This window comes from Argopecten irradians, chromosome 5 (genome assembly GCF_041381155.1).
Source record: "Argopecten irradians isolate NY chromosome 5, Ai_NY, whole genome shotgun sequence".
Classification (NCBI taxonomy): Eukaryota; Metazoa; Mollusca; class Bivalvia; order Pectinida; family Pectinidae; genus Argopecten; species Argopecten irradians.
Window position 1 is genome coordinate 39499555 of NC_091138.1, and position 288358 is coordinate 39787912.

Genomic DNA, 288358 nt, shown 5'->3' on the forward strand with positions numbered 1-288358 from the left:
TCTATCAGCTAAACACCTACCCTATGTCTCTGTCTATCAGCTAACACCTACCCTATGTCTGTCTATCAGCTAACACCTACCCTATGTCTCTGTCTATCAGCTAACACCTACCCTATGTCTCTGTCTATCAGCTAACACCTACCCTATGTCTGTCTATCAGCTAACACCTACCCTATGTCTCTGTCTATCAGCTAACACCTACCCTATGTCTGTCTATCAGCTAACACCTACCCTATGTCTGTCTATCAGCTAACACCTACCCTATGTCTCTGTCTATCAGCTAACACCTACCCTATGTCTGTCTATCAGCTAACACCTACCCTATGTCTGTCTATCAGTTAACACCTACCCTATGTCTCTGTCTATCAGCTAACACCTACCCTATGTCTGTCTATCAGCTAACACCTACCCTATGTCTCTGTCTATCAGCTAACACCTACCCTATGTCTGTCTATCAGCTAACACCTACCCTATGTCTCTGTCTATCAGCTAACACCTACCCTATGTCTCTGTCTATCAGCTAACACCTACCCTATGTCTGTCTATCAGCTAACACCTACCCTATGTCTCTGTCTATCAGCTAACACCTACCCTATGTCTGTCTATCAGCTAACACCTACCCTATGTCTCTGTCTATCAGCTAACACCTACCCTATGTCTCTGTCTATCAGCTAACACCTACCCTATGTCTGTCTATCAGCTAACACCTACCCTATGTCTCTGTCTATCAGCTAACACCTACCCTATGTCTCTGTCTATCAGCTAACACCTACCCTATGTCTCTGTCTATCAGCTAACACCTACCCTATGTCTCTGTCTATCAGCTAACACCTACCCTATGTCTGTCTATCAGCTAACACCTACCCTATGTCTCTGTCTATCAGCTAACACCTACCCTATGTCTCTGTCTATCAGCTAACACCTACCCTATGTCTCTGTCTATCAGCTAACACCTACCCTATGTCTGTCTATCAGCTAACACCTACCCTATGTCTCTGTCTATCAGCTAACACCTACCCTATGTCTCTGTCTATCAGCTAACACCTACCCTATGTCTCTGTCTATCAGCTAACACCTACCCTATGTCTCTGTCTATCAGCTAACACCTACCCTATGTCTCTGTCTATCAGCTAACACCTACCCTATGTCTCTGTCTATCAGCTAACACCTACCCTATGTCTCTGTCTATCAGCTAACACCTACCCTATGTCTCTGTCTATCAGCTAACACCTACCCTATGTCTCTGTCTATCAGCTAACACCTACCCTATGTCTCTGTCTATCAGCTAACACCTACCCTATGTCTCTGTCTATCAGCTAACACCTACCCTATGTCTCGTCTATCAGTAACACCTACCCTATGTCTTGTCTATCAGCTAACACCTACCCTATGTCTGTCTATCAGCTAACACCTACCCTATGTCTCTGTCTATCAGCTAACACCTACCCTATGTCTCTGTCTATCAGCTAACACCTACCCTATGTCTCTGTCTATCAGCTAACACCTACCCTATGTCTGTCTATCAGCTAACACCTACCCTATGTCTCTGTCTATCAGCTAACACCTACCCTATGTCTCTGTCTATCAGCTAACACCTACCCTATGTCTCTGTCTATCAGCTAACACCTACCCTATGTCTCTGTCTATCAGCTAACACCTACCCTATGTCTCTGTCTATCAGCTAACACCTACCCTATGTCTGTCTATCAGCTAACACCTACCCTATGTCTCTGTCTATCAGCTAACACCTACCCTATGTCTGTCTATCAGCTAACACCTACCCTATGTCTGTCTATCAGCTAACACCTACCCTATGTCTGTCTATCAGCTAACACCTACCCTATGTCTCTGTCTATCAGCTAACACCTACCCTATGTCTCTGTCTATCAGCTAACACCTACCCTATGTCTCTGTCTATCAGCTAACACCTACCCTATGTCTCTGTCTATCAGCTAACACCTACCCTATGTCTGTCTATCAGCTAACACCTACCCTATGTCTCTGTCTATCAGCTAACACCTACCCTATGTCTCTGTCTATCAGCTAACACCTACCCTATGTCTCTGTCTATCAGCTAACACCTACCCTATGTCTGTCTATCAGCTAACACCTACCCTATGTCTGTCTATCAGCTAACACCTACCCTATGTCTGTCTATCAGCTAACACCTACCCTATGTCTCTGTCTATCAGCTAACACCTACCCTATGTCTGTCTATCAGCTAACACCTACCCTATGTCTCTGTCTATCAGCTAACACCTACCCTATGTCTCTGTCTATCAGCTAACACCTACCCTATGTCTCTGTCTATCAGCTAACACCTACCCTATGTCTGTCTAATCAGCTAACACCTACCCTATGTCTCTGTCTATCAGCTAACACCTACCCTATGTCTCTGTCTATCAGCTAACACCTACCCTATGTCTCTGTCTATCAGCTAACACCTACCCTATGTCTGTCTATCAGCTAACACCTACCCTATGTCTGTCTATCAGCTAACACCTACCCTATGTCTCTGTCTATCAGCTAACACCTACCCTATGTCTCTGTCTATCAGCTAACACCTACCCTATGTCTGTCTATCAGCTAACACCTACCCTATGTCTCTGTCTATCAGCTAACACCTACCCTATGTCTCTGTCTATCAGCTAACACCTACCCTATGTCTCTGTCTATCAGCTAACACCTACCCTATGTCTGTCTATCAGCTAACACCTACCCTATGTCTCTGTCTATCAGCTAACACCTACCCTATGTCTGTCTATCAGCTAACACCTACCCTATGTCTCTGTCTATCAGCTAACACCTACCCTATGTCTCTGTCTATCAGCTAACACCTACCCTATGTCTCTGTCTATCAGCTAACACCTACCCTATGTCTGTCTATCAGCTAACACCTACCCTATGTCTCTGTCTATCAGCTAACACCTACCCTATGTCTCTGTCTATCAGCTAACACCTACCCTATGTCTCTGCCTGACGAAAAAGCAGAGCGAAACTATGATGAGGACAATGAAGAGCATCCAGTTGTAATAGGCTATCATGTTCTTCTGTAAGTCGTCTTCTTTTTCCAACCTTTTATGGAGGCTTGAAGTAACCAAATTCTCCTTTGGTGGCCGGAAATTCTTCTCATCTGAATCAAATCAAAGGTCACTGTTACTAAAACCTGAAATGTAGATCAGCAAAGCAAAACTCTCGAAACTGACAATGAGAGTTATATCAGTATTACATAATGTCCCTAATTCCTATATGATTACTTGTATCAATCCAAAGCTGAAGGATCAATGGATGGATCAGACAACTAAAGGATGGATGTGAGGAATGATGGAAGAATGAGAAAACTAAAGATTGAATGACTGAGCAGCTCATTGTTGAATTGCTCTCCTCCCCACTCACTCACCCATCCTTCAACTCCTAATATTATTCCCCAATAAGAAACTTAAACATAAAATCACAAAATATGGACATTTTCATACAAGTGTTATGCCATAGCTGACTTGATAAACATATGGAATTTGTTAGGTAACTCAAAACATGTTTAGTTCATAATGCTTCATAGCAAAGCAAAAAATCTTCACATTATGTATTCAATGGTATATTCTAGAATATACCATTTAGTACCTGGCTCAGGAGTTGCATCTCTTACTTTTTCCGTTGGTTCTTAAGAATTTCTCCTTCAGGAGTTTTTCTTTTTGTTCACATTATGTATACAAGTTTATATTACATTCATTTGTTTTGATATGTATTCAGTTTCTGTCACATCATCATAATAGAGTGTTTATTTGTATAAAATATACAGTATATATGTAAATAAAACAGAATTATGTTGTACATTATAACATCTAACTATATACTACAACTCACCTCCAAATGACTCCATCACTGGTTTCCTCACTGTTTACATGTATGAAAAACGAAAAGATTAATTTTATGAGATATGAATACTACCACATGTTGCATCAGTATGGTATGAACTGTATTCAACCTAAACACCACATCTGTCCAGATCTATCCTTAACTTTTCTAGCAAAGAACATGGATGTATATGCTGAGAAGAATTTACTTAAGACTTTTTTCACACTGGTTGAACATGATATTCTAGAGGAAGTTTTATTCAAGAAGTCTGATCTTTTTTTTAACAAGAAACTATTTTTTTCACAATTGATTTAATTTTCACAAAAGCAAAACAAACCCTGGGTCAAGGTTGGCGTACACAAAATCAATCCAGCCCTCAATTAGAGACACTTGGTTCAAAATATAATAGGCTTCATTTCACCACTGAAGGGTGAAAAGATAACCCAAGTTCAACTTTATTAGATGGTATACCGTTAACTATATGAATACATGTATATCAAAGCTTGAAATGCTATATTAAAAGGTTTATCATAGCAATTTTTTTCAAATTGTATGTTTTAAGTGTGAAATACCTGAGTTAATGTGTAGTTAAAAGATTGATCAGGACCAAAAAATTTATTTATAAAATAAGGTCACCAAGGTTCACCAGTGTCTCAAAAAATTATCATTTACATTGTACTTATATTTGGTACTTTTTATCAAATAATCCGCCTGATATCTAGTGACTTTGCTCATAAAATATTTTCATATTTTCGTAAATACATATATCGCTAGATGTGTAATATAACCTGGAACATTATTCATTGGCTGGAAATTCATTGACATGACATCAGCATTTGAGGAAGTCATGTTAAAATGGTGGCCATCACTCCATATTTGCAATAATATGTTGAAATTATACAAAATGTCGGTTGTTAAAGATGCTCCACCGCCGACAGAGCATAAATGATACTCTTTACTTTAACAATAATTTGTGTTTAATTTAATAATATATATATCTCTAATTAACACAAAAAAATATCTAAAATAATTTTTGTGGTGCATGCACAATCAGAACTGCATTTCATATAGGACATATATAGTACCACAGATTTTTTTGGGATGCAATTAATTGTTTTCAATATTTTTATCTTGAAGATAAATTGGAAGCTCAAACTTTTCAACAGTGGTAATGGTGTAAAGTAAGTAACTTTTGCAACTGAAGAAAAATACTAAATCATCTGCTCCTGTTTTTGATAGTGAAAAAATACCATTCGTCAGTGGTGGAGCATCTTTAAAGATATATGTGAAAAAAAGTATTATAAATTTTTGTTCATTTCATATCAGATTCGATGAAACTTGTCCAAAAAATTTAATTTTTTCTCGCTACAGCTCCCAAACTAAAAAAAAAAAAAAAAAAATATTATACGAAATGAAAAACTTATTTAAGATAACTATCACATTCCTGTCACCTTAATGCCAGGTGATATATTACATTATTGTATATGTATGACTTGTCTGACATAATAACTGTATACTACAACATCAAAAATGAGTTAGAAATAAATTTTTTGTACAGCGTCTCAGCCTTATCTCAGATGGAAGGTTCATTAAGCAAAGCAAACATTTTCACAAAGTACTGTTTATATTTAGATTGAAAATCAATACCAACATCTGTTACTTCAGTGAGACTTAAAAGCAGACTGCTCATACCACGTCAGTAATATCTTGTAGAAAATCACTAACAGGTACTATGTCAATAAAAAAATCAACGAAAAGATGAGACACTGAGATAAATATTTTTTTAACAAGAGGCCCAATTGGCCTTAACGGTCATCTGACTGTTAATACAATATACACTGTAGTAGAACTGTAGTAGAAATACACAGGAAGTTGTTCAGATTGTATCATCTTTGATTCCTGCAACCTTGAATGAAGGTCAAAGTTATCCATTGAACAAACTTAGTAACTCTACATCCAGGCATGCTACATACCCAATATCAGTACCCTGGGCCTCTTAGTTATACCCAAAAAGTCAATAATTTTTTTTAGCCAATTTGACCCGAGTGACCTTCATCTGAACGGACTTGGTAGCCCTTAATACCAACATGCTACAGACCCAATCTAAGGTCTCTAGGGGTCGTAGTTATTGATAAGAGGGCCTTTCAAGATTTTAGCCTTTTTTAACCATGTGACCTTGAATAAAGGTCAAGATTTATTCATTTGAACAAATTTGGTAGTCCTTCATGCGAACATGATACAGACTCATTATCAAGTCTCTTCAGAGCTATTGGTAATTGACAAGAAGTTGCTTTAAGATTTTAGCTTTTTTGAACCCTGTAACCTTGAATAAAGGTCAAGGTCATTCATTTGAACAAACTAGGTAGCCCTTTATCCAAACATGCTACAGGCCCAATATCAGATCTCTAGGGCTTTTAGTAATTGACAAGAAGTCATTTAAAGATTTCAACCTTTTTGACCCCTGTGACCTTAAAAAGATCCTTCATTGGAACAAACATGGTAGCCCTTCATGCCAGCATGCTGTAGGCACAATACGGCTACCATGGACCTTTCGGTTATTGAGAAGAAGTTGTTTAAATGAAAAGTTTATGTGGGACATAAATTTTGTAAGCCAACTTTCTTTTGTGTGTGACATACTTTCACAAATCCAAGTAAATTAGCGAAAGTTTATCTCATTGAATCAACATCTACATCATTGTTATACTGACAGGAATTTCCAGTAAATTTTTAAATACAGTGTACGTGAATATTTATCTTCACAAACTTGTTTTGAAACGGAAATCGAAGAATTAACAAAGACAAGAGAGAACCAGAGGGCCTGTATCACTCACATGGTTATTGTGAAGCCAAGGAATGTTCTGATTACAGGATCATTGTATCTTTTCTGAAGGACTTTAAAGATTTACCTCTCATTTCCCTATTGGGACCCATTTTTTCTGCTCCAGGGGGGTCAGAGCCAAAATTTATATAAACTCTGTTCCCCCTCCCATATGGATGTTTCTGGCCTAATTTTGTTACATTCCATGCAGAACTCTATGACTAGTAGCAATTTAAAAGATTTATCTCTAATTCCCCTTATTGCGCCCCGCCCTTCCTGCTCCTGAGGGCATGAGCCAAAATTTATACAAACTCTGTTCCCATTCCCCCAAGAATGTTTCTGGCCAAATTTGGTTACATTCCAAGGATGGGATGGCCAAATCCTGGCTCCAGAATCATAAAACATGGGATGGACAAATCCTGGCTCCAGAATCATAAAACATGGGATGGACAAATCCTTGCTCCAGAATCATAAAACGATCTTCTAATTATTCAGCCAATCAAAAATGACATACTATTAATGGCACCTTCTGTGACTGACTAATCTTAGGAAAGTGTTAATTAAGACAGTATGATCTCAGGGCCTGGTATTCAAATGGGATCAAAGAATATTTCCTTACTGTTAAAGATGTCCCAGTCCTCTTCACTACTTTCACTGCCTTTCAAAGAAAACGAGAGAGAATCATGAATTTTATAAGCACCCGATTTACCGAAAATTTTGTACAATTTTGTATTTCTCAAAAACATTACCCGATATCAACATCAGGGTCTGAATAACAGCAAATTAGAAATTCATTGTCTTTTACTATCATTTTACTGAAAAAGTCTTGAATCTAAATAATAACTTATAAATATTTTGTATGTAAAAATTTTAGATACCTGTGGGAAATTCATCCTCGTCTTCATCCTCTTTATCCCAAGGGTCGTCAAAAAAATTGTTTTTTGATTCTGCAGTATCTGTACATACAAAGACAATGACAGCATCAGTATCACTAATGTTAACAGTTCGTCAAATGAATACACTTTAACAGACTTAAAAGAAATGAAATGAAATGGATGAATGAAATCAAATTATTCAAATAGCAGTGAAAACATCGATAGTGTTACATAATGACCAAATTAGGTTTATGGAGTAATCAGCAATAGATCAGTAATACATTGTTTCCTCAATCAACTACACATTTTATAATATTCAAATTTTTGTTATTTATCATATACAAGAGGCCCAGAGGGCCTGTATTGCTCACTTGTTTTTTTTTGTTTTTTTTTCAGTAATTCTGTAATTAAGTAATTAGTGATTCAAAAATCACAAAGACAAATTGACCCCATTATTTGTGTAATTTTGAATCCCAACCATATAATGATGCTAAATTCAGGTTACTTATATAGTAAGACGTAATTGACCTTTTTGGCCCCATGCCTAAGGCCGGGGGGGGGGGGGGGGTCAGCCCTACCAATTTTACAATTTTGAATCCCCAACCTATAAGGATACTATTATTGCATTATGAGTACTATCCCATGCTTAGTTGCAGAAAAGAAGACATTTTTATATGGAAATAGCCAAATTGACCCCTTTTGACCCCGCCCCTCAGGCCCCTTTGGGGTCAGCCCCATCATTTGTACAATTTTTTCAGTCAGTAACCCATAAGGATGCTACCAGTAAAAATTTTGTTGAATTCCAACCAGCGGTTATGGAGAAGAAGTCGATTGTTGAGGACAGACGCCACGGTATGGCATATAATCTCACCTTGGTCATTCGGACCAGGTGAGCTAATAATCAAGCCAGTATAATCACAGTGCTGGATTGCAGAATTCATCCACTGGTAGGTCTTCAGGATGGAGGATTTTTCGGAGGGGGGGACAAAATTGAAATTTCCTATATCAATGTAATTTTACCACTCCCAACTTCAACCTTTATTTTTAGTACGGTACCTTTAGGCATTTCATCCTCAAATTTGTCCTCTTTGTCCCAAGGGTCATCATAAAAGTTGATTTTGGATTTCACAGAATCTGTGGATACAAAGTCCGTCACAGTGTAAGTAACAGTGAAGTTTACTGTACGGTATATAAACTTAATTCATAATTATAGCCTTTGATTAAAGTACATTTTTGTATACTAAACACAATCAATAATAAAGACTTTCCAGAATTATAATCACTGTATCCATAAAAATGGGTTATAAACATGACGGAAGAAATGTTGACAAATGGACGATTGACAGACGGACCAGGTGAGCTAAAAATGAAGATCAACCTTAAATAGACTTCATAAATATACACTGGTATCTGCATAATCAGATTGTGCAAAGCTGAAGAAGCGAACAAGAGACCCGGATGGCCTGTATCACTCACCTGGTTTGTAATGCCAAGTTATGTTCTGAATACAGGTTCATCGTTTCTTTTCTAATTTAAAAATAAAGAATTTAAATATTTACCTCTATTTCCCCTATCAGCCCTCGCCCTTACTGCTCTGTGGTTCAGAGCCAAAATTTATACATAGTCTATTCCCCTTCCCCCAAAAATATTTCTGGACAAATTACAATCCATGCAGAACTCAATGACTAGTAGCGATTTAAAGGATTTACCTCTATTTCCCCTATTGGGCCCTCCCTGCCCCCGGGGGGTCAGATCCAAAAATCATACAAATTATATTCCCCTTCCCCCTAGAATGTTTCTGGCCAAATTTGGTTACAATCCACGTTGAACTCTATGAATAGTAGCGATTTAATGGAAATGTTGACTGACGGACGGACAAAGCGCCATGAAAGAACCTCATGAATGAATTATGATCTAGATACCTTTAAGCAATGCATTCTCCTCTTCATCCTCTTTGTCCCAAGGGTCATCATAAAAGTTGTTTTTGGATTTCACAGTATCTGTGGATACACAGTGTATGTAATAGTGAAGTTTACTGTACAGTATATACATATCACATAAATTCATAATCAAAGACTTACTTAAAGTGTATTTTTGTATACTAAACAAAATCACTAATACAGACTTTAAAGATGCTCCATGGCTGACAAATGGTATATTTTCTCTGTCAAAAACAGGAGCAGACGAATTAGTATTTTTCTTCAGTTACAAAAGTTACTTACTTCATGCCATTAGCTCTCCATATATGCATATGTTCATGCATTTCCAACTGAGTTCATACTATCATATACGCAGTCAAATCCCTGTTTTGGTTTTAGGCAAAATAAAGCCGGTATCTAAAGTTACCGTGAATGCTTGGCTAAATGACAGAATAGAGCTGGTATCTACAGTTACCGTGAATGCTTGGCTAAATGACAGAATAAAGCTGGTATCTACAGTTACCGTGAATGCTTGGCTAAATGACAGAATAAAGCTGGTATCTACAGTTACCGTGAATGCTTGGCTAAATGACAGAATAAAGCTGGTATCTACAGTTACCGTGAATGCTTGGCTAAATGACAGAATAAAGCTGGTATCTACAGTTACTGTGAATGCTTGGCTAAATGACAGAATAAAGCTGGTATCTACAGTTACCGTGAATGCTTGGCTAAATGACAGAATAGAGCTGGTATCTACAGTTACTGTGAATGCTTGGCTAAATGACAGAATAGAGCTGGTATCTACAGTTACCGTGAATGCTTGGCTAAATGACAGAATAGAGCTGGTATCTAAAGTTACCGTGAATGCTTGGCTAAATGACAGAATAGAGCTGGTATCTACAGTTACCGTGAATGCTTGGCTAAATGACAGAATAGAGCTGGTATCTACAGTTACCGTGAATGCTTGGCTAAATGACAGAATAGAGCTGGTATCTACAGTTACTGTGAATGCTTGGCTAAATGACAGAATAGAGCTGGTATCTACAGTTACCGTGAATGCTTGGCTAAATGACAGAATAGAGCTGGTATCTACAGTTACTGTGAATGCTTGGCTAAATGACAGAATAGAGCTGGTATCTAAATTTACTGTGAATGCTTGGCTAAATGACAGTATAGAGCTGGTATCTATAGTTACCGTGAATGCTTGGCTAAATGACAGAATAGAGCTGGTATCTACAGTTACTGTGAATGCTTGGCTAAATGACAGAATAAAGCTGGTATCTACAGTTACCGTGAATGCTTGGCTAAATGACAGAATAGAGCTGGTATCTACAGTTACCGTGAATGCTTGGCTAAATGACAGAATAGAGCTGGTATCTAAAGTTACCGTGAATGCTTGGCTAAATGACAGAATAGAGCTGGTATCTACAGTTACCGTGAATGCTTGGCTAAATGACAGAATAGAGCTGGTATCTACAGTTACCGTGAATGCTTGGCTAAATGACAGAATAGAGCTGGTATCTACAGTTACTGTGAATGCTTGGCTAAATGACAGAATAGAGCTGGTATCTACAGTTACCGTGAATGCTTGGCTAAATGACAGAATAGAGCTGGTATCTACAGTTATCGTGAATGCTTGGCTAAATGACAGAATAGAGCTTGTATCTACAGTTACCGTGAATGCTTGGCTAAATGACAGAACAGAGCTGGTATCTACAGTTACCGTGAATGCTTGGCTAAATGACAGAATAGAGCTGGTATCTACAGTTACTGTGAATGCTTGGCTAAATGACAGAATAGAGCTGGTATCTACAGTTACCGTGAATGCTTGGCTAAATGACAGAATAATGCTTGTATCTACAGTTACAATGAATGCTTGGCTAAATGACAGAATAGAGCTGGTATCTACAGTTACCGTGAATGCTTGGCTAAATGACAGAATAGAGCTGGTATCTACAGTTACTGTGAATGCTTGGCTAAATGACAGAATAGAGCTGGTATCTACAGTTACTGTGAATCAAGGATTTATAAGTGAGAAGGATTCGTGTCTGTCTCTTTACATTACTAAACACCACGCGAGACGCCTATGAACCGGGAATAAAAACCGTTTTTCTTAACAAATACTTGTCTTATATCGAGTCAAACGAAACACCATTGTAGAGTTTATTAAATTTCACGACGTTTATAACTTGCTTTAAAGACGGAATATTTAGGGGATATGTCTTAAATTTTCGTTAAAAAAAATTGACAGCCCATGAAATGACAGCACCGCTTCAGAAAGTAAGACGGTAACCCTCGCACCCGCAAGCTACATCAAAGGCTGCGCCGGCGGATATCAAAGGAAAATCAGTCGTCGCCCAACGTCACGGTCAGTGCACAAACACAAAAGCGCCTGCCTTGGACTTCCCCAAAACCCAGTGTGACTTATCCTTCTCATATACGTCCTTGCTGTGAATGCTTGGCTAAATGACAATTAGAGCTGGTATCTACAGTTACTGTGAATGCTTGGCTAAATGACAGAATAGAGCTGGTATCTACAGTTACTGTGAATGCTTGGCTAAATGACAGAATAGAGCTGGTATCTACAGTTACCGTGAATGCTTGGTTAAATGACAGAATAGAGCTGGTATCTACAGTTACTGTGAATGCTTGGCTAAATGACAGAATAGAGCTGGTATCTACAGTTACTGTGAATGCTTGGCTAAATGACAGAATAGAGCTGGTATCTACAGTTACTGTGAATGCTTGGCTAAATGACAGAATAGAGCTGGTATCTACAGTTACTGTGAATGCTTGGCTAAATGACAGAATAGAGCTGGTATCTACAGTTACTGTGAATGCTTGGCTAAATGACAGAATAGAGCTGGTATCTACAGTTACCGTGAATGCTTGGCTAAATGACAGAATAGAGCAGGTATCTACAGTTACTGTGAATGCTTGGCTAAATGACAATTAGAGCTGGTATCTACAGTTACTGTGAATGCTTGCTAAATGACAGAATAGAGCTGGTATCTACAGTTACCGTGAATGCTTGGCTAAATGACAGAATAGAGCTGGTATCTACAGTTACCGTGATGATGCTTGCTAAATGACAGAATAGAGCTGGTATCTACAGTTACTGTGAATGCATGGCTAAATGACAGAATAGAGCTGGTATCTAAAGTTACCGTGAATGCTTGGCTAAATGACAGAATAGAGCTGGTATCTACAGTTACCGTGAATGCTTGGCTAAATGACAGAATAGAGCTGGCTTACTGTGAATGCTCTGCTAAATAGACTGTGTATATGATAATGTATGATCAGACTTTACAAAGCCATAGAAGAGAAAAATATAAATATATTTATCACATAATCCACCTGATATACACTTATTTTGCCTGTATAATATTTTTCTGTATGTCACTCGTGATATATGACCTGGAGCTATTTTCATTGGCTGGAAATTCAAGGCCAAAGCTCAGAAAAAAACAACTTTTTAGACTCGCTTCCTAAAATCTCATATGAAAGGAACACTCATGTCAGATCCTATATGTATTAAATGAATTTAAATGGCAACACAAGGATTTTAAGATAAAATAAACTATGTGAGTGAAATAAAGAAATGAATGAATTATGATCTAGATACCTTTAAGCAATGCATTCTCCTCTTCATCCTCTTTATCCCAAGGGTCATCATAAAAGTTGTTTTTGGATTTCACAGAATCTGTGGATACAAAGGAACCCCATAGAATGTGCAACACTTACTTAAAGTTTTAAACACAACCATAATGACAGACATATCAGAATGTATTTGTGGATCATAGTCATGGTGTCCAAACAAATTATCCAGAAAATAAAGGAGATGAAGGGTGCGGTGGAAAACTCATTTTTATAGAGTTATCTGCCCTTACAAGTTAGATAACGGTTTTGATTTCAAAAACAAAACATCAATTTTTTAAGTTAAAATACCGCAAGTTTTTGCTATTATTAATGCAATAATGTCACACTCAATACATATGTAAAATACCTATATATAATACCCACATGAGGACATAACTCCTTGTATACCGGTATACAAAATTGTTGTACATTATTCACCACAAGTATTAATTCTCTCTTTGAAATATGACATATAAGTAGTCAATGCTTGTCAGACTAGCATTAGTAAAATAGTATTTAGTCAATATATAAACTATTGAAAAGTGTTCACTAACCAAACTTAAGCTGAAGTGAAGTAATGTATACCTAGATGGTTATTTACACAGGGACCTGGCACGAAAATTTTTAACCAACAGTATACATATATATATATATTATAGCATACTATAATAAATATATGTATATATATATGTATACTATTGGTTAAAAATTGTCGTGCCAGGTCCCTGTGATTATTTATGCTAGTTTTAAAATGTTCAAAGAGGGAATAAAATTTTGGCAGTTTTCAATTTTCGCAATTTGGCATTCAGGATATTATCGAACCATTTCTCAATATTTCACAGATCAAATTTTCGTAACCAGAGCAATTTCTCACCAAATTGTAAAATTATCATCCATTTGAAAATAACTAGTTATGCGGTATCTTAGGCAAAAAATGACATCCAAAAAAAGCATCACTAATGTTGATAGGAAACGCTAACTGATCACTGGCAAAAAGGATGTTTTTATCTTACATTGGATTCAGCTTAATAATTATTAATAAGGCCCACAAAATAAGTAAATATATTTAGCATTGACCATTATTTTTATGACATCTATGGCTATTTTTTGCAATGGATCATTTCATATTGTGCTCTACCATAAACCAACTTATTTTCCCAATTGTTTTCGCAGGTGAATAGAATTCGCGAAAATCAATTTCTGCTGAAATAAGCTGATTTATAGTATTTCTTAGTGGGCTAACAGATACTATGAAGATTGTCTGTAACACTCTGTCATGTTTATAGACCATTCATCCCATAAAAACATAGTTTTTAAATAAACAATACTTTTTATTATAAAATAAATAAGTACTAAAAAATAAGCCTTACCTTTCTCATCCTGTCCTAAAAAGAAGCTCCCGGGTAACACCTCTGTTGTTGTAGCATCTGTAAGTGTTCCTGATTCTATACTGTCGTCACTTTTGATCTGATTTGGCTTGAGGATGGCTGGTCCTGGCTGGAAAAAACCTTGCAATGTGTCTTCTGCATTTGTAACCTTGTTGTTAATTGGTGCATTATCCATATCTGTATTTGTAAGATCGTTGTTAATTGGTGCATTCTGCATTTGTAACCTTGTTGTTAATTGGTGCATTATCCATATCTGTATTTGTAAAAACGTTGTTAATTGGTGCATTGTCCATATCCCCTTTTTGTTCCTCGATATTTGTAGCATTCTGTCTTTGTAATGATATTCTTTCCTCGTCATTTAAGATTAAATGGTTTTCATGTTCATCATTTTGTCCTTGAAGAGCAAGGTTTAAAGCATTTTGTTCTTGTAGAGTTTGTTCAGCAATCTGTCCTTGGGATGCTAACTGTGCAATATTTTGCCTTTGATTAGCCAGGTTTATAGCATTTTGTCTTTGAAATGATATTCTCTCCTCGTCGTTTAAGATTAAATGATTTTCCTGTTCATTAGTTTGACCTTGAGGAGCAAGGTTTAAAGCATTTTGTCCTTGAGCAGTTTGTTCAGCAATTTGTCCTTGGGATGCTAACTGTTCATTAGTTTGACCTTGAGGAGCAAGGTTTAAAGCATTTTGTCCTTGAGCAGTTTGTTCAGCAATTTGTCCTTGGGATGCTAACTGTTCATTAGTTTGACCTTGAGGAGCAAGGTTTAAAGCATTTTGTCCTTGAACAGTTTGTTCAGCAATTTGTCCTTGGGATGCTAACTGTTCATTAGTTTGACCTTGAGGAGCAAGGTTTAAAGCATTTTGTCCTTGAACAGTTTGTTCAGCAATTTGTCCTTGGGATGCTAACTGTTCATTAGTTTGTCCTTGAGGAGCAAGGTTTAAACCATTTTGTCCTTGAACCGTTTGTGCAGAATTAAATCCTTGTGATGCTAACTGTGCAGTATTTTGTCCTTGAGGAGCAAGGTTTAAAGTATTTTGTCCTGGAGCAGTTTGTGCAGAATTAAATCCTTGTGATGCTAACTGTGCAGTATTTTGTCCTTGAGGAGCAAGGTTTAAAGTATTTTGTCCTGGAGCAGTTTGTGCAGAATTAAATCCTTGTGATGCTAACTGTGCAGTATTTTGTCCTTGAGGAGCAAGGTTTAAAGTATTTTGTCCTGGAGCAGTTTGTGCAGATTTAAGTCCTTGTAATGCTAACTGTTCAGTATTTTGTCCTTGAGGAGCAAGGTTTAAAGCCTTTTGTCCCTGATAAGCAATTTGTTTAACATTCTCTCCTTGAAAAGCCTGCAGTGCAGGATTTCGACCTGGAGAAACTGGTTGTCCACTTTTTGGACCTTGAGGAACTGATTGGTCCTTAATCTGACTTTCAGAAGCTGGTTGTTCAGGGTTTTGACCTTGAATAGCAGACTGTTTAATATTTTGACTTTGAGGGGCTGATTTTTCAGGGTTCTGCTTGGACTGGAATGCTGTTATGTCACTCTGTTTAGTGTCTGATTGTACAGAATTTTGTTTAAGGTCATCTGGCTGTTGAGGAATGTTTTGTTGAGCAAGATTCTGTTCCTTAATTATTTGATTAATAGGGTTTATTTCAAAACTTGTTTGTTTATTTTGTGTGAGTTGAGTCTGATTTGGTGTAAGTAGAGGTTTCTTTGTTACAGTGTTTTGTTTCTGTAACATGTTGCCACCAATGTTCTGTGATTCTATATAGTGTGTATTGTCATCAAGAGACTTTTTATTATCTAACTGAACTGATCCTCCATTGTCTATTGGATACTTATCAGAGGGTACCATAATATCTGTAAAAAAGAAGAAAAATACAATTAGCACCCTCATCCCTATAATTAACCCCGCTTCCCATTTTTGAAGCCTCACATTCACTTACTTGGGATTAAATGCAGAATGAAAATATGAAAACCGTGCATCTTTATCTAATTTCTTTTGCAAATTGATTTATGGCTTACTTTATGCAATAATTTTATGAAATACTAAACTGGTTCTATTAAGCACTCCTTATTTTTTGCAATTTAAGCGCCCTAGGCGCTTATTGGGTCGAATATGGTATGTGATGTTTTTGAATAATTTTATGATATAATTTAACGCCTTTTCCACAAATATTAATCCTTACCACACAAACATACAGAACCTGAATTTTGTATATCCTTAGCAATGTAATTAATAGGTCTCGGAGAAGAACCCTGGCCCCAATTTCTCAAAACAAACTTAAGTCAAATTTTTTTACATAGTTACATAAGGAGACTTCAGTCTTCATTTTTGTTTCCAAAAATCGGAACCTGGTGCTCACTACCGCATAGTTGTTAACTTTGCAGGGAGAAAATTTTGAGACCAGCCCTTTGAAATTCATTCACGGGAAAAACGTGATTTACATTGTTCACGTATTTGTCACTTTCTAAGAATAATAGACTGTACAAGTTATCTTACTGGTCATTCTTTCCATCATATTTGTGGGTATCTATGCTCAATGAACCTAATTAATATAGCAAAATTTAATCCTCTACAAATTATAAAAACAACTACTATATTCACCGTAATTAGCATCCCTCCTCTTTACAGCCATCCCTAACCCTATAATCACCCCTCCCCTCTTCTGAATAAGGACTTGAAGTTGTACCCCCATCCTGTGGAATTAAAGATTATTTACATGTGATTCCCCTAAACATCACAATTGATCAGCATTGTATCTCATATTACAAGAACTTGTGAGTCTTTCATGTGTGAATAACAATGTAATAATGCATCTTTTACTGTGACAGATTAGTATGCCATGAATATAGAAAGAGTTAAAAAGATGACTTTTTTAACGATTTGTTCGTCTACAAGTTACATTTTGATTTCTTAATAGTTGAGTAACCTAGTTGTCTCTAATATGGCTGAAAATTGCAACCCAGTGGCAAAAGTTGGACTTATTCACTTGCTATATAGGTATATAGTAAGAAATTTCTTAAAGTTAAAAGCGTCTTCCACATAACATTTTTTTACATCATTCCCTTCTTATTTTGATGTGTATGCTTGGCCATTATGATAACACACAACCTAGAGTTATGTTTAATACCAACAACCCAAGTCTGCCATCAAATCCACCTTCTTAACGTAAACATGCCACCCTGAGATGTGTAGGCTGCTTGTCAGTGCATTCAACTAGAACCAACATGAATATAACAAAATCTACTATTGTGATGTCCCAATTATTGGATATAAATTTATGATATGTATAGTATAGCTTATGTAACCTTGGTAATATGATGCAATGCTACCACTTAGTTTGCAATTGGAAAATCTTCTTTTTCACTTAGTTAGACAATTTAATTAACCAGGGGTCCTTTCTTTGACCCAAAGTGAAAGCATTTATATAAATTGTATTCAAGGGTATTGTGCACTTAAGATCTATTATATATTTTTTGTAAGGATTTGCAGTCAATGTTGGTATTTGATTGTCATTTAATTGGCAAATTAAAACTTAATTTCTTAAACTATACTTTTATAATACATGTATTTGGCATCTACACTGTATATGGACGAGAGCTACATGTATTCGCCATATGTATAAAGTTGTATGACCTACAATTTGTATAATAGATGGCATATTGTAATGCTTCAATTGCTACGTGAATTCCTTCACAGCAAAATTAACAAAAGTAAAGATATTAACCTTACCGTACCACTCTATCACAGCTCTCTTAAATTTTCACAGTTGACGTTGCACACTAGAACTCTTTTCAAACTATTTCATGCAGAACACTATAAACACTCGTAAATTAAAATTTTCCTATGAGAAATAGGAATGTACAGTCTGTATAATATATTTATGTTCTGTACCATTTAAGAATCACTTTAAGTGATCAACCGTGCATACATAAAATGGTTAATCATGATTTAAAATTACCTATTAATGCTCATGCTGCAGCCATATGTAGGTGTTGTATCTACCATCTATATATACATTGACATGAATATTCGACTATGCAATTATGAAATGATTTTGAATCCTGACATAGATCAGATGCACATGCATATTTTTTTTTATTGACATACGAACATAATTTAATGTCTATAGTACTATAATTTCCTTAATTCAATGTGTCTTATTATGGTCTTAGTTGTTTCAAATGATAACTATAACTGCAGGGAAGCAATATCATCCACGTCTACAAAAGGGTGATGCCCAATACGTAGATATCTTAAAATGTAAATTACAGTACTTAAGTACTGTAGCCTTGTACTTATGCCATGCAAGCCTACCTAGCAAGTCACTGGTGTTTTCTGGTGCGTGACGTTGCAACGTGACACGTCAGCTTCCACAACATGTCACAAAACAGTAAAGTGGCTAATAAAAAAACAATATACCAAGCTATCTGAATCAAGTGATGACTTACCACTCACTGCGAAATCACACAAAACAAAAGCTATAAGACCCAACACCACAGTCAACCTGTCACCTGCCATGTTTGTGTTTACGTTTCGTTTTCAGCCCATGCAGTCGGGTCTCACACATGTTTGCTTCTTGAGAAGCGCTACCAATAATACCCAAGCATCAATGTGACATTGTCGAGAAGAAAATGGCGGTAATTACATTTGTCAAATCTCAAGTCTGCTGATATCAAAACATGATTCAAGTCAACGAACAACTGCCATAACACACGGTTATGTTTATTCTATGAATATAAAGACTTTTTAGAACGGAATGATGCTCTGCATAATTAGTGTATGGTACGAGTCGAGAAAAAAATACTCTAAACAACTACTGAGGTCTGATTCAGTGATAAAGTTATATTAGCTAGGCATATTTGCAAATAGGCATTCTCAAAACTGATGTCTCCAAGTTAAACGTTCACTCTTTGAGAATGTAATAAAGAAACATTTAAAATCTTTGCGATATTAATATGACTTGTTAATGAAAAATTAGTAGGTCTGTTAGTAAAACGCCCCCATGAGCAGTTGGGCACAACCCTGCTATTGCAGTATTGTAACAGTTACCCATTTGTAACAGTTACCTGTTTGTGTAATCAATAAGTAACCCAAAGTGAAGATTTCTGTGAAAGGAAAACACATAATGTTGTTTAAAAAATCGTCAAAAAAAGGGCGACTTAACTTTTAGAATGCCTTACAACCGATCTAAGAATGTTTCTGTGCATGAAATATAAAATTCTGTTAAATTGTCTCACTTTGTTGTAAATGTAATATGACAATTTAGGTGTTCTCCATAGACTACATTGTATAGCCATCAGGGAAGTTAAGTGCAAATGTAATGGTTGGATGAGTTTTACCTGTCTTCTAATTTTAGCCCCATATTGTAAGCAATGGAGGTGATTTAGCTAGCTACATGTAGTTTCTGACTTTTACCAAAATTGAGTCAATAAAGTTTGTCCCATTTTGATTAATGATATACTAAGATACGTATGTTACTAATGGTGCCATGTCAAAATTATTACGCCCTTTTTTGATTAAAAAAAATTTAAAACATCTTCATGCATTTTCTTTTACAGAATTCCTCATTTGGGTAACTTAATGATTATTCAAATAGGTATACCTGCTACTCAAATGGGTAACTGTTACCCATGCATATGCAGGATTGTGCCCAACCTGATGAGAGCATTGACTTTAAATCTTTTTGTGGGACCATGCAAATATTAAATAAACATGATTGGGAGACTCCCGCATATGAGATGGGATGGAATAGTCTTTTGTGTAAGTAACAGTCCTGCATTTGAATAACACTACAGTCCTGCGTTTGAGTAATATGACTGATTATTTATTTACCCAAATGCAGGATTCTGTAAAATGAAAATGGATAAAGTCATTTTATTTTTTCTTATCAAAAGGGTGTTTGTGACATAGTTATCGGACTGTCATATAAATAATTTATTAAGACTATGTTTTTGTGCACGAACTATATTGAATTCTGTTGTCTGTCAGATCACTTTGTCATAAAATGCCAATTTAGATGCTCTCCATTGACGACAGTATATAGCCATCAAGGAAATTCAGTGATAACGTTTTGATAATATGAACATTAGAATGTTCTATACTTGTTTTATTCATTGTTAACCTACAGATTGATGCATTGAATTGGTTATCTATACTTGCAGAGCCATTCAAAATGACAATGGTATACTTATGAAGATTTGGATGCTGGTGTATGTAAACTTTTGAAGATGAATGACCAACAACAGAGACATCATCTAATGTGTTTATGATGGATACAGAGTGTGTTGTATGTTTAAATTTATGTTCAATAATGTATACTTTCTTACTTAACATAAAAAGTCATTAACATTGTATTTCTATTCAATCGTAATTTTATATTATATATTTAGTGATTAATAATGAACTTTCCCTTTATATGCATACAGTATATAATTTAATGAGTCATGATCATGAGGGACTAAAGCAATAACAGTTTAAGATATAGAAGAAAGAAGAGCCATGTTTTACAACAACTATCTAAGCTCTTTTACTACAAGTCAGGATGCAAAATTGGTGGATATAAGATTCTAATTAATGATTAGAAGGAAACATAAATGCTGTTTTTAGCAGGAAATTATTAACACATGTACCACAGTATTGAACTTTTTTGCATCATCTGCATCATATCCTAGCTACAAAACATCACATGTGAAAAAGCAAGAAAGGTTAAAATAGTGATACATTGTATAAATATACAAATGTACCTTGTATGAGGAATTTGGTATTTAATTTTTATTCAACAGGTGCTATATACCCATCAAAAACAAAAGAAAGCAAAAACATGGCATGATGGAGTGTTGAAGGTTTTGACCCCTGGTACTAGAGTAAGTAACAAAATGTATGATAACTGTCACATTTTCTCTTTTCACAATTATGATTTTAACTTTAGATAACAAAATTAGACTTTATTATAATAATACATGTGTATTAAAATTTAAAATACTTTTTCTTTAAGATGAAATTTTAATAATTTTATTTACTTGTGTCTTATTGATTTTTTTTCGAACATATGAGTGGTGTTTGAAATACATATAATGTATATAGTCTTTATGATAAAGTCAAAATGTAATTTCCGCAAAAATAAGCTCGTTTACACTAATCATTCCATACATTTTAACATTCCATACATAATATTATAATTATACAATATCATAATGTAATATAATAAGTTTATTCTCTTTTTAATTGCTGTTGCATTAGGTTAATGATTCATTTTCAATATGAACAATTTTTCGTGTTAAAGGCAATCTTGTATGATGACAAGAAGACGAAGATTGACACAGTACACATTAAGCCAGAATCCATTGTGTCTGGAGAACAACTGGAAAGTGACCGTCACCTGATTCTGATCGAGGAAATAAGATGTGCTGCTATAGCTAACAATGGTCAAATTGCGGTACCATGTGGTCAGACTACTGTCCACGAACCGCCTGTTGTTCGGGATCGTCCTAATGTATCCACAACCTCAGCTGGAGCAGGGCGACTTTCTATGCGTGCTGGTTTAAAGAGAAGAAAAACGGTACCTTGTCTTATTCATTTATTTAGGTATCCCTTCTGTTTTATGATTTAGCAGATTTTCCCTGTTTTAAGGTTTTTTGATATATAACGTATGTATTGTTAGATTGGTATTTTATACTCACTGATAGTTAGAAGCAATTACACTCATGTGCCTAAATTTTTCTAGCAATTTTTTCTGTTTTACTTTAACCAGTCTTATAGTGCAATAACCATACCATTTCATGTTGCCATTTGGTAACCCTAATATATTATATAAATGTACTTTGATAATTGTATAATGAAGTGTTGTGTCTTATCAGAATTGAAGAAATATGTAGGCTGTGACAAAATTTTATAGTGCATATTGCATAATGCATATTTGGCATTTTGTAGGGATTTGTTCCACCTCGGATGATGAAACAGCCAAGACTAGATGTTGGTGAAGGTCCTACTGATGATCTCTGTAGGGATGACTACACCAACCCTGTGGTGGGATCAAATCCTCCGCTCTTCAAAACCACTGAGAGGAGCCCCGATACCGCTGGCATCCTCAATCTCTACAGCAGAATTGGTGCCGCTAAGCCATCTGTTAGTGACTCTGCATCCACAATACAGTCAAACACAGGGCAATTGGTTGGTGGGCCTTTTGTTCTGAGGGAAAATGTGAAGCAGATTTCTCCTCTGTTAGGTCAACCAACAAAGGATGAATCTCCTGGGTCATCATTTCGCTCACCCTGGACAAGTTTTGGTGCTGGGAGAGTTGGACATAAAGGTGGGGATTCTCCTAAGGATGGAGGGTCTTATAAACAGTTAGGGGACGGAAATCAATCCAGTCATCAAAATAGTACTAAAAGTGTTGATTCCAGGACTGCAAACTTGTGTGAAAGAAATCTCCAAAACGAGCAGACTTGTTGTGGTGAAAAAGATTGGCCAAGATCTGGTAGCAATGCACAATCTGATTTTGCTAACGTACTTACGGGTTCTTCAAAGCGTGCCTCTGACATCAATACTGGAGCCAGTACAACAGCAAAGAGAAGTGCGACACAAATCATGGCTCTTCTTGGAAAATCAAATTCTAAGGAATCAGTACAAACTGAAGATGTAGATCTGAGTAGGAACAACTCACAGAACAGTTCAAGGAGTTCATCTTCACCAGTGTATCTACATTCCTCTTTAAAGTGCCCAACAAACAACACTTGTTATTCTGACCGTCATGATCACAAATCATCAACAGATATACAGCAAAGTTCTTCTGGTAAAGAATTCTGTGTACTGAACAATCCTGCATCTGTCTATTATCATAAGGAAATTCAAGATCAAGTTGAAGCCAAAACTTCATCCGATGAAACGGTGCATGACTCCTCTGGCGATATTGACTTTTCTTTCTCTTCAAATAACATTGAGATTAATGACAAACACATGTACAAGCAGCGAGACTTTCCAGGTAAACTTACACCAGAGAATACTTATTGTAACAGTGTTGGAGATGTCCGGCAAAAACAATGTGACTTTAAGGAAAATCAGTTTATCAAAGATACTTTCCAAGATGATGTTCTTCCTTCACAAATCAGCACAAAACAAGAGTCTTCCTCCAAAGACTTTAGCAATAGTGATTTAGTTGAACAAGACAAAATCAGTTTTTCTTCACAAAGCAGTCTAAATGAAGAAGCTTCCTCCAAAGACTTCCTCAGAAGTGATTTAATAACACAAGAAAAGATTGAAAACATTTCTCAACATCTAACAAATCAACATGACTGTGAAAACTCATTACCATTACAGGAACCTCATTCTAATAAAGAAATGAGAAACGAGAGTACTAATGAAAACTTGACAGAAATTTATGATCACAGTGATAAAGAAAAAGTAGATGAGTTTTCTTCAGATGATGATCTGGAATTTGAAAATGATAATACTGATGCAGGCCAGAGAGGTAGCTTTCTCATCAGCTATTCTCCCTTATCACAAGTATCCAACAGCGAGGATGAATGTGACTTCCTTAATTCCAATAGTACTGCTGTCGACCCAAAACAAAATCTAAAGGAAGAAGGGGAGATTATTCAATCACAAGAAACGAAGGGCAGTCAATCGAAGCCAGACAGAGTAAAAGATGATAATCGGTCAATGCAGGACGAAGCTGACTTGGACAATTATGGTCAACAAGACAAATTCACAGAGGATTTTCAGCTGCAGCAAGATCCTATAGAAAAGAACAGTACATATAATTCCCAGGAAGACCAAGGCAATAAGAGTCAGCAATGGGCTGAGGGTTCCAAAGGCATTTTATCACAGCAGGAAGAAGTCTCTCATGATTGTCGGTTAAATCAAGAGAACTGCAAGTCACAGACTTCAGAGGGCAGTGAGACACAACTTCATCAAGATTTAGAGCATAGTGGGAAAAATCAAGAACAGAATTCAGCTGACTGTCTGTCACAACAGGAACAAATCTCTGATGGTTCTCAGCTACATGAGGACAAAGTTTCAGAGGACTGTGAGTCACATCAGGAACAAATCTCTGATGGTTCTCAGCTACATGAGGACAAAGTTTCAGAGGACTGTGAGTCACATCAGGAACAAATCTCTGATGGTTCTCAGCTACATGAGGACAAAGTTTCAGAGGACTGTGAGTCACATCAGGGACAAATCTTTTATGGTCCTCAGCTACAGGAGGACAAAGGTTCAGAGGACTGTGAGTCACATCAGGAACAAATCTCTGATGGTTCTCAGCTACATGAGGACAAAGTTTCAGAGGACTGTGAGTCACATCAGGAACAAATCTCTGATGGTCCTCAGTTACATCAGGACACAGTTTCAGAGGACTGTGAGTCAAATCAGGATCAAGCTTTGGAGAGCAGTCAGTTACAGCAGCAGGATCAAGTAATGGAAGTAGAGATTGAAGGAATTGACAGTCAATTTATCGTTGATAATTCAAAAGGAGGAAATTCTATGGAAATAGTGGATTGTGAAATTGAAGTGAAGGATGAATGGACAGAGAAAGCTGAAATCTTGAGTAAAATTGATATATCCAAAGCGTATATTCAACTTACTGGAAGAAGTGCAGATAATTCTTCAGGAATGAGGAATAGTCAAACTTCTGAACTTGATACAACTGCATCTCAGTCATCCGAAACTGGCAAATATTTTCACAATACTGAGGAACAGATAGTGCATTCTGCCACCACTGAGAAACTCAACAGTTTAAATGATCTCAACTTCAGTCAAGATTCAGTCACATTTTCTTCATTATCATGTTTAGAAGGTAGAGACTGGAGTGACAAACTGGATGTGAGGACTAGTACTTGGCAAACTAAACAGACCATTCCAGACAGGCATTCGGCTACAGATAATATAAGACTTTCTCAATCCAACCCGCAGAAAATTAGCCAGAGGTTCACAAAGGTTGATGTGCCATTCTCACAATCTAAGGGCAATGATGCAATGACATATTTTACTGTAATGAAAGACATTACTAATATCATCCCAGAGAATACTAAACAACTGTGTAATAAAGAGTTAAAAGTAGATAGGTTCAGTAACAGTCCATTTGATTCTGTGCCAAGTGATGTCTCAGAATTAGAAATGAGAGAGAAACCTGATTCACTACATTCAAGTGGACATCACTTATCCAATTGTAAGGAACTGAGCACACCACAGGAAAATTGGGAGAGTGAAAGCCAATTTGAGTCTTTGACTGAGGAGTTAAGTGGAAATGTAACATCCTTGAGTCATGTTTGTCATTCCTCTGGAAATCTTGGTCTGAGGGGAAAGTCGGATGTTGAAATGTTGGATCAGTATGACACCACTCCTTTCATACAGGAACAACAAGCTTTTACAGGTTAGTTGTATGACAAAACCTCTGTAAATTCAGGAGGAAACCTTTAAATAGATTAACTCATTCACCCCTGAAGACACATATAGACTCTTCTAAATCACAAGACTTGACCAGTCCATTATGAAATTTCAGGGGTGAATGATGAGTTAAGATAAAGAAATATTCCTAATTGATTATCAACAAGTATGATTTCATTGTACATTGTATGTTTATTATATCATTTGAAGGCCAGCTTAAAATGTTTATCTCAATCAATTTGAATACAATGTATTTTAATACAGGTTCTGTAGATAATCCTTACATTTATATAGATTAAATGCACACTCATTGCCTATATCAATATCATAATGCAAAATAATCATCTGATTTTAATTTTCATTCACCTCAAAGGGGAAATTTTATTTTTCTATTACATCAATCTAATTAGAATTAGACTTAATTCCGCTCCACTACGTTGCTCCACATTATGCTCCAATACAAGATATAACAATGGCCTATTCGGAGTCACCTCAGCATCACTCCTGGCCTAGAATAGGAACATCTCGGGACAAACTGTGAGCTGTTTATACTTCCAATTGAGTCAACCACACTGAAGATTCCGTAGGCAAGACGCTGATTGGCAAACCACAGGGGTCATGCTGTCAGAGGTGATCCCGAATGGGACATTGTTAGAATATGTATTGGAGCGTAATGTAAAGTATTGTAGAGGAGCAGATTTACAAGTCTAATTTTAATTAAATTGCATCCAGTTTGCACATATAAGTCGTAGTGGTTTATAGGTCGCATTCCCGATCTTCAGGGGGAAAAGTTGTGACTTATACTCTGGAAAATAGGGTGAATTAAATGCATTATTAAACTATTGATACAGAGACCATCATATCTACTCGATATAAAAAGCCTTCGAGTCTGGAGGAGAACTGCCTTATAACAGAAGAGCCCTTACCCCATCCGTCACAGCTGCGAGGACGATCCAACATGTACAAACCACAGACTTCTAACATTGCTGCTATAGATCTAGAGGATCCATTCACAGATAGGATAGACCAGGGGCCAATTGAAAATGTAAGTTGCATGGATAGGTATCTATTAATTTGATGTTTTCAAATAACAGACAGAGCAGTCTCAGGGCCAATTGAAAATGCAAGTTGCATGGATGCAGGTATCCACATTATTAACTGAGAAAAGTTATCTATGTTTTGATTAAGTTTCCACGACTCTACTCAGTTTCAATGCATTTGATTAAAATATATATAATAAAAATGTGAACTGTGATAAAGAAGTAAATGTATGAAAAACATGTATTGAATTTATCAGAAAAGGGAGGTAACTCCTTAAAGAGAGTAAATTTTGTTATTATTGTATATATATATAAATAACTACTGTATGTTTTGAAGGCTACCCAAAGACTTGAGCATTACAAAGTGAGAGGCAGTGTCAGTGGTAGTATGGTGAGGAGAGTCAATAAGTCCAGACAACACTGTACAACATCACCCTCCCTGTCTGAGGATCTGAGGACTCAAAGGTCTCCTAGTCAGACTTTGGAAAATCCTGGTAAGCTTTATCGAGTTATCAACATACTTATGGCAAATGGTTGTGATGTGGTTAAGATGTTGTTCTGAGTGACATAAAGCTAGTAGTCTCCCACTTCTTGGTTTTGGGTTTGAATCCCACGATGGACAGATGCCAGGTACTGACCGTAAGTCTGTTAGCCTTTGTATGAACTCCTGCGAAGATGTTCCAGACAACTACAATGTAATAGAGTTATCTTACACATGAACTTTTTCATATTATTTCTGAATCACTTATCTTAAAGTAGTATAAGATGCCATTGAATTCATCATGCTTTTAAATGACCTTTTTTTTTTTTTTTCAATTTTCATGTGAACAGGATATCTGGCAGATCAGGATGACCATAGTCTCTTCATAGACTGGAATGTTGGCAAACCCAAACTTGTGGATATGAACACACTGTGTAATACAAGGGATATTAAGGTAAGACAAAGCTACTGATCACACCATGATATTTGTATATTTAAGACAATAAAGACATGTTAAGTTTTCATTGCGCTGTAAAAAAATAATTAATAGATCAAATAGCTGAGAGTATCTGACTCTGGACAAGGAGAAAAGAACAAGATTTTCATGAAAAGGAAATTTTCTCTGCTTTATCTATGACACAAACCATACAAGTCTTAACCAAGTTATTGTCTCAAATGATAATTGGATTGTGACAAAAGAACTAAAGGGTATCTATACAATGTATTGCTTATACAGTGAACAAAAAACATTCAGCGAAAAATTAGACATGTTTACAAGTTAAAAATTCATGTTCTTGGGTTACAGATACCAGGTTCGCCCTACCAATATGTACCTACTGTCACTGAAAGTCCCCAAGGTGGCTATGACGATGGTGTTGATGTTCCAGGTAGTGTGTCTTTTACAGTATTTAAATCTTGTAATTATTTACAGAATTTCCACTAGATGAGTTGAAGAGACAAGCACATGAACGATCATATTAATATAATGAAAATGTGTTAGCATGGCTATAAAATGGTTAATTGATTTTGTTGAAAAAAATACTTGATAAGGGAAATGAAATAACAAACTATGCCAGTTTTTTGGTTTTTATTTCAATTTCACAAAATTTCAATTACTAGATAGAATAAAATATTATGACTATCAATGGTGTCTCAAATGATAATACAATTTTATAAATACCTGAATTTGAAAATATATTGACAATTTATGACGATCTATTTCAGATATAGATTTTGATGAACCCAGAAGCCAAGCTACACCTGAGATCGCCACTCGTCATTTCTTCAGTGAGGAATCTAGCCCAAGTGTACTTAGTCCAGACCTGCATCATGTTCCTTCCAGGTCTACCAGGCTTCCATTTGAGATGGAGAGTCCTACGTATGGCAATATGTTTCGGGAGAAAAGGAATATGGTTGGGGGCAAACCTGATTCAAAAGTGACTCAAGTTTGTAACAATATTGAAAAGAACATTGTTGGGAAAACTTGTAAAGAAAAAACATCACTGAAATGTAAGCCTTTCCAAGATTTTTATACACATACCAGTTACACTTCAAAGTACTTTACTCCTAGTGTGGATTTCAGAGAGAAAACGGACAATTCCACTAATCTAGACAACAATATAGCAAATGGAGTAAACTCCACAAAAAGTTTACAAGATGACATTCCAGCTGATGAAGATTTAGAATTCCATACAGATGACACAACCTACCCCAAACAGCCATGCAAGGAATCACAGCTTGATAGGAATGAAGTCGACAGTAACAGAGAACCTTTTAGGGACGAATGTGATAAAAAAGTTGATCTACAGCTCAGCCTTAGTTCTGTAGGTAGCAGTGACCTGGAGTTGTCCTTTACATTGACTGACTATAACCACGGTCAATCCAAACCTCACGGTGGCCGGGAAGACCAACTGTGTACTCAGGATAAAAATAGTGATCTCAGGTCATGGAACACAAGTGATGTAACAAGAAACTGTGAGGTTAATGTTCCATCAAGGACATTTGGAGGTCACAACTCAAAATGGGGTAGATTCATCATGGAGGAGGAGGAAGATGATGAGTTAATCTTTGATGGATCATTTGATGAACATTACAATGCAAGGAAAGTAGAAGAAAGAGTGCAATTCAAGACTGTTTCACCCCAGATAGCAACTGTTAATACTTCATATAAAATACCAGAGACCAAAAGTCAATTACCTTGTTATGAATCAAACAGCTCTGAAAACATTTCACATTCTGGTCAGAAGCCATATGTGAGCATTCCATCTGCTCAAAAACAAACCATGTTACCATTGTCCACTAACCATTCACTGAATCCTGCCTCCAACCTTCCTCTGCATCAGGGTATACCAGGTGGTACTGATGTCTCCTCAACTATAGAAAACTCTCACGATGTGTTCATGGATGATTTTGATGTTCATGACACTGAAGGCATGACTTCTTGTTCAGGTTTTCCAAATCCAAATAGTGCCACCAAACATGATGTACACAGATCTAGAGTTCCCTTCTCGACTGCAGCTGTGACAGCTGTGGACAAACAGAGTGTTAGATCAACAACATCTCCAAGTGTAATCACAGCGAGGACTTTTACAGCTGCATCAAAGTTGGATGTCTTTCCCTCGGGTGAAAAGGCTAAAACCTTGGGCCAAAGTCATATACCTGTGGCTGACGAATGTGATCGCTTCTCCACAGGACAGAATGTTATGAAGAAGTTCCGAAGCCCATTGCCTAATTTGGGTCTGCTTACACATGTATTAAAGGGATCCAAGGTAAGGTTTGATGATGTTTTATTGGAGTAAGGAATTTGGTATTAGGGCAAAAAGAAACCAAAATGAAAAAAAAGTTGATAACAAGGATGTCAATGTAGTATATCTTGTGATGTAAAGATAGATCATAATTCTTGATTTTATTGTACATTTCTATTACCATATTCCACCCAATTAGTGCCCAGGGTGATTATAAAATTTAAGCAAATAATGGGGTACTTAATAGAAACAAATATTTGGACTAGCCTTTCATAAAATTATTCTACAAAGTGAGCCATAAATCAATTTGCTAAAGATATCAGTTTTCATATTTTCAGTCTACATTTAGTTCAAAGTAAGTGAAATTGAATCCTAAAAAAAAGGGGGAAGTGGCACTTATTGGGTCGAATATGGTACATTTAGATTACAAATTAGATTTGTAATTTACTTCTGAAAACATGTAGTCACTAATCCACCTGAATTTAGGTTGGTATTATTCCGTCTTTGCATATTACAGAGTTAGCTCCCTTGCGGGTAGGTATCGATTGGTACGTCATTGTTTTGTGAGCGCAATTCACGTCGTTTTCTCCTAAAAGTATGATGTTACGCTTGCAAACACATGACGTCACAATCAATACCTACCCTTCAAGTGCAGATAACTCTATAATATGCAAATTTGGAATAGATTTTTATGTGACATATGGATTGTATTGTAGAGAAGCCTCAGTGGAGACTTGCAATTCGCCAGTAAGGAGGAGATAGATAATAATCCGGTTCCCTTGCGTGAGCTCAGCATCACTGTCAACTTTCCCAATGTAGCTGTTTACAAACAGGTCTTAACTGCTGTTCTAAAAGGTGCTAATCTAGTAAACAGCTTTGAATGTACTAATTGAGGAGGAAGCAGTGTGGTTTAATTTGTAAGTGAGAGAGGAAGTGGATTCTCAGATATATACATAGGTCATGACTTCTCTCACATGTACATGAGTTCCCTAAACTGAACTCTTATGTTCTTCTGCAGTTTTTAGCAATCAAAGTTTTCTCATGAAATAGGAGAGGGAGGAGGAGGGGGATACAGATGGTGTTACCATGATTTGTCATGACAGTACTGTTTTGTCCTGCTTTGCTGTGTCCTGTTCCACTTAAGCTTTAACATATAGAGGTTGGGACATTTATGTCTTACAAACATTTCTAGCTACGTAAGTTTTGTAAATGTTAGGCATCGGCTTACAGTTGTAGTTTGTACAAGTCTTGTAACTTTATAAAAGTTATATAAGATAAAAAAGAAGCTGAAGAATAGATTCTGTTTTCTTAAAATTATTGTCATAATCATTTATGAATTCACTCTATTTTCAGAGCACCTTAACATTATCTTGTTTGAACTAGCCCAGCAGTACCATCGGACGCTAGGAATGGCAGATATCTCAAACTATATTCCGTCTCAACCTTCAGGTAAATCTCTGCTTGTAATATCTTCATTTACAAATGTAAACTGTTTTATTAATAATTCAATATTGAAAATGTCTTACATGTACATTGTATAGAATTTTATAGATTGTAATTGTAAATTGAGTTTCCAGTTTTGTGATATATACCTGATTACCAGGAAGTGTAATTTGTTGAAATTGGATGTTTTGGATATTTGGTTGGTTTAGCCGGGTTTCTGGATAATACAGGTTTTAATTACTCTGAATTAGGAAGGAAAATGCCATACGATTATGATGGATCCAAATTAGATAGAGCTAGTTTTGACAAGTTATGCAATTCAAAAAGACTTTGTCATGCCATCAATCGGAAACTGACGCTATTTGTATATCCAGAGATAATATTAAGGAAGGTGATTCAGTATCAGCTTTTTGCTCTGCAGGTCCTACCCAAAATAAATCAGCCTCTGTGAACCAGGCAAGTGCAAACCCCAGCTGTCAGTGTGGTGTTCCTTCAAAGATGGTTCAAGTGAAGAAGGCAGGAAACAATAAAGGCCGTTTCTTCTTTGCTTGTAATGCAACTCGAAACAAGCAATGTAAGGTATGTTATAGGAGGATAATGTAAGGAAGCATGGAAAGTGCTAATCAGAGGAACATTTTAATGGTTTTAAAAACAGTGGTGAACATTTTATTTTGATTATTAATCTTAAAGAGAAAAAGAATCAACAATGTATGGTAATTATAAATAAGTAATAACAAAATATGTCTACAAACAGGAAAATGTATAATGTCAAATCGAATTGTTACAGATAGTTCAGGAAATAGTTTGACTTGTTTTAGATTGAACTAAGTTATGATATTTTCAAACTGCTAATTATGAATTATAATGAATGATTATGTTGATGAACAGTTCTTCCAGTGGGTAGACCAGGCCGGTGGAGGAGGGGGAAGGACCTCAACACCTGGTGGTAACAGATTAAAATTGTGTGATGTTAACAGCATCAACACTTACATGAGAGGTAACCACCTGATGCTGTACTGCGAGTGTGTACTCCTCAAAAAGGCAGACTTTGTATCGCACTTCAAACAGGGCGTTCCAGTAAGTATTTCCTTCATCAGTCATAACTTATTCACCCCTAAAATTTCATAATGGACTGGTCCAGTCTTTGATTTAGAAGAGCCCAAATATGTCTTCAGTGGTGAATGAGTTAATCTGCCTTTGGTTTAAATTTGATTTGATCATAATTTTTAGTCCATAATACACTACTTGTGTAGAAAAATGACTAGAAAAATACAGGCACATATGGGCTCAGTTACAGTGAACAATCTTACTTTTAGGAGCTTTCCTTTAAAGATCCTCCACCGCTGACAAACGGTATTTTTTCTCTATCGAAAACAGGAGCAGACGATTAAGTATTTTTCTTACTTTTTTTACTTTACACCATTACCACCATTGAAAAGTTTTAGCTTTTAATTTTAAAGTGAAAAAATATTAAAAGTAATTGATTGCATCCCTGTGCGTTCGCATATTTAGAATAAAATACACACAGCCAGTTTACCCATGTTAACCGTTTATTATGACTGTACAAGTTCATGTGGTAAAAGTCTGAAACATAAAGACAAAGGAAATATAAAAATACATGTCGGCCAAGCTTTGTAACATAAAGAGAGCTCTCACAAGGGAAATAATCAAAATTAAACTATGGAGGCTGCAGCGGCACAATCCCCAAAAAAATCTGTGGTACTATGTGCTATATAGAATGAAGTACTGATTGCGCATGCACAAAAAGCAAAAAAAAAAAAAAAAAATTTTTTTTTGTGTTAATTAGAGATAGCCATATACACGCACACGATTAATTGTTGTTAAAATGACGAGTATCGTTTATGCTCTGTCGACGGTGGAGCATTTGTAACTTTTGTTATGCTAAACCTGTGGAGTTTAAATGTGTTGATGAAACTTGGCCATGATATGTTAAAACATGTAAATGTTGATTTTAATTTTACTAGAAGATTTGTAATTTTGTATTAAGACTTTATCATATGTGGTAATGTTAAATGGCCTCATAATCTTTTTTGTCAAATGATAATAAATTCAAGGAAAATTATTGAAAAATGTTTTCTGAATTGTTTAAATAGAACTGGGTAAAAATGAAATATGGACAAGCAAATCAGGACAAAAAGAAGTTGTACATCAAACTTTCTAAGAAAGATGCTTCTTCAATGTATTCCAAAGGTTTGTATATGGTTATTCATAAAAAGCCAGTGTCACCCTTAAAGTACATATGCCAGGGTAGATTTTGAGTTAAAGTTTATTTACCACTATAATTCAGAATTCATTTCATTGTCTTCTTTTTCCATATCAAGGATCTGGTCCTTAATTGAACGTTTTGTTAAATGTCGACATTGAACATTTCAGACGACCTTTGGATCATATCAACGACCTTGAATTTTCTTCCATCGCAAACCTTTCTTGCAAAGAGTGCTTATTTTGGACCTAACTCGGCAAATGAATTGGAGATAGAGCCAGTTGCTGGATTTTCACCTTCAAACTGGCCAAACCATGGTAGGTTCCACCATTTACTGGATATGTTCTTTGATTAGAGTTGGTTTATTGGGTAAGATTCTTCAGTCTAACTGCTGTTGATGACATGTTACTGATGTCTTTACATTATCAACTTAGGTAACCACCAACTACTGCACAATGACAGGCTAGGATGATAAACCAAAGAAACAGAAATTGGCAAGCTGTTGTCTGAGAGAAATGACAACAATTTTCTCTTCAGAGTTTATATAAGAGTTTTACTGCATTTACAGTTGCTAATAAGAATCATATAGCTCTTTCATCTATCTCATTTAGAAAGATAAATTGAAGAAAAAAGACTTATGATGCAGTAAGTTAATTTATATTTGTGCTGAGAATTATTTTGTGTCAGTCAGATATTTGATATATTATGATATTATGATATTTCTTTGAGGAGAAAGCTTTGAGGTTTGAGAAGTGATAGATCTTACTGTTACTGGTGTATTTTGTAGCATTCTCCAATGCTTTATTAGCTGTGATGTAATGTAAGCTTCAAGGTTTGAGAACTGATAGATCTAAACTGTAACTTTTCTATTTCGCAGCGTCCTGTCATGCCTTGTTAGCTGGGAACATTGCATCAGAACTGTGTTACCTATCTAATATAGAGGAGAACATGAGTCCAATGTCCCTGCCTATACTACCCTGGATACTGGACAGGTACCACTCAGGGAATTATCAATCACTTTAATATACAGTCATTTTTTTTTTATTATTATTATTTTAAAGTATTTTAAGAATTCTTGTCTTTCAATGCAATGTTGTTTTTGCAATGAAAAAAAAGTTTTATGGTTATTTGATTAATTTTGAAAACAAAAATCTTTATAATGTTAATACAATATGTATGAGGCTATAAATAATTCTTTACTTGTATAATGTTACCTGTTGAAAACCTTTTCTTTATGAAGAAATTATGCCATTTTTTTAACAGAAGTCCTCTTGACAGTCAAAAAGGGTCATCACAGCAGAGAGGTTTCAAGGCTCCTGTACGGACAGCAGTCTCAGAGGCTAACATGTTTGCTTCAAAAACATCCACAGTAAGATATATATAACTTTTCTGGTCTTTTTAAGCTGTCTATTATAAAACATGAAAAGATAGATGCAAGTTAATCTATATTCATTGTGCAATTTGCATAATGTAAGTCAGTGGAAGTATCCATTCACTATGTTGAACAGTGAAATAAGGTGAATTCCATCCTTCAGGGTAAGATTCTTAAGCTGTCAGACATTCGATAAGCCTCATGTGACAGTGACATTTAGGTATCTCTTATCTTCTATAGATGGAACTTGCTGAGGAGTTCATACAGAGATTCAGCCTCAATACAGACCAGACCAGTGCTCTGATCAGGGTGTGTAACCTATTCTGTGGGGGTGAGGACGGACAGAAAACTGACCCAATACTTCTTATACACGGTGAGTGGGTAATACAGCCAGTGCTCTGATCAGGGTGTGTAACCTATTCTGTGGAGGTGAGGACAGACAGAAAACTGACCCAATACTTCTTACAGGTGACATGCTCGGTGAGTGGTAATAGAGACCAGTGCTCTGATCAGGGTGTGTAACCTGCTTTTGTGTGGGGGTGAGGATGGACAGAAAACTGACCCAATACTTCTTATACACGGTGAGTGGGTAATACAGACCAGTGCTCTGATCAGGGTGTGTAACCTGTTCTGTGGGGGTGAGGACGGACAGAAAACTGACCCAATACTTCTTATACACGGTGAGTGGGTAATACAGACCAGTGCTCTGATCAGGGTGTGTCTCTGATCAGGGTGTGTAACCTGTTCTGTGGGGGTGAGGACGGACAGACAACTGACCCAATACTTCTTATACACGGTGAGTGGGTAATACAGGCCAGTCCTCTGATCAGGGTGTGTAACCTGTTCTGTGGGGGTGAGGACGGACAGAAAACTGACCCTGTACTTCTTATTCATGATGAGTGGGTATTACAGACCAGACAAGTGCTCTGATCAGGGTGTGTAACCTATTCTGTGGGGGTGAGGATGGACAGAAAACTGACTCTGTACTTCTTATACACGGTGAATGGGCCACTTTCACTTACACGGTGCCAGGGATGATTCAGAGGTTGGTTTTGTATGATCTGTAAAAAGTAAGCTCCCCTGTGTCTATTGATTCTGCTGTTATATCTGTGTTGTCAGTTGTGTCTATACAGATGTTTCTGTGCAATAACTTCTTTGGGCTACTTAAATTCAAACTTCCTGCAGGTTTTCTTTACGTATGGGGCTTTCTTAGAGTTGCTTTTTAGGTCTGATAGTCAATGTCACTTCTGCCGAAATAGAAACTTCTGTGTAATGGAACTTAGTTTCTATGCAGACCTTCCATTCAAAAAGTGCTTTGTTTGGTAAAACATTTATACATTTTTTTTTATTTTAGAAAGCAAACCAAACTTTGGTTTGCTTTCTAAAGTAAAAAAATATATATAATGTTTTCTTTATATTGGTAAAACTACGAAAGGAATTAATTTTAAGTTTCAACAATGTAATAATCAGTATGTTGATTGTAGGGGTGTTTGGTGCAGGGAAGAGTTTCCTGCTGTCCGTGGTAGTCCTGTTCCTTGTGCGACTGTTTGAAGTCAGTGACAGCTACACTCCGGGTGTGCCGTATCCATGGAAGATCCTGATTTCATCCAATACCAATGTGGCAGTTGACAGAATATTGCTGGGGTATGTAGATACCTAGCTTAGCTAAATTCAACGTTTCTTTACATCAATTATGACAAATTACTAACACCGCCATGACAGATATTCTTTTAACAATTATAAAAAAAATATTGCCAATTCTGTCCAGGTCATGAAGTGGTAAATCAATCTTATCACGCATTGTTTTACAGATTCTCAATCCTGATTGTACAGCAATATCAAGGCCATATATAAGTTACAAGGTGGGCATCAAACATGATTACCAAATCCATAACTATTTCAGATATTGTGCTGTATGAAGTTTGATTAAAATTAATTTGTTTTTTTCCAGATTACTAAATATTGGCTTTGAAGACTTTGTCCGAGTGGGAAGTATGAAGAAAATTGCCAAGCCTGTTTTACCTTTCAGGTGAGTAAGGCAACTCACCAGCCTACTCTGTATCACTCAATGACTTATTAATATAATTCTCCTTTGTACAGTGTCCTTGGTACTTTTAAAAAAGATGTTTGGTAATTTAACTTTTATTGCATAAATTAAGTGCAGCTGAACTGGAAAAAACATTTTCTGTCAATGTTGTGATCGTTTATTCAGATTCTCAGATATGTCTGATGGTAAGATTAGATGGGTTTTTTCCTTTCAGTGTCCATGCCACTGGCTCAGAAAGCCAGGAACTTAAAGATCTACAAGAAATGCTGAGGAGTGGAGAGTTAACACCTTCAGAGAAACAGTGAGGAAATATTGGACTTAATCAGTATTCCCTCTTTGCATATTACAGAGTTAGCTCCCTTGCGGGTAGGTATTGATTGTTACGTCATTATTTTGTGAGCGCAATTCACATCGTTTTCTTCGAAAAGTATGACGTTACTCTTGCAAACACATGACGTCACAATTGATACCTACCCGCAAGGGCAGATAACTCTGTAATATGCAAATACAGAATAATTTCTTGTTCAATTATTACAAATATCTTTTCACCTTATTTCTTGATGTCACACTTTTAGTTATGCAAACTTTTTGTGTTGATAGTCTCCTTATGATCTTATTGTGTAATGTTTAATTTCACTATCAAGTGGTACAGTAACTACTCTGTATTTGACCTATTTGCTGATTTCATGATATTTCAAGTTTTGTTATCTGGTATTTTGTTTCTATTGCAGTAATGTTCGCCAGAGTATAGAGAAACACAGACTAGGAGAAAATAAAAAGGTAAAGGTTTTAGCTAAATAGAAATACTTACTATCAGTATCAAAAGTTATCGTAAGAGATTATGTAATGGGGATATGAAATTTTCTCTCATATCTTCCTGTGTCAGATAAGCCAGCCGAGGTAACAAACTCATGCATATTCATTACACCATTAAGCGCCTGTGTAAGGTAGCCTTACTTCGACGTTACAATGTTTTAATGATGTTTCATTCATTAAGACATCATTTAAAATGCGTACTTAAAGGCCGAACCTGGGAACAAACATGTAATACTTTTGACAGCAAATATACTTTTGACAGCAAATAAGGTTGTATATGAGAGAAAGATATTCTTTAATTTGCTAGGTATGGAAGGATAGGAATTTTCCACTCTAGGGAGGCAATAAATTGTGAAAAACCCTCAGCAGAGCCTCAGAATTCACCTTATTTAGTCTTTGATACCCTAATATGAAAACGGAAGATCTTAAGGTCAGTTTAAATGTTTATTACTTTGAACCATACTGTTAGTATTGTATTATGTTTCACAGAGACTGAGTAATGTACGGGTGGTTGGTGTGACTTGTGCCTCCTGTACGGCCTCTAGTTTGGATCGGATGTCATTCCCAGTAAGTTAGAAATAACGTCTGATTCTACTTGAGAGGGGGTGGGGTTGCTCTAGGATAGCCCTGTGATTTCTTGACAGATAAAAATACTAAGAAACATATACCACTCAAAACTGCATGTTATTTCCTCAAGCAAGGCACTTCACAAAAATGAACTTTAATTTTAAAGTAACAAGCTTCCTATACTTTACAAAGCGAGAAAGTTACCAACAAGGAGATCTGGGCCCACATGTACATCTTCCATGGATATTCATGGGGCAATAAACCCAACAAGTAAAATATGTTTAAGGTTAATATTCTCGGCACACACAATCATCTTATTTACCACATAAGGGCTAACATACATATACAGAACACAACCTACTGTTTTGAACAAGTCTGATAGGAAATAGGGATGTCTATTCCGTCTTTGCATATTACAGAGTTCGCTCCCGTGCGGGTTGGTATCGATTGTTACATCATTATTTCGTGAGCGCAGTTCATGTCGTTTTCTCCGAAATGTATGAGGTTGTGCTCCCAAACACATGACGTCACAATCAATACATACCCGCAAGTGCAGATAACTCTGTAATATGCAAAATCCGAATAGCTTGATGATGAACTGCTACTTCTCTATTAGTTAAATATTCTGTTTTGTAGGTTGTACTACTCGACGAGTCCAGTCAGATGACAGAGCCATCGTCCATGTTACCTGTTGCTAAGTTTGGATGCGAGAAACTCCTGCTGGTGGGGGATCCAAAGGTATTAGTTTAAGTCTTTGTTCTGTTTGGCATCAAGATTTTGTGTTGTGTGCCTTTGCCATAATGTAACACTCTTTTCTATATTAACATAAATTTCATCAGAATTAAAATGGTCAATTGTGTTGTAATTTCTGAAACAGCAAGCCAATTATCACATTTCAATTAAAATTATAATGTAGCCTTTTCGTTTATCAAATAGATGAGTCATAACTCAAATTCTTAAATTAATCAGTTGAAGTGTCGTGTAAGTATTTTCTGTACTGTGACAATGCTTGCAATTCAAATCTAAGTCAAAGTCACCATCTCAAATGAAATTCTGAGAAACTAGTGGTCATTTGAGAAGCCATTGAGGACACCTCACACAAAGAAATTTGATCTTATCAATAATGGTTACTATTCATTATGTATGTAGAATAAAAAATAAATGTGTATGTATTATGATTAAATAATCTACTTTATTTAACAGCAATTAGACCCAACAATCAAAGGAGTAGAAGCAGCCCACACTAACGGCCTGGAGCAGACTTTGTTTGACAGACTGATGAAAATGGTATTGATATCTGCATAACGAAGATAAAATAATGAAGGAAGTTTTATCAAATGGTGTTATATTTACACATCATCACTACAGATAAGTTTCCCCTACTGGAGCTTTAGTATTGATACCAATGGTTTGTGGAATCTGTACAAAATTATTACCAAAAGTAAATTGTTTCAAAACATTTAAAATACATTGTATTTGAACTAGGGGTATTTCCCATGTGTCCAAACTAACCTTACATTACTTTTAAAAAGTATTCATCAATGTTCAGGAGAAATATACCTATCATGATTATATGATAATCCTTGTCCTAATTTCACTGATTCTGTAACTGTAGGGTCACAGACCAACCGTCCTTTATACCCAATACCGCTGTCATCCCGTCATCAGTAACCTTGCCAACACGCTTTTCTATGATGGACGACTCATCAACGGTGTCACAACAGCAGATAGACAACCATTGGTGGTAATATGGGATACTTAATTCTTAACCTAGAGTATACACATGTAAACAAATAACAATATAAAAGTTGCTATCGCATAAATAATGACATTTAATATTAAAATGCGGGCTACAACGGTGAAATTGTTAGAGTGTCTGTCATTACACAACTATGCATCCAGTATGAAACATTGGTCGGAAATTGTTTTCAGAAGTCCAGTTTTCCTGTTACGTTATGCAATGATAACATAAATGTTCTAGCCAATGAAAATGCTTGTTACAAGCTTAGGTTTATCTATACAGCCAGATGTCCCTACCCTGTGTTTCTTTGACGTGAGTAAAGGCCAGGAACAGTCGGATGATGGCGGTAGTTACTACAATGAAAAGGAAGCCGATTTTGTGACCTCCCTGATAAAGTCACTACTAGAACGAGGAGTGGAGCCGGGTAGTATTGGTGTTATTACATTGTACAAGTCTCAGATGTATAAAATCAACACCAGTCTCCTAACAAATATCCAGTAAGTAACTTAAATCTTTGGAAAGTCATTTTATTATAGGATATTGACTAATATGAAAAAATGTATCAAGACTTGATGCTACAATGTAGTGGGGCATATTTCAAATTTTATGTTTGTGTGTCTAAAGCAGCAATACCTTGTTTTAAATGTTTACTTTTACTTTGGCAGTGAAAAGTTTTTAATCAATCAAAGTTATTTGGTTAATCCAAAGCTTTAAAGTACCAATTCAACAAAACTCATAAATCCACCTAAAGTATCTAAAATTATTATAACGGACAATATTTGTGTCGATTTCCTGAATCATTCAGGAATGATACTGATACCTATTTATCCGTTGTGAAATCAATTTTCTAGAATTAATTTTATAACAGTTATGTCCCTTTATCTCTTGCCCTTTATAGGAATGATAGCAGTAAAGAGATCAAGGCAACTCGAGTGTCCACGGTTGATGCCTTCCAGGGAGGCGAGCATGACATTATCATCCTCTCCTGTGTCCGTACCAAAGGGGTCGGCTTCATTGATAACCACAAGTAAGTCAGCAAGTATATTATATATTAGATCACTTTCATTAAATTAATGGTGGCTGATATTGCAATTAAAAATATGGTACTGTGGGTCCTTTTCCTTGTTGGTGTTACCTTAAATTTTATTGGTGGTATTTTTCTGCAAGTGTTCATATGTTAGTTTTTAATGCATCTTATTGGATTTTGATATATGAAAGTTAACGCGATGAGTTGTACATTATTATAAAGCTGAAAAAATAACGATAACCTTTGAAATGTAACAGAACAATCTTAATATTGTTTGGAAATTAAGTAGATCATGACAAAAATCATGCTCTTTACTCAACTACAGTGTTATCATAATCTTCTTTTCTCTTTAGGAGAACCAATGTTGCCCTTACACGAGCTCGCCATCACTTGCTGATTGTTGGGAAGAAAAGTAATTTATCCCAAAATCTACTCTGGGGTAAGGTCCTTCAGCTATGTGGAGGTAAGTACAATTATGTCTGGATAACAATGTCTAGTCACAGCAAATTACCAATGGAACAGAACTGTTTATAAACTAAATGGTCTTTCCATTTTCCACATTTGCTTTTCAATATTATCTGCTTTGACGAGTTATGGCATGTCCAATGTGTAAAATACATGTAGGGTGAAAAATAAGCACTAAAATACTGTCATTATAAACGTTTAAGTGAACACCACTATATTATTGAACACTTGAAATGATCTGTAAAGTGTTGCTGCCACACGAAGGTAGCAGCTTGTTGTCTCCACATATGCATAGTATGTGAAACACACAAGGGATGGCAAGCTTTACATCTGTACGTATGTAACCAATTGCTAAAAATTGTTCTTTTATTATCCTGTATGAGTGATTATGTATTTCAGGCCAACCTGGGGGTGTCTGTGATGCTGACAATTTTCTGAATCAATTGAGGAACACAGAACAGGTCCTTTTACAAGATGAGATGCGCACACCCTGTAGTCCTCCAATGTCTTTATCTAGTCAAGGTAATCAGGACAACTTGTAGCTCAACACCAGTGATTATATCTGTAGTGTATAGAAGGTCTGGGTAGGGTATAATATGAAATATTCAAGTTATTTGTGTTGTTTAGAATATTCAAATAATTTCTTGTGAAGAAACAGATTACGGTATTGAACAGTGATTCAAGAAATATGTAAAATAAGGTTTTTATGTCTGTGGTCACAGCCCCTATGAGAAACAATGGAAATTCCTGTACAACAAATATTTCTTATCAACATATCATTGGTTATTTTTGTGGGAGAAATTTTTGCCATTTTGACTAAAACACATGAAAATCATATTATAGTGGTTTTAAATTTTCGCAATCTGATTCAATCATTTCTTAATATTTCGCTGATCAAGTTTTCGCGATCATAGCAATGTCCCAAAAAATCCAAAATTATCATCCCCATGAAATATACGTTATACGGTATACAATTTACAAATAAGATAGTACACCAATCATGAACTGTGTTTTAAAAGAATACATCACACAAATTTGTAACATTTATTCATAATTTATATTAACAAAAAGATCATTAAAAATAATTTGAGTTGTATATTAAGAAATTTTACCATTTAATTGTTATCCATAATATTAAAAGAGTTTTATATCTGCTTAACAACGAGGCTACACCCCCAGTACAGATTCTGAAACAATTGTCAAAGCCCTCCACTTCTGGGTTTACGAGTCTAAGGTTCATTTTTGATTATGATCAGGTTCCCTGCCTTAAACTCTTCAACCACTTACCCAGAAATATTATTCAAAGACCAACGAATGACAGCCTATTACTAGTAAATAGATATTATAGTGGATGTATGGCTATTAAGTATAAAATACAGTTATCATTGTATGTGACATTTGATAATCACCATATATAATCGTTCGTCTATGGATTTTGAAGACTTAGGACAAATACTTTTTTTAGCTCGCCTATTCGAAGAATAGGGGGAGCTAATATTGTCACCCCGGCGTCAGCGTTGGCGTCCCATTTCACGTTAAAGTTTTTGAGCAAGTTTCTGTTTTGTCAATTGTTTAAGCTTAAGTCATCATAAATGTTTATGATTTTATTTTCCTAATGTGTATGGATGCAGAACGTGATAATACAACCAATTTGGGCCCTTTAGGGGGTTTTTGAGTCTGTTAATTTGTCATATATCCATGTTAAAGTTTTTGAGCAAGTTTCTATTTTGTCAATTGTTTAAGCATAAGTCATCATAAATGTTTATGATTTTATTTTCCATGTTTAAATAGTAAATACTTGAACATCAACTTCTTCTGAATAGGCGAGCTTTGCTGTTCTCCAACAGCTCTTGTTTCACAATTTAATCTGTAAATATCATATTGGTTTGTGATGACAGAATTCAATACTTTCCAGTATAATTATGGAATGAATATTAGAATTAATTAAAATGTTGTTTTCATTGTTACTGAAAACCTGTCATTACTTTTCAGATACAAATAGCATTGCCTCACAACACGACAAAGAAAACAATATCACAGAAGTAGAATTGTCTCCCCTTGTACCATCAGATAGTCCAGTGGCTCCTGTAAGAAAGAAATGTCGCTTGATAAATGCTGACCTGCTCGATTGTTCCGAGGTTAGCGACTCGGATGAGGAACTTCCCAGTCTGTGATCACGAAATCAATTAATAATAACAACATCTAATAGAGCTGACTTTGTTTTCATATCTGAACATTAAGCTTTTGGTTCTGCATATGTAAAATGTTCAAGTTCTTAAGGTGAGGGGGTGGTCGAATATCAAGTTTAACTTGCTGGAGACGTAAACGTGCCAAGCTCCCCTCTGTGACATCACGGCACTCTCGCACCTGTAACACTTTTAACGTCCGGCAGTACTCTGCAAGGTCTCTGGATAAAAAAAATTAATATAGATAACTTGTATTATTTATAGTATATAAAACATGATAGATTTTCTTTTCTATTTTGGAAAGGAAAAGTTGTGAATGACTGTGATATGAAAAATTATATTAGGATTTACAGTCAAACCTGTCTATATGAGACACCAAAAGAACAAAACAGAAATGTCCTTTATACAAAGGTCAAGTATATTCTAGTGAGTTGTTCCAAATGGGGTTGGTAAGTCTTTCCTTTGTAGACAGGTGTTCTCTATACAGAGGTGTCCTCTATAGCAGGTTTGACCGTACATTGGTTACATATTAATCAGACAATGATTATGATGTTCTTTGTTATTCCTATTTAGGACAATAAATGCTATGTAAATTTATAAAAAACAAATTTGTGTTTACCTGATTGAATCATCGGATAGTCTCCAGCACCCCTGAACATTTAGATGTACCAGTGACTTGTTTAATTTGGCTAAAGTGCTGATAGCCTGGTCTGTCAGACCATAGATCTTTGAGACTGATAGGTACTTCAACCTGGTTTAATCAAACAAATTATACATCTGTACATTTAATATAAAACTACACAAAATAACAAAAATTAATTTTACATTTGAGATATCCTTTTTATATCTACCACTATACAAAGTATACTTATTATTTCATTAGAAATTTGCACCCATAAAACTAACAAACAAACTTATTGAAGCGAACCTTCTCAAAACCGATCACCTCTAGAAACCGAACATGGATGTCATGTACGGAATGAATTCCTCTTTATTAATAGTATATAAAACTTCCCAAAACCGATCCCTCCCAATTCCGAATACCGGACCGATTTTGAGATCGGAATAGTCAAATGTAACTAAAATACACTTCTGAAAACCGGCCTTACCTGAGCGACACCGATAGATTGCATTGAGGTCTGATCAACCGACCGTGAAATACACACATACCTGTACCATAGTTGTTGCATGCCATGTCCTTGGGCATGTATACCGATGGGAAGGCTATAGGTACACAGTAATTATACCCGAGATGGTGGTGTAATTATTTAATCATGCCTTTATTTAGATATCTAACGAAGGTCTACCATGTGCACGCGGTTTGTTTACTGTAGGAAAACAAGCAGAGCTAGTAATAAAGAGAAAGTTTCGTATTCAAATCACACGTTTTTTTTTATTTACATATGTAGTTGTCGGATAACGTAAATTATCTGTATGAAGAAGCCGAAGCCATGTATTGTTTTAGAAAATGACTATGTCATATAATGACCGGCATCGACTGATCATCGTGTAATTAGACCATGTAATTTGATTCTTGACGTAACCGGAAGCGATCGGTCGTATGTAGGTTGCAGACGAGAACATCCCAAAGAACATTCACGCAACTAACTAACTAAACTACGTTTATAAGCGGTAACAAAGTCAAGTTTGCTGTAATCCATTCCTTTAAAACGTATGATTCTCTCTTTTGTGATAACATTCACATTAACAATCAATATCGGTCGGTTTTAACGAACACTAGGCATACATGCGGTGCACTAATGTAAAAAACGACTTCCGATCGATTAAATCCGGATCGTGACGATCGGTATTCGGTTCACTTCTCCAAACCGAACCCTCTCTAAACCGGCCGAAATTATATGCACCGACCATGATCGGTTTCGGGAGGTAAAACTAAATAACAAACTTATTGAAGCAAAATTAAATATTATTAAAGTTATTGTAGTGATGCTATCACAAAAGGGACACACTGCAAATGCAATTACTTGTTGTCATCACATTTCTACTTGTAACTTCTGATTTAAAATGTACTGAAATTTCCTCATTATTTTGTGACACAGACTTCTGCAACAGCTTCATTAAATATATGTTCTGTTAATAGCTATTCTATTCTAGCTTGTGAGAAGGTATAGATTGTAAAGTCATATTTTTGAGTGTAACATCATCTTTTTTACAATGAAGTAACTTACACATAAGCTCATGATGCAGCAATATGTTGATTCCGGGATACAACATTCAGTCAGTTTAGTCATGTGACTTTCATCACAACGTGACTTAATTTAGGGCACATTTGAAACAAAATGGCGGCATATGTAATGATTGTACACGGGTGGAAAATTACATATCATGACAGAACATTTAACATTAATTATCAGAACAAATTGTATTAAATTTAATCTAAATATGCACGAAAATTGAATTTAGACACTTAATAAGGAAATGACATGTAAATTACGGCATCAAATGGAGCTGTCGCCTAGCAGTTGGAAATCAATAGTAGCTGACGTCTCACTCACATTTATTGTATTACTTACCTGTGTGCATTTTTCCAAGACTCAATAACAAATAAGAAACACAAAACATAACAGTTTATCTTAGTTCCGTTATCGAGCAAGTATTACCGACTATGACCTTTACCCGGACATTGATTTTCTCTGCCTATAAGTGTCACCGCCATGACGGAAAAATGTGCCCTAAATTTTTCGCAATGACAATTAAAATCAACGTTTTCTACCTCCTACCCAGAAGAGTTCCTTGTATCCCGGAATCGGCGTATTGACACCTACATAATTATGTACCAATTAAAGAGCAGATAATTTTGTATGTAAAGACTAATTAGAGGTTTTTGTTTAATTACCTCCTTAGCATAATACATTTGAATTCCGTACAAATATGACAGCTAAATTTCAGACTTACTTTTTGGAGTATATAGCTATGACTTCTAGAGCACTGTCATTGACTTCCCAGCATCCAGTTATGTCTAGCTTCTCCAGGTTTTTACAGTTGTAGGATAGAGCCTTGATGCCCTCATTACAGACCCAACGGCAGTCACGCAGGTACAGCTCCTTCAGGTTCATACAACTACCAGCCAGGGCCTTAACAGAACATACATTATTATACACAACATCAAGTAAATTGTTAAAGAATAGCACTGATTACATTGCTGTAAACCGGCTAATTTTTGTATGCAATCAAATTTTTGCAAACGATTTGAATAAGATAAGAATCATATAAGTCTAAATCACGATATTTAGTCTCATTAAATTATGAAAATAAGTCCCTACAAAAATAGTAGTTTTGAAATATCTCACACACAAAAAAAAACAAGTTTACAATTCTAGAGCATTAAAAATTAAACTTTCTTACCTGTAAGCAAGTATTCCTTATCGTCATACAGTTAGTGAGGTCGACCTTGACAAGCTTCGGTGACCTTTGGATAAGGGGTATAAAGAGATCATCAGAGAGCCAGTCCTTGGCATTCCTCAACACAATTGCTTCCAGTCCAGCATTATTGTCTGTCATTATGTGGAATGCATTAGCGGTCATACGGAAGGCAACAGGACACAGATTTAGGGACTTTGTCTGAGAGAAGAAGTTTGTTATGAGCTCCTTTGCTGTCCAGCAAACAGTTCGGAACTTGAACAAATGAGAAAGAGGGAGAAGAGGTAGCACCTTTTTGAAGAGAACATCTTCCCATGGTAAGTCAAATAAACCCACAGCGTCTTCATCTCTGAATAAAAATTAAAATCAAATTATTTCATAACTGAATGTATAGTTTCTTCATATAAGTTATATGGTTCTTTCCCAAAGCATAAACACTCCAAACTTAAACTAGATCAAATTCTAGAAATATTTACATTCCATCAAATTTTTGTGTCAGTGCTCACCTTTTTCTTTCATATAAGACGCATACTATATTTACATATTTTACATTACACTTTAAACTACATAAGGAAATATAAATCAATACTCTCACTATCTGGAGAAGATGAGCCACTTTAAAAAACATTGTTGGCCTGTAATTGGTCTTTTTTTTCTTCTGAAATGCCTTCAGTTTAACTATGACATATTCCAGGGATGGATATAACAAATGATAGTCATCCCTGGAGTATCGAGTAGCAGTTTCAACCGATCAGACATTATTATACAATTATTGTATGTGTCTTCTAGCTGATTGGAAGTATACCACTGCAACAAAAATCATCCTCCATCGTGATAATGAGATAAAACAGCCATAACGCGTTCCAACATCACATGAATTGTGTAAATTTTTAAACAGAAGAGCTAAAGATATAGTAGCCAGACTAGGATTTGAACCAAGGACCTCCAAATACCAGATGTTCTACCAGTCACCAATGATTGACAGTTTTAGATCGCTATATTTCTCCCATTTTCAAAGTCTTTAGCCTCAAAGGCATATATGAGACCCTTATACCACCACTAATAAAGGGCATTTAGTTGGACGCTAATTCTGTAAAATTCTGAGGAGAAAGTTAGCTTCATGTACTTGGTCACTGATGATTGGCCTGAGTCAAATGGCACTACAGTTGACAATATTATGAAAGAGAATGAAGGGTAGTCTAGATATGGGTCTCGAACTGTCCATTTCAGCACAATATGACCTGTGTATAAAGCCCTGTGTGGGCTATTAAGACCATTTTTATCTCCCTCGGGTGGTCTTTATAGACAGGTTTGACTACCATCCCACCCACCGGGTATACATATACTTGTACATTATACTTACTCCTCCTTTAAACTGCCTGGACAAGTGTCCTCCTTAATACCCTCCTCACTTGTCATTCTCAGTAAAAATTCACCACAATTTCAGCATCATGTCTGCAATCAAATACTGCAAGTAGTCTATATTGTACATGTACATACAAAAATTAATAATTTTTTTCCGCCAATGTCAGAACGGAACTCTCTGTTACCTTCTATGTCATCCATACATAAGGCATTTGACCTTGTTACCATGCAAGTTTGAAGAAAATCAGTTAATATTGAGTTATTCCTGGGAAATGGCAGAAACTGATTTTTTTTTTTATTTAAGCAAAGGGCCATAACTCTGCTAAATAAGGTCTGTTGAAAGTCACAATCGAATTTGGCTGAGTCCTTAAAGATGCTCCATTGCCGACAGAGCATAAGTGATATTCATCATTTGATCAGTAATTGGTGTTGAATTGTGTATATATATATCTAATTAACACAAAAATAATATAAAATAATTTAATCCACATAGGACCAGTACTTCATTCCACATAGGACATAGTGCCATGTATTTTTTTCGGGATGGAATTAATAATTTTTAATATTTCTATATTGATGTAAAATTAGAAGCTCAAACTTTTCAATGTTGGTAATGGTATAAAGTGAGTAACTTTTATAACAGAAGACAAATACCCAATCGTCTGCTGCAGTTTTTAACAGAGGAAAAAAAAACCATTTGTCAGCGGTGGAGCATCTTTACGGCATTGTTACTAAGTTTGAAGAAAAACGGTTTACATTTGTTACACTTATTGTACGGAAATGGCAGAAAATGATGTTATTAGTAATTCAAAGGGCCATAACTCCGCTAAATAAGGTCCATCGACAGTCGCGATCAAACTTGACCGAGCCCTTAGGGCATTTAACATTGTCACGAAGTTTGAAGAAAATTAGTTTACATTTGTTACAGTTATTGCACGGAAACAAAGTGTTACAGACAGACTGACAAACCCAAATTAATATCGGAGAAAGCGGGGGATAAAAAGGAATGGTAAATATATAATTACAAGCTAGCATAACAGATATAATTTCCGTCAATGTTCTGAAGGATTGAAATACTCTGGCGAAAGATAAATCAATATATTTGTTATATTATGTCGGCGAGTTAAGAATTGCCTCGATCCAGTAATCTAGTGAAACTCTGGTTTTATTGTCCTGCTGCCTGTGTGGTTTTCCAATATTGAAAAATTCCTGTTATTTTATCTCCATCATTCATGATTTAGACTAAATTTGTGAGACTCTCCTAAACTGTTAATCACTATTATCGCCTCTGTATCAACTAGGCCTATGTATACTTCATGTAGATCTCCATGTATTTTCTAGTTTTAAATTTTATGTATTGTATGTATTTTCTGGGGAAGGGCTAAATATAATATAGGCACTGTTTGTTGACCAATTCCCTGTGTATTAATATCTTACAATATAATACATAATGATACTGAAGATGTAAAATGAAATGAAAGAATATTGTGTATTGTGAATAAGACATCCCGTCCCACCTGTCATTCCGCTGTAATCCATTCAATATTAATTTGGACGAGATTAATTTGGACGAGTTGTCTTATGTACCAATAACATGTTTACCCGGTACACTAGAAATGAGATGCGAGGAAAGATAATTAGGAATATGGAATAAATATATGTACATAATGTTTTGAAAACTGACGATAGGAAAGTAGAAAAAATACCTGACAGAAGTCCGTCAGCTTCATATTACGCTGTCCATGTCGCTTGACGAGTTTTAGATAAGCAATATTAGAATTCACCTTCTTCCGCAAAGCATGACGTCATTAGCGGGATAGCCCCAGCTTTTTCTATTTTTAGAAGGCGGTAGTAGAAATGAGTAATAACCATATCAAAGATGGCGGACACGAACAAACAGCGGCTGTTGAACCTGCTGACCATACCAGGAAATAACACATGTGCAGAGTGTGGAGAACCTGGTAAGATATTTTTATATTATCACAAAATAGTATCGTGTAAAATGAATATCAGTTTTGTCCTTGTTATTGACGCTATATGATGACAGACAGCTGCTAGGATGGCCAGACGACACAACCATCATTCGGTCACCATCACCATTGGCCTACTGTAGCCTACTGGTGATGGACTCATTTCTGTCTAAAATACTGACCTTACAAATATTGCAATTTTGGTCAGTTTCCATGAAAAAATCTATTTGTATATAAGAATTCAAAAAAGGAACTTCCAAAACATAACACAAGAATGATTTCCATGTTGGGTTTTATTTTCATTCATTGGAAAATGACAGCTTCTGTTAGTACACAGACTCCTCTTAATCCCTATTGAGATTCCTCCTCGAGACACTCTTATATTTGGACGTTTGATAGATGTCGCTCGTCGTCCGACGAGAGACATCCATCAAACGTCCAAATATAAGAGTCTCGAGGAGGAATCTCAATAGGGATATGACTCCTCTATGTTCAATAGGCTGTGCCTATACGAAAAGTCAAAATAACACAGTAATTGCTGCTGACAATTCCAGAAGCATTAAGCTGACATTTACTCTGAGGCTATTTTGCAGAGTTATTTACTGCAACATATATTACAGAAATTTTGACTTTTATATGAAATGATTATCAACCAAGTTTTAAACCTATAATTAACGCTGCATATATATGCTTGTACCTTCCAAACTCTAGAAATATGGGCTGTACCAATTTTCAAGCTCCATGTACGTGATGTTACAACTAATAGTGCTACATATGTACATGTATTCATGTAACTACTGTTATTGCCTGTATTGATATGCTGATCAAGTGAGAAATCAGGGACTTTAATTATTACCGCAAGAGCTTTTAATTGTAACTTAAAGGTAATTTCTTAATTAACCTGTAATGTCAATCTGAATGCTTGCCCGTTTTGATTATGTTATCACTTTATACCAGGCATTTAATTGCAACTATTACCGGTAATGAAGTTGTGAACTAGAACTAGAAGGTACATATTTTTTGTCCGAACTAATTAACTATATTTAAGCATTAAACTATCTTCCTATGGCATATATGGTCTATATAGATGCCAGAGCTTTGCAGACAATCTTCATAGCGCGCATTATTAGATGATTGTCTGCAAAGCTCTGGCATTTATGATGCCATAGGAAGATAGTTTAATGCTTATATTTACATTACCAATTCATTTTGGGGTCTCTGCGTTAACATATTGTTTAAGCTAGACCTGGAAAACTGTTTATTAAAGACGATTTAATCCACAAGATGGAACAGCAATTTTGACGGTGATCAGTTGACGTCACTACGTCAACATTTAGTGAAGTCATAATGGTCACGTTTTGGGTGTCAGTTATACCCACATATATACTTCACTTTGCCTTGGTTAGTTTATATAGTAGAAGTGACAAGTAAATGTATCTATGCCTATATATATTTACATTCAATGTTGCATTCGCCTATATAACACTAGTATACCAAATTGTAGTATATGAGAGTATGTCTGCAATTTACAGTGATGAGGTCTCTGTGTAGGAATACAAACAATGTAAACAAACATGGCCGCCAGTAAACAATAAACAAAGCTAGTAGCCTATCATCACATAGGATTTGTATTCGAAATAATTAAACTTTAAATTAAAAATGTTAGCATTAAGGAAATTAAAATGAAAATCAAGATGAAAACATTTAAAATTGCAGTAATTACTATTTGGACGCTTTCCAAATACCAAATTAATTAAAACGTCATAAAAACATCGTCCAGCGTCTTAGAACGTCGTCTGCTACTGTGTCCGGAACACTGGAGGAAATTAAAAAACTAGTCTACTTTGATTGGAAAACACAAGGAAAAATACAGCATGGGGCTTGAGTTGAGAGTTTTTCAAGGTACCTGGCATGGTAAGCTTTTGACTGTTTGAAGTAGAATTACACCGTGTAATTTCGAGATAAACTCAGCTTAAACTGATGGAATGTTCAACTTAATTTAAGAACAATCACATCGTTTGAGCTTTACACGGCATATATAAAAATGTACTCAGCAATAGTGACGTGGCTTCCGAAAACAGAAATTAAATTGTAGTGTTGTGAATTTTGATGATTAAAGGGGGATAACCCTTACTGAGTACACTAGACTCTACATCACTGCGAACGTCTTGGGGGAGGCGCTCGGCATGGTATTATGCCGAAGCTAGGCTAGACCGAAGAAAAACGACGACAGTACTAATGAGAACCAACTTTATCACAAAAACTCATTGATTAATATCGACAGATATCTGACAGACTGATAGAAACATAAAGAGTTCATAAAAGCGAAACCAGGCACACTCAATATCCTACAAAACTATCATAGAAAAGTCAGATTTAAATAAGATTGCATCTTACCTTTCTAGTGGCACAAAATCCCATTATCCTAAGTCAAAATATGTGGTTTAAATAAATCACTTTGTCTCTCGCGGAATAGAATTCCATCATCAGCTACATCACCTCAGCAGCGTCCTTCCCCAAGCGCTGATTCGGAACCACATCACTACTATAGAAGGGTATCTACATTGCGCGATATTAACTGTCACATCAAGAGATAAAATGTTTAGATATTTTAAAAGTGTATGTTATTTTGTAGATTTTTAGGTATTATTGCTAAAATAAAGTTTGATGTGGTATAAAATGCATTTTTGATTATTTTATTTATGATACCATGGGGAACTATATTATATCTGGAAAATATCCGCTGTTCCGGTATTTGTACCTGCTGACGTCAGCGATGTGACGAGCGGCAAATTTAAACGCATTATCAACGACGTTTCTTCAAAAATTAGTTGAATGTAAATATAAGCAATAAACAGTTACCAAATTGTAGTATATAGTCAATATGAATACAATTTGGGTGACAGATAAATAATCATGTCGCCCTAACGGGCGACATTCAATTTATCTGTCACCCAAATTGTATTCATATTGACTATATACTACAATTTGGTAACTGTTTATTGCTTAAATATTGCACACAGTGATATGTTATTTTATTAATAATATGACAACAGATTCCGAACTAAGGATGTAGATATCATATAACCTGACCCCAATTTCTCGAAAGAAACTTGAGTAAAAAACTGACCAAAGTCATTAAATTTACATATACCAAGGTATGTTTCATAAGGAGAAAAACTTAATTTTTGACTAAGTCTGTACTTTTGCTTCGAGAAATCAAAGCCAGCTAGGTGTCATTTTGACAAATATATACATGTACATATATATAGTGTAACAGTATTTTTGTTGGACCCATTGTAATACCTACTAGTGTTGTTTGTTTCATCAAAGATTGCTTAAATAAATGTACATAAAATTAATTAAGTATTGATAAATCATTTTTGTAATTTCTTTCCAAAACTTTGATACAATAACGTGACTCGTCACTTTACATGAGTAATTATAAACATCAGATTATGAATTTTAACTGATCATGATTAGACAAGTGAATTTAGTACTTGAGAAACATCATACAGGATATGTTTCTGCATTCTCTGTTACTTATTCACCTTCAATTTTCAAGGAAAAGGCGTAAGAACAATCTAAAATTTCATCAAAATATTTTGAAATAGCTCAATTGACATTCAATCATAAGCAATTCATATTATACAATTTAGGAATTTACACAGGAATTGGATTCCTAATTTTGTTGCTGCCTTCGGCAGTTGTATGATTGTTACTTTTGTGGATATTACACAGTGAAACTGTGTTTATATATAGACCTCCCAAAGGACAAATTAAGACAGTTAATTAGTCTTTATAGTCAAGTGGTTATTTTACAGGTCAAAATCTTTTGTCAATGCGACTTAAAGGTTTTAATTTGTACAAAATCGTACTACTGTACATACATGCACATGTATATAATTTGTATATATATATACATGTACAGTATAAAGGAAACATCCGATTATAATATGATTCAAAAATTATATGTATCCTTATCATACTTTGCTGCTGACCTTTTCACCTCTGAGTCAAAGGTCATTATGATTCAGTGTGTTCCATCCTTAAAATGTAATGATCATGATAAGCCATGAAAGGATACCAAACCACACTGTCACTGTGTACATGCATGTGGATATAGTAATTCCACTTGTCAAGTCAGCTTACACTGTGTCATATCTTCACCCACTTACTATTCTAGAGTCAGGTTTTATTCAATTCTTTTATTTGACTTTGTTCAATGACCCATCACTCCAATTTACAAAAGTAGATACAGGTATATATTTTGTGTACATGAAAATTAGGGCTGGATCAATATATCAATATACCGATATGTATTGGTTTTCAGCAGTGTATCAAATATCGATACGCAAACATGCTGTATATATATATCGCTGCATCGTTTTAACAACTCACCCTACTGTTTTCGTTTTAGAAATAGGAAATTCCAAACAAAATTTATTCTAAAACATCATTCAAGTAAGAGCATTTCAATCAATAGGAAGTGTTTAAGGCATCTGTGTCACCTAGATGGATTAGAAATGCCTTTTCATAACTAAGAATACGAATTGACAGAAATCAATTAACACAGATGATAAACCGAATCAAATGTTTGGTAGATTTTTTTCCTGGTTATAGAATGTTTTATCAAAATTGTCTTTTATTGTCACAATGTTTAAAACACAATGGTCAACTGAATTTGAAAAAGAGGTTCACTGTATTGTCAATTCATATCGTGTATTGTTTCAGTGTATTGTCAATACATATTGTATCATTTTTAGACCTTCCAATACCCAGCCCTAATGAAAATCGCTTGATAATTTTTAACACAAATCCTGTTGTTTTCATTCTTTTTAGCAAAACCAGCAAACATGTAGTTTCTGAAAATAATGTTTAAATTAAATTGATCAAGAAAATAATAATATTGTTGACGCAGTAACCTCACAAAATTTTATTGCATGTGTAGCCATATAATACAGCCTCGGGCAGCATGAGTGGGATAAACCAGTATTAAACCTGTAGTGTGAGCGAAATTACACTTCATCAGAAGGTTAGGTAATTATATATACAGTAAAAATAACTTTGAGACCAGGGTGCCGATTTAATCAGCTTAATCTCCATGTTGATTTTTCTTGAGAATTAAAGGAAAACTCTTAGGATTATCCCATAATAATCTTATCGTATCGTATATCGAAAAGAGATCTTAATGATTATCCCATACTGCTTTTCACTCTGAGGTATTGTATATCGAAAAGAGATCTTAAACTACTAAATCATACGTATATTTAACATTTGAACTGATTATAAAGCAGGAAATCAAATGACTATGTTAGGATCTTAATTAGGAAGTAAAGAAAAAGTATCACCTTCATCTCTGAAATGTTCATGGCTCCCAAAGTATTTGATTTGTTGAATTAATAAATTTTGTAAAAAAAAAAAAAAAAAGGAAATTGCATGGCTCTAAGTAACAACAATATTAAAAGGAAAAGGCATTGTTGGATTTTTATTTCATGGAATTAAATGGATCACATTATTGTTTTGACAGTGCTGTTGGTCTTTTTACCCAGAAAAGTGGAACAAGGAAGTGGATACCTGTATAGATAGTTTCATGCATCAGTACATATGATAAGGTATATCCTGGTATATCCTGTGAGCTCCTCACATCTGTACATGTGAGTTACAGATCTTATGCAAGGGAAATTAGGTCATCGACAGAATTTAAGTAGATTCCAGGGCCATGCTATGTCTGGTTGTTGATTGATGTAAGAAATGAAATCAATATCAAATCCAGCATATGTGATCTATGTACTGATAATGTATGAATTGCCTTGATTCCTTACAAGGGTAGCTTTGATCATGAATTTATAATGAATGAAATAATGATACCTTGCCATGGCCATGTCAATAAATACAAATTAATGGATTGGGCGAAGTAGCAGGAAATTTTTTGTGATGAAAATATATCACCATTTTACAGTTGTTGGTTTGGTTTTTGTTGTTAACCTGTTGTCGTATGAAAACTGGAGTACTAGGAGAAAAATCGACGGTCAGCGATCAGTACCTGGCAACTTTCCCACATGGGATTCAAACTTGCAACCCAGAGGTGGAGGGAGGGCTTGTGGTAATATATGTCAGAAGATCTGAACTACTTGACAATGGAGTTGCAATTGTAATGCTATGTACACATGTATATAGCATATTCAGATGAGTTGATAATAAGAAAAGTTCCCAAAAGAGTTTGCTCCACAAACGCCCCGGGCCCTGGCCTTCTCTTTCTACAGACCATGTTTTAATTTTGCATGTTTGTTAATGGAATAAATATGATGTTAATGGGTTACTACAAAATTCCATTGCAATTGATCACACAGTTTCCATACTGTATAGTATATGGAGGTGAGTCTGGACGTGATTGATAACCTGTACAGCCTGGAGGGTTGGTGGGCTGATGACCTGTGTACACACACCTGGATATCTCGTCAGCAAACCACAACCTGACAAATACTGGTGTGGTAGTTACACTTGTAAATTCTAATTGATTCCGAGTTCACCTCTGTTTGGTGGGAAACAATTTAACAGATAACTGAACACTTTCCCCTATAGGTTTGTAATCTGCACCCAAGTCACATATAAAAACCTGATATATATCTGCACCCAAGTCATGTAATGACGGATATAGGCCTCATACCAATGTGACATTGAGAAATTTATGATACAGTGACTGTATACATGAAGTATCCCTCTGTCAATAGTCATCTCAATATGGTGAAACATGCACAATCCCAATTCATAATTAGACAAGACGATGTACTTCTGTATTAGATATACAGTGGTATTATAAAGTACTTAATGAGGTCGTAAGTACCACTACTTGACTTTTACATATATGTACTATATAAAGACAATACTGCTATCTTGACCTTTTGTGGTCCTTATTAAGTATATATGGTAGACTATAAGGCCTGATTAAAAGTATGTCCCCTCATTAAATATTGTGTTTCCTTAACACTTTATCTACTTTGAATCATATGGTACGTATAAAAATTTCTTAATAACACTATATCTACTCTGAATCATATGGTACGTATAAAAATTTCTTAACAACACTTTATCTACTTGGGATCAAGGGACATATATACAAATTTCTTAAGGACACTTTATCTTAATTTTTGCGATTGATCATAGTACTGGACACTTTATATTTTTGTGATTGATTATGATATATGTACAAATGTCTTAAGGACACTTTATCTACTCGTGATCATTGTACATGTACAAATTTCTTAAGGACACTTTATCTACTCACGTTTTATCATGGTACATGTATAAATTTCTTCAGGACACTTTATCTACTCGTGATCATGGTACATGTACAAATTTCTTAAGGACACTTTATCTACTCACGATTTATCATGGTACATGTACAAATTTCTTAGGACACTTTATCTACTCAAGATTTATCATGGTACATGTACAAATTTCTTAAGGACACTTTACCTACTCAAGATTTATCATGGTACATGTACAAATTTCTTAAGGACACTTTACCTACTCAAGATTTATCATGGTACATGTATAAATTTCTTCAGGACACTTTATCTACTCGTGATCATGGTACATGTACAAATTTCTTAAGGACACTTAATCTACTCACGATTTATCATGGTACATGTACAAATTTCTTAGGACACTTTATCTACTCAAGATTTATCATGGTACATGTACAAATTTCCTAAGGACACTTAATCTACTCGCGATCATGGTACATGTACAAATTTCTTAAGGACACTTTATCTACTCAAGATTTATCATGGTACATGTACAAATTTCTTAAGGACACTTTATCTACTCACGATTTATCATGGTACATGTACAAATTTCTTAAGGACACTTTATCTACTCACGATTTATCATGGTACATGTACAAATTTCTTAAGGACACTTTACCTACTCAAGATTTATCATGGTACATGTACAAATTTCTTAAGGACACTTAATCTACTCGCGATCATGGTACATGTACAAATTTCTTAAGGACACTATCTACTCAAGATTTATCATGGTACATGTACAAATTTCTTAAGGACACTTAATCTACTCGCGATCATGGTACATGTACAAATTTCTTAAGGACACTATCTACTCAAGATTTATCTTGGTACATGTTCAAATTTCTTAAGGACGCTTTATCTACTTGTGGTACTAATTACTTATTTTCTTAGGACACTGTCTACTAGCTTTCTTGAGGAACTTCTGACAAAACTAGTAATAAAACTTCTTTTAGTAAGCACAAACTTCTGATAAGCACACACACATGTGTATCAACTGTCAAATGGGTAATAGCTAGGCTACCATTAAATGTTATAAGTTATATATATAATTATCATCCGAGTAATAATTATATGATATACCGCTCAAAATTCAAGGAAAAACAGTACATAGTAATGGGACACTATACTTTTAGGCAATGAAGCAAGTACTATATATGGGGTTATAAGGCTGTGGTTTTACTAATAAGATCACCTGAGATTTTATTGCATAGGTATGTTTGCATAAGTATACATTGTCATAGAGAAATAAGATTCTGTGCTATCCCATGCCATAATTTCTTTATCATGTGTACCAAACATCAAGTACATAACATTTAAGTTATTGTAAGATACCAAAGGTGATCAGGTTAAAACACTTGTTTATTATCACGTAACACATCGACTTTATCAGGTACTAAATGCCCAATAATCTGAATGTGTAATTGTGTAGATACTCGTAAGATATTCTAAGTGATAAGGTTGATGGTCCCTGTTTTATGATATCTCTGCTGTTTATATAAAGTGAGATTACAGTATCATTTGATAATGTTATCAAAAATAAAATGAAAGGGGATTCTACAGGTTTTAAATGTGATTTTTGTTGATTTAATGTTTAAGCAATGATATGTTACTTTTTTTAACTTCATAGGGTATGAAAGAAATGTTGTTTGCAAACTGTGTGAATCCTTTGAAGTAGAAAATAGTTACATTATTGCTTATAATTAACTTTTCATGCTACTTGATAATATAAAATACATTTAAACATACGATTCTATTGATTTTCAAATGGATTATCTTTTCCAGATCAATACAAAACATCAACGTCTCTATTGTGAATTTGTGACGTCATGATTATGTAGGATTTTCACACCATTCTCAGATTTTTTCTGCATTGTATATGAAAAAAAAAAAAAACATGCCAATTAGAATTGGATTGAGTGTGAAAATAAATAAAAATTTTTATTATTTTCCTAGAAACACAATGTGTATAATGTATATATTGCAATGTATACAACAGAATAAAAACAATAACGACTGCAATACAATATATACTGTAATATGACCTGAACAGTTCATGTCATGGCCAGGGATATGCAATGTACATTGATTTTTATGTTTTACTCCGTACACCTATTTTCAGTCATTATTTGCATTCTAATAACATTTTCATCAAAGTTCGTGTATTGAATTTATATGTGTCAGTTTGTTTGTTTCACTTGACTATGTGTGCACTCGTACCTGGTACATGCACATAAAAACCATCATGTGATTTCCTGACTTCTATCTGTTACCATGATTCTATGTAGCAGATAGACAAAAAGAAATTTGTACTCTTCAGTAAAATGATATTTATCAAAAGTGTTACCATACAAAGAGTTTTTAACACAAGCTCTGTATAGACAGAAACACAATTATTCCTATTTATTTTCCTAAGATTTCAGTCCTGCCTTACAATACATTGTATACAAATACCTGATGTATACAAACACCTGATGTATACAAATATCTGATTTATACAAATGTCTGCTGCATCAGATAACTTACAAAGATGTTTACGTAATATAAGAAGTAAGACATGTTGAAACATTGTGCTGTGTAATCTGAGATAATGTTATTTTCACAGATCCTGAATGGGCTTCCTGTACCATAGGTGTGTTTCTATGTGAGCGTTGTGCTGGCATTCATAGGGGTCTAGGTACTGACTACAGCCGGGTCAAATCCATCCGACTAGACAACTGGGATTCAGATCATGTCCAGGTCAGTGTTATATGAGTCAAGATCAGTGTCAACTTTGGGTCAAGGTCAGTGTTAACTTTGGGTCAACTATGATTCAAGGTCAATTTTGGATCAAGGTCGGTGTCAACTTTTGGTCAAGCTCAGTGAACTTTAGGTTATGGTCATTGTCACCTTTGACTCAAGGTCATTGTTGTATTCATCATGGTCTTAATATCATTATGTCAAGGTCAATGTTTCATGTGTTGCAAGGTCACTGTATTTCTGATGTGTGTCATGATGATTCATGATCATGTAATTAAGTCAAGGTCGGTATTAACATTGTCAAGATTAAATAATACCTTTTATTACATAATTTGTTTACACCAATCTATGTATGAGGAAATATAATATTCTCAACTATTACACCGGCCTTTGGCCTCGTGCAATATAACATTTGTTGATTACCATCACCTCTGGTTAATAAATTATTATGACCTAAAGCACAGTAACCCATGAAATACTTGTATAATAGTTATATATAAGTGAGATGTGTACTGAGGTCATTGTTACCTCTGTTTAAATAGTTATATATAAGTGAGATGTATAATAGTTATATATAAGTGAGATGTGTACTGAGGTCATTGTTACCTCTGTTTCAAGGGTAATACTTCATGTGTGCAATGTTAGTGTTATCAAGTTATCACTTTAACCTACCATTGTGCTGAGGTCATTGTTTTATACTTTGCAGTGTCAAAGTTCAAGGTCATTGTTACCTTTGTTTGAAAGTGTTCTTTGTTGTACTTTACCTACGGTATTGCCCCAAGTAGGTAGCAGGGGCACATATCCCAGTTTTGGAAATAATTTTTAGCTCACCTGGCATGACCCAAAGGGCTAGTGAGCTTTTGTCATGGCGCGGCATCCATTGTCTCTCTGGTAGTCCTTCATTTCCTTTAAATCCCTGCTAGTTCCATTCAGATTGTAACCAAATTTGGCCAGAAACATCCTTTGGGGAAGGGGAACAGAGTTTGTATAAATTTGGCTTTGACCCCCGGGGGGCAGGAGACGGGGCCCAATAGAGGGGGCAGGAGACAGGAGACGGTGCCCAATAGAGGAAATAGAGGTAAATACTTTTGCTATCTACTAGTCATAGAGTTTTGCTCTGACCATCATGAGCAGAAAGAGTGTAGCCCAATAAGAAAATTGGAGGTCAATATTTGAATTCCTTCAGAAAAGAAACATACATGATCCTGTATTTAAAACATTACAAACCCCGTTGGGCCTCTTATTTTTCACTAGACTGCCTGTAAGTCTACATAAGTGATGATATATGTAGAGGCGAGGCTGTCTGATGTAGTATTCACATGTATTGGTTATTATTTCCAGAAATAAAGGAATATGATAGAAAGAAGACAAACTTTACTTTACCTAACTTTGTTTTTTCTCCATAGAATATGGAAACTATTGGTAATGAGAAAGCAAATGCTTTACATGAGAAACTCAAGCCAGCTTTCTATAAGAAACCTAGCAGGGGTGACCCACAGTAAGTACACACCAACTAACTGTATATACTGATACACGTACTATTAATCAACTTCCTTTCGTTTGATTTAATTTTTCAAGTTTTGCAATCCAAGTTTATGTCTCCAAATTAACATCTAACGTTATATAGCTACATCATTTATATTTAATTTGATTAAAAAAAAAACTATTTGATTTTAAAATCCGAATGTCGTTTTATGCAAACTGTTTTAGAAAAGGTAACTGTGAAAGAAAGTTGGTTTACAGTATACTTCACAGTCTCTTATAACCTAGCACAGACATATGAAATCAAATTAATGTTAGATCTTGTATGTGATGTGGCTTCGTATATACATAATAAGACATAACTTTGATTTTATGATACATTAAAAGACATCAGAGAAGTGTTAGAAGTGTAATGAACTTAAACCCAATTACTAGAATATTTTGATAGTCATCCAGATTTTACTGGGGGAAAAAATCATTTTCCCAAAATACTTGGTACTGTATTACATGGTACTTCACAGTCTTGTCATGCATAGTTATCCAATAGAACACTATCATTAAATAATATCAAAACTGAATTCATTATTTTTATTTCCATTGTCAACACAAATAAAAAAAACTGAAAATTAATGCACATTGAAAACATCATGTTATAAAGTGTTATGTTACCCCGGTCTTCCAAGTAACTTCTAAATATGTTGCATTTGTTTGTAGAATTTTACACAAAGAATGGATCAATGCTAAGTACAGTAGAAAAGAATTTGGTGAACTTAACAGACAGCTGGCCTATACATCCCAGACAAAGGAAGGCATTTTGATGAAGAGGGGGAAAGATGACAGGAAATACAACCGAAGGAAATTTATTCTTTCTCGGTCAGAAAACAAGTTGATTTATTATCCTAAAGATACTATTGTAAGTCTGTGTGAATTCATCATTGAGTTGTATAGTACTCTTAATCTAACGATATACATACATATAAATACCTTAAAATCTTCAATCGAAAATAGAAAATTAAGTAATTATGGATTCATGTAGTTGAGGTAAATACAACCTCAACGGTGATTTAATTTTGCGATTTACAAGTGTAATAAGTTGCAAACGGAAATAATGTAACTTACAGTATTGTGTGAGTCTTCCAATTCCTCAAATTGTCTTGTTCAAACTAAGGGCTGTTCCAGGAAAACATATATGGCACCCAGGGAAGGCACTTTAAAAAATAGTATGTGCCATGGTGGGTTCAAAATAAAATCACTTCTGTGCCAGAGTGGCGTTTCAATAAAATCCCTTCTGTGGGTGGGTCTATCTGAAGCATTTGTAACCTTTTGAAATAAAATGTAAATTTTATGTTTTATAATCTTGTTCAGTCATCCTGACTACAAAAATACAAAAATAAATATTGAAAAAAATGTTAATTTCTGACAATATTTAATTCATCTTCAATAAAAACAATTATTTTATTTTCTGAGTGTTTTGATATAATAATGATAGACTATTTATCTAAAACATATTATATTCATTCAAACTTGACAATGGTACAAAGAAACAATAGATTAGTTTTGGCAAAATAACAGATCTTTATTTAAATTCACTGGTATTAAGTCAAGGAAAAAGTTGCAGTTCACAAGCTTAAGTGTGAATGTTCAGATGTCTACTTTTGCATTATGCTTGTGAAACACTTCAGTATGTTTAGTAGATTTTACCCTGGTTCTACGAGGATTGTACCCTTATACAAATTTAGTAATAGGTGCAGCATATCAAACAAAAGTTCACTGACACCATTTACAGTGCAATTTTGTCCTAGGACTCTTTGGTGATGCTAGAAATCAATATGTGTAAATCCAAAAACAAATCGGAGTGAAATAAAAAATTAAATTGCTTCTATGCCATGGTCTCGTTTACAAAAAAAATAGATATGTGTGTGGGTCAACAAAATAGAAAATCACTTCTATCGGTGGGTCTCCCAATTTCAAAGTGCCTTCCCCCCCTACCATATATGTTTTACTGGAACAGCCCTAAGATGCTATTTGGCATAATATCAAGGTTTAATTATTGGACATGGTAAACACACTCATAGTTTCAGTTTTTCAACAACTATACAAAACATTGACCTGTTAATCTGTTTTGTATTCCAGACTACAAAGCCAAAAGCAGAGATATGTTTAGATGATATTAATTTAGTGTTTGTTCCGGAGAAAATGCAACATCCACATGGTATGCAGATTACCTACCTACAGAAGGGCTCCACCAGGAACATATTTGTCTATACTGAGGATTCCAAGGTGTGTAGTTTATCCACATGATATATTTGTTTATACTGACGATTCTAAAGTGTGTAGTTTATCCACATGATAGATTTGTCTAAAATGACGATTCCAATGTGTGTAGTTTATCCACATGATATATTTGTCTATACTGCCGTTTCCAAGGTGTGTAATTTATCCACATGATAGATTGTCTAAAATGACAATTCCAAGGTGTGTAGTTTATCCACATGATATATTTGTCTAAACTAACGATTCCAAGGTGTGTAATTTATCAACATGATATATTTGTTTATACTGAGGATTCCAAGGCGTGTAATTTATCCACATGATATATTTGTCTAAAATGACGATTCCAATGTGTGTAGTTTATCCACATGATATATTTGTCTATACTGCCGTTTCCAAGGTGTGTAATTTATCCACATGATATATTTGTCTATACTGACGATTCCAAGGTGTGTAGTTTATCCACATGATATATTTGTTTATACTGACGATTCCAAGGTGTGTAGTTTATCCACATGATATATTTGTTTATACTGACGATTCCAAGGTGTGTAGTTTATCCACATGATATATTTGTTTATACTGAGGATTCCAATGTGTGTAGTTTATCCACATGATATATTTGTTTATACTGACGATTCCAAGGTGTGTAGTTTATCCACATGATATATTTGTCTATACTGAGGATTCCAATGTGTGTAGTTTATCCACATGATATATTTGTTTATACTGACGATTCCAAGGTGTGTAGTTTATCCACATGATATATTTATTTATACTGACGATTCCAATGTGTGTAGTTTATCCACATGATATATTTATTTATACTGACGATTCCAATGTGTGTAGATAATCCACATGATATATTTGTTTATACTGACGATTCCAATGTGTGTAGTTTATCCACATGATATATTTGTTTATACTGACGATTCCAATGGTGTGTAGTTTATCCACATGATATATTTATTTATACTGACGATTCCAATGTGTGTAGATATCCACTGATATATTTGTACGATTCCAATGTGTGTATTTATCCACATGATATATTTATTTATACTGAGGATTCCAAGGTGTGTAGATAATCCACATGATATATTTGTTTATACTGACGATTCCAATGTGTGTAGTTTATCCACATGATATATTTGTTTATACTGACGATTCCAAGGTGTGTAGTTTATCCACATGATATATTTTTTTATACTGACGATTCCAAGGTGTGTAGTTTATCCACATGATATATTTATTTATACTGACGATTCCAAGTGTGTAGTTTATCCACATGATATATTTGTTTATACTGACGATTCCAATGTGTGTAGTTTATCCACATGATATATTTGTTTATACTGAGGATTCCAAGGTGTGTAGTTTATCCACATGATATATTTATTTATACTGACGATTCCAAGGTGTGTAGTTTATCCACATGATATATTTATTTATACTGACGATTCCAAGGTGTGTAGTTTATCCACATGATATATTTGTTTATACTGAGGATTCCAATGTGTGTAGTTTATCCACATGATATATTTGTTTATACTGACGATTCCAAGGTGTGTAGTTTATCCACATGATATATTTATTTATACTGACGATTCCAATGTGTGTAGTTAATCCACATGATATATTTGTTTATACTGACGATTCCAAGGTGTGTAGTTTATCCACATGATATATTTATTTATACTGAGGATTCCAATGTGTCTAGTTTATCCACATGATATATTTATTTATACTGAGGATTCCAAGGTGTGTAGATAATCCACATGATATATTTATTTATACTGACGATTCCGATGTGTGTAGTTTATCCACATGATATATTTATTTATACTGACGATTCCAATGTGTGTAGTTAATCCACATGATATATTTGTTTATACTAACGATTCTAAGGTGTGTAGATAATCCACATGATATATTTGGTGTTGTTTAGTGTTTTGTAGATTTCTATCAGTAAAAGAATCTATCTAATGATCCTATTATTTTTATGAAACCATGGAAAACATTTGTGATATCTAGAATATATTCAAACTATTCCAAAAGTGAACTCTGCTTTTGCATACTGCTTGGTAGTTATCAGCTCTTGCGTAGATATTTATCCGTTATGAACTTTTGTTGAGGTCCATATGGTGTTAGACATATATATAATGTTATACTTCCACAGAAGAATTAAATGAGGGCGTAGCTCAAGGTAATTGTGGCCCCAACAACAACGTTAGGGGTGTGTGGGGCGTCCGTCCCTTCATTTGTCTCTAGACACAACTTTGTCCGGTGAACTCCTCCTAAAATACTGGACAGATTTTGATAAAATTTAGTACACAGAACCCTGACATAAAGAGTAGTTGAGTAAACTATATAGAGTTCTGCAATGTCCTCTAGTTTAATAATGAGAGAAGAGGATTGTAGTGTTGATCAAGTCTTTTGATATTTATCATTTCATAGGACATTGTAGACTGGTATCTAGCTATTCGGGCAGCCAAGCTGGAGCGGAAGAAGATAGCCTTCCCAGACAGGGATGAGAAGGATGTAAGTAGCAGGGGAAAATACCACGTTAGTGTTTACCACAGTTTGCCAATATGGCAGGTCTAACTGTATATTTTATTGTGGTCTTAATCTCTTTTAAGGAGAAGACCTAAGTAGGCAATGCTTGCTGTCTATTCTATAATCCCTTTGAAAACTGTCAGTAAAATTGTTTGAGTTGAAATCTCCATTAATATCTGATACGTTTCCCAACAACTTACAGCAAAATATACCATATTTCTTTATTTCAAATATATATTTTTTCTAGAAAATAAATCTAATAATTAAAGTTTGAAGTTCTCTTATTAATTTTGGTACATGAACTTCTGAGCACTAAGTAGATGACCTTGTTTTCTTTAAATTAGGACAGCAAATAATTTTTTCAGTAAATGTCCCCAAAATTAGTTGAGAATCAAGTTTTCCTAAGCCAATCCATCTTTATAACATATATTTCAGCTGGCTGAAGACTTGACCAATGATTTTCTAATCGAAGGCTATTTAAGTAAAATGGGACCACGAAATGAACCATTCAGGAAGCGATGGTTTTCTCTGGATAAGAGAAAGCTAATGTACTATGAAGATAAGCTGGTAGGTTTTATACTCAAGCAACATCTGAATCTGTAAAGATTTGGATGCTTTATTTTTATGGTGGCTATTTCTGAAATAATTAAATGAATAAAATGCCATTGGTCGGGTCGGAGAGAAAAAAATAGAGAAATTAATACAATTACTGTCAGTACTTTTCTAGAGGAAAAAACATATCAGTTAATTCTTTTAGAAGATTTCTTTGATATGTGACCTTGAACATAATCATAAAATGACTTATGACTTTGTATACTACTAAAATTACATTGACTTTTGATTATGTTGCAGAATCCTTTCCCGAAAGGTGAACGGTTTATTGGTCATCGTGATGGAGGATTCTCTGTTGCCATGACAGCTGGAAATCTCCAAGTTCCACATGGATATACTTTTACCTTACACACGCCTAACCGTGACTTTGTCCTGTGTGCGGAAACACGAGAGGATATGGAGCAGTGGATATGTAACCTACAGAAAGTGATAGAAACACCACTTACACCACAAGATACTAAAGGTAATTACACTATATAGGGAGATATGTAACCTACAGAAAGCGATAGAAACACCACTTACACCACAAGATACTAAAGGTAATTACAATATAGGGAGATATGTAACCTACAGAAAGCGATAGAAACACCACTTACACCACAAGATACTAAAGGTAATTACAATAAATAGGGAGATGTGTAACCTACAGAAAGTCATAGAAACACCACTTACACCACAAGATACTAAAGATAATTACACTATAGGGAGATATGTAACCTACAGAAAGTGATAAAAACACCACTTACACCACAAGATACTAAAGGTAATTACACTATAGGGAGATATGTACCCTACAGAAAGTGATAAAAACATCAATTACACTACAAGATACTAAAGGTAATTACACTATAGGGAGATATGTAACCTACAGAAAGTGATAGAAACACCACTTACACCACAAGATACTAAAGGTAATTACACTATAGGGAGATATGTAACCTACAGAAAGTGATAGAAACACCACTTACACCACAAGATACTAAAGGTAATTACACTATAGGGAGATATGTAACCTACAGAAAGTGATAGAAACATCAATTACACCACAAGATACTAAAGGTAATTATACTATAGGGAGATATGTAACCTACAGAAAGTCATAGAAACACCACTTACACCACAAGATACTAAGGTAATTACACTATAGGGAGATATGTAACCTACAGAAAGTGATAGAAACACCACTTACACCACAAGATACTAAAAGTAATTTCAATATATAGGGAGAAATGTATTAACCTACAGAAAGTGATAGAAACACCACTTACACCACAAGATACTAAAGGTAATTACAATAAATAGGGAGATATGTAACCTACAGAAAGTGATAGAAACACCACTTACACCACAAGATACTAAATGTAATTACACTATATAGGGAGATATGTAACCTACAGAAAGTCATAGAAACACCACTTACACCACAAGATACTAAAGGTAATTACACTATAGGGAGATATGTAACCTACAGAAAGCGATAGAAACACCACTTACACCACAAGATACTAAAGGTAATTACACTATAGGGAGATATGTAACCTACAGAAAGCGATAGAAACACCACTTACACCACAAGATACTAAAGGTAATTACACTATAGGGAGATATGTAACCTACAGAAAGTGATAGAAACACCACTTACACCACAAGATACTAAGGTTATTACACTATATAGGGAGATATGTAACCTACTGAAAGTGATAGAAACACCACTTACACCACAAGATACTAAAGGTAATTACACTATAGGGAGATATGTTACCTACAGAAAGTGATAGAAACACCACTTACACCACAAGATACTAAAGGTAATTACACTATAGGGAGATATGTAACCTACAGAAAGTGATAGAAACACCACTACACCACAAGATACTAAAGGTAATTACACTATAGGGAGATATGTAACCTACAGAAAGTGATAGAAACACCACTTACACCACAAGATACTAAGGTAATTACACTATAGGGAGATATGTAACCTACAGAAAGTGATAGAAACACCACTTACACCACAAGATACTAAGGTAATTACACTATATAGGGAGATATGTAACCTACAGAAAGTGATAGAAACACCACTTACACCACAAGATACTAAGGTAATTACACTATAGGGAGATATGTTACCTACAGAAAGTGATAGAAACACCACTTACACCACAAGATACTAAAGGTAATTACACTATAGGGAGATATGTAACCTACAGAAAGTGATAGAAACACCACTTACACCACAAGATACTAAAGGTAATTACACTATATAGGGAGATATGTAACCTATAGAAAGCGTTAGAAACACCACTTACACCACAAGATACTGAAGGTAATTACACTATAGGGAGATATGTCACCTATAGAAAGTGATAGAAACACCACTTACACCACAAGATACTAAAGGTAATTACACTATAGGGAGATATGTAACCTACAGAAAGTGATAGAAACACCACTTACACCATAGATACTAAAGGTAATTACACTATAGGGAGATATGTAACCTACAGAAAGTGATAGAAACACCACTTACACCACAAGATACTGAAGGTAATTACACTATAGGGAGATATGTAACCTATAGAAAGTGATAGAAACACCACTTACACCACAAGATACTAAATGTAATTACACTATAGGAAGATATGTCACCTACAGAAAGCGATAGAAACACCACTTACACCACAAGATACTAAAGGTAATTACAATAAATAGGGAGATATGTAATCTACAGAAAGTGATAAAAACACCACTTACACCACAAGATACTAAAGGTATACAACATTACTAAAGAGATGATTAACTACAGAAGTGATGAAACCACTACACACACTAAAGTAATTAACTATAGGGAGATATGTAACCTAAGAAAGTATAGAAACACCACTTACACACAAGATACTAAAGTATACAAAAGATGTAACTAAGAAGTATAGAAACACACTTACACCACAAGATACTAAAGGTCATTACAATATATAGGGAGAAATGTATTAACCTACAGAAAGTGATAGAAACACCACTTACACCACAAGATACTAAAGGTAATTACACTATAGGGAGATATGTAACCTACAGAAAGTGATAGAAACACCACTTACACCACAAGATACTAAAGGTAATTACACTATAGGGAGATATGTAACCTACAGAAAGTCATAGAAACACCACTTACACCACAAGATACTAAAGGTCATTACAATATATAGGGAGAAATGTATTAACCTACAGAAAGTGATAGAAACACCACTTACACCACAAGATACTAAAGGTAATTACACTATAGGGAGATATGTAACCTACAGAAAGTGATAGAAACACCACTTACACCACAAGATACTAAAGGTAATTACACTATAGGGAGATATGTAACCTACAGAAAGTGATAGAAACACCACTTACACCACAAGATACTGAAGGTAATTACACTATAGGGAGATATGTCACCTATAGAAAGTGATAGAAACACCACTTACACCACAAGATACTAAAAATAATCACATTATAGGAAGATATGTCACCTACAGAAAGCGATAGAAACACCACTTACACCACAAGATACTAAGGTAATTACACTATAGGGAGATATGTAACCTACAGAAAGTGATAGAAACACCACATACACCACAAGATACTAAAGGTAATTACACTATAGGGAGATATGTAACCTACAGAAAGTGATAGAAACACCACATACACCACAAGATACTAAAGGTAAAAACAATAAATAGGGAGATATGTCACCTACAGAAAGTGATAGAAACACCACTTACACCACAAGATACTAAAGGTAATTACACTATAGGGAGATATGTAACCTACAGAAAGTGATAGAAACACCACTTACACCACAAGATACTAAATGTCTGTACAATGTCATTCTATGCTATATGACTGTATATTGTATTTTAAATATGGAGGAATATTTACATAGATATTCGAGTTTGTAGATGAAAGTACAAAAAAAAAAAACCAAAAAAAAAACCAGGTGAAATTCTCAATGATACAAGATGGTGTTTGACCAAGGTTTTTTCTGGAGTGATTATAACATTGCTGAACATAATCATTCCATCTTATATACAATAATGAAACTTCTTACCTATAAGGAAAATTATTTGACTATTAGATACAGGATTTCCATGCTCTTGGTGTGATATACAATTCTTATGTTTTACTTTCAGTGGCTACACAATTGGTAACAAAGAGACATGATTCATTCATATAGTCAAGTATAAAGAAGTAACCTACCATGTGGATTTAATATACAAAACGAAAGGACTGGTGAGTGCCACACCAAACAGGCACATCAGCGCCGTAGTAACAACAGCCATACATTCCTTAAGACAACGGCAACCTGAAGGACTAAATCCTCACATTTACAAGTATAGAGGATGCTGTGCTGCACGGTGACTGTATCTAGGGTAGCCACAGATATCCGGACCGGTGGCAATACCGTGATAACTAGCCACCACCACCATGTGATCTTCATAGTGATATGTACATTCTGATGCAGTAATAACAGAGAGAGGAAATATATAGATAATGTGAATATGTTTAACTTATATGTAACTATAAATAGTGTAATTCCTCCCTGATATTGTCCTATGGAAAAGGGGTTAGACTCCAACAATGTTAGTGGTGTAGCACGGCGAGATCATTATCTCGTGTCTAAATGTCGATCAGAAGTTTCTAGATATTGACATCTAATATTATTGGATCATGATATCACCTCATAAAAATTTTTTTTTTTTGGAAAACGTTCAACCTTTGGTTCAGGGTACGGTAAATTAAAATACTGATGTTTTAATAGTGAAGTAGTTATGAAGCATTCTGCGAGCACATAAAAGAAACAAAATGATATGTGATGATCAACCAAGCAAGGGTTTCATTATCTTTCAGGAGAGGCAGTACAATTGCAATTTCAGGGGATACTTTTCTGTACTTTCTGTATGCAATATAATGTTATTTAGCCCAAATCTGATAATGAAACCCCTGACCAAGTTAAATCGCAATTGAGTTGTAATTCTAGACTCATGTAAGTTCTCAAATATAATTTTTTTTTTTTTTTTAACATGTCCAGATTACAATACACCCGGATAACCAGCTGTGTTTTTGCCTTAATATAGCTATTTTTGTAGTCGTTTGAAGTCTATAGAAATAATAACCCACACTAGCTATTTAAAGCAGGTAAATTGTCCTAAGACTATTCTACATTTGCATATTACAGAGTTATCTTTATGTGAAGTTTTTGTGGGATAAGTTCCAAAAAACATATTTTCACTCACAATAGGATATTTACCCGCAACGGCAGATAACTCTGTAACTATTCGAAATGCAAAGACAGAATAGAGACCATTACATAGCACATGGTGCCCAGGGATATATATAACTATAGCATTTCAATAATCCCACCTGTGTAGTGTTTAAAGTAAAAATTATTATCGCTATAACTCTTACAATATATTGTATCCATAAATATTTGGAAAACATTTAAAAAACTGAATTAAACAGAATGTAGTGATATTTTAAAAAACAATTCCACTTACTAATTTCCCCTTAAATATTTTAATGTGTTTTTATTTGATTGCTAGTTTACTGACTACATGACTCTGTCCATAGTTAGGTTTCATATTTAGTAATTCAGAGTAGAGGGTATATTGGAAACAAAAACAATGAACAGAGTATGTATCACCAAAAAAAAAAAAAATCGTAAATCACAGGAATATAATAATGGAGAATTTTACAATGGTTCCTCTGTGTTCATGTGGCCAGTAAATGAAATATTTTTCACACTATTTCATTTCAGTATTAACATTCCAGTACGTGTCATTCCTAACTTAAGTTTAACAGTCTTTTGTTTTTACTTAGTTTCAATATATCTTATTTCTCAAATATTGTTTTTCAAGACCTTATTTAGCAATAAGCCTCCTTATTTATTTGGCAAGTCATTAATTTTGAAATAGTAATTAACATTTCCTCAAACTTCAATACTTCACCTTTTATTATTTTAAGTTAGCCTGGTTACGATATGGGTACATGTGTTACTGCACAAGTACCTGGTAATCTTTTTGAACTGTTAACTAGGAAAGCTAGGGAAACAACTTGTGCAACATTTTGATAACTGACTTGTATCTATTCAGGTGCACTGAAAATTGTTTTATTAATTGTTACTTATACCATTTGGAAGAAAGCAATACTCAAATATTAAGTATCACTTATGGTTAGGAATAGCTGCAATATTGTAGCTCAAAAGACTTTTAGACAGAATATGGTGTCGTCTTTAGAGCTACAATTGGTGCCTATTACTACTAATGGAGCAAAGTAATGATTATACAAACCATTGTAAAATGTTTCTTTGCATTAAATCGTACTTTTTTGATATCGCTTACCTAATAGGGAATAAAACTGAACTATATAAAATATCAAATTCTCATCGATCATTATTTTTTTATAAAATACATATGAAGGTCTTTCTGAAGGGAATTTATACGGCAAGTCCACAAGTCGTGAATTTGAAATTGTGAGCGGTACAGTATATAGTAAGAATAGTAGTTATGTTTGTTTTAGACAAAAATAATATGTAAAAGCATGTTTATGCTTAAAATATTTGGAAACCTATATAGAAAACTGTGCCCGAGTGATTTTCGGAGGCAGTGCTCCATTACCACACATAGGGGCCAATTTGTACCCGGCCGAAAAGGTATAGTAGGCCGGGTACTTATATTTGTTCTAGGTTAGGAGATACTGTACTGTTTATCTATGACAGTTTGTTTTACTAAATACTACGCTTGAACTTTGCACAGTAAGAGATAAGGAGAAGACTTAGATAGGCCTTGCCTGCTGTCTAATCCTATTGACTGTGGATAATATGTCAATGAAATTTGCTGAAATTGAAATAAAAGAGATGCAATAATTGTGCAAAGTTATGAAGATAAAAAAAAACCCAGTAAGTTAGTAATTGGCATAGTGATTATCGGTGCCACTGTATTCAGAATGAATATTAAGCAAAAAGATTTCAACCGTAAATTGAGATTGCCATGATTCATACAATATGTACCCAATAAGTTCTTGGTACAGTATATATACTGGAACTCTTATATATAACATCAGTTACTTTGACTACAAAAATTGTCAAAAGTATCAGATGTTTGAAATGTATGCAGATCATGGTCACTAGAGTACATTAATAAAGATATATTTACTCTTCTTGTAGATAGATAAATATGCACATTAAGTATATTGACATTGAATATGAAACATTGTATAAGTTAAATTTGTTGATATTAAGATTTTTGATTTTTTTTATATTGTAGACTATGATGTATAAATGATAAGTGGTCATGATTGTGATAGGTCGTCTTATTGTAAAAGAGTTGTATTGTTTTTATGATTAATTTTTTGAAATTCTGTCAGTGATAGAAGAATGGAGATGAGGCTAACTTTGGGCAAAATGTTAATCTTCAAATTTGAATAATGACTATATTTTTTCTGAAGAGAGAGTAGTGGATATAACATGGGCCGTTTTCGTTTATTCGGAACAACCTGTTCGACCTTTGGTTAAAGTCATTATTTCAAGTATGAATCCTGACGGACCTACAGTTTTTTTATACAGGCCTGTAAGGGCTTTGTCAAGGCTTGCCTGAAAACAATATAAAATCGTCAGGTCCGTCTTTAATTAATAAACGAACAACTAGGTCCAACCAGTCAAACCGTATAATCAAAAACGGCCCTGGTGTTTTTTCTGCAGAAAGGGAGATAACTTCTTTCACATTATGATGTCACATGTACAATGTAACTTGTTTAAGTGTTAAATCATTGTATTATTCGTAAAGCAGTACCGGTACTCCCAATTATTATTTTTTTATTGAAAATAAGATTAGTTTAACAATTAGATATCAAACTATTAAAATCTTGCCCAAAGATAACATCCGATTATGTACAGGGTTGGCAAATATATAAGTACATGTAATATCATTTAATTGACTTTATACTTGTATTCAGAATATTTATCACATTCTTTATACGTATATATATTTACTCTATGTCACAAGTGGATATGCTACATTTTACCAGGCTAGTGTAGATTGTGAAGTAAATCCCAGTTAGAAAGATAGACTGCAGTTTGGCAGCCTTCATATTTTGTTGGTGCTTGTAAGGACAAATGATTATTTAGTTGAAAGTTTTGAAAAACCATATGCTGCTAAATACTTAATTAAGACTTTTTAATGTTCCTTGCTGTTTTGCCTTGATGCTACCACAGGAGGTGGTGACTTTTGAAGTTGTGTGATTTTTGTGATATTTTTCCAGTTCTCTGAATTTTCCTTCCATTTCTGCAGACCTAAGTGTTTCATTGTCAACTTAAACATTTGGAGGTTGAAATGACGATTTCAGATGCATGCTGTGTATATGTATATTGTTTCATACTGATATTCATATCAAACTGTATCAAAAACCTGTTGATGATGAGAATATTGATGTGTCAATATATAAAGGAGTGAAAGAATGCATAACCTGAACCCATCCACCCCTAAAAAGTCATAATGGTTTGGTCTAATCTAGAAGAGTCTAAATGTGTCTTGAGGGTGAATGAGATGAAGCTCAGACAAGCAGTCTGCAAAATAAACAGCCAAACCAGGGATAAAAGCCTAGGCCTTAGAGCACTGAGCTCACCAAGGATACTCCTTCAATATTGAGCGGTGTGATCACTGGCCGTCGACCCTGTCCAGTTCCACTACTAATATATAGAGGCAGATATACAATATCAGATTTACGATGAATGATCACTTGAAGGCTCTATCAACTCATTGTTAATTAGTTTTGTAGTAGCTCCTGGCTACCTCATTTTACGATTTTACAAAATACAGGGAAAGACAACTCTTACTGGCATTGTTACACAACATCAGTTTATAGAAGACGTGGAGAAATTTTTTTTATAAATAAATCATTATAATAACATGGTTCTGAGTACACAGTGACAGCATAACAATTCGGTACGTTTGTATCATGTTTAGACATTTGAGATAATAAACAAGGTTTGATATATTTATGATATAAATAAACATGCTATTGAAGAGCACTTTTGGTTGTGACAATGTATACACTATTGTTTGTATGTGTTGTTATATATGTGTGATTGTTGATATTTAATAGATAGGTTGACCTGGGGAACAAATTGCTGGTGTACCTGAATGGGTAATACACAGTGTAGGGATGTGATTCTTCCTCTTTTCAGAGGTTTTCCTCTGATTGAATAATATTTATTAGAAACTATAATCATGTCTGATATGATATGAAACATCGTAAAATGGTTCTGCAGTTTTTAAGCAATAGGACAAGACTTCCTCTCAATAGTCGAAAGAGTTTTCTTACCTTAATAGATAGGGCCAATCACACCCCTGGCACCAAAACCTCATTAATCTAGGACAATTGAGGTTCTTCATGCTTCTGACGCTGAAGAAGGTGAACAATGGCAGATAAATAGAAATCACATTCCTGGAAATTTATAGTGCTATTTTAGGAATGTAGTGTATAAGTTAATGAGGTTTTACTTGACATTGAATGTTTCTTTTTCTTTCTGTTGCATATATATATATCAGTAATCAACTATAAGTGTTGTCCACTTTCTCTGGAATTGAAATTCAAATTTTCCATTTCTCAGAGATCTACTCATGGTAGATTTTGACTATTTCGCAGTCTTTTGATGAGGTTTACTTAGAAATAGCTTTACACAGTGTCGAGTTTACCTATTTGATTGCAGTTAGCTTGCGGAGAACTGAGTTATTTTTTATATGAATTGTATATGCTGTTGTATTTCTTTGATCAAAGCTCTTTACATATTCAAATTGTGCTGTTATTTATCAAAATAGATCTATTTTTTGTGCTGAATTTTTAAAAGTTGAACTTAAACCTAATGCAATACTAAAACATAATCATTTTATTTTTTTTCTACACACACAGTTAAAGATTGTAGTTACATGTAAGGGTGATATTATGTATTTACACAATGTAATAGTGTTCCATTAGTTAACATTTTATAGATATGCTTTTTCACAAAATATATTGCAATTAATTAAAACTGTACAATTCTTTTAATGTCACATCAACGTACAGTGTAATACAGTGTAATACGATTATTCTACAAATGTACCATGTATAACATTGTACCACAATGTAATACATATATCCACAAATGTTTTATGTAATACATTGTTCCAAAGTGTACATTGTAATACATTGTTCCAAAAATATGTAATGTACAATATTTCTGTACTGACATTTTCACCGGTACACCATATTCTTGCCACTAAAAGTTGTAGTGATACCTTTCGTGTTACTGGTTTCAAATCTTCAAATAGTATTAGTGTAAAAGAATGGGAGGAGTAAAAACTATTTGTCATGAAATGATTTTCATTTTGTAATGTCCTTCAAATCAAAGGAACATATATTCAACATGAATTATGAATTGATATACAAAAATGTATTACAGTATATGATTTATTTTATCCCAATGTTGATTATTCAGATACAATTATTATCTAAAAATGATTTAAATTTACACTTACATTATGTACACAAATTGAATAAAGGAAAGCATATATACATTGTTGAATATTTATACTGTTTCTAAGAGCTTTATATAGAAAATAGTATGGTGCAATTGCTCGACATGAAGTTGATTTTAAAGTGAACAGTCGGGCAAGGATGGCTAAAGTCGGTAAAAATGGTGTGAATGTATCCAGTATAATTTCTTATGAAATGGAAAAATAAAATCTCTTGCCAAAATCTGTCTGCGTACGAAGAAATTAATTTAAAGTATAGGAATCCTAATACGTCCTCCCGGCTGACTATGTCTGTGGTTACATTTACACGCAGCCTCGCTTTCAATACTTTCAACTTTCCTTTACTTTAATGGTCAGAACTGGGAAACGTAAGCAGAACTTGGCCGTCGTATTAATATGTGAGAATTTTTGGAAGGCCAATGAACGCATTTAGACTGGTTTTCTTTGCCCGACTATTCACTTTAATTATCGATTGATAAAAGAATGTATTAAATAAAAAAGGAAAAGGAGCAAATTTGTGTAAATATAGAACCCAGTAGTTTGTTTGAACAAAGATTATTCACTGTATACTCATGCTACATTATAATGTTAACCAAAAAATATATTGAAAAAAAAAATCTTTTGTTACTCTGGGATTTTCAACCACTTTTGTAAAGACTTTTTATATACATGTATAAGGTATCAGTTAAATTTTTTAAATTATATATTATCTTAATTATCTCTTGCTATTTTAATAACATTACAGTGGTATTTCTATATCAATCGTAAATTAAAGTACTAAGTAATTGTAGATAGAAAACCTGAAATAGTGACTCACTGTATTCGAATTTCATAGTATAAATAAAGTATTACCAGTATAAGAAGCTTTGAGGTTTGCCAGGTTTGCTTCTTTGTTTAATGACTACATTTAAATAAAACTTATAAATGTTAAGGTTAACTGAATCGTCATAAAACTAAACTATGCTGACATTGTAAACCACACCATTGAAATTCTAAATGTTGTGATGTTGTAATTAATTAACCCATTAGTACGCAAATGAAATATTGTATTAACTACAGCAATTTAAAGAAGAACATGGTCAAATACAGGAAATTGTATTACATGATTTTATATTAGATAACAATGAAGCCAAGATCAGTGAGAATTTCTTGGAATCATTGATTAACCTTGGGAGTCCTAACTGTATCATGGTATGCAAAATTGATGTCCGATCTTATCTTGTTTTTTCTTAAACTTTAAAGCTGCTTGTATTTGTTGATCAAATGCAATAAAAAGTGATGAAAGAATTATATTTGTTGTCATGTGTATTATATTCTTTAACTTTCATTTAGAGTAAAACATATTTTAAATTAACAGAAAATGTTTGAAATATTCTTGTGATATTGATTCCTTGACACATGTCCTATCATTTGTAGGTACATTTATCAATTTTGTAGGATAAACTACCAGAGAATGCTTAAAGTGACCTAATTTTTCTTGGTCCCTTGTGATTTGTTATAAACATATCAAAGTACAATAATTGATATACATGTGCTACACGCATCATGTTGGCGCCAACGTAGGGACTCGGTAATGATAATCAACTGTACTTGTGAAGGAATCGTTGTGACCCTGGAAACTCTAGGACAAGTTCATTCCTGTAGGGGGAGTATGTGACTCTTGTCAATACTAGCCCCAATATACTGCTTGGCTTGGGAGAACTTCTCTTTAGCTTGATCGGCTGAGTGTCAGACTAGTAATCCAAAGGTCTAGAGTTTGATCCTGGGCAGAGGCAGTGATTACATTTATTATAAATCCTGCAATCTTACATGTCACCATCTTATTTTCAAACCCAGGAAAGATTTCGCTCTGGTACAACTGTAAATGTAATGTTGGTAATTACTGTCAAAATTATACATGTATGTAATGTATATATAATAAGCTCTCGGAAAGGTTTGGTTGAAATTTTAGCTGGACTTGATTTGTTGGAGTTATAGCCCTTTAATTTATTAAGATGAAATTATCTGGCAACAGATAGAATGGAGTAAGGGTTTGTCCATCATTGATGGCAAAAATATGGAGTTTTCTGTCATATTGTACATATTACATCTTTCGACAATACATTTGTATGTCTGTAAGTCAAATGAGTGTTCCCTTAATCATCGATTGAAATTGGACTTTAGAATCTAGACGCATATCCAATCTGTTTAATAAATACTATAAGGGATGTGTTCAACTGAGTGGTTGTTCTCCTACACTTCAGCTGTTCAGCTAAAACTTTCTCAAAATATATAAGATACCCGCTCCCCATTTCTCGTTTTCTTTTTCTATGATCTTTATTTAATATGAAAACCACACGAAATATCTCTCATTGAATAGTTTTTATTTGGCCAGCAAGTCAATAAACATTAAATATGAAAACAGTTCTTAATATGATATATTTCCTTTGTGTATAACAATGTTAAATAGGAATTCAATTATATAGATAAAAGTTAAATATTACAATGTCATACCTAAAATAAGCTTCAAAATGCGATGTATTGCACAAAATTGTTTTAAAATGCTTTGGAAAAGGATATGCACAATTTAAATTCATTTGCTGTAAGTTTCGAAGAAAATCTTTAAGAAACTTGTACGGTATGTATATTAGTTTGCATAGCTTTCCTTTTGCACAGCTTAATGAAAAAGTAATAGTTTTGGTTTATTCAATAAACCTTTTTGTTTTGAGTTCTGTGATATATTTATGTGCTCAAATACTGAACAATTATAGTATAACAAATTACTGATCCAAATAATTATGGAATATAGTACACAGCAGTTTTAGAATATAAAAGGTGAGTGGCATATCAAACAACATGTATTAAACATAAGTCATGATAAATATTATACATTTATATTACATAGAGAAATATAGGCATTAACATCAATTTTTGTTTCTTTTTAAGTTGGACAAAATCAAGCTCAGATATGACGTTCCTGTCTAATGTAACAATCATGCAATGGAACTAAATCATGTAGCATGTGATACCTGATAATGTTTGTGCGGGACTATTATCGGAACATAACTCTTTGTAAAATTCCTGCTGAAATGGCATTCGCAGGAGATCATCTTTTAGCGTCATTATATCACCAATAGAAACAATAGTCCAGCACAAACGTTATCACGTCCTATATGCATGAATAAGTCCCATTTCACAAATCAATTATGATGCCACCATAGTATTAAAACATGAATTTTACAATATTTATGACATTGTAAGTGAATCAATAGTGATGAAAATGATTGTCATGAAGTCACAGCTAGCTGCCTCTTGGTCTTAAGATAACATAGTTTGAATACTAACTCGAACATCATTACATTCAGATTTAACAACATGAAAACAATTAATAACTAAGGATTAAATGAACACAACAAAATGTATACAGTACATATGTATTCAGTTTCATTGCTTTCTTATAGGATTAGATTTGATTTTTTAATGTCAATTGACAAATGTAAAAGAAAATGTAACTTTTAGAGACTACTACCATATATGTTATATTTGTAAATATACATTTATACAATTGTTATTTTAAAACTTCTAACCACCACACTGAAACAACACAAAATAAGCCATACTCAAAACATTAATTCTAAAAAAATTCTAAAAAATATTATACAATATATATCTTTAAATTTCTGAGTTATTGCTTTGAAATATTAAATTATGCTTAGTTTTGCTCAAAATAAGCTTTAAAGAAAGTTGATTCTTTCCTTTAGTGACAGATGCAATTAACAATTTTTTTAACTCATTAATTTTCTTGCCAATCTGGGAATGTACAAAATGTATAACTTTACAACATTTTACCCTGTTTTAGAGTACATGTACAAACACAATCTATAGTTCTACACTGGGGCATGAGGACAAAGGAAGAGCGAATCCTAGCTTCAAGACGGGTTGTATCGACACAACACTTGGTGGAGTTGCTTCCCCTTTACCAGACGTGGACATGACAAATGTTGAGCTATTACAGTGCCCTAATAGCTGGGACTTGGGCTGTGTGCTGTAGATGTTGAAGTACTTGACAGCTGACATATTAGAACATTTCCAGGTGAGAGTCACGCTTTCATTGTCTCCATCTTTCCTTGTAGCCACCATCTCACTGACGTTGACTTCTGTGTTCATACATGATTCTGGTATAATCTATTAAGAAAGAAATATGTGTATTGATAACAAGACATATCTTGGGTGTAATGTATTACTGCAGGTCAAAATTTTGACTAAAAAAAAAAAAATTAAATTTCAGCAGCTTTTAAATTTTCCTATATGGATATATATATGTATATGAGTATAATTCATCTGTTTCTCAATTTTTTGCGATTGTCCTACGAAATTGCGAAAATGTCTTCACCACGAAAAGCGCTGACTATATAGTAACTTGTGTTTAACATTCTAAATTACCTTTAATGGCTGTTTATAGGACGTTCAACATAATCAACAAACCAAGTGTTATTTACCTGAATCTGTCCGAGGTGTGCAGTCTGGACATCCTTCTGTTGAGTTGGTGGTGATGGGTGGACCAGACCGACACTTATACATGTCATAGTAAACGTTCCAGTTTTACTGGGATCAACTCTGTAATATCTGTTAAATAGAGGAAAACAGTTTAAGTCATACTATAGCCTACTAGGTATTGATAACCTTTCTGTCACCACACAAAATATTTTTGAACATACTGTTAGAATGCAAGACTAAAATCCCGTAACTTTGATGAGAATGCATCCTTCTCTGGCAAGTTCTACCACCAACTGTAAGTGTACATCTTTATATGACATTTAAATACTTTTTGTGAAAGAAACTTTGTGCTGATATATATTTTCCCAATTGTACACGTGTTTTTTTCATGTCATTAATAGAGCAATTATTGTCAATTCTAGAATTCTTTAACTTAACATGTTCAAAATCAATTTTCTGCTAAAATTTGGCTTTACCAATTTGAAAACATTTACAGAATATATTTTTATATGTACTTCAAACAGTAACAAGTAATTTTGGTTATATATAAGTTGTTTTAAGGTCCAAATACAGTAACAAAAACATATTTAGGATACCTAGGCTATTTTCGTTTATTCGGAACAACCGATTCAACCGTTGGTTAAAGTCATTATTTCAAGTATAAAACCTGACGGACCTGCAGATGTTGATACAGGCCTGTGAGGGCTTTGTCAAGGCTCGTCTGAAAACACTATAAAATCACCAGGTCCGTTTTAAATTAATAAACGAACAACTTGGTCCAACCAGTCAAACTGTATAATCGAAAATGACCAAAGTGTTGTACCTTGTAGTCCATTTACTGTTCCCTGTACCGTCTAGTGACGACTTAAACAGGGGGTAGTCTGTTAGGAAGGTGCTGGGTGGTGTTGAATTAAACACATCTACTGAACTATCAGATGTCTTGTCTGAGTTGTCTCCCTTGAAGATAAACTTTTTGGTTTGCAGGCCACACAAGACCTCACACTGTAAGAAGATGTCCAGTCCGGTATCTTCACACTGATAAGAGTAGGATATCACCACAGGCTCCTTTATATCAATCTCTGTACAGAACAGTCTGTCAAAGAAAATTAATCTTTGAGTTTATACAAAATCTTTTTTTATAAAAGATACCGCGGTAGGTACATGCAGAAAAAATTCCAGATATAAGCATATCCTTTGTAAAATTATAAACCTGACCCACTCCAGAGAACCTTTAATCAATCAATATAATTTAGCTATCGGCAAGAGATAGATATTATTTAATATTTGCATTATATACATGGGAACAAGCAGAATTCAGGATATCTACTACAACATTCACATATCTCAACATATAAGTCGAGTAACTCAGTTTCTGGCTGTTTTATGAAATAGATATGCAGTGTAACCTGTCTAAATTGGATGTCACTGGGACAAGCCTATTTGGCCGGTATAGCAAGGTTTCTGGATTATACAAATTCTAATTACGCTAAATGATGACGAAAATGTCATACAATTATGCTGGAATACATAGAGGAGCGGATTAGACAAGGACAGGTTTAGACAAGTTATACTGTACCACCTGGGTAGGTATATGAGGTATGGTTATTCAAAAATACACTTACTGTGTTGACTTTATTTAAGCAATAAACTGTTACCAGATTGGACATACAGTTGATATGAAGCCCATCCGGAAGGAAGATAAATAGAATGGCGCCCGTTAGGGCGCCATGAATATTTATCTTTCGGACGGATGGGCTTCATATCAACTGTATGTCCAATCTGGTAACAGTTTATTACTTATATTTCCATTACGATCATTCAAATTCAAAACTATACATGTATATCTTTTGAATTTCCCGCTTGCGCTAGTGTTGACGTCACCAAGTTCAATAAACGGAACAGCCATAGCATCAGATTCTGAATATAGTTCAACACAAAACGGTTTGAAACAAGCTAACAAATGAAAATTATGCGATAATATTTTTTATACATGTTATTTTGTCAATACGATAATACCATTAGATTTCATAGACTGCACAACTTTAAAACCACTTTTAAAAATATTTGACCGTTATGTATAGGCGTAAGTATACAGTGTATACATTCTCAGTGACGCAGCGGAAACGTCAAATATTCATACGCTTGACCAGATTGGAGTTCATAGCCAGATATTGCCCATCTGGTTTAACATAGATTAAACGGGAAACTGAAAGTAGAATGGAAATATAAATATATAGCATCTATTAAGTTAAGATTGACTGAGGATTAATTTTGAATAGAGATACAGATTATATGATGGTCAACCAATGGATGTGTGTGTTCACTGATTACTAAATAGACTGTGCAGTATTGTGGGACTTATTAGCTATTAACATGAATGTAAGTAAAAATATTTATAACTTGGTGACCTGTATTGATGATTTGATATCAGAACCCTTACCTGTATAAGACAGGAGATCCATCCTTGGGGACAGGGTTGGCAGTAAGCTTGAGACAACATCCCCCTAACACGGCCAGGTCATTGTCTAATGCCATACTGGAGGTTGATGGACCCACTCCCTCAAACTGGGCCTCAGTGAGCGACGGCTGTGGCTCCTGTAGACCTAGGTTGTGCCAGGAAGTAGTACCAACCTCCTGAGTGAAATCAAGAAAAGTATTTAAATAAACAGTCGAGCCTCATCAAATAGAACTTGTAAAACACTCTGTTTAATTTCAAGAATTTAATAGATCTCACCATAAATTTTATCCTATTTTTAGACAAAATTTAAACACATTAACTTCAGTCATGGTCCCACTGACTTTGCGTTAATGAGGTTTAGGTGTAACCTGATAAGTAAAATCTTCAAGACTGATAGAAATTCTTTCTGTGAGTTATTTTGACCTCACAAGAGTTTTAATCCAATATCATTCTCACATATCCAATTGCCTACATGTAAGAGGGCGAGAGGTCTTAGCATGGGAAGAAATTTGAGAACAGAAGTAAACCTATTTGACCAGGAAGGTGACCCCTGACCTTTTCACATCCAGTCAGATCACACTTCTGTTGTGATATTGATGCCATACCTGACCCTGAGAATAATACTTTTGTCCAAAGCCTTGACAGAAGGAGGTGGAGAAAGGGAGGCAACCCGAGGCCAGGACCCTCACGGGCAGAACGTGGTGTAAAAGTCGCCAGAATCTGTTAACATATAAACCATCATACTGTTCATTGTATTACAGATATGCATATGTTCAGTCATCCTCAATATTCAGGGTTTTACTTTCACTGTCGTAATATGGACTAATTATCATAGCAAAACTGCAGAGCAAAAGAGAATAAAACTGACCAATCATAGAACTGTATTTCAATTGAAGATTGCAGAGAGCAATGGCCAACACCAAAACCACAAATTGTACAATTATTTGATTCTTCTGATGCACATCTCATCTATTCTTGCACATAGAGCTTTCAGTTTTGCCATGAGATAGTCCTGTGGTGGATATAATGATAGTGATAGTAACCCCTGGAATTTTGAAGAAGGTTATCAGTCTTCTGCGTTGATTTTCATGTTCAAGGATACTTGAAATTGCATAAAAACAATATCATAGAGGGCTGTCACAATATGGGGGTATCATACAATTAGACACCCTTGTATTTTGACAGCCCTATGAAGCTTATTACTTCACGACACAGTTTCTTGCGGTGTACATTTTTTTCTAGTGTGAAAAAGATGAAAACTATCACATCAGATTTTGATCTAAATATCATGTTTTGATACCGAACCTGTTTAAAGGCCATGTTTTGATACTGAACCTGTTTTCATTTTGAAGGAAGTTTGCTTCTCCTTGAGTTTCATATACCCATCCCATGGCAAAGATGGCAGCGGACATGTTGTGTTGTCTTATTGCCGTCAGTGCCTGTGAAATGTAAAATGGGAAAACTAATCAACTATTTGTTTAACCGATCATTCAGCATTTAGTAGCTACAGATACTTTATTTTGTATATTCTCCAGCACTCATATTGGTTCTTACAATCATTTTGAAGGAGCAACAGACATGCATCAAATATCCCATACATCATAAATACATACCTCTACAGTGTTGAATCCTCCCCCACCGAGACAGCCTCTACCAAACACATCCACTCCCACGTACACATCCATCGCCCGTCCACTCGCACCTGCCAACTCCTTAGAGTTCCTTAGAGTTTGGTCTTTCCAGTTATAGTTCAAGAAAATCCCATCACATACATCAAAAAACATCCTGAAAGCATAAAATACATCATTTCATTCCATTAACATGTATACCAGGTAATCAGAGTCACTTAAGAAAGTTTCTAACATTTTGCTAATTTATCATTAAACAAACAAACAATTCTGAAAACTGAAAAAACATGGATATTTTCGTGAGTTTAATTTTATAATTTACATGTGTACAAATTTTGAATGGTGATATTTTTACGATATACACATCTTCAAACTTCTAGAATCATAGTTATATGTACATTGTATACACAAAACTTATGTGATGAAAAATGTCTATAAGGTATCAAAGTAATTAGCATCTAGTGTAAACTATATTTACTGTATTCGACCCAATTAGCGCCCACGTCCCTATAAATGCCCCGCCCCCTTTTCGAGGCCTCAATTTCAATTGCCCATGCATAAAGAAAGACCAAAACTACACTTGACTGTATAGATATGCCATAATTAAGTCTTATTAGCACCTTTTCCATTTTTTAAACGCCCTGGGCGCTTATTGGGTCGAATACAGTGCTAAGTTTTGGTATACATGTATATATCTTTATAAAATCATCTCACATACCTGTTTTTCTCATTTAACTCATCCTGCCACCTCAGTCCTCCTGTACTGATTACACTGTCGTACCAAATCACCTGTGATCCAGGCATCACGTCATGCAGGCGCTTCGTCAGGTACGCAACAAAGTCACACAGATTCTGTACTTTATCAGCCTGAATAACAACAAAAACATTGATCACATTTATCAGTATGTGATGCTTTCTTGATAAAGTTTGTGTATATGTTGGTAGCATGATTGCTGTAAAATACTCTATATAGCCTGGGTAAAATGTGTTGACAATGACCATTTGTGACACCAAAAAATGGTCTTATTAAGCTGGTGGTCTTTATACAGAGGCAGTTTCTAAGACAGGTTTGACAGTACATACACAATTTTAGAATAATTACCTGCACCACATTTTCAATGTTAACCAGCCAGCCATCCATACCATAGTGCTGTGTGATTTCCACCAGTTTGTCAGCAAACTTTTTATAACTTTCCTCCGAGTCAATGATTTGATGACATCGTTTTTTCCCATCGTCCCATTCAGTGATTAATGTACCTGAACAATACAGTTAATCAGAAGTTTTAAAATCTGATACATATCTTAATAAGCCTTAAGAAAATATTTTTTAATTCATTCAAGGTATTTTGCCAGTATGTCATCCAATAACACCTTGCCTATCAAGTTTTTATTGTCACCTGAGACAAACTCTCGACAACAAGTTTTTATTGTCACCTGAGACAAACTCTCGACAATATACTGTAAACCACCTTATTTACACATATACAACATTTCATGTCTTCGTTATTTTCAACACATTCGAGAATATATGTACATAGATTTATGACCAAAAGCTCTTACTGACGACCGTGCCTTCATATATACACCCAGTATACATTTATACAAGTATTTGGGTGACATTTGATTCACACATGCACCCACTCTCTCACAAAATTTCAAGATAATTTGTATCTTACAAAAGTGGTTTACAGTAACCAAACACATTACACCTAACATGAACGAGATAGATTACCCATCATCTGGACGCCATGTCTGTGTGCTGTGTTGGTCCAGCCTGGAGGCGGCACTGTGACCAAGTTATGACTGAAGTAGATGAAGGCGTCTATATACTGCCAGTGGTAGAATCTATAGCTGTCTGCTTCAGACCACCCCTGTACATACCTAAAAAGAAAATGAAGGATATTTTACATACAAAGTTTTTGATACATTTTCTTTCCTCAAATGCTTTGAAACCTTAGAAAGGCACACATTTTACCTACAACATAATATTTATCAGTGATGAAATCTCAACTATATATCAAATTATTTCTTACATCTATAGTAGGTAAATTTGTTTTTGTTCATTTTCTTTTTATCTAGATGATAGCTTTTTTAATCATATTTTTCAGCCATATACATGTATGTTCAAAAATCATACTGACTGAATGTGTTTGGATATGACGAACATGTAAGTAGGTCTGTTAGGTGTTTGGATGCAGTCTAATTTCTGCTAATACTTTAATTCAAGAAAAAAACCTTTTCTCTATCTTTATACTTTGGAAAAAAAACCAGAAAACAAATATGACAATAAAAAAGTTCCTCACCGATCTTGTAAGTATCCACCTCTCATGTCATGACAGAGTATTGTCTTTGGGACATCATTAGCGATAGGAATTCTTTTGACTAGAGCTTCCGTTGCAGCAAATAGTTGATAATTCTCAGGTTTAAACTCTAGTACATCCTCTACTGTTTTAAAGGGAAGGCATTCTGGTCCAGCCATATCGCCAACCTATTGTCACTACCTGATGACATATGATAACATACAAATAAGACTTCAAGTATCTGTTACAACTGGTCTCTTAAAGTCAGTTGTTTTACTTATTCTTTTTCTATAATTACTATTTCAAGTATCTCAGTATTTATGTAAGAACCCTTTTCATCATTTCAAGGGAAAATGCCCAGTTGATAAAGTTAATAAAAACTAGAATTGTCATCCAAAATGGTGCATAAGTCTGAAAAAGTGGTGGCATCTTGTTCCGATATAGATCAATACACATCTATATATAGTATTACTTTATAAGGATTATTAATTGCCACCATTAGTTTCAGAAATCCTTTCAGTAGTTAAGGAGGAGGTGCAGGGTTCAATATAATGAATGTGAAGTGGCTATTCTATAACTTGCATATTTTGGAATTATCTTGAAAATATTGTGTATAGATTTTGAGCATATAGTGATTTTATTTTAATTTAGTTCATTGACAATTTATTTATTTCACGGAGTATATAGACCTATAGATTTTCCCTAGAAAGTGACAAAAGTGTATTGTATATATAACTATGCTTCACTCATTGACTTGATTCAACTTTCCAAATAAGAATTTTGACATGCACTTCAAGGTAACATGAATCATGGAACTGAGGAAGTTTCTTCATGAGCAATAATTTTTGTATTTATCTGTGCCATATTATGGGTACATATTCAAAATTAAATGCATTTCTTCACACACTAAAATACACATCAAAGCTTTAAAATTTAACACCCCTGTCGTCCAATTAAATAAATACAATATTACAATGCGACGCAATGTTTACCTGTTGTCAATGTAAATCGATTCAATCTTAACCGGAAGTTCGGAGTTATCCTCCAAAAATTCTAGAGTTATCATTCTTTACAAATTGCACAACATCCTGTTTATCTTGCAGCGTTTGACAGGTGCTTTCTAGAAATATGTAGAAAGATCTTAATACGTGTTGTTTCGTTATAACTGCACACAAGTTTGCAACATTAAATCATTTTCCTATTCATGCGCTAATCCAGCTACTACTGTCATTACAGACTGAAGTTAGAGTTTCTTACTGTCAGCAGTTCCTCAACCAGTTGTTGATGATAATAAGATTTTATGAAGGAATTGAACAGATTGTACGATGTCTGCAGACGATGACATAGACTTCCCTAGTTATGTTCGAATGGTATGTATATATGGCCGTCAAGACTTTGGATGATTTGTCTCTTTAATTAATATTTCCATGTTGCTAGAATTTAACATTTTGTAATTTACTAAATATAGAAAATTCTACTTGAAATCTTAGTATGTCTTTTATCGTGCAATTATCAATCAACTCGTTCTGAAATCCTAATGAATTCATACAATGAGGTTAACTTACCTTTTGATGTGCTTATTAATTGCAGATTTTGAAAGATGAAAAGCAGAGAAGTGATAAATTCTTGAGTGATGAGGATTTAAACCATCTGTTAGATGAAAGCAATGCAGATTCAAACCAGAGGAAGACCATCCTGGGATACCCCTCATTTCCATTATATAGAGATTTGGGGACTATGCTTAGATTATGGATGGATAATAGGTAAAAACTGGACCTACATATATACGTTTTTTTCTGACGTTACTTTGCTGACTGTCAACACGACGTAATGTTCCAAAAGTGTCTCATCGTGCTATACCTCTAACATTGTTGGAGTAGATATATATGGTAACATATATCAAATACTATACATATATACATTCATAACATAAAACCACAATGATGAAGAACAGACAAAAATTGTTGAACAATCACAGATACTATTTCATTATTAAGAATTAAATCTATGTGTTTGATGGTTCATGAAGTATACATTTCCCAACAAAACTTGTCATATCACAATGAAAAACACAAATAAAATAATGTGCTAATTTATCTTGCCAACAGAAGTACATGTATTCCAACCACTTGTGTTCAGTCAATTTAACAACATTATGTATACCTGTATTTTATATACACACACATATATAAAATATTGTCTGCCCTAGTAATGCTGCCGTAAGCAAGGTAAAAAGAAAAAAAGATGAACCAAAGGACAATATGGTAAGATATTTTTTAGAAAAATCACAGTGAACCCATTTACCGTTTGTTTGGATTTGCGCAAGTTAAAGTTATTTGAATTACTGTTTTACAAAATTAAAATTTAGCTTTTTCTTTGAAGATGTGATTAACAGTTTTCTTTTTAACATAACAATTAAATTACTGTCATCTTTTCAGGTCTTGTCCTGTCTTGGATCTACCTAAGTATGACCTGTTAGATGAAAAGACATATGTTGAATCCAGGTAATGGAACTACATTGCATGATTAATTGGTCTATAAAAATACCTGTCATATGTTTAATTTCATACATATTTCACTTTGTACAACATGTATAAATATTTGATTGTTAAAAAAAATTGTAATAAATCATAGATATTAACATAAATGAACAACAGATGCATTTGCTGTTGGATGTTATAAAGAAATATCCAGGTCTTATGGAAAGTCCTGTTGTCTAATCTAATAATAAAAAGCTGATTTTTCTGTACATCTTATATAATCAATAGAATGCTTATTGAAATTGTAATATTTTGAAATGAGAAAACAAAAGAAAGAATTAATACCTAGAAAGACAATTTTGCTGTATGCACTAATCTTTTATTTATTACAAAGGTTGGCAAAGTTCAAGTCCATCACACCACTACTGGAGGGCCTAGAGACTCTATGGGACATTTGGGCCGTGGAAGAGAGGAAGTTCAGAATCAGAGACATTATGGTGGTATGCACTTTATTGATGGATTCATTTCTGCATCATTGTGAGGTTTGGAATGTGAACAAATGTAATTTTGCAATTTTTTGAAATAGCTACATGTAGGCTCTTAAGGTTTAAGACATCCCGATACTCAAAGGGTTACTATCACTGTCGTTATCCACCTTGGACTGTCTCAAAGTAAATCTTAAGGCAACAGAAGACACAAGTAATTTGGTCATTTGATGTACATGTACATCAAAAGAATCAAAGAACGGAACACTGTGGTTGATTGTGTGGCTTTTAAGTTGATCATCACATTCTCTATATCCAAGAGTAGGAGAACCTGTATAAATGAATGAATAACAGAATTATGATTATTCTGTACATGAATAAATCTACAGTATTCTGTGCATGTGAGCATTTCTCCTTGTCAATTTGTAGATATACATGTAGGTAGCACGAAGCAGAAGAATATTGGTAACATTCCCATTTATGTATTGGTTTATAAAACATGTAAATTTTGATATTATAACATACAGGTTTTTAATTTGTAGACATTAGGAAAGAGGGGCTTAATGGACCTATTTGGAGTACGGAATACTGTGGGGACACGAGATATATTTCCACCTCCAAGGAAGGTCATGGAGGAAGCATTCACAAAGAAACATTCGTAAGTACAATAACATATGTAATAACTTATGAAAAGGAAAAGTCAATTTTCTTTTTTTATAATAGCTTCACAAATAACAATAAGTATCTCATTCGAAACCTGTATTGTATTTATCTAATACAGGAGACATTCAGTAAAAACTCCTTAATGACAAAGTGACTGAAATAATAGATAATAAAATACATTTGTCAACCCATGTGGATAATTTGAATCAAGATTCATTTTTAATTTATCATAGATCCAATACTGATGCAGTTTATATGTAATTGTTTATTGTAGGCCCAATGCTGAGCTGTCCGTGGGAGCCAGAGCCTTGGCTAAGCACCACCACAGGGACCAGACTGACTCCTGGTGGGGTATTTGTACTGGAAGTAAGTGTCACGTCCACCTCATCTGAGTATTTTTTTTTTTCTTCTCTGAACCTCTCCAAATCCCAGTATCATGTCTAGTTGCATACATTCCCTTTTTCTGTACCAAGAATTAGATATGGCTGCCATAACCTTGGATTGATGAATCTTATATAAAATAGATCAGGGTCAATTGTGCCTTTCTAACATTTTCTGAATGGGTTGTGTTATCTAGATAACTTAACATAATGTTATTGTTACAATATTACTTTATTTTCAGATGAGAAGGCTAAGAACAAGAATGCCTTGGATAATATGAACAAAGTATTAGATAATGCAACATGGATCAATATACATTGGCTTCCAGTAAGTATAGCCTGTATCATGTCTCAAGTGTTAACAGAATTACAGAAAATAGAATCATAAGTCCAATGGTATCATATTTTACGGTCAATAAGCCCTCAATTGGCAATAAGTGCCCTCCCTTTCTTTTTTTCAATTTTCTTCACATCTTTAAGACCTTTGGGAAAACCCTGCAACAACCACCTCCCCCACCCCCACCCCCTACTATTTACTGATTTTGTTTGCTTGTAACTTTGCTTTGAAAAAATATTGATCTTTGGAGATTAATCTGAATTTGGATAAAGCAACTTTAATAATTACTTAACAATCACAGAGTTGACTCTTTCTAAAGGTAACTTTAATTTTACTCTTTTTAAAGGTTACTTAACTATGCTATGATAATTGTGTTTTGTGATGTCCAATTACTGGCCTGATTGCCGATATATGTTAAGCTATGAATACCACTGGTAACATTTGTTTATTTTCTTACATATGCAGTGTATTATAGTGATATTCATATAATGCAAAATTGGAGATTGAGGCACTATATTTTTTATACTGTTAAATGTCCTCATTATGAACCACTAATCACTAAACTATAATAATTGTATCACTTGATATCGTGCGTTTAACAATGACTGAATACTTTACCTCCATTAAACTAGTCGTTGTTATTTTGTAGCAAGACGTCATCATCATGGAAGCTCGACATGGAGATGGTAAATATAGATTTCTTACTTTCCAGAGTTAATATGATTAAAACAGTATTACAATATACTGAAATAAATTGAACAGGTAATATGAATGTCATCTTCATTAACAGTGCTCCAGATAATTTTTTGAGGGATGGGTGACTGTACTCGCACTTTTGAAAGAGAGTAGTACATTTAACTTTGACTTCTGTGCAAAAAGAAAACTTAACAAGGATGTTTTGATCAAAGTTATGTGGGTATAGTGTGAAGTAATTGATAATAAGCTAGCTATTGTGCAAATATCTATCTTAATCAAGGACACAGATTATGTAGACGCTTAAAAATAACTGGAATTAGCCTGATTTTACTAAAACAAAATTTGATTTAACTTTGGATGTTAGCGCTCATACTAATTGGTTTGAGTAATAACAAGTATTGTACGGGTAATTTGTACACATTTATACAATTTTTAGGGGTAATTGACAGATTTTCAATGAGTATTTTACCCATGTACTCATCTTAATTAAGCAGAACACTGCCATCAATTAACTTTCTTTTATTACATCCAAATATGCTAATTATGGATTAAAAACATATTTGATAGAACCATAAATCAATTAACTTTTAACATCATACCAATGATTTGTCTTAAATTCAGTGTAAGTGTATATGTATGTAATCATAACGTTAAAGAATTTGCTTGATTTTCCAGGTTATGGAGCGAGATGGAGTCCTGATGGAAAGGAGTTCCGAGGCTTCCTGGAGCCTCAGATGGTAGATGGCCACACTATGGGTTGGCGACATTGAACTGTAGAAACATTTGTTGTCAACTTTGGTAAAAACTAAAATTACAATGGACATTTCTCGTTCATATGTCATTCTTGGTGACAGAGAAATGTTTTAAAGGAGGTCTTGCTCAGAGATTATTCTCTTTTATCATGAAGTTCCACCTTTTAGAAAGATAGGAACTAAACACTGTGGTTTGTCTCACAATTGAAACTGGGACAACTCATCTACATTGGAGGTTTTGTCAATGCATGGGACACTGTTAGTCTATAAGATAACTCTGTATACAGCTACCTCTGGAGATGTGGAAGTAATTATAAATCTATTTATGTCTCACAGGCTAGTGATTGTTCCTAGTTCTGAACTGTTTGTCATTCCTGTTTCACAGTTGCTCTGTATTTACATTCCATAGTTCTATCACTAGCACATAATGCCCTTGAGCATTGTGTTGAGTTGGAATCCAAGGTGATATCACAATACTAGGTAATAATGACTTTACATCCGGGGTCAAGGACAGTTGGATCAAAATGGCTGTCTCTGCTATTTGATCTACTACAATCTGATTCATTAATACTGTGATAAAAAGATTTTACATTTTACATGGTATATGAATCCATGTTCTTATAATCACGTACATATATATACACCTATGTGTGCAATTTATATGGACTGTTTTAAGGAATTTATGCCTCTTGGTTAAAATGAGCACACAGAAACTACTAGCAATGCAATCATATTACTGATAGTGCAATATCCAATACATATACAGTGTCTGTCTTCACTTTTAATCCTTGATACTTGTTGTGGAATCTCCAAAATTCAATGCATTGCAGAGTGTTAAGTATTGCTTTCCATTTTTGTATCATAATGCCGGTTAAATAAATCAAGAACAGCTTTTATAAACTTAGAGGTTTCCCCCACTCTACTTCATAGATGTTATTTTATTGAGGATATGGAGAATATTGTAGTGTTATGTTTTATGAGATATTTTCCATATTTGTTTTTCTTTTGCAAATTTAGAATTTGTATCTTTTGTGTTATTTATTGATTTTTTGATATGTGAATGTGTCTTATAAAAAAAAATAAAAAAATAAATACATTTAAATTCTTTAGTACAAAGTGTCTTATTTTTATGGCAAGGGACCTTATGCCAGGATGCATGGTCTGTCACCTGTCTTATACATGCAACTCCAACAGGATGCATGGTTTGCCACCTGTCTTATACATGCAACTCAAACAATGACAATTTAGACATTTCACAAACAATGAAGAAACAAGGAAACTAATGAAACAGGGGACACAACCTGTACCAATAAAACAGGGGACATAATCTACAAGTAAAACAAGTTAACATATATAACCCTACCAATGAAACAGGGACATAACCTAGCAATGAAATGGGGAAATAACCCTACCAATGAAACAGGGGACATAACCCTACCAATGAAACAGGGACGTAACCCTACCAATGAAACGGGCACATAACCTTACCTATGAAACAGGGGACAACCTACCAATATAACAGGGGACACAACCTAGCAATGAAATGGGGACATAACCCTACCAATGATACAGGGACATAACTCTACCAATGAAACAGTGGGACATAACCCTACCAATGATACAGGGACATAACTCTACCAATGAAACAGTGGGACATAACCCTACCAATGAAACAGGGGACACAACCTACCAATGAAACAGGGGACACAACCTACCAATGAAACAGGGGACACAACCTACCAATAAAACAGGGGACACAACCTACCAATAAAACAGGGGACACAACCTACCAATGAAACAGGGGACATCACCCTACCAATGAAACAGGGGACATAACCCTACCAATGATATAAGGGACATAACCCTACCAATGAAACAGGGGACATAACCCTACCAATGAAACAAGGGGACATAACTCTACCAATGAAACTGGGACATAATCTACCAATGAAATAAAGACACATAACCATACCAAAGAAACAGGGGACATAAACCTACCAATGATACAGGGGACATAACCCTACCAATGATACAGGGGACATAACCTACCAATAAACAGGGCATAACCCTACCAATGATACAGGGGACATAACCCTACCAATGATACAGGGGACATAACCCTACCAATGATACAGGGGACATAACCCTACCAATGATACAGGGGACATAACCCTACCAATGATACAGGGGACATAACCCTACCAATGAATACAGGGGACATAACCCTACCAGGGGACATACCCTACCAATGAAACAGGGGACATAACCCTACCAATGAAACAGGGGACATAACCCTACCAATGAAACGGGGACATAACCCTACCAATGAAACAGGGACATAACCCTACCAATGAACAGGGGACATAACCCTACCAATGAAACAGGGGACATAACCCTACCAATGAAACAGGGGACATAACCTACCAATGAAACAGGAGGACATCACCCTACCAATGAAACAGGGGACATAACCCTACCAATGATACAGGGGACATAACCCTACCAATGATACAGGGGACATAACCCTACCAATAAAACAGGGGACATAACCCTACCAATGAAACAGGGGACATAACCCTACCAATGAAACAGGGGACATAACCCTACCAATGAAACAGGGGACATAACCCTACCAATGAAACAGGGGACATAACCCTACCAATGAAACAGGGGACATAGCCCTTCCAATGAAATGGGGACATAACCCTACCAATGAAACAGGGGACATAACCCTACCAATGAAACAGGAGGACATAGCCCTTCCAATGAAATGGGGACATAACCCTACCAATGAAGCAGGGGACATAACCCTACCAATGAAACAGGAGGACATAGCCCTTCCAATGATACATGGGGACATAACCCTACCAATGAAACAGGAGGACATAGCCCTTCCAATGAAATGGGGACATAACCCTACCAATGAAGCAGGGGACATAACCCTACCAATGAAACAGGAGGACATAACCCTACCAATGAAACAGGGGACATAACCCTACCAATGAAACAGGAGGACATAGCCCTTCCAATGAAATGGGGACATAACCCTACCAATGAAACAGGAGGACATAGCCCTTCCAATGACATGGGGACATAACCCTACCAATGAAACAGGGACACAACCTACCAATAAAACAGGGGACACAACCTACCAATGAAACAGGAGGACATCACCCTACCAATGATACAGGGGACATAACCCTACCAATGAAACAGGGGACATAACCCTACCAATGAAACAGGGACATAACCCTACCAATGAAACAGTGGGACATAATCTAACAATGAAACAGGGGACATAACCTACCAATCAAACAGGGGACATAACCCTACCAATGAAACAGGACATAACCCTTCCAATGAAACAGGGGCACAACCTACCAATGAAACAGGGACATAACCTACCAATCAAACAGGGGACATAACCCTACCAATGAAACAGGACATAACCCTACCAATGAAACAGGGGACACACAACCTACCAATGAAACAGGGGGACAAAACCCTACCAATGAAACAGAGAACATAACCCTACCAATGAAACAGGGGACATAACCTACCAATCAAACAGGGGACATAACCCTACCAATGAACAGGACACCCTCAATAAAGGCATAAGTGAAATAGAGTGACATAATCTACCAATGAAATAAAGAGACATAACCCTACCAATGAAACAGGGGGACATAACCCTACCAATGAAATGGGGACATTACTCTACCAATGATACAGGGGACATAACCCAACCAATGATACAGGGACATAACCCTACCAATGAAACGGGGGACATAACCCTACCAATGAAATAAAGGGACATAACCCTACCAATCGAACAGGGAGACATAACCCTAACAATGAAACAGGGAACACAACCTACCAATCAAACAAGGGGACAAAACCCTACCAATTAAACAGTGGACATAACCATACCAATGAAATTGGTTGACATAACTCTAACAATGAAACCGGGGACATAACCCTACCAATGAAACATAGGATATAGCTTACCAATCAAACAGGGGGACATAACCCTACCAATGAAACAGTGTGACATAATCTACCCTACCAATGAAACAGGGGACTCAATCTACCAATGAAACAGGGGACATAACCTTACCAATGAAACAGGGGGACAAAACCCTATCAATGAAATAAGGGGACATAACCCTATCAATGAAACAAGGGGATGTAGCCCTACCGATGAAACTGGGGACATAACTCTACCAATGAAACAGGAGGACATAACTCTACCAATGAAACAGGAGGACATAACCCTACCAATGATACAGGGGACATAACCCTACCAATGATACAGGGGACATAACCCTACCAATGATACAGGGGACATAACCCTACCAATGATACAGGGGACATACCAAAACCCTACCAATGATACAGGGGACATAACCTACCAATGAAGGGACATAACCTACCAAGGACGGGGACATAACTCTACCAATGATACAGGAGGACATAACTCTACCAATGAAACAGGAGGACATAACTCTACCAATGATACAGGAGGACATAACTCTACCAATGATACAGGGGACATAACCCTACCAATGATACAGGGGACATAACCCTACCAATGATACAGGGGACATAACCCTACCAATGAAGCAGGGGACATAACCCTACCAATGAAGCAGGGGACATAACCCTACCAATGATACAGGAGGACATAACTCTACCAATGAAACAGGGGACATAACCATACTACCATTGAAACAGGGGAAACCAGGTTGACATAACTCTACCATGCAACAAGGATCTAAACCCTTCAGATGCAATTAGGAGTCACAACCTTCCAATGACACAGGGGACAAAAGCCTACCAATGAAACACGGGATACATCTTACCAATGGAACAAGGGACATAACCCTACCAATGAAACACATGATACATCTTATTAATGGAACAAGGGACATAACCTAACCAATGGAACAAGGGACATAACCCAACTAATGAAACAGGGGACATAACCCTATCAATGCAAATATATGTAGCAGATTTTAATTGCACACACCACGATACCATAGACCACTTCAAGCGATAGCTATACAAGATTGAGAGGCTTCTTTGGCAATAGAACCTTGGTTGGTCTGTTTTCAGAGGCCGGCTGGCGGCGCTGTTATAGATATATCAGTTAAAATAGCACTTTTAGTATTAGTCAGATTAAATAGAATCAAAAGTTCCGATAGATTATTTGTACTTTATTTTATGGTTTAAATTATTCAAATTTACTACAATTTCACAAAGTCATGTAAAAAGACAACATTTTCATAAAGGGAAAAAATGCAATTTGAATTTCGCGCCATTTTTATTATTCTGATACAAACAAACGCTTGACACGGAGCACGATTATGTTACAGGAAGCGTCGATAGTAACTTGATGAAGCTTCATGATCGCCACGTCGCCCTAAGCGAAAGAATGATGATGTTACGCAGTTACTGACACTTTGGGTAAATATTGTTTAGATTGATCATTTAATTATTATTTTTTGAGACATTGAATTCATGCATCGTGAAAACCCTCCGGCCAGTCTGTCAGCGACAGCCGGAAGCTGTTACTGGTGATGGTCACCTGAGACAGTGTTGCACGGTCAGCTGCCTGATGCAGAGTTATATATTGTTTACAATGAATTTGGGTAGCGCAGTGTTCAAATTAAAATTTTTGCTAGATATCATTTTAGGTGAATAAAGATCATGAATAGGTGCCAATAGAAAACGTTGGTATAGTGGTCTAGGCCTATTGTTGAAGTATTTAAATGAGTGACAAAATTAAATTTAAATGTGTAACTGTTAGATCTACCAAATGTTTTGTCTGAAAATGAGAAACTGAGACCCACCTTTATGATTGTGTGTTTGTAAATGTGTGTCAACTGCCAGGCTCCTGAGAATTGTTTGATGAAAACTGGATAAAATCACAATAAAAATATGAAAACTACCTATAACGACTGATTCTCGATCTCCTTAAAGGCCCCATTCTGAACATTTTTACTAAAATAAATCTAAATGTTAATTTTCATAATGTGGATTGTCCTAATTACTACACGTTAGTTGTGACTATTACTTCGTCAGATGGCAAAACATGCAGCAAAATGAATATTTACTATTAACATTATGAAGTTATTGCATGAGAAATATTTTGTTTGTTTTAAGTTACCTCATCTTAGCCCATCAATTTATGTTTCCTTAATATGTTATTATTGCTTTAATTAAAGAGACTTAGCTCTTGGTTTCGGAAAGGTAAATGGACCTTTAAAATCATATTAAAATACCTCAATTGAGAGAATCAACATTGATATTATTTGGATTTCCAAAGATATCACACCATCTGGAAAAAAGAAGTCTTTGTAAATTAACTTTTCATATGGCATGCTGATAAAGTGGTTGGATTATGTTTTGGTATACATGTCCTCTTGGTTTTCTGTATGGCGGTTGGTATGAGATCAGCCTGTCGATGAGATTGATGACTTGATACGTAAATATTCATCATAATGCAGCATATGTTCTGTATCTGTGCATGGAGAGATCTCTAGGCATCTAGCATCAGAGTAACTCTGTAAAGTTACCTATCAATAACCTGTAGCAAGTCCCAGGATGATTTAGATAGTACTAGTGTGCTGATCTGTAGTGTTGTCCTAAACTTATTAACCTGTGATTCTAGTAGTGTCTTGCAGCAGATCATCTTGATGTTTTGTTGACAGCTTCTGTAATACAAAGGTCACAGGTGTTATTTACTTTCCGTAATATGTGGTTGACATGTGGGCCCCGAGAGCTCTCACTGTCAAATTTGGCCAGGTATTCTAGTTTTGTCAGTCACATTGATAAGTTTTCCATCAATAGTATATGAGGATTTAAATAGAATCTTACAAGTTACATGGGTTGGTTAAGAATACCGGCCTGAGTGAAGCTTGCCATTTTCTAAATAAAAATGCTGAAAATTCAATTATTTAGAAACATAATTTCCGATGCGTTTTCATGGAGAGACATAACAATATGTCAAAATCACCCTGGTAAAAGACAGGATATATCTTTTCCCTTGCAATGGCGGGATAACTGTTAAGTATTTGAGAAGCTGTTAATATCTACATTCTTAACATAAAACGTTACATTTATCAAATTCTGGGTTGAAGCTCGTACTCAATTTGTTTTCCCATTCTTGTAAATTGTTGAGATCTGCTTGGAAGTTTTAGGTGTCATTGAGTTTCTTTATGGTCCTATACAAGAGGTAGTTAAATGGTCTGGCTGTGCATTTTACGCTCAACAATAATAGCACCAAAGCATTACTTCATGGTTCTTACTGTATGACATAAGCTGGAATCTTATAAAGTTTAATTGAAGGACACTACTTTTTCCAGAGTTTGTTTGTTTTACATTCTTTCTTTAAATTTCTAATTTCTAAAATAAAAAACATGCAAGATCATAGTGATAGAAAATTCTGTATTCAACCCAATAAGTGTCCAAGCTAGGCGATTGAAAAAATAAATAAATGAAGAGTCACTCAATAAGACCAAATTTGGGCTAACATTTCACAAAATTATTGCACAGCCATCAGAGTTACTTCCCTTCCTTTCACTCTGTCAGTTGGTATAGCGATAGCTTGACAGCCGATGGGAGCCGAGAATGATCGATTTATGAAATAAATCAAACAATAGAAACCTTCCCCATTTTCATAGTTTCAGTCTGTATTGTGGCCTCAAAAAGGGGAAGGGTACCAGTGCTTTTCCTGCCTATATATTTGGGGCCGAAATAAGGCCCCATTCCAAATTGGTATTTCTTGTTATTTTTTCCCAAAGCTATGTCTAAATTTCCCAAATCAGTGAGTTGACGTCTATTTTGTGTGACGAAACAAAAAAATTTCCCGAAATCCAAGTCTGAATGTCGTATTTTAGTATACAACACCGTTAAAATTTAATTTTCATTTCATACTTTTATCGTACAAAATTTCCCAATTTTCACCAGGTGACAATTTCCCAAAATGCCCTGAAAAAACACTGGGTGCATATAGGGATAGGAGTGCTTACTGTCAATGTGTGGCAAATACCGTACACATACCTATCTATTGGTTTGTAATGATGACTGTCTGTAAACGTAGAGCTTAACTTGGTTTCTGTTGTTGATTTTACTATCTTTAAGATGGTTGAGAACATCTGTATTTGTTTGTCCTATTGAGAGACACATCCAGTAGAGCATAATGAACAATACATTCGTTGTTATAACATAGCATTTTGTATTCTCCTTCAATGTTCTTATAAGTGGCGTTCATGTGTATAACAATCTATGCTTATAAAGAAGTAAATATCTTTGTCCTCATTGGTTTTTGTATATGATCATTCCAGGGGCCTGTACCTTTTAATTTAGGAAAATACTACATTTTTCCTTCATTGAAATGCATATATTTAGCAGAGGTTTTTCTTTTTAATATTTAGAAAAATATTGACATGTAATTGGGAAAACACAGCTAAATTTTCTGTAAAGGAAGGGGATGAATTTCGGTCCAAATGCTCCCAAAACAATCACTACTTCTCAAAGATTAGTTAAAAGTGTATTTTACTTGGTTAATGCTAGAACACTGTACCTAATTCACAGTTTGGGTGTCCATTAATTTCCCAAGCATAAAATAGAGATAAAACTTCTGAAATATCTTACTCTTATTTATTCAAAAGAATAAATTGTACATATCAGTGAGCTGGTACATATACACGTACTTAAATTTTCATTGAAGTAAAATCATTAGAAATGACGGGTTGTTTAGAATGAAAAGCTTTATGCAGTAAAATATAAATTAATTCCATTTGTTGACAGTTATTATGAAATGATGTATGTAGAATAGAGATTTTTGTGAGGTGTATGCATAAATAATTATACAAAATATTTTTAATTAGGACTGAATTATTACTGTGAACAATATGAATATGACTGTATGAATAACTTCCAAGTGTCATACACAGGAATTATTCAGTCAAGATATAGCTTCAGCTTTGAATGTAATACATTTGTCAAAGCTGAAATTGAACTTACTTGGTGGAAGACAGTGTCAATGAATAGTATGGTTATCTTTACACATCTTACTTTTTCTTCTATGGAAAGAAATTTAAATCACATCACTCATGTGATGTTAAGTTTGCACCAGGGGCAATTAATACTGCATACCATTTTACCATCATACACATAAGCTTACTACTTTAAGCATTTCATGTCTTTTCATAATTTGCTTGCAATTATCATCCTACTATTGAGTTTTTGATATATTTTTTTATATTTTTACTTTCATATAATGAATGAAGCATTTTGTTAGTGTAGCATGGCCATTAATTGCTTGAATGTCATGTTAAGTTGATGATAATTAAGAAACTTCCAGATTTCTTTGGTAGGCTGAGTTTGTTTGATATCTGTGTTTTCTGTCAAGTGTTAATATCTGCTACAATTACGGTATATGTTGATTTAAATATTATTATCATTAACACAAAAATGAGATACATTGGTGTATACAGTCAATGAACATTTAGATGTCTTACCTCAATGACTTGTACACCTACACTAGTCACCTTCATCAGACAAATGATGTGTAATGAAGGTGACAGTTTACATTCCACACTTATAGTCATGAAAACGCCACGTTTACACATACATTTGTAGTGTAACAGTAGTCATACATTTCAAACTGAAGAAAACATTTTAAAAACTTGTAGGGGTAAGTATTAAGTATTTCATGTGTGAATATCTATTCGTAAAGTCCAGGTATTAATTAGTAGAAATAAGGTCACTGTGAGCTAGTGTACATGTTTTTGTGATGTTGCATAGTTTCATAACTTACTTTCATTTTAAACTTTGACCTCACATGTTTACATACATTTATCTTGATGTACAAAGTTCTGAATGAATTTTGGTCAAGTGTTCCTGGCTTCATCAATTTACAACAAAAACAATTTAAAAGAATGGATTTTAACATACCTTCAAATATTGTCTATTAAATGAATGAAAGTAAAAATTTGATATTTGAATCAATTATTTGAAAAATAAAATGTAAAATGAATTTTAATTGAATTCATTATTTATTACTTCTCTACTTTATATTAAAAAAAAAATAAAAAAACTTCAGATATATTTTATGCAAACAAAACTGGTTCCATTAAAAGAAAGAATTATTTTGTAGTAGAATTTGATTCATATTTTGCAGTGTTTCTTTTTAATGGTGATTCTGATTCTATAATTTGTGCTGTTTTGTTTCTGTTTCAGTTTAAGAACTATAACCATGTTATATATGTGATGGTAATTATCACATCCCTGAATTACTGTCTTGTGACATTATGCTTTCTGTTTTCTCTGCTTTTCACTAACATTAACTAGTATATTCTTCTATAGACATGTGCAGTATCTTTACAAAAAAGTCCAGTATAATAAAAATTAGCATTGTAATTCCGCTCCACTATGATACTCTACGTTGCGCTCCAATACAAGATCTAACAGTGCCCTATTTGGGGTCACCTCAGCATGACCCCTGGCCTAGAACCGGCACATCTTGGGATGAACTGTTAGCCTTTCATACTTCTGAGAGAGTCAACCACACCAAAGATTCTGTAGGTGAGACGCTGATTCGCTAACCATTGGGGTCATGCTGAGGTGACCCCGAACGGGGCGTTGTTAGATCTGGAATTGGAGTCTAACATAAAGTACCGTAGTAGAGCAGAGTTCTCAATAAAAAAATAGATCCTTATTCTTACTTCATTTTGTAGTGGATTTGACAACATCCCAATAAGGGAATGGTGACCTTTTGGATTAAAATTGACCATTCAAATTAGCTGCCTCCAAAATCTTGATAGTAAATTACAGGGAATGGAATAGTTTACAGAGCTTATGAAATACCCTTTGTGTATGTAGACATTTTACTTCATGTACAGAGCATGCTTTTATGAACTATGGAAAATATGCAATTTGAACCTAACATACTGGGAACATAAAGGTCATGACCCTAATAGGATGTTGTTAGATCCTCTATAAAACAGTATATTATTGAAATTAGAGTGTGACACAACAATCAAAACCTACACTCAAGAGCAGATAACTCCATATTCAAAGACAGAACAAGCTTCCTCCTGTTTAGGAATCTGCATCTTTATTCATGTGCTTACTTAAACAGTTGTTTAAGATTGTCTATGATATAAACCATTAATTGATCATGATGAATTCTCTAATGATTCTTTTACTTCTGAATATTAATGGTGTGAAATCCCTGATAAACTATACTGTTATGTTGCTCTTTCCAATGGAACTAGGCAATCTATTTAAAATACAGATCCTTATTTTCACTTTGTTTACAGAATGAGAATAAGGATTGATCTGTATTTTAATCAGATTGAAGGATTAACATTGTTTCTTCACTTTGTCTTAGTTTCTTGTGCATGCCTTTGTTTTAGGACAATTGAAAATAATATTGGTCTTGAAACTTAAACGATATGTCTATGTCATAAAGCCGATTTATGATCTGGTGCACTAACATAAGGTCACTATGACCTTGACTTTAAGGTCAAAAGTCAGGTCAGTGCAAATACTTCATTGCCGGACCATAACTTCTAATCGGATGAAGATCTATTTGATGAAACTCTACATCACAAGACTTAAGGGATACTTTCATTTAACAACTGGTAACTAAAGAGGAACATAATTTTTTTTTCATGAAACAAAATTCTAGTTTAATATAAAAAATATAAATGTATTAAAAACAACAAAACTAAAGAAAGGTGACTAAAGTAAATCTAGAATTAAAATTTGATCCCTATTTGATGGATTGTAAAGAAATTAAATCACATTTAGAAGTTTTTATCCAAATATTTTTTGTGAAAGCAGAGAAATTAAAACATGGGTCATTTGTAATTACATGTACTGTATGTAACTCTTTAAGGAACAGTAGGAAATAAAAAGAAGAGGACTTTAAGAGATGCTCACTGATTTACATGTATTTCTGTCACATCTATCTTTCGTAAAGACATTTATTATATGGTATGATCATCTGTAGGCAGCTTTTAAGATCATCTGTAGACAGCTTTACGGTGTTGTTTGTGTGGTAATCATTTTAATCATCATTAACCAGTATATATATAGCTTAATTAACACTTTTGTCACCCTGTTCTTGCTAACACTACCCACCGCTGTACTAATAACTATACATGTCCTGTACCTGCATGGTAAATAAACAAATCACATTCTAGTAAACCTAATTAATTATTGTTAGGTACCTACAAAATGAAATATCAAAATCATATTTTAACAAAATTTTATTTCAATAAATCGAAAAAGCATTGAATAACGGGAAATACCTATGAAAGTTCTGTCCTAAAATATCTTGAAATATCATATTCATTATCGGGGGGCTGAATAGTTCTATTTACCCTTTCTGTTACTCTGCAGACACTCACAAACTTCAATAATATTCTAAAACTCTGATTTATTGTGTAGTCATTGAAGACTGGTACTGAATTTCATAAATTTGGTATTTTATTCGAAATTTATCATTTCTATGAAACTTTTATATGTTAAATGATGAAATATCAACAGTGCTGATACCTGAAAATGACAAAATATAGTGAAATGTTCTAAGGACTAAAACAGTTGTTGTTTGTGATTGTGTGTTTTGGTTTGTTATTGAGTGTGGTTATAATAATCAGAATCATATTAAAACAAGGGCATTAACTCTAATTTAATGGATCATATGATCAAAATTTACATACCAATGTGCAAGTATTAAAATTTTCTCCATGAGAATATATTAAGGCATTAAAAACAGAATATCCGATAAATCTAAAAGTGTTTATAAAATAATTGATATATAAAATTTCTTATAAAATAATTAATATATAAAAACTTCTTATAAATTGTGCACGATGCAGCATGTAGATTTATAATTATTTCATATTTTCTTATCATTGATATTTTTTCCACAAGTAATAAATCATATAACAGTCACTTGCATGTCTTCTTTATCGTTTGGTCTTATTTTGGTGGAAGAAGTGGCCCGGGAACTTAGACATTACATTATGTTCTGTACCAGTACTCGGTGAATGTTAAGATTTACACGACGCTGCTTTTGTTTTCATTAAGGAATCAGATATAGACTATGAGCATACTGTAGAGGCTGACTCTAGACTTGACACTGATGAGAAGCCGTCTGGCAGAAATATGGCCGCCAGCAACCTTCCTCATGTCATCAACCTCAGCAACAGTATCATCGGAGTCACCATCCTGGCAATGCCATTCTGTTTCAAACAGGTAAGATAATGGGACTAATTCACATACCACGTGATACCAGTTAACGTTTGTGAGTGACTCCTATAATCAGTGGTGATGAAATGAAAGTCTTCTTGTAATCTTCCCGCTGAAAAGACGTTAGCACATGATATCATCTTTTGATGTCTTTCTGTCACCAATAGAAACAATAGTCCCGCACAAACATTATCGGATATCACGTGGTATGTGAATTACTCCCAATATTTATGGTAGCTTGGTATACTGTACAGAAACTGCAGCTAGTTTGTAGAAACATTGTAAAAACAACAGAGATAGAAAATGTTGTTAAGGTCATTTTATTAATGACATACATAAAATTGTGACGCTATAAAAAGTGAACACATAATTATGAAGTACAAATATATATATATGTACTGATACACCACAATTTAGTATGTCTAATTTCTATGTTTTGCATCCCAAACTTATGATTATTATACTGATAAAACTGACCATGTTGTTCGTATCAACTATTTTGTAATTGTGGCCCAAGTATCACATGCGGCTATTGTTAGATTGACTTAATATTTCACAGAACTTCATGGCACAAGGAATGTAGCAGTTCGCTGTGAATTTCTGATCTATGTACCTATTTACCATTTCAGTGTGGTATACTGCTGGGAGCTGTGCTCCTGTTTTTCTGTACCTGGTTGACCTTGGTATCATGTCGTCTGCTGATGAAAGCTGGTGTTACATCACGGCGGAGATCCTATGGATTTCTTGGTAAGATAAATAACATAAAATCAATAGTGTTTGCTGTAATTTTCAAAGAAAAATACTGATTGATATTGAAAACTTCAGAATTTCACATATTCCTTTACTTTCATTAAACCTTCCCTGGTATCTAGACTTAAGTGTGATAAAACTTGTGATACCTCCTACCCTAATTAAGAATTTATAAACTTTATACCAGGTAATTTTGAAATCAAAAGTATTTGTTTTGTGTTGATCTTTATAAGAAAGGAAAAATTAAATAGTCTATGTAAAAGTAATGAATTACCCTCCTTTTCTTTCAGCATACTATACTTATGGAGCACCTGGGAAATTAGCTGTTGAAATTGGGTAAGTCACACATATATATACAAAATGTATATAGCTTTGAATACTGGTAAATAAAAAATGGTAAAAAAATTCAAATTGCGAATGAGATCGATATATGGATTTTGAAATACCAAAACAATGTGGTAACGTACAGTTTTCTGTCGATTAGTCACATCTTGGGGATTGTGAAATCACAAATATCATGTCAATATAGCATCACAATCACCAGAAGATGGGACTTATTGACCTAAATCACACTTTACCCACATCATTTTGGTCTCAACCCTGAGATATTGCATTGTATTTTAGAGATATGTTTTTTTCTTGAAAATGTAACTCTGCATGATTTAAATTTAGCTTTGACCAAAAATTTATCTTCTTATGAAATTAGATTAAATAATGTTAGATCTCAGTAATATGTTTTGGCTACAATGGGGATCACAGATTGTCGAAATGTCATTATTTAAGGCGTATGCCCAGCCATTTTGTTTCAAACTTTGATATCCTGTTACAGGATGATAGGGTTACAGCTAGGGACATTGATTGCTCAGGTTGTCATTATTGGTGATCTTGGTCCTGCCATTGTGTCCAAATACCTAGGACTGGAGGTAAGCATTAAAACTATGATAATTTGTTTGTATACTTAGTAGTTTTTGTGTGAATCAAAGTTTATAGACTGATGGATGTAATTTTCAACATGAGACAACAACTGGAATTAAACATTTGGATTTCTAAATACATGGTGTTTTGTAATTCATTTGCAGATTTTGTTACCATAGTAAAGTAGAATGAGAAATTGTTAAAAACTTGCTCATATCGTAATGCAAAAATTGTATGAGAATTTGAATTAAGTTATTAGTAATAAGATCACTATTGATCATATATATGCAGGGCTTTTTCTCAGCCTGATTTGTGGGTCGATTTTCGGCCCCATTCCCCATGGCAAATCCTCTTACCTGATAATTTTTCCCAATTCAAGCCTTAAATTTCCCAAAATCAAAGTTTATTGAAGACTATCCAAAAACATTGCATAAACTTAGTTGGCTAAGGCTTTAAATATTTGTGCATTGGCTTCAGAAAAGTACATAAACTACACTGGAAATAAAAAGTCTTATTTGTAATGCTTCGTTTCATATGTCATAATTTTTCCCAATTCTTGGTTTTGTCGCACATTTTCCCAAATTCAAAGCCATGGGCCCCATTCCCAAAGGAGTGAGAAAAAGCTCTGATATGTGAACTTACGACAATTTTGAGAGTCTGTCATATATATATTATATAATGATTGTAATAATTACAGAACAATGGTAACCTGAGGATGGGTCTGATCTGTTTCCTCTGTCTATGTGTGGGACTACCTCTCGGCCTACTGAAGAACCTTAACACTGTCAGTCGGGCCAGCACCTTATGTATTCTGTTTTACGGATTATTCACCGTTTATGTGAGTGACACAACTGTACATACTGGCTTAACTAGGCATGAAATGTACCTTGATAGTAGGCTGTGCACTAGATTGGTTTGTGTACATAAAACGTGTCATAAGTCAATAGATGTGTTATCTTCAGATGGAATTGTTCATTCATTTTATCATGAGACTCATGCAAAAATGTGCTGCAAATATCTGCTTCCCTTTCTATGATCAGAATAACATCCTAGCTTTTTCCTTATATTTTTAATTTATTATAATATAAAAACTTGATTGGATTTTATTCATGTGTCTTAATTATCATTATCAATGCTTTAAACAAATAATGCAAATAAGAAAAACTCACCCCTACTTTTGAATTTTATTCCTTCTCTGAATCAAATATTAGGTGACTGTTAAGGCCCATGGGCCTCTTGTTTTTCTCTGTCTATATTTAAGTACGATAGAAGGTTTTAATACAGTTATTGTTTGTGCTCTCAGTTAGACTTAAAAAAAATTGTTATAATCAAAATTTGTTTAGTTACCTTGATAACTTGTTTTCCTTGACCTATGAGACTTTTGACTGTTAATTATCCTGTTTTGTTGTAGGTGTTCTCACTGTCCATTCCTAACCTTATAGCTGGGGAGTGGATAAACAAAGTTAACTTCTGGAGGTCAGATGGACTATTTAAGTGTTTACCCATCTTCTCCTTCGCTTTTGGTTGTCAAACGTGAGTTATCTTACAGTGTAAATTATCATAGATTGGATTGTTGAACAAACAAAGTATTTACAACATGTATACAGAGAGAAAAAAAATTTTTGCATCTGAGCACTTTTCTACACCTTTATTTATGCATATATGTTGATGCATTCAACTGATATGGCAAAATGTCATTATTGAGTGAAATTTAAAACTTTTGACAATTAAAATAGCCAATAGAAAATCTAAACAAAAAGAATTGAACATAAGAGTGTATCTATGTGAAATAAGATTCACTAGGATTTTGTATTTTCTGAAAGATTTTCTGTATTGAATGATTGATCAACACAAAATGTACAATATTACTTATCACTAATGTGATTTGCTGTATTTGATTTTCATGTGTATGTGATGATACTTGCCAGTGATTAATTTATTTTGTCTGTGACTTTACAGCCAGCTGTTCATTATGTATGATAACCTCCCTGAACCGTCCCTGAAGAGTGTAAACAACATTGTACAGAGTGCTGTCAACATGTGTACGGTCTCCTACCTCCTGGTGAGATATCTACGTTTGTTAAAATGAGATATGTTTCTCTTAAATATTCATCATGAAGTTGAACCATCTTATGTGACATTGAAATGTCACATTCAATAAATCTTCCAATACTTTATTATCTATTCTGTAAATCACCAATCGATTGACCTCTTTTTACGAATTGCAATACACATAATAATATTAAATAAAAATTTAGAAGAGACAATTTCTTTTCCCTACTTTTTAAATCTCCTGCATACCTAAGTATCCAGATGACAGACAGAAGACCAATTTACTCACCAGTTGAAGCAATGATGGCATTGACTCAATGAAATAGGGAAAATTATATCTTCGATTAATATTTTACCCACATATTTTGTTAAGTATTAATGTATTGTTTTGTCCTTCCAGACTGGGTTTTTCGGCTACATTGCATTCCACAACAAGGATATAGGAGGTGACATTGTGACCGACTTTGAGGTCAGTGTGGCATCAGATATCCTCAAACTGGGATTTGTCATCTCCATAGCTGTCACATTTCCTCTCATCATCTTCCCCTGTAGAGGGAGTCTCTACACCCTACTGTTCCCTCAGGTATGAACCATTATAGTCAAGGTTGCCTTGTGTACAGTTTATCAAAAGAAAATTTATTCAATCTTGTGTACAGTTTATCAAAAGAAAATTTATTCAATCTTTTATCAGAGTCCTGTGTTTTTGGCATGGTCTGAAGTTACCATTACCTCGATCTTGTTTTGACGCTTGTCAATATTTTAAAATTAATATCTAATGTTAAATTACTGATACAAAGTGGTGGGTATTATATCTTTACTGTCTTCAAATCTCAAGTTAATAAAAAGTTTAAAACATCATTTAGTTTTGTGATTTGGTCCAAAATTAAGTTCTGATCTTAACCTTATTCCTGTTTTGATTCTTGGAATTATTTTTTGTAACTTTGAAAGAAAAGTCCTATCTATAATTCACCTTAATAGTAAAAGATGTTGTTCTTTACAGAAACAAAAACATAGTGATGATTTAGAAAAAAGGCCTGTTATACCAGAACTTCACTTCAAAGTGCTGACCTTCTTGATAGTGGTTGGTTCTATGACAACAGGCATACTGGTCCCAAATGGTAAGTTGATAAGTTTCCGAAACAAGGACATTATAAGGTAGTCATCAAAATTCACAGTAAGTGGCAAAAACTGGCTTGGACAGCATACTGTAGTTTACTTTCTGCCCAAATGTATATATATGTAGCAAATAATGTGATATTTGTGTTGTTTCTGAAATTTGAGGGCCAAGAAAATCTTGATAACAATTATCAATATTGAGATATTGAAATTTTTCAAAGTTACTAAATCAGAATCACATTACTCTATGTAATTAAGAAAATAGAAAAGAAATGTAATATTGAAAGTTTTCTTTCTATTTCCAGTTGAGTTTGTGCTGGCCATGAATGGCGCTACCATGGGAACCCTGATCTGTTATATATTCCCCGCTGTGTTCTTCCTACGAGTGATGACCGGATCATCGGAAGGAAAACAGATAGCTCAAGTCAGTGTCAGATTATTATGTGTCTTTATTGTTGGTTATAGATATTTCTACATCTGTTAGTCTTTGGCAGTTAGACGTGACATCAGATAATTCCCCCTTATAGTAGTTAAAACAATAACATAGATATACATATATGTGTCTGTGACTCAGAGAAGTAATATCAGTGGAAGCTACATTAAGTCTTGATCCTGATCTTATAAATGATTGTCTGTAAGATAGAATGAACTTGAAATGTTCAATATTGGCCAACTAAAATGGGAAATTGACTATAATGTATTGCAAATTTTGATGTTCATGCCCCATCATCAAAGAGAGGGGGGCATATAGTATTATCACACACACACACACACACACACACACACACACACACACACACACACACACACACACCACACACACACACACAACACCTTGAATACAGGGGAGGCTGTCCTTTGATGACCTTGGATGTTATAATAGGACATTTAGCCTAATTAACCAATCTGTCCTGTCCGGCTTTGATATAAGGAAGCAGACATTTCTAGATTGTGAATGTGTCAGTACAAAAGCATACAAGATACCATTCCATTTGGTATAAATATTGTAATCAAAGACTTCTTCCTAACAGGCTGTGCTGATATTTGGTTGCCTGATTATGGTATTGTGTACACTGACGACGTTGAACGCCCAAGAACAAGTCCATGCTGTTGAAGTGCTGGAGAGAGATAATAGCCTAAATCAGGACGTGCAAGCACCATCAGACAAGGAGAAGCCCCTCCAGCCTCCAGTCATGGACACCAAAGATAAACATATAACTAAGGATATACCTCCGGACAAGGTGGATACGGGGAGGGACAAGGTGGATACTGTGGTGGAAAGTAAAGGTAAGGACTCATAAAACTTATATTTCTTATGAAACAGTACTGTATAAACACATACCCATAAGTAGATGTACATTGATGAAAAATCTCTGTTTCGTCTAGGTGTGTGTACTGGAAACGGTACTGTATAAACACATACCCATAAGTAGATATACAGTGTTGAAAAATCTCTGTTTTGTCTAGACGTGTGTGCTGGTAGCTCAAGAAATGTGAACCACTTCTCATGAATCACATGACACTAATGGAAATTGGTCACACATTTAGTACACTAGGCAGTCATTTCAAAAGATTACAATTGACTATTCCAGAAACAGCAAAATCTATAGATAGAATAGTCAACTTATATAAGTTAGTACTAATCATTTCTTTGATTTTGTTAATTGCAGATGAGAAGTCAAATGATAAAGATAAGAGGGTAGAGCCTCCAAATCCTCGTGAACCCTCTGAGGTAGGTTTGAACACAGCACTAGCAAAAACTCCTGATAATTTATAATGAACTGTTCCATCCTTTGAATCAGAAAAGTTCAAATGTGTTTTTAGGGATGAATGAGTTAATATTTATTATGTAACAGGAAAACAAGTATTATTACTTACCTATTCCTGTAATTTCCTAATTAGCATATGGTCACTGGATATGATATCATCAACAATGTATACCACATGTATTGATGATATTAAGCTTGTATATATAAACAAAACAATTTGTCGAGCACTGGCTAGCCAAACCCTTCTTTGGGGTCTTTTTACAAGATTATATTCATCTTACATTGTGTCATCACATTGACAATCCTTTTACAGAATAACAATCCTGACAAAGAAGTTGGTGTTAAAAAGACTCTAGATAAACCTAAGGTAGATTCAGAACTGGACAACAAAAAGGTCGACAAATCTGTAGAAAAGAAAGCTGACCAAGTACTGGAGGGACAAGACCAACTTCAAAAGGCCCCAGTCATGGATAAGGAACAGGACCAAGTTAAAGATGAGGGTAACGATGAAAGGCGGGGAGACAATGAGGGGAAAGATAAAGATGTAAAGGAGGAAAGTGTAAACAAAAAGGAGGAGGAGAAAGCAGAGGAGACTAAAAACAAGAAACAGGAAGAAATCATTAATGAACTGGAAAAACAAAGGGAAGAACAACGGGAACTGATTGAGGAACAAAAGGAAATTCTAGCCCAGCTTAAAGAGCATGAACAGGAACACAAACAGGTGAGAATTTATAGAGCAGGAATATAAAATAAGTTTATAGAGCAGGAACACAAGCAGGTGAGAATTTATAGGGCAGGAATATAAAATAAGTTTATAGAGCAGGAACACAAACAGGTGAGAATTTATAGGGCAGGAATATGAAATAAGTTTATAGAGCAGGAACACAAACAGGTGAGAATTTATAGGGCAGGAATATAAAATAAGTTTATAGAGCAGGAACACAAACAGGTGAGAATTTATAGGGCAGGAATATGAAATAAGTTTATAGAGCAGGAACACAAACAGGTGAGAATTTATAGGGCAGGAATATAAAATAAGTTTATAGGGCAGGATCACAAACAGGTGAGAGTGTATAGGGCAGAAATATAAAATAAGTTTATAGAGCAGGAACACAAACAGGTGAGAATTTATAGGGCAGGAATATAAAACAAGTTTATAGAGCAGGAACACAAACAGGTGAGAGTGTATAGGGCAGAAATATAAAACAAGTTTATAGAGCAGGAACACAAACAGGTGAGAGTGTATAGGGCAGAAATATAAAACAAGTTTATAGAGCAGGAACACAAACAGGTGAGAGTGTATAGGGCAGAAATATAAAACAAGTTTATAGAGCAGGAACACAAACAGGTGAGAGTGTATAGGGCAGGAATATAAAATAAGTTTATAGAGCAGGAACACAAACAGTTGAGAATTTATAGGGCAGGAATATGAAATAAGTTTATAGAGCAGGAACACAAACAGGTGAGAGTGTGTAGGGCAGAATTATGAAATAAGTTTATAGAGCAGGAACACAAACAGGTGAGAGTGTATAGGGCAGGAATATGAAATAAGTTTATAGAGCAGGAACACAAACAGGTGAGAGTGTATAGGGCAGAAATATAAAACAAGTTTATAGAGCAGGAACACAAACAGGTGAGAGTGTATAGGGCAGAAATATAAAACAAGTTTATAGAGCAGGAACACAAACAGGTGAGAGTGTATAGGGCAGGAATATGAAATAAGTTTATAGAGCAGGAACACAAACAGGTGAGAGTGTATAGGGCAGAAATATAAAATAAGTTTATAGAGCAGGAACACAAACAGGTGAGAGTGTATAGGGCAGAAATATAAAACAAGTTTATAGAGCAGGAACACAAACAGGTGAGAGTGTATAGGGCAGGAATATAAAACAAGTTTATAGAGCAGGAACACAAACAGGTGAGAGTGTATAGGGCAGAAATATAAAACAAGTTTATAGAGCAGGAACACAAACAGGTGAGAGTGTATAGGGCAGAAATATGAAATAAGTTTATAGAGCAGGAACATAAACAGGTGAGAGTGTATAGGGCAGAAAATATGAAATAAGTTTATAGAGCAGGAACACAAACAGGTGAGAGTGTATAGGGCAGGAATATGAAATAAGTTTATAGAGCAGGAACTCAAACAGGTGAGAGTGTATAGGGCAGGAATATAAAACAAGTTTATAGAGCAGGAACACAAACAGGTGAGAGTGTATAGGGCAGGAATATGAAATAAGTTTATAGAGCAGGATCACAAACAGGTGAGAGTGTATAGGGCAGAAATATAAAACAAGTTTATAGAGCAGGAACACAAACAGTTGAGAATTTATAGGGCAGGAATATGAAATAAGTTTATAGAGCAGGAACACAAACAGGTGAGAGTGTATAGGGCAGAAATATAAAACAAGTTTATAGAGCAGGAACACAAACAGGTGAGAGTGTATAGGGCAGGAATTTGAAATAAGTTTATAGAGCAGGAACTCAAACAGGTGAGAGTGTATAGGGCAGAAATATAAAACAAGTTTATAGAGCAGGAACACAAACAGGTGAGAGTGTATAGGGCAGGAATATAAAATAAGTTTATAGAGCAGGAACACAAACAGGTGAGAGTGTATAGTGCAGGAATATAGCATAAGTTTATAGAGCAGGAACACAAACAGGTGAGAATTTATAGGGCAGGAATATAAAATAAGTTTATAGAGCAGGATCACAAACAGGTGAGAGTGTATAGGGCAGGAATATGAAATAAGTTTATAGAGCAGGATCACAAACAGGTGAGAGTGTATAGGGCAGAAAATATAAAACAAGTTTATAGAGCAGGAACACAAACAGGTGAGAGTGTATAGGGCAGGAATATAAAATAAGTTTATAGAGCAGGAACACAAACAGTTGAGAATGTATAGGGCAGGAATATGAAATAAGTTTATAGAGCAGGAACACAAACAGGTGAGAGTGTATAGGGCAGAAATATGAAATAAGTTTATAGAGCAGGAACACAAACAGGTGAGAGTGTATAGGGCAGAAATATAAAACAAGTTTATAGAGCAGGAACACAAACAGGTGAGAGTGTATAGGGCAGAAATATAAAACAAGTTTATAGAGCAGGAACACAAACAGGTGAGAGTGTATAGGGCAGAAATATAAAATAAGTTTATAGAGCAGGATCACAAACAGGTGAGAGTGTATAGGGCAGGAATATAAAATAAGTTTATAGAGCAGGAACACAAACAGGTGAGAGTGTATAGGGCAGAAATATGAAATAAGTTTATAGAGCAGGAACACAAACAGGTGAGAATTTATAGGGCAGGAATATGAAATAAGTTTATAGGGCAGGATCACAAACAGGTGAGAGTGTATAGGGCAGAAATATGAAATAAGTTTATAGAGCAGGAACACAAACAGGTGAGAATTTATAGGGCAGGAATATGAAATAAGTTTATAGAGCAGGAACACAAACAGGTGAGAGTGTATAGGGCAGAAATATAAAATAAGTTTATAGAGCAGGAACACAAACAGGTGAGAGTGTATAGGGCAGAAATATAAAATAAGTTTATAGAGCAGGAACACAAACAGGTGAGAGTGTATAGGGCAGGAATATAAAATAAGTTTATAGAGCAGGAACACAAACAGGTGAGAATTTATAGGGCAGGAATATGAAATAAGTTTATAGAGCAGGAACACAAACAGGTGAGAATTTATAGGGCAGGAATATAAAATAAGTTTATATGGCAGGATCACAAACAGGTGAGAGTGTATAGGGCAGAAATATAAAATAAGTTTATAGAGCAGGAACACAAAAAGATGAGAGTGTATAGGGCAGGAATATGAAATAAGTTTATAGAGCAGGAACACAAACAGGTGAGAATTTATAGGGCAGGAATATAAAATAAGTTTATAGAGCAGGAAAACAAACAGGTGAGAGTTAATAGGGCAGGAACATATCTGTAAAGTTTTTTAGAGCAACTAAAGATTAAGCATGTGTAATGTTTTAATATAGAGCAGGGACACATACTGGTTACCATATTTTTATAGAAAACAATCACAAGTCTCTTAAATAGATTAAATACAAAACATAATTATATATGATTATGAAACTAGAAAACACTATACTGTATGATTATGAACCTCATTCTATAATATTTTAATCAGGAACTATCTCCAGAAATTAACAATTACCAGAGCCATTTTCGTTTATTTAGAACAACCGGTTCGAGACGGTTTGTTAAAATCATTATTTCAAGTACAAATTGTTACAGACCTGCAGTTTTTGATACAGGCCTTTGAGAGATTTGTCAAGGCGTGTCTGAAAACAATATAAAATCACCAGATCCTAACAACTAGGTCCGACTAATCATACGGCCTTAATTATATATCAGTTGGTATCATGGTTTTCATCTTGAATAACGGTTTTCACCGTGTTGGTGCCTGTTTATCACACTGTATTGTTCTTGTTCATTAATACAATGATATCTTATCTAATTTATCACATTTTGAATTAATTTTAATTAAGCAGATATGGTGAGTATGATGGTGTAAGATTAATGATTCGTTTTGGTATTTACAGTTTATCCTCGTTACCTCGAACTTATTTTCACATCCACTAATGTAAATGATATTACATTAGTGGCTGTATGTGATATGAAATTTATCAAACAAGTGAAATAATTCAATTATACTTATCACATAACTAGTATTACTGAAATTAAAGACCATCATGTGACATCCATTGATTACAGCATTCATATACTGAACAGGCCAGTTATGTGAAAATATTAACAAAAATTTTACAAAATACTGTTTGTAAATGCTTCAACCAGTCTTCTTATATACAAACTACCTTAATTTTGATACTTCGCTATCTGAAAGTTTGACGATGTTCGAGATAGCAAGGTTTAGTGTATCCTTGAATAGTTACATTTTGTGGGTTTTCCAGCAGGTGCCCTGACACCTTTTTATAAAATATGTACAGAGTGAGGAGGACATCCCTGAAAAAGATCAGACGGCTATCTGGGTGTTGGTTTACATTTCATACAGAACTATTCTAGCTTTTCCATTCTTGGTTTACATTTCATACAGAACTATTCCAGCTTTTCCATTCTTGGTTTACATTTCATACAGAACTATTCCAGCTTTTCCATTCTTGGTTTACATTTCATACAGAAGTATTCCAGCTTTTCCATTCCTAAATATTTTATGAACAAACTTTACCAGCATCCAATGTACCTATTTTTCCAAATACCTGGTAAAAACTTTTTGTAGAAGGAAGTTGGTCCATCACTGTACTCGGTATTTTAATTCTGAGCCAACTTTTACATGTGTCACCTCCCTGAATTAAAGACGAAGCATGTTCATGATGGATCAGAATATATATTGGACCCTCTTCCTTTAATATTTATGCTGGAATCAACAACAGGGCCTCTGTATGCCACTTATGGCATCCACAATTGCTTGTTTCTGAAATTTATGCATGTTTTCTCGAAAGAAATTATGCTTCCACCCCTACTTTTGTTTTCCCAAATGTTATGGATTATAGAATAATTAAGATGATTATCTTGTGTAAACATCTGTAGGTATTATTTAAGTATTTGGTACAAACTATTGTCTAAATGTGATTTTTTCTTTAGTACACTCAGAAATTTCAGATACACGTACAGAATTGTACATACATCTACTTCATGGACTCTTGAATTAACTCTCAAACATACCAAAAAAATCAGTCGCGCCAAATAGTATAATTTTACCTTGCCGATAATCATTCACTCATTCATGTTCAAGTTCAGGTGAAACTCTTTGGAGAGATCCTGTTGACAACAAAATTCATGTATATTAAGGGAAAATTCCTCAATATTGTTTATTAGCTTACCTGCCCGGCCGTCCGGCGTCAACTTTTCCATTTAAACAACTTCTTCTCCAAAACTTGGAGACCTAGAGTCCTGAAATTTGACTTATAGCATGCTGGGATGAAGGGCTAACAAGTGTGTTCAAATGAATGACCTTGACCTTCATTCAAGGTCACAGGGGTCAAATAGGTGAAAATCTTTGACAGACTTCTTCCAAATAACCAAGAGGCCTAGAGACCTGAAATTAGGCCTGTGACATGCTTGGATGAAGGGCTAACAAGCTTGTTCAAATGAATGACCTTTACCCTCATTCAAGGTCACAGGGGTCAAATAGGCTGAAATATTTTGTTAAGACTTCTGCTTCATAACCAAGAGGTCTAGAGACCTGATATTTGGCATGTAACATGCTGGGATGAAGGACTGCCAAGTTTGTTCAAATGAATGACTTTGACCTTGATTCAAGGTCACAGGTGACAAATAGGCTTAAATCTTTAAACAACTTCTTCTTAATAACCAAACAGCCTAGGGACCTGATATTGGGTCTGTGACATGCTGGGATAAAGGACTACCAAGTTTGTTCAAATGAATGACCTTGACTTTCATTCAAGGTCACAGGGGTCAAATAGGCTGAAATCTTTAAACGACTTCTCCTTAATAACCCAGATGGGATGAAGGGCTACAAAGTTTGTTCAAATGAACGGCCTTGACTTCATTCAAGGTCACAGGGGTCAAATAGGCTAAGATCTTTAAAAACGACTTCTTTTTCATAACCAAGAGGCCTAAGGACTTGATATTAGGCCTGTGACATGATCGGATGGAGGGCTACCAAGTTTGTTTAAATGAATGACATTGACTTTCATTCAAGGTTATAGGGGTCAAATAGACTAAAATCTTTAAAAGACTTCTTCTTAATAACCAAAAGGCATAGGGACCTGATATTGGGCCTGTGGCATGCTGGGATCAAGGGCTATCAAGTTTATTCAAATGAATGACCTTGACCTTGATTCAAGGTCACAGGAGTCAAATAGGCTAAAAAATTTAAATGACCTCTTTTTAATAACCAAGAGGTCTAGGGACCTGATATTGGGTCTGTGACATGCTGGGATCAAGGGCTACCAAGTCTGTTCAAATGAATGACCTTGACCTCCTTTCATGGTCACAGGGGTCATATAGGTTAAAATCTTTAAACAACTTCTTCTTAATAACCACCTTTGGTGGGCGCCAAGATCCCTCTAGGATCTCTTGTTAGAATAGCAGTTACTTGGAATATACAAATTCATCACTGTTCTAATCTGTTTAAAGATCAAGCTTTATTCAAATTTTATTTTGTCAAGATATTTACATTTACAGTTCATGATTAGATATAAACAAAATTTACCTTTTCATAGAAAACATTTGGCATACATGCATCTGTGTATTACTATACAGGAAAAATTTCCTGATTCAGAATTGTCAACTCCTCTTGAGTTAAATCTAGAATTTCAGCTGAACTTCCTCCATAAGTGCTATTGATTTTGAGGGTCATAGGTTAAGGTCGCTTTAGGCCATATAATGAAGTACATTATTAAGACACTATTCTTGAACCTTATAATTGATACCAATCTAACATTGTGTGGTAAAATCATTAACTCATAAACTCATACCTATACCATTCATAAATATGATCACTTTTATACACCTTAACATGTATAATTTCTTGTTCAATTTGTACCCATTTTCCGTTGTAAAGAGCCTACATATATAAACATAGAGATATTATAGTTATGAACACCATTTTCTATTTCCTATCAGATTGATGCTGAGAAACAGCAAGCTAATGTTGGAGGACAAAAGGTACTTAATCCACAGACTGTTCAGGCAAAGCAAGATGTGGGCCAAAAATTTGTAGCCAATCAACAAGGTGTTGCCCAGGCAATGGGAGGTGTTCAACAACAACAGCAGCCAATTGGTGGTGTTCAACAACAAAATGTCGCTCAGCCAATGGGAGGTGTTCAACAGCAAAATGTCGCTCAGCCAATGGGAGGTGTTCAACAACAAAATGTCGCTCAGCCAATGGGAGGTGTTCAACAACAAAATGTCGCTCAGCCAATGGGAGGTGTTCAACAACAAGGTGTTGCTCAGCCAATGGGAGGTATTCAACAACAACAGCCAATTGGAGGTGTTCAACAACAAGGTGTAGCTCAACCAATGGGAGGTGTTCAACAACAAGGCATCGGTCAGCCGATCGAAGGTGTGCAACAACAACCAATGGGAGGAGTTCAACAACAGCAGCAGCCAATGGGAGGTGTTCAACAACAACCAATGGGAGGAGTTCAACAACAACCAATGGGAGGAGTTCAACAACAACCAATGGGAGGAGTTCAACAACAACCAATGGGAGGTGTTCAACAACAACCAATGGGAGGAGTTCAACAACAACCAATGGGAGGAGTTCAACAACAACCAATGGGAGGTGTTCAACAACAACCAATGGGAGGAGTTCAACAACAACCAATGGGAGGTGTTCAACAACAACCAATGGGAGGAGTTCGACAACAGAAGCCAATGGGAGGTGTTCAACAGCAACAGAAGCCAGTGGGAGGAGTTCAACAACAACAGCCAATTGGTGGACTTAAACAACAAGCAGTAGTTGACCAAAATATTGGCAATATTAAGCAAGTTCCTGGTAAGATAAAATCAGATAAAACACAACAAGCACGTGAACATATAGATACATTAAAAGAACCAGGTAAACTAGCTGACCAGGTTGATAAGGCTGCCAATGTACCTAAACAAGAAAATGAATTAAACAAAGAGGTACCTATAAAAAAGAAGTCGTCAAAACACAGCAAAAAAGAACGAAAGGAAGAAAATCGACATCGAAGAGATATCGCTGATGATAAAGATCTTGAGAACGATTTACTTGATGATGTAGTAAAACCTAAACAACCTAATGAAGAGATGAGAAGGAAAAAGCTTAGTATTGACAAGGATATGGACATCAATGACTTAATTAATAACATAGATTCTGTTCATGATCTGTCTCTTGTTCGTGGACGATCACTCAAGTCAATCTTGCGGAAAAGGTCCTAAAGCATCTCTGTGTTACACTAAACACTTGTGTTAAGTGTTGAGTGAATAAATCATTCAGTTATTTTTTATGTCTCAAAATTATTTTTACAAGAACATTGTTTGAGCACCTTACATATTGTGTACCTTTTGCTTGTTATTGTTTGAGGTTGAAGATTAAGAGGTAAAAGGTCAGCCCTGGATATGAAGGATGCATTCAATTTACCATCTGAATTATTGATTTTCAAGAATGTCAAACTTGTAATAGAACATGTTCTTTCCTCCTTAACTCAAAAGGTACAGGTACATGTATATATAATAGTGAAAAATATGGCTTTCTTATACAATTATAAATGTTTTTTGTCAGAACATTGGTCATAAAAATTCTAGCTTAAGAAACTTTGTTGTCTCCATTAAAACCAGTTGAGCAAATGTAAAAAAAAGTCTAATGAATAGAAGTGAAATAGATTGACATTTCACCTGACACAAAGTTATAGAATTCTATGTCACTTTAATATGTTTTTAGCATAAAGTCACATTATTAATGGACCACTTGTATTATAGATAAGTCTCTGCTAGCCACTCATGGAAAAAATAAACTCGTGGATAGAATGTATCTGCTACTTTTCATGAGAGATTATTCAACATTCCAATTCTTAGTGCATTTAAACATTTCCCTTATTAAAAGTAAATGTAGAAGCTAGCTTGATTTATTGACGATAATTGGACTAAAAATATTTGTTAAAATGAGTTTTTATATGCATAATTCTAATATTGTGTTACAGTGTATATTCAATAGCTATTATGACGTTAGCTGCAATAGACTTTTAGAGCTACAATTGGTGCCTATGACTGCTAGTGGAGCAAAGTGATGATAATACAAACTATGATTACAGTAAAACGTATGAATATATTGTATCATACTTTTTTATATCACTTACTTAGTAGACAATAAAACTGAACCATATAAAATATCAAATTCACAGTTGGACATTATTAGTTACACATATAAATATGAAGGTCTTTTCTAGGGAAAAATTTACGGCGAGTCTGCAAATTGTGAACTTGACATCTTGTGAGCAGTAAGGTAGATATTATGAATGATCATTATGCTTATTTTGGACCAAAATATTATATAAATGCATGTATATGCATAAAATAATTTGAAACCTAAAAAGTATAAAAAAAATTGTGCCCGAGCAATTCTTTGAGACAGTGCTCCACTAGGACACATCGGCACCATTTCACAGCCAGCTGAAATGTATAATAGGCTAGGTACATATATTCGTTCTATTATAATATGTATACATGCTCTGTTATTTTATTGCTAGTCATATACATTGTGATCTATATGCATGAAATCCATCTGTCTGTACTCAGCTATTTATATGAACACTGTTCAGATTGATGATTGGTCATTGGTCTGGCAGTCATCAATTAAGCTAGACTTTCCTCATTTAATAAGAAAAGTGTAATAAGTCTGTAACTTTATACCCAAGTCGCAAATATTTGATGTTTCTTTAGATCTATATCCTCTCCTCAAATAAGAGAGACTTATCATATATTATATGAAGTTCTGGTGCTTCTTTCATGTTCTTTTTGTCTTGATCAATGGATGTAATTAAATACATTTCGAGGATATCTTTAGAATCTTGCAGTATAGATGCATCACCCTAAAAATGCATATGCACTGTTCTGCTATTTGTTAGGTCACATTGACATTTGATTTCAACTTTGAATTAAATAAGTACAAAGACTCAGCATTATTTAGTTTTAAATTTGAATACATAAGCAATTTAAAGTCATACATTCAGCTTTTAAAAAATACCATGTATATCTTGCGTAAATGAGGGTGGGTGAGGGATTCCACGAGGGGATAATGTAATGATATAGAAATGTTTTCTTTGCTTGGACTCGAGTTCATGGACATACATGTATATGATTTGTACTGTTTAGAAAGATGAAGTTTCTTAATTCCTTATGAAATGATGTTCATGATTTTAATATCAATCTAATAAGTATGTTCATATATTGTGAATTTGTAATTGCCGGTTTTAATGTTAATATGTTTTTCTTCTTAATAAATTCGGCTTCAAAATAAGTTTTTTGTTTACCTTAGTTTTGTTTACCTTAAGTGTTCAATAATGCCAGAATGTGGATTTCATTATAATTTAACACATACAATAATGTACTTCTGTGAAGTATGTCAGTGGTAATAAAAAAAGATAATACATATTGTATTATATTAAGTTTATTTATGTCAATGTGTGCATTTTTCCCCCTCCTTATCATTATTAGTTGCAATCATTCTAATTGTGTGTTATTTTGTTGTTGTTGTTTTTTGTTCTGTTTTTTTTTTTTTTTTTTTTTAGGAAGAGACCAGAGAACATGATTTGTCCTCTTCTACATCTAGTTATACATACATAACTTTCAATTACTCAATTTATAGCTCATTTTCAACTGGAAGCTCTTCCAATCTATAAGCTGGACAATCTTCTGAGATTCTCTTCTAAGGAGGGTGCAAATCAAGTTTGCCTCATGTCAATTATAAGATATTGCCATATGTCATGTTTATGTTTATATATTCCGTCTTTGCATATTACAGAGTTAGCTCCCTTGCAGGCAGGTATTGATTGTTACGTCATTATTTTGTGAGTGTAATTCACGTCATTTTCTACGAAAAGTATGACGTTACGCTTGCAAAAACATGACGTCACAATCAATACCTACCCGCAAGTGCAGATAACTCTGTAATATGCAAATCCGGAATACCAAGTCTATAACTTCTGATTTGTGTTTCAAGAAATGTTGGCTTATTACAGGAACAATGTCAGAGGTGCTTTATATCAACAGATACATTTGTATTGGTGTTTTTAGTACAATCATACATTATATTCTCACACTTTTATGTTTGTATATGTAAATGTTCAGTCCCAAAACCTGTTTGATTCTCATAATCTGTCACTTATAATGTAATCATCATGCACAATTGCTTCATATACCGTATTGACCCAATAAATGCTCAGAACGCTAATTATGCCTTACAAATGGTTGATAAAATAATGGGGAACATATATAAAAGAACCAATTTTGGACTTTGATGAAATAATTGCACAAAGTTAGCAATAATTCAATTAGCAAAAGTAATTGAATCAAGAAACCTAAGGTTTTCATATCAGTAAAATTGTGGGCTCAAAACGGGAGCAGGGTGTGGAGAGTGGTGCTTACATGGTCAAATATGGTGTTTCGCACAGCTTCATGTTTACATTGTTTTTCATATTCATGTATCTTCACAAAGTTTCTGTGTCTTATATCATGTATCAAATTACACACGAGTTCATTCACTTTACCAGTCATTATAAGAAAGGTTTAGTCATTAGTAATCTGAATTATTCTGTCATTCTATTGTCCCACTGTCTTTTTTGAAGGATCAACCTATTAACTTCAGACCTAGTACAGGGCCAGAGTTCTGATGCTAATTAGCTCAAGACTTTCATAAAAACATGGTAAAACAGCAGAATAATTCAGACTCGACATGATTTGCCTGTTCTACCATTTATGCTACAAATCTAACTTAAATTTTTTATCATGCTCATTTTCTGGACCAGGAAAGCTGGTGATGAGATGGTTAAGTTTATTGGGGCCAAAGCAGATCCTGACACCATTTCTAATTAAATATTTTAATGAATAGCTTGATTTTGGTGATTTGGACTTGGCCTGGTTCAGTAATAGTAAATACTGCACAGTGTGAATATGATCACCATTGAATGCCTAACAATTTATGTTTAGTTCACTATATGCATATAATCACTATTATTATTTGTTGACATTTATAATTACGTAATTATGAATAAATCTATTTACATTATTACTTCCTTGTCATTTTATTATTGTATTTCAGATTAAGTTATAGAACATAGGAATATTATACCGTACTTTGTTCTATAATTTTATATTTATGAACAGTGCATACCTATTTTAAAACTCTACATAGCTACCTGTACATATATACAGTGCATCAGTAGTATCTGCTGCAGATGATATATTATTTCTTTACTTTATCTCTAAATAATGAAGTCAAAATAACTCTAAAAGGTAATTTGGTGTCAAGTGGTTAAGATGTACAACATTCTCTATATAACCACAAGCCCTAGCCTCATCATTCTCTATTGAAACCCAAGTGGGCCATGGCCAGTTAAAGACCATTGATCAGTGTTTTTATGTCATTGAACAGTATATTAGTTTTGGAAACACTGTTGGTAATCAAGAAAATAATAATTTTGGCAATTCGTACCAAATAAGTGCCATACAGGTGGTTTATCCCAATCTTTGATTTAATAATCCAAAAGCCATGGTCATTTACACTGTAAAGAAGGTATATTTCTGCAATTATAATTGAGAATCCTGTTTTAGTCATATTTCTTACCATCAGAAGTTGATACTTCAAGGCTTTTGTAAAAAGAGCATGTTTTACAACACGTACATCACTTTCAGGGGAGGTAATCCAAGCGACCATACCGGTAACAGAATAATTTAACAACCAAGCCCAGCATAACACATATCAAAAGTTTCCTCAGATAAGCAAACAAGGCTGATCTTTCAATACAACAATTTATTATTTATTTATTTAACTGCAAAACTGTTCACATATACATTGTGTTAAGCTGTTCATCTAGAGTGAACGGATCATAATTGAGTTTCCATTTAAAGCCAAGGATTTCTGACACAGCAAGTTCAAGTGCTTTTTCATTTTTTCCACTTTCTTTTAGCCAGGCAACAAAATCTGGTGACCAGTTTGGATCAGTCTGCCAGTCATACTCGTAAGAAACTTCTACTGCTTGAACAAGTAGCTTTTCCAGTTTTCTAGCTCGGGCTAAAAGCAGGATTGATGTACTGGACAAAGGAAATCCATATTGTAAGGACCTTAACTTCTGACACTTCACTGCCATGTTTACAAGGGAAGACGGAAGCCTCCTGTCCCCAGTTTCATAATTTTCTAGGAGAGAGTTTGTGTATGTGAAATGTTGAAGACAGTCTTTGTAATTTTCTACAAGGTGTTCAAGTACACCTTTGGTTACAATGTTGACAAGGTCGTCCAATATCAATGTCCTTAACGGCATCTTTGCTGGGAAGGAATCCTTGATCACCATGATGTATCTTAAGATCATATCTATTTTGAATGTCGGGCAGATGTTCAAAACTTTTGTCCAGAAACCTTCCTTTAAGTGTTCCTGCTGTTGAAGAGGAATTTCCTCTTCCTGAACCAGAGTTACCTCTTCCAATTTGTGCTGTACCAAAAACAGAAGAATTTCATCTGTGATATTTTCTCTTCTTGTTACAAGTCTTTTCAGATGTGTAAAGTTCTTGAGAAATTCTAGATACCCCTCGTGTTCCCATAGCGACTCCGCATTCAGTTCTAGATTGGTGACCTTGTGTGCCAGCCCTTGCTGAATGAGGTTCAATATGATGTTATTATCTGGAGATTCTGTCCAATCCACCACAGGCTGGCAGATAGAGACGTTATTTAATACCTTACAATGATGTAGGATACCACAAATAGCGCTGACCACACTTTTTCTCCAAATAAGACTTTCATCTACCTGCATCGGAATTTCTTGTCCTATATAAAAATCTGTCAGATGAGGACAGAATTCACTAATTGCATGCATCATCTTTATAGCCATGTGGTTCAGTTTACTTCCAAATGTTAATTTCAAAGACCTCATGTATTTTCCATACTGTTTTATACAAAACAAGAATTTGGTACGCTTTTCTTTCAAAAAGTACACATTCTCATCCATTTCATTGCCATATTCGACACATTTCCAAGCAGAGACAGCTCTTAAGCATGAAGACCAAGGAGGGATGGCGATGATGCTGTTTAACTTATCTTCCCATGTAAGGAACGAAAGCATGTGTGTAGCTACCACAGATGGAAGATCTGTTATTGCAAAACATTCTGTCAATCTGCTAGCTGCACACATCTGTGATGGGTTGTCCTCCATATCTGCTGTTGTTTCTTTAGATCTGAAAAATAGCAAGCATAATGAAAAATTTTAATCAGTTGTAATTTAACTTGTGTTAATCAAAGAAGTGCAAATGTAAACTTGATAAGTTCACCTGCTCCAGATAAACTATATAGAGGACATGCAGTGTTTATCATTATAATTTTGGCACTATACAGTTGATATAGTAAAAAATCACAATAATAAGAAGTAATAAACTGACATTACACTGTCAAAATGTTAAATTCCAGTAACACAAAGACAATATGTGAATTTAATAGCTAAATTATAATGTGTAGGTCCTACATGTACAATATGGCAAGGTAATATGCAGAGATCACCTCTATGTGCATTATCTTGCCATACTGTTATGAATGGATACAACCCTTTATTTACATTAGTCACTCAGGTCTGCATTACAGTCACCTGCTTCTGTTTTTGAAAAATAATGTTTAAATATTAGGGCTCTATTTAAGTTTTCCCACAACCAGAAGCAGACCCTTGTGAATAAACACAGACTGGCAAGGCCAATCAGCCACAGGTGTCTTCTTCTGGTCTGAAAAATAAAATAGCCTACCCCTACTTTATGATCGGGATAGGTTAACGTTACTTATTGTATTCCCACACGAGGCTAACTCAATGAAAATGGATGTTGTAATTTTTTTTTATTTGGTGGATAGTCCGATGAATATTTTCTGGGAAAAAAATCACATGACTGCTATGTATATTCACCGGACCATCCATCAAATACAAAAAAAATATTGCATCTATTTTCATTTAGTTAGCCCGTTATTTTTCAGAACTGGCAGAAGCAGACGCCTGCGGATCAGCTGATGCGGTATAGGGCATTGGTTATTTTTAATGTGTTTTTCCTTATGCCATCTCAGACTCGGCTACCAAAACCACATCATAAGCTAAAGCTTTTATTCTTAAAGACGAGACAAAAACAACCAACCTGATGATTCTCATGCCAAGACATGACTGTCACTACTCCTGCTTTTCATTCGGATAGACTGGGATTGCGACTTCGCCTCGCCACAACACATAGCGGATGTCGTTGCGCGTTAGGTCTATCATATAGTTCTAACTTTAAAAACTTGTCTTGGAATAAAATTTCGCATTATTAAATTTATTTTCTTTCGGTGTCTTTTGCATTTATGCTAATTATCGGATTATGGTAAAACTGACCCAGAAAATATATATATATAAATAATGTAACTAAATGCAACAAGGTACCAAGGAGCACGTCAGTCACCGCCCTCCCCTATAGCTACATTGTAGGTACCTGGGCAAAACTAAAGCATTATTTTGAAAAGGACCTCTTTCACAAACAATGGAAATTTACACACGAACCAATTTTATTAAAACTAAATGTTATATGTAGCAGCATTAATGCAAGTGCCCCTTGAAAAACGTTTAAAAAATCAAAAGGTCCAAGGAGCCTGTGCTATGGCCAAATAAAAAATGCTCTGTAGAGGTGTAAGACAGGGTTCCCTTTTTGATCCAAAACGATATCAAAATCCTATTTTATGTCGTCAAACTGTATTATTTCCTGAAGGGTATAAATAATAACATATAATGATCACAAATATGTAGACAGAATGAAACAAACAAAAGTTTGGCTACATTTTTTAAATAGAAAATGTCGAAACTTTGAGTGCTATTTTCGGTCATGTCAATTACTAACTAATAAAGGCAATTCACCCACTTCCAGGTTGAGTGCACCAATGTGGGTGGTTTTTTTAATTTAGACCAATAATCACAGTGTCAACATCAATAGCTAATCCAATTATAATTTGTAAAGCTTGATATGATTTCAAGTTTATTTATTTATTGACGTTTTGTAGAAAAATTAAGTTTTACACAATCAAAATTACAAAACAATTGGGTATTTTAAGACCATTATAAACTGTTCTGCATTTGATGTTGCTTCACTAACATGTCATGTTCTAATAATTCATTTGTAATCATAGAGCGCATGTAATTTAAATTGAAGAGACTAAAGAAAATGGGATTATATAATTGTGTGGTTTGAGAATTATCAGGTTAAAAGGGTCATTTGTTAAAAACCTAGTTCAATTGCAGGGCTATACTAATATTTGATACAACAATTCACACTACTGATAAATTGACCTTCATGTTGATTAATGCTAATAATTGCAAAACTCATCACTTTCACATGTATATAAAATTATTGTTTTAAGTTTAATTTAGGTGGGTAACTTATATATGTATCATCTTAGAAACATTAATGCCAAACACTTCTTTGTAGCCGCTTTAATGATGATAAAACACGCAATAAACTAACTTTGGACTTATATAATTATAAAAGTTATATGAGTTTTATTCTGAAAGTAATCCTTATGAACATAAACACTGAGTCTCTGTAAATGCCAATTGTGGATACAGTATTAATCATACAGAGATATATGGAGAAATAGTCAAATAGAAAAAGAATGTCCGATCAAACTGGAAATCACTTAAATGCAGTGTAACCTATCTAACGTATGTTACCCCAGCTCTGTGCAATATATAAATTATTTCATTTGGCTCCCCTGATATGCATAAATCATATTGTCATAACAAAAAAAAAACAATTCTTGTGAGATAAAAAAATCAGAACATGAAATGATAAACAAACCTTAAGCCATTTTTATTGATAGTATAATGTGTTACGATACACAGAGATAATTCTGAAAAATAAAACTGTAGCCCCCGAAAACTATTGACTATAATTTGCATTTCATTAACCATAAAAGGTGCTGTTGGTTTTTAATCTGATTTTTTCTAAGTTAAACTTTGATGTCAATCCTTTGACAGCAGAGTATTTTGAAAAACAACGACATAATACATGTATAATATAGTATATTGGATATGTGAAAATTGGTAAAAACTATATCCTTATATATTATAATCTCCTCCAACCCGTTTTTTAAATTTTGTCATTATCTTACTTTATATGCCTATCAGCTGTAAAAAATGAATATTTATGAAAATACAGATGCAATCATCATCTAGTGAATGATGATGCCCTTGAATTCTTAAATACTTTGTAATTGTGACTAAATATTTTGATTATTCTGCAATATATAGGTAATACAATCGGATAGAGCTTTATATTTAATTAACAAATGATTATTAAATAAGATACGGAAGACACTTTCTTTGTTTTCTCAAATTTATAATTGAAAAAGACCGTTGTGCGACCATCGATAGTGTAATGTGGCAAAAAATAGACCTTGTCTCACTAAGACCTTTAAGCGACAAATTTGTCGGTCCACGATATTTCTCAAATTTTCACAATGGTTACTACAGGTATTGAGCCAACTTTTTAGAAAATATTGTTGGTGCACTCAAGCTGGAATTGGGTGAATTTCCTTTGTTTATAATTGACATTGCCGAAAATAACACAAAAAATGTCTTGAAAATAGTAGCCAAAGTTGTATTTGTTACAATTTATCTACATATTTTTTAACATAGTATGTAATTATCTAACTCTTCAGAAAATAATTCAGTTTGACGACATAAAACATGATTTTGATACCGTTTTGGATCAAAAAGGGAACCCTGAGTAAAACCTCTACAGGACAATTTTAATTTGACCATGACACAGGCCCCTGGGACCTTTTGATTTTTTAACGTATTTCAAGGGGCACTTGCATTAATGTTGCTACATATAACATTTAGTTTTTAATAAAATTGTTTCTTGGGAAAATTTCCATTGTTTGTGAAAGAGGTCCTTTTCAAAATATTGCTTTTGTAATCACAATTTGCGTCAATATTAGAGCTAGGCCTAGTCATCTTTGATTACCATCATAATATTTTTAATTCATTTTCAACTTTGGTATGCATTCCTATTTCCAAAAATTTGTATCAGAAAAAAAGTCAACCATCAGAAAATTTTGACTTTCAAGATAGCTACCAGGTAGATTTTATTGTGAGCGACCGCATTTATGTGAACAGCACTTGCTTTGGCGTAGGAATACTTTAGAAGGGGCAAACTAATTCCAGCGTGGCGACGTATAAAATCCGCTTTGAAAGTCAGTGACTAAAATTAAATGACATAATATAATTTAAACTATATTTTCTTCTGTGTTTGTATTTTATAAACAAGAAAATCATGGTGTTGATTCGTCATGATTAAGCTGTGAAAATTTGGCCAATAATTTAAAAACAGATTTCATGTGTTCCGGAAAGATTTGTAAATTATTACGTCCCTTGTCCTTGAGCGGCTTCAAGATGTCACGGGCAATATACGAAGCAATCAAAGAAGTCGGCAAATATGACCCTTTATATAATCCACGGGTCCATGGTACATTCAACCCTTCGCGGTATTATGGAAAACGTAAGACATATGTCATTTTGTCAAATATTTACTTAAACACAGTAGCTTTTTACTTGTGTTCACGGCTTGCACGCCCTTGGCTCCACATGTCATGTTCATGTGTTAGACTTGCATGGAGTCCTGATCAAGGGTTCTAATCATACAGCAGTAACTTTGACTCTACTCTGTATTCTTCTTTGTTATCAATTTTAATTTTCTAAATTTCCATCTTCCATTAGTCCAGAACCGCAGCTTGTTAGTCTGACATGCGATGGTCATTTTTTTGAGTTGGATAGCAACCGGCTTATGGGAAAAACCTGCAACAGGAGCCGGTCGGTGTAGCTTCACCCTCGATACTACAGTGTTGACTATTACTGTCGTAATATACCAATGTCAGTTTTGCTATGATATCCAAGGACCAGGTGGATATTACGATTAACATTTATGATAACCCCTGGGCCCAGTTTCACGAACATTCCTTAAAAAGGAATCAGATCCCGTAATTTAAAGGCCCATTACCTTTCCGGAGCAAAATATAAAGGTTTCTTAAAAACATTATTAACATCAGAAAATGCATACCGATGACCTAAAATAAGGTTACGACACCAAACATATGCAAGATTTCATGCGTAATATATGAAAACAGTGGCGAGTTAATTCGCTGTTTTGCCGTCTGGCGCAGTGATAGTCAACTACCGCGCGGTATTTAGGACGACGGCGGGAAACATAATACGACCCGCGTTATGAAAATAAACATTTTAATTATTTTAATCAAATCGTTCAGAAGGTGATTATAAAGTAGTATTAACGGTAAGTTAATAATTTTTAAGACTCTACAAAATTATCGATCTTGTTTTACATTCCCATTTTAAAAATTAAAAGCCGTTTTGGAAAGGTAGTGGGCCTTTAATCTTCCCTGTTCCAGTATTAGAAAGCATTACAAAGAATATCAAGGATTGTTTTGGACATATACTATGATATATACATGTAGTGTTGAATACAGTCCTCTGTCAATAGAGTTGTTGATTTTCATGCTGGAGACACAAAGGTTCAATTTCTGGTCAGGGCGCTCGACAGAATAGCCTGAGATACTCTAGCCTTGACACCAGACTTGAGACATTATGACAGATTAACCAATGTTGAGTGTATAGGGCCAGAGCACAGTGCTATATCAAATGGTGGAATGCTCAGACATCGTTTGATGTTAGGCCAGGTCATCTCCGATTCAGACTGACCACCTAGAAGCCCCACCTACCTTGGTCTTTTCAGCAGATGAATAATTGTTCTACCCAAATATAGCAATCTATTGAGATAATGATTAGATGTGATTTGCATACCGTATAGTGGGATATTTTGGATGTGGTCGTATTTTGGCTTACTAAGCGTTTGGTATGGAAGCATCAAAATTTAACAAACCAAAATTTGTCTACATTTGTTTGTATATAATTATCAATACATCAACATGTCATTTATTAGGTATGTGAACATGTACTCTTGAGTAAATTACTTAATCATGTTACATAAACATATATTTTAGGTATATGCTGTCATCTGGGAAAAAAAATGCTTGTGGAAGACTTTTTTTGTGCAAATATAATTAGATGTGTCACTATTAATAACTTTTATTGAAGACCAACATTTCAGAGGGTTGTCTTCATATTGATAAGGCTTTAGTAGTCACGTCAGTTTTTCATTGTTGCAGGATCTATGTATAAAGACAACGTAAATTTTCAGATTTATTTTCTTTTAATCAAATCAAGATATGCGCCAAAATTTTGCATAACATAGGGAAACGCCAAATTTTAATGCTACAAAATTTAACCACCCTATTTTGATCCAAAAAGGCCAAATTTTCCCGACACCAAAATATCCCAATTTACGGTACTATGAGAAAATAACAACCAGCAGGAGGAAAATACAAAGCTGTGTTAAGGAAACTACTGTATTGACAATATAGAGTGCATGCGTGATAAAATGGATTGCTATGGTTAGAAAAATTATTCATTGGTTGCAAAGACCAAGATCAATGATGCTACTGGGTGAGTCGGTGGTAATGTTATGTAAGCAGTCTGAATAGGAGTTGGAGGACCTGGTCCGATACTAAACGGTGTGGACATGTTCCAGGGGTTTCATTATCAGGCGGTACCCAGTATTTTTTGCCAACTGAACCTAGCTATGGTACCACCTGATTTGGTAGCTAAACTACATTAGATAGCATACAGATAGTATAGAAAAGTTAAGTACCACTGGAAATTGCAATCGTACTGCCTCTCCTGAAAGATAATGAAACCCCTGGTGTTCAACCTTTTGATATACATATAGTACTGCACTTTGGCTCTATATATACCAGACCATCAATCTGTCTTGTGTAACTCTAGTGTCAGCGCCAGAGTATCTGGGGCTATCAACAAAATGTGTGTTTTTCCTGTTGTACATTTTGTAACATGAGAGGAGAAAATGTAGCAACCAGACTGGGGTTCAAACTCAGGACCTCCAAACACTTGACTAGAGCCTTACATATGCTCAACCGAGCTACCTGATCACTGATGATCAGGGGTTTCAATAACAGGCGGTACCCGGTACTTTTTGCCGGTTGAACCTGGCTGTGGTACCGCCTGATTTGGGCTAAATCACATTATATAGCATACAGATGGTATAGAAAAGTACCCCCTGAAATTGCAATTGTACCGCCTCTCCTGAAAGATAATGAAACCCGTGGATGATCGACCCAGTCCAATTCTGTTACAAACCATGTAGCTCAATAGAGGAGTTTCATGAAATGATTTGTAAAATAATTCAAAAATATATGTTAAGCTTACAAATTAGAGGTTTCTTAGTTGAAACTCCGTAAAATTAACATTTTGCTGCTGTCACCAGGCCCATGCATATTTGAGATTGTGGAATGCATGGACAGGGAAGGAAGAAATTATGAGTAATGCACAAACCAAGGCTACCATTAAAAATTGGAAATTCTAGTCAAACTTTACTTTAAAACATCATTCAAATACATTTTTTCAAAGTGTTTCAATCGAAAAAGGTGTCAAGCATCTGTGTCACCTAAGATGCATCAGAAATGCCTTTTCAATGCTATGAAAATAGAAGTTGACTGACAGTAAAGTTAATGGCTATATTTTTGTCATGTTTAGGATTTTTCATCAGAAATATCTCATTGTCACTGATAGTGACACAATGTATAAAACAATGGTCAATTGAATTTTGAAGAATTGAAAAGCTGCTCTATATTGACAATACATGTATTTATTGGGTATTGTTTCATTGTATAATCAATATGTATTGTTATATTTATCGTTATATCCCTTCTGAATTCCAATACCCAGACCTGTTGATAAATAGGTCTGGTGGATAGGTGAGTCTGAAATATAGCTTCTGTATAATGTTGCACATTTTTGATAGTTAATTATCTCCAACTTGTTTCAGCTGACAAACCTATAATGGATGTAAAAATGAAAGAGTTGCCATCATGGATTTGGAGAAGGAACTGTACCCCTATTGGAGCTGCAAGGGCCGTCGGTAGAGGTAATATATTTAGGCAGTGTAATTAAAAAGTTAGAAATATTTATCTTTGCTGAAGTCAATATGATGATAAACTTCTTTGATAGAAATAAACATGACAGAGTAAGAAATTCACACAGTATACTATTTTCCAGAATTAACGAGAAATAAATGTTAGAATGGTAATGGCAGTGGTAGAATTTAAATAATCATGAGGAAGAGCATACCCAATGTTATTTTATGTTCTTCTCTGGCTATATAACACTATATTGACCTCAATAAATTTGACAGTCATTATATTGAAAAATAAAGTACCCTGGTAAACATAATTCAGATTCTGTCTTAAGTCGTAAATATGTATTTTGTTGTTGTTGTAAAATTTGATATTTTTATTGAAACTTTCAGTTATTCTTTATTTGACTTTTTATAAAAATCAAGAAAAATCTTAAGTTTCCTTGGTAATATGATTTTTGAAACGGTATGCAAACACTGTGAGAATAGGAACCATTTCAAAGTGTTTTCTTTATTTCAGGATTCTGGAGTTTCAAGTTGAAGTACATCTCATGCAAAAATGGTAACTGGAAAGTGTTGCCAATCCTCTGCTTACCAGTAGCAATAAATGAGGCTCGTGATCACTTTCACCATGTCTGTACGTATAACTACCAGTTAGTCTGTGTACATACACCTATAATAAATACATAAGGCAATACAAACAATTCATTGTTGTGAATATTTGGAAAAACTAAATGTGATGAAGTTAACATTTGATAAAAAATATATATACGGTAAACCTCTGGTTAATTCAAACCGTCGCATAGTTTGAACACGCAAATTTTTTCCAGAAAAATGGTAATTTTTTCCAGAAACACGCAAATTTTTTCCAGAAAAATGGTAATTTTTTCCAGAAAAATGGTAATTTCTTAGCTAGTTATAGTTGGAACACTGACTTTTTATAATCAATCCTATTTCGAATAGTTCGAACACGTCAAATTATGAATGTAAAAGTTAGGTTTGTTGGCAAATCGGCGCAATGGAGTCCCCAAAAATGGTGAAATATTTTGCATATTGCCACAGTTTTAATGTTTTTAATCAAGATTGTATAAATAATCATTATAATGACCATACGACAAATAAGTAAATAACATGAACATTTTAAGTCATAAATAAAAATTATTTATGCCAATTTAAGCTAATCTTAGGCCCTGATAATGTATATTTAAATTTGCTGTACCTGAGGGAAACACGTGGAAGAAATCGCCAATGTTTGTTAAGTCCAATCTAGATACAGATATCAGTTTAAGTCGAAATTAAAATATGCATTCAGTCTATCTTTAGTCAGACTACCAAGATGTTAAATTAGCTGTGCCTCACGCTGCCTTGGACAGGCCAGTTACGAGGTGTCACAGAGAGCATCAATAGCCAGCCGTTGGGTCACAGCAAGTGGGTTTTATTACATATTCAGCTCCAGCCAAAACAATCCACTTGTTTGGTAATTAAACAATAGATACGTAGCTTTTCATCAGGTTAAAACTAGTAACGTAATTTTAGAAACAGACAATATGCAATCGGACAGTCACAGTGCGATTGTGACCTAATTTTACGAACTGAATGTAAACAAATATTTTCAACAGCAGTTTCGTAAATGCAACCGTACTTTCTTTAAACTAAAAAAAAAATATAATGAATTTACGTTTGTTACGAAATATAACGAATATTTAACTAGATTTTCTGTGGTTTAAATAAAGTTTCTATCTCAGTTATTTAACGGACGTCGATGTAAATTCTAGGCCACAATCGTGAACGCTCCGGTGCTGTTTGGGGCCTTGTCCATGTGCACATATGCATGCATGCGGCTTCTGCTACACAATTGACTATAAATTCACAAATTAAATGCTCATGTTTATGAGAAAATGATTGAATATATTATCTTTCAGGTAAATCAGCGAACTAAATACTTTGTCCTATAGATTTTCTGTTTTGCATAGCTTCTGCCAGGTACATCGGTACTCAAAACTGATGTTTACCAATTTCAACTCAAATAGTTCAAACTCACGATTTTTTCCTAAAGCTTAATTTTGAATAATTCAAATTAGTCCATCAATATTTATTTAATTTTGATCAAACTAACCGAAGGTTTACCGTATAAATATATATTATAAAATGTTAACCTCAAAACTGTTTACTTTTGCATCATATAAAACTGTTGGAAAAGCGATGAAGGAAATGATGTTGCATACTACTGAGTATAGAAACAATAAATTTGCATAACTTTGTTCTTTATATTAAAGCAGGTTTAATAGAATTTTAGGGGTTAATGACAAAAGAAAGAAAAAAGGGGGAAAAAGAGCTATGTAGCACTTTACAAAATACATAATGTATGATAATGAAAATAATGTTACACCCGGTCCACCCCAACTGCGAACGATGCGTGTATATAAACCCCTACCGCTCTACCGCTGACTTGTATCGATGTATTGAATGAGTGTAGTTATTTATAGACTCCAGTACTGTCGCCAAATCCACAGGTAAACTGGTACTGGATGCTACGCTCGGGCCTCTCATCCAGCTTAACGAAACTGAATGGCTAGTTAGCTTAACCGATCTATATATCATCAACAATGCGTCTGTATCTACTTAAAAACAAAACAAATATTCTTCAAATTGCATAAAAATTCACTTGACTAGTATTTCTTTATTTTAGATATTTTAACAAATCTTCATATTTCTAGTAAAACTGCATATGAAACTCCTTATAGATCTAGCTATGCTCATTACGTAGGGAACCGCCATAACATGTCCCGGCTGCAGGCCGTGTGCAAAAAGTCAAAACACACGTGGGATTTATAAGACGAGTCCTAAACTGTCCTATATTTAGGATTTTCAATAAGTGGTTTGTAATATTATTACAGCAAAACTGACAAGCTAGAAGGTTAGTGGCATTTTAACCGTACTGTTATATATAATTAGCCATCAGCTTGGATCTGGTGCCGTACAGATAGTGAGTTCACTCACGATGTGATTATTGCAAGCCAACGTAAAATGCTATCGGAATGCTCTTTAAAGTTTGTTAATGATCTCAAACACACTTAAAACTTATTGTGGCAATATTAAAGTAACTAAATTATAATATTTTCAAATAGTTCTGATAACTATTCATGTGTAATATCTCCAGACATTGACATGTGTACGGATCGAATACGGCGGACTGCCAATGTTTTTGACATGTTCTGCAAGATATATTTCACTGTTTCAGTTACGGTGGCCAATAAAAGAAAACAAGCACAGTGCAATTATATTATGTTATTTCTTCTAAATACAACACTTTTTGTGCAAGTTGTCAAGCATTTATTGTGAATGTTTTGCAATGAAATTACCACCTTTATAACACTGAATTTGTGGTTCCCCGGACATCGTTTTCCCCAAAATTTGAATGCGCAAAATATACCGATAGTAGATTTTTTTCAGTATTTAAAGCCATAAGAAAAAATACATGTGCAAAGTACACTGGTGTGTAAGTAACACAAGATTTTACGGTATTTGTAACATTTACGATTGTGTTTGGTATAGCTGATGTAGCCAGAGCGCCCCGCGATTTACCTGTGGATTTGGCGACAGTACTCGAGTCTAAAAATAGCCACGTTGTGTCGGTAGAGTGTTAGCGTTTATCGCTACACGGTACAGAATTTCTCGCTGTGTTACAAATCAATCGATTGACGGTAAGGAACTTCATAATATTTATCATTCGCAGTTGGGGTGGACCGGGTGTAAGTGCTGTTTTGCAATGCAATGTATTAGAAACATGTGATAGCTAAAACTGCAATATAGAAGCTTCATGATATTGAATGACATAATAAATTTTGTTATTTATTAAACTCATGTTATATTTACAGTTGACAAGAGGAAGTACCATTAATGATGGAGTGAAACTTATTCTATTGGAATTTGACATGTTGAAATATCATTGATATTGGAGTGATAGTTGGACATTTTCCAGTGGCTGGACTTCAGACTGAATGTAAACACGATGCTAGTTTTGTTTTGTAACTTAAGAAATTGTACCATAAGAAATAATAAAAGGCTGGTTACAGTGTGAATTTTGTCATTGTTCTTTTTAGTACACCTACACCCATATCATTGATCACAGATATGACATCACAGGATTGGAAGAACATTTACACCAATATTCTCTCTGAATCTCAACCCCAAACAATGGTTTATGAAGACTGTCGCAGGATGGCACACAATGTTCCACTTCTATCTCTCTCTCTGCCTTGTTCTTGTACCATCCAACTGGACATCTATAGGGTGGACAGACATCCAACTTGACATCTATAGGATGGACAGGCATCCAATGGACATCTATAGGGTGGACAGATATCCAACTTGACATCTATAGGGTGGACAGATATCCAACTGGACATCTATAGGGTGGACAGATATCCAACTTGACATCTATAGGGTGGACAGACATCCAACTGGACATCTATAGGGTGGACAAACATCCAACTTGACATCTATAGGGTGGACAGATATCCAACTGGACATCTATAGGGTGGACAGATATCCAACTTGACATCTATAGGGTGGACAGACATCCAACTTGACATCTATAGGGTGGACAGATATCCAACTTGACATCTATAGGGTGGACAGACATCCTACTTGACATCTATAGGGTGGACAGATATCCAACTTGACATCTATAGGGTGGACAGATATCCAACTTGACATCTATAGGGTGGACAGACATCCAACTGGACATCTATAGGGTGGACAAACATCCAACTTGACATCTATAGGGTGGACAGATATCCAACTGGACATCTATAAGGTGGACAGACATCCAACTGGACATCTATAGGGTGGAAAGCCAGACATCCAATGGACATCTCTAGGATGGACAGACATCCAACTGGACATCTATAGGATGGACAGACTTCCAATGGACATATATAGGATGGTCAGACATCCAATGGACATCTATAGGATGGTCAGACATCCAATGGACATCTATAGGATGGTCAGACATCCATTGTACAACTATAGGATGGTCAGACATCCAATTGGACATATATAGGGTGGTCGGACATCCAACTGGATATCTATAGGACGGTCAGACATTCAATGGACATTTAAAGGATGGTCAGACATCCAACTGGACATATATAGGATGGAAACTAGACAGACATCCAACTGGACCTCTATAGGACTGTCAGACATCCAATTGGACATATATAGGGTGGTCGGACATCCAACTGGATATCTATAGGACGGTCAGACATTCAATGGACATCTAAAGGATGGTCAGACATCCAATGGACATTTATAGGGTGGTCAGACATCCAATGGATATCTATAGGATGGACATACATCCAACTGGACATCTATAGGATGGTCAGACATCCAATGGACATCTATAGGATGGTCAGACATCCAATGGACATCTATAGGATGGTCAGACATCCAACTGGACATCTATAGGATGGACAGACATCCAACTGGACAACTATAGGATGGTCAGACATCCAACTGGACATCTATAGGATGGTCAGACATCCAACTAAACATCTATAGGATGGTCAGAAATCCCAATGGGGCAGCAGGCACAATTCTAACATCATACATGCAATGTAGGTGTTGATTGAGATTCTCTCATAAATCAAACTTTATAGCTTAAACACTTGCTATGAAAACCACGGAAGATGCTTATTTCACAGGTGATGCCATTCATGGAATATGACTTAATTCATCCCCATCACGTGATCATTAGATGCAATCATCTTAATGCATGTGTTGCTTGAGATGAGCTCATATAACAAACTTTAAAAAAAAAAGTTAAAAATGCCAGAAGATGCATAGTGATCTGATTATACCATTCATTGAATATGACCTAATTTATAAACATGACCCAACCAGTATGACCAAAGGATGTAATCATCTTAAATACCGGTAGGTCATGTCAAGATCCAGTGCAGTGTCCATGTATATATCAAATGTTCCAAAGAGAGCGGTGAATGCAGTAGCAAAAACAAGTGTCATTAGAAATTATATTCTGACCATCTTTTAATGTGCATTAGATTTTCATTTACAATGAATATTTTGTAAACATTTCAGACCAGAACAAAACTAGATGGCGTAGATGTAAAACTTTTAAAACTTGTTCAGATTGTCACTTCATTGATTCATGATTTTGATATTTGAGTTATCTCCTTTTTGTTTATAGATTTCTAAATGGTTTTGATTTCCATGGTATTTGGGAAAACAAACGCAGTTACTTTGTTACATAGGTGTCCCACAAGTTTCACTTTCATTCTCTTTCCTATTTTAGATTTTTAAACCAATGTTACACGAAAGGAAAAATAAATGTGCGCCGCCCGGGAATCGAACCCGGGTCGCAAGAATGGGAATCTTGCATGATACCACTACACCAGCGGCGCGTTGTATGTAGATGGTTATATATTAAATTTATATCTGTAGACCTGACAATGATATCGTCTTTGTTCCGCTTTATGTTGACATTTGCAATCATTATGTGCTTTAAATGAGGAAATATGCTAGTGCTACAAACCATCTTTTATACTAACATATAAAAACGTCGAAAAAGAGTTACCAAGAAATGTCAACAAAGCGCTGAGAAAGCACATGGCTGCGCACTGCCAATGCGCATAAATCGATTTGAAACGGAAGTAACCACGGGATGTACGCTTTGTCAAGAGGACCCAGTAAAATTGTTGCTAGCACCCGCAGAGGTAAACTTGATTTATAAAGTACTGTCGTTATATTTAACAGTGCGTTCTCGTGTATGCGTCATTTTGAAGAGAAACTGTTCTTTTTCGTTTCTAATGTGTTCATTTTATTCTAGGTCCTGCTACGCAACTAGACAACCTTGAAATTAAGGACACGGAGAAGGAGCCTTCGAACGGCGTAATAATGAGGTTTGTGTATGCAAGTGCAAGCGTTCAGGGTCACATGACCATGACGGCTGCAGCAATTTTTACGTGAACTGATTTTCCCAGTGTTCATGGTGTTTTGTGATAATAAACTTGACAAGGTTACTGATTATCTTTGTAGCCACGTGTTGACCGATTTCGTCATACGTCAGAGAACAAGTCTAAGCTTACACAATGTAAACAACATGAACTGATTGTTACTGTGTGAGGACAAGCTGGACACGCCATATGTGCTTGGCATAGCTCTTCAAATGTACATTATTACAAAAATGTTAATTACAAATAATTATTTACTGTATAAACTATAAATGGGTAGAATCGAATATGCTTATTCAATTCATGATTTTCTTTCATCAGAATAACAAGCACCTGTATATAGGCTGAAACAATAATCCGCTTGTACTGTCTATATCATACAATTTCATTGGCATACCATTAGATATATTTTATTGTTAATGTATGTACTGAGAAGACCTTAAATACAGCAAGTGCGACAACACATTACGTAGTCTATTTTGATTTCAAAAACAAATCGCCAAATAAAGATATCAGATGATAATTATTCATTGCAATATTGAATTCAAGATAATAAAGCAATTATGCAGAGCTGTTTTTGCAGTAAACATGGATATAAGTCTTATCAATAGGCAATATATATTAACTTCTAAACATAAATATCTTAACAATATTACAGAATATTATATTATCACAAGGATTCAAATAACTGGCCATTGGTGATATAAACTTAAAAAAAAAATCCAATCGTGCATAGATACTGCATTACTGGTACTTCCCATGCACAACTGTACATCTTAGAAATAGTTAGGGATAAATAGCAATATAGCAACTTTTAATACATTGAACTCAGAAAAACCTTTATTTGTATTCCAGTTCACCAAGACCATACTTCAACCACAATAGCCTGAGGCGAGGAGGTGGTAACTTCCAGCGAGCACACAGCACAAATGGAGCCCAGGAAACTTCAACACAACTTCAACATGATGAGCTTGTCCGATTTGTGATGCATTGTAATTAAATAGTTATCATTTATACTTTTTTTTCTGTCACACAAACTATATATGTACTTCTCTACATTTGAAACTTTTGTTTATATTGCAAAAAGTAATGCTTCATATCCATAGCTACCTTTACCAGATGAAAGGTGCTGATCAATGTGTCCTGTATTTTGATATTTAAACTTTCGCCATTAAACTTTTCAAGTCACCTTTTTCAATTGAATAATTATAGCCCATTTTTATTACCCTACAGACATTGTTCCCATACAGTACACCATCCATCACAACACATTAGTCCGCCACAGTGGACTTGTTTAAAGTGATATTCGTAGTTGTTTCTCACCCGTTATAAACATAGTTATACCATGCAATAATCATGGATTCCAATAAATAGAGCAATTATTTCCTGAATTTGAAAACCAATTATAATCTACAGATTTTGGCATTCCGATTATCGATTATGAAAATGAAACAAATTCCCATCACTACATATAAATGTTGGATACCAAACATTAAATATATATATCAAGTTTGAGATATTTAACCCTAAAGTCATCATTTTGTAATTACAGCTTGGTCCAAAGTTAGAAATGAGATAGAAACTTCTTCACGAAATTCCAATCAGAGAGATGGTGAGTTTCTTGGTTATATAATCAGAATGATTTTAATTTACATTATTTCCTGAGTATTTCAAGTTCATTCTGAATCACATAATCAGAATATTACTCTTAGATCAAATCCTGGTACGTAATAACAGAAAATAACTACTAAAAGGATTTGTCATACAAAATCTTTGTTTCACATTGAACACTGCTAGTATCAATTGTACAAGATATAAATGTGGATTGTGCCATATCAGGCTTAAAACTATAACTGTGATAAGAAATGTTAGTAGACGCATGCTGTTTAAAGCTTCTCATGATTATGAATAAATTCTTTTTCTACAGTTGGACCAGTTATTTACAAAGACAAGATACATAATCCCAGTTTACAGGGTAAGATTGTCTTAACATATTTGGCTGAACTTTAATAAGTTATACTATAGTTTTAAAGTTTAAAATACCAAATCATTTAGTAATTTGAAATACCAAATTAATCAGCACATTATATTTGTTGCATAATCAGAAACTAAATCAGTATCACCACAAGTTTCTGTTCTTCGTACACTTCATTGGAAGATAGCTTTACTATATGATTATCATATGTACATATGTAGGATAGAACTATTCCACCCGAGGGTACAGAATTTTGGGTCAGAACCGAGGCTTGCCGAGGTTTCTGACCCAAAATTCTGTACCCGAGGGTGGAATAGTTCTTTCCTACATAATTTACATATGAAAGAGTTATTTTCTCACATTGCTTGTCGAGTTACTTGCACGAAAGGTGAGGCAGCCATTTTGTTACAAAATCTTAACTTCTTAAATAATTGATCGATTTTGAAAATAAGAACGCCATTGGAAAGAGCTCATCAAAGTTTGGTTTATATATATAAATAAATATAACAAGAAATCTTAGGTAAAACGGTTTGAAATGCAAATTAAACAAATGAAATGGTAAATAAATCCGGCAAATCAATCGAAATAGAAGAAAAATGACGTCAACTTTGGCTGATATGACGTCATTTGATTGTTCGGCAATTGTGACGTCACAGCTATGTAAGATAGATTTATCTTACATAGCTATCTTTCATGGGACAACTGTATCTTACATGGCTAGCTATGTGAGAATATATGATTATCATAACTGAGAAACTGTACAAATATTTGACATAATCTTGCAGGCTTTGAGCCCTTTGATCTTGCATCCTACTGGGGCACAAGAACCATGCAGAAAATCACAGGCTCAAGCTGAAATCAGCAGACAAATGATTATTACCAGATGTCTTTCAAGCTGTCCCCCACTAATCAATGGGGTCAGCTACCAACCCTTGTGCCTTGGTGGACTTTGACTTAGCAGTCCTAACTGGAGTCAAAAGGCAGGCCGCACCATGGTACAAATTGGACGAAGTGAGATTGTATGCAGTTATAGTGAAGTTTTCTGTAAATTTCTTCCTGGTCTGTTTATTGTTGTACAATAGATTCCTACTGCAGCTCTGATGCCCAAATCAGAATGATATTGGCAGGACTGATGAAAATTTTATTTATATTCATTCTGGAAGGAGAGAGAAGTTTACAGAAGAGACTTTCCGTCAATTGTGTGTAAATGTTCTTTGTGTGATATGAGCAAAAAATAATATGTTTTATCCTGGACTGTGTAAAATTGAATTTTATAGTGAAAAAGTAAAATCATTGATTAAATATTGTTCATTTTATCATAATTGTTGTACATTATTTTAACTGTTAATGAATGTTGGTGTGAGGAATACATGAAGAATTGTGTACATTGTATACAAATAAAGTGAAATGGATGTTAAATATAATCTGTATTGTATTTTATTTTGTGTACAAAAAAGAAAACTTTTTGATCTTTATTTCTTCTCTGGGTGGTGATCGAATACAGTATTTCGCACAGAACAAAGTTTCAGTGAGTTAATTCGTTTAACAACAAGGTAGTATTTTTCAATCCTCCCAACTAGTAATCACAATTAAGAAATGGGATCTTTCCCCTGCTCTTCAAACTTTTCCAAACATACAACATATGAAATTTAAGACAGATTGCTTCATTACTTTCTGAGAAACAGCTGTGAAATCCAAGATGGCCGCCGGTTGGCCATCTTGTTGACCAATCAGTCCCAAAGGTACTATGCACAACTAAATCCAAAGGGGAACCTACTCATGGAATATGAAAGACATCCCTTCAGTAATTTCTAATTGACCGATCAGTCCCAAAATGCAATATGCACAACTAGGACCCTAGGGTAACAGACATTTGAAATTTGAGAAATATCCCTTCAGTACTTTCTGAGAAAAGGGCGATTACAAACTTTAACTATCAAAATCCAAGATGGCTGCCTGGCAGCCATTTTGTTCACTGATCGGTCCCAAAATGAAATATGCACAACAAGGGTCCTAGGGAAATCTACATATGTAATTTGAGAAAGATCCCTTCAGTACTTTCTGAGACATAGTGGTAACGATCTTTAACTATCAAAATCCAATATGGCCGCCGGTCGACCATCTTGTTCACAGATTGGTCTCAAAATGCATTATGTACAACAAGGGTCCTAGGGGAATCTACATGATATTGAGAAACATCCCTTCAGTACTTTTTGAGAAATAGCGGTAACAAACCATCAAAATCCAAGATGACAGCCTGTCGGCCATCTTGTTGAACGATCGGTCCCAAAATGCTAAAAGCACAACTCGGGTGCATGGGGAATCTACATATGAAATTTGAGAAATATCTCTTCAGTACTTTCTGAGAAATAGCCGTAACAAACTTTAACTATCAAAATCCAAGATGGTCGCCTGGTGACGATCTTGTTCACTGATTGGTCCCAAAATTCAATATTCATAATTAGGGGCATAGGGGAACCTACATATGAAATTTGAAAAAGGCCCCTCAGTACTTTCTGAGAAATAGCGGAAACAAGAATTGTTAAAGGACGGACGACGTACTACAGACAAAAGGCGATAAAAACAGCAATAACAGAATTCACCATGGTTCTATACTCTTGACAAAATATCCTTTCTTTTCCTTCATCTGTCAATATGGCTACTGGCATTTATAAACTTGGCTAATACATGTATTATAGGAACATCTTTAACATGAAATTTTGATTTCAGAAAGTCCTTTCACGCTTAAAATTTTCTGAAGGACTTATTTAGAACAATAGACCATGAACAGAAGATTCTGGTGACCATGCATGGTCCAATTGACAGCTACTGAGGTTTGAGTGAAAATTAACTTGTACTGATAAGTCGACATTAATCAAAGATTAAAAGCTTTATTTACAAGACAAGTATTCAAATAACAAACCTGTTATAGTAAAGTAATGTTGTAATGATTGCTAGCAATTTCAAAACTCAACATTCACACTTTTGCTCTATGTAACAAATCCATACTTCTTAAACACTCAATGTCATATATATAGTTTTATCACACTTGATCAACCAATCTGAATTTTCCATGGAGTTCGGTTGGATAAATATTGAAGAACTTTTTGTGTATGACCACACCTTTTTGTACGGGTGCAAAAAGTGGACTATCTGGCTTTGGGTTGAGCTGTTCACAGGATACAATCACCTTGCCATCACATAATGCCTTTATTGTGTAGTCCCTGGTTAGTTCCACCTGTAAATTAGAAATAGTTGTCTGTAGTAATGTCCTTATCCAAAAATGTTGAGAATCAAGTACCAGGGCCCGGCACCATAAAATTTTCTCAGATTTTGTACTCAAGTGTATGATTTTCCATAGGCTTGAGTAAAAAATTTGTCTGAGAAAGTTTTATGGTGCCGGGCCCAGGTATGAGAAAATAATATTTTACTAAAAAGATTTTGACATGAACAGAATTTCAATAATCAGTTTTTTCACAGGGACCTGGCACAAATTTCTAACCAACAATATATATATATATATATATATATATACACACACATATATTTTGATACTATAATACATATATACATATACTGTTGTTTAGAAATTCATCCCAGGTCCCTGTGAGTTTAGGAGGGGGAGGGGTCTTAGAAGTGCAATACTATGGTATATTAATTTGATCTTTGACCTTTCAAGCAATAAGCTTTAAAGATATGTAGATCCTTAGAAATTGTTGGTGATTTCATTCATCCTAACCCATGACTCTGGTACATGTATTTTGATTTATGTCACAACTGTACACAAAAACGAAATAACTGTACTTGGGTATGGTGGTTCTATACAATACTGTACTGTATTCAATTCAATGCAATATTGTATTCAATTCAAACCTAGCATCATTTTTATTCTAATCTCTGTGCTAACAACATTTCATTTCTTTTCTACAACATAAAAAGACTTACATTTTCTCCAGGATAAAATCGAAGGCAGTTTTGTTTGACTAGAACTTGGCCGTTATGAACAAAGGAACCGTCTTGCACTTTGATACCCCTATTCCTTCGTCTTCCTCTGCCTGTATTCATTGTGGATTTCAATGTTCCAGCCCTCACCTTTTTAGCAGTTCTTATTTGAACAACAGGTAAAGCTGAAAAATAATAAGAAATTTTAGGGAATTCAATATAATAAACTATTTCTTATGTCAATAATATTGCAGTAATGGTTTGATTTTCCAATATCCCAATAGATTGCATATTTAATATGCTAATAATACAACTAATAATTACAACTTTACATTCGTTATTAAAACATCATCCTCTGTGCCTAAAATATAGCAATTTACCATCTTAAACAATACAACAGCCTGCTTCTCAGGTGAGTTTGTGTTGGATTAGGCTTATCCTACAGTATAACGTGTCTAAACCTGACATTAACTGGACCAGTCTTTTAGTTCATTATACAGGGGTCAAGTTTATAGAGGATATAACATTATCACGATTATTAGCCCAGACACTGATCTGTATGCCAAACATTTCGGTCAAATGGATGTCATCAGAGCTACGATTCTGTCCCATTGTGTAATATGTGTAGCACCCATTTTGTAGTGTTACAAAGCATCAAGCGGTGAAAAATGATCGATTGGTGTGTCAAGTAAACTTAAATTCAGCAATATTCCACATTTCTAACAAACTGATCATTTATTTATGCACTCTCATGTCTAAATTATGTTTGTGAGCATATTAGTGGCTTACATCTCCGACATAGCTCACATGTCTGCCATGATACTTTTCGTTAGAAAGTCTCACGCTCCATATAATTCAATTCATCAAGTTTACCATATGTTGAATAGTCTACAAATTTTTACAACATGAATATAATGTCACAGATTTTTTAACCTTGTCAAGAACAAAATGGAGTCAGGGTATGATTATTCATTCTACCTGAAATGTATTCACAAATAAATGTACATTTAACAAAATTCTGTCAAATGATTACTCCAATAATGTTTGAGATTTTGCACGATGAGGCACTTTTTATCATTACCTTGTATCAATTTGTCTATCAGAAGTTTCTCAATATTAAATGTCTAAAATCATTGGATTAGTCAAATGACAAGTGAAATGTTGCCATTATCTTGCCCAAGTAGTGTACCACCAGCTGGGCTCAAAGGCGACCGTATCACTATGAACAATAAAAACCTGCTACACGTGTTTCTTCTGCCACTTGGGTATCCCCAGTCGACGTTCTGACTATTTTGATACCTTGGGTGAGGGCGAAAATTTAGTGCCATGAAAATTTAAAATCTTAATAAGAATAATTGAAGAAAAACATTGTATTAAATAAATAAATAATAATTCACAATTAGAATACACTACTTGCAGAAAAAAGAAAATAGCCACATAGAAATAGATAGGGTTAAAAACATAGTTGACGTTTACAGTTTAGAAGATGAGAGAGAGTTTTTGAAGCTGTCTAAAGTTTTGGCATGTACAGTATTGGGTGTGAGGTTGTTCTAGTCCATGATCGTGCGTGGAAAGTATGACATTTTCCTGTACTGAGTTTTGCAGTGTGGAATAGCAAAGCAAAGATCATGATGGTTTCTAGATGGACGTGTAGAGGTGAGTAATATGTTACTATGATCAATAGTAGGGCTGCCGCGATACGACAGAAGCGTACCACGATATATTGTGATACACAACAGCTGTATCGTGATATGTATTGCAATATTTTGACCTTAACATATGTGGTATCTATTTTGTATATATTCCATAATAAAATCACCCTTTACATTATACAAACATACAGTGCTATGCTATGTAGTTTCACATCGATTTCAACCGTGTTGCTGAGTAACAAAAATGTTCAAATGTGAGGTTCTTGTTTTAAAAAATACGAGTCTGTTTGTGAAAAAGCTAGGCTACAGACGATCACAACCTAATAATGCAATAACTAAACATGATAGTGTCTGCAAATATTTACACTTTTGAACCTAAATAATGAACAAATTTACGTACAATTGTCCTGGCAAAATAAGCTTACGATCGTCATTAAACTTGTTGTTTGGACACGTGTAGGAATTGGAAAAAGCCTGAAATAGCTGGCAAATCCCTGCAGCCATGTATTCACCGGGCCTTAAACGTGTTTAGAGAATTATTCTGGTATTGTTGATTGATGGAGCGAATCAGCTTGATAATATTTCAGGAACTAGCCTAATGCCATATTGTTTATATTCAACGTCATGCAAATGTTTGAATCATTTGAACAATATAAAAGTTATTTTCATTACAAACATTTGACCAACATCGGAATCGAATGAAAATGAAAGGGATACGCACATGGCTTCATATTATCAGAAAGGAAAACAAAACAACTTGCTGATTTTATTTTATTGACAGGATGTTTTAATTATTTCAAATTAATGAAATTATGATGCTAAGAAAATATATCGTAAAAAACTGGTACAGGTAGACTGTATCGCGGTACAATATTTTTTGGTGGTGCATTGCAATACCCCAATATACCGGTTAACCGCGACAGCCCTAATCAATAGCGACTAAATTATATAAGTTGTTTTGGATTTGGTTTTGGTATTATTATTATTATTATTCGACCAGGGCAACCCACAGGGCCTCGTTCATAATGATGATAAGGGCGCAGCCCTTCATGCCATGCGAAGCACTTCTAAGGTAACACACACATGAAAATATAAGAAATCACACAATCTTTAATTCAAATTCAATCCAAGGACACTGACAGCTTCAGTTTGCGGCCGCCATTGTTTTACCCACTGTAAAAAATCCCATCAGCGTGAATGCGATGCTTTGAAGTCAGCTCATTATATAATCAAGCGGTTCAAACGCTTTTCTTATACGAAAAACATAATCTTCATCCGGCAGAAGCTCGGTGCTATTGCTCTTTGATTGGAAGCGTTCAAGTGATAGACCACTTTCAATATAATCGGCTGACTAAAAACGGAATATCTGTTACGGAAATAAAATATGGGCCGTTTTCGTTTATTCGGAACAACCGATTCGACCGTTGGTCAAAGTCATTATTTCAAGTATAAATCCTGACGGACCTGCATTTTTTGATACAGGCCTGTGAGGGCTTTGTCAAAGCTCGTCTGAAAACAATATAAAATCACCAGGTCCGTCTTTAATTAATAAACGAACAACTAGGTCCAACCAGTCAAACCGCATAATCGAAAACGGCCATGGATTTCCTTCTCAAATAGGGGTTTGGGGACAAGGACAGAGTGTGAATATATGAATAAAAAAAAACCAGAAAATTCGGCTCCATTATTTCCATAAATTGCACTTTTAACATTGCATAATTAATGGTTTACTGAAACATCTGGCTGCGCCCTTTAAGGCATTGCCTTCAGTCATAATATATATATATACAAGATAGGTCATGTCTATTTGTGTGATGTATGTAAATAGACGTGACCTATCTTAAATATATATCTCGTCTCAAGGAACGAGGCCCTGTGGACAACCCGAAAACGAAGGTGACCGGTTACCGGTAAAGACCGATGTCACGATAAATCGTTAGAAGAGTAATCAGAACACATAGACTCTGAAACCGAACCATAAAATGCATTCAACCCGCTACATAGATGAAAAATGAATAACAAACCATTAAAAGACGACAACAACTGGGGAACCATCCGTTGACAGCATTTTGTCAAGGAGGCTGACATCTTGAAAGTAGTCCGAATGAAGATAACTTATATTAATACGCCAATTAAAGCATTGATGAACTTAGCTATTGATCTGTATAAATCATCATGAACACAATTGATATTTACCCTATTTGTGAAAAGCACATGTTCTTTATTGATAAAAATGCATTTTGTATTTATAGATGTTGGAAAATATTTACATATTTTTTCATGCGTTTTTATTTCCGGAAGTGTTGTTAGGCACCTTTAAAATTCTACAAAGTGAAGATGAGAGAGTGGATTTGACTGTATTGTCCTTTGTCGGTAATATCTGCATGCGATTGACTACGATTTTTTCTTAACATAGTATAATGTCACTTGTATGGTCTTTCCTTACACTATTCAAAGCAAGTGTTTCACATGGCATTGTATTTTCCACTTAATATTCAGTTGGCGGGAGCTTTAAAATCAAACAGCTAACACAGGATGGTAAAATAAAGCAGAGAATTAACTACGGTTAATGTGGTTGTTTAGATATCTTGATATAGTTAAGATGCAAGAATGTATCTAATTGTCAGGTCCCTGTGATCAACGACAGTTCTGTATATATTAGTTTAACGAGTTACCCCCCTTTATTGACCACCTACTCTGAGATACAGACAAACCTGTATTAGCGGCCACCCAATAGACTAACAAAACATTACAGCTAAAGACAGGTTGCTGCTTAATCCAGGGACATCAAAACCAAAAGGAGATACAGCAATTTATATGTATTCAGATGTTTTATTTTTTTAAATGGTAATTAATGTAAAATGAGATTGATAATTTTGTTGACTTGCAAAAGTTATTGGCTTACCATTAATACTACATTTTCATCGCATTCTAAATAATTTAATTAAAACAAAATAAATGTTAATGTTTCATAATGCGAGTTGTCTTACATTTTCCGCTATCGTCCTAATAACTGCCCTTTAATTGACTATGATGCACCAGTAGCTACTGTTGTAGCGGAAAAGATATCACCTTCTGACTGAAAAGTCAGTCAGAACTGTTGTAGCGGAAAAGATATCACCTTCTGACTGAAAAGTCAGTCAGAAGGTGATATCTTTTCCGCTACAACAGTAGCTAATGCACCAGATGCTTAACAGCGAAATGAATATACTGTTAACCATACATTTCTTTAGTGTTGTAATTTTATCTTAGACCATCAATGTAAATTTTGTTATGTTATAATTTTCTTAAGAAACTTTCAATTCTTATTTTTGAAAGATACAGTTGCAAATGACTCATTTCAATACAATTCGCCCTGTGTATAAAGAACACTTGGCCATATTATCATTTTTGTTTGGTCTTTATAGGCAGGTTTGACTGTACATGTATAGCTATATAGAAAAGCCATTTAATATTGTGTAATTCTTCCTCTCAATAATCAGGACTTCAAGGGTAGAAAGATACTTTATGTATGAAAAAAATAAATGAAAAATGATCAAAATTGAGAGAAAGAGAAATCATAATAGATAAAGTTATTATTTAGGCTTTAAAGTAAAATAGTGAATCACAAATGTATCATAATTTACACTGTACATGATTTTTTCCAGACACTTTAAGGATGTATGATTTTATTCCATCCAACCAATCGATGATTCAATGAAGTCTAATTTCACATCACATCATATTTGACCTACCACTAAACTCACAAGATGGAAAGTAACTTGAGTGACACTGATATCAACAGTGATATGGACTGTGATTTACCTGATCTTGATGGTCCACCAATTGTTGCTCCACAGACTCGCACAATTCATTGTTTGTCTGATAGTTCAGATTCTGATGATGGCAATCAAAAGCCTAGACACATCCCACTTAAGGAACGGGTTCTAAATTGTCAGAATCAGCAAGTTACAAATAAAGACCAAGACATTTCTGATGGATCTGATATTGAAATTGTTGGATATAAAGCCAATCAGGATATTGCCAAAAGTCCAGTTGCTATCAGTGATGATTCTAATGATAGCTGTGTAGTAAGATGCAACAGTCCATACAATGACAATGATTTGGAGCACCTGCCCTTGTCCAGTTTTATCAAGTCGCCATGTATTCCAAGAGTTCCTTCTTTATCAATTGATGACAATGCTAGTAACCAGCAAGGCAAACCTAATTCTCAAACCTCCCAATATAAGTTTTTAAAGCCTCCAGAAACTCATACCTCTTTACCTGCCTTATCTGTACCCAGTAAACAAAGGAAAAGGAACACAGAAGAGATTAATGAAAGGAAAAGACAAGCACAGGTACTATCAGATATTTTTATTTTATGCCACCATCTTGAAAAAGGAGGTCATATAGTGTTATTTTCTCGATATTGGAATCATATTCCAGGGGTTACTATCACTGTCATTATATCCAGCCCTGTAATATTCCGCAGCAACCTGTGTGTAACATCTGATGAGCAGGCAGTTTGGTCTTTTGATCAAAAGATCAAATAAAGGTGTATTGCATGGCTTTGTGTGTTGATTTTTATAATTTCAAAAGAATTCTATGCAGGCCTGTGATTAGCTTTTTTTTCCCCCGCTTTCTCCGAAACGGGAAAAATTAAATTTGGGTTTGTCCGTCTGTCGGTCTGTCTGTAACACTTCGTTTCCGTGCAATAACTGTAACAAATGTAAACCAATTTTCTTCAAGCTTTGTGACAAGGTTAAATGCCTTAAGGGCTCGGCTAAGTTCTATCGCGACTGTCAATGGACCTTATTTAGCGGAGTTATGGCCCTTTGAATGAATAAAAACGTAATTTTTCGCCATTTCCGTTATTTTTTCATGTTTCAAACAAGGTTAAACCTAACCTCACTAATGTTTACCTACAATATGTCCTGAAAGCGGGGGATGGAAATTCCACAAATTTGCTTGTTCTTTCCTGAACTGCCATCAGTTTTGCTTTGAGATAGTCCAGGGAAAGGGTGGATATAACGACAGTGAAAGTTAACCACTGGAATATTGAGGATGGTGTTTATCCTGTTGTATCCTCTCGAGCTCTTTATATTTATGTGACTTTCAAAATATGATGTTGTGCTCATAAACACATCAAAATCAAAGTTTGATTTTGATGTCAAGTGTTTATGAGCACAACATAATATTTTGCAAAACAAATATTTTGAAATTTTCTCACAAAATAAATAATAAACAATTGATATCTGGCTGTAAAGGCAGATAACTCTAAAGAGATTACAGGTAGTTGAATTTAGTTTGAAGTTAAATACATATAGCCTCGCATGTCATTTCTACATTTTATCTGAAATAGTATTTCATAGTAGTTTCTTATACTTGAATTACAGTTGAAACGAGAGGAAAAAGAAAAGCAGAAATTAGAAAGAGAGAAATCAAAGCAGGAAAAACAAGCAGAAAAAGAAAGAGCAGCATTGATGAGAAATGCAGAAAGAGACAGAAAGAAACAGTTTGGGCTGCTCAAGGATTGTATCGGTGTAAGTGTTAAACGTAATTTATTTGCAAAATGGCATTACTTTAGTTTACGATTGATTAATTGTAACGCATAATTAGAAACAATATTGTAGGTAGGAAAACAAGCTTAAAGTTTATATCCATTCTTTAGAAATCATATCTTGGGACTCATGATGCCAAACAAAAGTTTCAATTTTGCATGGAGTAGGAGTTTTAGATGGTTGTTACTATAGTTATTGTATCTAATGTCCTTTCTGACAAAATAAATTTGTCATTTTTATAAAACCAAATATTTGTATTCACATTTTCTAGTTCTTTAGCTATATCTTTATTGATAGTTTATACAATTAAATTAGTATTTTATCAAGTCATTTGTTTCCATTTACAGTATCTGAAGCAAATGCTTTGACTGATTTCTACCTCCAATTTATAAAGTAACTTGAATTTGATAAATGTGTACTTTCCTTATAGTATGAAGTTGCTATAATCTGACCACTATTTTCCTCTCCAGTATTATGTAAAATATTCCTGTGGTTTTTTCTACCGCTCCAGTATATGAAAGTTATTCTGGACACTCATCTTGTGAATGACCTTGGCCTTGGAGCCAGCATCTTTAAGAGCTGCGAGTCCCTAGGGGTGCAGTGTGTGGCCGAGTCCCAAACCATCCCCTTTACCATTACCTGGCAAAGGACGGTGACTGAGTGCGAGGTCACTGAAGGAAAAGTAAGTGTGAGGTTACTGAAGGAAAAGTAAGTGTGAGGTCACTGAAGGAAAAGTAAGTGTGAGGTCACTGAAGGAAAAGTAAGTGTGAGGTCACTGAAGGAAAAGTAAGTGTGAGGTCACTGAAGGAAAAGTAAGTGTGAGGTCACTGAAGGAAAAGTAAGTGTGAGGTCACTGAAGGAAAAGTAAGTGTGAGGTCACCAAAGGAAAAGTAAGTGTGAGGTCATTAAAGGAAAAGTAAGTGTGAGGTTACTGAAGGAGAAGTAAGTGTGAGGTCACTAAAAGAAAAGTAAGTAAAATTACTTGATGTACATGTATATATAAACTGTCATTTTGACATGAGAAGTTATCAGCAGCAGGGTATTATCTAATAAAATGTACAGTGATCAATCTACATTCCCACCAATTTCATGAGGACTTTCATATAGATTTATTATTGCAGATAACTTTGCTGTATATCAATCAAGCAAAACAGGATGTCTCCTAAATCTGGAATGTTCTGATTTACTAGTCATGATGACCAAAGCCATGTGGAATTGGTTTTAACTTGATGCTACACCGCTGACGAATGTCATATTTTCTTTACAAAAAAACAAGTCTCTACCCCCTTTATTTCTTACCCAATATCAAGTACTGAGAGTACTGAGAGTTAAAAAATGTTAAACGAAAGCTGTCCTTCTCTCAGCATCTATCATGTATCAAAAGCCGCAATTAGCGACGTCATAGTTGAGCAGACAAGTACCAAAGTTCGGTCAAACTGACATGTATATTGACATTTGATCTACATATCTAAATAAAAACTTGTTTTGCCTATATATCACAAAATGTTAATTTTAGGGTCATATATTGAAACTAGGCAATACGTTGTGTCAATAAAGCAAAATAAGGTCAATATGACTTATATTTCCTACACCAATCGTCAGAAGTATTTCCTATTTCTGTCTTCATGGGTTTATTTACTTATTAACTAAGCAAATATTCCGTTTAGATCGAAATGTATATCGATGTAACTTATATGTTGACCTTAGATATTTCTCAAGAGGATATACTGTTGTTTTGATGTCATAAACATGTCATGGATAACTAGGATTTCATTCGTGAGTCAAACAGCCCATGTCTGACTATTATTTCACACAATAAAACATGGTCAAACTATACAGTAATGAAAAAAGAATCCAGTGGACTGAAATTGCTCAACTTTTTTGGGGCACCAAATAAGATATTGCACGCTAGGAACTCTTCAAACTGACGTTCTTGGTGTCTGATATAGTTAAAAAAATGAAGTTAGTCGTTGAAGCTATCATTCTACAATCCCAATATCAGATTCCAATGCCTCTTAGTTATTCACAATAAGTCGTTTAAAGGGTTTTTGCCTATTTGACCCTTGTAACCTTAAATGAACGTGGTAGTCTTTCGTGCCAGCATACTACAGGCCTTATACCAGGTATCTAGGTATCTTAGTTATTCACAAGAAATCGTTCAAACGATTTAATCTTTTGAATTATGTTTTGACCTTGAATGAAGGTCAAGGTAATTTATTTCCGCAAACTTGGTGGTCCATCATTCCAGCATTCTACATGCCTAATATCAGTTTCTTGGGCCTTGCGGATATTGAGAAGAAGTCGTTTCAATGAAAAGATTATACGAACGACGAAAATGCGAACAGCGCATGACAATGGACAAAGCATGGTGACTAAAGGTCATCCTGACCCTTAGGGTTAGATGAACTTATGACATTAAAATGAACTAATGATGAAAGCGCGGTCCTGCAGGTAGGGCGTTTAAAATTGTACCTACTGCCCCTAGTGCATGATCTTAAAAGGCGACTAAATTTAGGATTCGTATCATAGCATCTCTTCTTCCTAACTTAATTTATATTTCCTTAACGTCTTCCTTGACCCACCGCCTCACGTTTGGCCTTCGGTTGAGAGCTCGCCCCTGTGAGGTAGGCTCTGGGTTTCTGTCGAGACACACGTTACACCCTGCTTAGCGCTCAGCATTAAGGGAGTTGGACGACCTGGTTCATATGTTGTCAGTATAATGTGACTGAGTGGGAATGTGTTGCTTATTACCCCTGCAAGGATTTATAGAACAGTTACTAGAACTGCTCTAGAACGGTTCCGGAAAGAGTTCTAGAATTGTTCTAGAATTATTCTAAAGGAATTATAGAATCGTTCTACAACGTTTTCTAAAACGATGCTCTAGAACTGTTCTAGAACAGTGTTCTAGATTGTTCTAGAGTAATGTTCTAGGAACAATTCTAGAATTATTCTGGAATTAAGAAACTGGAGCAGTTGTAGAACATTTCTAGAATATTTCAGAACATTTCTGAAAAAGTCTCATTTAACATTGTAGAACCGTTCTGGAACAGTTGTAGAATTGTTCTAGAACAGTTGTAAAAACTGTTCTAGAACTTTTTAGAGCGTTTCTAGAACTTTCATTAGATAATCTAGAAAGCATGAACTTTCATTAAAGGATGTTTGATGAGGAAAAACTTATAACTTGTAATCAGTACCTGGTAAACTTTTTGATGGTATTATTTCGTGATACTAAAGGTAAAATGAGACATAGCGCCTCGTCTGATGTCTGATTGACGCTAGCAAAAAAGGTACCAAATTTAGTCGCCTTTTACGATCATGCAATGGGTATAGCAGGTGCAATTCTAACACCCTACCTGAGACGATGGCAACATTGATGGTTCCCATTAACAATTGGGGAAAAAAAACGTGGCATATCTAGTCATTCATCTATTTGAGCTGTTTATGGTGAAACGATGATTACCTGAATATAATTTTAAACATCAAAATTTTAGGGTACTCGAGCAGTGCCTTACTTATTCTGTTGCTCAAACGAAAAATTGAAAACTTCAAAAAGTCGTATTTTTTGTCAAATTTGATATTTACGTTCCATTTGTGATAAAATGATATTAGATACAGCCAAGTGTGATATGTCGTTAAAAAGGCAATTTTATGTGGTATTTTTTAATCATAAGAAAACGTGATTTAAGTGTTTTTACTATGACTTATGCCAGGTAAAAGGCCCAAGAGGCCCAAAAATCAAAAAAAATATCGTGGGCGGATTTTTAGTCTATATGCAACACCTCCTTAGTATTTTTTCTTCGGTTACAAAAGTTATCTACTTTACACTATTACCACCATTTAAAAATTTGAGCTTCTTATTTTACTTAAAGTTAAAAATATTAGAAATGATTAATTGTGTCCCGAAAAAACTCCATGGCACTATGTCCAATATGGAATGAAGTACTGATTGCGCATGCACCAAAAACAAAACAAATTATTTTATATGCATTTTTGTGTTAAAGATTGCTCCATGCTACAAATTGGTATTTTTTCACTATCAAAAACAGGAGCAGACGATTTAGTATTTTTTCTTCATTTACAAAAGTTACTTACTTTACACCATTACCACCTTTGAAAATTTTGAGCTTCTAATTTTACTTCAAGTTAAAAATATGAAAAAAAAATTGCATCCCGAAAAAATGAATATGTGGCACTAAAGGCAAATAATTTTTGAATAAGTACTAGATTGCGCATGCACCAAAGTTCAAAAATATTATTTTATGCTCTGTTTTTTTGTGTTAATTAGACACATCATACACAATTAAACACCACTTATTGTTACAAAATAGTGAGTATCGTTTATGCTCTTACGGCGATGGAGCATCTTTAAGGGGAATAGCAATACTGCATTATTTAAACACACTCCTTTTCAAAAAGTTTAACAATTAATGTTTCATGGGATTCCCATTTGCTCTAAAGGTGATGCGATGTTTTTTCTTTCACCGCAGTTGAACACCTGGACAAGACAGGCAGTAGAAGATAATGTTCTTACCCTTATACCTACATCAGACTTTGTACAGTTTGTAGAGAACTTTAAAGAGGTAACATGATTTACATGTCTTAATTTTCCAAAAGCCAAACATTCTTTAAAATGTTATTTACTTGCAAAGTGTTTAATTAAGACTTAATTATTTGTCTGGTAGAGCATGCCTTGGTCGTTTCTTTAGTTATCAAACCATGGTGAGTTGTACTTTGGTTTTGATTCTTACATTATGGTCCTCTCAATTGACATTTGAATTCCAAGTAAAAGATTCAGGAAAATGTACAGATAAAACCCTGCCTTGATAATATAGCAATGTTTGGTGTGATAAGGTATGGTTTATATCTTGTCAGAACAACTTTTAAGTCAAAATAATGTTCAGTTTGATATTTTTACGAAACAGATCAAGTGAGAATGTTCCTTAAGTTTAAATATGAAATATAAGAAAAGAAAAATTGAAGGAAGATTTTCAATGATTGAAAATAAACATACTGGTATACACCTGTATATTTTCACCAGGCACAGATGGGAGAAGACCAAGGGCAGACAACTCTGAAGAAATATATACACACATTACAGCGGCATTATCACAACAAGAATATAACTGCAGTTGTACTAGGGATGGAGAAATACTTCAGGTACATGTATCTTAAAACTACAAGTTACTGTTATTTATAGGTGGAAAAGGGATTAGGTCCTTCTGTAAATGGATACAATTTACTCACATTCAGCTTATTCCAGCAGATAAAATCAAATGTAATCAAATCCATTTCACTTCTTTTTTTCTGGTTTAGATATGACTTTATGCTTTAATAAGTTAACAGAAGAAGGGGTAAGTACCATACCCATATAAAGCATAAAGCAATATCTAAACAAGAAAAATATATATATTTTTAAGTTATATAAATCAGAGATGATGCTTCTTTTCATTGTTATTATATTGATGTACATTTTTTACATGTAGTTAGAGTTGTTGCTTATTAAACAGGTATCAGAAAACAGCCATACAGAGGAAACACAAAGAGGCAGTGCGCTCCTTGGAACAGAATGAACCATCCAGACCAAAGAAAAAGAAAACAGGGGAGACAACTACAGTAGTGTCTAGGATGGATGTGGAAGAGGTATGCTGATATCCATCAATATTTTGTCTAATATTTCAAGACCTGAAATTTTAACAAAACAAACAAATCTAGCACTTAAAAAGACATGTAGCTAAGACATGTAGCTTACATATCTGAAAAAAGTTATGAGATACTTATATAGTTATAGATTTCTATAGAGTACTAAGTGTTTGGTTCCTTGATTTGCAGGCTGTCATCGAAACACAGCTTCAGACAGGAAGCATGGTGCACCTGATTGAGACCAACGAAGAATTTGCTGATTTGGTGAAATCATTCACAAAAGCAGTGGCTGAAAAACCAGCTAAGTAAGCATTATAATTTTACACACATATAATATCCTATGTGTAATAGGAAAGGAGAAATAAAGCAGCCAGACCAAGGGGTTAGAACCCAGGACTTCCAAACTTTAGCTGTTAACTCTACGGATTGAGCTACCTGGTCGCTGTTATTGACATAATTCAGATTGTCCTTCACTTTTTAAACTCGCCATCATCACATGGCGGGCTATTCAAATATCATTTTATCGTTGGTCCATCCTGTGTTAACAATTGTTGTTATGCTATTTCTAAGAAAGTACTGCATGGCTTTTCTCAAATTTCATTGTAGGTTCCTCTAGGACCCTAGTTGTGCATGTTGCATTTTAGGAATTTTAGGACTGTTTTGTCAACAAGATGGCCAAGAGACGGCCATCTTTGATTTTGATAGTTAGTGAAAGTATCTGTAGATTCTTCTAGGGCTCTAGATGTGCATATTGCATTTTGACATCTTGGATTTTGATAGATACTGAAAGGATCTGTAGATTCTTCTAGGGCTCTAGATGTGCATATTGCATTTTGACATCTTCGAATTTGATAGTTGAAGTTTGAAAGCAGAGAAAAGATCACTCTATCCATTGTTAGACATATTTCATTATTTGGTGGGCACCAAAATCTCTCTGGGGAAAAAATACAAAAAAAAAAAAGACAAAAAAAAAGAATCTCAATTTTTGCATCTTCATCCAAAAGTTTTTTCTCCTTACACCCTTCAAGTGTTTTGAATTTTCGGAAGATTGGTCTATGTCTGACAAATGAACGAGGGATCTTTTCTCTCCTTTCTTATTAGCATGACACTCCATGGCCCTAGGGAAACCTACATATGAAATTTGAGACAGATCCCTTCAGCACTTTCTGAAAAATAACAGTAACAAATATCAACTACCAAAATCCTAGATGGCTGCCTGGCGGCCATATTGTTTTTCCGATCAGTCTCAAAATCTGCATGCCTCTCCCAAGTGTCCTAGGCAAACCTACATATAAAATTTGAGGCAGATCCCTTCAGTACTTAATGAGAAATAGCGGTAACTTACATCAACTGCCCAAATCCAAGATGGCTGCCTGGCGGCCATATTGTTTTTCTGATCAGTCTCAAAAACTGCATGCCACTCAGAGTGCCCTAGGAAAAACCTACTTATAAAATTTGAGACAGATCCCTTCAGTACTTTCTGAGAAATAGTGGTAACAAACATCAACTATAAAAAAAATCAAAGATGGCTGCCTGAGGGCCATATTGTTTTTCCGATCAGTCTCAAAATTTGCATGCCACTCCGAGTGCCCCAGGAAAAACCAACATATAAAATTTGAGACAGATCCCTTCAGTACTTTCTGAGAAATTGCGGTTACAAACAGCAACTGCCAAAATCCAAGATGACTGCCTGACAGCCATATTATTTTTTCCGATCAGTCTCAAAATCAGCACGACACTTCTAGGGACCAAGGGAACCATACATGTACTGAGAAATATCCGTGTAGTACTTCTCAAAAATTAGCGGTAAAAAACATTGTTTACGGATAATCTGATTAAAATACAGATCCTTATTATCACTACATATGATAAGGGGATCTGACAACATCCCATTAGGGGTCACGTCCAGATGATCTTTGGAAATGGCCAATCAAATTGTCACTGCCGGAATCTTGACTGGGGACGAAATAGTTTGAAAAAGCTCTCTGAAATATTTTCATGTACGTAGTCATCTAACCTAAAGATCACAACAAAGCTTAATGTATATGTATACTGGGACGAAATGGCGTTATCAATTGACATAGCAATGTATTGAAAATTTATGTGATCTGAAGTAGACGTGGTAAAAATGTCATCCGAGCATGACCCTTTATTGGATGTTGTCAGATCCTCTCTTAAACGGAGAGGTTATAAGGATCTGTATTTTAATCAGGACAGACCAAGGACGAAAGGCACTTTGAATAGCCCACCATCTGATGATGTTGGGCTAAAAATAACAAAGGAGTGAGAGAAGACATTATAAAGCTGTGGATTAAGAACAAACTTTCATTACCATTGTAGGAAGGACAGATTAGAGAGCGTGTTTTCCTTCCATGAGGATGGAACAACCGGTGTCAAAGTAGACAAATCTGGTCATGGTCTTCTCAAAGTTTGGAAACAACAGCTCCTCCAGTTCAAAAACATCAGCCCAGACATTGCAGACGCTGTGTTAGCTGAATACCCTTCCCCTCGCCTCCTATATAAGGTAATATCCTGACCTCTATACCATCATAAAGTATCATTGGATTGCTCACATGTGGCCCTCAATGCCACTGAAAACTATTGAATGCTTTTCTATGTTAGAATTTATAGATAACATGAATTGATAGTCAACATAATTTTGACCAGTCACAAACCTTCTAAGGCATAAGGCCAATCAAAATTGTGAATTATGTGGTCCCCACCCCCCAGGGGGGCTGTGGGAGGGGGCCAAAAGGGGTAAAAATTGAGTAAAATTTCAAAAATCTTCTTCTCTCTCTCACAGATGTGGTAGAATCAAATACTCTTCATAGATAGAAAGGTCTTAAGGTCCTTTACAAAAATTGTGAATTATATGACCCTGGGGTCTCTAATTTTCTCCCTGGGGAGGGGGTTAAGTTTACTATAGTTTATATTGGGAAAACACGTTTTTGCGCATTATTTGGTCATTTTGTAATAGGAAATGAGTCAAATGTTGTCAGAATTATCAGTATGAGATGGCCATTTAATCCTATTAAAAAATTTTCTATGACTGACCCCCAGGGGCCTTCGGGTGGGGTCAAAAGGGGTCAAATAGGCTAAAACTTCAAAAACTTCTTCTGAAATTCTGGAAATGGTAGAATCAAATACTTTTCATAAATAGAAAGGTCTTAAGGTCCTTTACAAAAATTGTGAATTATATGACCCTGGGGTCTCACATTCCCCCTGGGGAGGGGTCAAGTTTACTATAGTTTATATAGGGAAAACACATTTATGAGCATGTTTTGCTCAATTTTCATTGGAAACGAGTCAAACTTGGTTAGAATTTATAGGCCTGAGATAGCATTTTAATATCATATCCACATTGGTCCTGGCCGATCCCCTGGGGGCAGAGGGGCAGGGCTAAAAAAGGGTCAAATAGGCTAAAACTTCAAAAATCTTCTAATCTTCTGGATATAGTAGAAACAAATAATTATAGATGAAAGGTCTTTTATAAAAATTGTGAATTATATGACCTTGGGGACTCGCGTTACCCCCTGGAGAGGGGTCTAGTTTACTTTAGTTTTATATAGGAAAAACATATTTGTGAACAATATTTGCCCAATTTTCGTCGGAAATTAGTCAAACTTGATTAGAATTATTAGCCTAAGATATAGCATTTTAAACATCCATATCCCGTCCTTGATGACCCCCTGGGGGACCAGAGGGGCAGGATCAAACAGGGTCAAAATGATTTAAAATTTAAAAAAAAATACCTCTTAGTTCACAGGTTTGATGGAAGCAAATACTCTTCATAGTCTGAAGAGTCAAATTTATAAATCACTGACCAACTTCAAGGCCCAGCCATATAGTGTATATATGTCTTTAAATTTGTTTCATTATATATTTCTAACTCAGGTGACCGTTAAGGCCCATGGGCCTCTTGTTTTGGCCAATGTAACCCTAAACAGATATTTTTTTGGCCCTATTTGACCCGATTTCCCCCCCCCCCCCCCCCCCCTTAAGGCCCCTGGGGTCAGTCATTGAAAATTTGTTAATAGGATTCAAAGGTCATAAAGGTCATTTCATAGGGATAATTCTGACAACATTTTACTAATTTCCTATTACAAATGACCATGCAAATAATGCTCAAAAATCCCTATAAAAACTAGAGTAAACATTACCACCTCCCCATGGGGTATCTGATTCTACCACACCTGTGAGTGGAGAAGAAGATTTTTGAAATTTTAGTCAATTTTACCTTTTTTGGGCACTCCCACAGCTCCCTGGGGGTCATATTATTCACAATTTTGATTGGCCTTATGCCTTAGAAGGTTTGTGCAAATTTCATTGAAATTGCTTCAGTGGTTTTGGAGAAGTCGAAAATGTAAATTGGCAGACGAAACAAATAAAAGGCAATTAGAATATGTCACCACGAGACTTAAAAAGCACAACTATGGCCTTAAATCATAAGAATTAACTTAAGAGACTGTTCGCTATTGAGTATTCTTCCAATACCACGTGCATATGAGGGACAAACAAAATATTTATTATTGATTAATACATAAGATGATTTATCTATGTACTTTGTTATGGGTCTTGATGTTTATAGCTTGTCTGTATTCAATAGACTGATCCTGATTATTTTACAACTATACATAATTTTCCAGGCATTGACAGAATGTACAGATGAAAGCAGTGCCTCACGCCTTTTAGAAAACATTGTGGTAAGTATTGCTTCCAAAAAGTCACTAGCACTTCACTTGAAATCAGGATTATCATATTACAATATTTTTTATCCCGGAAATGTTCATATAAGAGAAGAGGGAGTGATGAATGATGGATCTATGAAATAGGTTTCCTCAGAGTTTTGGCTGGAGTTATTAATATTACATGTAAATGGCACACATTTAGCCTTACAGGTGTTCACTATATAGGCCTGTTATTTAGCCTAAAATATCCAGAATATGTCTAAATAAATGATAATCATGCTCAACAATGGCATGGATAGCCATGGACGTTATGACTTTTGTGAACCAATTATCTCTTTGAAATGGTTACAACAGCATGATATATGGACATCAGCTGATTATTGATTTATAACCCTATAGAGGTAGGCAGGCTGGTAGCCTTGCTTAAGCCCAAAAATATTAATTGGTGATGAGATGATTTGTAACCCTATAAGAGATAGACAGGCTAGTAGCCCTGCATAAGTCCCCATGAATATCATTAATAGATAATGATATTTGTAATATCCTCGCTAGGTCGTAAACAGGAAGTGGGGTACCTGTTGAACCTTGACAGAAGGAGTATAATGTTAGCCGTGTAAAATATGTGGATCACGAGGCTGAGTTAAATTATAGTGGTAATTTTTAATAAGATTACAAAGTCATTGAGTTGTAATTTATATAACAACCATGTATATATTTATTAGGCTTGTGTATTAATTTCATAGTGCAATTATAGTGGTGTAATATATATGTATGCTTATAACCTAAAGTACTGAATGTGTAGAATATTTAAAGGTCCAGTAAACTCGGGATTGTTTTACTCATGATTATGCAGCCAGAGTTAGTTGTATGTTTTATAAGTGCTATGGCCAAACTAGGGGGAGACCGAAATATCAGTAAATTGTTACGGCACCTACTTAGTAGCGACTATGTGTGGATTGTTTCTTGGAAAGCATGGACAGCGACATCGCACGGGTCCCTATGCACGTGTGTAAACTGAGGTGACCAATTTTATTTATTTAATTTGTTACCAAAATTATGGTAATGGAGTATGGTAAGGGACTACGTGGAAGTGTTCTGGAAGGACATGACAGGACATTCTACGGTGGGTCCACCCACCTGTTTAACTGACGCCAGTAGATAGTATTGTGCAAAATGTGCATAAAAACAGGCGGTTCTGTCCATCCTCAACCAAGTTCCAGTTCAGAATAATCAAAACATTCTCTATTTTGTTTAAGCCTGCATCGGCGCCGGTAAGACTGAAACGAGACTGAGACTGAAAAACCAGACCTGGAGGACTGGAAACTAGACTGAAATCTATTAGACGGACATCAGACGGGAATACAGACTGAGACTGGGTACTTCCGCCTCACATACACCTGCGTCACCGCCTCCTCTAGGGCCACCTTTGAGAGAGAGAGAAAGTGAGAACTCTTGTCTACACTTTGAATAAAAGCCGTCAACAAGCTTCTACCCTACTCCTTGTCGTCATTTCGACCAACACAGCCATCCATAGGACGACAAGGTGGGGTAAGAGGTTATGTTATTTGGTGCTGTGACCAGGATCTTCAATATATAAAGAAGAAAAGAAAGAACCTGAAGACGAAGAAACAGACGGCTAAAGGTAAGCGAAATTTCTCTACTTTGATTAGTACCTCTAGTAGCTGACCATTTTTAATGTTGTTTAGGTATTTAGTGGTATAGTTTGGTTAGTTTAGAAACCAGGTACTGTCAGTATACATATTTTTGGCAATATTTAAAAAAAAAAATGTCTCTCATTTAGATGTAGACATGGCCCAATTAACTGAGCGTATGGCAGGTCTAACACAGACAGAACAAAATCAAAATATGCCCCCAGATCAGAATATTGCTCAGGACGATAGTGAGGGTAGTGTTAAGAAACATGGCACAACATTTTAAGAACTTCTCTGCAGCTATGACAGCGCAGGGAGTTTTCCAGGTCGTTTAGGTCATTTGAGGGTGACCCCACTCAATTCAAGACCTGGATAAAAGAAATAGAAAAAATACGCAAATTAGTAGGGCTAGATGACAAGGAAATCCCTAAAATAGCGTATCAAACAAGTTGTAGGTTCAGTAGGGGATTTTACTTCAAACGAGATTTAGAGGGAGATCTGTCTTGGGAGGACCTTAAGAAACTCCTCAAGCAAAGATTCGCTGACATAACAGATTCGCATCAAGCTATGGCCTTATTACGTAAAACAATACAGAAACAGGACGAAAGCGTCCAGATATACGCTGAACGACTCCTGCAAGTAGCAGAAGACGCGTATCCTGATGCCCAGGAATGTGAAAAGGGCATTTTTCAAAGACAATTAGTTAACGCCTTTTGTGATGGGTTGCATTTCGACTATGTTAAGATGAAGGTTATGCGCGAGGACCCAGACACATTAGAGAGGGCGGTACATATAGCTATGCGCGAACAGAACCTTAGGAAAAGGTTCAATCTAAGTCAAGAACATGAATAATGACAATGACATGGTCTTAAGGCCAAGACAGGAACATGTATATGACCCTCAGGTAGCCCCTACGCAAGACACCTACTTTAACCTTAGACATAACGAAACTAACACGAGGCGAGAAGTACCAATGGACATTGACCACACCAGACAGAGACAGTGTTATAAATGTAAACAAAACAATATCATAAGACAGACCACGCCCAGTACAAGACAGAAATAGTTTTAGGGAAACACAGAGGCAGACACCCCTTAATAGAGCCCTAGAAATAGGTATTCAGACAATAGCAGATATCATAACCCAAACTCAAAATAGGTCGTATAGTACAGGTAACAGAGTGCAAACTCAGAACCCCCACAAGTGCAGTCATTAGGTCGAAATAAACAAAGATCACAATTAAGATGTTTTCAATGTAATGAAGAAGGTCACATAAGAAAGAACTGTCCCCAATTAAATAGAAAAAGTTAGGTCCGTTAAACTAAGGACCTCGCTTCATAAGGAAACCGATGGGGCGAGGTTGAAAAGAAATAAGAAGCATGTGTCTAAGAAAATAGAAATATCAGGTAACCCAAGTACAACTGAGATAAAAATAGGTAAACAAAAATTAAGAGCTCTCTTAGACACAGGTGCTGAGGTTTCCATAATCAGCAATAGGATTTTTAAGATGTTACCGAATAAACCACGACTAAGAAAAGAAAGCATGACTCTCCAATCAGTCAGCAGTACACCGCTCAAGGTGAAAGGTTCAGCAGACATTTCATTTCAAATAAGACATTTGACCTTAAGACATAAATTTTATGTTGTTGATGGCATGAACAGAAACGGCATCCTTGGTTTAGATTTTCTTAAATAAAATGGCGTTAGAATGTATTTTGACCTTGCATGTATGCGTATAGGTAAGACCTATGTTCAATTAGAGGAAGACATACATATTGCCTCAATAATAAGAACCACCCGCAAGACATTGTTAAGACCGCAAACGGCAACGGTATGTCAGGTAAGACTCCCAAGAACTTTTAAGATACCAGGATCAAAGCTCTTAGAGATATCACCAAATGACACTTGTATATATGATGAACCTGGTTTGACCTTACAAAACGGTGTAACAAAGGTCACGAACCCTCGCAAGATACCTATCTTGATACTTAACCAAAACAAACAGGACGATTTAACCTAAAACGAGGAAGTGTAGTAGGCAAAGCACAGGCCTTAGAAGACAAAGACATTTCAAGAATAACTGCGACAAAAGACGATGACAAAGACGAAGAAAACTTTAAGGAGGTAGATGTACCAGACGAGTACAGTGCTGAGACACTAAAGATATTAAGAAGAAACAAGGATCTATTCGCCAAAAAGGATTCTCAGCTTGGACATACAAAAACAGTTTAAGATGCATATAGAAACAGGAGATCACAAACCAATTAAGAACCGACCTTACAGGACACCCCTGAAGAAACGTCAAGTAGTGGACGAAGCTATTGATGAGATGTTAAAGGCAAAGGTCATAGATAGGTCTAGAAGTCCCTGGAGTTTTGGCTTAGTGGTAGTTGATAAGAAAGATGGAAGTAAGAGAATGTGTGTAGATTTTAGGAGTTTAAATAAGATCGTTACCCCGATGTCAGTAACTCTTCCTTTGATAGATGACATTTTGACCCTCCTAGGACACTCAAAACATTTCACTACATTCGATTTGAAAAGTGGATATTGGCAAGTAGAACTCGACGAGGAAAGTAAACAAAAGACAGCTTTTGCCTGTCACAAAGGACTATTCCAGTTCAACAGAATGCCTTTCGGACTAAGTAACGCCCCTGCTGTCTTCCAAGAATTGATGAATATTGTCTTACAAGGATGTGAACAATTCGCCACAGCTTACCTTGATGATGTCATAATTTACAGTAGGACAGCCGAAGAACACCTGAAACACTTACAGATAGTCTTTAACAAGTTAAGACAACATGGACTTAAACTAAAGCTTAAGAAATGCACTTTCTTCAAGAAAGAGACGGAATATCTTGGCTTTATGATTACGGACAAAGGTGTAAAGCCGGACCAAAAGAAAGTTGAAGCTATTAGGGCCTTACCAACCCCTACTTGCGTAAGAGATGTAAGAGCATTCATTGGAATGTGCGGTTACTACAGGAAGCACATTCCCAACTTCTCAAAAATAGCGGAATGTCTTACAGAACTAACCAAGAAGTATGCTAGGTTCAAATGGACTGAAAGAATGTCAGAAGTCATTTGACTATCTTAAAGAAAGTCTTACAGTAGTGCCTCTACTAGCATACCCAGACCCAAGCCAACCATATGTGCTTTATACAGATGCATCAGACACTTGCATTGGAGCTTGTCTTACACAGAAGACAAAGGAAGGTGAGGAAATGCCACTTTATTACTTGTCACATAAGCTTAGCCCAACACAGCGCAGGTGGTCTGTGATAGAGAAGGAAGCTTTTGCTGTGGTATATGCTCTTCAGAAGCTTGATAACTACTTACACAACAGTTCCTTTGTAATAAGAACGGACCATCGCCCACTTTCTTACATATTCTCAGACAAGAAGACATTGAATAAGAAACTCTCCTTATGGTCCCTTACTGTAGCGTCCTATAATTGTAAGGTAGAATATATTGAAGGTAGATTTAATTGTTGCGCGGACTTACTATCGCGACTACCAACAGATACAGCGGAAGAAGCTGAGGATAAGCAAGGAGAAACCCAGGAAACTAAAGACATTCATGATGTCTTGGACGTAGATGACAGAGCCTTAGAGATTGGAGCTCTCAACTCTAACAAGTTTAAGCCAAGAGACTTTGTCAGTAGTACAGTTGATACTCCAGACGATATTGTTAAACCTCATATGGATCTCCCTAAAGACATAGACATGAGAAAAACTCAAGACAATGACGAAGACATATCAAAGCTGAGACTTAGACTTTGTAATGGACAAGCAACCAAGAGTGAGGAGGAGCGCTTCTTGGTTGTAGATAACTTAGTGTATTATTTGTCAAACGCGGAATCAGATGACCCGGTCTTGAGACTTTACATTCCGAAGGAACTTGAAGGAATGGTGATAAGACAGTATCATGATTTCCTAGGTCATATGACAGTTGACAAAACATATGACGTAATAAGAAAGAAGTATTATTTTCCTTTGTTATACAAGAAGGTTCACCAACACATTGAAAAGTGTGTGACTTGTCAGACAAGAAGTCACAGTAACCCTCATCCTCCTCTTCAAGACAGCCAGATACCCCCATACCCTTTTGCTAAGGTAGCAATGGATTTGTCAGGCCCTTACCCCCAGACATTATCAGGAAACAAATACATCGTGTCGTTCATAGATGTTTACTCTGGCTTTCCGGAAGCATTTCCAGTCCCTGACAAATCAGCAGCAAACATTGTACATCTTATCTTGGAAGAACTATTCCCAAGATATGGTAGCGTATTAGAACTGGTTACAGATAACGGTTCAGAGAATATCGCTAGATCAGTAAAGGAGACACTAGAAGCATTGAATATCCACCATGTTACCACTTCTTATTATTGCCCCCAGTCAAATGGAAAGGTGGAGAGATTTCATAGAACGATGGTAGACATTTTGGCCAAGAAGACGCGTGGGATCTTTTCTTGAACCAAGTATTGGCCGCAGTAAGATTTCATACCAGTGAGGTAACAAAGGCTTCGCCTTTCTTCCTGCTTTATAACCGCGATGTAGTACTCCCCTTGGACACAATCTTAAAGCCAAGACGGCGGTATGCCGGTGAAGAGTTACACAAGATCGCCTTAGAGCAGCAACATAAGTCCTTTGTTCTAGTGCATAGACACATGAAACAAGCGAAGAAGAAACAGAAGAAACTCGCTGATAGGAACTGTAAAGACGAGAATCTTAAGACAGGAGATCCGGTTTACATAAGAAACCATAAGCGTACCTCAAAACTGGACAATAAATGGACACCTTACTATAGGATTATTGAGCAAACTGGACCAGTAAGTTTTAAGGTAAGAAACCAGCTTACAGGTGAAGTCACGAAGACACACGCGAGGCATTTACGATTAGCAAATGTTGATGAATGGGAGTTGCCCAAAGATAATATAGGTCGACCTTTAAGGAAATCGACATATGTAGTTCCCCCTGAGAGCAGTTCAGAGGAGTCTGAGGAGGAAACATCCTTAAAAAGAGTCATAAGATATAGAAGACAAGAAAGGTCAGATTCGGACTCTGAGGATGATATTCCGTTAATGGAGCTAAGACAAAGGCTCCGGACTCGAGAATTGAACAAAGCTAGTCCTATTGATTCAGATGATGAACTTATACCTTTATCACAATTGAAAGGTAAGTTAAAAGAAAACAATAACGCTGACACTCAGACAGATGACGACGATGATGATGATTTTGTAGATGCGTCTGAGACTGGTGGTACTGCTGATGACATGGAGATTGATGCGATAAATAAATTAGCAAATGAAGTTACGACCCAAATCTCCACCGCAGTAGATAAAACATGTCAAGATGATAGGCTCAACAATAGAAAAGATGTAGATTCTAAGAACCAGACAAAGAAAGTTAAGAGAAATATATCAAGAGACTCTGAGGACAATTCAGAGCTATTTAAAAAATGTCTGAAATATTTTCTTCGAGATCAATAACGAGATTCATTAGTGAATCGTTTCTTATCGTTTCAGAAAACGAAATATAAGCTTTTGTTCTTAATCTAAGATATTGATGAATATTTAGGTACATACACTAAGATCGACAGGGCCCTTAGTGAAGCAAAGGAATTAGTTGGATTAGCTAGAGATTATCTTAATCATTTGAAACTTCAGATCAATATGCTATCTCTAGGACATTTAAGCCCTTCAGTCATTTCACCCCCAGACTTGTACGAACTCCTTATAGAATTAGAAAGCAAACTTGACCCAGGTGTAAGAGTACCTTTTGACCCGGAAACTGACTTTTGGGAATTTTATAAGACAGTGACCTGTACGACACTTATTAGTACTGATAGCCTTATTGTAGTTATTTCCATTCCATTAATAGACATGATTGGCAAGTTTGCTGTGTACCGAGCACATAACCTTCCTCTTCCGTACCTTGGATCGAATCAAACAAATATCTTGGCGACTTATGAATTAGAAGCAGAAGCTCTTGCAATCAATGAAGCGAAAACACAATTGGTTACAATGACAATTGAGGAGATGAATCAATGTGTAAATAGCGTTAAAAACTACTGCAGGTTTCGTAGTCCAGTGTATACTATAATGGGAAATAAGAAATGTATTGTTAATCTTTTTATGAATTGGACCAGTAATTTAGTTAAATATTGTACTACAGTAGTACAAAATACAAACACTTCCCCTATGGCCCAGTATTTGACCAATGGCCAATGGATAGTTGTCCATGATAGATCCTTGACCTTTACACTGAAATGCCCCTATAGAACCCAATCTGGTACTGTGGTGACCAGATACTCTATTGACACCTTATCCCTTGCGGAAGGTTGTTCTGCATCAAATGAATATATGACCTTGCCCTCATATTATCATTCAGAGAGTAAATATAACCAAACAGATCATTTTCAACAGGTGATTTCAAATTATTATGTAGGCTCTATTGAACTCTGGAAACCAATGACCCAAAGACTACCAAATGTTAAAAACATTAAGATACCCATAAACTTAAGCCTATAAAGGAAAGTTGATAAATGAACTTGACAATTCATTTGATCTTGAACCTATGGAATCTGATTTGCCCCTCTCGACCTACTTGTCGATAGTAAGTGTGGTAGTAGTTGTTGTTATAGTGATATATTTATGTCATAGGAGAATTAGGGATAAATGTCAGAAATGTAGGTTAGGTAAATGGTCAGTGAAAAGGGGAAAGTCAGAGTCGAGTGTCTCGCAAGCCTCAAGAACAATGCAAAGACTCAAAAGTAACCAATCCACAGAAGACATGACAGCCTTAGAAGAATTGATGACAACATACATCAAGGAACTCATCCACCAGGAACAAGAAAGCACAGAAAAACCTACACTGATGTCAGGAAATTACCCTGAAGGCGTTCACCTCGCCGAGGCAGATGTGACTGCCCCATCAGGAAGTGGAGGAATTGAATCGGGTAAACAAGACTGCCTTACAACCCGAGTACGAAGTGTAATATACCCAGACTTGAGAAAAGAGCTCAGTATTCCATAGACAGATATAAAGTAACGTCTTGGTCGTAACAAGACAATGTCTAAATGTGAAGAAGGAAATGATAATGACCCGGTGAAACATTATGCCGTGATATTTAACGTCTATATGATTAAAGATACTTACGAGACAAAGATATACATATAATGTCTCGGTTATTACAAGACAATACGGAAACGTCTTGGTGTTAACAAGACCAACTCTTGTCTGGATATTAACGTTAGTCAATTTTAAAAAAATCACAATGTCTTAATGCGGATAAGACAAAATGTGACCTCTTCAAGAACCGTGGTGGATGACGAACCTAAGAACATAAAGAAGCTCTGGATATAACTAAATAAGCAGCAACTGTGGAGATAAACTGTGGATTTTTATATATGAGCAGTCATATTATTACGAATGATTTTAACGATGATGTTACCATGGAACTGTGTGACTGTTGAATAGGTTCAAACTAAAATGGACGTGACTGTGAAATAATATTACTGATTTTCAATGACGTAGTTACCATGGAACTGTGTGACTGTTAAATACATTTGTATGTTCGAACTACAATGGAAGTGAATGTGAAATATGTTTGAACTACAATGGACGAACTGTGAAATATGTTTGAACTACAATGGACGAACTGTGAAATATAATTACTTTATGATGTTGTGACCATAGAACTGTGACTGTAAATAAGACTTTATATTGCATGAATATATTAAAGAGATGTTTAAAGTATAACGTCCAAGATAATTACAATATGTGTATGTACATATTGTGCATTAAGGTAAAGAGTTGTAACGTTTAATAGGATAACTTCGCGATAATTAAAAGTATACTGCATGACGCATGCGAATGAAAGAAGGTTGAAAGGAGAAATGAATGAAATGGCCACTAGTTACTATTTAGGGAATGTTTTTGGTTTTTTTAAAGGAGGCGGTGGTAAATTGAAATGTTAATAATACTTGATACTTTGCGTTAAGAAATATGTAAGCCATTCTGAGAAATGCCTTACATATTGTCTTGTTTGAAGAAAGGGGCGATTATAACCCTATAGAGGTAGGCAGGCTGGTAGCCTTGCTTAAGCCCAAATAATATTATTGGTGATAGATGATTGTAACCCTATAGATAGACAGGCTAGTAGCCCTGCTTAAGTCCCCATGAATATCATTAATAGATATGATATTTGAATATCCCCGCTAGGTAAACAGGAAGTGGGGTACCTGTTGAACCTTGACAGAAGTTGTTATGTTAGCCGTGTATAATTGTGGATCACGAGGCTGAGTTAAATTATAGTGTATTTTATAAGAGTACAAGTATTAGTTATTTAATAACAACCATGTATATATTTATTAGGCTGTGTTTAATTTCATAGTGCATTATTGTGGTGTATATAATGTTGCTTATACCTAGTACTGATGTGTAGTATATTTAAAGGTCAGTAACGCGGGATTGTTTACTCATGTTTGCAGCCAGAGTTAGGTTGTTGTTTTAAGGCATGGCCAAACTAGGTGACCGAAATATCAGTAAATTGTTACGGCACCTACTTAGTAGCGACTATGTGGGATGTTCTGGAAAGCATGACAGGACATCGCACGGTCTATGCACGTGTTAAACTAGGTGACCAATTTATTAGTTAATTGTTACCAAATAGGTATGGGTATGGTAGGGACTACGTGGAATGTTCTGGAAGGAATGACAGGACATCACGTGGTCCACACACCTGTTTAACTGCGCAGTATAGTTTGTGCAAAATGTGCATATTACAGGCGGTTCTGTCCAGCCTCAACCAAGTCCAGTCAGAAAATCAAAACATTTCTATTTTGTGAAGCCTGCATCAGGCGCGGTAAGATTATAACATGTAAATGGCACACCTTTAGCCTTACAGGTGTTCACTATATAGGTTCATACTGCCTGTTATTTAGCCTAAAATATCCAGAATATATCTAAATAAATGATAATCATGCTCAACAATGGCACTGATAGCATGGACGTTATGACTTTTGTGAACCAATTATCTCTTTGAAATGGTTACAACAGCATGATATATGGACTTCAGCTGATTATTGATTTTCTATTGTCACCTATTGAGACATGTAGCAAACGACATCAAGTGGGCTAGGTTTAAACCTGTCATTATAAATGTAGCTTCCATATCATCCTTACTGCAAGCATGGGCTTTGTTTTAGGTGTGAAAAATTGGTATGTGAAAGATTTCTGTCACATGAAATTTTATTAAGTGTGAAAAAATTTTACCTGGTAGAACAGCTTTGAAAATCAATTTCCCTTATTGTGTATCACATCTTTAAATTCAAGATTTCAGATATGAAACTGTGCAAAATACTCACTCAAAATCTTTGTATACACTATGATATATCATTGTATTGAGCAAAGTATACACTATGATATATCATTGTATTGAGCAAAGTACCTGTATAATTGATAATTCTCCAATACGCTGATTAAAGCTCCATTGAATACTGTGTCATAAATAGAATGAACCCTGCCAGCTAAAATTTAAGCGATATCAACTCTATTCATGTATTTACAGGTGAGGCGAGGAACAGGTGTGCTTGGAACAACCCGTCGAATTGGCAAAGAAATGTCACGTAGAATATACCTGTTTATGACAAGTAGAGACCCTAATGTTATCATCAAATAATAATAGGATAAAAATTCATTTAGGGAATTCGGTATAGTGTAAATAAAACTGGACCAATTCATTTTTTATTTTTTTTTTTTTTTATTTTCAAAAAACAAGACAACAAAAACAATTATTTAAACTGAGATTTGAACTCCTACAAGGTTTATACCAAATCTTAAAATTAAACTTAAATACTATAAAAGTCTATTTACAGAGTAGTGAAAATAATTGAAGATTGTTTTTCAACAAAATGCACAGACTTCCCTAATATAAAGTTTATTTCTATAAGAATATTGCTGTAGCTTATTACTTTGTGAACTTAGTTTTCCTAATATTAAATAAACAATAAATACCATATATGACTACCTATGCTATTGCACCATCCTATTGCAATGTGATGATGACTACTGGTACATGTATATATAAACATATGATGACTATTAAATAATTAATATACATGAATTAATGATCAAATGGAGGCGATTTAATGGTCAATAGAATATTTTGAATGACTTTATTCAATCAATTCATTCAAATTGTAAAGGAAATATTTTTTTCAAAACTGGCTTTACCTTTGATAGCAATTTTTACTGTATACTACATATGCATGTTAACAATGCTTGTATAAAAATTAAAGACATAATAATTTGTTGACTTACACAATTGTTTTCCTTATTTTTCCATGAAGCCATTTTTAATAACTCAGTAATCACTATTCTAATTTAAGCATGATTCATCCGAAGTACAATATTTACATGAAAAAACTTTTCAATGTACATGTAATATTTACAAAGGTAACATCAATTTTGAACCAATGAGAAGCAGAGTCTTCGTGCACTTCGTTTGGGCGTTGATCTTCATTATAACCAGGTAACTTGGTTGAACATTGAAAAATTCTATAGAATACATATTCATCAACATTCACCCCATAATTATGATAATTACATGTATGTGGTATTCTGAAGGCAAATGTGAACAAGTGATCTTCACATATTGTATAAAAAATAAAGGATCGCATGCTTTTAAAACTGAGACACAAGACCCCAATTTTGGTTACAACTCGTACATGAAAATATTTAAAGTTGGTTAAAAAGCAGCAAATAATCACATAACCTTTGTCTTTGATATATGCAAACATGTTGAAATTTAAGAAAATCATGAAAAATGTCACAAGTGCTGTCAAAACTAGAACTGGAATGCTTGACCTAAGAAATTTTTTGAACTACCTCTGAACCTGGCCACTAGAGTAAAGTATGACTATATGTGCTACAACCTGTACAAATTAACAATTTAGGCTAAAAGGTGAATCCAATTCAACTACGTGTACAGAATGCTTCTTATCATGTTTACTAACTCATTCTCAAACTCTGAAGACATTCAAATGAGACAAGTGTGTTTGAATGCTAATAAAACAAAATCATCTTTAATCTCAATGGTAACATGTGGAAACCGTAAATGACCTAAATAAAAAGCCACCTATCTCTATCTAGCAAAAATTGTCTGGTAATTGAGGTTGAGAAAATGACATTCTCAAGAAGTAATCTATGTAAAAATGTTTGGGTGAATGTCTCCATGAAGCCACATCAAACAATTTTGCAAAATAATAAACTGTAAACCATTTTGAATTTGATACATGTACCATATTAACTACATGTACCAATCAAATGTTGTCTTAGCCCTGCTATAACTATAAAGGTTGAACCATAGTTATTTAGCACGCTTACCAGCACACTAAAATATATAGGTCTAGAGTTGGTCTTTGACATACAGGGGTGCTAAATACCTATTGGTTAAAGTTAACTTAATTCAATAAGAGCATCCCTCACTTTCAATAGCCTGCATCCTTATTTAGGCCATAAATGGTATCATAATATCATGTGTTGAGAAAAGTAATGATTTTCAAAAAGCGGGATTTCTTGTCTCCTATAATTAAACAAAACCACAATGAAAAATATTGTATATATTTACAAGACGTTAGTTTTTTACAATAACTAATAATCAGGACGGCATGTCATTTAAAACATAAAAATACAATAACAAATTGAATCAGGTAAACAAACAAGTGGAATCATAAATTTCTGATGAAATAGTCAGTTTCTAGTTAATTTTTCATGCGTATAATTTCATTTGTTGTTGAACTTCATCAAGGCTATTCACACCAAACTTCTCACTCTGAGCCTGCATCAATTTGAATATGTTTTGAAGCTGCTGCTGCTGAATTTCACGCTCCTCTTGAACCTGGTCAGGTGTAAGTTCTTCTACAATCTTCTTATTTGTTACTCGTTGTTTGGCTTTCTTTACTTCACTCTGAATGTGTTCACAATACTCCACTGGATCTATTTCATCCAGGTTGACTCCACCTATTACAACAAAATACAAAGTATGTATGTACATGTCATACTTACACTACCATGCATGCCAAATAGTCATAGAAATGAACATTTTCTTTTATGAAAATTTAATTGAATGCAGCAAGGCCTAGTGTTTGCATGTCAGTGCTGAGTGGGTATCTGTTTTACATTAAACGCAGGTGCTTGATTTTTTTTCATCTAAATTATGTAACGTTTCATAAGAGTCTATTCATATTATAAAATAATAAAAACATAAATAATCATATATGTGTATCTAGATTCTACTAGATTAACTACTTTATTATAATACTATAATATTTTAGTAAGAACTTCAAGCACTTGTGCATTAACCTCTGAATTAAATTGACAAACCAGCATATCAGTATATATCTAATGTTTGTTTAAATCTGCAATTATTTAGCACTAAAATGACTGAGGATCACCTTCATTTATGGAAGATATAAAAATTATCAGTTACCATAGAAACGTCTAGAAACCCAGTCTACAATTCACAAATTATGTTATTTGTAGATATCAGTTTTTATGTGTTTTGTTACAGTTTTTATGTGTTCTGTTCATTCAAATTTCTAAAATTACTTGCAATTGTTGGTTTAAAAATCTGAAATTAATTCTGATAGAGCACCTATTGTTTTCGTTGGATTTTCGTTTCTCGCATTGGGTTCGACTGCTGATGCAGAATCTGCGTTGTTTTCCTTGTCTTGCACAGCGTCTGTTTTCAATGGCTTGATCTGGCCTTTCCTCCATATGCGAATGATATTTCTTAGCGAATAAACAGTTGAAAATATAAGCACTGAAGCTGTCAACACAATAGTTATGACATTGGTCAGGGAAACATCAATTCCGAGGATATCCATCATTGCAAATTTTAACGTCTGCAGCTGCCGCTAATAATAAAATCTCGTAAATTCTCGAAAGGCACGATAAATCGATTTCAAGCGCTTCAAAGACTCAGTTCAAGATGTCTGCGCCCATGGCAGGTAAACTTCCAATCCAAAAGTTTAATAATGTCACATTATTCAAAACAACAACTGTCATTTAAAATTTTTACGTGTCATGTTTTGATAACTGTCCTTTGATAAGGTAAATGTATTTATGAGGCATCAAATAAATCTTTAGTACCCCGACGTTTCTGAAAAGGATATTACAAATGCAACGCAACAAACTACAGACCCATCCCACTCGCATGCATTAGATCTAAACTGAGCGAAAACACTAAAACGTGCTGCTATGACATATCTGGAGCATAACAAATATACGACTTACAACGCGGTTTAGGTCATCAGAACCACGGGATTTTTTTTCTTCATACATTTATACACTATGGCACACTTCTTTTTTTCACACCATTACCAGACAAGCTGTAAATATTCTAAATCTCTGCCATAACTAATTTTTGCCCTATTGTATTGGCAGAAATAAGTAATGGCAGAGATTTAGACTATTTACAGTTTGTCTGGTAATGGTGTGGAAAAAAAAGTGTGCCGTAGTGTATTAACTGTTTACAGGCTTTAAAACAGCCATGTAAGCAAATGTAGCCTCTGAAGTATAGTCTTCAGACCCTAAAACGGATTTTCCCGTGGGACACGATTTCAAAGTCCATGGCCATTGGGTATTGAATTGTATTGGAATCTATATGCTCACACATGTGTTATGGTTAAGCCCCTTTCACACATTCAAGGATGAGGCACCGGATCACCACGGATTGGAAATTTTCATCTGGCGTCCCAGGGCTCTATTACGTCATAATGCCGGTGTTAAAGCAGTCGTAATACGATGCCGACACGAACAACACCAGTGTGTCAACACTTAATCACGACCATCCACTGGAATGTACCAGAGGATGATTCATTAACAGTCCGGAGCACTATGGTTTGTGCCAGTCTCTACAGGATTATTTGATGGAGGAACCCAGTGTTGATACGGATATTCATGGAATATCACGACACTCGAACATGTTTAGTCTGTGTAGCTTCCGGGAACACTCCATGTGCAATCCGTAGATACCAATGTTCTTCAGAAGGAAAAATTTGTACACAGATGGTCCCGGACTTCACAAGGATTCTTCGGAACCAACGAGGGTACTTCGGTACCTACACGGACATCTCTGATGTTACACAGGGATACAGGGATCGTACACGAATCAGTAACGACAAAATCTATCCGTGTAGGTCCGGCGAAAAAATTTTAACGTTCAATTTTTCTCCCTAACCAATGTTAACATGCTGGATGGCCCTGGATATCGCCGGATGCATACATGTCCTAACACGGTGAAGGCAAATTGTCAAGGATTGTCCCGGATTGATGGTCCGTGTTGATCTGGTGCCTCATCCTTGAATTTGTGAAAGGGGCTTTAGCAGAGCTTCGCTCTACACTCTTATACTGTAAACCAACTTTTATTCGCGTGCGATTTACTTTCGCAAATTTCGCGATCAACTAAAAATCGCGAAAGTTAATCTTCGCGAATTATTATTGAGATATTTGTATGGCTGAATAGTTCAAAAATGACTTGTTAAGATGATCATCTTTTTGATCAGAAGTAAACTATCTATGTTCAAACTAAATAAACAATTCATAGTTCAGCAAAACTGAACTAATCCCAGAACGCTACCATCCACATGAGACATTGGTTGTGTCAGCCGCCATGACACGCCAGGCGGAAATCATTATCGGCACATTTGTTTCGTATCGGTGAGGGGACAATAGGGGTCTCTTCAGTTCCGGATTTTTTCTATCTCAAGTCTCAGAATTTTGTGGTATGGTATCCTTTTTAGCTACATGTAGTAGATGCTGTTTTGTTTTAACTACACTAATACCGACCTGTTTACCCAAAGACAAATCAAGGCATACCGATCGTCGCCAATACTGCCAGATGCCATTGTTCATTTATTATTTGTGTGTGATTGTGAGTTCTATTCTGTTGTACTGTACGTGTTTATATAAGGATTAACACTTAGGCCTATTACGAATGAGATACATGTACCTTATACAAACGCAGGTACACGGCTAGTATGTTTCACACAAAAAAAACCAAACAGATCTGTTATACCGTATAAATGCTTTATTAAGTCAGAAAAAGTAATGAAAGTAGAATGATAGTCTGATCCGCGAAAGTTAATCTCCACGAACTTGTTTTGAAACGGAATTTGCAAAATTAAGTAGCTGCGAATAAAAGTTGGTTTACAGTAAATGGAATGTCTGGAAGCATGCATGAGCTTAGAATAGGAGGAAGACATGATATAGAGTGGTCTTACCAGCATGAAGCTTCCATTAACGAAAAGACACCCAAAGATACTATGGCCCTGACACCAGACTTAGACTTTTTGACAGATTGATGTACAGAGTATCTCAGGCTACTGGAAAGAGTGCAAACAATAAACTCGCCCCATATAAACGACCCAGTATTGTTCTTCTATTCACAAGTTTAATTGTAATTGTATAAACGACCCAGTATTGTTCTTCTATTCACAAGTTTAATTGTAATAGTACTAGTCAGTGGAGAATGACCAATCTGAAATGTGAGTGACAATGTTTAGATTCATGTTGAATGTATATGTAATTTGCAGAACATGTCTAATCATTTGTTAAATTGTAGAAGGTTATAGTGGTTTTAATTTTCTTAAAGCAGAATATTTTTATTTTATGCAGGAACAGACCATTTGTCTCACATTGAACATGTTATCCTAGTTCTAAGTGGAAAAGGAGGCGTTGGCAAAAGCACTGTTGCTACACAGATAGCACTTGGTCTAAAACATGCTGGGAAAAAGGTATTTTTTTATATCCAGTTTACATTTTGTACTGTTTACAGTTAAACCTACAGTGATTTTTCTCCTTATATAACTGGGGTCGGTAAACGACCCCATTCCCAATGCCAAACCCCTATGTTTTTCCCAATTACAATGAAAAAGAGCTGTCCTGATAAAAGATTTTGTTGATGCAATACAGGTCCTTCTAAAAACAGCATGTAACGTAAAATAAAACTGTTATGAAATATTTAATTACCTATAACAGCCATGTTCAGTACTGGGTAACTTTTCCCTTAAACTGCTCTTTCCACGATTGAAAATTCCCAATTTGTGTCAAAAACTTTTTTCCCAAAATACCCTGAAAAGTCACTGAACCTAACATGTGTATAAAGTCAGCATCTGTTTCATAAGACCCTGGGGTCCCAACTGGCTAAATCAAATAAATTAATAGTATGAACTGTGTATAAAAACCACCTGGCTTATAAAGATGACTTGTTCTATGTTGCGTGGGTCGTAAAACTTGTAAAACCTGCCTTAGCAACTACAATAATAATTTGTACGACTGTATCACTATCACCTGCTTAACATTGCCCACTTTCTTTGGGTCTCAAAATAAAGTCCATATTTGTTTGTTCCTTAGATGATCTTTATAGACCAATTGGGCTAATTAGTTGTCTTCAATATCAGTGTGCAATGTATTTCTAACATGTACACATGTATCATGATTAATTTGCAGCTTTATAGTCTAATTATATACAATGTCATGTACAATGTATTGCCTAATTTCATTTTACAAGTCAGGTTTGTTCCAAGATTTGTTTACTCTTAACAAAGTAAAACTTTATTCTTTCAATTGCAGTAAAGGTCTTAGAAGTATTTTATGTGTAGAATAATTGCTGTATGATCTGAATTTGTTTTTTAGGTTGGATTACTGGATCTCGACTTATGTGGTCCTAGTATTCCACGCATGTTTAACCTACAGAACCAAGACATTCACCAGTGTCCAGAAGGGTTTGTAAATTCTCTCGCATTATAACTGATCTTTGCAATACTTTCTATCTTACTGAGTTAGGGTAAGGCATCTACTGTGAAATCATTAATTTTCGTGGGGGTTTAATTTTCGTGGATTTCGTAATTGTTTGACCAAAATCAACGAATTTACATCCCAACAAAAATAGATCTTTTTAATGAGTGTATACTAATGTCATGTAAGTTTATGCGTTAATACATCGTAGGATGATTAGTACCTCACTACATAAGTCTATTTCAGGGAATAGCAAATGATTTCACAGTATGTTAAAGCCATGATAGATTTCTCCGACAACCTTAGCCACAATATTGTGGCTGTAAAGACTTTCTGACAGATATTGTTGTCATCTTTAGAAAGGTACAGTAGACCGGGTATGTTTTATGGTTTATTCATTCTATAGTAACTCCATAGGTATGACAGATTATGCATGCTAACCTTTTGATCGATTCAGACAAAGTTTTGGCAAAATAATTGCATTCCGTAAAGATTTCATGCTGCAGAATCGGGGCATGCTTTGTCAATATTGATGTGTAGTCAAAGGACCCATGTTTATGTTACAGTGGCGGTGAGAATGCCTCACATGATCTTTCTCATCATTTTCTTTTGTATGCTGGAGAAACATAAATATAACCCTTGATGGAATTCATGAATGACATCAGCAAGCTCTTAGGGTTGGACATTCATGAATTCCTCCTAGAAATTGGGTTGTGATTTTGTTGTCACATCCTCAAGGTACAGAAAGGTTCTTTTTATCCATAGGAACAGTACTCTGTAACCAAATATTTCATAAAGGTCTGGGCAAATATTACTTGTGTTGTTGTGCCATTTAATTCCATTACCAATTTGATTTATTAGATGGTTACCAGTGTTTGTGGACAAAGACCAGCACCTGTCTGTGATGTCCATAGCATTTCTCCTCGAGGATGCCAATGACGCTATTGTATGGAGGGGTCCAAAGAAAACAGGTAATATTTTCTTCACATTTACATGTGGAAGTCTGATGTATTCTTATAAAGATTTTAAAATTATTTCAGTTGTGATTTATGAATAGAATAGACCATTTGTGAAATTCATTTCATTTTCATAGTTATCTTACATTCAAGGTCAAAGAGGTCAAATGTATTACTTTCAAGGTCAAAGAGGTCAAATGTATTTTATCCTGATCTAAACATACATTGTGGCACACAAGGTCAAAGGTCATGCTTTTGGACAAATAAAATATTCCAAGGACACATGGGTCAATTTTTAACAAAAACAAAAAACTTTTGGAAAATTAAATAAATACAAAATAAAAACTTTTAACACAAATGGACCAGGGTCATGTTATTTTGAGATATGTAATTAAACTTAATGGTTTGTCAATATGGATTACCTTAAAATTACTGTGAAGGTCACACTCACAGGGCCAACTATGAAAATGCTTCAAAAGAGAAGAGCATACATTGTACGTATTTAAAAAGTCAACTACATTACAAATCCCTGTAAGTAAATGCTGTATTTGTACTTCAGCTATGATAAAGCAGTTCCTTAGTGATGTGGTGTGGCGTGACCTTGAGTACCTGGTGATTGACACCCCCCCTGGTACCTCAGATGAACATATCAGTGTGGTGGAAAGTCTCAAATCTTACAACCCTGATGGAGCCGTTCTGGTCACTACACCACAGGTAACCACTCAGACTAAGGTTGTATCAATCTCGGGAGGTATTTCAGCCAATCTCAGGGCTATAAGTCTTTCAGTTACAGTGTAATGTCTTTCAACTTAAACAATAGGTAAATCTTACTTGTCCAGTTGTGTTAAACATTAACATTCTAATGGCTGCCCTGCATCATGTATTTACAGGCTGTAGCTGTTGGAGATGTAAGGAGAGAATTAACCTTCTGTAAGAAGACCCACATTCCTGTTATTGGTCTCATAGAAAACATGAGTGGCTTTGTCTGTCCACATTGTACAGTAAGTATCATACTGGTGTCATAGTCTCACCAAAGCAAAATTAATTTATCCTAGATTTTATGATTCTGTGCAACCATAACTGTTAAATGTAAATAGCCTAAATGTGCTGCATTTAGCGAACAGGTAACACAATGATGTCAAGACAAAGGTATCAAAGTAATGTTATATAGGATATTTTGTTGAGCATTAAGCAATCTGATTACTAATATATCTTTATCACAACACTGTTCCATAATCTACCGGTACCTGCTCTCTGTTACATCAGGTCTTGATATGACAGAGGGTAGTTTATAGAACAATGCAGGGATTGGGGTATGATTTTAATCAATATTAGCATTATCAGACATTTATCAGATTTGGTTAAAATGTGCATATTTTAATATGGTTCATATTAAACTTTAAAAGAGTTATAAAAAAAATTGTATTCTATCAATATTTCTTCTATTTCCTCAGGAATGTACCAACATTTTCTCAAAGGGTGGAGGGGAGGCATTGGCAAAGCAGTTCCATGTTCCTTTTCTAGGTAGGTAACCGCTTTTAAATGTTAGCTAAGACAATGTGGATAGATTGTCACATGCATTATAACTTTTATAAAAGTCTGTGTTGTGAAATCCTTTTGTATTTATCAATATAATCTTAAGAGCTAAGCAAAGACAAAAGTGAAAAAGGATTTAAAATAAAAGTTCATGTCATTTGAGATTCTATATATTACAAGAAGAAAACAAGCATTACTTAACATTAATATCATTTTACAGGCTGTATTCTTCTAGACCCGTTATTTTACAGGCTGTATTCTTTTGTTTTACAGGCTGTATTCCTTTGTTTTACAGGCTGTATTCATCTAGACCTTTTGTTTTACAGGCTGTATTCCTTTGTTTTACAGGCTGTATTCATCTAGACCCATTATTTTACAGGCTGTATTTCTTTGTTTTACAGGCTGTATTCCTTTGTTTTACAGGCTGTATTCATTTGTTTTACAGGCTGTATTCATTTGTTTTACAAACTGTATTCATCTGGACCCATTATTTTATAGGCTGTATTCATTTGTTTTACAGGCTGTATTCCTCTAGACCCATTATTTTACAGGCTGTATTGCTTTGTTTTACAGGCTGTATTCCTCTAGACCCATTATTTTACAGACTGTATTCCTTTGTTTTACAGGCTGTATTCATTTGTTTTACAGGCTGTATTCATTTGTTTTACAAACAGTATTCATCTGGACCCATTATTTTACAGGCTGTATTCCTTTGTTTTACAGGCTGTATTCCTCTGGACCCTAAACTCACACACTGTCTGGAGGAGGGCAAGAACTTCCTGGAGGTGTTCAACGATACTCCCACCCATAAAGCACTGGATTCTGTCATCGAGAGACTCGTCCGCATTGACCGAGATCTGCCGTGATCTCTGGGGAACACCATGATATTTGATCTCAAATCTGGGACCACACCAACGCAATAGACAGAGTTGAGCTCTGTCCAGTAACGGATACAAATCTGAGTTTGACAGAAGTTACACAGATTTTATTGTCCGCCACACAAAATTTGGTCTGGGTCACCATAGCATTTCTTGTATATTTTATTGATAGTCAAACTACCCAGATGATCGTTGATGTTGATTATATATATATATAAAAAAAAAAGATATTGTTTTGTTATGTGCTAGCTTTATGTGTACAAGTATATTGGTGATGACTTTTTGTCTGTGCATTGTTTGTTCCTATTATAGGTATTTAGCACTCCGCATTTTGGTAACTCATAAATATCCATTTCATTTTGAATGTATTATACATATACTAGATTAATGCTAGCTTTTGTTACAACATTATTTGACACATTTAAATATTTGTGAGAAAAGAAGTTTCAAATACCTTATAACTTCCAGTAAAGGAAATGATATACAAGTGTATGATAAATCAATAGCTTTTTAGATTACATTTTATTTAATTTTACACCAACACATATGATGCCAAAACTAAGATTATAGGAACCTATTAATTATACCAAATTTGATGAAGATATCCCAATGTATTACTATACCTGGGTCGCCAGTTTTTTAACACATCAGGGGCAGCTGCCAGGTACTGACTGCAGGTCGGTGATTTTTCTCTGGGTACTCCAACTTTCCTCCACCTCCTGAACATTATACATGTCCTTAAATGACCCTTGCTGTTGATAAGACATTAATCAAAACCAGTTTTAACCATCAATTCCACAATTATTGGAATCTTATCAATATCCTCAATCAATGATATAACTGGTATATAAATAACCTGAAAACATACCACCTGACTTAAATTAATGTTCTGTATCAATAATTATAACATTCTTGTGGAAGGCAATATACATTAATATATATGTGAGAGCTGTACTGTACATTTTGTATAAGATGTGTGATACTAAATAATTTCTGCTAGTCACACTGTGCCTTTTACAATATTTTCCAGCAATCTATGCAAGTCGTTGATTAAGTTGTTCATAACAGCATGTTGTCCTCTGTTATACCAGGGTGTGCTGCTCGGTATCCTTTACAGTATGCTTTACAGAGATAGCTCTATAAAATAGGCGAGAGATCTACAATTACATGGAGACAACACAAACATACAAAGTCTTTTAAACCACTCACTCTCACAACATCAGTACATCACAGAGATAGGTCATCCTTAAATGACCTTAGCTGTTGATAGGACATTAAGATACTATTAGATTCCTGCTCAATCCTTTAACCTTTTTCGATTAATATTTCGGGATTGAACCATGACATATCTGATATTTTATCATTATGTCCAAGGTCTTTGTCATAGAAGAAATTTGTTTACCAGTAAATTTATTTTCTTGGAGGAAAAAGTTTGTTTCCTGGCTGTACAATGAGTTTTAAGATAAATGATATTTAATGTACGCAGCATTTCACTTTGCTGTTGATCATGGAAACCAAGATATCGCCTATGACTTTTCTTAAGGGATGAACTGTGTAAAGTGCTATTTGTGCAATTTTACAATTATTAAAGAGCATGCAAGTGCTTTGAAAATCATGTTGTTGCTAACAAGCGTATAGTTTTATTTGATACTCTTTAAATACATATACCGTATTCGACCCAATAAGCGCCCAGGGTGTTCGAAAAATTGAAAAATGAAAAGGTGCTAATAAGACGAAATTATTGCAAATAATCTATACAGTTTTGTATAGTTTTGGTCTTTGTTTATGCGTGGACAATTGAAATCGGGGCCTCTAAAAGGGGGAGGGCGCTTATAGAGACATGGGCGCTTATTGGGTCGAATACGGTATTTTTTCTAGGGATTGGTAGTTTCACCAAACAAGATTGTATTGTTATTTGTATAAACCAATGTGCTTTTTTAGATGACACAGGAAGTATAATTGAATGTTCTACTCACAGGGACTTGGCACTAATTTCCACCCAATGGTCATTATATATATATTATCAATGTTATAATATGTATATACTGTATATCTATTGGCCATTGGTTGGTTTGTCCCTGTGTTTCTACTAATGAAAATGTGCATCTACTCATTTTTTTGTATTTCACAAATGCACATTAAATTATCAGAGCTATTATATTTCTGTTGAAGTTGCAGTTTTAAGCTATTTGCTTGTTAATGGTGCTTTACATTTAAATTGTCAAAAAGCGTTCTTGTCTATTTTCTTGTTTTTATGCACATTAATTGTTAGGGAATAATGATGTTTGTTGGCTTTGTAGTAGTTATAAATATTTTGAAGATATCTTTTGAAGTTGAAACTTCAACCTTGCATTTAAATTGATATCCATTCAAAGTGGATAATATTTTAAAACTTCCTACTTATATAATAAGTGTTCAAATTGTATATGCACTTGTCATGAGATGGTTATGGATGAAAGTTAAATTAAAAGAACGGAAATTATTCTCTGCGTTGAATAGTTTATTCCAAAGAAACTTAAATTCTATGCTGTATCTAAAGCAGAGAAGAAACATATTTATTTTCTCTTTGTGTAATGCTTGATTAAATGACTTAAGTCTGGATGACTTTTGCACCTTCTCGGTAACCAAGAGGCATATGGTCATGGTTCATACAAAAGCTGAGATAGAGTGCTACCAGTTTGTTCATTTAGATAGTCTTTGTCAACTGGCTAAAATGAGGGTGTGAATAATTTATCTGGTCATGTGTCTCAAGAGCTGCAGAAAGTAACATGTCTCACTACAGACACATCATGTCTCACTACAGACACATCAAGTCAGATACTAACTAGACACACCAGGTCACGTGTCTCACTACATATACACCAGGTCACATGTCTCACTACATATACACCAGGTCACATGTCTCACTACATATACACCAGGTCACATGTCTCACTACATATACACCAGGTCACATGTCTCACTACATATACACCGGTCACATGTCTCACTACATATACACCAGGTCACATGTCTCACTACATATACACCAGTCACATGTCTCACTACATATATACACCAGGTCACATGTCACACTACATATACACCAGGTCACATGTCTCACTACATATACACCAGGTCACATGTCACACTACATATACACCAGGTCACATGTCATACATGTCACACTACACCACATACATACAAATACACCAGGTCACATGTCTCACTACATATACACCAGGTCACATGTCTCACTACATATACACCAGGTCACATGTCTCACTACATATACACCAGGTCACATGTCTCACTACATATACACCAGGTCACATGTCTCACTACATATACACCAGGTCACATGTCTCACTACATATACACCAAGTCACATGTCTCACTACAAATACACCAGGTCACATGTCTCACTACAGATACACCAGGTCACATGTCTCACTACAGATACACCAGGTCACATGTCTCACTACAGATACACCAGTCACATGTCTCACTACAACAACCAGGTCACATGTCACACTACATATACACTAAGTCACATGTCTCACTACATATACACCAGGTCACATGTCTCACTACATATACACCAGGTCACATGTCTCACTACATATACACCAGGTCACATGTCTCACTACATATACACCAGGTCACATGTCTCACTACATATACACCAGGTCACATGTCTCACTACATATACACCAGGTCACATGTCTCACTACATATACACCAGGTCACATGTCTCACTACATATACACCAGGTCACATGTCTCACTACAGACACGCCAGGTCACATGTCTCACTACAGATACACCAAGTCACATGTCTCACTACAGACACATCAGGTCACATGTCTCACTAAAGACACATCAGGTCACATGTCTGCACTACAGATAGACACATCAGGTCACATTTGTCTCACTACAAGATACATCAGGTCACATGTCTCACTACAGATACATCAGGTCACATGTCTCACTACAGATACACAGGTCACATGTTCACATACACCATTCACATGTCTCACTATAGACACGCCAGGTCACATGTCTAACTACTGATACATCAGTTCACATGTATCACTACATATACAACAGGTCACATGTCTCACTACAGACACATCAGGTCACATGTCTCACTACATATACAACAGGTCACATGTCTCACTACAGACACATCAGGTCACATGTCTCACTACAGATACACCAGGTCACATGTCTCACTACATATACACCAGGTCACATGTCTCACTACATACACCAGGTCACATGTCTCACTACAGATACACCAGGTCACATGTCTCACACTACAGATACATTCAGGTCATTTGTCTCACTATTGACACATCAAGTCACATGTCTCACTACAGATACATCAGGTCACATGTCTCACTATAGACACATCACTTCACATGTCTCATTATAGACACATCAGGTCACCTGTCTCACTACAGATACATCAGGTCACATGTCACACAACAGACACACCAGTTCACATGTCTCACTATAGACACATCAGGTCACATGTCTCACTATAGACACACCAGGTCACATGTCTCACTACATATACACCAAGTCACATGTCTCACTAAAGATACACCAAGTCACATGTCTCACTATTACACAGGTCACAAGCTACTACAGATACATAAGGTCACATTGTCTCACTACATAAACATCAAGTCACATGTCTCACTACAGATACATCAGGTCACATTGTCTCACTATAGACACATCAGGTCACATGTCTCACTACAGACACACCAGGTCACATGTCTCACTACATATACACCAGGTCACATGTCTCACTACATATACACCAATGTTCACATGTCTCACTACAAATACACTTATCAGGTCACATGTCTCCACTACAGACCACACCAGGTCACACATGTCTCACTACAGACACGCCAGGTCACATGTCTCACTACAGATACACCAAGTCACATGTCTCACTACAGACACATCAGGTCACATGTCTCACTACAGATACACCAGGTCACATGTCTCACTACAGATACATCAGGTCACATGTCTCACTACAGATACACCAGGTCACATGTCTCACTACAGACACAACAGGTCACATGTCTCACTACAGACATACATCCAGGTCACATGTCTCACTACAAATACATAAGGTCACATGTCTCACTACAGATACACCAGGTCACGTGTCTAACTACAGATACACCAGTCACGTGTCTCACTACAGACACACCAGGTCACATGTCTCACTACAGATACACACCAGGTCACATGTCTCACACATAGACACATCAGGTCACATGTCTCACTACAGATACACCAGGTCACATGTCTCACTACAGATACATAAGGTCACATGTCTCACTACAGACACACCAGGTCACATGTCTCACTACAGACACACCAGGTCACATGTCTCACTACAGACACATCAGGTCACATGTCTCACTACATATACACCAGGTCACATGTCTCACTACAGAGACATCAAGTCACATTTCTCACTACTGATACATCAGGTCACATGTCTCACTACAGACACAACCAGGTCACATGTCTCACTATAGACACACCAGGTCACATGTCTCACACTACATCAGGACATGTCTCACTACAGATCAGGTCCACATGTCTCACTACAGATACACCAGGTCACATGTCTCACTACAGACACATCAGGTCACATGTCTCACTACAGATACATCAGGTCACATGTCTCACTACAGACACATCAGTTCACATGTCTCACTATAGACACATCAGGTCACATGTCTCACTACAGATACATCAGGTCACATGTCTCACTACAGACACATCAGGTCACATTCTCACTACAGACACATCAGGTCACATGTCTCACTACAGACACATCAGGTCACATGTCTCACTACAGACACATCAGGTCACATGTCTCACTACAGACACATCAGGTCACACATGTCTCATACAGACACATCAGGTCACATGTCTCACTACAGACACATCAGGTCACATGTCTCACTACAGATACATCAGGTCACATGTCTCACTACAGACACATCAGGTCACATGTCTCACTACAGACACATCAGGTCACATGTCTCACTACAGACACATCAGGTCACATGTCTCACTACAGACACATCACAGGTCACATGTCTCACTACAGACACATCAGGTCACATGTCTCACTACAGACACACACCAGGTCACATGTCTCACTACAGACACATCAGGTCACATGTCTCACTACAGTCTACACTCAAGTCACATTCCCAGTCTATACACGATACAGGTCACATGTCTCACTACAGACACATCAGGTCACATGTCTCACTACAGACACATCAGGTCACATGTCTCACTACAGACACATCAGGTCACATGTCTCACTACAGACACACCAGGTCACATGTCTCACTACAGACACATCAGGTCACATGTCTCACTATAGACACATCAGGTCACATGTCTCACTACAGACACATCAGGTCACATGTCTCACTACAGACACATCAGGTCACATGTCTCACTATAGACACACCAGGTCACATGTCTCACTATAGACACATCAGGTCACATGTCTCACTACAGACACATCAGGTCACATGTCTCACTACAGACACATCAGGTCACACATAGGTCACTCACTATAGACACATCAGGTCACATGTCTCACTACAGACACATCAGGTCACATGTCTCACTATAGACACATCAGGTCACATGTCTCACTACAGACACATACAGGTCACATGTCTCACTACAGACACTCAGGTCACATGTCTCACTACAGACACATCAGGTCACATGTCTCACTACAGACACATCAGGTCACATGTCTCACTATAGACACATCAGGTCACATGTCTCACTACAGACACATCAGGTCACATGTCTCACTACAGACACACCAGTTCACATGTCTCACTATAGACACATCAGGTCACATGTCTCACTACAGACACATCAGGTCACATGTCTCACTACAGACACATCAAGTCACATTTCTCACCACTGATACATAAGGTCACATGTCTCACTACAGACACATCAGGTCACATGTCTCACTATAGACACACAGGTCACATGTCTCACATAGACACATCAGGTCACATGTGTCTCACTAACAGACATTTGATCAGGTACTTACATGTCTCTTACTATTAGAGGGGATAGCCACATATTTCCAGCACTATAAAAGGACAGGCATGTTTGTAATAAATAACCAGATACAGGTCTATGTCTAAAGATTGGCAACTAACAAGCTAATCCATAATCGGTAAAGGTTTGAAAGACTGTCAGTTACTGGACAACTTTGGTAAATACCAAATTGACATGGAGCAGACGTCGTTTCATGCCTTATAACCATTTATATAAAGTGTGTTTGGTTATGATGCCGTGGCAATATTTGCTTCATTTTATCGACGCAATCAATTATTCATTGGTTACTGATAATATATTGGTTAAATACTTAACACTACGTAAGTAAATAATATTATCAACTATCAATCGATACGTGGAACAATGAGATCACGCTAAAACAGTTCCCTGGTATAAGCTATTTACGGGTGTTGGAAATATTGATTTTAATTCGGATTATTGATTTCAGATTCTATACAGAAGAATAATTGCCAGATTTCGAGTTCCCGTGTCATACACATGACGTAGTTAATTTTTAGTACCGATTGAACAGAGCTACGATATTATAGTCTTCAGACAAAGCATTGATCTTATTGTAACACGTCGGTGGACAACCTGATAACATCAGTACCATATAATACAATATAAGTAAAGTTGTACAGTATATACACTCAACCTGTGGCATTCAGTTGTTATATCAAATAAAACGTACTGTCATTTTGTACAATATACAGATCGGACGAGCTTAGCATGGTTAAGACTTGCATACACATCTACACCTGCATCACAGGTGTTTGGCTCTATAGACATTTTTGTCTCTCTATATATGTAATTCTGTGACACAGTGTTACATATATAGAGAGAGTAAAATGTCTTGAGAGCCAAACGCCTGTGCCTGCATCGTCGGTTACCCACGTAAATCATCCTATGGCTGATATATATGGTCCGAGCGTAGTGGTGTTTCCGAGGGTGCTAATACCTGTAATCTTGTGTCAAACTGGTTTTTCTAACTTAATGCTGAACTTTAGTGTATCATTGCTCGATTTCGACCGAATAAATCAGTCTGTGGGTTTAAAGAGCGTGAAGTAATAATAAGTTGATTTTTTTGCGTTATGGCTCCAACGTATCACTTGATTGAAATAATAATGCGCTCTATTTTAACACATGCATTAGTATGTGTTATTTCATTTGCGTGAAATCTTTAGACTGTACATCTGCTGACAGATATTCTAGTGTCAGGGCATTTTTCTTTAAACACTAGATATTGGATTTTCGATCTTTATGCGAGGCCTCATTACAAAGCATATACTATATACACTCGAAAGCTATTTTTGAAACCTGCTATAGCCATAAGAAAATATCCAAAGGATAAAGAACCATCAGACAACCCTAAATCCTATAACAGCTATTGGGACAATGTATAATAAAAAGAAACACCTAATTAGCTCTTTGTGATACCCCTGTCTTATTTTAAAAATACATGTATATTGATCGACGAACACTTTACTGTTTCACAATTAGGTATACAGGGTATATAATTTGCCTGGATGGCTGATTACATTATACATGTATGATGTTCTTTCTTATTTTGCAACGCCTTTCTGTAAAATTTAGGACATGGAAATTAAAACCAATTAGGTATGAAATAAGCTTTCCGTCTAAATGTTCATTCTACAGAACCATTAACTACGTCAACTACCATTGCGGCACACTGCATAGCAGAAAATAATGCTTTGGCGCATTTTTTACGATAGGATAATCGCTGACACTTGATAAATAATAGAACATTGACTAATTTTACTGAGGAATAATTCCCACCCTGAGACACATTACAGTAATTCTTTTAATGAAAACCAAAGAATAATGATAATGTCGGCAATTTCCGATAATTCCTATCTTGAAAGACACAGAAAAGCGTAGGAAGGTTTCTGGTAATTCCTATTTTGAAAGACACAGAAAAGCATGGGAACGTTTCTGGTAATTCCTATTTTGAAAGACACAACACAATGTTAATGTAAATTGAAAAAAAAAACTGTTTATGGCAATTCCCTTTTTGAGACATACAAGGCAATGTAAAACGTTTCCACGCGGGCACTTGCACTAAATATATATACGCACCAAAGTATTTCGACATCTTCCAAATCGATCACATCTTCCAAATCGATCACAGACATAATTGCAGATTCTAAAGTTCATAAAACACGGAGCCTCATTTCCATGGTACTGACTAGATATACACACAATATCAAACGGTCATGTTATCTGATATAGAGCCATATCACGCCAAGAGAAGGAACCAAGTTGTTTGTTAATCGCTTTGTCGGAATAAACTTTTTTGTTTTCGGGAAGGTAATGATTTTTCTCGTTGGCAAGCATTAACTCCCAATTCATAGAACATCGTATCCCGACCATTTCTCGTCCTAGCTGTAGCGGAAAACCTTGACTTTCCCGCGGTCAAACCCGACCCACAGGATGTTTTCATTCTGGAGACTGAGGGCCACGGGTCTAGCCTTATCCTCATGAAGAGTGCTGATGTATCGGCCTTCTCTGTTGATGAGTAACAGAGCTCTGTTGTTTCTGTCCGCTATGATCAGGTTTCCACCAGCATCAAAACACATGTCATAGGGATCAAAGAACGGTCCCGACTTCTTCTTCCCCGCCGAATCGCTCTTGTTGCCACGGTATCGGAATTGGAGTAGCAGGTTAGAGTCCATAACCATAACGTGAGGTTTGTCATCGCCACCCCACTCTGGGTCATCTCCATCAGCCACGGCGATGTTTCCGGAAACTGGACATTGCGCTATGTGGCGCGGAAACGTGACCATCTGTCGCTTGGTGCGGTCGGTGGTGGTCCGTTGGACAACTTCTCCTTCCGGTGTGTATACCGTCACGGTTTTGTGTGTACCGACCATCACCTTGTTGTCCCGAGTGATGCAGAGGGACAGGGGCAAGTCAGTTGAGTGAAACCTCACCCGTGGTGTCTTTTCAGATGGACCAGCCTCACGAATCTTGTAATCGTCCTCACTGGACACCCACATGTTGCCGGTAACTGGTGACAGACAGAGGTCATCTGGGATGACCTTCAGTTCGCGCTTGTCCTTGAGTTTGCCCTTCTTGTTAACCAGGAGGATGTCGTACGTGAAGATGTCGAGGATCCACGTGTATGGAGAGTTGGACACGGAATGCAAGGAGTGGATGTCGGTGGTATGCTCGAACTCGGACAAACAGTACAGGGACCTGTGCCCGTGGTAGGGCATGTTTAGCATGCCCGAATCGCTCCCGTCAAATATACCAGAGGCCGAGTCATCATACATATCCTGCATAATCCTCGTGGCTGGGTGTCCCATTGCAGTCTGTTGGTCGGCCTCTGTCTGCTCATCAGGAGATGTAAGCCCACCAAAGTTCTGCTCGATCTGATCGAGGGAAAGTGACCTGGCGTTGAAGAAGGTTAACTTTATGCTTGGTGCAGTCGGCAATTTCATAGCACTGCTTACCTTCTTTTCCATAGAGTAAACTTGAGTAGGGTTCCCGGTCTCCAGCGTTTTCTGACTTTCGTGTACGGATAAGTTCAGTTCCGCGTATAAGGTATGAAGCTGCTTTCGGTACTTCAGCATCTTGTCGTTGTTCTCCTTTTCAGTTTCCTCACACTGTTGTACGAACTTATTGGTGATTCTGTCAATTTCTTCTTTGAGCGTCTGCCCCTGTTGACGGACTTTCACCACAAGTTCTTTGTACATTGACTTGTTTTCAGCCAATCGTTCATTGGCATACTCAACTTGTCTCCGTACCTTGGGAATTGCCGTTCTCTCCGCCTTCTCAATGAATGTCTTGATGTTTTCTCTCTTGAGAGGAGCAACGTCAATGAGTTTGACCAGACCATGACGTTGATGCGTTGACGTCACACACTCGACACATACAAGTGTTCCTTCACAGTCTTCACAGACCAGCGTCACTTCACGTTCGGGGTGATGTGTACAATATATAGTCCCATTTATCCTCACCGGAATCAGGGATCTCGGCGCCCGCACTGGTAATTTTGACCGTTTTGAAGGGGTCTTTATAGTGACGTTCTTCACAGAAGCGCTCTTCACACTGGCGCTCCTCATGCTTCTCGGCAGAGATGGTGTTGACCGTTTTGACATACTTGGGTAGAATATAACCGTCTTATACTGTAATATAATATACTACCTCCTTCTACATTTCATTTTGGCCATTTGTCGTTTGTAGTTATGAGCATAGTATATCCAGGTATTGTCTTCAGAGTCATGGCCGCTGAGAACTGGCCAACATATTAGATCGGCAAGATAAAGCCAAATTAAACCTACCAATTACAAAGACAACAACTGTCAAATGATCAGTTTAATGTGCTGTGGTTGGAAACAAAGACAGGTCGAGAAATATTGGTGTTGGTGAGGCCTTCGTGTGTGACTGTCTATCGTAATGTGTATAGGGTAAGGTGGGGCCTTATCTGGGACACCAATCAGTAGGAACCACACGATATGTTATACTGGTATATTTATGGAAATGTAACGCCGTACTTGGTCTAGTGGTTACGTATACAGGGACCTGGGATTCGTTACAGTTTTCTTATATTTAGACCTATCAAAGTGTCCGTCGATCATTTCTATATGTTTAGGTAACAGAGGAAAATCATTACGTCTATGCTCGATATTCCCGGTATATGTACAAAAATATACATACTTTTTACCCATTTTCCCCCTACTAATTTAATTCTATATCAAAGCAGAAATCAACGAGTTTATATACGCACCACTTCAAATAAGTACAGAAATCACCATCAGCCGACGCCGACGCCAGGGCTATTCTATAAGCCACCCTCTCTTCCAGAAGATGCGTCCCGTCAGGACTTCGGTTCACTCTTGACTGTAGAACGCATTTTTACCTTTTACACATAGCCGACGCGTAAATGTGGATATTAAAAGCTGAAACAAAATTGCATCAGTAATAAATATTCGCAGGTGTGGCATAGGACAGGTGTACAGACGTGGTGTAGGACAAATGTGATATAGGACAGGTGTTGTGTAAGGAAAGGTGTGGTAAGGACAACAGGTATGATGACAGGTGTACAACGTGTGATATAGGACAGGTGTGGTTATAGGACAGGTGTGGTGATATGACAGTGTAGTACAGACGTGTGTGTAGGACAGATACATGTATGATATAGGACAGGTGTAGTAGATGAAAGGTGTGTGTATAGACAGGTGTGGTGTAGGACAGGTGTGGTGTAGGACAGGTGTGTACAGACGTGGTGTAGGACAGGATACATGTATGATATAGGACAGGTGTAGTAGATGAAGGGTGTGGTGTAGGACAAATGTGTGTGTTAGACAGGTTTAGTTGTAAGACAGGTGTGGTGTAGACAGGTTTAGTGTAAGACAGGTGTGGTGTAGGACAGGTGTGGTATAGGACAGGTGTACAGACGTGGTGTAGGACAGATACATGTATGATATAGGACAGGTGTAGTAGATGAAAGGTGTGGTGTAGGACAAATGTGGTGTTAGACAGGTTTAGTGTAAGACAGGTGTGGTGTAGGACAGGTGTGGTGTTAGACAGGTTTAGTGTAAGACAGGTGTGGTGTAGACAGGTTTAGTGTAAGACAGGTGTGTTGTAGGACAGGTGTGGTGTAGGACAGGTGTGGTATAGGACAGGTGTACAGACGTGGTGTAGGGCAGATACATGTATGATATAGGACAGGTGTAGTAGATGAAAGGTGTGGTGTAGGACAAATGTGGTGTTAGACAGGTTTAGTGTAAGACAGGTGTGGTGTAGGACAGGTGTGGTATAGGACAGGTGTACAGACGTGGTGTAGGACAGATACATGTATGATATAGGACAGGTGTAGTAGATGAAAGGTGTGGTGTAGGACAAGTGTTGTGTTAGACAGGTTTAGTGTAAGACAGGTGTGGTGTAGGACAGGTGTGGTGTAGGACAGGTGTACAGACGAGGTGTAGGGCAGATACATGTATAATATAGGACAGGTGTAGTACATGAAAGGTGTGGTGTAAGACAGGTGTGGTGTAGGACAGGTGTGGTGTAGGAAAGGTGTGGTGTAGGACAGGTGTGGTGTATGACAGGTGTGGTGTAGGACAGGTGTGGTGTATGACAGCTGTACAGACGTGGTGTAGGACAGATACATGTATGATATAGGACAGGGTGTAGTAGATGAAAGGTGTGGTGTAGGACATTTGTGGTGTAAGACAGGTGTGGTGTAAGACAGGTGTGGTGTAGGACAGGTGTGGTGTATGACAGCTGTACAGACATGGTGTAGGGCAGATACATGTATGATATAGGACAGGTGTGGTGTAAGACAGGTGTGGTGTAGGACAAGTGTGGTGTTAGACAGGTTTAGTGTAAGACAGGTGTGGTGTAGGACAGGTGTGGTGTAGGGCAGATACATGTATGTTATAGGACAGGTGTAGTAGATGAAAGGTGTGGTGTAGGACAGGTGTGGTATAGGACAGGTGTACAGACGTGGTGTAGGGCAGATACATGTATGATATAGGACAGGTGTAGTAGATGAAAAGTGTGGTGTAGGACAAGTGTGGTGTTAGACAGGTTTAGTGTAAGACAGGTGTGGTGTTAGACAGGTGTGGTGTTAGACAGGTTTAGTGTAAGACAGGTGTGGTGTAAGACAGGTGTGGTGTAGGACAGGTGTACAGACCTGGTGTAGGACAAATACATGTATGATATAGGACAGGTGTGGTGTAAGACAGGTGTGGTGTTAGACAGGTTTAGTGTAAGACAGGTGTGGTGTAGGACAGGTGTGGTGTAGGACAGGTGTACAGACCTGGTGTAGGACAGATACATGTATGATATAGGACAGGTGTGGTGTAAGACAGGTGTGGTGTAGGACAGGTGTGATACAGAACATGTGTGGTGAGGGTGATTGGGTGGTGTAGCGGTTAAGCCACTCACTTTTCACCTAGACGGCCGGGGTTCGATCCCCAGCATGGACATGAAAAGGTTAGAAGTCACCTGCCCGATCACGTGGGTTTTCTCCGGGCACTCCGGTTTCCTCCCACACTAAAATCCGTCTCGTGCTTACATCCGGGCCATCGAGAGTGATTTGCAAAAGTTGTAGATCTGCCAAAAGTGGCGATTGAACTTGGCTAAGCCCTTAAGGCAATTAAATTAAAGTTTTAACAATATTAGTTTTAACATCTGTTTGGCCTTATTACAAAGAAACTGCAGAAAATGACAATTGTAGTAAATTAAAGGGCCATAACTCTGATAAATAGCATCCGCTGAAAGAGTTGATCAAACCTGGCCAGGCACTTAAGGCATTCAACCTTGTTACCAAGTTTGAAAAAAATCAGTTAATATTTATTGCAGTCATTGTACGGAAGTGGCAGAAACTGACTTTTTTATTTAAGCAAAGGGCCATAACTCCGCTAAATAAGGTCCGTTGAAAGTCGCGATCGAATTTGGTCGAGTCCTTAAGGCATTTAACCTTGTTACTAAGTTTGAAGAAAATCGGTTTACATTTGTTACACTTTTTGCACGGAAATGGCAGAAAATGACGTTTTTAGTAATTCAAAGGACTATAACTCCACTAAATAAGGTCCAATCGACAGTTGCGATCGAACTTGGCCGAGCCCTTGTCACCAAGTTTTAAGAAAATCGGTTTACATTTGTTACAGTTATTGCACGGAAACAAAGTGTTACAGACAGACAGACAGATAGACAGACAGACAAACTCAAATTTATATCCCCCGTTTTGGAGAAAGCGGGGAAAAAAAGATATAAATATCAATAGTTAAACCTTTTATTTGTTCAGTTCTTGGAAATAACAATAAAAGTAAAATCCTATCACAATAATCATGTAACATTACTCCACTTGTCTTATACAACAATGTACATGTATCACATTCTCATCACTTCAACCAATATCTTATCTAATGCATAACCCAATACATGTTAACATGTTACATGTACATTTAACAGTTATAATACAGTAATTATATAAAGATGAAAAGGATTGCTGGAATATGATGATGGAAAAAATGGTTACCATACATTTCTTTTGGGAATGAATTGATCACAGTTGATATATGTTTGTGATGTACATATTCCGAATTTGCATATTACAGAGTTATCTGCACTTGTGGGTAGGTATTGATTGTGTAATGTCATGTGTTTGCGAGCGTAACGTCATACGTTTCCGAGATAACGACATGAATTGCGCTCACAAAATAATGACTTAACAATTGATACCTACCCGCAAGGGAATTAACTCGTTAATATGCAAAGACAGAATGGTATACTAAGTGTGTGTTGGAGATGAGTACATTAAACATAATTATGCTTGCTACCATATTTTACCCAATAAATGTCCCCATCCTTAAAAGTGCCTCTTCTCCTTTGCAAGGTCTTGAGTTCACTTAGCTTGACCTTTGGGAATATGCAGACTGAAAATGTCAATATCATATAGTTTTACTATTTACTGGGTAATAATTTATGCAAATTGATTTGTGACTAACTTTGTGCAATAACTTGATAAAAGATCTAAATCTGGTCCCATAAAGCACCATCCATGATACTCCAGGGGTTCCGCTCACTTACGATCTCTACACCCCTGGACTATCTCATAGTGAAATTGAAGGCAGCTCAGCGGAAAACATTTGACCAATCACAGGCTAGCAAAGATTTCCTTTGAAGACTACAGAGAGAGCGACGCCTAACATCAAAGCCACACAGTCAACCACAGTGTACCGTTATACTGCTCTTTTGATGTACATCAAAGGACTTAATTACCTGTTCTGTTCTGTTGCCTCCAGTTTTACTATGAGATAGTCCAGGGGTGTAGAGATCGTAAGTGATCGGAACCCTGGAGTATCGAGGATGATAAAGCACCCACCCACCCCACAACTTTCTCAAATTTTAAATGCCGTGGACACTTTTTGGATTGAATATGATGTGCAAACTAAATTTGCATTTGTTATGTAAACAAATAACAATTATGTACATATTGTATCTGTAGTTTACAGTAATGAAAACAACTTGATTACAACATTAACTATCTATTTCCAGGTTATATACAACATATCAAACGTTTTACACTTTCGACTGACTTTTACCGAGTATACATACCCATATTTTAAAGGTAAATAATGTAATTTTACATCTATGATAACAACTATGTCTCTAAATTGACTAAAAACGTCTAATAAAAAAACACCATTTTGGCCATGGCTGGGATACTTTTTCATCCAAATCCATCAGTTTCATTTTTAACATGTACTTTATCTTCATTTCTTCCTTCCTTCTCCTCTCAAGTACTTTGAACCATTGATTTGATAATATCCAAGAAGAGTCTCAAAGATTAAGATATAATTTGACCTTTTTAACACTGTCCCTAGATTTCGGGCACTACCATTCACAATTATGTTTGAACTTTCACCTTTGAAGGTTTGTGAAAAAAAATCATGTTATTTGCTTCAGTGATTCTTGAGAAGAAATGGAAAATGCATCAGAAAATGTTCATGGATACCAGTTACACAACATATGATAATGTCCTGATAGGCTAAAAATGAGCAAAACATGTCACTTGAAAGTCTCAAGTTAAGTAAATACTGGTACAGAATTATGGCATTAACATTTTGATGAAGGACAATTTCAATGGTGATCAGTAATGTTATTTTTGTTACCCTAGGAAATTCCCTTTCAATCAGAACTAAATATAGTTTCAGATTTAATTTTAGCTTTGAAGGGATGTACACTTTTCCAGTCAGATCACTATATGGCTGCCAAAAGGATATAAGCCTTCTTCTGTTATTTTTGTTAGCATCTTTCTCCTAATATAACTGACATACATTATTGTGGTCTATATTACAATTTTAAAATATTGTTAACCACCTTTCATTCGCGTGAGATTTACTTTCGGGATCCAAGTAAATTCACGAAAGTTTATCCCCGCATATTAATATCTACATGTATATTGATAGGAATCACTGTAGCATTCAGTTGTTAAACCTGCAGACATTAATCTTCGCCAGCTTGTTTTGAAATGGAAATTGTGAAATTAAGTAGCAACAAAAGAAAGTTGGTTTACGGTAATCATAATAAATAAACAACTACAATTGAGTTTTAAACTCACAAAATTCACAAAATAAAATAATCTGAATATATTAATAAAATATAAACATAACAATAAAATTATAGCAGCTTCAAAACTGAGGTGGAATTATGAAAGAAAGACTACATTTTGGACAGGGTATACATACTTCTTAGTATACCTATTTGTTTTTGTATCTGTACATGTTCACATTTATAATGCTGTATAACTAATAATTCATGAGTCTATATCTTCGTCTGATACACAACAACATGGCCGACAAGTGAGACACATCCTATGACAGAGACCTTCCTTTTCCTCCTGGGGAGGAAGCTGTGACCTTGCAAAGTTAATGAACACCTGTTCCAAGGTCGTCTGGCTAACTGAATAGTCCTCGATGTTGTAGGAAACCTTGGCTGCTTCCATACGCTCAAAAATATCCGCCCAGGAGAGTTCTCGGTTGTTGATGTGGTAGTGCAGCGACCCCTGGTGGATGTCTTTTAGTTCGTAACCAGGGAAGTTCTGCTCGATGTAGGACATGAGTGGACGTACCGGGGCCAGCTCTCCCTCTGATGTGTATCCTACTCTAGCCAGCAGAGTGTAGCCCTCCCCAAACCTGTGCTTGAGATGCTGGGTACTGCCCAGACATTTAAACTGACCATTCACCATGATAGCTAGTCTGGTACACAAAGCTTCACATTCCTCCATACTGTAAATAGAGGTCAAAGGTTACATGTATATGATGTAAGACTCATCATTAATAAGGTAAGAACCTTAAAGATACTCCACTGCTGACAAATGGTATTTTTTCACTATCAAAAACAGGAGCAAACGCTTTAGTATTTTTCTTCAGTTACAAAAGTTCCTTACTTTACAAGATTACCACCATTGAAAAGTTTGAGCTTCTAATTTTACATTAAGTTAAAAATATGAAAAATAATTAATTGCATCCCGAAAAAATTCCGTGTCACTATATCCTATATGTAATGAAATACTGATTGCGCATGCACCACAGGCAAAATGAATTATTTTATTATTTTTGTTTGTGTTAATTAGACATATATAAAACACGATTAAAACACAAATTATTGTTGAAATGATGAATATCATTTATGCTCTGTCTGAGGTGGAGCAACTTTAAAACAGAGGTCACAATCATCAACAGAGGTCAGACAAATCAACAGAGGTCACAATATCAACAGAGGTCAGACGAATCAACTGTGGTCACAATTATCAACGGAGGTCAGACGAATCAACAGAGGTCAGACAAATCAACAGAGGTCATAGCCATTGCTAAAAATCAAACTATAAATGTTTGATTACCAGGGTATTTTACCTTACCTGTGTTAGGTAAGTATAAGATTAGTTTACCTGTGTGAAGTGAGTACAAGTGTCCGTCCTGAGTCTCTCACACTTGACAGTGTGTCCCACAGGTAGCGTCTGGCTACAGGATCCATCCCTGTTGTTGGTTCATCTAGGAATATCACCTGGGGGTTCCCTACCAGTGCTAAAGCTGTACTTAGCTTCCTCTTATTTCCCCCACTGTCAACACAAACAGATGATATGAAAGTTATTCTTTCTGACCACAGCAGGTTATAAATCTAAAAGTAACACCTTATTGTGTAGAGCAAGAGATATACACATATCATTGATTAAGATATCACATTAACTTCAACCTACTGCATGAATGATAAAAGCCTGAATATGGCTGATCATTTACTCATAAACATTAAACTTCTTTAAACATGAAAAATAATTGAGAGTAAAAGGAATGTGCTAGCAGAATGCAGACGTTGAGAAAAGGGGAATAATGAGCGAGCAATGTTTTTGTTAAAAGAACTAGAAGATGATGGGAGATTTTACCAGGCGTTGCTTAAAAGTAAAAGTTAAGATTGAGAAAAAGTACAATGAGGAATTTATTGTTAGAATAAAGCTTGCGTTGGGAAACATGGAATAGTTAATGGGGAAAGTTCAGGTTGACAAACAGGAGATTAAGGGAATATTTCAATGTTTAGAGAAAGATGAGCTTGCGAAACGTAAGATAACAAGAGAAAGCAGAGAAACTTCAAATTCCTTGCCTGTATGCTTTGACAAGTTTATCAGCATGAGGTGTGAGAAGTAGCATTTCCAGTAGACTGTTAACAATGTCAGAAATCTGTGACTCCTGTACACCTCTGAGACGGGCAAACATATACAGGGTCTCTCTACCGGTCAGTTGGTCAATCAAAGCATCGTACTGCGGACAGTAGCCAAGGTTCTGCCTTACCTACAAGGAAAGGAGCAACAAAAAATTAAAAGTAAAATATCATCATGTAAGCAAAGCAATAACAAAGAATTCAACTTATATTTTGATGAAATATATACAGTAAAACCTGCCAAAGTGACCACCTCTGTATAAAGACCACCCGCTTAATAACACCACTTTCCTATGATCCCAAATGAATTAAACCTGTTTATAATAAAGACCTTACGGCCATAAAAACCATTTCTCTCAGTCCCTTGGGAGGTCTTTATAGACCGGTATAACTGTATGTAATATTTTAACATAAAGGGGCGGGCATTTCCCAAAAACATCAACTCAGAACAGATTATAGACTGACTTTTTACCAGTTAAAAGTATGCTTATGTAAAGATTCTTGTATGCATGACTGATGATATTGTTGTACACTAGTTTATCTATCCCAAGGTGCAAAACTTTTACACAATGGTTTAATGTATTAAATTAAAGTCATATCTGTCTATAACGACCACAGAAAGTGAGACAGAAAAGCGGTCACTATAGACAGGTTGCTTTTATAGACAGGTTGGGGCTTTCATGCCAACCATCGAGCCAGTAAATATAACAGAAGTATATCAATGCAAAACAGACCTACTTACAGATATTTATATTTTAATTACCATGCATTATACAAGAACAAATTATGTCAATACATTTCTATGATTTGTATTGTTATTTCTAATATTTTTGGATGGGGCTTTCAAATATATTGGGAAATTTTGATCATAACAAACTATATAAATGACATTACCTTCGTGATATCAGTTTGAATGCTATATCCCCGGAGAAAGGCCTCTCCTGAAGTCATGATCTCATCCCCGGTCAATGTTTTGAAGGTTGTGGTTTTCCCTGCCCCGTTGATGCCTAGAAGTCCAAAACACTCGCCCTGAGGGATGCCTACACTGATACGGTCAACAGCAAGCTTCTTTCCGTAGTATTTAGTAAGCTCCTTTATCACTAGAGAGTTTTCCCAACACAGCTGTGCTGTGTTCGTGTTCGCCAATCTGGCTCGTTCCGTCGCAACATCTGTGTCTTCCTGGACTAAGGAGCTCTCTGTGTACAGCTGCGCCCTGGGTGTGTTGGGCTGCTGGATAAGAAGAGGTGTAGTTTCACTGTCAGATCGACCTCTTGGCTGGTCACGGTGGCCAAGGAGGTAGCGAAAGCGAAGAGATAGTCCAGACTCTAGGAGTATGATCATACTAAAATACACCACACCTTGAATAGCCATGAACACTAACATACGGCCTATCCCGCCCTGCTCCCAGCTCAGGTAGTTGTCACGGTAGTAAACACACCCACTAGGACCACAGCTGCCTGTGGTTGCTAAAAAAAATAAAAATTAGTTTTAATTAGTAAGATCATAATGGTTGTTATTGGGTAAACTGAAATATTCCTTTATGACCAATAATTTGATGAACTTGCTTTACTTTAAAGGGACAATTCAGTGAGGCTAATTCTGCTACTTATCCACAAAGCAAAATATGACATAAATGTATTATTCTACATTCCTTATGAAACACAACAACTACACGACATTGTTAAGTATTTTGATTGATACCGTTGAAATTCCAAATCGTTTATAAATACAATTAGTAAGCAGGTACAACATGTACGCTGTAACCATACCCCGAGCCAAAGTCACGCATGTTAAACAAATGCAATACATAACCACTTTGATGACCAAGTTGATGGAATTATTTTTAGACAAGAACGTGCATCTAATAAGGTAAATACACTAAGAGTGGTTTGAGTAGTTCAACAAAAAAATTTCTTTAATACACTGGCAAGGGCCAAGGTTTGGCATACAAGACATCCAACCACTATGTATTATGGCGGACAGTAAGCGAGTTTGAACATTTCACATACATTTCACTACGTTGGGCCATTCTGGCATATCACAGTAAAACCAACTAATCTAATTTCTATTAGAACTGGTTTGTTTCCAAAATATGTGCAAATTTTAATGTACTCTTAGATTGAATTGTCATTTTAAGGTACTTTAAATTTTTTTTACATCGCATCATTTAATGGTTTGTTGCAATATAATTTTATTAATTATATCTGGTATGAATAAAATTAAGAGCTGAAAACTTTGACTATCTCTTTCACTTGTCCATTTTACAACTTGATTTCCTGATGATATCAAACAAGCAAAATTAGGGAAGCAAGTTTGCAGCCAAATTGCACTAATTTTATGTTTTGTTTTCTCTAGAGTTAAAATCAAGAAGCCTTCATTTCTTACCTCCACAACAGGGATTAGGAAAGATAGGACAATATGCAGTGATGTTTGGGCAGATCCCGAGGTATTCATGGTTAGCGTAGTAGTCGGACAGTCCCTGGGCCAGACAGTAGTTGGGTAACAGTACTAAGAACACCCACTCAAGGGCGTGGGAGAGGTCCTCAAGGTTCAGTTGGGGGATAGCCAAGATACCAACAGCTAACAGTGTCGCCACACCTATAATCAGAGGCATAAACTCATTTAGAAATTTAAAAAAAGGAAAAGTTTCTATGCCTACAAACCAGAGACAACAGAATCGCCAGGATACCATCCATGCAAGAACTAAAGATGTTGTTTCACTTGAAAAGATAAACATATATATGTAAATATATGTTTGACTATCAATGGAAAAAGATCATCTTTTTGATAAAGAATTCACCACAAAAGAGAAGTTTGTTGGTGAAAGCTACCGGTTCATGACTACTTCCTTGTAAAGGCCTTATTATTCATGGGAGAAAACTACAAATTTAATTACTCAATACCTTTAAAACATTAGTCAAGAGTAGTAGTAAGCTAAACATACCTGCTATAATGTTGAACATGGTGAGCCAGACATATCCTGTAGCAGGCTGTGAGAAGAGGAATGACAGAAGATACATGAAAGGTAGCATGGCCCAGCCATACAGCAGGAACAGCAGCAGGATGTGTGCTATGTGGTCGCCTGTCACAAATGCTTCAATATCAAATGCCCAGAATGTCACTAAAATACACAGACTGGGCACAAGGTAGTTGATGATGTCCCAACAAAACGTCGAAGTCCAGAAGTTAAGGGCGTTAACACCACTTACAAATTGGATGTGCTTGGATTTAGTGGCACGCTCTTTTATAATGAAAACAACAAAACTACTAGCTAGAAAGGACATCCCGAACACGACGTTAAAAGCGACCATAAATCCAGTGGTACCCTGTGTGATCTGTTGTTTGACCTTCTGTGCGGTGGTGCGTGGTAGAGGGTGGTTCACCGTGGTGATGGAAAAGTCAGAGTTATTAGTGACATACTGAATAACAGCATTGCTTAGTGTTGCTAATGATATTGCTGATGAGTGATACGATTGGTCATTGAAGTAAGCGGTGGCCTTGACCTTTTCTGTTCCATTATTCTCCTGGAAGTCGGCCGCCACCATATAATGAAGATTGTACAGGCCGATGCTTTTTTCTCCGGTATTCACCAGAAATTTTATAATGTCTGATGTAGCATTATATCCTGGTTGATCACCGACTGAGGTAACAGTTTCTGTAGAACTCTGGTCAAACTGACCGCTGTAGAAAAGACTTAGACTATCACTAATGTTACCGGGACTAGCTCTGTATACAATATCATTGGCTCCATACTGGTCAGGTGTAAGGGTAAGTGGGGGGAGGTCCTCAGGACCAGGGAATGTCTTCACCACGATCAGGGCCATGAGGGTAAAGAACAGCGGTACCACCAGCTGACTTATTGTCACTAACTTATTACGGACTGTGTGGAGAGCTCGCTTCACAAACATGGCCCAGAACTGCTGTATTGTCAATATTCCATTGGTGTTGTATTTAATGTTAAAATCTGGAAAAGATACGAACTGGGATTAGTACACAAATTCCCTGAAAATAATGAAATAAAATTCAATAGCTGTAGCTTGTGTATCTTTTTATAAATATTACACTTATGAGCTTTATTCAATATGCACCTTTTATAGTTTAAAATGTTGTGAAATAAATTCATAGTAAAAAAATGGTGTCATTACTAAGAAAAGAAATTGGGAGAGCTCAATCTTGATTTTAAATACATAAACATTGATCTATGATCTGAAAGAAACAGTGAAGATTCTATAAAACATTAAGCATAAAAATTTGATTGCCATTGTGATGAATATGTGTTCCATACCTAGACTGTGACTGCTTCGTCTAAATGTATTAGAGGCGTCCAAACTGAAGCCATTCTCAGGATAGATAACTGTTGGTCTTCCTTTCAGTTTGTCGGAGATAGATTTGTTATTGCTCTCTCCAACTCTACAAAGCCAAAATAAACAGGTAAAAATTTACAAAACTAAATTATTCTACAATCTGCTAACTTCTACCTACAAACATATATTTCTCTAGCACTAATAAGTTTTACCTTTTATTTTTCACTGAGGATGCTTTTTGCCTTGCTATGATTTTGCTAATTGCTTACAATTTGTAGTTTCATTTTACATATGAACGATTTTCTAAGCCAAATATTTGCTTTGTGCCAATATATTTCAGCCATATTATGCAAAGATAATCTGAAGAAAAGAAAAAAGGCCTGCTTACAGGAGTTATTTGATTAAAATATAACATGGGGCATGTTTTGTACCTGAGGAAAACTTCCTCCATTGTAGTAACTGATGCACCGTAACTTGCAATACCCAGATCATCTTTATTAGTTTCCATGTCCTTGAACATGTCCGAGAATCTACTGGAACTTTCCTGTTGGAGTACATAGGAGAGTTCCGCAGCGATGTTACTTTCCATCTCGGCCCCCGGAACATAAGTTCTGATCAGCTTGGTTATATTATCTACATCACAGTTGGGTCTCTTCACTATCACCATGTGGTACCCAGCCCCTGTGTATAACAGGAAACTTAAAGTCAATCTTTGAAAACGATAAAAAAAATACACCATTAAACACGTTCATTTAGCAAGAATGTTATTTTTACAATTCCTTGGGGCAAGTCTCTGGTTTCAAAAGTTTTAGATGTGAAATAATAAGAAACAAATGAATAACACATTCCCTTGTATCCAGACAAAAAAATTTTGATAATCAAAATTTTAATTTTCTCATTTTGAGTCAAAATTGTGAAAAAAAATTTAACCCATGAAAACAACCAGCAATATGGTACATAGTTGAATCACAAAAACAGAGCTGACACAAAACTGTTGGTACAAATAACTTATTCATGACCATTTGGCCATTACCAACTGATGTGCTTTGTGAATCACAACTGAGGTTACCTATAGTTATAATTTTATTGCTCACAATATTACCTGTACAATATGCACTTCCCTTGCACTTTGACACGGTATGAGCTTACATTTGGTAACTAGTGAGGTGTCCTATCATAATACCCCCACAATAATGACTTACCATATTTATTTTTGAGAAATAGAGAACTCCCACAGCACTTTACGACACCGTCGGCCATGATAGCGATCCTGTCGCCCAGGACATCAGCCTCGTCCATGAAGTGTGTAGTTAAGAGTATTGTCCTCCCTGCCCTGTGTTTCTGAAGAACTGTCCAAATCTGTCGCCGGGCATCAGGGTCTAACCCTGAGGACGGCTCATCGAGTATCACAATCTGATGTTAAATAACAAGAATTAACACAGTTGATGACTGAAGATTTATGTATCATGAACTCAATTTTTTTTTTAGAATTGAAAAGTAGGGACACGGTCCAAGGACATTTCATAAACAAATGATATATTTCATAGTAAAAAATTTGATATACCTGGTAACCATACATGTATGTTTGCTGATAAATAATAGTAAGAAAATACTTTTATATCTTAAAGTCTTTAACAAAATATTTCCCTGATATATTCTACAATGGTTCAAGAGTACAGTTAGAGTTTTCACAAACAAGCTAACCTTTGACCCTGCTATAAGTGCGATGCCGACAGAAAGTTTACGTTTCATGCCTCCAGATAAACTACTGCTCCTCACATGTCTCTTGTTTTCAAGTTTGATGCTGTCAATCATTTCATTCACGGCATTCTTCACTTCACTAGAGGGGCAGCCCTTCAGCTGAATAACAACACAGGTATATAAATACCGGTATATCTGTACAGATAATTATATAATTAAATAATTCCCTAATCCTTGAATTCATTATTTATCAAATTAAATGTATTCATTCAGGATTTTAGTTGTATGCATTAAATTTTGTTTTTTGTTGTTTTTTTGTTGTTGTTTTTTTGTGGTCTTTCACAGAACTAACCTATCATAATTTGTACAAGGACAGAAAATTAATACTCAATTCAGATAAGTACATGTATAACACATCCATTTGATGTGATGTTAGACATCAGCTAATGTTTGTTAGTTTGATTAATTAACGTCCTATTAACTGCCAGGGTCATGTAAGGACGGCCTCCCAGGAATGCAGCGTGTAGCGTGTGTGAAGTTTTGGGAGCTAATGACAGATCTAAAATTTAGATTTATATGTACACCCTCAGGTATTGTATTAATTCAATGTGACTCTCAAACATGAAAGCAATTTTAAATTCATTCAAATTGAAATTGTATTAATTTCAGTATCCGATTTAATAAGAAGTATTAAAGTATGTTATGTCAATCTCAAAAAAAAAAAAATAATGATGCATTTCTAGATATATTTCCTATTGCACATGCATGTAATCAAGCCTTGGCAATAATTCATCATGACTATACAAGCCGACACAAACCTTAGCAAAGAACCAGAGATGTTCCTCCACTGTCATGGTGTCAAACAGAATGTCATGTTGGGGACAAAGTCCAAGGCTGTTCCGAACACTAGCAATGTCCTCTCGGATGTCAAATCCGTTTACATACGCCGTGCCTCCAGTTGAGGGGATGAAACCTAGAACATACATAGTCTTAATCTGTATTAAACGAGGTGTAAATCAATATACATAGTAATGAATTCTTTGACATATTGTCACACTAGATTCAGAATATCTGAAGTAATGAAGACTTTGTTCCCAATCACAAACTAACTGTTATGACCTTTGCCTGTTTATATCAATTAATTTGACCTTGATCAGACAACACTATGACCTTGACCTCATCAAATAGATTACATGTCTGTTAAAATTTTGACACCCATTGTAAACATTGAACTAGGTCTTCACATACATGGTCACTCTCTCAATATTACCACCATAACCTAACAAGAGATCCCAGATTAATATTGTCCTTGATCTATTATTCATATGTCAAGACATTGACAATTACTCCTTAACCGATACAAACCTGTTCACATTGACTGTGACCTATACATTGACTTTGACCTCTACATTGACCCTGACCTATAGGAGATTTCAGAAAAGATGGCGATGACGTCACATAAAGGTACATCCGGGCTCTCAAAGGTACAACTCTTATATCTGTACACATAAACATTGTGGGAACACAGCCACTTGCAATGTTTGTTTGCATTTTATTGTAATAAATAGTACGCCAATCCGAGAACTATTGCGTTATTTCCATTTCAAAAAGTGTAAATAAAAATATTTTACAGTAATATACATATATAGTATTCATATATTTTACTCTGTTTATACTCCATTTTCGACCGCTACGATAAAACACGGTCGCCATTACGTATAAACATTGACAGATATATTGCAAATATCAACTTGAAATTACAAATTAAATTCAAAGTCCCTCAAAATATAATTATAAGCAATTGCTGTTTTCGAAGTGTTTCTTGATAAAACACTTTATGATATGGATTAGTGCAAAATTACACATTAGCTTTCGTAGATTACCCCAAGCCCACGGCAGCCATTGCAGTACAGCCGAGAACCCGAATTTCGTCCATTTTCAGTGTCATTAAATTACGTATTCTGGTTAATTTTTGTCATCAATTTTGGGATTTAGTTTATAACATACAAATGAGTCAGTTTGTAGGTTCTTTTTATCATATTTTTAAACAAAACTTTGAGTATTTAGGATTCTCGAAGCCGTGCGCAATGTATCCTGGTCGGCATTTACAGTACTACGATCTGTAATTTATATCAATTCAAATGAAGTCTACCTAATATGTATTCCAATTATCTAAAAGTAATACCACTTCAGTTTGAGACTTAACACAACAGTCCATGGCATAAAAGCGGCTGAAAATGAAATATTAAAAATGAAATCTGCAGCATGAAAACTGAACTATTTCACCACTTTCACCACAGCCATAAGTGTACGTGTAAAACAGTAGTTTAATTACTATTCGTAATTTTGTTATGCTACAAGAGTATTCCATTTAAAACAACATGTACATAGTAAATAACGAATATATATCTTAAACAAGTACTTGTTGAGATAAAAGTGTTGGTAATTATTAATATGATTTAATTTCCCCAACAATGCTGTGGCCTGCGGTGATCTACCAGCGACGAAGTCATACACTAGCAGCGGCCGTGGTCTGGTCAGGTGGTTCACGTTTTGTTTATATCATATCGTAATGTGAACAGTTTTTCATGTATAACAGAAACATTATACATTGAAATAGATCATCTTTTCATAAACACCTTTTCACAACCTGAATTTATACGTATGAACAAAATCGGGTAGGCCTACATGTGATGGCCTGGCAGCACTTCGATAGGTGGCTTTGACACTAAAATTCAGCAATAAACAAATGAAAATATAAAAATGTCAACATCCGTAACCTGTGAAACAATAAGAAACCATTTCAAAATCAGAATTTGCAAGTATGAAAGCGTTAACTTTTGACAAAGTATCGATTATGAAGCAGGGATGTACGTATCTGTTATTGTTTTTATCAGTCGCCATACTGTGTTTGTACCTTTGAGGACCCGGATGTAAACTTTCTGTGACGTCACGCCATCTTTTCTGAAATCTCCTATACTTACCTGTTAACATTGACATGGTGGTGGTTTTGCCTGCCCCATTGTGACCCAGGAGAACTGTTATCTGACCATCATACATGTCCAGAGACATTCCAGCCACAGCAATATTCCGCTTCTCATCTTTACCAAACTCCTGACAAATTGTTTATCAATTTCAAAATCATAAATAAACCTCTTCAGGAACATTGTAACCATAACGAAGAAAATTCATATATAGACCTTTTATTTTTTGATGGTTTATCTGAGTGTATGCCTTCATGAAAACTGGTGAATCCATACATATACCTTCGCAGGATACATTGTTTTTTGCTATACATAAGTAGTATACACATACCATACATAAACACCATAGAACTCTTTATAAAACAACCATACAATATGTTTACATAAAACTCTTTTCCCCTTTTAGTCTAAGTATAACAATACCTTTCTGAGGTTACGTATCCTTATTCCGGCCCGTATTCCTGAGGGGTCGGGCTCAAAATAATCAGGGTCCTGTCCGATACAGATCCTCTTATCATCCGGGATGTCCTCTACAGCCGAGGTACCGCACCAGTATGTCCCCTACATAACATGTAAAATCAGTTTCATACCTCTGTAATATTTATTATAAATGATCATTCATGGGCTTACTAAATACCAAACTCAAAGCACTGAGAATTACAGAATATGAGAAAAGTCTTTATTTCTTTTCAAAAAGGGATGGATTAGCCATAACGGGTGGTTTAATGTGTTACCGGTATGTTTTTATTTTCATACAACCCAAACACATGTTCGCAGAGGATATAACATAAATGCAATATTCAATAGAACTTTCAAGTCAATAAAGCTGATATTACATTTCTAATGAAGAAATAATGCATAACCATCATAAAATATATGTACTCACAGTTAGAAAGAAGTACCATGGCTGAGGGACTCCGTATTCTCCAGGAAACACGGCCTCCACATACCAGGTAATCAGGCTGTACACCACTGTGTCCACAACCAACATTATCATGATGTGAGACATAGCAAAGTCATCGTCGACAGACGCACCTTTAGTGAAGTTATCCCACTGTACTCCAGTACCTGTGATTGAAATGATCTCTCTATATATTACATTATATTATATTATTATATGATGTCAAGTTAGATTCAACTGGTAATGGATACTTTCTTTATGTACATATAAATAAAATGTTTTAGTTGAGATAAAGTGTACTGCTGCCCAAGTTATCCAGTTACACATCAGGGCAATGAGAGTTCCAATCTCATGGTTAGTTTTAGTATTTTGAGTGACCCCTTTCTTGCTGAAGCACGGTCATTTTTTAGCTGCGGACAGACTATAGTATCCAAGTGTAGAAGAACAGGGAAAATACACATTCCTGTTGAGTGCCACGACCAGCCAAAGAAGCATGCTGCCGCACAGAATGAATTTAACACATGTACAAACCACACTGACTTGCTCCTTTTACAAAAGAAACATTTGAGTTATCCCCCTTTTTTGTTTTGAAATGACTATGTTTTTTTTAAAACAAAATGGTTGTTTTTTACAAAAAAATGTTTGTTAATGCATTGTAAAATGCTCTTTGGTCAGCAATAATTAATTACTTGAATAAATATTTCAGAAGTCCTACATTTTTTTAACAGATTTTTTTTTTCAATTTTCAGTTTTCCAGTTTTTTGAAAAAAATCATAACTTTCAAAATTACATAGTGAGGTATGTTTTTCTATTGCTTGTATGTTCAGATAGTACCCTTTAGCAATTATTTATACCATTTGATTTTTTATATTGACATTTATTTAGCAGGTACACTTTATCTGAATTCATATCAAGGGAGATAACTGAAGCATGTACCCATTAACTTTTATTATACAATCCTTTAAGTTCCTGTGTATACATTAAGTTTTATCATTTGAAAGTTGGAAATACATAAATTTATCAATTTATGTCAAATATAATTTTGTAAAGGAATAAAACCTTAGCAAATAAGAAATTGAGGGGAGATAACTCAACACACTCAGAACAGAGTTTTTTCATCAGTGTTGTAGCCCTATCAACCATTACTATATATCAGTACCTGTGCCTTCAAACATGCCAATGACTGCTCCGCCGTAGGCCATGGCTATGTTGGATACAACACATGCAGCGATCTTCTGTCCCCAGGTGAAGGTGTTGTAGCGCGGCTCAAGGAAAAAGTAGGGAATGTAAGAGATGAAGAAAAGGATACCACCGGCAGCTGCTCCAGAATTGGCTGTTGATGAAAACCATATTAGCTTTTGATTTATGCTATTTACATTTTGGCTCTGCTACTTAAAATCAATTTCTTACTAAGGCTTGACATATTAACTAATTTCCTCAGATTGTTTTCAAACTATATGAATGTCCTGTTTTCTTAGTTCGCCTCTAAAATATAATACCTGCTATATTTGAAACATGCTGTACCAATACGAGGGTTTCAAGATTCCAAAACGAAGTGAGTATAGTACAATTTACCGTTGATTAGTCCCACCATCCGGTGATTATGACGTGAGTTTCGTGACCTCATAATCACCGGAAGGTGGGACTAATCGACGGTAAATTGTACTTTACCCACGTCGTTTTGGGATCTCGAAACCCCCGTATTGCAGCACTTTCATTTCATACAAAGCCATTTCAAAACACTCTCTAAATCTAAAATTTTTTCACACGGGGTTTACCTTTTTTGAAGAAGACGCTGATAGCGAAGCAGAAGGAAATCGTTGCCACAGCATACAGCATGAGAAAGACAAAAAGGAGTGAGGGGTCAGTAAGACCAATGACCCGTCCTTTGTATGTCTTCACACAAAAGAACACGGTCATAATGGACACCGTGATGAGGAGGAACAGGAAATACTTGGTGAACCAGGCAGACCAGTGTAGCCAGTTACTGAGACCCATCATCTTCATTGACTCCTGTAAAATAAATTATATAGTTACTCAGACCCATCATCTTCATTGACTCCTGTAAAATAAATTATATAGTTACTCAGACCCATCATCTTCATTGACTCCTGTAAAATAATTACATAGTTACTCAGACCCACATCTTCATTGACTCCTGTAAAATAATTACATAGTTACTCAGACCCATCATCTTCATTGACTCCTGTAAAATACATTACATAGTTACTCAGACCCATCATCTTCATTGACTCCTGTAAAATAATAATAGTACTCAGACCCACATCTAACCTTAAATAAATTAATAGTTACTCAGACCAATCATCTTCATTGACTCCTTGTAAAATAAATACATAGTTACTCAGACCCATCATCTTCATTGACTCCTGTAAAATAAATTATCATAGTTACTCAGACCCACATCTTCATTGACTCCTGTAAAATAAATTACATAGTTACTCAGACCCAACATCTTCATTGACTCCTGTAAAATAAATTATATAGTTACTCAGACCCAACATCTTCATTGACTCCTGTAAAATAAATTACATAGTTACTCAGACCCAACATCTTCATTGACTCCTGTAAAATACATTACATAGTTACTCAGACCCAACATCTTCATTGACTCCTGTAAAATAAATTATATAGTTACTCAGACCCTACATCTTCATTGACTCCTGTAAAATAAATTATATAGTTACTCAGACCCATCATCTTCATTGACTCCTGTAAAATAAATTACATAAATATGGAGAATCACCACTTCATCGACCCATGTAAAGTCAATAATAAAGCTTCTCAGATTTCTTATGATGCAAAATGACACAGCAGAATCATGTAAGTTTGAGATGAACCACTGAACCAAAATAAAAAATTTATCAACAACTTCTTTATACTGAATCTTATTGTTATCTTTGAGTTAAAGCTAGGCCTTCCAAGTGAGACTGAAACAGACCTTAATTTAGGTCTGCATCATATCACTATCATTCATGAGATACAGATAAATATAGTAAAAGTATTGTATCAAACTAACTACAGTACTAGATGAATCTCATAAATCCAAAATCAAGTAACTTGATCCAAACCAATTTTACAATGAATATTCTTGTACTGTACATGTACACTAAACTCAAACTCTCAGTTATAAAATGACATCCTGCCAATAGTTTTACCTTGAGTTTCTTTTCCTTCTCATGAACAATGTCTTTAACAATATTAAGAGCGACCAGTACAAAGCTAAGCATAATGATGAGTGGAAACTGTTGCTGTATAACAAGGACAAAGTAGTCGTCATTATACGGCGGGTAGGGGTGACGTCGTAGACCCAACTCTACATGGCCATGATAATCACTCCTGTTATTCAAGGTCGCCTGGAGGTCAATCACCGCTTTATTTATGGCTGTCTGTATGGCTGTAAATCCTTCTCTTGTGTAGCCTGGAAAACAAAGAGTTTATTTATATCCTCATTCATACACAATTAGATTTGTTAATTGTTATTTCTCATCATCAATATGTTCCAGGCGTGGATAAAACGGCTGGGATGGTAACCCCTGAAGTATTAATGATGGTATTTTCTGACTACTTTAAATACATTTTACAATAATGTTTTTTATAAATGTTTTGTACTTAAATTGAACATTTTAAAGTTTAATATGTTGTCATAAAGAAACTCTTATCAGCATAAGCACATACTTTTAATAAGCATATTGTTAAATGAATAAAAAAAGTTTCAAACATTAAAGAAAACAGTTCTTGTAGATGAGTTAAAACTATTTTTTAATCAATGTCCATTGATATTCCTCCACTGACTATGATGATCTTTAACACTTAATTAAATTCTAAGATGGATGTAGCATTTTACCTGGTGGTCCTCCACATTTATCACTGATATATCTGGGTCCTACTCGCTGATAAATAGGAAACATAAACTGTGTGTACCAACTATCGTCCATCTTGAATGGGTTGAGGCGGAATCGTGAGTTGGCGAGCCTTGGTACTGAATCGAGGCGTATCTTGTACTGAATGTCCTGAGGTACATCGCCTGAAGGGAATGCATTGGTGAAGGTGATTCCCCCAACATAATCCCGGGTGTTGTTAACATAAGTGATGTTTCCAGTTCTGTTCACTAATTGTACAAAGTCCACCATTGCTGTCTCTGTAGGGAACCCATGATCTACACCAAAAACAGAAATCTGACAAAGGTTATCATCTATCTAGTTTTCCTTAAACGAATGTAGTACATTGAAATAGTATCACTAATTATTCACTGAATTGAAAAAAAATCACATCATGCGCAATGACCGTAAAAGAGCAGCACGTTCTATTTCAGGAAGTTCATACTGCAAATAAATGAATGATTAGTGTTAATAGAATGCTAAACAAATTGCCGTATAGCCAGAAATTTTTGCAGTCAAAATATTTGACGAATTGTCCATGAAAACTGAAAGTTAATATTTGGCGAATTAGAATTTGGTGATCTGACATAATCCTGAGGTTTTATTTCATGTGAGTCTATATCTGCATACCAGCACATAATACACATATTACTAATGGTGAAGCGGTTGAATTATATACACATTATAATGATTGGAACACAAAGATAAATGAAATAGTCCAAGAGTGCTTAATTTTGCTCGTGAGGTTTATTGTGGTGTCATGATATACTTGTTTGGATAGTGATCAGTTGTTCACTAGATACATGTAGGTGGATCTAGCGTGCTGACGGGCATTTTGGTCTGTGCGCCATTTGCTACGCTTGAGCGGAAACTATTGATGAAGGTGAATACTTCACGTCTTTATAATAGGCGATGTTAAAATTAAACAAGTTAAATTTTAGCAATATACATATCCACTCGCAAATATCCTGCTATACGGAAAATACTAAACCTGAAAATTAAACTGAATGCTACTTCTTTTTTGTAAAACCAATATACATATGTAGTGTTGAATAATTTTTTTTTTGAAATGTCACAAAAATTAATCAAAACTGAAAGCTTACCCCAGTCTATTTCAGGAAGAAACTTCTTGGCTCTCTGGATGATTGCATGAGTGACACTGTTGTTTGGCGAATAAGCTATTTTATGTGGCAATCTTGAGTCAAAGTACCTAAAAGTTGTACATTCTGTCCAAGTAACAGGGTCAGGAACTTGCTGGCCATCCACTCGTAGTCGCACAAATATCAGAATCAATGAGAACACAGTTGGAATGCCTATTTCTAGGATGGTTACAACCTTCTTACGCTTTTGCAAAACATAGTTTTTCCACAGTAAAAGTAGAAACTTGGTAAAATTACCCATTTTTTATATTTGAGGTAGAAATAACTTTACTGATAAAAAATATAATCACTTTACTGTCATACTAAACAATGTTGCCATCATATATGCTGGTATGCTGTCATGTTGATAAATGTCTGAAAAGAGAAACATAAAGGTATGTGCTAATATTGGTATATGAATGTCAGGGTACATCAAGTATTTGATTTCCTAAGAAAATACGGTACTTATTTTAACAATAACATGGAGATAAAGAGAACTTTTTCTTTAATAAACAGGTGTATTACGACTAGTATTCACTGCAGAGCGTAAGAGAGGTTTTATTGGACTGCCTTTATCCTATCCCTTGTATTACCCTAAATAATTATTATTGTAGTGGGATCATCGGTGACCTGGTAGCTCAGTCCGTAGAGGATTTGACTAGTGTTGGAGGGTCATGGGTTTTAATCCTGGTCTGGTCACTACATTTTCTCCTCTCCTGTTACAAAATTATCGTCCAACTAAATAATTAACCAACGGTGGTGGTGTTTGGAAGGGTCCTGTATGTCTTCAATGGCAAAGACTCCGAAAAAGGAGGGAGGAATGTAGTGGGATTGAGCTGGTTCGATAATCAGTGACCAGGTAGCTCAGTCGGTAGAGCACTCGGCTAGTGTTCGGAGGGTCCCGGGTTCGAATCCCGATCTGGTCGCTACATTTTCTCCTCTCTTGTAACACATATATTCTGCAGCAATACACATTTTCTGTTAACTGTAACACCTACTGTATATTCAAAAAACTCTACCACAGTCTATTTCTTACAAGTATAGATATCAATGTTATTGACCTCTCTACATGTACCTACAAAGGACACTGACCATAAGCAGACACCTGTCATTTATGTAACTAACATAGTCATGCAGTCATGGACACTAACTTTATACAGGTTGTTCCTTAGTAACCGCGCGCTCATAAATATAATGTAAAGGTGTGTAATAAGGAACTTGTGTTATGGAGTACTTAAACGACGAATATTTATCTACAAACCTGCAGTTCACTCCAGATCATTGAGGGGTATCAGAGTCATGTGTTCACCGGAAGTAAACAAAATCATACTACTTTCTGTTTTGATTTGAATTGCATCTTAATAACGCTTGATTCGTATAGCTGTGTTAATGCTTCGTGTAACGAACTCACTTGGACGCTTAAGCTGTCATGGCGTCGATGACTTTTGGATAAAATGTGAATCTCGTGATTTTCATCGTGTGTAATGGAACGGGACGGTGACCAAGAAGAGCAGCCATCATGCTCTAAGTCCCCCTCGTTGTCCGAGTCGCTAGATTCACAGGAGAGCGACAAGGACGTTAGTACAGACCAGTCTGAAGATGAAATAGACATGCCACCAGCAAGACAGTCAAATATGAAACTGAAAGGAGATGCTTTTTGCGAATGTTACAAGAAAGGTTTAGAAAAATCATGCAAATGTGGAGAAGATGACACGTGTACGTTACTTTAGTATGATATTTCTTTCCAGGTTATAGGCCTATAATGACTAAAGCAACCAATATTGTAACATAAAGCAATATAAGATGTACAAAATGTACAGCTGACTGGCTGATGAATCCTATACTAAGGCGTTATATGTTTTTCTACCTTTACTGCATGTAATGTATCTTAGAACGCATTATATATTATTTTCCATGAAATAATTAGTTTTAAGTATAGGCACACGCAATAAAATACATGTAGAAGTTCCTCTAATTCGAGTAATACATCCAAGATGCTCATCACCTGGTCACCGATGATCGCCCAATTCTGCTACACTCTTTGAATTCCCTCCCCTTTTTATAATTAGTCATCGCCTAAAAAATACTGAAGGCTCCTCACACGATTCAAGTCCAGGTATCCCCTGCTAAGTGCACTCCCAATGCTTGCAACAGGAGTTGGCAAGTTTACTAATTTCCGTCCATGCAGGTCCGACATCTGTTTGTAAAAAATGCTTGTTACTGCTTTTTCTTTAGAAGTACTCCACAAATATTTCTAAGAAATTTCATGCATGGTCCCCCTGGTCCCTAGGAGTGTACGCTGATTTTGAAACTGATCGGAAAAACATTACGGCAGCCAGGCAGCCATCTTTCATTTCGATAGTTAAAATTTGTTACGGCTATTTCTCAAGAAGTACTTCACAGATATTTCTCTAACTTTACCTCCATGGTTCCCTTGTTCCCTAGGAGTGTCATGCTTATTTTGAGACTGATCAAAAATATTATATGGCTGCCAGGCTGCCACCTTTAAATTTTGGCAGTTGATGTTTGTTACCGCTATTTCTCAGAAAGTACTGAGGGATTGTTCTCAGATTTTATATGTAGGTTCACCTAGGGTCCTAGTTGTTGTATATTGCATTTTGGGACCAATCGGTCAACAAGATGGACATTGATGGATCTGCATAAAATGCAATGGCTGCCTGACAGCCATCTTGGATTTTGATTGTGAAAGTTTGTTACTGCTATTTCTCAGAAAGGACTGTAGTTAATGTTTGAAAAGCAGAGAAAAAATCTGAGACAATTGTCAGACAGAGATCAATTTTTGGTGGGTGCCAAGATTCCGCTAAGATCCCTCTGGGATCTCTTGTATAATTTACAGGAGAGGAGAAAATGTAGCGGACAGACTTGCATGCTTTGTCATTTCACATTATGTGGGTTCAAAATAACACAAAAAAGTACCCAGGGGACTTGAATATTGTTTCGTATTATGCGGGTTTCGCATTTAGTGGTTTGGACTACATGGGTAATAAAAACAAGGATGTTGAAAGCGGTTTGTAGGGGTTTTTAATGCCATTGGTATAAAACCGGATTTTGTACTATCCAAGTTTGTATTGGGGGCCCCAGCTTGGAATTTATAATGACTAAACTACAATGCAAGGCAAATTACCCGGTATTTTGAGAGAAATTTAATAGGGCTGATGTTCAATTGTCATCAATGAAATGTCAATGACATTGTTCAAATTGAATTAAAAATATCAGGATTTTTTCTAAATCTCTTCATTGTTTATACTGATAATTTTTTCAGATTTTGAATGGATTTGGGATGAAGAAACCAAGTCTGCAGCCAGTTTTGTTAAAGATGATATGCGGGAGGTGATGTTCCACATAGATTATAGCTGTGGTACAGCAGCTGTACGGGGCACACTGCCACTCAAGAATGAACAGTACTACTGGGAGATTAAAATGACTACACCAGTCTACGGCACAGATATGGTTAGACAACTATTGTCAAATTCTCAATTGATTCACCCATTATTGTCCCCTTATAACGTTGAATTTTCAAGATAATAATTTATTTCATTGTTAGAATTTGAAGAGATCAAATGTCTTTAAAAATAATTTGGATAAATAAGTTAGTTTTATTATTCATGTTACAAATTACACTGATATAGTACTGATTCTCTGTTTTTCATACAAATGTTACATTCTGTCCTGGCGACATTCACTTTTTTTGCTTACTGTCAAACTTGCCTAAATACAGTCTTTACAGTCAAGTGGTCAAGACAGGCTTTACTTTTCAAATCCTTAATTTCGTTATGTTACTACATTACACAATTTTGATGAAATTGAGTCATTTGATTTATATTTCATTGTAATAGAAATCTTGTCATTTGTAGGAAATTATGAAATATATATAGCATTCATTGCTATTCAATAAAAATCATTTTTAAATATTAGAGGATACACATGCCATGATTGTATCAACTATTTTCAGATGGTTGGTGTTTGTACAGCCCATATTGATCTGAACAAGTGCCGTCACATGATTGTATCAACTATTTTCAGATGGTTGGTGTTTGTACAGCCCATATTGATCTGAACAAGTGCCGTCACATGATTGTATCAACTATTTTCAGATGGTTGGTGTTTGTACAGCCCATATTGATCTGAACAAGTGCCGTCATGATTGTATCAACTATTTTCAGATGGTTGGTGTTTGTACAGCCCATATTGATCTGAACAAGTGCCGTCATGATTGTATGAATTATTTTCAGATGGTTGGTGTTTGTACAGCCCATATTGATCTGAATAAGTGCCGTCACATGTTCTGCAGTATGATTGGCCAGGATTCCGAGTCGTGGGGTCTGTCTTACACAGGCATGAGGCAGCACCGCAGCATCAAGGAACAATATTCATCAAAGTTTGGACAGGGTTCTATCATTGGTATTCACCTGGACATGTGGCATGGCACACTCTCATTTTACAAAAACAGGAGACCACTAGGTAATGTAAATTGTCTGTATACATAACACTTTTGAAACAACCAAATTGGGAAAGAATAAAGCCACAAGCCTTTCATATGCTGGAAATACAGCCCACATGTACTCCGAAAAAATTTTGCAGAATGTATATTTTTTTAAAACAAAAATCATGGGTAAATTGAGTTGTATTTAAGACCAGTTTCCATACTATTCATCCACCTAAGATTTGTATTGTCAAATCTGATGTCTTGATTTAAATCAAATATCTCTATTCTAAGTATTCTTTAACTGCTCTACTATCCAGACAATGAATGTGGCTCAACTGAGAAGACTCCACTGTTCTGTATGTAACAATACGTTACTGTAAACCATCTTATTTTCGTGTGCATTTTTTTCTCATTTTTCACACGCAATTAGAATTAACAAAAATAAATTGCAGCAAAAGAGATTCAACTACAATTACAATAGGGAATTTTACATATAAATTGTCAGGAAAACACTGGTAGGTATATATATAAGAAACACTAATTTCAATCACCACGAAAATAAAATGATTAACAGTTTACCTGGCATTCTGTAAATTTTGCTTCAAATCTGATAATGTAATGATTACATTTAGTCATAAAATCATAAACATTGATGTTTGTTTACAGGGGTGGCATACACCGGTCTCCATGGTAAAATTCTCTACCCTATGGTGTCATCAACAGCAGCTCGCAGTGGCATGAAGGTGATACGTAGCTGCTCCTTCCCAACTTCCCTCCAGTTCATGTGCTGCCAAGTTCTTCGTAAGGTCATTCCAAATCATTTGGATGTGTTAAAAGTAATCAACTTGCCACCTGGTTTTAAAAACTTTCTAGAAAACAATGTGAGCTGGCTTCTCCAGCCTTGCCCACCACAAATACTGCCAAGAGACAAAGCACAAAAGCGTAGACCCAAAAAGAGGACAAATGACGGGCCTTTACAGGGAGATGATGCGCCGGGACCAAGCAATTGTAAACAAATGCTCTTCAACTGAGAAAGTGCTATAGTTCCCTGATAGGACTGATTTTTATCAGCAAAGGGAGACAATTTTGCTTATGTCAAATTTCCTTGAATATTTTTTACATTTCAGTGAGTATAATGTAAGTTAGCATACTGAGAATTTGTTTCATTTCAATGAGTATAACTTAAGTTATCATTGAGATTTTTTGGTCATTTCAGTGAGCATATTAACTTAAATTATGTCAAGATTTGATTTTAAAATGACCATAATTTTATATGGGATGATATGGTGTTGAGAATTTTCCAGTTACAGGATGTGCTTATAAATTACTTCATTTGTTCTATAGTGGTGAAACTTTTAATGATGAAACATACATGTACATGTACTTCAAAACTTGTTTTGTAAAGTTCTAACATCTTTTTAGTGAAGTAAAACTTCTTTTAGCCTGTCAGACAGGAAGGATTTTTCTCATGGTACATATATTACAAAATCTTACCAAATATACAATGATTTCAACCCTACCTGATATTTTGAAACATCAAATCATCTCCCTAATGCTCTTACAATGTGGTTATGCTCTACTGTTCTACCAAACCTTACAGAATTTTTGTTTTAGAATTTACAATATTTTCGCATGAAGATACAAGTAAAAAAAATGAAGTAAATTCCAAAGTCACATGTTTTTGAATTTGTACTTTTCAAGATGGTTTAATCACTGGAGTGCCAGTCACATTTAATTTAGTTTAAAAAGTTGTAATCAGTTTAGAGAACAGTATGTTGAGTAATACACACAATGCACAAATTTTGTATATTTTTTGTAGACTCCAACAAGGACTTAATACTGACAAGTACCACCACTTAGTCCATGAGGTAGCTGTGTATCCCATCTGAATATATCACTGTGATTTTTCACCAATGCCCCTCCCGTTCTCCCCCTCCTGTCCCATCTCTATCTCCCCACTGTTAAAAACTCTTATACATGTATACACAGATATGTATGTTTAAAAGTACAAACATGTGATTATACAGTAAGGGACTTGTACAGTTGATTGCTCACATTCCTTGTTTGACATGTTTGTATACTGCCATATAAATAAAATGTACTGACATCATCTGAAGCTCTCAATCATCAACAAATTTGTATGCATCACCAACAGTAGTATAATTTTGTGACTTTGATCAATTAAATTGGTGTATAATTAACCTATAACTTATGATTTTGCGAAAGATATTTTGGATTACAGCTACGTCTCACAAAATTCTGTAACAGGAGATGAGAAAATGTAGCGACCCGACTGGGATTAAAAAATTACGTCTGAGCTACCTGGTCACCAATGATCGACCTAGCCCAATCCCTCTCTTTTCAAAGTCTTAGCCCTTGAAGACACACAAGACCCTTATACCACCACTGTGGGTATTTTAGTTGGATGCCAAGTTTGTAACAACTTTATTTGTTTGCCTCTTCTTTTGTTGTTCTTGGTAATGTTTCACATTAATTTTGATGTTACATTTGTATTGATGCCATAACACTGTTGCATGATGATAGCATGGATATGATAGACTGAAAAAATTGACAATCTGATCAAAGTTTAATGACCATTTTCAAATTAAGAATAAATTTTGTAAGATTCTTAAGAACTCCATCCTTAAACTACTTGCTTATTTTAGTGGAAGTATAATCACTACCTATATAATTTTGCAAGAAATGAGAAATGAAAATTTCACTTATCATGTGATTAAGCTATTTAGTCACCTTTTGAACAACAGGGCCCAAATCTGTAATAATTTGTATGTGTTTACTAAGTGGATTTCTTTGACATGTTTTGATTCAATAATATTAATCAGTGTTAACCAGAGAGGTTGCTTGTGTTTGTGAAATACAATTTGAAAGAGTAAATTAAGTGTATTGCCAGTTATAGAGGGAGTTGGGAGAACTTTCAGTATTTGTGTACCATTGAGGTAATATGATCCATGAGATATACAGATTTGGATAAAAAAGATTTCTTTGTTGACTTTTTCATTCATTAGACTTTAAATTTTCATCTGAAACATTGCATTTTTGACCTATGATAATAAGCAATGACTATTCAATATGTTTGATAGTAGTCGGCAGTAATCATGATCTTCAATATTTTTCGGATTAAATACTAATTAAGTAGATTCAATATGCATGAATCAGCTCAATATTAAGTAAACTTTTGACTGATAATACAGAGCTCATGCTCATCACATGGAAATCATTCACATCTGTAAAGATCAGAATAAACCGGTTTTCTTATAATTCTCAGCACTATCTTGTTGTAATGTCCCACTATTATTGATTTGCTAATTGATATGATTTATAAGCTTACAAGGAATAACAGGAATCCTTGCTACTATGATAGATTATGAAGGTACATAATGATAGAAAAGAGTTGCTATCTGATGAAATTTCATGCAGTGGTATAAAAGCTATATGTTATAACTTGTACATTGGAACATGTATATTTATTGTATGATAATTTCTGTGATATTAATGAATATTTACTTTCATGTACATGTATATGATGTTATAAATATGACCTATTTAGGGCAGTGTTTGTAATCTCAACACTCATACTCAACATTTTCCGTCTTTGTATATTACACAGTTACCTCCCTTTGGGACAGGTATCCATTGTGATGTCATTACTTTGTGAGCGAAAATCAAGTCGTTTTCTCTGAAATGTATGACATCGTCTTCTCTAAAGTGTATGACGTTGTTGTTTTCTCTCAAATGTATGACGTTACGCTCCCAAATTCATTATGTCATAAATAACTCTGTAATATGCAAATGAGGAATATAATATCTTGAATATATTGATAGTAAAGACATGTTGACAGAGAATTTAGTAATATAAGGCAGCTTTGTGTTTGATTTTGAAGAAAGATCTCAAACATTGAATGACCAACAAAAGGGAGGAGAAATTCATAAAATCTCATTGACCATTCTCAGAATAAGTCTTGTTTTTATGTGAGGTACATTTACGTAACTTTCTAAAATCCTGGGCCAGCAGACTAAAAATACAGTTTAAATTTACATGTAATGTTAAGAAAAACATCTTAGGGTTTGGTTGGTTCAAGGGCCTGAAATAATGCTTTTATATGTTACTCAGAGGGAAGGAGCATCCTTAGATCCCTAGAGAGCTCAGAGATTGCATGAAGCCTGTGTCTGTTTTACCTCCCTATATAGGAAAAGACAAAATCATACTTTTCTAATGGCATATCTAATATCATATTTGTTCATACTGATAGTGTTTGGTAGATCAATGTATGATAGAAGATTTACACTTCAGTTTATTAGATTTTTATTTTGCCTTTAATGGAGGCATCTATATCAATTACATTTCAAACAACATATTTACTCACTGCATTTCTGTCAAAACAAGACTGACTTTCCTTAGACATTTAAGATTTTTACGAGAAGTCTATCTGTATTTATTCTTTCTTCAAAATTTCTTTTTCTTTCACTTCAGTCAGTATGTCCATGCTATGTCTGGTATGGATACTTACTGATATTTTCACAATTAGATTTTTGATCAATTGTCATATTTTGTTTTGCTTATTTCAACTATTAAAATATTGTATTTAATGTTTAACTGTAATAGATCATTTTCCATCATTTATGAACACTATGTGTTCTGCTGAAAAATTGTTGTATTATTCACTGTACATTATTGATGTGATGCCATGTTTAATTATCTCCAATACATGCATGGTATAATCTGATGTTGAAGATCCCCCTGTCTCATTCCTAAAGGGGTCAAACAATTATTGTGGTCTGTTGGAAATTATTAACACTGAGAAATGTATAACATTTCCTCTCTTTTTCATTTTTTCTCATTTTGTATGCTACATGTAGCGGACATATACTACAAGTAGTACCTATATTTTAAGTGATTTAGATTTTTGGTTCAGGTCGTCATATGTTTGGTATTTCAGCTGATATATTACACTCTTAGATACACAGTCTCTATACACAATAGAGGTTAGGAAAAAGTACATTTATATCTTTTAGGATTATTTCAACTTATTGTTAATTCATGGTGTTCGATAGTACCTCAGAAATTGTCAGATATGATAAAATCATCTGGTCTGGACTTCCATATTACAGGCATAATTCTCAAGGAAAAATAAAGCCGTATGAACAGATGATATTTATTGGATTAAGAAAGTGTACACTATCACATGAAACTAAATTTTATATCGTGGGGAAACTGCGAGCAAGATTCCGCTGTTTTCATTAATTCTCAATAAAAATTGCTATTGATTTATTGTTCAAAGCAGAAGGTGTTTATCTCCCAAGTTGCAGTTTTACTACTGAAAACCAATTTACCAGTATTCTTGTGTGTGATTTGGTGTTCAAGTATTTAGAAAAATAAAAAGTGGCAAAAACATTTTAAACACAGGTAAAAGACCTTTTATGTGTAGATTGTGTAATTAAATCTCAAAAAAGTTGTTCAATTTGAAAATATGAAATTTCTGCCGCAAAAAATAAGTTGGTTTATAGTGTTTTAAGACAACTGTTTTCTGAACTCTATTGTTTCTAACAAGATCAGTGCCGTGTATGTTTAGTAAACATTCTTTTATCTCTGTTGGTACACCACTTGTCATCTTACATTAATGACATTTGATGTTTTTTATCATTGACACTGTGTAACAGAGAGAAGCCTGTGGTACAGAATTTGTGGCATCATTGTGTATTAAACAGTATGAATATATCTCTGTTAATATTGTTATTTTTTGCACTCAATTCATACTTTCCAAAGTTATTTCATTTATTTGAATTTTAAATTGAAACTAATCAGAAAAGCAAGTACAATATAAGTGCAGATAGTAAAAAGATAAACATACCAAACTGGCAAAGATTAGAATGACAAGAGGAACATTTCAGAATGTACATTTCAGGAATCAGCTTGGAAGGGCTCTTTAATTTTCCATGGCCAGTATTTAAGTTACCTCCCTCTTGACTAGTGAGTTATCCTGTTTGACAAAGTGTGGCGAGTTCTAAATGGCCAGTGGAAGAGTTACTTCCCCTTGATCATGATTTCTAATGGCCAGTAAAGGAGTTACTTCTCCCTTGACTGTAACTGGCTGTAAGTGATAATTTCTGAATGGCAAGAAATGGAGTTACTTCCCCTTGACAGTATGTGGTAATTTCTCAACGGCCAGGGGAAAATTACTTCCCCCTTGTTGACTGTGTTTGGTAATTTCTCAATGAAAAGTGAAGGAGTTACTTCCCCCTTGACTATGTGTGGTAATTTCTCAATGGCCACTAAAGGAGTTACTTCCCCTTGACTGTTTGGTAATTTCTCAATGGCCAGTGAAGGAGTTACTTCCCCCTTGACTGTTTGTGGTAATTTATCAATGGCCACTGAAGGAGTTACTCCCCCTTGACTGTGTTTGGTAATTTCTCAATGGCCAGTGAATGAGTTACTTCCCCCTTGACTGTGTGTGGTAATTTCTCAATGGCCAGTAAAGGAGTTACTTCCCCTTGACTGTGTGTGGTAATTTCTCAATGAACAGTGAAGGAGTTACTTCCCTTGACTGTGTGTGGTAATTTCTCAATGGCTAGTGAAGGAGTTACTCCCCCTTGACTGTGTTTGGTAATTTCTCAATGGCTAGTGAAGGAGGTACTTCCCCCTTGACTGTGTGTGTTGTAATTTCTCTATGGTCAGTGAAGGAATTACTTCCTCCCTGACTGTGTGTGGTAATTTATCAATGGCCACTGAAGGAGTTACTTCCCCCTTGACTGTGTTTGTTAATTTCTCAATGGCCAGTTAAGGAGTTACTTCCCCTTGACTGTGTTTGGTAATTTCTCAATGGCCAGTGAAGGAGTTACTTTGACTGTGTGTGGTAATTTCTCAATGGCCAGTGAAGGAGTTACTTCCCCTTGACTGTGTGTGGTAATTTCTCAATGGCCAGTTAAGGAGTTACTTCCCCCTTGACTGTGTGTGGTAATTTCTCAATGGCCAGTGAAGGAGTTACTTCCCCCTTGACTGTGTTTGGTAATTTCTGAATGGCCAGTGAAGGAGTTACTTCCCCCTTGACTGTGTTTGGTAATTTCTCTTGGCCAGTGAAGGAGTTACTTCCCCTTGACTGTGTTTGGTAATTTCTCAATGGCCAGTGAATGAGTTACCTCCCCCTTGACTGTGTTTGGTAATTTCTCAATGGCCAGTGAATGAGTTACTTCCCCCTTGACTGTGTTTGGTAATTTCTCAATGGCCAGTAAAGGAGTTACTTCCCCCTTGACTGTTTGTGGTAATTTCTCAATGACCAGTGAAGGAATTACTTCCTCCCTGACTGTGTATGGTAATTTCTCAATGGCCAGTGAAGGAGTTACTTCCCCCTTGACTGTGTGTGGTAATTTCTCAATGGACAGTGAATGAGTTACTTCCCCCTTGACTGTGTGTGGTAATTTCTCAATGGACAGTGAAGGAGTTACTTCCCCTTGACTGTGTGTGGTAATTTCTCAATGGCTAGTGAAGGAGTTACTTCCCCCTTGACTGTGTGTGGTAATTTCTCAATGGCCAGTGAAGGAGTTACTTCCCCCTTGACTGTGTGTGGTAATTTCTCAATGGCCAGTGAAGGAGTTACTTCCCCCTTGACTGTGTTTGGTAATTTCTCAATGGCCAGTGAAGGAGTTACTTCCCCCTTGACTGTGTTTGGTAATTTCTCAATGGCCAGTGAAGGAGTTACTTCCCCTTGACTGTGTGTGGTAATTTCTCAATGGCCAGTGAAGGAGTTACTTCCCCCTTGACTGTGTGTGGTAATTTCTCAATGGCCAGTGAAAGGAGTTACTTCCCCTTGACTGTGTGTGGTAATTTCTCAATGGCCAGTGAAGGAGTTACTTCCCCTTGACTGTGTGTGGTAATTTCTCAATGGCCAGTGAAGGAGTTACTTCCCCCTTGACTGTGTGTGGTAATTTCTCAATGGCCAGTGAAGGAGTTACTTCCCCCTTGACTGTGTTGTGGTAATTTCTCAATGGCCAGTGAAGGAGTTACTTCCCCCTTGACTGTGTTTGTTAATTTCTCAATGGCCAGTGAAGGAGTTACTTCCCCCTTGACTGTGTTGGTTAATTTCTCAATGGCCAGTGAAGGAGTTACTTCCCCCTTGACTGTGTGTGGTAATTTCTCAATGGCCAGTGAAGGAGTTACTTCCCCCTTGACTGTGTGTGGTAATTTCTCAATGGCCAGTGAAGGAGTTACTTCCCCCTTGACTGTGTGTGGTAATTTCTCAATGGCCAGTGAAGGAGTTACTTCCCCCTTGACTGTGTGTGGTAATTTCTCAATGGCCAGTGAAGGAGTTACTTCCCCCTTGACTGTGTGTGGTAATTTCTCAATGGCCAGTGAAGGAGTTACTTCCCCCCTTGACTGTGTGTGGTAATTTCTCAATGACAGTGAAGGAGTTACTTCCCCCTTGACTGTGTGTGGTAATTTCTCAATGGCCAGTGAAGGAGTTACTTCCCCCTTGACTGTGTGTGGTAATTTCTCAATGGCCAGTGAAGGAGTTACTTCCCCCTTGACTGTTTGTGGTAATTTCTCAATGGCCAGTGAAGGAGTTACTTCCCCCTTGACTGTTTGTGGTAATTTCTCAATGGCCAGTGAAGGAGTTACTTCCCCCTTGACTGTGTGTGGTAATTTCTCAATGGACAGTGAAGGAGTTACTTCCCCCTTGACTGTGTGTGGTAATTTCTCAATGGCCAGTGAAGGAGTTACTTCCCCTTGACTGTGTGTGGTAATTTCTCAATGGCCAGTGAAGGAGTTACTTCCCCCTTGACTGTGTGTGGTAATTTCTCAATGGCCAGTGAAGGAGTTACTTCCCCCTTGACTGTGTGTGGTAATTTCTCAATGGCCAGTGAAGGAGTTACTTCCCCCTTGACTGTGTGTGGTAATTTCTCAATGGCCAGTGAAGGAGTTACTTCCCCCTTGACTGTGTGTGGTAATTTCTCAATGGCCAGTGAAGGAGTTACTTCCCCCTTGACTGTGTGTGGTAATTTCTCAATGGCCAGTGAAGGAGTTACTTCCCCCTTGACTGTGTGTGGTAATTTCTCAATGACCAGTGAAGGAGTTACTTCCCCCTTGACTGTGTGTGGTAATTTCTCAATGGCCAGTGAAGGAGTTACTTCCCCTTGACTGTGTGTGGTAATTTCTCAATGGCCAGTGAAGGAGTTACTTCCCCCTTGACTGTGTGTGGTAATTTCTCAATGGCCAGTGAAGGAGTTACTTCCCCCTTGACTGTGTGTGGTAATTTCTCAATGGCCAGTGAAGGAGTTACTTCCCCCTTGACTGTGTGTGGTAATTTCTCAATGGCCAGTGAAGGAGTTACTTCCCCCTTGACTGTGTGTGGTAATTTCTCAATGGCCAGTGAAGGAGTTACTTCCCCCTTGACTGTGTGTGGTAATTTCTCAATGGCCAGTGAAGGAGTTACTTCCCCCTTGACTGTGTGTGGTAATTTCTCAATGGCCAGTGAAGGAGTTACTTCCCCTTGACTGTGTGTGTGGTAATTTCTCAATGGCCAGTGAAGGAGTTACTTCCCCCTTGACTGTGTGTGGTAATTTCTCAATGACCAGTGAAGGAGTTACTTCCCCCTTGACTGTGTGTGGTAATTTCTCAATGGACAGTGAAGGAGTTACTTCCCCCTTGACTGTGTGTGGTAATTTCTCAATGACCAGTGAAGGAGTTACTTCCCCCTTGACTGTGTGTGGTAATTTCTCAATGGCCAGTGAAGGAGTTACTTCCCCCTTGACTGTGTGTGGTAATTTCTCAATGGCCAGTGAAGGAGTTACTTCCCCTTGACTGTGTGGTAATTTCTCAATGAACAGTGAAGGAGTTACTTCCCCTTGACTGTGTGTGGTAATTTCTCAATGACCAGTTAAGGAGTTACCTCCCCCTTGACTGTGTGTGGTAATTTCTCAATGACCAGTGAAGGAGTTACTTCCCCCTTGACTGTGTGTGGTAATTTCTCAATGGCCAGTGAAGGAGTTACTTCCCCCTTGACTGTGTGTGGTAATTTCTCAATGGACAGTGAATGAGTTACTTCCCCCTTGACTGTGTGTGGTAATTTCTCAATGGCCAGTGAAGGAGTTACTTCCCCCTTGACTGTGTGTGGTAATTTCTCAATGGCCAGTGAAGGAGTTACTTCCCCCTTGACTGTGTGTGGTAATTTCTCAATGACCAGTGAAGGAGTTACTTCCCCTTGACTGTGTGTGGTAATTTCTCAATGGCCAGTGAAGGAGTTACTTCCCCCTTGACTGTGTGTGGTAATTTCTCAATGCCAGTGAAGGAGTTATTCCCCTTGACGTGTGTGGTATTTCTCAATGCCTGAGGTTACTTCCCCCTTGACTGTGTTGGTAATTTCTCAATGCAGTATTCTCATGTATTCTCATGCAGTGAAGGAGTTACTTCCCCTTGACTGTGTGTGGTAATTTCTCAATGACCAGTGAAGGAGTTACTTCCCCTTGACTGTGTATGGTAATTTCTCAATGACAGTGAAGGAGTTACTTCCCCTTGACTGTGTGTGGTAATTTCTCAATGACCAGTGAAGGAGTTACTTCCCCTTGACTGTGTGTGGTAATTTCTCAATGCCAGTGAAGGAGTTACTTCCCCTTGACTGTGTATGGTAATTTCTCAATGCCAGTGAAGGAGTTACTTCCCCTTGACTGTGTGTGGTAATTTCTCAATGACCAGTGAAGGAGTTACTTCCCCTTGACTGTGTGTGGTAATTTCTCAATGACCAGTGAAGGAGTTACTTCCCCTTGACTGTGTATGGTAATTTCTCAATGACAGTGAAGGAGTTACTCCCCTTGACTGTGTATGGTAATTTCTCAATGACCAGTGAAGGAGTTACTTCCCCTTGACTGTGTATGGTAATTTCTCAATGACCAGACTCTTGACTGGAGTTACTTCCCCTTGACTGTGTATGGTAATTTCTCAATGACAGTGAAGGAGTTACTTCCCCCTTGACTGTGTGTGGTAATTTCTCAATGACCAGTGAAGGAGTTACTTCCCCTTGACTGTGTGTGGTAATTTCTCAATGGCCAGTGAAGGAGTTACTTCCCCCTTGACTGTGTGTGGTAATTTCTCAATGGCCAGTGAAGGAGTTACTTCCCCCTTGACTGTGTGTGGTAATTTCTCAATGACCAGTTAAGGAGTTACTTCCCCCTTGACTGTGTGTGGTAATTTCTCAATGGCCAGTGAAGGAGTTACTTCCCCTTGACTGTGTGGTAATTTCTCAATGGCCAGTTAAGGAGTTACTTCCCCCTTGACTGTGTGTGGTAATTTCTCAATGGCCAGTGAAGGAGTTACTTCCCCCTTGACTGTGTGTGGTAATTTCTCAATGGCCAGTGAAGGAGTTACTTCCCCCTTGACTGTGTGTGGTAATTTCTCAATGGCCAGTGAAGGAGTTACTTCCCCCTTGACTGTGTGTGGTAATTTCTCAATGACCAGTGAAGGAGTTACTTCCCCCTTGACTGTGTGTGGTAATTTCTCAATGGCCAGTGAAGGAGTTACTTCCCCCTTGACTGTGTGTGGTAATTTCTCAATGGCCAGTGAAGGAGTTACTTCCCCTTGACTGTGTGTGGTAATTTCTCAATGGCCAGTGAAGGAGTTACTTCCCCCTTGACTGTGTGTGGTAATTTCTCAATGGCCAGTGAAGGAGTTACTTCCCCCTTGACGTGTGTGTGTGGTAATTTCTCAATGGCCAGTGAAGGAGTTACTTCCCCCTTGACTGTGTGTGGTAATTTCTCAATGGCTAGTGAAGGAGTTACCTCCCCCTTGACTGTGTGTGGTAATTTCTCAATGGCCAGTGAAGGAGTTACTTCCCCCTTGACTGTGTGTGGTAATTTCTCAATGGCCAGTGAAGGAGTTACTTCCCCTTGACTGTGTGTGGTAATTTCTCAATGGCCAGTGAAGGAGTTACTTCCCCCTTGACTGTGTGTGGTAATTTCTCAATGGCCAGTGAAGGAGTTACTTCCCCCTTGACTGTGTGTGGTAATTTCTCAATGGCCAGTGAAGGAGTTACTTCCCCTTGACTGTGTGTGGTAATTACTTCCCCTTGACTGTGTGTGGTAATTTTTCAATGGCCAGTGAAGGAGTTACTTCCCCCTTGACCGTGTGGTAATTTCTCAATGGCCAGTTGACTGCGATTTCTCAGTAGCAAGTAATGGAGTTGCTTCTACTTAATAGAGCCCTTTACCCTTTGACTATCTGGTGATACACAAAAAGCTACAAATGGAGTTCTTTTCTCTATGACCAAGTGAAATTTCTCAACTAGAGGAACTATAGGACTACTTCCCTTGCCCTACATTTAACTTGATATGCGACAATGTGTCATAGTTGTGCTGCATGTACGGTACAATACATTATTATTGTATAAATAATGTTCAGTTATGTAGAAGTCAAATATACTGCTTCAATGAAACAACCATTGAATTATAACTGTTGCCAGAGTGGACAATTAATACCCCCTGCTGCACAATTTAAGCAAGAACTATAGCATTTACAGAGGACATTTTGCAGAACGCAAGTTGTATCTACAAACAAATGGACAGACAACCTGATTCCAGTATACCCCCCTTTAACTTTGTCGTGGGGGCAGGGGTATAAAAAGGAGGACCTGATTTGGTCTAGCCATATATTTTAATAAATAAGGCAGAATCACAAATGACATCTACAGTTGTTTATTACCATAGAATACCGTTTTCATTTTCTTTTCTTTTTTTTGGTGAATACACAAAAGTACTCGTACCCAACAGAAATAATATCTTACTCAGAACGCAGTAACCAGAAGACTTGCACGATAAACCTGCTCAACATCTTACTGATCAGACTAACTTAATGTTGATGCAACCACACTTCATTCACAACCGTAGAAATAACCCGCCTGTTTTCATTCATACAGCAAGACTCAACTCGTTTCCATCAACACACGGTCCTTTCTCTACTTTATATACGTGAAATATTTGTGTATTTTAAGTAAATGTCAACAAAAAGTAACAATTCATTTCAAATGCAGCTTTTAGAGTTTACAACACTGACCTTCTGCAGAAAATTTAAAACAAAAGAAACATAAAGCACAAAAATTTTATACAATAAATAAATTACAGGTATTTCATAGTTAAATAATTAAGTTAGAGTATGCTATTTGACATATCTTGCGTATCTAACACATCTCTCATGAAAATTGATCATTAACATGTATTATTTCATTTAAATTTCTTAAATGTAGCTGCTTGAAATCATTCCTTTAGAGTTCGAAGTTAATTCTTGAAAATAGAAACTGGATTGAGTACGAAAGTTAGATATCAGGCATGTTGATACACTTGATATCTTAATTTATAATCATTTGGTTTAGAATACAACGGAAATAATAGAATGAGGATGCTGTGAAATTCAACCTTTTCTATTTACGTTGTTTTTTTTTCAATTAACGTGATTTGTAAGCACTACATAGATAAAATGTATGTCGTGTTTACCTAAAATACGCTTAAATCATATACATGTAATCATTTACTTCTCTCTTAATGAATATTTCATCAACCTAGCAAAATTCAATTCAAAATGATAAAAGAAAAAAATCATCAAAAGGCAAAATGATACTTATTCATGGTTTTCCCCATGTAAATTACATTTCATATGCTGGTTGATTATAACTATGAATCTTGATATTCTGATACACATTATGATCTTTTAAAGAGAATAAAGTAATAAGTAAACATTTTTTGTAGAAGATGAAATGAAGATTGACATAAACTTAGAAGACCTGTATTACGATGAAACTGAACTGAATATTATGACATCTGTATTTTGCCATTTGTACTCAAAGTCTATAAAAGATCATAGATTGAGCCGTGAAAGTCATGAAAAAGTAAGATAACAGGCCAAATAAGCAAAGAGACAACAAAAGTAGTACAGTTGTTGATCACAGACAAATTGTCTTTTTATCCTTATATTCTATTATTTAAAACACATGAAAATATTCTGAATAAAAAAAAAGAGTTTAAGATAAAATCTATACGAAAGAAAATTTCAATCACATCTGTTTTTAGTCAATTTTTCATCAAAAAATATATTAACAACTTACAACAAAATTACAAAGCATCTGATGATTAAAACATTCAAAAATGGATTTACATAACAACAGATCTCCAACACTGCATCGGATATACCAAATTAAACTAAAACACACACACACCACATACATGCACACATACAGTTACATGTACAGGCTATAAGGTAAAACATCTACCCACCAAAGGACGGGGGGTAAGTATTAGGGCACCAGTGCCACATGTAGTAGAACTGAAAGTTATCCATCCTTCTAAACTTCAGTCCCTTGGATCAGGTAGATATTTTAAGAAATAGCCCTAGTAATCAGAACTTTCCATCTCAGCATTATACACCTGGCAAGCCACTTCACAGGGTTATGTTTACACAGTAAACTCAATAAACAATCTCTTCATGGAAATTCATATAAAAGTAAAGACGTCTTAATTTCATAGCTTTTACTTTTCATATATATGCAGCAATATAAATCAAAGGGCATATTTGGCAGACTCTGTATAAAGGAACACTAGCTGTGCATGACAAACAGAATAACATATACATCACAGACATTATATCTCTCTCTCCTACTGAAATACCTGTTACGTATGTTTGATATATATGTTGGAATATGAATGGGGATACATATCTCTGTACTTTAATTCTGTGAGATGTACAGATTATTTCACTCATAGATATAAATGCATGTGTCATTCATTGAGAGGAGATATGAGATGAGTGTTATTACAGAGAAATTTCTTTAATACATATATATATTGTATTAACTTAAGCTACAAAAAAAAAATCGAAAAAAAAAAATCACTACATTTAAAATGTATCAAATTTGATGAACTCGCATAAATTTTTCACATATTTAACATTCTCTGAAAAAAATACCAGGTAATGGAGAAATTTTATATGCAATCTGATGTCAGATGTGTTTCATCTTCATATTTTCAATAAGTTATATCAAAATGACTGTCTGTGATTCTAAAAACTATTTGGCATTGAGAGTCTTGCAAGATGGTTGACAGAAAGAATAACAATAATTTGTAATTTAATATTTTGCTATCCTAGGATTGGTACTTAAATGATCAGCAGGTAGTGAAATACATGTACAATGTAGATATTAATGTAAACCTGGAAATGATTGAAATGTTTAAGATGTTTCATAATTTAACTAACAAAAGAAAAATCCCTACATCATTAAATAATCAAGAAAGAAAAGCAAATATGTTTAGACAAATGATACATCCCCATTCACAGTACTGTAGTTGTTTATCTGAATACATTATCTTATGTTTCCTATAGCTTTTAGGCAGCAATGAAATCAGAAAATTGTGCACTATTTTAATCTCTCCAGCTGTATCGACTTCTTTTCCGTGACGGTGAGTCCATTAAAACGTCTGGAGAGGATGTCCTCTTTCGTGAAGAATCATAATTTTGGGAAATTTCGTCCATTATGAAGCGATTCAGTTCCTCCATATTGTTATTTCGAGGAAGTTGTGCACTAGGTGTGCCATGAGGCCTATTGTAGTCCACACTGATGTTTGACATTGCACCATTAAGTCCTGAAATGCAAGATTTACCACGGATTAACTGATGCCACATCATTCAAACAATAGTTCAAATATAAATTACCAAAACTATTAATGAAAAACATAGATCTGGTAGTGATATATTGACCAATCATTTCTGTTTACCTAGTATGTTTTAGCAACATGTAAATAATCTTTCATTATTTTCCCTTCATAGGAGACTTATAAAATAAGTCTCAAACTTTTCTTCACACTTTGCAACACCAAAAAAATAAATTCTTCAAAACATGGACAAGTTAGTTTTGATAGTAAAACATGTGGGTAATAAATAAAAGTTATCAAATGGTACTTTAACGGAAAATCAAGGAGAAATACGTTTCTTATATTATGCAGAATTATGCCAGAAAGCCAAATTACTTAATGATATCTTACCTTGGAGGGCAATGGCTTCTCTGAATGCCTGAAGATCTGGTTCTGGGGCTGGCTCACATGCCTCTGCACCTGACACACGTGGGGAATGAGACCTCTCCAGTCCTGTGAGTCTGGAGGCAGAGGTGTGGCGAACTATTGGACCCGATAAGCGATTTCTAGAAGGAGGAGACTTTCCGCAAAGAAAGGCAAGCAGGTCCTCCCTACGTATATGCCTTCTCCTCTTCTTTGCCCATGCAACAATGTCTTTTGTTCTATGTTGTCGTCCTCTTTGAACACCAACATCCACACATCGTCTTAAAGAATCTACACTATCTGTAATAATAAATACACAACTGTCAGTAGGAAAATGTTAATTTTACTAAAGAATTGCACAGTTTTATACTGTATAAATTTTCCATAATGTATAAAATGTCCAATATTTTATTAAAAGAATAATGAGTACCAATAAAATTGTATTTATTATATTTTAACATCAACTACTAGAATAATACATGTATAAATTTTGTCCTTCTTTTTTACATAGTAATTTTTGTATTCGATTATTCGGTCACATGTAATCGATTACTAATCGATTAATCGTTTGAATTGAAGGCAACTATATTGTTTACTACTGACTACTGAAAACGTCCGCCATGTTTATCAACTAATAATAACACCTAACGTTACCGTATAATATGACAGAGGACATGCCTTATATAATATAAGCCTACCAACAAATAAGAAAAGATTTATTGACAAAACATACGTATTTTATCCCAAATTAGCTCTGAATTCCGTTCCTGTGTTGTCTTCCGTAACATCGTTTAAATCAAATCTGCTAACCCGCTGTTTTGACGTGACCTTCACACGTACGACTAATCAACCAAATCTGGCCGCCACGGAGCGACATGACCAAATTTTCGTCAATGAACTTTTTTATTTCCGTGATCAAAAAAATAAAATAAATCAACAACTCTTATATTCAATTAGAATATGAACAAAAACTTTCTTTTTATATGATAAACACATGCAATAGTAAAATTTAAATGTTCAAGATTACTGCTCCTTCCGCTCCCGAGCGTCCCGGCGGCGATTAGGCCTCCGTGACGTAACAACATGGAGTCGATCGCTAGTGAAAATTGGCGAACAGCGTGTTGCAAGCTTTCTCATGACATCCACTTTTTCATTGATTAATGACTTTAACATCCACAGAGACGTAATTTAACAAGTATTTCTCACATCATTTATGTTTTGTTGAGTTCAAAACATGTACATAAAGAGATGAAACTCCAGTCGGAATGGCTTACTCAAGAAATCCATGATCTGTCAACGTGTTTAGTCAGCTTACAATGCACTGGCTATGCATGTTACGATTAACGATTAATAAAATCTTTAATCGATTATCAGCAATTAGCTTCATTAATCTAATCGCCTCCGATTATTCGACTAATCGTTTCATACATGTATAAATTTTGTCCTTCTTTTTTACATATTTTTATATACTGTATTTTTTTTTTTTTTACATAAAACATTTGACATTTCAAATGGTCTTGTAATTCAGTTACCTTTATAAAGACTAGTTACAGATGCAGCAGCATTCTGAAATGGTATAAACAATGAAAGCCCGCTCTGTCGATCTGAAAGAGAAGACAAAAGTCAGTTAAAAATGCATACAGTTTTAGAAAAATAACAAACATGCACCAAACAAACATTACTGATTTAAAAAAAACACCTTGATATTAAAATCTTTTAATCTTAAAATCAGTTAATAACGGATAGCTTAACCAGATAAAAGCTCAAACTGAACTGTGAACCTGTTCTAGCACTAAATGATTTTATCCATAACAACACGGTTTCTAAATGGTTTACTGCCGTGTTGTTGACCTGTGGTATTATTTCCTTCAGTTCAATACGCAGTAGTAATACACAGCGTGAATTATTGTCGGAATGACGATACACGTTCTGCCAACAGTATTGTACCTGGGTGGCTATTTCACTGTGTGCATGTGTTGGCATGGATTTGTAGTAGTCCAAAGCACTATATATAAGCAAGTGTCTGATTGTTGTTGCCAGTTTTTAAAGTGGCCAACCACAAGTGGTATTACAGTAGCCTTGTTTTTGACGGGAAAATGGAATGCTCTAAATGCTCTGCTGTATGTTATTATTTGTGGATAATCTATGTCAAAATGGTTATAAAACTGTAAACACTGTACTGCAATACAAACCGAATCATAATGGAAGTGTACCGTTTCACCCCTAACTGTTTCTATATTGTGAAGCATGGAAATAATACCCCGTCAGCCATGTTTTTATATTCTATGAGTGGAAAATTCTTAAAACATTTAAATAGCAGGTTCGGAACAATAACATTACAATGTATGATCACGAGTCCCCAGCACATACATGTATAGAGCTACATAGACAGTGAGCAAGTCTCAATTACGCTCCTAACATTAAATGGTATCAAAATGAATAATTAAGATAATTTTAAAAATCAATCTGGAAATAACATTTCCTTTAATTATCAATTACGTTGAAAGATAACAAAGGTTTGACTTTGTGAAGAGTGCCGATTTAAAACTTAGTTAAAATCTTAAAATATCACAACCTTTAAAAAAAACTTTTGAACACTTCAAAATGTTTCATGTCAATGTTCTTCTGAATTCTTATATAGAAACTTTTAACCTTGCATGCTGTGACTGTAAATGCCACACCCAATAACCTATCATTTAGAGCCTCAATGATTTAGTTGAAAACTTTAAATCTATTTAGTTTTGATGTATTAAAATTTGCTAGAAATAGGTGGGTATAATTCCTGAAACACACATGCTATTTTGACACGAAAAGTGTCTTTCAATTTGGTCAAATGAGATATCGCAATGTCAGCTGGAATAATTTGTTGACAAATCAAATGGAAATTACGCACTATGAGAAAAACGTATCAAAAACGTTGATAAATCATAATGCACGATGAGAAACAATATAGTACAGTTAAAACTGTGACATATGGTACCTTTGTATAATTGTGCTATAGACGTTGCAGAATTTTGGAAATGGAAAAAAAGTTTTTGTGTTGCGTATTCTCTCTGTGCTTGAAGGGTTTCCGCCATATTGGGTTCTGCATCAAGTTCTTCCAAACACTCCTCTTCAAAGCTATTTAACCAATGTTCTGATGACTGTTCGGCACCATTATCTTCTTCATGAGCCATGTTGTATATCAAGAGTCAAATTTACACAAATATGAAAGAAAATATTACACACATCAGCATAAATAATCCCCCTTTTCTTGCCAAACTGCCAAACTTTTCCTATGAACTTATGACGGAAGTAGTCGTTGGGCATGCGCATTAATTAAAAAATAGGGTCTGATTGTGAATTGTGACGAAAGTAGCCGAAGAGCAACGGTTCCTTACGGAAGAAATGGAAAAGTGTAAATGACACTTTCCATGCAATATTACCATTCAAAGAGTTCGTTTATGCCTAAAAGTAGCACACAATGACAGCAAAAGTATCCAGAGATGACGGTAAGTTAATAAAAATGCATTGATAAATTTCGCTGATCGGTATCCCATCAGCCTCAATGATCGACGCCATCTTGTTTATTTTCATTCGTGATGAGCATTGTAGACCGCTCATGATTTTCTATTTGTGAATCCCCGTCACGGGGATATTCAGCAGACATAGGGCGGATTGTGAGTAAGCAGGCAAAGGTGACCGTCCCGTCTAAAAGCCCTTCAAGCCCCGGGCGAGATCACAACAGAACGGTCACTTTAAACGACTCCAAAAACACCATGAACAATCATGTGAATGATGGAACAGATCAGCAAGATGTGGAAATGGATAACGCCTCCAAAGAGGGTGCGACAGACTTTAATTATGAATATAACATTGACATCTACATTTCTTTTATTTAACATGCACACCATTCAGAATTCAGTGTCATTTACTCTATATCCATATCCATTTCGTCACCCTTGGTGCCCTTCATAACAAACCGATTCATTGATCTTTGTGTCGGCAGATATGCCGGCTTGCAAATTAATTAATGGAGTTTTTAATCCGCTGACACTTACTTGTTTTGTCAATTGACTTATACACATTTCATGCACTCCTCATTCATTGCCATACAAAATATGAAAATAATGTCAATAATATATATATATATACTTTTTACAGTACATCTATAATACTGTATAAAAACAGATCTAGAGGAATCTGCTTATTTGCATATGCTTTCAGACTAAAATGTGCAAATAACCGAAATATCCTTATAGGCGGAGAAGGTATCTAGATCTTTCATCTCCATTTTACACACTAAGCTTGTGAAAAGGCAAATATACACGTTACATATTTTACTATAGATGAATCAGTTTATTACATTGATGATATGGTTTACACTAAAAATGAACAACAAACATTTTTCGGAATCTACAGTATAAGTTTAAATAATTTTGCTTTTAGCTAACAATAAAAATATCTCCAAAGTGGGATTCTTATTAACATCACATCCACCTCTCTTATTTTTTTTTATCTCAAAAGACTTGGAAAGATAACATTGAATATTTATTAGACTCATTGCACATTAATCTGTCAGAGTAAAGATTGATATGCATTGTTTCTTTTGAGACACATTATTATAGTTTGTCGATGTCTAGCCATTTCTACCCGGAAATCAATTCATCGATCGATATCTTCGTTTATCATGATCCATCACAGTCAGGGTTGGGGTCAATTACATTGCAATGTAATTAATTACAATTACAATTACTTGTTCAAAACCCAATTACAATTACAATTACTCAGTTTTGTAAATGTAATTAATTACAATTACAATTACTTTCAAAAAGTAATTAATTACGATTACACACACATTACATTTTAAACTTATATGTTTATGTTTTTAATAACATTTATACATATATACAATTGTATTGTCATATAATGTTACAATTGAGTATTGTAGGGTGTATTAGTTTTACACATACATTTTTATTGGACCTAGGTCCAATAGAAATAGGTCCAATCAAAATTTACATTTAAAACTTTTCATACACTGATGATGATAAAATGCAATTCAAAAATATGAATACCATATAACAATTTTGTGGGTCACAGCAGGTGTTTCTCGCCAAGGAAGCTAGTGTTTTATCAGAGAAAACAAACATAATGAAATGTAGCCCTTTTTTAGACAATAATACATTTTCATTTTCTGATGTAAATGTGTGACTAAATTTAAAGCCACTATCCATTTTTGGCAAGTTGGTAAAATTTCAACTTGCCAAAACAGTAATTTGCTTGCCACTTTGAAAATTAAAAATAAGATCAAAATTAAAAGCAATCAAATTCATTGACATTTATTATATTTATTGATTGTTGATAGCATTAAATGTTAGACATTTTTAGTGTCAATGTAATGTAGTGTAACAACAGTTTATTTTCAGAATGTGGCATTTTATGCAAATGAAAACTAGTAAAAGATGCTCCACCGCTGACAAATGGTATTTTTTCACTATCAAAAACAGGATCTGACGATTTGGTATTTTTCTTCAGTTACAAAAGTTACATACTTTACACCTCTCAGCTTATGGTGGATTATGACTTTCATTAAACATATTTATGACCCTTTTAATTAGCTAATGACAAGAGACATTGTTGTTTTTTTTCAATAACTGCAATAAAAGGTATATCAATTTATCAACACAAGACCTCAATATTACTTACTAGTATCAATGTTTCCTAAAAGAGGGTAACATATACTCTACAAATTTATTTGTTGAACAGAGGAGGGTAAGGAAGGAGCTGTTGACAGTAATTTGACCACAGTGAACGGAGACATACAAGGGACAGGGGCCACCAATCACCAGGACGACGAAAATCAACAAATGGACGAAGGTCAGTTCTTTAGTCAGTAACATCTACATGCAGTTTGTAACAAAGTCAAACCTGTCTAGCATTACCCTGTGTAATGCGTCACTATCTATGTCCGCCCGACGTAATTCATGTATATTTTATCTCTACATTAATATATTACGGCAACCTGTCTTATATAACGTGATAGCGGGACCCGAATATATGCAAATGACACATATATTGCATCATTTGAACATTTGACTTTGCCAAAATCTATAAAAGGAAATGAGATTTCAATATGTATGATTTAGACTCATTCAATCAGACTCTTATTGCCTATGTAGACTTGAGTGCATAGTATAAAGTGTCTGTTTACCTATGAATGTTTACATTGGTCACTAGATTATTAAATTATTAAATCTTTAATATTATTATAAATGTGCATGTTAACTGTTTTATTATGACCTATCACTGATCTTTACTTGTTACTCCAATTAAATCTCCTTAATGTGCTGTGCATTATGACTATGGTCTCTGTACTAAGACACCTCTATATTAAGACACCTTTTGCATGGTTCCAAGAGATGTCTCATTAGACAGATTTGACTGTACCTAAATTGGCTAATGTCTACCTAATAATTACAATGTTTAAAAATTATAGTCTTCGTGGTGAATTTGGAAATTATCTAGTCTATAGGATATAACTTGAAATTTAGGAAGGAGGGAACATTTTTTGCTTGATTTGTGTTAGTTCATGATGTTTGTACATATTAGTACTAAAGATCAACAAAAGATAAGTTTGTAATTGTCTGAAGTCAAGATTGCAATAATTGATACCTGCATTCCAGATTGATCATGAGTACATATATTTATGTTTTACAGATGAAAGCAGGGCAGAGGCTACATTTTCCTTCGTAGTTGACAATATCAGTAAACTGAAGGAAACTACACTTAGTCCTCCCTGCATGATTAGGAACCTACCATGGTGAGTCTATCATTGTGAAGACATGAATGTGTCAATCGCAACATGGAAGAGTTATTCATTAGTTCTGCAATTATGGGGGAAAAGTATGATTTTTGTTGTATATTGAGAAATTACATTATATTTCCACACTTGTATTACTTGTAAATTGTATTGAAGTTCAGTCAGCTATTTTGGAACGAAGATCTAGACTTATAATTACAAAGGAAAACAAATTCTAATTTGCTTTTATTATACTGGTGTATTGTATTTTTTCATTTACATGTATATAATTATTCTATTTCAGGAAAATCATGATAATGCCAAGGTTTAGTCAAAATCCAGAGAGACACAACCAGAAAACACTTGGATTCTTCGTCCAATGTAATGGTGACTCCGATTCGGCGTACGTACATCATTTGTATCTGTAAATACAATGTAATAGGGATCTACATTATCTGTGTTATCAATTAATGAAACAGGAAAAGGGTGATTGATGTTGTTAAGATAAAATAAAACATAACAAGAAAATATTGAAATTTATTGAAAATATGGGATAATCTCAGATACTCCAAATAAAGTTCAATATGTATTGTGTTATAGTATTTATTGTGTTTGACTTGTCTAGATCCTGGTCTTGCAATGCTTCCGCAACACTGAAAATACTCAACCACAACACAGATGGGGAAAACTTCAGCAGAAGTAAGTAGAAATAATGCAGTTAACATGATAAAATATATTGTTAAGTGAAAAAACTCTTTATATATTGCACTTCTGTCTTCTATATGAATTCTGATATTGAGTGGTTAACGTAGAGTTGCAAAAGTTGTACCCAAATACTGTAATACAGTACAGATAAAAGTTTACCACAGTCGTATTAGTGTTTCCCGCCGTGTTGCAGTTGATTATCATTGCGCCAACGGCAAAAATGAATTGATATGCTTTAAAACATAGCGATAGTGGATGTTCCACATGCATGTTTTAAAATTTACTCCATTCTTTAAGTATTAAGTTTGTGGATATCTTGTCAGAATTACTTTTCTTTTTATGATTGTTGACTCTCTTACTTCTGTAACTATAATGGAAACAGAAAGATTTCATGTTGATTTCAGAGTTAAAAGTGATCGTCTGAACTGTCCAAATTTTTAATGTCCTGTTTGAAATTTTGTTTTTGTTATTTTCAGAAATTCAGCATTCTTTTTACAACAAGGAGAATGATTGGGGCTACAGTCACTTCATGGCTTGGAATGTGAGTTTAACATGGTCTCGATAATAGTCAAACACAAATTGTAAAATTTTGTTTCAATATTGAAACAATAATAAATGTATGTTATTTTAATATTTTTCGTCTTTGCCAGGACCAGGTTCACCATTTAAAAACCTTGGAAAAATACTATTGGACTAGAACTATAGTAATTGGTACGCTTAGACCAAAAATGACATGAAAAGTTTCTATATGAAAAATTTGTACCTAAAACAATATTGAGTGTACTTAATATTGTATCTGTATACAATTTGTAAATATTTTCTGTTAGTGAAGACATGACACCAATATTTTGTAAAATATTTTGAAAATGGAAGTAAGGTTAGTGTGCAGGAACAGAAATGCTATCTCAAACCCCTAAAACCAGAGGCAATCAGGAAAAAAATCTGCTTGTCTCCATCAACTTGTTAGGACAACATTTTGTTTTGCCAAGCCCTGAGTATACATCAATGCTGTAATAAAATGGACTTTCTTCACAGGAGCTGATGGATACCAGTAAGGGGTTTGTCAAAGATGATAAGATATCACTCGAGGTCTACGTCAAGGCAGACGCCCCTCATGGTGTCAGGTAATTGTAAATTCTATGGCTGTGTATTATCAGTGGTAGGATCCTTAAATATCTGGTCACAGAATTTCAATGTTGATAACAATAAATAGAAACTTTCTGTGCAAGACATATACTGGTTAATTTTGTTTTCATTTAATGATAATGTTTAAACACTGTTAAAAAAGATCCCAATTTTACTTCTGTTATGGCATTAACATGCAACAACACATATGATTGATTAATTGGTTATGAACGAGTTGGGATGTTACTTTAATTTTAGTCTTAGAAATGTTCTGCTTTCTCCTTGAAGTTGGGATTCCAAGAAACACACTGGTTTTGTTGGCTTGAAGAACCAGGGTGCCACTTGCTACATGAATTCTCTTCTACAGACATTATACTTCACAAACAAACTGCGAAAGGTATGCTACATGTGAATTTGTTAAGTATGTTTCAGTGTCAAATTAAGACTAGGAAATTAAAGGGGTTTGTATAAATCATTAGTGGATTCAAATTTTGGTTTTGATTTCCATTTGAAAGTCTACAATAATAATGTGTACCTAGGGATAAAAAAGAAATTATGAAAATGACATAAATTTAAAGAGGTTTGCACCAAACTTGTACTGTTATGTTCTGTGAAACTGGACACAATGGTGTCAGATCCATTGTGTCTTGTCAAAATTTTATGCGGAATCGTCTTGCAGATATTTCTAGTTTATGAAAGTATTACTTGTTTATGAAAGTCAAACACCACTAAAAATGTAATTTATCAAATTTTTAACTCAGGAAAAAAATGTTACAGTAGAGTGTTTTGATTTTGAACAGGCGGTGTACCAGATGCCAACAGAGAGTGATGACTCTACAAAGAGTGTTCCTCTCGCACTACAGAGAGTCTTCTATGAGCTTCAGTTCAGTGATAAACCAGTAGGCACAAAGAAACTCACAAAATCATTTGGGTAAGTTATTTGATAAATACACATAAACTAAAAAAAAAATATTTTATTTAAGTTATCTGATAAATACAAAGAAACTCACAAAATCATTTGGGGGCAAGTATTCATATCAAACAAGTTATGGTACACAATGTTATTCCTTGCTATAAATTATGTAAGAAATTTGTATCATGCTAAAATATCACTGTCTTATTTTTTCATTCGAAAAAAAAATCTTTCTGTTGACATTTCAATTTATGTGTGTAAATTTTCACTTAAATCTTTTAATTATGTGTAAATTGATGGATATTGTGTCAATATTGTGTCTGTATTTTTTCAGCTGGGAAACATTTGACACCTTCATGCAACATGATGTTCAGGAATTATGTAGGGTTGTAAGTATAACTCTGTAAGAAATATGCATCTGTCATAAATTTTATTTTATGATGGAGTTTAACATACAATACATCTGCTCCAAATATTATATACAAGACATCTTTCAAATGCCTATCATATTTTGTTACCTTTGAAAATGCCTACTCTGTTTACAGGAAATTATAGAGAGAGATTAACAACATAATGTGAAGAATCATATTTTCTCTGAATCATTTTGTATGAAAAAATTTCAGTTGTTGGAGAATATGGAGAGCAAAATGAAAGGAACTGTGGTAGATCAAACAATACCAAGGTTGTTTGAAGGGAAAATGCTGGTAAGTAGGGTTTTTAATTACCTCATTCTTCTGTCTTTGGTAGTTTCATGGGGAAAGAAATAATTCTTTTCATCTGAATCTTTTTTAACATCCTGTTAACAGGCAGTGAATGAATTGCCAGGCATAGATAAACCATAGAGCTATAGCCACTAACTGGTAACTGCCCCTACATGGGTTCCAAGATTCAAACTCTAAGTTAATAAAATAATATGATGTGAAAGGCTAGTGGTAGAATGTCATTACACTTTGTCTGCCTTAGCAGCTGTTCTAAGCCATAGAGTAAAATGTCCTTATAATTTTCCATACAAAAATTCAATGACCTGAATGAGCTATAATAATATTGTTTATTTTTTCCAGTCATATATTCGCTGTAAACATGTGAATTGCAATTCTCAGAAGGTTGAAGCATTTTATGATATTCAATTGAACTTGAAAGGAAAGAAAAATGGTAAGTATTAGATTAAAACAGAATGTATAATTTCTATTTCTCTTAACATATCAAGACAGTGTTATAGATCTACTTTTATAGTAGTGCTATTATTTCATTGTACATGTACAAATTTGTAGTTGTGCTGTATCAATGTAAAATATACATTTATATCAATTACTGTGTTGATAGATTTATGATCTTGTGTTTGTGTCTCTGTTTCAGTGATAGAATCTTTTGAAGACTATGTGAAAGTAGAAACACTGGATGGGGAAAATAAATATGATGCTGGCGAGTTTGGACTCCAGGTACAATGAACGAGTGTAATTCTGTAATTTCATCCTGGAAAACATTTTATTTTTAGCTTTAAATTGAAAGGGTTTAAGAAAAAAGTATCTGTGTCAAAAATTCAGGTAACGTTTTTCTGTAATGTTGCATTCTGTATCTGTATCTGTAGAGATAAACCTTCGCAAATTCGCAAAGATTTTAAATTGTATGTGATAGTAAACAGTGTTTAATTAAACCAAGTTTGATTTTTTACTTAAGTCCACTTATTTTGCAAATTTTGAACTTCTGATGAAATATTTACTTGATAAAAACTGCAATTTGTTTTATACAATCTCTTGTTAACCTTAATGTTTCCAGGAGTCTGAGAAAGGTGTGATATTTGTCAGTTTTCCTCCAGTCCTTCACCTGCATCTACTGCGCTTCATGTACGACCCCATGGCTGATGCATATGTCAAGATCAACGATAGGTACTGTTTTTAAGATTTACTTAATGAGCTTTAATATCATATTATTTCCCATTCCGTCTTTGCATATTACAAACTTACCTCCCTTGCAGGTAGGTATCCTCCGTGACGTTATTATTTTGTGTGTAAACTCCATCATTTTCTCTGAAAAGTATGGTGTTACGCTCGCAAACACATGAGGTTACTATCAGTACCTACCCACTATCTCTATAATATGAAATACAGAATTCATCCGTAAAACAAACAAAAAAAAACAAAACAAAAATGAGTTTGTTAAGGACATTATTTGTAAATAATGGTTGATTATTGAGAACTGTCTACTGTTTCAGATTTGAATTCCCTGAACGCTTAGAATTGGACCAATTTTTACACGAGAAAGAGAAAACTCCTGCCACTTACATTCTGCACGCTGTGCTTGTACATAGCGGGGACAACCATGGCGGTCACTATGTTGTATATATTAACCCAAAATGTGATGAAAAAGTGAGTAGTTCTTTAATTATGAAAAAAATAATTATCATGCCTCCACTCTGTGAAATAGATGTCAATTAATTACTTCAGATCAGCTATGTATAAAAAGTTGAATTTCATTTAACATTCAAGATGTGCTAAGAGATGTAGATCATGGAATTAATTTTCCATATTATTTTGACTTTGGAATTACAAGATTTCATAAATCTATACAGGACCTTTAAATTTTAAGAACTTGAATATTGGATGGTACTATTTGTTAAAGCGTAGACCCATATGTATATATTATTGAAATAAATTTTGTGAAAAAATATTTTTATGGTGCCTCCAGAACAAAACATTATGTACTTTGATATTATTCTTAAAATGTAGTTGTTATCAAATTGTTCCATTCATTGACATTTTTTTTTCAGTGGTGCAAATTTGATGATGATGTTGTGTCTAGATGTACAAAACAAGAAGCTATTGATAACAATTTTGGTGGACATGACGATGAGGTTTCTGTAAAACACTGTACAAATGCATATATGTTGGTGTATATACGAGAGAGTTGTATAAGTAAGTAAGAGATGTATATCATTGGAAATTTCAATATAAAGCTTATAGCAAAAAAATTACATTCTTTGTTGATATATCATTACAATCATTCAGATAGGATTTGCGATTATGTATGTTATAATATGACAGATTTTATACCAAAAAAGGTTTCATCTGTTTAGAGTGAATAGTTGGACAATTTAACCAGTCTAAATGAGTTTGTTGGCCTTCCAAAAGTCCTTAAATATCAAAACAACGGTCAAGTTCTTCTGTTGTCCAGTTTTGACCATTGAAATTGTGGAAAAGTGTGAAAACTCAGCATAGTTCTAAAAATACTTTCTGAAAGCAAGGCTGCCTGGGAATGTCAACACAGACATAGCCAGCCATGAGGATGTTTTAGGATTCCTATAATATAAATTTACTTTTTTCGCATGCAGAGCAGTTTTGATGGGAAGTTTTATTTTTTTATTTCAAAAGAAATACTATTGGATATATCAACACCATTTTTACAAACTTTAGCCTTCCTTTTCCCGACTATTCACTTTAAAGAAATCTAGAGCAAAGTTTTGAACCTTGAATTTATCCATTATTTTAAAAAAATACTTCAGTTAGTTGACAGTGACAATAGTACTGCAGAAATTTGTATCTGTATATTTTTTTCTGCCTTTTTGACTGTTATAAATTGATTCATATACATCATTTTTATTTCAGATGAATCTTTACAAGGTATGAGTGATACTGATATTCCACAGTGTTTAGTTGATAGACTAGCAGAAGAAAGGTAAGTAACCATCAACTAGATCTACAGTGGACCCATGATTATCCAAACACTTGTGATCCTAGCCTAATCTCTTCGCATTGTAAATTTTCTGTACTGCTAGATTCACTTTAATCAATAATCAATATTTCTGATAATCTGATATTTCCATCGTCCCAATAATCGCGGTTCCATTGTACATGGTATAAAGAATCTTTGGTGAAAACTTTGATGACTGTATAATGTAATATTTGTGAAACAAATGCAAAATATTGGTATACCACAAATATTTAGGAGTTTCATATCAAATCAATTAGAGATGCTCCACCGCTGACAAATTGTATTTTTTCACTATCAAAAACAGGAGCAGACGATTTAGTATTTTTCTTCTGTTGCAAAGGTTACTTACTTTACACCATTACCACCATTGAAAAGTTTGAGCTTCTAATTTTACTTCAAGTTAAAAATATGAAAAATAATTAATTGCATCCCGAAAAAATGAAAAATAATTAATTGCATCCCGAAAAAATTCCGTGGCACTATATTCTATATGAAGTGAAGTACTGATTGCGTATTCACCAAAGGCGAAATAAATTATTTTATATTATTTTTTGTGTTAGTTAGGCATATATATACACGATTAAACACAAATTACTGTTCAAATGATGAATATCATTTATGCTCAGTCGGCGGTGGAGCATCTTTAACATATTTTAGAAATTTTATGTAGCAAATAGACAAATACATAATATACAACTCTCATATTATTTTCTGATTACAGAACTAGTATTCCATAAAGTATAGGTAAAGACTTTATTTAGTGAAACCCAGCTTGTTTGGGCACTTCTATCTTCCAACCAGATAATAGCTGACAATAATAGTTATGAAGTCACATTTGTCTTTATTACACATATAAATCAATTTACAATATTTATGACGCATCTGTTGATGAAATTTTCAGACGTATGGAAGTGCAAAAGAGGAAAGAGAGGACAGAGGCACACTTGTATATGAATGTTCAGGTTGTGACAGAGGACCATTTTTATGGTCACCAAGGCAATGATCTCATGGATCTGGAGAAAGCCAACTTCAGGTTAGACTCACCAACACATAGCTATACAATCAGTAGGAATGATATGTTATCTCTTTTCTTGAGAAAATTCTCCTTTATTATGTTATTGTTTGTGAAATATGTAGATAAATAAAATTCTCTTAATATACAAGAAACAATGAAGAAAGTTTAAAGATAATCTCTTGATTTTCAATATGATCTTTAATACATCTCACTAATACAGATTCTATTTTTCTTATATAATTTATAGCAGGAAGTTCAAGGTTAAGAAGTCATCAACACTGTTAGAATTTTTGGAAATGCTAGCAGAAAATCTGGTAAGTCTTAAGAATCTGACAGTAATAAATGATGTTGATATAGGGTATTTCTCACGAGGAACAGTTTCATCTTCATTTTCGCAATGGAAAAAGACTAGTACACTGTATACTGCTAGTGCAGAATGTGAAATTTACTAATATTTACATTGGTTTTTGTAACTGAATAAAGGAATTAATGTAATCTTTAAATATAGATATTAAGGTCAAAGTTTATATTGATTGATAAGATTTATAACTTAAACTTCTCAGAATATTGAAAGATTATTATTTTCATTTATATCAAGATATTTTATGATGATAATAGATAATTGTTTTATTTAGAAATATCCTGTGAACCAGTTGCGCCCGTGGCCGTTCCAATGCCGACAGAACCAGACATATAGACCAACACTTATAGATGTGGAGTCAAATCTTCAGAAAACGGTATGTAAAGATATCTGAGTACAGAAAATGGTGTGTATAAATACCCGAATACTGTTAATGTTTATGGAAATTACCCGAATACTGTTAATGTTTATGGAAATTGTGTCAGTTATATAAAGTTATGTAAATCTTGATTTTTGGGTTTATGCTGATTTTGTATTTCAGATACAAGACGTAGCTGACAATGAAACTCCTTGGACACTATTTGTTGAAACACTAAACCCTGAGATTGGACTTCAGGCTCTACCTAGTTTTGATAAAGAAAGTGAGTATACTAATTACACTGATAAATCAATACTAGTACAGTATTGGGCTCTGATTTCACTAAACAAAAGTGATTTCACTAAACAAAAGTAAACTTAATTTTTTTTTTCCTTATGTGAAATATTTTGACCTTGAGATTTGGGGGCCAGAACTTTCTGTGTTGATAATACAATTTTAAAGCTTGTTTGTTGATTCAATGATGTTAAATAGGTCACTATCAATACAAGTTTTAGCTGAATTACAAACATACATGGCGAAGTTTTGTACCCTCATTTTACCTTGTATTACAGGTGATGTGCTGATCTTTCTGAAGATGTATGATCCTCGAACAAAGACAATATCATACTGTGGTCACACTTATGTCCCGATCTCGGCAAAGACATGTAAGATTACTCTTTATCAGTCTACCAGATGAAAAATTTCTATTTTAAATATTTGTTCCATCACTCCATTTGCTACTGAATGTCTGGATATTTTTGTATCCGTCCTATGATTTTCTTGTTGCTTTTGTGTGTTACAGCTGAACTGTTACCTGACCTGTGTAGGAGAGCAGGCTTCCCTGTGGGCACACCGTTATTGTTGTTTGAGGTCAGTTCAGTCATTTCAAGTTTGTTTTCTCATAAATAAACTTGAATGAAATAAATGGTTAGAGCTGTATTGCTTACTTTCATGCAATTTGCTTACCTTGTGGATAAAAACAGTACAACGGATATTGTTTTTATTAATTTGTATATTTTGGTATCGCCTTTTGATCGTTCATGCAGTCAATATTGTAGGATCTTTTTTCAGGATTAATTAAAGGTAGTCTGTAACAGAAACTGTTAACATCTTGTAAGGTTTTCATCCAGTCTCATTATTACAAACCGATTCCACAACAGAATGTTCCCATTAAGGAAATGATTTTTCAATTAAAAGAAAAATCAAATTCACTGTAACATGAAAATGTATATCAATATATATTTTATTATTGCATACATTTTACAGGAGGTGAAACCTAACATGTTGGAGAAGCTGGAAGACTACGACCTGCCAATAGAGAAGATGTTGGATGAACTAATGGATGGCGACATAATTGTGTTCCAGAGAGATGAAACAGACCTCCAACAATACCAACTCCCGTCCGCCAGGGACTACTTCAAGTAAGTCCAACAATACCAACTCCTGTCCCCAAGGGACTACTTCAAGTAAGTCCATCAATACCAACTCCCATTTGTCTGGGACTACTTCAAGTAAGTTCAACAATACCAACTCCCGTCCCCCAGGGACTACTTCAAGTAAGTCCATCAATACCAACTCCTGTCCCCAAGGGACTACTTCAAGTAAGTCCAACAATACCAACTCCTGTCTGCCAGGAACTACTTCAAGAAGTCCAACAATACAAACTCCTGTCCCGCCAGGACTACTTCAAGTATGTCCAACAATACAACTCCTGTCCCCCAGGGACTACTTCAAGTAAGTCCAACAATACCAACTCCTGTCCCCAAGGGACTACTTCAAGTAAGTCCAACAATACCAACTCCCGTCCCCAGGGACTACTTCAAGTAAGTCCAACAATACCAACTCCTGTCTGCCAGGGACTACTTCAAGTAAGTCCAACAATACCAACTCCTGTCTGCGGAACTACTTCAAGAAGTCCAACAATACAAACTCCTGTCCCAGGGACTACTTCAAGTAGTCCAACAATACCAACTCCTGTCTGCCAGGGACTACTTCAAGTAAGTCCAACAATACCAACTCCGTCCCAGGGACTACTTCAAGTAGTCCATCAATACCAACTCCCATTCCCTGGGACTACTTCAAGTAAGTCCAACAATACCAACTCCTGTCTGCCAGGGACTACTTCAAAGTCAACAATACCAACATTGTCTGGGATACTTCAAACAATACCCTCCTGTCTGCCAGGGACTACTTCAAGTAAGTCCAACAATACCAACTCCGTCTCCCAGGGACTACTTCAGTAAGTCCAACATACCAACTCCTGTCTGCCAGGGACTACTTCAAGCAAGTACAACAATACCAACTCCTGTCTGCCAGGGACTACTTCAAGTAAGTCCATCAATACCAACTCCTGTCTGCCAGGGACTACTTCAAGTAAGTCCAACAATATCAACTCCCGTCCCCCAGGGACTACTTCAAGTAAGTCCAACAATACCAACTCCTGTCTGCCAGGGACTACTTCAAGTAAGTCCAACAATACCAACTCCCGTCCGCCAGGGACTACTTCAAGTAAGTCCAACAATACCAACTCCTGTCCCCCAGGGACTACTTCAAGTAAGTCCAACAATACCAACTCCTGTCCCCCAGGGACTACTTCAAGTAAGTCCAACAATACCAACTCCTGTCCCCCAGGGACTACTTCAAGTAAGTCCAACAATACCAACTCCTGTCCCACAGGAACTACTTCAAGAAGTCCAACAATACCAACTCCTGTCCCCCAGGGACTACTTCAAGTAAGTCCATCAATACCAACTCCTGTCCCCAAGGGACTACTTCAAGTAAGTCCAACAATACCAACTCCTGTCCCCCACAGGAACTACTTCAAGAAGTCCAACAATACCAACTCCCGTCCCCCAGGGACTACTTCAAGTAAGTCCAAAGTCCATCAAAACCAACTCCCATTCGTCTAGGGACTACTTCAAGTAAGTCCAACAATACCAACTCCTGTCTGCCAGGGACTACTTCAAGTAAGTCCAACAATACCAACATTCATTTGTCTGGGACTACTTCAAGTAAGTCCAACAATACCAACTCCCGTCCCCCAGGGACTACTTCAAGTAAGTCCAACAATACCAACTCCCGTCCCCCAGGGACTACTTCAAGTAAGTCCAACAATACCAACTCCTGTCTGCCAGGGACTACTTCAAGTAAGTCCAACAATACCAACTCCTGTCTGCCAGGGACTACTTCAAGTAAGTCCATCAATACCAACTCCCATGTTGCCCTGGGACTACTTCAAGTAAGTCCAACAATACCAACTCCTGTCTGCCAGGGACTACTTCAAGTAAGTCCAACAATACCAACTCCTGTCCCCAGGGACTACTTCAAGTAAGTCCAACAATACCAACTCCTGTCTGCCAGGGACTACTTCAAGTAAGTCCATCAATACCAACTCCTGTCTGCCAGGGACTACTTCAAGTAAGTCCAACAATACCAATTTCTGTCCCCAAGGGACTACTTCAAGTAAGTCCAACAATACCAACTCCTGTCCCACAGGAACTACTTCAAGTAAGTCCAACAATACCAACTCCTGTCCCCAAGGGACTACTTCAAGTATGTCCAACAATACCAACTCCAGTCCCCCAGGGACTACTTCAAGTAAGTCCAACAATACCAACTCCTGTCTGCCAGGGACTACTTCAAGTAAGTCCAACAATACCAACTCCTGTCTGCCAGGGACTACTTCAAGTAAGTCCAACAATACCAACTCCTGTCTGCCAGGGACTACTTCAAGTAAGTCCAACAATACCAACTCCTGTCCCACAGGAACTACTTCAAGTAAGTCCAACAATACCAACTCCCGTCCCCCAGGAACTACTTCAAGTATGTCCAACAATACCAACTCCTGTCCCCAAGGGACTACTTCAAGTATGTCCATCAATACCAACTCCTGTCCCCAAGGGACTACTTCAAGTAAGTCCAACAATACCAACTCCCATCCGCCAGGGACTACTTCAAGTAAGTCCAAAGTCCATCAAAACCAACTCCCATTCGTCAGGGACTACTTCAAGTAAGTCCAACAATACCAACTCCTGTCTGCCAGGGACTACTTCAAGGTAGTCCAACAATACCAACTCCCATTTGTCTGGGACTACTTCAAGTAAGTCCAACAATACCAACTCCCCTCCCCCAGGGACTACTTCAAGTAAGTCCAACAATACACAACTCCCGTCCCCCAGGGACTACTTCAAGTAAGTCCAACAATACCAACTCCTGTCTGCCAGGGACTACTTCAAGTAAGTCCAACAATACCAACTCCTGTCTGCCAGGGACTACTTCAAGTAAGTCCAACAATACCAACTCCTGTCTGCCAGGGACTACTTCAAGTAAGTCCAACAATACCAACTCCTGTCTGCCAGGGACTACTTCAAGTAAGTCCAACAATACCAACTCCTGTCCCCCAGGGACTACTTCAAGTAAGTCCAACAATACCAACTCCTGTCCCCCAGGGACTACTTCAAGTAAGTCCAACAATACCAACTCCTGTCCCCCAGGGACTACTTCAAGTAAGTCCAACAATACCAACTCCTGTTCCCCCAGGGACTACTTCAAGTAAGTCCAACAATACCAACTCCCATCCGCCAGGGACTACTTCAAGTAAGTCCAACAATACCAACTCCCGTCCCCCAGGGACTACTTCAAGTAAGTCCAACAATACCAACTCCTGTCCCCCAGGGACTACTTCAAGTAAGTCCAACAATACCAACTCCTGTCCGCCAGGGACTACTTCAAGTAAGTCCAACAATACCAACTCCCGTCCCCCAGGGACTACTTCAAGTAAGTCCAACAATACCAACTCCTGTCTGCCAGGGACTACTTCAAGTAAGTCCATCAATACCAACTCCTGTCTGCCAGGGACTACTTCAAGTAAGACCTAAAATACCAAATCTTTTCCCCCAGGGACAATTTCTTTAGGAAACCATAAACATTATAATCTTGAAGCATTCAATGCTTGATTTGTTTTGAGGTTCATCTTGCTGATCTCCATGTTTATCTGGACTAATGTATGTTTTATCTTGTTTTTTACAGAGATCTGTATTATAGAGTAGACGTTACCTTCTGTGATAAAGTTTTACCAAATGACGAAGGCTTCACGCTTGATTTATCTATGAGAATGAACTACGACCAAATGGCAAATGCTGTAGCTCAGTACCTTGGGACTGATCCGTACCTTCTACAGTTCTTCAAACCACAGAGGTATTAATGTCCGTTTACATATCAACTTTGGGATAAATAATGACTTTGGTCCTTCCGACTAGGATAAAATTTGATATGTGCAATTACAGAACCATATCAATTTCGATTGAAGTTTTACAAGCTGAAAAAAACCCCTTAATTTTCCATGCCATCAAATTATTATTTTGTCACCAAGCTACTGCTACAATGATACATTTTTCTTCAATCTACACTCACAAGCTATGTTCAACTTTTATACTTATTTATATCGCCCACCTGTAAAATTTACTGTAAACCAACTTATTTTTATGTGCAATTCAACTTTGAGAGTAATAAGTACACAAAAATGCTCTGAGCATAGCTATAGCAGATCCATATTACTTTAAATTGTGAAAAAGTTGTTAATCATGGAAACACAAAATTAAGTCTCTGCAAAAATCGGTTGATTGACGGTAATTGTAGAACTATAAATCTGGACTATTTTCAGTGAGTGTAAACTAACTTGTACATTTTATCAACTGGGCCATAACCTTTAATGGTTTGGATATTTCTATTACAGCTACAGAGAAGGTCCAGGCAATGCTATCAGATGTACATTCGAGGGGAACTTAAAAGATCTTCTTCTATACGCAAAACCAAGGCAGCCTCGGAAACTGTATTACCAACACGTAAGTGTTCAATCTGGTAGAATATAAATCCTTGACAAATTTTTATCAAGAATGAGTAAAAAGTGATATGTTATCTACATGGTTTAAATATTTTTATGTAAAGTTTTTCAGAAATTTTATTACATCGATCATTTTGTATATTTGTTTAATAGGTTATAATCAGTAAACATCTTTACTTAAGCAAAGTCCTAACCCTTTTGTAATGTTCTTTTTCAGTTAAACATTAGAATTAATGAACTAGAGAATAAGAAGCAATTCAAATGTACATGGGTGAATAGCAAGATGAAGGAAGAGGTAAGTTGGAAGGTTAAAAATATAAATTTGTCACATCTGAAAAATGTTCTGCAAATCCATACAATAGAGAATTGAGAAGAGTTACAAATTGTAAGATCATGAGATATTTTTTAAATTGATTAAAAAGAAAGTTCTTTACTACCTTTTCACTCCAAGATCACTTCCATTACACCTATTGTTTTAATAAAACTTTGCTTTCCTTTGATATTTGAATGATTTTCTATTTATAGAAAGAACTAGTCTTATATCCAAACAAGAATGGCAATGTTGGTGATCTGTTAGAAGAAGCCAAGAAGCAGGCAGAACTCTCTGAAGATGGTTCTGGCAAGCTCCGGTAAGTTTTGGTAAATGCACTGGATTCAGATGTTTTTCATGATAATTCACTCATAAACAATGATCTATACATGAATATGAATTCCTTATGTATCAGTATATTCACATGTTGGTTGTAGGTTGTTGGAGGTGATCAGCTACAAAATCTACACAATACAGAGAGAGGAAGCCTTCTTGGATGCCCTCAATCCTGCCGGTGCTACCAAGAGTTACCGGATAGAAGAAATCCCCAAAGATGAGGTGCGGCTAGGAGATGATGAAACACTTATTCCAGTAGCACATTTCCACAAGGTAAGTGAAGGCATTGACACTCATTATTGTGTAGTATGTTATATAATACAAAAGACAATATTTTTACCTTAATCTGTCCAACTTGTTCAGATTGTTTTAAAGATAATATATATAATACAGGCATCTATTGTACCTAGCATTGAAGGGCTGATTGGGCCACCTAGATATACACTGGCTAACTATATCTCTTACCTATTAGAGTCATACTTAAGGATTTCTCTGCAGAAACCTATTTTTATTTGTTTTCAGGAAGTCTTCTCAACATTCGGTGTGCCATTTTTACTGAAGATAAAACAGGTAATTAACATGAAAAAACAATGTAGATGATGCTGTCATATTAGGATTTTTCTTTTAGATTTAATTGTGATGAAGTACTGAAAGACAGTCTTTCATAATGAGGTGAAAATGGTATAAAGCTAGTATAGTAATAATCCGAAATAAAAGGCCAAAATAAATTCAAAGTAAATCATTTCTATGGAATATATATTCAGCCACTATAGGGCCTTCTTCTGTCCAAAATAACACTAACACAACGTGTTCGTCTACATGTTTGTTTACATCTATTGTGCACAGGTATGAAATGTCTCAATCTTTTAAGTTCCTTGGTGTAAAATTTATGTTCAATACGGGGGTTTGAGATCCCAAAACGACATGGGTAAAGTACTCTTAACCGTCGATTAGTCCCACCTTCCGGTAATTATGATGTCACAAAAATCACTTCAAATGACGACGTCACAATCACCAGAAGGTGGGACTAATCGACGGTAAATAGTATTTTACCCATGTCGTTTTAGGGTCCTGAAACCCCCTATTAAAATGTTCAGAATTTGATGAATGATTACAGTGATATAGATTGAAAGAAAAGGAAAATGGCGTGTGTTAAGTTTCATTCTTAGTGCTTTTATGATGAAATGTTATATTAAGCCTGGTCTATTTATAGAATGAACACTTCTCAGCTGTGAAAGAAAGAATCCAGAGCAAAATGGATATTCCAGACAAAGAATTTGAAAAGGTAGGTATTTGTGTATCATTTGAAAAAGAAAGTTTAAAAGTTCACCATACGAAGTAACCAAGTTGTTATAGGCCTACTGATGATTGCAGTTGATTGATAATGTCTATGGTGCCATCTCAAAACAAACCATTAGGATATTCAAACAGAGAATTTCAGAAAGAAAAGCCTTATGAACCCAAATCTTTTAACATTACTGAATGTTGAATGTTGATATTCCTGACTTTCTTTATCCAGTACAAGTTTGCAGTGGTAGTGATGGGACGAGTGGAGTACATATCAGATGATGACCAGGATATGAGGGTAGATCTGACTGTGTTCAAACCTCATGCTATACAGGGTAGGTATATCACAAAAACAATTTATCACCTAGGTTAAACGTTCTAGTGAGGTTGTTTAGTTCAAACAGTTGATTTACCGCGCGGGACATTATACCGTACTTGTCTAGCCGCACCGTGATCAGTGCGGCTGACACTTGTAGCTTATACAGTGACTGGTGTGATTGTGCTATATTTAGATCGGGTGGTTCGTAGTATCAGGGCATGCATGATTACCGGAAGCGCAGTGACACTCGTGAATGGAGATTTTATATGTATCACCAGCGACATTTATAGTACATTTTATATCTAAGCCTCTGGTATCACACAAAATTACTTTCTTAGTAACCGATTGCTTGTGCCAAAGCCTTTCTGTTTTTTGAAAAATAAGTCTTAACCCGTAGAAAATAATTTTCAAACAGAAATTCAATAGACAGACAATGAAGATTGAGAAAAATCAAGTGGGATTTTGTCAAGAAAACATGCGTTAATTTTTGTTTTATCACTAGTAAATAATATATTCAAATATAACTAATGTATGAATAAATATTGGTTTAACAGCGCTGTTTCTATTGCTATTTTTTTCTATTTTCCCCTCATATAATCAAGGTTGCATTTTCATGTAGCATATTAGAAAAAAAATAATTTACCCACTACTGGCGGATATTTTAACTTACGTGGTATTGTGGAAATGTCACCCTGAGATGATTATTATCAAACAGGATGATCTTAATGATATATAAATTCAACATACATATTTCGTTTTTCGGGGCACAGATAAAAAACAGTTGTTTGTACAACACAGTTGAGTCAACGTCTACTGACCTGCTCTCGTGCACGTGGCTGTCCCTTTGACCAATCAGTCAGTTTAATAGGTATAATTGACAGACATGTGAAGTGTATGACCCCTCCCTCGTTACTATAGTAAATATCATTAGCTGGCGAGCTCTCACCACACATGTCAGTAATACAGGTGATTGACAAGGCAGCGTTCCTCATTAGATTCTGAACTGACCAGTGACCCAGCTATTTGGAATTTCTTTTAGACATGTTTCTAAAATAAATGGCATTTTGAGTGATTTTTTAAATCATGGTTCACCAGAAAATCTACTAGATTCCACTAGAATTTGTGTTAGACTACAGATAGATACGTCATACAATATGAGATAGATACGTCATACAATATGTAATTACTACCAAGCACTGACGGCTGCGATGTCTGAAAAGCTACCGTATGGAAAAGAAATCTTTCTTGTAATTCATAGAACAACTCCTTACATCGGCAGCATTAATAACATTATATTGTAAGTTTATCATTAGTACATGTTTTGCGGTACAAAATTTCCCGCCATGAAAATTCTGCGGTTCAAAAATTCCCGTATTCGTTGACAGATCCTAGTGCGATAAACTGTTTATCTCTTATCTTTTTACATCCGCGTCTCGTTAATCTGATTTATTTGCTCGTTTGTTGTGTGTCTTACCGTTTGTGTATAGTTCAATTTGTCGTAGTCTAGTTTTTTTGTCAGTTTGTCGTCCTTTGGAGTTTACCACGAAGTGTCAATTGGAACATGTGAGTGTCAGCGACGCGTTTGTATTGCGATGTGCTATGTTTAGGTGATAGGCTATAAATATAGTAGACCACTTTCCCACACAGTGCTCAAGCTACCTGTATCAGTCGCATTGATCAAGGCGCTGTTTGCCAACTATGTTTGTCAACGGTATGGTGTCCCGTGAGGTAATACATTGTATCTAAAACACTATTTTCATATCCTAACAATGAAATGGGTAGTATGTAATTGTATCTATGTCTCTTTACATCCTCTTAAACTTCATATGGGCCATTTATCATTACATTTACTCAAAATTATATGTTCTTTTATTTAGGTAGTGTGTGCTGTTTTATAGATGTGTTCTTTATGATCATACTCTCTAGCACAAATCAACATCCAACTTTAAACATGGTTAAGTTGTAACAGCCCTTTTCCAGATCAGGATACCTGTTGATTTTAGACTTCTACATGTTTTGTATTTACACAGGTGCAAACATGCAGGCCAGACCATGGCTAGGGTTGGACCATATCAACAAAACACCAAAAAGATCTAGGTATGCTTATCTGGAGAAAGCCATCAAGATTCATAACTAGATTTCCGTGTTGAATTCCGGGTCATCTTTATCATTTTCCACTGCTATCAATGAACTTTCAACTGAAATGAAGAATACAGGCATTAGATAGTAGTGAAGCTTGAGAGCAGAAGGCAACGTAAGCCCTGACAAAGCTTGTGTGGTGTGCTGGTCATCCACCGAAAGTTAAGTGGGAGCAGGCGCCAGGATTGTCGGAGGGATGAAGAGCCGTCCTTACGCTGTCTCACAACTAGTTAATGTACGGTCCTGGTCTTGCCTTGTGCAGGAGGTGTCAGAGGTTCAGATGGAATAGTGTGTTGTATAGTATGCTGGTTCACTGGTATTTGGACGTATTAAATAATTATAAAATCCTATTGAATGGATCTCCACAATCTTCAAAAGTCGCATATTGGTATGTGTGGTTTTACACAGATTTGAAATGAAGCACTAGTCTTCAATATGATAATATTGGCAAATTAAATTATGCATTATAATACAGAAAAAACTAGTTCATTCCAATATATAATGAAATGATATTCAAATGAAATACTCGTCGGTATAGCACATGTATCCCCCACCAGTACATGTACATCTCTACACTAGTCTGTTTACTTACGACATGTTCACCTCGCATTGGGTGACTGTCAAACCCTCTCAATATTGTGATTCAAGACATCAGAATATGCAAATCAAACCAAACTCGATTTAATGTACTTTTTATATATAAACCAATTTGAATTTAGTTTGCTTCTGCTTTAAGTGATTCTATTGACAAACTTTGGACTCTCGGACAAGGATTGCTTTAGAGTGAACTAGCTGTGTAACACTGTGTGCAATACTGTAGAGTAACGGGCAAACCAACCCCTCTGTCCAAGTAAGATTGTGTTCTGTTTTGGTAAAAATGTTTTGTTGATCATCCTTATTTTCAAGAACCAATTTTTTTTGGGGAGTGTTCTCCTTCATATACAGCCTTTCAAACTCAATTCATAATATTCAACACCAGAATGCTGGCAAACTTTAATACATGAACTTGTTGTTATCTGATTTTATTCCAAGTAACAAATTTTGTAGTTGAATCTTCAATAGTCATACATACTGTAAATGAATGCAAATTATTTCATGATGACACAGAATCTTGGAAAAGTGAAAACACACATTGCTGCAAAATAAATGAATTTTTGCTCTTAATGATTAATGTTTTTTACATTTATTTGTAAGATTTTGTTAGAAGTTCATGGATTAGGATTGATATTTTCATGTTCCATCATGAAATGAGTGGGACAAGTAATTCACTCTTTGAATTCTACACATTAGTAGATGTTATCTTTGTGAGGCTGCTAATGAAAAACATGTTTGGGTATGTATGTGATGTTATAGTGCAATGGACATGAGATACAGGGCCATTTTATGTCAGTTAGACAACTAAATAGCCATACAAATATTTTAGATGGAATATCTTTCAAACAGTTATATTTGTAATTATCATAGTTCATGTGAGCGAATAGTTCTATAGAGCTTACACAGCCTAAACAACAGATGTGTGGATAAAGGAGATTATTCAAGTGAAACTCATTTTGATTCTGGAAAAATTACAAAACAGTTTGTGAAATTCTCCAATTTCTTACTGCTCCACAAATCCTAATGTCTAGTCCTGTCTTTAATACCTTATTCAGAACCCCCCGCTAATTGGAAATAACTATTTCTTAAGGAGTTGATCTGATGATACTGCCTAAAATCAGGGAATACAATCATAAAATCAACTCATATCTAGTCTTTTAAACCATCACTTTTCCCTTTTCCAAAATATTAGATGGTCTTTTAGAAGTGTGATGTTAGTAAGCTAGATGAAATCTAAATTCTGATTTGGAATACATGTGTTTCTGTGGAATTTATGTTTCTCTATATAAAGTCTGTGAATATTTCTCAGTTTGATTATTACTGAACATCTTTCATTTCTGTAAGTAATATATAGGTCCACAGTGGTTGTGGTAGTTTGCAATGTTCATCATCTGTTGCATTGTGTCTTCAGTAATTGTGCAAAAGAAAATATTGAACCGTGGCAATGTCAGTAAACTTGTAATAAAGTATTGATAGTGTTCAACTGTTTCCCTAATTTAGTGTTAAAAGGGCATTTGGCCTAATTAACCAACCGATTCACCAATCTGCTCTTAGATGAGCAGCAGACATTTTTATTAGGCTTACTTTTCAAAAAATTTAGCAGCCATATATGGAAAATTCCAAAGGAAGCATTTATAGCAGTGATAGCTTTGTGTAGTTCCATCATGGCATGACAACATGTCTGAAACATGATTTTACAGTCAGCTGGGTAGCACTCTTATTTTGTACTTGAAAATAAAGTATATTTAGTAATTGACTGAAGGAATGACCATCGCTAACCCCCTTAATTATACCTAATTGTGCCATATAGATAACTGGTACCAGGTATGGAAAAATACATGTATTGCTGTCAGCAAGTTGTGCTTTCTTTTTATCTTTCCTTCTACTGTGCATCAGCTCAGGCTGTAGACAATGTCCATGTACTAGTGTACCCGGTGATAGGTAACTGCACTATGAAATCTTAAAAAAATATCCCTGAGAGCAAAAGATAAGGATTTAAATGGATTATGCAAATTTTATTTTAATGGGATATCAGAATACAGGCAGTATCTTTAGAATTAAAAATATTTTGATTCTATTCTTTTCAAATGCTGTTCTGTACCTTGAGTGTAAACTGACCGCTACTGCTAGTAGTATAGTAATAATTTATGTTAGGTTTACATTTAGATGTACAAATGTACATACAATTAGCATGATCTCTTCTATATAACAAGATCTACTTGATATTGTACTGATCCATGATAAAATACTGATAGCATTGCACATTTGTATAGTAGTGTCCTTATAAAGGAGATCAAAGGCAGAGGAAAAGTTACAGGGGGGAAAAGTTGGCTCCGCAAACTACAAGGAAGATTTCATTGTGGTTTTATTTTAATTTCTGTATAGGAATAACGCAAAATACAAATATGGAGAATGGCATACTGACATTTTTGTGATAATAACCTGATTATTTTAAAATGAAAATAAAAAGTGATTTTGTAGGATTAGATTTTCATGCCTCGAAATTTATTGCCAAGAAAAGTATAGGTATTTCATTTTGTTGCCAAATTACTGAAGCTGGCTGAATTTCATGGTAAATCAAAATTTTGTTTTTCTTACTGAGGTAGTTAGTTATAACAGAATAACATCACAATACAAGTCATTTTACTTATATATCCTAAAAGTTATGTTTGTAATTTAAAGTCTTGAATTGTGAAGTATAGATATGCTATTGCAAATAACTGTGGCATGTTAAATAGCTAGTGCATGTTGAGAAAATTTGCAATGCAAACAAGACAAGCTTGAAAATTTGCTTCTAATTTGCAATGCAAACAAGATAAGATTCTTTTGTCTTTTCTCGTGTGCGATACATTTCGTACATGATATTGATGCCACTATATTCACAATACAATGATATTGTTATAGATAATGATTTTAACTACACGCCACTGTAAAGACCCTAAGACTGTACAGGTGTGTATTTTAATTAAAACTCTTAATTGAACCATTGTCTTACTGTTCTGTACTCTCTGTTCCCACCTCACCTGCAGTATTATAAAGTGCTATTCTATGCATGTGATAAGCTAGTCCAATGGGTGGTAGCTGGTCTGGTGGCTGTATCAGGAAAGTATAATGCTTGTATGTGTTGTATATTACAGGACAGAAGAGAGATACATGTGTTTTAATTCACAAAAAAACTTGCATCATTATGCGTTAATAACTGCTGTTCATCAGAGTACCAAAAATTTAATCACAGGTGCTAGTCTCGTGTGTCGATATATACTTATATAAATAATTTAAATACCAACATGTGTTTGATGTATCAACAGAGGAGACAAGTGCCTGTGCTTTTAATCTACAAGTTGTGTCCACAATTTGACACATTATAAATGTTCTGTAGACTGCCAAATAAGTTTATATAAAGAATCTTAATGCATTATCTAGTGTACATTACAGTGGCTAATGCATTATCTAGTGTACATTACAGTGGCTTATGCATTATCTAGTGTACATTACAGTGGCTAATGCATTATCTAGTGTACATTACAGTGGCTAATGCATTATCTAGTGTACATTACAGTGGCTAATGCATTATCTAGTGTACATTACAGTGGCTAATGCATTATCTAGTGTACATTACAGTGGCTAATGCATTATCTAGTGTACATTACAGTGGCTAATGCATTATCTAGTGTACATTACAGTGGCTAATGCATTATCTAGTGTACATTACAGTGGCTAATCAGCAGTATAGAACTGGAGTATTATACTGTATGTATGTTTATGTATAATGTATACGACCAGACATCGGTGTCGACAACTTTTGTACATACTCACACAATGCAATAAAGCCTGTCATGGTACCAAGCAGTTGTCAATATTATCAAAATCAAATATGTGCTGATGATTTTGTATTATCAAATGTGAAATAGTTTTAATTTCTTTCCATTTCTGTAAGTTTATAAACAGACTGGCGTTTCTCTCCATTTTACGTGTTGTCATGACAATGCATGAGTCTTCATGTTCTTTAAATGTACAGTCAAGAATGGCTGCTAGATATGTTAAATCATCAACAATAAAATTTTAAACATGCACATTCATGTCTTGTCTGTTTATTAATAGGTACAGACTAATAGACTCTTACATGGGTCTGTGAAGTGGACAGAAATATCTCAACCCTCGTAAAGATTTTGCCCAGTCAACCCGAGGCTTGCCGAGGGTTGACGGCCAAAATCTTTCTCCAGGGTTGAGATATCCCTGTCTACTCCACAGACCCATGTAAGATTCTTTTTCTCCCATACTTAGTAGAAAAAATTATGAAATTCCAGTTTGTTTCCAGCTTTTTCATTGCGCCATTATAGCAGGAACGTCATTATGCGTCAAAATTGATGAAGTCATCTACAACGCACGTCGCAGTTACGCGGCATGTATTGACGACGTCACGTTATTGTCTAGCACATGTGAGCTGTCTTACACCCCTCTGTGTAAGATAGTTATCTTTTCCTTAGCAACCACGGGATATCCTTGTGAAGTATGGGAGAATAGTGTGTCTTGACTTTAAGGATTGTAGACTTTCAACTGATGTTTAGAAAACTGGAAGATAGCATCTCATTGATCTCCTGGGGTTACAATCACTATAGGTATATCCCTGTGCTACGTCATAGTGAAAACTGACCAATTACAGCCCTAAAGAGACTTCTTTTGAATACTGTCACCCAATTTCAAAGCCAAATAGAATACTATTAATGATCAATAGAATTTGTTTGATGCACATCAAAGGATTAAACTAACACCCTGTAACTTAGTCATCTTGTACTCTAGGTGTTGTGCACAGAACATTCAGATTTGCTGACATAGTCTAGGGCATTGTCCGTTACCCACATTATCAGCCTATACTAAACAGTGAGTAGAGGAGTTTAGATACTGTGGTTTCAGAGGATGAGTCTAGGGTGAATATAACAATAGTGAACCCAGGAAATCAAGGATGGAGAATAATTATATAACCTTTAGTCGGTGTGCAAGGTTAGGTCACTGTTATCTTTAGTACCTTAACCTCGGGTTCAAAGGTAAAATATATTGAAATTTCTTTGCCATTTATTCTTAACCGTTAACTATTTCATAATGAAACTTACAGGTTACTTTCATCACCTTAAGTGGATGTGAGGCGGTGTGACCTTGACCTCAAAGTCAGATACTTTTAGAATCATTAGATCTATAATAATCGGAATGGCTGATCAGTCAAATTGTCAATGATCAAGGTCATGTATTTGAGTCAAAGGTCAAAATTAAATACGGTAGGTAAATCTGAATTAAAAAATCACAAAGAACATATATTTTTTTCACATCTTTATACAAGTATTCTTCAATAAACCAGGGTTGGTATGGAGGAGAATATAAGAACACTTTTCTTCTCAGCCTCCAAATAAATCTTAAAGGAAATATTACAATTACAAAATTAACTTTGCTTTAGATTTACTTTAAAAATGAGAGTAAGGCTTCTAGAGGTACAGTGTATTGGAAGATAGAGAATGCTGGTTACCGTAGGCTACTAGGTGTGAGTCAAACAAGGCAGCTATATATATATCTCAATACAGTCATGATTTCAGTGATCAACACTTCCCATGTGAATATTTTATTCTTCTTTATTTTTTCATTCAGACGTTTTTGTGCACTGTATAATCATTTGGCACAAAAATAGGTTTTAAAGAGCAGGCAGAGAAAGGAAACACAATTCCTCGAACATGATTCATAATTTCAAAAAACTATTACAAACAGCTACTATTAACAAAAAATTACTATTTTTATAATTTACAGTTAATTTTACATTACATTTTTTTAAAATTAATACTGTAGATAAATGTTTTTAAAGTAATTTGTGACTTAAAACATAGAATTAGGATCATAATTATGTAAAACGACATGAACATTCACATATAATCACAGCCTTCTGCTTCTAAAAGTTTTTTATGAGAGAGAAAAAAAATGTAATGAAAGAACAAAGTAAAGAAAATTCACTTGGATGTAAATGAGCATCACAATGCATTAGATATATATATAAATATTACTTCAATATAGTTATATAGTACCGTGGTAAGTACAAAATGAATTATGTATAACAATAGTCTATGTACAGGTGTTTTCAAAACAATAACTAATAAATCACACTTGTCCGGTAAACAATATACCCATGCCTATAGAGAGGCACCAGAGCAATGTCCTTTAAGAACATCGTACATGGAGTCCTTACCCTGCCATGAAACTGACAAGGCAATCAAATTCACCTGAATCTTATCATAATCGTGAACAATTCTGTAAGTTGTGATGTAGGTTTGCAAGTTTATCTGGTTATAAAATAAGTTATCTTGGCTGAGCGTGTTTATATGATGGAGGTGACCGATCTGTAGTTCTGTACGTTGATTGTTCTGAAAGGAAAACAGAATGACATTATTATATAGTGAGTCTGGACAAGGATGTACATGCACATCAGTTTTTTTTTATCTTGTTGAACAATTTGGAGAACATAACATAGATTATGGAGAGAGTATTGTTTTCAAAGATACAGGTGGTCTATTACTTATGTATTTTGGTTAAAACATGGTTTTGATTTGATACTCAACTACTCTTTTAGACAGTAATAATAGATGATAGATGACCTTTTTAGACAGGTTATATACTACCACCATAGATGGCCCCTATTGATAGGTCATATACTAACACCTTAGATGCATCATGGCCTCTACAGACAGGTCATATACTACCACCATAGATGGCCCCTATAGACAGGTTATATACTACCAGTGGCCACCATAGATTGTCCCTATACACAGGTCATATATTACCACCATAGATGGCCTCTATAGACAGGTCATATACTACCACCATAGATGGCCCCTATAGACAGGTTATATACTACCACCATAGATGGCCCCTATAGACAGGTTATATACTACCACCAGTGGCCACAATAGAGTGTCCCTATAGACAGGTTATATACTATCACCATAAATGGCCCCTATAGACAGGTTATATACTACCACCATAGATGGTCCCTATAGACAGGTCATATACTACCACCATAGATGGCCCCTATAGACAGGTCATATACTACCACCATAGATGGCCCCTATAGACAGGTTATATACTACCACCATAGATGGCCCCTATAGACAGGTCATATACTACCACCATAGATGGCCCCTATAGACAGGTTATATACTACCACCATAGATGGCCCCTATAGACAGGTCATATACTACCACCATAGATGGCTCCTATAGACAGGTATTATGCTACCACCTTAGATGGCCCTATAGACAGGTCATATACTACCACCTTAGATGGTCCCTATAGACAGGTTATATATTACCACCATAGATGGCCTCTATAGACAGGTTATATACTACCACCATAGATGGCCCCTATAGACAGGTCATATACTACCACCATAGATGGCCCCTATAGACAGGTCATATACTACCACCATAGATGGCCCCTATAGACAGGTTATATACTACCACCATAGATGGCCCCTATAGACAGGTCATATACTACCACCATAGATGGCCCCTATAGACAGGTCATATACTACCACCATAGATGGCCCCTATAGACAGGTCATATACTACCACCATAGATGGTCCCTATACACAGGTCATATACTACCACCATAGATGGCCCTATAGACAGGTCATATACTACCACCTTAGATGGTCCCTATAGACAGGTTATATGCTACCACCATAGATGGCCCCTATAGACAGGTCATATACTACCACCATAGATGGCCCCTATAGACAGGTTATATACTACCAGTGGCCACCATAGATTGTCCCTATACACAGGTCATATAATACCACCATAGATGGCCCCTATAGACAGGTTATATACTACCACCATAGATGGCCCCTATACACAGGTTATATACTACCACCATAGATGGCCCCTATAGACAGGTTATATACTACCACCTTAGATGGTCCCTATAGACAGGTTATATACTACCATAGATGGCCCCTATAGACAGGTCATATACTACCACCTTAGATGGCCCTATAGACAGGTTATATACTACCACCATAGATGGCCCCTATAGACAGGTTATATACTACCACCATAGATGGCCCCTATAGACAGGTTATATACTACCACCATAGATGGCCCCTATAGACAGGTCATATACTACCACCATAGATGGCCCCTATAGACAGGTTATATACTACCACCATAGATGGCCCCTATAGACAGGTCATATACTACCACCATAGATGGCCCCTATAGACAGGTTATATACTACCACCATAGATGGCCCCTATAGACAGGTTATATACTACCACCATAGATGGCCCCTATAGACAGGTTATATACTACCACCATAAATGGCCCCTATAGACAGGTCATATACTACCACCATAGATGGTCCCTATAGACAGGTTATATACTACCACCATAGATGGCCCCTATAGACAGGTCATATACTACCACCTTAGATGGTCCCTATAGACAGGTTATATACTACCACCATAGATGGCCCCTATAGACAGGTTATATACTACCACCATAGATGGCCCCTATAGACAGGTCATATACTACCACCATAGATGGCCCCTATAGACAGGTTATATACTACCACCATAGATGGCCCCTATAGACAGGTTATATACTACCACCATAGATGGCCCCTATAGACAGGTTATATACTACCACCATAGATGGCCCCTATAGACAGGTTATATACTACCACCATAGATGGCCCCTATAGACAGGTTATATACTACCACCATAGATGGCCCCTATAGACAGGTCATATACTACCACCATAGATGGCCCCTATAGACAGGTCATATACTACCACCATACCTATAGACAGGTATATACTACCACCATAGATGGCCCCTATAGACAGGTTATATACTATCACCATAAATGGCCCCTATAGACAGGTTATATACTACCACCATAGATGGCCCCTATAGACAGGTTATATACTACCACCATAGATGGCCCCTATAGACAGGTCATATACTACCACCATAGATGGCCTCTATACACAGGTATATACTACCACCATAGATGGCTCCTTTAGACAGGTCTATATACTACCACCATAGATGGCCCCTATAGACAGGTTATATACTACCACCATAGATGGCCCCTATAGACAGGTTATATACTACCGCTATAGATGGCCCATAGATGGCCCCTATTGATTTCATATACTACCACATGATATACACAGGTCATATACTACCACCATAGATGACCCTATAGACAGATTATATATTATCACCATAGATGGCCCCTATAGACAGGTCATATACTACCACCATAGATGGCCCCTATATAGACAGGTTATATTACCACCATAGATGGCCCCTATATACAGGGCATATACTACCACCACAGCTGGCCTCTTTAGACAGGTTTTTTTCCATCAATGTAGTCAGGTTCTAAACAATTATAGCAGACTGACACTACAGACAGATTTTTCCTTTCAAAATCCATGACATCCCATCCCAAGACTGCTTCAAACTCAATCAAATCTCTATATGATTATTATACTCCCGATAACAATACAGAGAAGTTATGATCATTATCATTTCTATAATACTTACTTCATTACATTCTGGTTGACTATAGAGTTAGTAGGTACAGATTTTGGTCCTTGTGATGGCATAAAGATTTTTCCAGTTTTGTTGACAACATTGACGGATCGTGACACTTTGATCTTGTAAGGGTCAGCAGAATGGGAAGGATAGGGATCAAATGTTCCGGCCTTCATACCCGCAGGCTGTGAATGATTAAACATCAGAGTAAGACACGAAATCTTTGCATTGATTAAATTTCTAACTCACAGTTATTAGTTTTAATAAATTATATGTAAAGTTTTCAAATGTATAAATATTGGTGTTTGATCAAGACACCAATATCAAGCATGGTGTTATTTTCATATAAAATGTACATGTATAGGTAAGTTCATCTCAAATCAAGATGCTGTATTTATAACTCATAAAAATGATCAAAATCTTATTTTTACAAGATGATTTCTAATGAAAATCTTACTTTCTTGCCAGGAGAGCTTGGCTTGAATGGTTTGACATCTTCTTTCTTTGATACACCTGCAGAAACACTTCGTCGTCCCAATAATTTGTCTGAGGCGTATGGGTTCTGATCAAAGTAGGCTTTGGGATGCATGTTTAATCTAAAGGCAGCACCTTTTACTGCATTTTTATGATTAGCTAACTCTTTCTGAAAACAGAAGAAACTATGATATAACAAAACAAGAAATTCCTTTTCACAATACTTTTCTTTCTTTTAACTATCAGTTAATCACAACTGAATATTTTAATAATTACAGCAAGAAATCTGTTCTTTTTTAATTTTTATCAGATATACCTCGAAAATTATACATGCAGCATATTTAAGGCTTTAGGAGTGTGTATACATAAGCAGTAAACAGGCTTTTATTATTATACTTCAGCTTAATACAAGTCACATATATGCAAACATTACAAATACATTCTTATAGTTACATCTACTGTATTGATCAAATTGTTCGTTTAATACGTCATTAGATACTTTACCAGTCCTGATCACAATGACTTTTCATTCATACCAAAATACAATAATATTAAAGAATATTGTATCATGTTTATTGTAAAAGTTAGTTTATACATTTACGTAAACCAGATGTGTAAACCCAGACGGACGTATGATATAAATATACTCAAACCTTTGTTAGTTCTCTTGCCCGGTCATATGCATCTGCTTGGTATTTTGGATAGCTTCCGAGAGTGATTTCAACAAAGCTAGAAAAAACACACAATGCCACACAGAATGGTTATAAGTTAGTACACAGCAATAAACACAGTCACAGACTAGCTAGACAATCTCATATATGTTTATACTGGCATATGATATAGAATGAGCATGATTTATATATGAAAGGAAATTGTGTATATAATTTAAAGGTTGACATAAAAAGTGCTGAAGTATTTGAAATGAAAAAGTGTTTCACACATCAAACACAAGTAGCAATTATTTTCTTATAACCACAAAAACCACAAGAAATAATGCACAAAATAAAAGCAAAGCGAGAGACTGATAGTATCTCCCATGGGTTTAGATTTGTGAAAATGATATCTTAATGTTCACTATGTAAATCACAAAAATTGTGTCTGTGTTTTAAAAATTTCAAATGCGTTTTTGATGTGGCATATTGATAACATTTATAGTAAACAGCAAGATTTCATCTAACACTTACAAGATGGTGAAGAATAAGTTTTGGAATAGGAAGTTTCAGCTTTATTGACTGAATGATCTAGGTCTTTCTTTAACAACCATGGTATTCCTCAAACTTATGTACTTGTCAAATCTCACCCAGTGAACTAACAGTGACCATGATACATGTATAACCATGCATGTTTACAGTATTAAGGACCAAATTTGCCTCAAGTAGATAGAAATAAAATCTGGAAATATATAGTAATATTCTAGTGGAAAATTTTGGTGAAAGACAGCAAGTAAATTCTTCCCTGATCAGGTCCATATTGAAACCATTCTAAGATAAAAAGATACCTGTCTATTTTCATTGAAATCTATCAAGAAATGCAGATTTATTGAGAACAGCCTTGCAAGATGCAACATAACACCAAACGTCACATAGTGTAATTGGTACATATGTATAGAAGTGAAGTGGATACACTTGGTACGATAACAGTTGTGGACAATGTGCAGACGACAGAATTAATTGATTAATACAATGCATCACCCTGCGCCAGACACATCAAAGTGGCCAGACAAACCTTTGCTATGTCTTTATGTACATCATATGTATCCCCTAAATAATTGGGGTATTTTCCAAGTGTAACAGCTACATATCTGAAAATACCATCCGTCAGTTAGCCTTGATCAATGTTTCATAAACCACAAATATATATACCCCAATATAGATATGAAAAACAACTAAACCTGTGTTTGCAAAATCAAAATAAAACAAATAAATAAAAATATATCAATAAAAATAATGAGATTTAAAATCAATTTCAAAAATAAAATGATTGTGAGAAAAGTCAACCAAGGCACCTGTATAAAGAAGTTATTATCAATTTTCCTTTTTGAATTGATTCAGCCAAAATTAAACAGGTCTCTTCTTATTTCTTGTTGTGCAATTATTAATTAATAACAAAATTTACCCAAAACCTGTTCCTTTCTTTCCAGGATTTGTTAGAAAGTTCTTTCCAGGAGATTTGTAGCTTTTTCCTGGTCTACTATTTGGACTAAAGGCTGTGATAGGACCACCAAGAGTACCATAATGACTTCCTAGGCCAGACCTGTACAAATAGAGACGCACAAAATTGATACAATGATTCAGTTGTGAGTGAATTGTATTCACGAAAAAGAAAACTATATATACATGCATATTGTTTCCAGTAGATAGTCATATTTTCTTCAAGACTTGGATCTGATACCATCAATAGTATCTGATTACAATTTTATTGTTTTAAATTAAATTTTGTTAAAGATTTATAAAGAAAATATATGATGATTCTTATGTATATATATGTTAATTAAGATTTATGATTCACATGTCTTTTTATGCTGATTTTTAGAAATATGGAAAGTTAGGCGAAGAGAGCCACTGTAGCTGACTTACGGTTTCTTTTCCCCACTGCTAGGTAAAAATGCTTTTCCAATATTTCTTTGTGATTCTTTTAATCTGTGTTGTCGTCTCACTTTGATTGGATCACTATATGCCTCTCCCTCCATCACTCTTCCAAATTTATCCATAAAATAACCACTCTGTAATGCAGACCTTGTCTTACTGCCCCCTGGCAGCATCTGTTTACCTTTACTAGCAGCAGCATTGAATTGAACTGAAATAATCAAATTCAACCAATATTATAGCATAAACTCACTGTAGTTAGTATTTAATAAAATATATGCAGTTATTAATTCAGCAACGATGTGGACTTGGATGGAAAGTATTTGGAAACTGCAAAGGTTTCATGAGATGGTCACGTCAGACTTGGCAAAAGAAAATCTAAGAGAAAGTCTTGGAGAAAATCCAGTGACCGTAACATTTTATGCTGTGTTTTAGCTAAGTCACCACCAACAACAGGGGATAACTTGATATAGCAACTTCTTTAAGATTTAAACTAATATCATTTAACTAATATCAATACAAATTTGCTTCTTATCATGCTCCACTTCACTATCTTCAGTTATTTAAAATGGGCAAATATTTTCCCAAATGCATTTTGTAATGTAAGAACCTTGCATCAAATCTGACATCTACCTTGTGACAAACAGATTACAAGTAGTAATTGCACAGCATCACTTTGAAATATAATAAAAAAAAAGTTTAACATATGCATTTTGACAACATGTTTTCCATTTTGTTATGAGTATCATAATTGTCTTTATACTAGCATTGTTGGGATTTTAATGTATGCACGTGCTTTTTTGCGTTACCTTAGTCTTTTTCCACAGCAATTAACAGCTGATTAATTAGCTACATGTAGCTATATTTAATATACTTACTTCCAGGAGGCTTATATCTGTCACCGATTGTGACATATCCCATTTCTTGGAACACTCCAATCCTGTCCATATCGTTTTTTCCACCTTTATCTGCCATGATGATTGTCTTTTACCACGATAAAATATTAAAACAGACCTCGACTACACCACTTTTTCTTATAGGCTATCTCTAAACTTAAACCAATTCATCTAATCATCCCACCGGAGGATATTTACATCATGCATATATCACATTTAAGATATATCGCATTTATCCAGACGTATCCGTGCTGTCATCGGATCGTAAAGTGTCGGAAACTGTATGTTTAGATAAAATCGTGTAAACAATATCCTGCCGGATGGGACTTTGTTGAAACAATTGCTATGGAAATTGATACCAGGGGGCGCTAAACGGAAACGGAAGTTTTCCAAGGGACGTAACTTCGACAAAAAATATATATCCCGCCATGTGAGTAACTTGACAGGTTGTTATTTATGATAAGGTAAGTAGAATTAAATACGGAACAATTCTATATTTCTTTTCATAGAATAAAACATTTAAGTGATTAACAAAATAAAATTGAGGAAAAGTTTGGCTACAAAATATCGGAAACCACGCCATGACATTTGATCAACACGATAAGCTTTGAAGTGAAAGTAGAAAAAGCGTGCTGCATAGGTACAGTACTGTTCGGGTTTATGCATAGATTACAGTGAATGCTCGCTCTACGGGACTAGTGTGAATATATATACTTTAACATTTTGAGGACAATAAGATCGAAAACATGACACGTAAAGTCGACATTTTGAAGTCTACAGTCACAGAAACAAAATAAATAAAAATATATTTGAAAAAAAATAATTGTAGATTCTCTACCGTGGTATGTATTAAATGAAGTGTTAGAACGGAATGTAATGAGTTTGCACATGTGAAATTATTGCTTGTACATGAATAACATTTTGTTCTTCTGACAATACTGTTTGATTTTTCTTAATGTTTTTAAAAACTATTTTAAAGTGTTTTGATGCCAGTTTAAAAGGAAGAGGTGATCATATCATGATGTTGTGGGATTTTCTTCTATTTCAGAACCATGCAACCAACACAAGATTCAGATGATATTTTGAAGATAATTGTAGCAACTGATATTCATCTTGGATATGCAGAAAAAGATGGTATAAGAGGAAATGACTCATTGGTAGCATTTGAAGAAATTTTAGAAAATGCTAAAAAGCATGATGTTGACTTCATTCTACTTGGAGGTGATCTCTTTCACGAAAACAAACCACCTCGCAGAATAATGCATGGATGCATTTCCTTGTTACGCAAGTACTGTATGGGTGATAAACCTGTTCAGTTTGAATATCTTAGTGATCAATCAAAGGATTTCAATCATTGTCAATTTCCATATCTGAATTATGAAGATCCAAATTTAAATATTTCCATCCCTGTGTTCTCGATTCATGGTAACCATGACGACCCAACAGGACAAGGAAACCTTTGCACACTTGATGTTTTGCATACTTCAGGTTTTGTCAATTACTTTGGTAAGCATACATCATTAGAAAAAATAGAAATGAGCCCACTTCTTCTGCAGAAAGGGTCTACAAAATTAGCCATGTATGGACTTGGATCTATCCGAGATGAAAGATTACATAGGATGTTTTTGAAAAAGACTGTATCAATGTTGAGACCCAGGGAAAATCAAGATGAATGGTTCAACATGTTTGTGATTCACCAAAACCGGTCAAAGCATACAATGACAAACTATATTCCAGAACAATTTCTTGATGATTTTATAGATCTTGTGATCTGGGGTCATGAACATGAGTGTCGAATTGAACCAGAATGGAACAGTGTTCAGAACTTCTATGTTAGTCAGCCAGGCAGCAGTGTAGCTACGTCACTTAGTGAGGGGGAAACTGTTAAGAAGCATATTGGTTTGCTGCAGGTCAAAGGTAAAAACTTCAAGATGACCAAAATTCCCCTTGAGACAGTTCGTCAGTTTTACATGGAAGATATTGTGCTTGGCGACACTAGTCTAAACCCACATGACCACAATATTGCTAAGAAGGTGGAAGCTTTCTGTTCAGAAAAAGTTGAGACATTATTGGAAAAAGCAGGTAGGTATAATTTTGATAGGTACATATAAATGTATTCTGTCCTAAGAACTGAATCAGAATCCACAAGGGTATATAGACATAATTTATCTGTTCCTTTTTATTTTAAGAAATTCTTAAAAATTTCATGCAAGAGTTTGTTTAACTTTGGGCATTCCTTTAGACATATCACATCATTGAGAATAACAGAGCCAATGGGGTCACTATTGAAATCTGTTACAAAGCAATATAAATCACATGCAAAACAGATCAACTGTTTTCTGTTAGATAGCTCATGTTTATTAAATACTGCAATATGCAATACAAAATGTTTTTACTATTTTGAGAGTTTTTGCCAGATTTGCTGATAAAATAGGCGAGTTATATGTGTCACAATGTGTATTTGTTTTCAGAATCTGAGCACTCCGGAAACAGCAAACAGCCGAACATGCCTTTGATAAGACTGCGGATTGACTATAGTGGAGGCTTTGAGCCTTTCAGTGCCCATAGGTATATTACTATCACATCTAATAAACGCATCTATTGAAGGCTTCACTAAGAGATGCAAGCATTCATGTTGCTGCATCCGTTATGAAGAAGTTGACATTGTTCAGTTTTAAACAAAACATGCAGAAATTATTCATTAGTTTAGTTAATAGTTATGCTGCTCTATGTTTTAAATGATTATATTCTGTAGTTGCTTTTGGTATGTGTTGTAGGCAAACAAGGCCCAACATAGATTGATATGCTTAAGTTTATGGTTTTATATTTTGATCATTCCATAAAGAGTCAATGTCATGTAAGGTTGTTCTAGATTTTAAAGAGGTTGAGGAAAACAGCAAAACCACTGACCTATGTCCAGTCAATGGTCAGTCTCAGTACCAAGAAAATGCCACATGTGGGTTTCAAACCTGCACCCAGAGGTTGTGGATTAGTGGTAATGATTACAATTAGAATACCTCCTTTTTGAGGTCAATATATATATATATATATGTATCAGTATATGGCATGAAACATATATTTAAAGTTTATATGTTGTTGAATAAGTCTGACAAATATTACTATGTTGTGCCACAGGGTACCAATTATTCTGTAAAAAAAACTTACTGCCTATAAAATGCTGATTAAATTATTATTCAAATGCTTGCAAGTTCTAATATTATTGTTGATGAAATTATTTTTTTTTTTTAAATTTTGTAGGTTTGGACAAAAATTCATTGACAAAGTTGCTAACCCAAAAGAAATGTTACAGTTTCAAAGAAAGAAAGTCATAGCAACAAAAAGTGATTCTAAAGATGGTAAATGATTATCAGAAATTTGGATTTTTGAAAAATCATTGTTGCTGTTGGTACTTGGTCATGAATAACAAATGCCCGATATTGTATTTATAATGAATTAGAAATTTTTGGTTACAGTTATAGCTATTTACTATACAATAACATAACTGTGTATTAAACCTGGATTTTTAGCCCACCATCATCAGATGGTGGGCTATTCAAATCGCCCTGCGTCCGTGGTCCGTCGTCCCTCGTCCGTCCGTAAACAATGCTTGTTATCGATATTTCTTGAGAACTACTGAAGGAATTTTGTTCAAACTTCACATAGAGGTTACCCTTGGTCCCTTTTTGTGCCATACAGATTTTGAGGCTGATCGGAAAAACAAAATGGCCGCCAGGCGGCCATCTTGGATTTTGATAGTTAAGGTTTGATATCCCTATTTCTCAAAAAGTGCTGAAGGGATCTGTCTCAAATTTAATATGTAGGTTCCCCTAGGGCCCTTGTTGTGCATATTGCATTGTTGGACCAATCGGTGAACAAGATGGCCGCCAGGCCGCCATCTTGGATTTTGATAGTTAAAGTTTGTTATGGCTATTTCTCAGATAGTACTGAAGGGATCTGTCTCAAATTTCATATGTAGGTTCCCCTAGGGACCTAGTTGTGCATATTGCATTTTGGGACCGATCGGTCAACAAGATGGCCGCCAGGCCGCCATCTTGGATTTTGTTATTCAAAGTTTGTTATCGCTATTTCTCAGAAAGTACTGAAGGGATCTGTCTCAAAATTCATATGTAGGTTCCCCTAGGGCCCTAGTTGTGCATATTGTTATTTGGGACCGATTGATCAACAAGATGGCCGCCAAGGAGTCATCTTGGATTTTGATAGTTGAAGTTTGTTACCGCTATTTCTCAAAAGGTACTGAAGCGATCTGTCTCAAATTTTATATGTAGTCTGTTTGAAAAAGTTTCAAAAGTAGAGAAAAGATCCATCTTTCCTTTGTCAGATATAGATCATTCTTTGGTGGGCGCCAAGATCCCTCTGGGATCTCTTGTTAATGGTTATATACATTGAGACACTGCTTTAGTTGTAGCAGATATTGAATCACACATGTTTTAGATATTTTAATTAATTGTTGAAAATTTTTTAGAAACAGTAACAGTTGACTCAGATCGTAATCTAGGTCTGGAATG

The 288358-nt window shown here is 35.5% G+C and overlaps 21 protein-coding genes and 1 non-coding gene across 26 annotated transcripts in view; 11 read left to right on the plus strand and 11 right to left on the minus strand.

Moving 5' to 3' along the window:
• Positions 1–2948: 2948 nt before the first annotated feature.
• LOC138324416 (uncharacterized) lies at positions 2949–19032 on the minus strand. The gene is made up of 10 exons (XM_069269481.1): positions 18942–19032; positions 14719–16346; positions 14477–14642; positions 13093–13170; positions 9471–9548; positions 8605–8682; positions 7552–7629; positions 7293–7331; positions 3865–3894; positions 2949–3133 (listed from the first exon to the last, which is right to left on the minus strand). The coding sequence occupies exons 1-10, from the start codon at positions 19009–19011 to the stop codon at positions 2949–2951; spliced, it is 2430 nt and encodes an 809-aa protein (XP_069125582.1). The 5' UTR covers positions 19012–19032.
• A 1024-nt stretch (positions 19033–20056) lies between these two features.
• LOC138323807 (uncharacterized) lies at positions 20057–44160 on the plus strand. Its single transcript, XM_069268659.1, has 32 exons — positions 20057–20253; positions 20655–20779; positions 21276–21356; positions 21776–22051; positions 22423–25861; positions 26727–26920; positions 27253–27409; positions 27747–27850; positions 28202–28283; positions 28621–30164; positions 30857–30995; positions 31494–31589; positions 32005–32162; positions 32472–32660; positions 33698–33794; positions 33978–34124; positions 34685–34799; positions 35071–35176; positions 35420–35552; positions 36664–36823; positions 37131–37208; positions 37441–37527; positions 37958–38006; positions 38532–38609; positions 39246–39347; positions 39813–39896; positions 40225–40353; positions 40633–40847; positions 41249–41377; positions 41731–41840; positions 42242–42364; positions 43835–44160. The coding sequence occupies exons 2-32, from the start codon at positions 20759–20761 to the stop codon at positions 44014–44016; spliced, it is 8604 nt and encodes a 2867-aa protein (XP_069124760.1). The 5' UTR covers positions 20057–20253; positions 20655–20758; the 3' UTR covers positions 44017–44160.
• Positions 42873–50615, minus strand: LOC138323810 (F-box/LRR-repeat protein 15-like). The gene is made up of 6 exons (XM_069268661.1): positions 50481–50615; positions 48773–48864; positions 47395–47758; positions 46945–47123; positions 44648–44779; positions 42873–44249 (listed from the first exon to the last, which is right to left on the minus strand). The coding sequence occupies exons 2-6, from the start codon at positions 48826–48828 to the stop codon at positions 44066–44068; spliced, it is 915 nt and encodes a 304-aa protein (XP_069124762.1). The 5' UTR covers positions 48829–48864; positions 50481–50615; the 3' UTR covers positions 42873–44065.
• LOC138323808 (arf-GAP with dual PH domain-containing protein 1-like) lies at positions 50600–79560 on the plus strand. The gene is made up of 9 exons (XM_069268660.1): positions 50600–50735; positions 60660–60793; positions 62200–62291; positions 62990–63188; positions 64409–64555; positions 67004–67087; positions 67538–67669; positions 67955–68177; positions 71893–79560. Exons 1-9 carry the CDS (start codon positions 50654–50656, stop codon positions 71934–71936), a joined length of 1137 nt encoding a protein of 378 aa, XP_069124761.1. The 5' UTR covers positions 50600–50653; the 3' UTR covers positions 71937–79560.
• Positions 79561–80616: 1056 nt separating this feature from the next.
• On the minus strand, positions 80617–90162 carry LOC138323811 (cytosolic endo-beta-N-acetylglucosaminidase-like). Its single transcript, XM_069268662.1, has 12 exons — positions 90125–90162; positions 89136–89333; positions 88565–88713; positions 87935–88089; positions 87551–87699; positions 86818–86989; positions 86540–86643; positions 85810–85924; positions 85187–85380; positions 83570–83839; positions 82749–82875; positions 80617–82434 (listed from the first exon to the last, which is right to left on the minus strand). Exons 2-12 carry the CDS (start codon positions 89309–89311, stop codon positions 82129–82131), a joined length of 1917 nt encoding a protein of 638 aa, XP_069124763.1. The 5' UTR covers positions 89312–89333; positions 90125–90162; the 3' UTR covers positions 80617–82128.
• Positions 90163–90300: 138 nt separating this feature from the next.
• Positions 90301–96027, plus strand: LOC138323812 (uncharacterized). The gene is made up of 9 exons (XM_069268663.1): positions 90301–90502; positions 90723–90895; positions 91571–91636; positions 92007–92112; positions 92640–92755; positions 93035–93126; positions 93383–93468; positions 94127–94163; positions 94849–96027. Exons 1-9 carry the CDS (start codon positions 90458–90460, stop codon positions 94941–94943), a joined length of 816 nt encoding a protein of 271 aa, XP_069124764.1. The 5' UTR covers positions 90301–90457; the 3' UTR covers positions 94944–96027.
• Positions 96028–100251: 4224 nt separating this feature from the next.
• LOC138323813 (putative sodium-coupled neutral amino acid transporter 10) lies at positions 100252–123980 on the plus strand. 2 transcript variants are annotated; one of them, XM_069268664.1, is made up of 16 exons: positions 100270–100391; positions 105174–105206; positions 108033–108200; positions 108824–108941; positions 109235–109280; positions 109774–109867; positions 110557–110697; positions 111271–111392; positions 111819–111921; positions 112312–112494; positions 112912–113029; positions 113333–113451; positions 114059–114314; positions 114698–114759; positions 115110–115517; positions 122428–123980. In XM_069268664.1, the coding sequence occupies exons 2-16, from the start codon at positions 105204–105206 to the stop codon at positions 123706–123708; spliced, it is 3222 nt and encodes a 1073-aa protein (XP_069124765.1). In that variant the 5' UTR covers positions 100270–100391; positions 105174–105203; the 3' UTR covers positions 123709–123980. The 2 variants fall into 2 exon arrangements, with proteins under 2 accessions (XP_069124766.1, XP_069124765.1); XM_069268665.1 differs by lacking the exon at positions 105174–105206 and having other exon boundaries at positions 100252–100391.
• Positions 123981–128278: 4298 nt separating this feature from the next.
• Positions 128279–130792, minus strand: LOC138323814 (uncharacterized). Its single transcript, XM_069268666.1, has 2 exons — positions 130645–130792; positions 128279–129711 (listed from the first exon to the last, which is right to left on the minus strand). Exons 1-2 carry the CDS (start codon positions 130656–130658, stop codon positions 128328–128330), a joined length of 1398 nt encoding a protein of 465 aa, XP_069124767.1. The 5' UTR covers positions 130659–130792; the 3' UTR covers positions 128279–128327.
• Positions 130793–133876: 3084 nt separating this feature from the next.
• LOC138323815 (putative ATP synthase subunit f, mitochondrial) lies at positions 133877–141620 on the plus strand. Its single transcript, XM_069268667.1, has 4 exons — positions 133877–134034; positions 137452–137550; positions 138059–138175; positions 141417–141620. The coding sequence occupies exons 1-4, from the start codon at positions 133929–133931 to the stop codon at positions 141437–141439; spliced, it is 345 nt and encodes a 114-aa protein (XP_069124768.1). The 5' UTR covers positions 133877–133928; the 3' UTR covers positions 141440–141620.
• Positions 141621–143892: 2272 nt separating this feature from the next.
• Trnag-ccc (transfer RNA glycine (anticodon CCC)) lies at positions 143893–143963 on the minus strand. Its single transcript has one exon. It is a non-coding gene; the product is annotated as a tRNA-Gly (tRNA).
• A 177-nt stretch (positions 143964–144140) lies between these two features.
• On the plus strand, positions 144141–147911 carry LOC138323816 (MAPK regulated corepressor interacting protein 2-like). The gene is made up of 6 exons (XM_069268668.1): positions 144141–144275; positions 144389–144461; positions 145368–145504; positions 146065–146124; positions 146440–146487; positions 147273–147911. Exons 1-6 carry the CDS (start codon positions 144224–144226, stop codon positions 147341–147343), a joined length of 441 nt encoding a protein of 146 aa, XP_069124769.1. The 5' UTR covers positions 144141–144223; the 3' UTR covers positions 147344–147911.
• Positions 147912–149364: 1453 nt separating this feature from the next.
• On the minus strand, positions 149365–154187 carry LOC138323817 (large ribosomal subunit protein bL27m-like). The gene is made up of 3 exons (XM_069268669.1): positions 154106–154187; positions 150433–150614; positions 149365–149725 (listed from the first exon to the last, which is right to left on the minus strand). Exons 1-3 carry the CDS (start codon positions 154167–154169, stop codon positions 149531–149533), a joined length of 441 nt encoding a protein of 146 aa, XP_069124770.1. The 5' UTR covers positions 154170–154187; the 3' UTR covers positions 149365–149530.
• A 149-nt stretch (positions 154188–154336) lies between these two features.
• LOC138323818 (crossover junction endonuclease EME1-like) lies at positions 154337–180735 on the plus strand. Its single transcript, XM_069268670.1, has 11 exons — positions 154337–154454; positions 155729–156418; positions 157457–157603; positions 158133–158303; positions 162109–162201; positions 162660–162778; positions 163129–163261; positions 163451–163566; positions 165602–165785; positions 167908–167964; positions 179173–180735. Exons 2-11 carry the CDS (start codon positions 155831–155833, stop codon positions 179281–179283), a joined length of 1719 nt encoding a protein of 572 aa, XP_069124771.1. The 5' UTR covers positions 154337–154454; positions 155729–155830; the 3' UTR covers positions 179284–180735.
• A 64-nt stretch (positions 180736–180799) lies between these two features.
• On the minus strand, positions 180800–182494 carry LOC138323821 (uncharacterized). The gene is made up of 2 exons (XM_069268672.1): positions 182260–182494; positions 180800–181625 (listed from the first exon to the last, which is right to left on the minus strand). Exons 1-2 carry the CDS (start codon positions 182492–182494, stop codon positions 181375–181377), a joined length of 486 nt encoding a protein of 161 aa, XP_069124773.1. The 3' UTR covers positions 180800–181374.
• A 35-nt stretch (positions 182495–182529) lies between these two features.
• LOC138323820 (cytosolic Fe-S cluster assembly factor NUBP2 homolog) lies at positions 182530–192257 on the plus strand. The gene is made up of 8 exons (XM_069268671.1): positions 182530–182614; positions 185283–185401; positions 186303–186391; positions 187266–187375; positions 187920–188074; positions 188251–188361; positions 188815–188884; positions 189620–192257. Exons 1-8 carry the CDS (start codon positions 182596–182598, stop codon positions 189760–189762), a joined length of 816 nt encoding a protein of 271 aa, XP_069124772.1. The 5' UTR covers positions 182530–182595; the 3' UTR covers positions 189763–192257.
• A 5504-nt stretch (positions 192258–197761) lies between these two features.
• Positions 197762–201200, minus strand: LOC138323822 (E3 ubiquitin-protein ligase TRIM71-like). The gene has a single exon (XM_069268673.1). The coding sequence runs from the start codon at positions 201017–201019 to the stop codon at positions 199298–199300; it is 1722 nt and encodes a 573-aa protein (XP_069124774.1). The 5' UTR covers positions 201020–201200; the 3' UTR covers positions 197762–199297.
• A 3449-nt stretch (positions 201201–204649) lies between these two features.
• Positions 204650–225353, minus strand: LOC138323823 (phospholipid-transporting ATPase ABCA3-like). The gene is made up of 20 exons (XM_069268675.1): positions 225277–225353; positions 223980–224390; positions 222843–223154; positions 222154–222416; positions 220756–220990; positions 220137–220310; positions 218963–219144; positions 218500–218637; positions 218077–218206; positions 215911–216065; positions 215096–215251; positions 214594–214804; positions 213823–214072; positions 213373–213497; positions 212032–213051; positions 211473–211685; positions 209982–210553; positions 209031–209218; positions 208324–208494; positions 204650–207661 (listed from the first exon to the last, which is right to left on the minus strand). Exons 2-20 carry the CDS (start codon positions 224275–224277, stop codon positions 207190–207192), a joined length of 5265 nt encoding a protein of 1754 aa, XP_069124776.1. The 5' UTR covers positions 224278–224390; positions 225277–225353; the 3' UTR covers positions 204650–207189.
• An 85-nt stretch (positions 225354–225438) lies between these two features.
• LOC138323824 (SPRY domain-containing SOCS box protein 3-like) lies at positions 225439–230644 on the plus strand. Its single transcript, XM_069268676.1, has 4 exons — positions 225439–225731; positions 227299–227486; positions 228269–228497; positions 229129–230644. The coding sequence occupies exons 1-4, from the start codon at positions 225500–225502 to the stop codon at positions 229491–229493; spliced, it is 1014 nt and encodes a 337-aa protein (XP_069124777.1). The 5' UTR covers positions 225439–225499; the 3' UTR covers positions 229494–230644.
• Positions 230645–241142: 10498 nt separating this feature from the next.
• On the minus strand, positions 241143–247819 carry LOC138323826 (HUWE1-associated protein modifying stress responses-like). Its single transcript, XM_069268680.1, has 4 exons — positions 247484–247819; positions 246036–246107; positions 244492–244803; positions 241143–244092 (listed from the first exon to the last, which is right to left on the minus strand). The coding sequence occupies exons 1-4, from the start codon at positions 247677–247679 to the stop codon at positions 243872–243874; spliced, it is 801 nt and encodes a 266-aa protein (XP_069124781.1). The 5' UTR covers positions 247680–247819; the 3' UTR covers positions 241143–243871.
• Positions 247820–247832: 13 nt separating this feature from the next.
• LOC138323825 (ubiquitin carboxyl-terminal hydrolase 7-like) lies at positions 247833–274371 on the plus strand. Of its 3 annotated transcripts, none has more exons than XM_069268679.1 (33): positions 247833–247994; positions 250252–250362; positions 251203–251305; positions 251589–251687; positions 251910–251983; positions 252466–252530; positions 253025–253113; positions 253403–253511; positions 253915–254045; positions 254362–254416; positions 254651–254731; positions 255089–255179; positions 255384–255466; positions 255804–255913; positions 256240–256393; positions 256795–256939; positions 257630–257699; positions 258637–258768; positions 258998–259064; positions 259386–259487; positions 259653–259752; positions 260042–260134; positions 260272–260339; positions 260736–260890; positions 264498–264665; positions 265204–265312; positions 265529–265606; positions 265837–265940; positions 266059–266230; positions 266480–266527; positions 267171–267242; positions 267477–267579; positions 269594–274371. In XM_069268679.1, exons 1-33 carry the CDS (start codon positions 247967–247969, stop codon positions 269698–269700), a joined length of 3276 nt encoding a protein of 1091 aa, XP_069124780.1. In that variant the 5' UTR covers positions 247833–247966; the 3' UTR covers positions 269701–274371. The 3 variants fall into 3 exon arrangements, with proteins under 3 accessions (XP_069124780.1, XP_069124778.1, XP_069124779.1); XM_069268677.1 differs by lacking the exon at positions 247833–247994 and adding an exon at positions 248046–248328; XM_069268678.1 differs by lacking the exon at positions 247833–247994 and adding an exon at positions 248046–248328 and having other exon boundaries at positions 259001–259064.
• A 1235-nt stretch (positions 274372–275606) lies between these two features.
• LOC138323827 (cilia-and flagella-associated protein 96-like) lies at positions 275607–284189 on the minus strand. Of its 2 annotated transcripts, none has more exons than XM_069268682.1 (7): positions 283815–284189; positions 282928–283147; positions 282467–282604; positions 282077–282152; positions 280335–280520; positions 279887–280062; positions 275607–276697 (listed from the first exon to the last, which is right to left on the minus strand). In XM_069268682.1, exons 1-7 carry the CDS (start codon positions 283909–283911, stop codon positions 276652–276654), a joined length of 939 nt encoding a protein of 312 aa, XP_069124783.1. In that variant the 5' UTR covers positions 283912–284189; the 3' UTR covers positions 275607–276651. The 2 variants fall into 2 exon arrangements, with proteins under 2 accessions (XP_069124783.1, XP_069124782.1); XM_069268681.1 differs by lacking the exon at positions 282077–282152 and adding an exon at positions 281005–281080 and having other exon boundaries at positions 283815–284187.
• A 40-nt stretch (positions 284190–284229) lies between these two features.
• The window catches only part of LOC138323830 (double-strand break repair protein MRE11-like), an 8205-nt gene continuing 4076 nt past the window's right edge, over positions 284230–288358 (plus strand). Inside the window, exons 1-4 of the mRNA XM_069268688.1 lie at positions 284230–284296; positions 284881–285914; positions 286304–286400; positions 287091–287188. Coding sequence (XP_069124789.1) covers positions 284289–284296; positions 284881–285914; positions 286304–286400; positions 287091–287188 — 1237 coding nt within the window. The 5' untranslated portion in view covers positions 284230–284288. The remainder of the gene's footprint in view (positions 284297–284880; positions 285915–286303; positions 286401–287090; positions 287189–288358) is intronic.

Excerpts from the sequence above, each read along its gene's own strand:
- LOC138324416 (XM_069269481.1), bottom strand. The coding sequence starts at position 19,011 with ATGGCAGGTGACAGGTTGACTGTGGTGTTGGGTCTTATAGCTTTTGTT. Across the intron at positions 13,171-14,476 it reads TTTAGGACAGGATGAGAAAG|ATTCTGTGAAATCCAAAAAC; the intron begins GTAAGGCTTATT and ends TTGTATCCACAG. Across the intron at positions 7,630-8,604 it reads TGAGGATGAAATGCCTAAAG|ATACTGCAGAATCAAAAAAC; the intron begins GTACCGTACTAA and ends TTGTATGTACAG.
- LOC138323807 (XM_069268659.1), top strand. The coding sequence starts at position 20,759 with ATGATGGATACAGAGTGTGTT. Across the intron at positions 31,590-32,004 it reads TATTCCGTCTCAACCTTCAG|GTCCTACCCAAAATAAATCA; the intron begins GTAAATCTCTGC and ends TTTGCTCTGCAG. Across the intron at positions 33,795-33,977 it reads TTCTTCAATGTATTCCAAAG|ACGACCTTTGGATCATATCA; the intron begins GTTTGTATATGG and ends TGAACATTTCAG.
- LOC138323810 (XM_069268661.1), bottom strand. The coding sequence starts at position 48,828 with ATGACAAGTGAGGAGGGTATTAAGGAGGACACTTGTCCAGGCAGTTTA. Across the intron at positions 47,759-48,772 it reads CCAGGCAGTTTAAAGGAGGA|AGATGAAGACGCTGTGGGTT; the intron begins GTAAGTATAATG and ends ATTTTTATTCAG. Across the intron at positions 47,124-47,394 it reads TAAGGAATACTTGCTTACAG|GCCCTGGCTGGTAGTTGTAT; the intron begins GTAAGAAAGTTT and ends TGTTCTGTTAAG.
- LOC138323808 (XM_069268660.1), top strand. The coding sequence starts at position 50,654 with ATGGCGGACACGAACAAACAGCGGCTGTTGAACCTGCTGACCATACCA. Across the intron at positions 60,794-62,199 it reads GGGATTCAGATCATGTCCAG|AATATGGAAACTATTGGTAA; the intron begins GTCAGTGTTATA and ends TTTTCTCCATAG. Across the intron at positions 68,178-71,892 it reads TACACCACAAGATACTAAAG|TGGCTACACAATTGGTAACA; the intron begins GTAATTACACTA and ends TTTTACTTTCAG.
- LOC138323811 (XM_069268662.1), bottom strand. The coding sequence starts at position 89,311 with ATGGCTGGACCAGAATGCCTTCCCTTTAAAACAGTAGAGGATGTACTA. Across the intron at positions 87,700-87,934 it reads ACATTGAAAATGTGGTGCAG|GCTGATAAAGTACAGAATCT; the intron begins GTAATTATTCTA and ends GTTGTTATTCAG. Across the intron at positions 83,840-85,186 it reads GGATCTCCTGTCTTATACAG|ACTGTTCTGTACAGAGATTG; the intron begins GTAAGGGTTCTG and ends TTTCTTTGACAG.
- LOC138323812 (XM_069268663.1), top strand. The coding sequence starts at position 90,458 with ATGTCTGCAGACGATGACATAGACTTCCCTAGTTATGTTCGAATG. Across the intron at positions 92,756-93,034 it reads GCATTCACAAAGAAACATTC|GCCCAATGCTGAGCTGTCCG; the intron begins GTAAGTACAATA and ends TGTTTATTGTAG. Across the intron at positions 93,127-93,382 it reads GTGGGGTATTTGTACTGGAA|ATGAGAAGGCTAAGAACAAG; the intron begins GTAAGTGTCACG and ends CTTTATTTTCAG.
- LOC138323813 (XM_069268664.1), top strand. Across the intron at positions 112,495-112,911 it reads ACACCCTACTGTTCCCTCAG|AAACAAAAACATAGTGATGA; the intron begins GTATGAACCATT and ends TGTTCTTTACAG. Across the intron at positions 113,030-113,332 it reads AGGCATACTGGTCCCAAATG|TTGAGTTTGTGCTGGCCATG; the intron begins GTAAGTTGATAA and ends TTCTATTTCCAG.
- LOC138323815 (XM_069268667.1), top strand. The coding sequence starts at position 133,929 with ATGTCACGGGCAATATACGAAGCAATCAAAGAAGTCGGCAAATATGAC. Across the intron at positions 137,551-138,058 it reads TGCAAGGGCCGTCGGTAGAG|GATTCTGGAGTTTCAAGTTG; the intron begins GTAATATATTTA and ends TCTTTATTTCAG. Across the intron at positions 138,176-141,416 it reads TGATCACTTTCACCATGTCT|TTGACAAGAGGAAGTACCAT; the intron begins GTACGTATAACT and ends TTATATTTACAG.
- LOC138323816 (XM_069268668.1), top strand. The coding sequence starts at position 144,224 with ATGTACGCTTTGTCAAGAGGACCCAGTAAAATTGTTGCTAGCACCCGC. Across the intron at positions 144,462-145,367 it reads TCGAACGGCGTAATAATGAG|TTCACCAAGACCATACTTCA; the intron begins GTTTGTGTATGC and ends TTTGTATTCCAG. Across the intron at positions 146,125-146,439 it reads AAATTCCAATCAGAGAGATG|TTGGACCAGTTATTTACAAA; the intron begins GTGAGTTTCTTG and ends CTTTTTCTACAG.
- LOC138323817 (XM_069268669.1), bottom strand. The coding sequence starts at position 154,169 with ATGTCAGCCTCCTTGACAAAATGCTGTCAACGGATGGTTCCCCAGTTG. Across the intron at positions 150,615-154,105 it reads GTTGTTGTCGTCTTTTAATG|CTTTACCTGTTGTTCAAATA; the intron begins GTTTGTTATTCA and ends ATTATTTTTCAG. Across the intron at positions 149,726-150,432 it reads GATTTTATCCTGGAGAAAAT|GTGGAACTAACCAGGGACTA; the intron begins GTAAGTCTTTTT and ends TCTAATTTACAG.
- LOC138323818 (XM_069268670.1), top strand. The coding sequence starts at position 155,831 with ATGGAAAGTAACTTGAGTGACACTGATATCAACAGTGATATGGACTGT. Across the intron at positions 156,419-157,456 it reads AAAGGAAAAGACAAGCACAG|TTGAAACGAGAGGAAAAAGA; the intron begins GTACTATCAGAT and ends CTTGAATTACAG. Across the intron at positions 165,786-167,907 it reads CCCCTCGCCTCCTATATAAG|GCATTGACAGAATGTACAGA; the intron begins GTAATATCCTGA and ends ATAATTTTCCAG.
- LOC138323821 (XM_069268672.1), bottom strand. The coding sequence starts at position 182,494 with ATGATGGATATCCTCGGAATTGATGTTTCCCTGACCAATGTCATAACT. Across the intron at positions 181,626-182,259 it reads AAATCCAACGAAAACAATAG|GTGGAGTCAACCTGGATGAA; the intron begins GTGCTCTATCAG and ends TTGTTGTAATAG.
- LOC138323820 (XM_069268671.1), top strand. Across the intron at positions 187,376-187,919 it reads GAGGGGTCCAAAGAAAACAG|CTATGATAAAGCAGTTCCTT; the intron begins GTAATATTTTCT and ends TTTGTACTTCAG. Across the intron at positions 188,885-189,619 it reads GTTCCATGTTCCTTTTCTAG|GCTGTATTCCTCTGGACCCT; the intron begins GTAGGTAACCGC and ends TTTGTTTTACAG.
- LOC138323822 (XM_069268673.1), bottom strand. The coding sequence starts at position 201,019 with ATGTCAAAACGGTCAACACCATCTCTGCCGAGAAGCATGAGGAGCGCC.
- LOC138323823 (XM_069268675.1), bottom strand. The coding sequence starts at position 224,277 with ATGGGTAATTTTACCAAGTTTCTACTTTTACTGTGGAAAAACTATGTT. Across the intron at positions 214,073-214,593 it reads ATTTCTCAAAAATAAATATG|GGGCTGGGTACCACATGGTG; the intron begins GTAAGTCATTAT and ends TGTTATACACAG. Across the intron at positions 209,219-209,981 it reads TTCAAACTGATATCACGAAG|GTAAGGCAGAACCTTGGCTA; the intron begins GTAATGTCATTT and ends CTTTCCTTGTAG.
- LOC138323824 (XM_069268676.1), top strand. The coding sequence starts at position 225,500 with ATGGAACGGGACGGTGACCAAGAAGAGCAGCCATCATGCTCTAAGTCC. Across the intron at positions 227,487-228,268 it reads CAGTCTACGGCACAGATATG|ATGGTTGGTGTTTGTACAGC; the intron begins GTTAGACAACTA and ends AATTATTTTCAG. Across the intron at positions 228,498-229,128 it reads CAAAAACAGGAGACCACTAG|GGGTGGCATACACCGGTCTC; the intron begins GTAATGTAAATT and ends GTTTGTTTACAG.
- LOC138323826 (XM_069268680.1), bottom strand. The coding sequence starts at position 247,679 with ATGGCTCATGAAGAAGATAATGGTGCCGAACAGTCATCAGAACATTGG. Across the intron at positions 246,108-247,483 it reads TATAGCACAATTATACAAAG|ATCGACAGAGCGGGCTTTCA; the intron begins GTACCATATGTC and ends CTTCTCTTTCAG. Across the intron at positions 244,093-244,491 it reads AGAAGCCATTGCCCTCCAAG|GACTTAATGGTGCAATGTCA; the intron begins GTAAGATATCAT and ends CTTGCATTTCAG.
- LOC138323825 (XM_069268677.1), top strand. The coding sequence starts at position 248,262 with ATGAACAATCATGTGAATGATGGAACAGATCAGCAAGATGTGGAAATG. Across the intron at positions 251,306-251,588 it reads ATGATTAGGAACCTACCATG|GAAAATCATGATAATGCCAA; the intron begins GTGAGTCTATCA and ends ATTCTATTTCAG. Across the intron at positions 251,688-251,909 it reads AATGGTGACTCCGATTCGGC|ATCCTGGTCTTGCAATGCTT; the intron begins GTACGTACATCA and ends TGACTTGTCTAG.
- LOC138323827 (XM_069268682.1), bottom strand. The coding sequence starts at position 283,911 with ATGGCAGATAAAGGTGGAAAAAACGATATGGACAGGATTGGAGTGTTC. Across the intron at positions 282,605-282,927 it reads AGCAGTGGGGAAAAGAAACC|GTCTGGCCTAGGAAGTCATT; the intron begins GTAAGTCAGCTA and ends CTATTTGTACAG. Across the intron at positions 280,521-282,076 it reads TACATAAAGACATAGCAAAG|AAAGAGTTAGCTAATCATAA; the intron begins GTTTGTCTGGCC and ends TTCTGTTTTCAG.